We start from the raw sequence: 288,358 nt of genomic DNA, 5'->3' as shown, positions 1-288,358 counted from the left end.
GTAATGGTTCTCTATATTTTTCTTGGCTCTGGGGGTCATATAATTTCAACCAAACCAATTTTAGTTTTTTCATTTATAGATAAAATTCAAAATAATCTATTTTTCCAAATTCAAACATTTACAAACTAAATTCTCTCCAAGTTCCGTGTTTTTTGTTTTGTTTCCTAATGATATTGGACATTTGTGAAATTTCTTCTACCAATAGTCCACATTCATTACATATCCCCATACATGTCCAGCACATTGAAAGTCTTTCCATCAACCAGAGAAAAATCAAACAAACTGGAATTGACTTTTAGAAGTACAATTAATTTATTTGTCAGAAATTATTGAAAGCATTCATAGTCATGGTTTGTTTTTTTGTTTTCGAAAGAATAATTCCCATTGGTTTTTGTCAATAATTTGCTTACAAAAGTTCTAATCGCACAAGATTTGCTGTAACATTCGCCATTCATTTTGGTTCGAGACAAGCAATCAGCTTGAAATCTACGTCTCCTAATTTCTATTGATGATGAATTTTTGGGTAATGAATAGGAAATGGAAAACCATGAGCAGAGAATGTTAGAGAAGTAAATTGCATGCATTAGAGTAATTGGAAAGAAAGAAATCATGATGTTCTTATGTACTTGGTATGTGGGTGAATGTAGCACTTCCTGGCAGTCTCTTTGATTTTTTTTTTTTGTAAATAAATGTCTAAGTATACACCATTTCCAATGGAAAGTTGAAAGTTTGTCTGAGTAGAGTACAATGAAAAGAGAGGATTGACCATATTTATAATGCGTTCAAATGTTAAAATATCATTGAACACAGAAAAAATTGTGAAAATTGAAAATTTAACTAAATTTTATTTCACATTTTGAGATTTCCACAAAACGTTGTTCAAACCAGGAAAATTTAATGCCCTTTTTAACTACAACTAACGAAATTACAATAAAAGAAAACAAATATATACGGCCGTAAGTTCGGCCAGGCCGAATCTTATATACCCTCCACCATGGATTGCATACAAACTTGTACTAGAGACTATCATCAAATATCAAATTACTCGGGTTGCGGTAACACTTGCCGATGGCAAGGTAAAACTTCTTCACACGGTCTTCTCAATAGTAAGTAAGTCCATACGGGGTATATATTAAACAAAAAAAGCCGATTAAATGCGTAAATAATTCAGTTCGACAAAACTTTCTATAACAATAAAATCTTGACAAAATTTTGTATAGTAATAAAATTTTGACAAAGTTTTCTATAGAAATAAAATTTTGACAAAATTTTCTATAGAAAAAAATTTTGACAAAATTTTCTATAGAAAACAAGTAAGGAAAGTCTAAAGTCGGGCGGGGCCGACTATATTATACCCTGCACCACTTTGTAGATCTAAATTGTCGATACCATATCACATCCGTCAAATGTGTTGAGGGCTATATATAAAGGTTTGTCCCAAATACATACATTCAAATATCACTCGATCTGGATTGATAGACTTCTACAAAATCTATAGACTTAAAATTTAAGTCGGCTAATGCACTAGGGTGGAACACAATGTTAGTAAAAAAATGTGGGAAACATTTAAATCTGAAGCAATTTTAAGGAAACTTCGCAAAAGTTTATTTATGATTTATCGCTCAAGATATATGTATTAGAAGTTTAGGAAAATTAGAGTCATTTTTACAACTTTTCGACTAAGCAGTGGCGATTTTACAAAAAAAAAATGTTGGTATTTTGACCATTTTTTGTGGAAATCGAAACAACATATATATGGGAGCTATATCTAAATCTGAACCGACTTCACCCAAATTTGGCACGCATAGCTACAATGCTAATTCGACTCCCTGTGCAAAATTTCAATTAAATCGGAGTAAAAGATTGACCACTCTGCTCATATGAGTGTAAATCGGGCGAACGATATATATGGGAGCTATATCTAAATCTGAATCGATTTCAATAAAATTTGGCACACTTGACATAGTACTAATTGTTCTTCTTGCGCAAAATTTTAAGCAAATTAGGGTAAAACTCTGGCTTCTGGGGCCATATAAGTCCATATCGGGCGAAATATATATATGGGAGCTATATCTAAATCTGAACCGATTTCTTCAAAAATCAATAGGGATCTATTCTGAGGCAAAACACATACTTGTGCCAAATTTGAAGTCGATTGGACGAAAACTGCGACCTAAACTTTGATTACAAAAATGTGTTCACGGAGAGACGGACAGACACCATGTGTCTATCTCGTCTCCTTCTGGGTGTTGAAAACATATGCACTAACTTATAATACCCTGTTCCACAGTGTGGCGCAGGGTATAAAAATTTCTACAAAATTTTCAATAGAAATAAAATTTTGACAAAATTTTCATAGAAATAAAATTTTGACAAAATTTTCTATAGAAATAAAATTTTGACAAAATTTTCTATAGAAATAAAATTTTTACAAAAAAATTTTCTATAGAAATAAGGTTTTGACAAAATTTTCTATAGAAATAAAATTTTGACAAAATTTTCTACACTGAACAGTGAACCCACCAGGAAGAAATCTTTTGATCAATTTTAGAAAATTTTGAATAGTTTTAGAAATTTTTAACTAAAAGCGCTGGCATCACGCCGATATCACAAAAATAAGTAAATATTTTTCGACAAATTCAAGAAAATTTATTAGACATAAATATTTTTTTTATACCCTCCATCATAGGATGGGGGTATATTAACTTTGTCATTCCGTTTGTAACACATCGAAATATTACTGTAAGACCCCATAAAGTATATATATTCTGGATAGTGGTGAAATTCTGAGTCGATCTAAGCATGTCCGTCCGTCCGTCTGTTGAAATCACGCTAACTTCAGAACGAAACAAGCTATCGACTTGAAACTTGGCACAAGTAGTTGTTATCGATGTAGGTCGGATGGTATTGGAAATGGGCCATATCGGTCCACTTTTACGTATAGCCCCCATATAAAGGGACCTTGTGGAGCCTCTAAGAGAAGCATATTTCATCCGATCTGCCTGAAATTTGGTACGTGGTGTTGGTATATGGTCATTAACAACCATGCGAAAATTGATCCACATCGGACCATAATTATATATAGCCCCCATATAAACCGATCCCCAGATTTGGCTTGCGGAGCCTAAAAGAGAAGCAAATTTGATCCGATCCGGCTGAAATTTGGTATATGGTGTTGGTATATGGTCTCCAACAACCGTGCAAAAATTGGTTCACATCGGTCAATAATTATATATAGCCCCCATATAAACCGACCCCCAGATTTGGCTTGCGGAGCCTCAAAGAAAAGCAAATTTCATCCGATCCGCCTAAAATTTGGTACATGATATTGGTATATGGTCTCTAACAACCATGCAAAAATTGGTCCACATCGGTTCATAATTATATATAGCCCCCATATAAACCGATCCCCAGATTTGGCTTGCGAAGTCTCCAAGAGAAGCAAATTTCATCCAATCCGGTTGTAATTTGGAACATGGTGTTAGTATATGATCTTTAACAACCGTGCCAGAATTTGTCCATATTGGTCCATAATTATATATAGCCCCCATATAAAACGTTCTCCAGATTTGACCTACGGAGCCTCTTGGAGGAGCAAAATTCATCCGATCCGGTTCAAATTAGGAACGTGGTGTTAGTATATGGTCGCTAACAACCATACCAAAATTGGTCCAATCACACAAAAATTGGTCCATATCGGTTCATAATCATGGTTGCCACTAGAGTCAAAAATAATCTACCAAAATTTTATTTCTATAGGAAATTTTGTCAAAGTTTTATTTCTATAGAAAATTTTGTTAAATTTTTTTTCGGTTCATAATCATGGTTGCCACTCGAGCCAAAAATAATCTACCAAGATTTTATTTCTATAGAAAATTTTGTCAAAAGTTTATTTCTATAGAAAGTTTTGTTAAAATTTTATTTCTGTAGAAATTTTTGTCAAAATTTTATTTCTATGAAAATTTTGTCAAAATTTTATTTCTATTGAAAATTTTGTAGAAATTTTTATACCCTGCGCCACACTGTGGAACAGGGTATTATAAGTTAGTGCATATGTTTTTAACACCCAGAAGGAGACGAGATAGACACATGGTGTCTGTCCGTCTCTCCGTGAACACATTTTTGTAATCAAAGTTTAGGTCGCAGTTTTCGTCCAATCGACTTCAAATTTGGCACATTATTAATAAAGGGTGATTCTTTTGAGGTTAGGATTTTCATGCATTAGTATTTGACAGATCACGTGGGATTTCAGACATGGTGTCAAAGAGAAAGATGCTCAGTATGCTTTGACATTTCATCATGAATAGACTTACGATCTGCCACAACGTCGAATTTTCAGTGAATGGGCCCTAGAAAAGTTGGCAGAAAATCCGCTTTTTTATCGACAAATTTTGTTCAGCGATGAGGCTCATTTCTGGTTGAATGGCTACGTAAATAAGCAAAATTGCCGCATTTGGAGTGAAGAGCAACCAGAAGCCGTTCAAGAACTGCCCATGCATCCCGAAAAATGCACTGTTTGGTGTGGTTTGTACGCTGGTGGAATCATTGGACCGTATTTTTTCAAAGATGCTGTTGGACACAACGTTACGGTGAATGGCGATCGCTATCGTTCGATGCTAACAAACTTTTTGTTGCCAAAAATGGAAGAACTGAACTTGGTTGACATGTGGTTTCAACAAGATGGCGCTACATGCCACCCAGCTCGCGATTCTATGGCCATTTTGAGGGAAAACTTCGGAGAACAATTCATCTCAAGAAATGGACCGGTAAGTTGGCCACCAAGATCATGCGATTTGACGCCTTTAGACTATTTTTTGTGGGGCTACGTCAAGTCTAAAGTCTACAGAAATAAGCCAGCAACTATTCCAGCTTTGACAACAACATTTCCGAAGAAATTCGGGCTATTCCGGCCGAAATGCTCGAAAAAGTTGCCCAAAATTGGACTTTCCGAATGGACCACCTAAGACGCAGCCGCGGTCAACATTTAAATGAAATTATCTTCAAAAAGTAAATGTCATGGACCAATCTAACGTTTCAAATAAAGAACCGATGAGATTTTGCAAATTTTATGCGTTTTTTTTTTTTTTAAAGTTATCAAGCTCTTAACAAATCACCCTTTACTTTAATTTGGCACATCATTAATACTTTAAAAATAAAATGTTGTCAATTCCAGCAATATGATCAAGATTTGAAACCACAACACCAAAATGCTGGAGATATGAAAATGGGAATTCGTTCACCTTGTATTTATGAACGAAAATTAACTTCTAAATATTCATGTAGTAAAATTGGGTGGTATCACTTAGCCAAAATTGGTAGAATTCTACCAGAAATGGTAGATTTTTTATAGTTTGGTATTTTGGTAGATTTTGCAAAGAGGTACTTCATAAATTTTCTAGAGAAATAAACTTCTGACAAAATTTTCTATATAGAAATAAAATTTTGAGAAATTTTCTACATAGAATTAAAGTTTTGAGAAAATTTTCTACATAGAAGTAAAATTTTGACAAAATTTTCTACATAGAAATAAAGTTTTGACCAAATTTTCCATATAAATAAAATTTTGACAAAAATTTTTTTTGGATATAAAATTTTGAGAAAATTTTCTATAGCAATAAAATTTTGAGAAAATGTTCAATAGAAATAAAATTTTGACAAAATTTTCTAGATAGGAATAAAATTTTGACAAAATTTTCTATAGAAATAAAATTTTGAGAAAATTTTCTATAGAAATAAAAGATTAAATCGATTTCTCTAAAAATCCCCATAAAAATCCCCAAATTTATGGAAATTCCCCAACAAATCCCCAAGTCCCCAACTCAGAAATTTCGTCCCCATTCACGAAAAATATCCCCAATTTGGGGGAAAATCCCCAATACTGGCTCCGGAGGTCAAATCTGGGGATCGGTTTATATGGGGGCTATATATAATTATGGACCGATGTGAACCAATTTGTGCATGGTTGTTAGAGACCATATACTTACACTATGTACCAAATTTCAGCCGGATCGGATGAAATTTGCTTCTCTTAGAGGCTCCGCAAGCCAAATCAGGGGATCGGTTTATATGGGGGCTATATATAATTATGGAACGATGTGAACCAATTTTTGCATAGTTGTTAGAGACCATATAGTAACACCATGTACCAAATTTCAGCCGGATCGGATGAAATTTGCTTCTCTTAGAGGCTTCGCAAGCCAAATCGGGGGATCGGTTTATATGGGGGCTATATATAATTATGGAACGATGTGAACCAATTTTTTCATGGTTGTTAAGGACCATATACTAACACCATGTACCAAATTTCAGCCGGATCGAATGAAATTTGCTTCTCTTAGAGGATTCGCAAACCAAATTTGGGGGTCCGTTTATATGGGGGCTATACGTAAAAGTGGACCGATATGACCCATTTGCAATACCATCCGACCTACATCAATAACAACTACTTGTGCCAAGTTTCAAGTCGATAGCTTGTTTCGTTCGGAAGTTAGCGTGATTTCAACAGACGGACGCACGGACATGCTCAGATCGACTCAGAATTTCACCACGACCCAGAATATATATACTTTATGGGTTCTTAGGGCAATATTTAGATGTGTTACAAACGGAATGACATCCTATGGTGGAGGGTATAAAAAGTATACTATGTACACGCTCACAAAAAATCGCTTCTGTAACATATACTCCCAAACATATTTTGCTTCAAGTATATACATTTTTGGGTATTGCCCAAACATTTATATGTTTGATCTCTTCCAATATATAATATGTTTGAAAGCATATTGGTCTAAACAATATATGTTTGGGTAGTCTAAGTTCCAAACATTTTGTATTTTTGCATCCAAATTCAATAATGTTGTCTTCTAAAAAACAATATGTTATTATGTGAACATATAATATGTTTGGAAGCATTTTGCACCCAAAAATATTATATGCTTAAAAAAAATTCTCCCAAACAATATTGTGCTCAAAATTTTATTTATTTATTTATATATTTACAATCATAACGAATTATGAAAATAAACAGGTAATATAGGTGCTAACAACATAGGTTTTCGACCTGAATGCTCAAAATTTTGTTTCTGCCCAATTGTATATTCCCCCACATCTTTCTCACTTCCACGAGATTTTTTAGTTCTTAGCACCTTTTTCTGTAATACAAACATTGTAGAAGAAATTATTCAATTGTATGATTTTTTTATTTTAATTTTACCTTTTGCCGGACGGGGATTCGTACAGCGGACCACACAGTTTGTAAGGATAAAAGAAGTAGCTGATCAATTGCCCAAGGAAAAATAAAATGTTAATTTTGTAATAACAAGCAACAACCACCAACTTAATTCAATATCGCTCCCTGTTAAATAGCGCTCCAAGCTACTAAACACATATATGTTTATAGGCTATTTCTAAATTAATATATGTTTGCATCCAAGCATATTATATTTACAAACATTTTATGTCCCAAACATAATATATTCTAACATATTAACATATATGTCCCAAAAATGTTATGCTAGTTTATGAACATTATATGCTTGCACTCAAAAATATTGTGTTTAAAAATTTGTGTTCCAAACATATAATGTTTATAGCCAAACATATGAAAAATAGTCTTTTTCATCCGTGTATATGTTTTTCGTTGTGAAGTCAACATCTACGATGTAGCATAAAATTCCGCTGTTTTTAGTTTTAATTTGAAACAAATAAAAATGTCTTATTTGAAAAAAAAATAATTTGTTCAAATAGAAATGACATTTGAGAAATTCATCAAAAGTCATTCGGCTGAGACTACCATATATCAGTAAGCACTACTAAATGAGAGTTACGAAATTTATTTTCAATTACAACTGAGAATCTATTGAAATTATAGCCAAATGGTATTAAGGACAAAAAAATGCTTGTGATCCAAGTAAATAGTTTGTCAGAACTGGTATATAACTCTGAATGTAGAATTTTCGTTAGTACAACAGATTTCATACAATGGTACAAAACATTTAAATTTTGTCGAAAAAAATGCAAAATTCAATCTGAAAAAATTGTGAATTTTTGAAAATATTTGTGGTCAAACGTTTCCAACAAGCGTTAGAATCCATTAAAAATTATAAAAAATTATAAAAATTATTTATTTGACATAATATAACAGAATTTTTTAATTTACATCCAAAACACTGAATTCGGATTACATCTAAAGAAGTGATGCAAATTCAGTGCAACGGCTGTTGAAATGGAGAACTTCTGTCCTATGACAAGCCCATGTTAAATTCATCGCTTCTGCGTCAATTATGCACCACTTCAAAAAGAACATTTTCATTACTTTTTTGGCGACGCTTTTTTTGCTGGGTAGTTGTTAGAGACCATATACTAACACCATGTACCAAATTTCAGCCGGATCGGATGAAATTTTCTTCTCTTAGAGGCTTCGCAAGCCAAATCTGTGGATCGGTTTATATGGGGGCTATATATAATTATAGACCAATGTGGACCAATTTATGCATGTTTGTTAAAGACCATATACTAGCACCATGTACCAAATTTCAGCCGGATCGGATGAAATTTGCTTCTCTTAGAGGCTCCGCAAGCATAATCTGGGGATCGGTTATACGTAAAGGTGGTCCGATATGACCCATTGTCAATACCATCCAACCTACATCAATTACAACTACTTGTGCCAAGTTTCAAGTCGATAGCTTGTTTCGTTCGGAAGTTAGCGTGATTTCAACAGACGGATGCACGGACGGACATGTTCAGATCGACTCAGAATTTCACCACGACCCAGAATATATATACTTTATGGGGTCTTAGAGCAATATTTCGATGTATTTCGTAAAAAATAATAAAATTGAATTATAAACATATAATCTTTTTGCAATAAAAATTAGTTAAATTTAGTCGAAACTACGAATGACCCCACCACATTTATATGCAAGGCAAGCTGAAGATCGGGTCAAATACTAAACTAAATTTAAAATTTGCATATAAAATCGATCGGTCATATTTACCTTAGGATATTATAAGTTAGTGCATATATTTGGAACACCCATAAGGAGACGAGATAGACATATGGTGTCTTTGGCAATATTGCTCAGGGCGGGTCCCTGAGTCGATATATCCATGTCCGTTTGTCTGTCTGTGAACACATTTTTGTGATCAATGTCGCAGTTTTAGTCCAATCGTCTTCAAATTTGGCACAAGTTTCTGTTTTGGGTCAGAATAGAACCCTATTGGTTTTGGAAGAATTCGGTTCAGATTTAGATATAGCTCCCATATATATGTCTTTCCGATTTGGCAAATATTGCCAAAATACCCACATTTGCCTTGTAAAACGGCCACTGCTAAGTCGAAAACGTGTAAAAATGAAACCAATTTGTCTATACTTCGAATACATGCCTATCGACCGATAAATCATAAATACACGTTTGCGAAGTTGCTTCAAAATTGAATTTGATTGAAATGTTTCCCATAATTAATGTGTCATTCCGTTTGTAACACATCGAAATATCGATTTCCGACTATATAAAGTGTATATATTCTTGATCAGGGAGAAATTCGAAGACGATACAACCATGTCCGTTACAACAACAGCCAGACAGCCGGCTGTTTGTTGTAATCACGCTACAGTCTTCAATAATGAAGCAATCGTGCTGAAATTTTGCACAAACTCGTCTTTTGTCTGCAGGCAGGTCAAGTTCGAAGATGGGTTATATGGGTCCAGGTTTTGATATAGTCCCCATATAAACCGACCTCCCGATTTAGGGTCTGGGGCTTATAGAAATCGTAGTTTTTATCCAATTTGCTTGAAATTATAAATCTAGAGGTATTTTATAATCATAAAGAGGTGTTCCAAAAATGGTGAGTATTGGCCCATGTTTTGGTATAGCCCCCATATAGACCGATTTCCCGATTTTACTTCTTGGGCTTCTAGAATCCGAAGTTTTTATCCAATTTGCCTGAAATTTGAAATCTAGAGGTATTTTCATAAAGAGGTGTGCCGAAAACGATGAGTATCGGTCCATATTTTAGTATAGCCCCCATAAGAACGATTTCCCGATTTAACTCCTTGGGTTTCTAGAATCCGGTTTGCCTGAAATTGTAAATATTCTGGTATTTTAGGCTCACAAAAATGTGTATCGGATTAAGTTTTTATCGGTCCATTTGGTAGTGCCTCCATATAGACCGATTTCACTTCTTGTGGGTATAGAAGGCGCACCGATCATGAAAATTGCTTGAAACTCAATGTAAAAATTCCAGATTTTATTTCTCGGGTGAAAATCTACAGATTTAAGATTTCAAATCAAGATGTTATTTTATAATTTTCTTGCACACATAGAAGAGATGTAAATGATTGCTCTAAAACTCAAACAAAAATGTTCCAGAATCTGATATAGTCTTCATAGGTAAAATCTTTAATTTTATCTTCGGGAAGTGTACTGATCTGTTCTCAAACCCCCTGAAATTTCAAAGGAAACCCTAATATTTGATTCATGGTGGTGGGTATTTAAAATTCTGCCCGGGCGAACTTACTGCTGTATATACTTTTTTTTACTAACATTAAATTTATATATTTACAGGACACAACACATTGGATGTGCTATCGAGAATATAAATCTATATAATATAGTCGGGGTATATATAGTCGGCCCCGCCCGACTTTCCTTAGACTTTCCTTACTTGTTTTGATTTCAGGTTTTGCTAAATTACAATACGAATTGTAATTCACATTGAAAATGGTGTAAGCCAAAAGAAATGAAATAATTAAATTATATACTTATCTATAAGAAATGAATGAGAGACAATAATTCGACAGCTAAACTTAACAAACTGAAAACACTTGAGAAACAAGACAGACACAAGTTCTATGAGGTTTTCTAGCACACAATGTCAGACGAATAACGTTCTTGAATGTTGCCATTCAAGACTATGACAAGGATAGAGAAAAATGAAAAGGATTCTCTACCACAACAGCATGGGCAGCCTAAATCAACTTGTAAAAGCTCTAAAGGAATACGAGAATAACAAACAAAACGACCGCATATGATATCGTATGTCAATCCACCAACAGCGCCAAGGAGGAAGTGAAAATGTTCTTTTTGGATACGGAAGTGGTGCAAAATTGGCGCAGAAGTGATTAATTTAACATGGGTAACATAGAACGGATGTCGGCCATTTCAACAGCCGTTGCACTGAATTAGCATCACTTGTTAAGGTGTGATCCGAATTCAGTGTTTTGGATGTAAATTAAACGATTTTGTGGTATTTTGCCAAATAGATAATTTTTATTAATTTTTTATGATTATTAATATATTCAAGAGCTTATCTGAAACTTCAAATATTATCAAAAATTCGCCATTTTTCTAAAATAGATTTTGATTTTTTGGACAAAATTTTAATGATTTGTACCATTTTAATAATTCTTACTCTGTTCTCAACCTATTTGAAACAAAAACAAGTTAAAATTACTCATTAAAAATTTATTTAAATGATCTTCATGTGTTGTTAAAATATAGAACATCTTTGGGGGGACATTTGTGGATGTGCTTTTGAACAACTTCCAAATATTTTAATTGGAAAGTTCATCGAATATTACAAGTATTACAAGTTAAGAAGTTTTATTTCTAAATACATAAACAATATTTCATATTTAATTCTTATATATTGTAACTATACTTAAATCCTAACCGATTCGAAAATCAGTCTATGCACATAAATTCAAATATTTCATTAAAATTGGATTGCAAAGAAAACGTTAGTTAATAGTTCGAAATGTGTCAATGACACATTTCGTTAATACAATTAAGTTTTTTCTGTCATTATAATGGGACTATATAAGTTAGGGATACCTAGTGCTAAAGTAATAAGTGTGGTATATGTAAATATTTGTGAAAATATATATTGGAGCAATATCTAAATCTTCACACAGAAAAGTAATATGATCACATCAAACATGTTTCAAGAGCAAAATGTTATTTTTGGACGGGGAACATGTAACACATTTGTCGCAAAAATGTTATTTTCTTGAAAATTATATATCTAATTTCGGCCACCATGTAAATGTTTGCAGAGAAAAGAACATTTTTGCGACAAAAAAGTTCCATGTTCATTGTCGAAAAACACATTTCGCTCTTGAAACATGTTTGAGGTGATCATATTCCATCTCTGCGTGTTAAAGAGATGCTTTAATGAAATACCTTGAGTCAAATTTGAATAGAATCGTTTAGTAATTCCGAGTAAAGTTGTTATACCTTTTAATATGTGGTATTAAATTATGTGATATTAGATATCTAAATGCATTAACGTTGGGCATGAAAATAGTGAATATCTTGGGCAAACAACAAATATTTGACCATGCAAACGGGCGGCCTTCTTGGGCTAAATGGACTTAAGTAATAATGCTGAGTAGTCTTATGTACAGTGGGGAGCAAAACCGAGCGCATTTCTTCACTTTTGTCCAATATTTATTAGTTAAGTTAAGCCCGCAAAGATTGGACCATTGACTGGAAATAAGTTATATGGTCCTACGAAAGACAAATAAACCGCTTTGCATCCGATGCAAAAGAACATTACTTGTAATGACGTCAGAATACTACTGGTAATGTCCTGGTAACAAGAAAGTCTCCAAAAATACCACGTAAAGCAAATCGTTAAATATGGAGGGGAAAGCCTCAGGCTACGAAAGTTTTGTTTGTCAGAAAATAAAGCATGAATGGAGCCACCGTGGTGCAATGGTTAGCATGCCCGCCTTGCATTCACAAGGTCGTGGGTTCGATTCCTGCTACGACCGAACACCAAAAAGTTTTTCAGCGGTGGATTATCCCACCTCAGTAATGCTGGTGACATTTCTGAGGGTTTCAAAGCTTCTCTAAGTGGTTTCACTGGAATGTGGAACGCCGTTCGGACTCGGCTATAAAAAGGAGGTCCCTTGTCATTGAGCTTAACATGGAATCGGGCAGCACTCAGTGATAAGAGAGAAGTTCACCACTGTGGTATCACAATGGACTGAATAGTCTAAGTGAGCCTGATACATCGGGCTGCCACATAACCTAACCTAACCTAAGCATGAATGAATGAAATTTTGTAGCAATCGGACTCCAAGAAATTGTTTAGTAAACAAATAAAACATATTCGTAAGTGGTGTGTTACCACAGCAAAGAAAAAAAGTTTCGAAAACGTGTACCGAAAACGATTTTCTTTTGATAGAGTTTTTTAATTTCTTTGAAAATTTCAAACTTTTATCACCAAAAAAATTGTTACAAAATTTGTATTTTTGCAATACAAACAAGTAAGGAAAGTCTAAAGTCGGGGGGCCGACTATATTATACCCTGCACCACTTTGTACATCTAAATTTTCGATACCATATCACATCGGTCAAATGTGTTGGGGGGCTATATATAAAGGTTTGTCCCAAATACATACATTTAAATATCACTCGATCTGGACAGAATTTGATAGACTTCTACAAAATCTATAGACTCAAAATTTAAGTCGGCTAATGCACTAGGGTGGAACACAATGTTAGTAAAAAAATATGGGAAACATTTAAATCTGAAGCAATTTTAAGGAAACTTCGCAAAAGTTTATTTTTTGATTTATCGCTCGATATATATGTATTAGAAGTTTAGTAAAATTAGAGTAATTTTTACAACTTTTCGACTAAAGGCCGGTATGCACCTCTAGCGAAATTTTCGGTAGCAAAAATTTATTTAAGTCTACAACAAAAAAACAGGGCTGTGTACACAAAATTTAAACCAGATAATCGCTTTTAAAAATTGTTAATATATGTTCCAAATATTCCTCAAATAAATTGTTTATTATTTACAGACCTTTTAAAACTTTTACGCACACAATGATTGTAATAAATTAAATGTTTGCTGCCGAAATATGCTTTTGACCCTGTTATTTTCATTAGAGGTGCGTACCAGCTTACGAAATTGAACGCTACCGAAAATTTCGTTAGCATAAATAGCAATGCATTTCTTATGGGAATGAAATTTTTCGCTAGAGGTGCATATCGGCCTTGAGCAGTGGCGATTTAACAAGGAAAATGTTGGTATTTTGACCATTTTTGTCGAAATCAGAAAAACATATATATGGGAGCTATATCTAAATCTGAATCGATTTCAACCATATTTAGCACGCATAGCTACAATGCTAAATCTACTCCCTGTGCAAAATTTCAATTAAATTGGGCCAAAACTCTGGCTTTTAGGACCATATTAGTCCATATCGGGCGAAAGATATATATGGGAGCTATATCTAAATCTGAACCGATTTCAATCAAATTTTGCACACTTGACTATACTACTAATTGTACTCATAGTGCAAAATTTCAACCAAATTCGGCCAAAAATCTGGCTTCTGGGGTCATATAAGTCCATATCGGGCGAAAGATATATATGGGAGCTATATCTAAATCTGAACCGATTTCGATAACATTTTGCACGACTAAGTGTTATGTTTGTACAAAATTTCAAGCAAATTGGTATAAACCTCTGGCTGCTGGGTCCATATTAGTGCATATCGAGCGAAAGCTATATATGGGAGCTCTATCTAAATCGGAACCGATTTCTTCCAAAATCAATAGGGTTCTATTCTGACCCAAATTAGGAACATGTGCCAAATTTGAAGGCGATTGGACTTAAATTGCGACCTAGACTTTGATCACAAAAATGTGTTCACAATGTGTTATAAAAATAATTTTTGATCCAAATTATTTTGTGTATTGCAAAATGTAATATAGTAAAATGTAATGTCGAATATCTTTTCGGATTCTTCCGAGCATTTTTGGAATATATGTAAAAAATAAAAATCTTTGGTGTTTGGTCGAAGCAGGGATCGAACTCACAACTCTTTGTATGCGAGGTGGGAATGGTTAGGTTAGGTAGCCCGATGTATCAGAGTCACTTAGGCTATTCAGTCCATTGTGATACCACAGTGGTGAATTTCTCGACTGAATGTTTCTATCAAATAAAGTTTTTTTACTTCGGATCGTGGGCGCCGAAAGCTATGCTTTATAAATATAACTGCTTGACTTTTTGTGTTGTTTGTGCATTGATGGCTATAGCGATATCTATTGATAATAATAACAGCTATGTAGCCCAGTGGATAGTGTGTTGGCTCACAAATTGTATGGTACGGTTCGATTCGATTCTCCGTCCAGGCGAAAGGTAAAATTTTAAAAATTGTAAAATCGATTAATTTGTTCTAAAGGGTGATTCTTTTGAGGTTAGGATATTCATGCATTAGTATTTGACAGATCACGTGGGATTTCAGACATGGTGTCAAAGAGAAAGATGCTCAGTATGCTTTGACATTTCATCATGAATAGACTTACTAACGAGCCACAACGTCGAATTTTCAGTGAATGGGCCCTAGAAAAGTTGGCAGAAAATCCGCTTTTTTATCGACAAATTTTGTTCAGCGATGAGGCTCATTTCTGGTTGAATGGCTACGTAAATAAGCAAAATTGCCGCATTTGGAGTGAAGAGCAACCAGAAGCCGTTCAAGAACTGCCCATGCATCCCGAAAAATGCACTGCTTGGTGTGGTTTGTACGCTGGTGGAATCATTGGACCGTATTTTTTCAAAGATGCTGTTGGACGCAACGTTACGGTGAATGGCGATCGCTATCGTTCGATGCTAACAAACTTTTTGTTGCCAAAAATGGAAGAACTGAACTTGGTTGACATGTGGTTTCAACAAGATGGCGCTACATGCCACACAGCTCGCGATTCTATGGCCATTTTGAGGGAAAACTTCGGAGAACAATTCATCTCAAGAAATGGACCGGTAAGTTGGCCACCAAGATCATGCGATTTGACGCCTTTAGACTATTTTTTGTGGGGCTACGTCAAGTCTAAAGTCTACAGAAATAAGCCAGCAACTATTCCAGCTTTGGAAGACAACATTTCCGAAGAAATTCGGGCTATTCCGGCCGAAATGCTCGAAAAAGTTGCCCAAAATTGGACTTTCCGAATGGACCACCTAAGACGCAGCCGCGGTCAACATTTAAATGAAATTATCTTCAAAAAGTAAATGTCATGGACCAATCTAACGTTTCAAATAAAGAACCGATGAGATTTTGCAAATTTTATGTGTTTTTTTTTAAAAAAAAGTTATCAAGCTCTTAACAAATCACCCTTTACATTGTTTGTATTACAGAAAAAGGTGCTATTGACATTTTATCGAATGAATTTATTGGATAAAAGTAGGCTTGACGTTTTTTTTTTTTAACTTTTTTGTATATGGGGGTCAATATTTATCGTAAAAAGTATATACTCTTCTCCCAAATAAACTTCCTTATAACGAAAAGCAAATGGGAAACGATATTTGTTTTGTTCAAAATTTCGGAGGAAAAAATAATTTGTTTTGTGTGTATGCACTCGGTTTTGCTCTCCACTGTTTATTACTTGAAATCTATGACCAATATTTCAGATAATCATATCTGCACTCACATCATGTCTATTAGACCCTGACCATATAGTGATGTAGGGTATAATAGCGAAATCTCATCTCTTCGTTGCAAATCCAAATAAAAATCTCTATCTATCTCTCTTCTCTACTACTCAACAAGCTCTAATGACAGCATAAGACATACTCGAGTATTAATTCTGACAACAAAGTGGTGTGATTGCGATTGGGATTTTGTGTTGTGATGATGCTGTACCACCAACCACCAACACAAGCACTCAAAGAAAACTTACTATCAATAGTATAGAATGACATATGAACATTGGGTGGTAATATATGAATATTTCAATATTTATAACCCAGCAAAAAAAATGGAAGTTTTTCCACAAACATTTCTTTTAAAGCCCATCCCAGAATCCCCCATCGAGTTTTTTCAACTTCCGATGCAGTCCTTTTGGACAAGTCCACAAACATTTATTTTAAAGCGCATCGTGGAATTTTACAAAAAATAGAAAACTAATAAAAAAACTAAAAAAAATAGAAAATTAATAAAAAATTAATAAAAAATTAAAAAAAAAAATAAAAAAAAATAAATTTCATCGCCGCTGGGATTTGAACCTGTGCCGTTTGACTTTTTCGCTTCCATGGAAGTTCTTTTGAGAAGGTTTTGCAAATTACGAGAATTTTTAATTTTTTGTTGATTTTTAATGGAAAAAATATATTTATACGAAAATATATGCCGAAAATAAAAAATAAAAACGATGCATGACATAAAAAATATTTTTTTAGAAAAATATTTGATAAAAAAAATTGCCGCTGGTGAGATTTGAACCTGCTGTTCTTATTTTTTCGTTCATACTAATAAAGAACATCTCGTGAAGCAATTAGAATGTTATTCCTTGGTGCGTATTACGATCATATCACAAACATTTGAATTGCCATTTCGACGCTTTATGTTCAATGGCGTTTGTGTGCGTTCTGTTATGGTGACAGCAAACCCAGGTTCAACCCTGGTCTGAGCGAAAAAGTTTTTCAAATTATAAAAATTAGATAATAGGAAAATAATTGTGTAATAATAAAACATATGGATGAAAAAAGTGAAATTGGTTGAAAAAAAATTGTTTTTTCGCTTTTTAAATTTCATCATTCAAATTAACTTCCAGGGCACAACTTCTAAAGCAATGCAAAGGATCCAAAAAGGGAGTACTTCCGTCCTATGACAAGCCCATGTAAAAATTATTGGAGATTATCCAAATTTGCATTACTTTCGGACCACAGATTGGGGATCCAAACTACTTTTTTGGAAGCTCTTTTTTTACTGGGAATTTAATCTAAAAAAGAACAAATCTATATAATACCCTTCACCACTGTGTAAACCAAAATTTCTGGATACCATTTCAATTTCGTCAAATTTATTGCGGGCTATCTTGAGGTTCATATGGTCATACACAAGCAAAAAAAAATCTTTCCTTCAAAACGAAATTTTAGACAAACAAATATCGTTTCGCATTTGCTGTTCGCTGTAAGGAAGTTTGTGTGCAAAGAAACGTGTTTACTATTTGTGATAAAAGTTGATTGTTTTACAGGATGTAAAAACGATTTCATAAAGAGTAACTCAAAAAACAAAAATCTGGGTAATTATATCTTCCCTCACATCTTTCTCACTCTCACGAGGTTCATTTTGTTGTTAACACCCTTTACTGTAATACAAACAATCTAGAGGAAATTATTCGATTTTATAAATGTTTACCTTTTGCCTGGACGGAAAATCGAAGCACGGACCATACAATTTGTAAGCCTACAACACTATCCACTCGACTACATAGCTGTTGTTGCGATCAACAGACAATTATCGTTATGGCCATCAATGCGGAAGCAACGCACATTCAAGCAGTTATATTTATAGAGCATAATTTTGGGCGACCACGTACCGATGTAAATAAACTTTCTTTAACAGAAACATACCCTTTAGTTAGCCACATTCTTAAAACTACAACTTTCGGAAATAAAAATACTGTAATTTTACGTGTGTATATTCAAAAACTTTTTCGCAAGATTTCGAAAAGATTTTCGACATTATATACTACCCCTGCGCCACACTATGGAACAAGGTATTATAAGTTAGTGCATATGTTTGCAACACCCAGAAGGAGACGAGATAGGCATATGGTGTCTTTGACAATATTGCTCAGTGTCGGCCCCTGAGTCGATCTAGCCGTTTGTCCGTCTGTCTGTGAACCCATTTTTCTAATCAAAGTGTAGGTCGCAATTTTAGTCCAATCGACATCAAATTTGGCACAAATATGTGTTTTGGGTCAGAATAGAATCCAATCGATTTTGGAAGAAATCCGTTCAGTTTTATATATAGCTCCCATATATATCTTTTCCCCGATATCCACACTGTGAGAAAAATATGTTTTTCATATGTTCGGATATAAACAAAATGTGTTTCGGGCACAATTTTAAAACGCAATATATTTAAGTGCAAACATGTAATGTTCCTAAACTAACACTAAACGTTTGGGACATCTATGTTAATATGTTAGAATATATTATGTTTGGGGCATGAATATTTCATAAAAATCATATGTGTGAATGCAAACATATATAAATTTACAAATTTCGACTAAACATACATATGTTGTGATATTTTATTCCAAGCGACAGAGAGAGAGAGAGAGAGAGAGAGAGAGTATAGAGAAAGAAATAGAGATGGAAACCGGGAGAGTTGACGAAAGATATCAACATAACACAGCGAAAGAATCAAAAGAGAACAATTTCTGTGAAACCGCTTGTATGTTGTTTCGGAAAACTGTTTTATGATAAGGCCAAAAATTTGACATGCTTAAGTCTAAATATTATTTAATTTGAATAAAGAGAATAGACATTCGGAACCAAGAGAATAGACATTTGAAAAACAAACAGGATATGTTTTCGCATTGGGAGCAGTATTTTATGTATGTGTGGACATGTGTTTTGTTTATCATTTTGGCATTATGGGCACAATTTTTTTCTTGGTTCGTTAAAAGAAATCAGGGGTCTTCATAAAAATAACGAAATGGCACTATACTCTTTATAGAGTTGGGACAGTAAAATGAAATAAGGAGGAAATAGTGAAAAATTACACAGTAAAATGTATAAAAACAAAGTTTAGTTCCTCTTTATTAATAAGTAGTCCACGAGGAGTTACACGGACACGTTCCTCTTTTGTTAGAGTTTTTGAATTCCTTCCAAATTTTAAAGTTTTGTAGCAAAAACAGTTTTTTGTTACAAAATTGTTATTTTTGCAATAAAAAATATTATTTTATCCAAAAATCAGTCAATTTCGTTTATATCAAGCACCGTTCCTGACTATAAATCTTTAATAACCCACATTTCGAAGTTTCATTATAAAAATTTAATATAGTATAAATATAAATGTGTAAATTAAAAAAAAATGTTCGGTCAGAGCTGGGATTGAACCCACGACCCTTTGCATGCAAGGCAGACATGCTAACCACTGCTCCACGTGGCAAACAAATGTATGTTTCTGTTAAATAATGTTATGTTTGCATAAATATAAGTTATAAATGTAACTTATAACGATAATTATCTACTGGTGACTATAACAGCTACGTAGTCCAGTGGATAGTGTGTTGGCTTACAAACTGTATGGTCCTCGGTTCGATTCTCCGTGCAGGCGAAAGGTAAAATTTAAAAAAATTATAAAAGTGAATAATTTCTTCAACATTATTTGTATTACAGAAAAAGGTGCTAAGAACTAAAAAATTTCGTGGAAGTGAAAATTACGAGTATGTTAGGCAAAGAGCACAATCTTCTTTGGGGAAAATTCTTCCAAGCATATAATATTTTTGGCCTCAAAATGCTTCCAAACATATAATATGTTCACATAAAACAAACATATTAATGTTTCGGCAGTATCCAATAATATATGTGCTTCCTGCAAAATATGTTTGGAACATATGTGCACTAATATAGCCCCAGAAACCAGGATTTTGCCCTAATTTGCTTTAAATTTTGCACAGGGAGTAAAATTACTATTGTAACTATGTATGCCAGATTCAGATGCCAGGTTCAGATTCAAATATGACTCCCTTATATATCTTTCACCCGATATCTACTAATGTGGCTCTCTCTGATTTGCTTTAAATTTTGCACAGGGAGTAGAATTCATATTGTAGCTATGCATGCCAAATTTATTTGAAATCGGTTCAGATTTAGATATAGCTCCCATATATATCCCAGCAAAAAAATTTGGAAGTTCTTCCAAAGGCACAACTTTAAAAGCACTTCCAGAATATGCACTCCCAATGATGTTCTTTATTTTAACTTCCCAGGAAGTTATTTTAATTCAGTTTTTTATAACATGTTTTTTTCATACTTTTAATGGGTAATTTTAACTTTTTTTGTTTCAAATAGATTGTAAACAGAGTAAGAATTCATAATATGGTACAAATCATTTAAATTTTGTCGAAAGAAATGTAAAATCAATTCTAGAAAAAATTGTGAATTTTTGAAAATATTTGAGGTCAAACGTTTCCGACAAGCGTTAGAATCCATTAAAAATTATAGAAAATTATAAAAATTATTTATTTGACATAATATCACAGAATTTTTTAATTTACATCCAAAACATTGAATTCGGATCACACCTAAAGAAGTGATGCAAATTCAGTGCAACGGTTATTGAAATGGAGGACTTCCGTCCTATGACAAGCCCATGTTAAATTCATCACTTCTGCGTCAATTTTTTACCACTTCCGGATCCAAAAAGAACATTTTCATTACTTTTTTGGCGACGCTTTTTTGCTGGGATGTTTTTCCGATTTCGGTAAAAATGGTCAAAACACCACATTTTCATTGTAAAATCGTCATTGCTTAGTCGAAACTTTGTAAAAATCACTCCAATATCCGATACTTCTAATACATATCTATCAGCCGATAAATCATAAATACACTCTTGCGAATTGGTCAGATTTAAATGTTTCCCATATTTTTTAGTAACATTGTGTTTCACCGCAGAGCATTAGCCGACATAAATTTTAAGTCAATAGATTTTATAGAAGTCTAACAAAATTTTTTTAGATCGAGTCAGATTTCAATATATGTATATGGGAACAAAAACCTTTATATATAGCACCCAACACATTCGACGGATTTGATATGGTATCGGAAATCTGTATCTACAAAGTGGTGCTGGGTATAATATAGTCGGCCCCGCCCGAATTTAGACTTTCCTTACTTGTTTATTATGAAACTTCAGAATGTGTCTAATTGAAGACTTAAAGTCGGAATAGAACAGTGCTTGATATAAATGAAATGGACTGTGATTTTGGAACAAAAATTATTTTTTTTTATTGCAGAGATAAAAATTTTTTAACAAAAATATTTTTTTAGTGATAAAAATGTAAAATTTTGTAAGATATTCAAAAAACTAAATAACTAAAGAACAACGTTTTCGATACACGTTTTCCTAACGTCTTTTTTCAGTATTTAAATCTGAGCCGAGTTTTTAAAACCTATACCCTGAAAAAACAGGGAATCCTCCAGGTATGATAATTTTAGTTAATTTTGGAAAATTTATTTAAAACCATAATAAATTATGAAAATAAATACAAAAATAAAGGTACCAACAACTACACTGAAAGAAGAGTTTTCTTTTTCGAGGAACGAAATTTTAGACAAGAATAGTTTCTTTTGACACTAATAAAATTTCTTTAAAAACAAATTGAAACGTTTAGAGACAATTGAATCTCTTATCATAAATTCGCTGTTATTAGCTCCAAAAGAAAATACTGTATACGAAAGGAGAATTTCGTTTGACTAAAATTTTGTTCGGGAGGAAAGCATTTTTTCTTTGGGTGTAAGGTATAATTTTAGAAAATTTTGACTAAATTAATACAGAAACGCAGATGTCGCGCCGATTTCACAAAAATAAATAAATAATTTTCGATAAATTCAAGAAAATTAATTAGACAAAATTAAAATTTTTCACTTATTAAAGAAAATTTCGTCGTTTGAAGGAAAAAAATTGGTGATTTTTATTTTAGAAGTTTTAAGATAACTTATCATCGGCAACTGTTAGGTTAGGTGGCAGCCCGATGTATCAGGCTCACTTGGACTATTCAGTCCATTGTGATACCACATTGTAGAACTTCTCTCTTATCACTGAGTACTGCCCCATTCCATGTTAAGCTCAATGACAAGGAACCTCCTTTTTATAGCCACTTAGAGAAGAAGAAATGTCACCAGCATTGCTGAGATGGTATAAACCACCGCTGAAAAACTTTTTGGTGTCCGGTCGAAGCAGGAATCGAACCCACGACCTTGTGTATGCAAGGCTGGCAAGCTAACCATTACACCACGGTGGCTCTTACTGTTACTACAACCCAAGTAATCATGGATGTCCGTCTTTAGTATAATTTTCTACGGAATCCATGGTGGAGTGTACATAATATTCGGCCTGGCCGAAGAATTAAGTAAACGTAATTCTCATTCAGGCACATGGACTTGTATTCGTTTATATTATCTTGACCAATATATCGATGCGTTACTGAATAACAAAGTTAGCATACCTCCCTATCGTTTAGTGGAGTGTATAAAATCCATCGTACATTTTTCTCCATGTAGATTAGTTCCTACTCCAATATCAGCGAACGCTGCGAACAAATGAGCAACTCTACAGATTTAAATTCATAGCGAATAAGAGGATAGAACTTGTACACCAATATCACAAATGATGACATTTTTTTATACACCCATAAAAAGGAATGCAAAGAAGAAAAAAAATGTGCTGACAAGGAATCCTCTTAGGATAAACAAGTGGCTGCATCATCATCCACTGTCATTATCCATCCGATACCATCGCATCAAAACACGACTGGCAGAACAATTGCTGTAAATAGAAATATGATTTAATTTACATAATCATCTGAAAGCGTGGCAAAACTCTCCATTTCCCCACCACATTTTAGGGTGGTAAAAGTTATGATTTTATTATGCATGATTTATTTCTTGCGCAACATTTAAAACCACATGAAATACTTTGAATTTCAATTGTAATTAATTGCAAAGTGCTAAATAAGCATTATATTCATATTTTGTAAAGCGATTATACCATTTCAAGGATTTCATGCAATACAAAGCAGCTATGGTTGATATTGCGTTATGAGTTTGATGGGAAGCAAGATGGCAAGTTAATTTTCAAAATTAAATTGAATTTGATTAAGATTTCAATAGCAGTAGCACAGGAGTTGCCTTATTTACGATTAAACCAAATTTCTCTGAAGCAATATCAAATTGATTCCCCCCATTAAATATTATCCGACGAGAACCCAATTTCTATTTATGTTTCTGGGAAACGAAATTTCAGACCAAAGTAGTTTTCATTTATTGTTAAAATTATTGTTTGAAGCCAAACAAACTTCATTGAGGGTAAACAAATATGTGCGTACATGCAAATCAAGATGAACAAAAAACGAAATTTGTAGGATATCTTCATAACGAACATACAAAAGAGCTATGATATAACCTATATAGCCACACAGAAAAAAATTCTTTACAACAGACTTTTGATGCTAAAATGAACTAATATTTATTGCAAAAATTTTATTACATGAACTACAGCGTGGTTAAAATTGGAATGATCTGGCACCTACGAATTTTTGTACCCTCCGCCATAGGATGGGGGGTATATTAACTTTGTCATTCCGTTTGTAACACATTCTGGGTCGTGGTGAAATTCTGAGTCGATCTAAGCATGTCCGTCCGTCTGTTGAAATCACGCTAACTTCCGAACGAAACAAGCTATCAACTTGAAACTTGGCACAAGTAGTTGTTATTGATGTGGGTCGGATGGTATTCCAAATGGGCCATATCGGCCCACTTTAAACGGACCCCCAAATTTGACTTGCGGAGCCTCAAAGAGAAGCACAATTTATCCGATCCGGCTTAAATTTGGTACATGGTGTTTGTATATGGTCTCTAACATCCATGCAAACATTTGTCCACATCGGTCCATAATTATATATAGCCCCCATAAAAACCGATCCCCAGATGTGGGTTGCGGAGCCTCAAAGAGAAGCAAATTTCATCCGATCCGTCTGAAATTTAGTATATGGTGTTGGTATATTGTCTCTATCAACCCCGCACAAATTGGTCCACATCAGTTCATAATTATATATAGCTCCCATATAAGCCGTTCTCCAGATTTGTCCTCCGGAGCCTCTTGGAGGAGCAAATTTCATCCGATCCGGCTGAAATTTAGTACATGGTGTTGGTATATGGTCTCTAACAACCATGCAAAAATTGGTCCACATCGGTTCATAAATATATATAACTCCATATAAAACGATGCCCAAATTTGGCTTGCGGAGCCTCAAAGAGAAGCAAATTTCATCCGATCCGGCTGATCGGATGAAATTTTGGTACATGGTGTTGGTATATGGTCCCTAACAACCACGCAAAAATTGGTCCACATCAGTCTATAATTATACACAGAGAATACAGATTGGTTGTGATAACCGAATTTATTGCCAACCTCCTTTTGGCAGTTGCAGCAACCTTCTGTTAGTAGTTGTGACACCCGACAAATTCGGTCGACTCAATCGAATTATATATAGAGTTGGTTGTATTAGACGATAGAATTGGTCGTTGCTCCTTTCTTTATATGGTTATATTACCCACCTTAACCGAATTGAAAATGATTTTTTCCTTCAGAATATAGTATTTTATTTATATTTTTTTGAATGACAGAAAAGCACATAAAATTACAATACATTAACAATTAAAAAATATACACCTTTGGCAGTTGCAGCAACCTTCTGTTAGTAGTTGTGACACCCGACAAATTCGGTCGACTCAATCGAATTATATATAGAGTTGGTTGTATTAGACGATAGAATTGGTCGTTGCTCCTTTCTTTATATGGTTATATTACCCACCTTAACCGAATTGAAAATGATTTTTTCCTTCAGAATATAGTATTTTATTTATATTTTTTTGAATGACAGAAAAGTACATAAAATTACAATACATTAACAATTAAAAAATATACACCTTTGAAAATACACCCTCCAGCATTGATTGCAGAATTGACAGGCAATGGTAGTTAAATCTTTGGAACTCTTAGTATACAAGTATTTATAAGTGGCGTCCGAACTGAGCATATGATAAATGGGATGACATAGCCAGTCTAAAAACGCAACAAATTAAATCCGAAAATTAGTGTGGAGTTTTAAAAAATAAATAAGAACATACTCGCCACCATCACTTCCTTAGGTGTTCCATAGATAAAGACAGACGTGGAGATGAATTTTCCCATTAGAGCCGCTTTAAATTTGTAACATGGTTCAAACTTTTACCTTTTAACACTATAAAATTGTTCCACATCTAAAACACGATCCTAAACAATTGAAGATAGGAACTGCTTATATGATTCGTATCGAATATGGTGTACTTAGAACAGTTTCACACTGCGCGAGTTGTTCATGGAAATATTTGATAGGCAATCCACCAAAAGTTCAAATAAACTTAGAACCGTCTGAAAATACTCTGATTTCAGTTATTTTTATTGTTTTAAATGGAAAAGACACATTTTCCTTCTACATTGAATAATTTTTTTTAACAATATTAATGACATTTGAAAAATATTTCCAAAAGAATTCGGTTGTGAATATCAATTGTAAGTTCTGAATACTAAATGACAGTTATGAAGGTTTTTTTAAGGTTGGTTGCGCGTATCGAATTCAATCAAATTTTTTAAAAAGAGAGACATTTAGTTCAGACAACTATTTGACTTCTATTACAAACAAAACTCTATAATAATAATCGTCAAATGGCAGTAGGAACGAATTAAGGTTGTAAATAATGTAAATTGATTGACACAACTGTGATTTCATTGTAGATGCAGAATTTTTATTACAACAATCAATTTTCAACCAATATGTTCTCTGTGTGTATATACCACCCTATATAAACCGATCCCCGGATTTGGCTTGCGGAGCCTCATGGATGAGCAATGATGACCAAGTTCACCAATGAGCAAGTTCGCCAATGTGGTATCACAATGGACTGAATAATCTAAGTGAGTCTGATACATCGGGCTGCCACCTAACTAACCTAACCTAATCATGGATGAGCAAATTCCATCCGATCCGGCTGAAATTTGGTACACGGTATTGGTATATGGTCTCTAACAACCATGCAAAATTTTTCCACATCGGTCCATAATTATACATAGCCCCCATATAAACCGATCCCCAGATTTGGGTTGCGGAGCCTCTTGGAGGAGCAAATTTCATCCGATCCGGCTGAAATTTGGTACATGGTGTTGGTATATGGTCCCCAACAACCACGCAAAAGTTGGTCCACATCAGTCCATAATTATACATTTAGTTAGTTCAATTTTCACAGGAGATAGTTCATGTTTCCCATAATGTAGTTTACTTTTTTCTGTGCATGTATCCTTCAGAAAAGAAACGAAAGAAACAAAAATCTTTTTGAATTGCGGACAACTTGGCATTTGAAAATCCGAACCACTTTATAAATATTATAAAAACCATTCTGATGATACACAGAGTTAACCAATGTAAAGACGATTTCAATAATTTTAAAGAATTTTTCAGAATCATTAAAGCCAATTTGACCTTAAACAAACAACATTTTTATATCATGTAAAGATACCCACTTTTAAGTCGAATCACTTATCTATAAAGACAAAACGACTTCATTAATAAGTTTTTCGACATTTGGACAAGGAAAAAAATTTTATACCGGATAAGCAAAATTTTCATTCGTATTTTAAGGACCTGAACTCTTTGACCTCACAAAAGTTCTTTTTAGTGCAAAAATTCGAGAAATCTGTTAATCGACTTGTATATCCCTACCTACCATCAATTTAAAGCTTAAAGAAAACTGAACAGTGGTATACAGTCCCTTGTAATTAATTCCAATCGCAAAGTCACTTCAAACTACTACAAAGAAAACCTCAGCAAAACACCTTACTCATGCTTTCATAGCAGAGGTTTATTCGCTTAGCTTCCTTGAAAACACAAAAACCTTACATTTATCATCATTTAGAAAATTGTCAATAGCACTTCAACGCTCTCCACCATTTGCCATAATAAAGTCGTTTAGGCAAAAACAAATTAAAAGATGATGGTATGGGGAAAATGCGAAATTATAGCTCTTAAATGAAGACATTATTTGGCGTTATTGTTATTTTCAATTTGCTTAATGTATAATGGGTCCCTAATCATTCATTAGGAAAGGAGCCTCAAAAACTCAAAAACCCCTCGAATGTGATGAGATTCCACAAAAAATTAGCGTCAATCGAGAGAAGCAAAACAGAAATATTCTTTCAACCAATTTTCCAAGTTTTTTTTCTAAACCAGGAAGAAAAGAGACAATGGTGATTTTAAAGTGACTGCATACCAGCAAACCACCTGCCTGCCCGCCTCCCATCCATTCATCGTTTAAGGCAAAGTGTCCTTACAGCTGTCAAAAGTCAAGAAGAATGCCATGCTAAATAAAGGCAAATGGTGGTGATGCTATTGTCTATTACTCCCCCATGTGGAGGATGATAGCAGTGCAAAAGATGAACAGTATGAGGATATGGGCATTCGGAAGTAAATCTATGGCGGTGTCATTGACAAAATGCTAAAGATAAATCTATTCCTTTTCCAATCCATTAGAGCGTATAAAAGACAAATTTGTAGATTAAAATGGAAAGTGGTCTGATAAAAAGAAAAGCACACAAACACAAAGCTATGGCGATGCGTGAAAAACAAAAAACCGAAAATAATCGAAAAGAAATATGTGCGTTTGCCAACCAGCCAGCCAGCCATCTTCTATATCAGGCGATAAACAATCAGCACAAAAACAATGCGAATAATTGTGCCCCATTCAAAAACAATTCTTCGATAGCGAACGATGATGGGAATTCCAATAGCACCGTGGTTTACATTAATAACAAAAAATAGAATCTTCAATAGGATGGTGGGTTATGGCTATTTTCAATGTTCATTTTTTGAAACTTCCTATTATACAACACAACAAGTATATACAGCAGAAAGTTCGGCCGGGCCGAATCTTAAATACCCACCACCATGAATCAAATATAATAGTTTCCTTCGAAAATTTCAGGGGGGTTTGATGACAGATATTTTCCCAAGCAGATCAGTTATACCAGTACACCCAAAGAATTTTCTTCGTAAAAAGAACGAAAAATTTCGTTAAAAGTACGAAATTTGTCATTGTTTTACAACCAAAGAAACTTTTCATTAAAAGTAAGAAATATTTCGTACTTTTAATGAAAAACTTTTTATGAAAAACTTTCGTACTTTTTTCTGAAAAATTTTCGAACTTTTAGAAAAAAATTTATAGTCGAAAGTGCATTTGGTTGTAGTTGCAAGTGTGAAAAATGACATCACTACTTTACATCTTAAGTTTTTGAATAATTTTTAGTTTTATTTCTTCACTTTTATTCCTAGCGCGCTATCACCCAAATAAGAAGTAGCATAGACTTGCATAAAAAATAGAATAAAGGAATACACTCAAGCACATTATAAAAGACAATTTAATGCCGCGAACGGAAGTTTTACAACTTCAATGAAACTTCTTCGTTATTTCAAAGAAAATGTTTCGTACTTTTTATGAAGAAATTTTAACGCAGAATGTTTCGTAAAATATTCGTAAAAACTTCTTCACAAAATTCATGAAATATGAAGAAAGTTTCGTTAAAAGTACGAACTTTGTACGAAGAAAAGTTAATGTAGAATGTTTCGTAGAAGTTTCGTATATTCGTAAAATGTTCTTCGTAAAATTTACGAAAATGAATGAAAATTTCGTTATTTTAATGAAGAATTCAGGAAGAATAGTTAATGAAGAATTATTCGTAAAATTAACGAAGAGAATTCTTTCGGTGTACGCTTCCCACAGATAAATGTAAAGATTTTACCTATGAAGACTAGATCAGATTCTGAATTTATAAGAACCATTTTTTGTTTGAGTTTTAGAGGAATCATAAACATCTCTTGTGAGTGTGCAAGAAAATGACGAAATAACGTCTTGATTTGAAATCTACAATCTGTAGATTTTCATCCCAATTATTTAAATGATTACGAGAAGTAAAATCTGGAAATTTTGCATTCAGTTTCAAGCAATTTTCATGATCAGTGCGCCTTTTATACTCTCAATAAGTGAAATCGGTCAATATGGAGGCCTTGCCAAATGGACCGATAAAACTAAATCATATACACTTTTTTATGGGTCTAAAATGCCAGTATATTTTCAATTTGTGGTTAATCGGATACAAATTACGGATTCCAGAAGCCTACGAAGTAAAATCGGGAGTTCGGTGTAATGGGGGCTATACCAAAACATGGAAGGATACACACAGTATTCAGCCCATTTAATTGTAGTTCTAGAATCTAGATCCCAAATCGAAGGGCCGGTTTATAAGGGGGCTATATCAAAAACTGTACCGATACTCAATATATTCGGTACACCTCTTTATGGCCCTAGAATACCTCTAGATTTCCAATTTCAGGCAAATTGGATAAAAACTACGGATGCTAGAAGCCCAAGAATTAAATCTGGAGATCGGTCTATATAAGGGCTATATCGAAACAGGGTCCGATAATCACAATTTCCGGCTCATCTCTTTATTTTCCTAGAATACCTCTAGATTTCCAATTTCAGGCACATTGGGTAAAAACTACGGATTCTAGAAGCCTAAGAAGTAAAATCGGGAGATCGGTCTATATGGGGGCTATATCAAAATTTCGAACTTGACTTGCCTGCAGACAAAAGATCTGTTTGTGCAAAATTTCAGCTCGATTACTTCATTATTGAAGACTGTAGCGTGATTACAACTGACAGACAGCCAGACGGAAATAGTGAGTATCGGTCCATGTTTTGGTGTGGTCCCCGTATAAACCGACCTCCCGATTTGGGGTCTTGGGCTTATAGAAATCGTAGTTTTTTTATCCAATTTGCCTGAAATTGGAAATCTAGAGGTATTTTAGAACCACAAAGAGGTGTGCCGAAAATGGTGAGTATCGGTCCATGTTTTGGTATAGCCCCAAATATAGACCGATTTCCCGATTTTACTTCTTGGGCTTCTAGAATCCGAAGTTTTTATCCAATTTGCCTGAAATTGGAAATCTATAGGTATTTTCGGGCCATAAAGAGGTGTGCCGAAAATGGTGAGTATCGGTCCATTGTTTGGTATAGCCCCCATATAGAGCGATTTCCCGATTTTATTTCTTGGGCTTCTAGAATCCGAAGTTTTTATCTAATTTGCCTGAAATTAGAAATCTAGAGGTATTTTCGGGCCATAAAGAGGTGTGCCGAAAACGGTGAGCATCAGTCCATTTTTTGGTATGGTCTCCATATAAACCGACCTCCCGATTTGGGGTCTTGGGCTTATAGAAACCGTAGTTTTTTATCCAATTTGCCTGAAATTGCAAATCTAGAGGTATTTTAGGACCACAAAGAGGTGTGCCGAAAATGGTGAGTATCGGTCCATGTTTTGGTATAGCCCCCATATAGACCGATTTCCCGATTTTATTTCTTGGGCTTCTAGAATCCGAAGTTTTTATCCAATTTGCATGAAATTGGAAATCTAGAGGTATTTTCGGGCCATAAAGAGATGTGCCGAAAACGGTGAGTATCGGCCCCATAAGAACGATCTCCCGATTTAACTCCTTGGGTTTCTAGAAACCGTAGTTTTTATCCGATTTGCCTGAAATTGTAAATATTCTGGTATTTTAGGCTCACAAAAACGTGTATCGGATTAAATTTTTATCGGTCCATTTGGTAATGCCTCCATATAGACCGATTTCACTTCTTGAGGGTACACTGAAAAAAAAGCATGCCCAAAGTTCCAAAGATTTTGTCTTTACTTTAAAAAATTTGGTATTGATTCCGAGCCAAAGAAGCGGAGAATACAATCAAGGATACTTTTAAGACACAATTCTCTTTTAAATTTGGGTTTTGCGTACTTGCTTCTAGGAAGCAAATTTTAATTTTTCGCTTTTTCAGCATTTTTTCTTCATATGCTATCAAAGTCCTTTAAAAACGAGTTAACGACAACTTTATTTTCCAAATTAAGGCTCGACTACCAGTAGAAATTATGCTATGTTTCAAGTAAAAAACGTCTTTAAAATAAAGTGTTGAAAAACATGTCCTATTTGTGAACGATTTTTTGCTTTGTAGTCAAGATGAAAAAAGACAACAAATTTAAAGACAATTTCATTAAATTTAAAAAATTTTTCTGAATTATTAAAGTCAAGTTGACTTTAGCCCAAACATTTTTTCTTTCATGTTATGATTCCAATTTTTAAGTGAAATCACTTAATGATAAGGACAATACGACTTCATTGAAAAGTTTATCGACTTTTGGATAAGTAAAAAAACTTTATATTAGAGAAATGTGTCTTCTATGCTAAGCAAAATTTGCATTCGTATTTTAAAGACATGAAATCTTTGACCTCACGACAATATTTTTTTCAGTGTATAGAAGGCGCACTGATCATGAAAATTGCTTGAAACTCAATGTAAAATGTCCAGATTTTACTTCTCGAGTGAAAATCTACAGATTTAAGACTTCAAATCAAGACGTTATTTTATAATTTTCTTGCACACTTACTAGGGATATTAATTATTCCTCTAAAACACAAATGGTTCTTATAAATCCAGAATCTGATATAGTCTTCATAGGCAAAATCTTTAAATTTATCTCCGTGAAATGTACTGATTGAACTGCTCTGCTTGATCTGTCCTCAAACCCCCCTGAAATTTCAATGGAAACCATAATATTTGGTGGGTATTTAAGATTCGGCCCGGCCGAACCGAACTGTATATACTTGTTATGAGCTTCTATACACGCTCACAAAAAATCGCTTCTGTAACATATACTCCCAAACATATTTTGCTTCAAGCATATACATTTTTGGGTATTGCCCAAACATTTATATGTTTGATCTCTACCAATATATAATATGTTTGAAAGCATATTGGTCTAAACAATATATGTTTGGGTAGTCTAAGTTCCAAACATTTTGTATTTTTGCATCCAAATTCAATAATGTTGTCTTCCAAAAAACAATATGTTATTATGTGACCATATAATATGTTTGAAAGCATTTTGCACCCAAAAATATTATATGCTTAAAAAAATTCTCCCAAACAATATTGTGCTCAAAATTTTATTTATATATTTACAATCATAATGAATTATGAAAATAAACAGGTAATATAGGTGCTAACAACATAGGTTTTCGACCTGAATGCTCAAAATTTTGTTTCTGCCCAATTGTATATTCCCCGACATCTTTCTCACTTCCACGATATTTTTTAGTTCTTAGCACCTTTTTCTGTAATACAAACATTGTAGAAGATATTATTCTATTGTATGATTTTTTATGTTATTTTAATTTTACCTTTTGCCGGACGGGGATTCGAACAGCGGACCACACAGTTTGTAAGGATCAAAGAAGTAGCTGATCAATTGCCCAAGGAAAAATAAAATGTTAATTTTGTAATAACAAGCAACAACCACCAACTTAATTCAATATCGCTCCCTGTTAAATAGCGCTCGAAGCTACTAAACACATATATGTTTATAGGCTATTTCTAAATTAATATATGTTTGCATCCAAGCATATTATATTTACAAACATTTTATGTCCCAAACATAATATGTTCTAACATATTAACATATATGTCCCAAACATGTTATGCTAGTTTATGAACATTATATGCTTGCACTCAAAAATATTGTGTTTAAAAATTTGTGTTCCAAACATATAATGTTTATAGCCAAACATATGAAAAACAGCCTTTTTCATCCGTGTAGAAATAAAATGGTGAAATATCGATTTAAAGGGTGATTTGTTAAGAGCTTGATAACTTTTTTAAAAAAAAGACGCATAAAATTTGCAAAATCTCATCGGTTCTTTATTTGAAACGTTAGATTGGTCCATGACATTTACTTTTTGAAGATAATTTCATTTAAATGTTGACCGCGGCTGCGTCTTAGGTGGTCCATTCGGAAAGTCCAATTTTGGGCAACTTTTTCGAGCATTTCGGCCGGAATAGCCCGAATTTCTTCGGAAATGTTGTCTTCCAAAGCTGGAATAGTTGCTGGCTTATTTCTGACAAGTCGAACTTTTTCTAAGGTAACGACATCAAAAGGAGGTAATCCCTCACGAAAGAGATTCAAGGAACGCAGAAATGCTTTGTTTATCCTAAAGAAGTTAGGATCAGTCGACCCAAGCACGTTGTCGGCTAAACAAAGCGATTCCTTAAAATGGGCTCAAGGAATTCTTGAGACTGGAAAAAGGGAACGATCGCCGGATGAGCTGCCATCCTCCAAAAGGGATCAAAGATCGTTTGCCTCAGTTGCTAAAGATAGCCTTGTGATGGCTATCATTAATAAAGGAGCATTGGACGGTATGGTTCCAAAGCAAAAATGGGGGGAAATTGAGAATGCTCTATCTGTCGTCTACTCACAGGTACTGGAAAAGTTTCCCGGCCCAGATCCTCGACACCAAGAGGCTGGTTGGTATCAAGGACGATTTAAGCTAGTCGCATTTGAGGACCAGAGGTCTATAGAATGTTTTAAAGCTGCTCTGATACTAATTGGTGAAGTTTGGGAAGGAGCTGCTCTAGAGTTAGTCGAGAAGAAAGACATACCGGCTAGACCTAGAGCACATGCCTGGATACCTGCAAACCCTTCTGACCCTGAATCTATTTTAAATAGACTGAAACGATGCAATCCAGATCTTCCAACAGCTGATTGGAAGGTTGGCCGTTTGGATGAAGTGGATGGACCAAGACGGCATGCAGTGTTTATATTGAACACTCAGTCTTTGCCACATCTGGCAAAGTCCCAGGGCCGTGTATGTTATGGCTTTCATTATATCCAAATGAAGGTGTATAAAAACGATCAGCTAAAGGATTCAGAAATGGACAAGCCTCTGTCTGAATCAGAAGTAAGCGGATCCTCTTGCGAAGTCGAGGGAGATACCAAAGTTGAAGACATGGATAGATACCGTATGCGTGAGGAGGCTTCTATTGCCTCCGAACTCACCAAAGTCGAACCTATGGTTATTGCGAGAGTCACCGATATCTCTGAAGAGGACATTCTTGATGACTCGATCGAAGCGGCTGATGTGACGGTTGTTGAAAATCTCGATGGTCCTACGGATCCTCCAGATAAATCTTCATCATTGTAAGGCTGCATGTGCTGCCTTAAAAGTTCTCCTGATGAAAGGGGACATAGACATAGTTCTTATTCAAGAACCATATGTTTATAGAAACAAAATATGTGAATTAAGTACTCCAGGGTACAAACTATTGCAGTATACTGGTAATGATGTAATTCGAGCCTGTATAATTGCTAAAAACGAGCTTAACTTGTTTCTGCTTCCTTCAATGTGCAATGCAGACACTGTCGTTGCCAATTTAGAAATAGCCAAATGCAAATATTGGGTATCTTCGGTCTATATGGGACATGACAGGGAGATGCCTCCATGTGCCGTTAAGACCTTAGTTGAGGAGTCACTGAAAACAAAGACGAAACTCATTATGGGATGCGATGCGAATGCGCATCATAGTATATGGGGAAGTAGTGATACTAATGCAAGGGGAGAGTCGCTAATAGAGTTTATTTTGCGTACTAATCTGGTAGTTTGCAACAAGGGAGATGTCCCAACCTTTGTCACTAAAAACCGGCAAGAGGTTTTGGACATCACCTTGGCCTCGCAAGAACTAAATGAAATGATATCTGAGTGGCAGGTTTTAAGTGAACACAGCTTCTCAGATCATCGCTACATCAGTTTCAAATTTGATGTTCATATCACCAAGATCATATTTCCGCCAAATGTTAGGAAAGCTGACTGGAATAGGTATAGGGAATCGTTCAATATGATGATACCGGAAATAACAGAGACAAATATGAGAAATGTGCAAGATATCGAACACGCAGTGGAGCGGATTACTAAGGCCTTCAACATCTCACTGAAAGCTGCATGCCCTAGAGGAAAGCCAAGGGGGAAACATCGACCACCATGGTGGTCTACGGAATTAAGTAATATGAGGAAATCCTGCAGGAAGCTCTTTAACAAGGCAAAGTCCACCAGAGCCCCTGAGGACTGGGACGCTTACAAGAAGAATCTGAGAGGATACAAGCGAGAACTGAGAAAGGCTCAGCATAACTCTTGGAATGCTTACTGCAGCAGTATTGAGAATACGTCCGAGGCTTCCAGACTACGGAAGGTTCTAGCATCCACCAACTCCGCTCCAGGTTTCATTAAAACATCGGAGGGCAATTGGACAACGTCCAGTAAGGAGACGCTGGAGGTACTATTGGACACACATTTTCCTGGAAATCAGACGGTTGAACCATGTACTGGCGGTGCCACAGTTGCTCAGCGGTCGTTTCCTGTCGAGGAAATTGTATCGGAAACTAGAATAAGATGGGCGCTAAATAGCTTTGGACCATTCAAATCCCCTGGACCTGATGGAATTACTCCGGCGGAGTTACAAGCTGTAACTGACAAAATTATCCCCTGGTTGTCGGTGATATATAAAGGATGTATCAACTTATCATATATCCCAGGAAAGTGGAGGGAAACAAAAGTCGTTTTCATACCTAAAGCGGGAAAAGCCTCTCACTCGAGGGCGAAGGATTTCCGACCAATCAGCTTATCCTCATTCCTACTTAAGACTCTGGAGAGGATGATAGATATTTATCTTAGAACTAGCATCGATTCAAGTTTGTTCTCGAAACGACAGCATGCATACTCGAAGGGCAGGTCTACTGAGACCGCACTACATGAACTAGTCAGCTTTATTGAAAGCTCACTATCTGTCAAAGAATACACAATCGTGGCGTTTCTAGACATCGAAGGGGCGTTCAATAATGTCCATCCGAGCTCGATATTAAATGGACTGACAACTCTGAATGTTGATCCATGTATACTCAGGCTGTTAGACGAACTGCTAATGAAGAGACGTATTTCAGCCACACTAGGACAAGCAAACATACAAAGGTATGTGAACAGAGGCACTCCCCAAGGAGGAGTCCTATCACCTCTTCTTTGGAATGTTGCTATAAATAGCCTTCTGGTTACTCTAGAAAAAGAAAGGATAAAAGTGGTGGCATACGCAGATGATGTGGCTCTGGCAGTCAGGGGAAAATTCCCATCCACAATCAGAGATATTATTCAGAGGGCCCTCCGGATGACTGAGAAATGGGCGAAAGACAATGGTCTTGGGGTAAATCCTGCAAAGACAGAATTAGTCATGTACTGCAACGATCGCAAAACTCCCACGGTTAGGCCTATTTCCTTAGGGGGTATTGAAATTCCCTTTGGTGAATGTGCAAAATACCTTGGCGTTATTTTGGACAGGAAGCTGAACTTTAAGCTTAATATTGAAGAAAGGGCGAGAAAGGCAACTGTAGCTTTGTACTCGTGCAAAAAGGCAATAGGAAAAAAGTGGGGACTGAAACCAAAAATTGTGCATTGGCTATACACGGCAGTGGTTAGACCTATAATGCTATATGGTGTTGTAGTCTGGTGGCCGGCACTTCAGAAACCGACTTGTTTAGATAAAGTTCAGCGTATGGCGTGTTTGTGTATTTCAGGCGCATTCAGCAAGACAGGAACAAATTCCCTTAATGTCGTGCTGCATCTATTGCCTTTAGACATTTTGGCCAAACAGTCAGCTGCAACAACGGCTGTGCGGTTGCGCGAACTATCGCTGTGGTCGGAAAAAGGTTACGGTCACAGTTCTGTCCTCAAAACAATGCCAGATGTGCCTAACGTAGTGGATTACACTTTGGCGAGTCCACTTTTCGACAAAAAGTTTGAGACTCTAATCCCCAACAGTGAGGCGTGGTGCACACAGACCCCGGGGAATAAAGAATATATAGATTTCTACACTGATGGCTCCAAATTGGATGGACAAGTGGGGTTCGGAGTATTTTCTAATGATCTGGAACTTCGAATAGCGAAAAGATTACCTAATCACTGTAGTGTTTTTCAGGCTGAAATATTAGCAATAAGAGAGGTGGCGAATTGGCTGAGAAGTAATGTTCCAAAAAATGTGGGCATTAATATATACTCAGACAGTCAACCTGCAATAAAATCCTTGGACTCTGTGTTCCTCAACTCGAAAACGGCCATCGACTGCCGCAAATCTCTCAATGAGATGGCTGAGCAGTACAATATTCACCTAATATGGGTGCCTGGCCATAGGAACATACCGGGGAACTGCGAAGCGGATGAGTTGGCAAGGCTAGGGACTACCTTACATATTCCAGGGGAACTAGAATTTGTTGGTATGCCCCTAGCTACCTGCAAGCTCATGCTGCGTGAGAAGGCTGTTATGATGGCAAATGTTCGATGGGAGAATTGCAAGGGTTGTAACGACACCAAGCAAATATGGCCCCATTTCAACTTAAACCGCACACTAGATATGCTAATGTTCTCGAGACGTCAGATATCACTCCTGATATCTGCTATAACGGGTCGCTGCCTGATAGGCGATTTTGCAAAAACTATTGGCGCGAAGTATAATGACTATTGTATGAGCTGTCATGATGCGGAGGAAAAAGAATCAATTAAACACCTCTTGTGTGAGTGTCCTGCATTTTGTGTAAAGCGCAAGCAACTTTTAGGAGCATATAGCTTCAGATTACTGGCGGATCTGGAAAACGTTAACTTAAGCAGTCTGCTACTGTTTTTGGAACAATCTGGTTGGTTCAACAAAGAAAAATAATCAAGAAGGTTCAGCGGTTAAAACTAGAAGTGCCCATATGTAATAGGTACTTTTAGTTAATGTGGTATCACAATGGACTGAATAGTCTAAGTGAGCCTGAATCTTAATCGGGCTGCCACTTTAACCTAACCTAACCTATTTCTGTAGACTTTAGACTTGACGTAGCCCCACAAAAAATAGTCTAAAGGCGTCAAATCGCATGATCTTGGTGGCCAACTTACCGGTCCATTTCTTGAGATGAATTGTTCTCCGAAGTTTTCCCTCAAAATGGCCATAGAATCGCGAGCTGTGTGGCATGTAGCGCCATCTTGTTGAAACCACATGTCAACCAAGTTCAGTTCTTCCATTTTTGGCAACAAAAAGTTTGTTAGCATCGAACGATAGCGATCGCCATTCACCGTAACGTTGCGTCCAACAGCATCTTTGAAAAAATACGGTCCAATGATTCCACCAGCGTACAAACCACACCAAACAGTGCATTTTTCGGGATGCATGGGCAGTTCTTGAACGGCTTCTGGTTGCTCTTCACTCCAAATGCGGCAATTTTGCTTATTTACGTAGCCATTCAATCAGAAATGAGCCTCACCGCTGAACAAAATTTGTCGATAAAAAAGCGGATTTTCTGCCAACTTTTCTAGGGCCCATTCACTGAAAATTCGACGTTGTGGCTCGTTAGTAAGTCTATTCATGATGAAATGTCAAAGCATACTGAGCATCTTTCTCTTTGACACCATGTCTGAAATCCCACGTGATCTGTCAAATACTAATGCATGAAAATCCTAACCTCAAAAGAATCACCCTTTATATATATATATATATATATATGTTTTAGAAGTTTAGGAAAATTAGAGTCATTTTTACAACTTTTCGACTAAGCAGTGGCGATTTTACAAGGAAAATGTTGGTATTTTGACCATTTTTGTCGAAATCAGAAAAATATATATGGGAGCTATATCTAAATCTGAACCGATTTCAATCAAATTTGGCACACATGACTATATTACTAATTGTACTCCTAGTGCAAAATTTCAACCAAATTGGGCCAAATCTCTGGCTTCTGGGGCCATATAAGTCCAAATCGGGCGAAAGATATATATGTGAGCTATATCTAAATCTGAACCGATTTTAACAAAATTTGACACACTTAACGATACTGTTAAACGTACCCCTTGTGCAAAATTTGAAGCAAATCACTGCAAAACTCTGGCTTTTGTGGCCATATAAGTTCAAATCGGACGAAAGATATATATGGGAGCTATATCTAAATGTGAACCGATTTCAATCAAATTTACAAAGCATTAGTAGAACGTCAATTCTACCCTCTGTGCCAAATTTCGGTATAAAACTTTGGCCTCTGTGGTCATATGAGTCTAAATCGGACGAAAGATATATATGGGAGCCATGGCCAAATGGTATATCAGTTATGGACATTAGAGGCCATTAATTTAATGTAAAGAATTTCGAGTGGCTTTGATGAAGTAAACATTCTCCCAAAAGACCGGCTGGGATGGCAAGTTGGCAGAGGTTTAATTTAAAAATTGCAGCTTCTAAGCCCAGATTTTGTATATGGAGATATCTCAAGTATTTATCTCCATATACAAAATCTGGGCCGACGGGAAATTTCCGCATTTATTTATGGATCTCAAATAACTCTAAATTCAAAATTTCTGACAAATCTTAGACTGGGAAAAAGTTCTTAAAACAATTCGGAAAATGGGTTTATATGTAGGTGCTATATCACTAATTTGTCCGGTATGACCCATCTTCGATATTTTAATATGTAAAAATTGACAATACAATTGATTAATTCATCCCATATTCTAGTAAAACCTACTTTTTATATCACCGTGAAATTTCACCATATAAATACACTTTGAATGAAATCCATTATTTCGTTGTTCGTTGTTCGATTAAAAACCCTAATGGAATCTTTAATTGTCGAAATATTTCGTTAGTTACAAAGATAGGAAGTGTTTTTCAAAATTTTGTTTCACCGGAGTCGGAGTCGAGCAAAATTTCTACGACTCCGGCTCCAACTCCAGCAAAATCTTCAGACTCCGACTCCAAGACTCCGACTTCAAGACTCCGGCTCCGACTCCACAGCCCTGCCCTCTACAACGATACTATTTATTGTACTTTTTGTACAAAATATGAAACACTTCAAGGCGAAACTCTGGTCTATGGGGACAATTAAGTGCATATCGGGCGAAAGATATATATGCAAGCTATATCTAAATGCATAGCCAAAATGTTAGTTTTACTTAGAGTAAAACGTTGGCCTCTGTGGTCATATGAGTGTGGAAGTTACATATATGGGAGCTAACAGGTTGGCTGATAAGTCCCCGGTCTGACACATAAATGGCATCGCTAGTATTAAATGCATGTTATTTTTGTATAGTACCAACCTTCAAATGATTCGTGTCAAAATTTGACGTCTGTAAGTCAATTAGTTTGTGAGATAGAGCGTCTTTTGTAAAGCAACTTTTGTTATTGTGAAAAAAAATGGAAAAAAGGAATTTCGTGTTTTGATAAAATACTGTTTTCTGAAGGGAAAAAATACTGTGGAAGCAAAAACTTGGCTTGATAATGAGTTTCCGGACTCTGCCCCAGGGAAATCAATAATAATTGTTTGGTATGCAAAATTCAAGAGTGGTGAAATGAGCACGGAGGACGGTGAACGCATTGGACGCCCGAAAGAGGTGGTTACCGACGAAAACATCAAAAAAATCCACAAAATGATTTTGAATGACCGTAAAATGAAGTTGTTCCAGATAGCAGAGGCCTTAAAGATATCAAAGGATCGTGTTGATCATATCATTCATCACTATTTGGGTATGCGGAAGCTCTGTGCAAAATGGGTGCCGCGCGAACTCACATTTGACCAAAAACAACAACGTGTTGATGATTCTGAGCGGTGTTTGCAGCTGTTAACTCGTAATACCCCCGAGTTTTTCCGTCGATATGTGACAATGGATGAAACATAGTTCCATCACTACACTCCTGAGTCCAATCGACAGTCGGCTGAGTGGACAGCGGCCGGTGAACCGCCTCCGAAGCGTGGAAAGACTCAAAAGTCCGCTAGCAAAGTAATGGCCTCTGTTTTTTGGGATGCGCATGGAATAATTTTTATCGATTATCTTGAGAAGGGAAAAACCATCAACAGTGACTATTATATGGCGTTATTGGAGCGTTTGAAAGTCGAAATCGCGGCAAAACGGCCCCATATGCAGAAGAAAAAAGTGTTGTTCCACCAAGACAACGCACCGTGCCATAAGTCATTGAGAACGATGGCAAAAATTCATGAATTGGGCTTCGAAATGCTTCCCCACCCACCGTATTCTCCAGATCTGGCCCCCAGCGACTTTTTCTTGTTGTCAGACCTCAAAAAGATACTCGCAGGGAAAAATGTGGCTGCAATGAAGAGGTGATCGCCGAAACTGAGGCAAAACCGAAGGACCACTACCAAAATTGTATCAAAAAATTGGAAGGTCGTTATAATCGTTGTATCGCTTTTGAAGGGAACCATGTTGAATAATAAAAACGAATTTTGACAAAAAATGTGTTTTTCTTTGTTAGACCGGGGACTTATCAGCCAACCTGTTATATGAAGTCATTTCTGTTGTACCCTGTTATAACCTCTACCATATGATGGGGGTGTATTAATTTTGCCATTCTGTTTATAATACATCAAAATATTGGTTTCAGACCCCATAAAGTATATATGTTCTGGGTCGTTGTGAAATTCGGAGTCGATCTTGCGATGTCCGTCCGTCTGTTGAAATCACGCTTAGTTTCGATCGAAACATGCCATAGACTTGAGACTTGGTACCAGTGGCAGGCAAGCCACTTTTTGTGCCACTAAATGTGATACTTTTTACGATTTTGTGCCACTTTTTCAAAAGTTTAAATTTTGTGGATAGTTATCACCATAAAGGGATGTATTAATCAGAAAATTGAATATTGTGCACCAACGATAAACAGTTTTCATCCATTAATTCCTATTATTACTTGAACAGTTATGACTCAATTTATCTGGTAAAGCGTAATTTGAATATGCAAAATTTAAATGTTATTCAAACATCAAATCATTTCATGAATTATTAAATCTCCATATAAATATCTGATATGAAATAATAATGTCTAATGCCAAATCTCCTCAATAAAAAAAAAAATCATTTCACAGCAAAAACATTTAAACTTAATAAACTTAGGGGGGGGAAATGGTCTGCAAAAATAGAATGAATATCAAAACAAAAATAGACTAACCCGATTATTTTAACCTCTTGCAAATGTCTTTTATAGTTCTGTTGTTCCGGCTTCCAGACCAGACAACTAAATATAAAATATTTACAAATAAATACGAACCGAGAAATTGTCAAAGACTCTTAGACTCTGTCAAGGCATTGCCGATTACAAAACGAAAACCAGCAATAACACAAAAACACAAAAACATGAGCCAAAGATGTTTAAAAGGATAAAATGAAGTTATCAAATGAAAATTCAAAGGACATTTGACTGCAGGTGCAGACATAGTAAAAGGAAATTCAGACAAATGTCAAGGCAACATACTTCGCCCCAACCCCCCTACTTAAATTGGATCAACCAATGCACTGAGGATATTTCAGAAAAGAACGTCTCCCAAAGAATTGGCATTTGGGAGAAGATATTTGAAATTCTAAAACGAAACTTCAGTTCATGTTGCTTTTAGGTTTTCTTTATGCTATTTCAACAGCTTATGGATTTTCGTAGTTTTCACGGATTGCGACAACAGATTTTTGAAAGGAATATGGTAAGAAGACATTTAAAATTCGTTACTTTTTAAATATAAAAAATGCGTTAGTTTTAACTCGTTCCAGAATTAAATATATTCGAAAGGATTACAGACATGTATATTATTCCACCACAGATAAACAATTAATTTTTTTGATATTTCAGCTGAAAAGTTGTATATGTAATCAGCGTGCCCTGCAAAACATATTGCATCCTACGATGCCATAGGAAGCGGGAAAACCATCAAGACATTAGCTTAACAGGCGACGTCCTACTAAAATACACTTGGTCAAAATCGAAAGTTTATTTTCAGCATCGTTGCCATTTTTGTCTGATTTTTGGTCGATTTTGATTATTGTTTTCCAATTTATATTTTCATATTCAATAGTATTGCCAAGACATTCGCTTGAGTTATGAATCATCTAAAGGGTGATACGGTCAAAATTTGGTCAAGGGGAAACGCGTGTAAATCGGTGAAATCGTTTATTTAAAAAATCAAATTAAATTTCTTTTTATACCCTCCACCATAGGATGGGGGTATATTAACTTTGTCATTCCGTTTGTAACACATCGAAATATTGCTCTAAGACCCCATAAAGTATATATATTCTGGGTCGTGGTGAAATTCTGAGTCGATCTAAGCATGTCCGTCCGTCCGTCCGGCTGTCCGTCCGTCTGTGGAAATCACGCTAACTTCCGAACGAAACAAGCTATCGACTTGAAACTTGGCACAAGTAGTTGTTATTGATGTAGGTCGGATGGTATTGAAAATTGGCCATATCGGAACACGTTTACGTATAGCCCCCATATAAACCGATCCCCAAATTTGGCTTGGGGAGCCTCCCGGAGCAGCAAAATTCATCCGATCCGGTTGAAATTTGGTAAGTGGTCTTAGCATACGGTCTCTAACAACCATGCAAAAATTGGTCCATATCGGTCCATAATTATATATAGCCCCCATATAAACCGATCCCCAGATTTGACCTCCGGAGACTTTAGGAGGGGCAAAATTCATCCGATCCGGTTGAAATTTGGTACCTGATGTTAGTATATGGCCTCTAACAACCATGCAAAAATTGGTCCATATCGGTCCATAATTATATATAGCTCCCATATAAACCGATCCCTAGATTTGACCACCAGAGCCTCTTGGAGGAGCAAAATTCATCCGATGCGGTTGAAATTTAGTACGTGGTCTTAGTATACGGTTTTTAACAACCATGCAAAAATTGGTCCATATCGGTCCATAATTATATATAGCCCCCATAAACCGATCCCCAGATTTGACCTCCGGAGCCTCTTGGAGGGGCAAAATTCATCCGATCCGGTTGAAATTTGGTACCTGATGTTAGTTTACGGCCTCTAATAACCATGCAAAAATTGGTCCATAGCGGTCCATAATTATATATAGCCCCCATATAAACCGATCCCCAGATTTGACCTCCGGAGCCTCTTGGAAGAGCAAAATTCATCCGATCCAGTTGAAATTTGGTACATGGTGTTAGTATATGGTCTCTAACAACCATGCAAAAATTGGTCCATATCTGTCCATAATTATATATAGTTCCCATATAAACCGTCCCCAGATTTGACGGCCGGAACCTCATGGAGGAGCAAAAGTCATCCGATACGGTTGAAATTTGGTACATTTTGTCAATATATGGCCTCTAACAGCCATGTAAAAATTGGTCCATATCGGTCTTTAGTTATATATAGCCGATGACTTATTACACAAAAATTGGTCCATATCGCCAAAAATAATCTACCAAAACTTTATTTCCATAGAAAATTTTGTCAAATTTTATTACTATAGAAAGTTTTGTCAAAATTTCATTTCTATAGAAAGTTTTGTCAAAAGTTTATTTCTATACAAATGTTTGTCAAAATTTTATTTCCATAGAAAATTTTGTCAAAATTTTATTTCTATAGAAAATTTTGTAATCTACCAAAACTTTATTTCCATAGAAAATTTTGTCAAATTTTATTACTATTGAAAGTTTTGTTAAAATTTCATTTCTATAGAAAGTTTTGTGAAAAGTTTATTTCTATAGAAATGTTTGTCAAAATTTTATTTCTATAGAAAATTTTGTAAATAATTTATTTCTGTAGAAAATTTTGTCAACATTTTATTTCTATACAAAATTTTGTCAAAATTTTATTTCTATACAAAATTTTGTCAACATTTTATTTCTATAGAAATTTTTGTCAAAATTGTATTGCTATAGAAAATTTTGTCAACATTTTATTTCAATAGAAAATTTTGTCAAGTTTTTATTTCTGTAGAAAATGTTTTAAAATTTTTATTTCTATAGAAAATTTTGTCAAAATTTTATTTCTATAGAAAATTTTGTCAAGGTTTCATTTCTATAGAAAATTTTGTCAAACTAGATTATATACGTATTTAATCGGCTTTTTTTGTTTAATATATACCCCGTATGGGCTAACTTACAATTTAGAAGACAGTGTTAAAAAGTTTTACGATACCTTGCCATCGGCAAGTGTTATCGCAACCCAAGTAATTCGATTGCGGATGACAGCCTTTAGTAGAAGTTCCTACGCAATCCATGGTGGAGGGTACATAAGATTCGGCCTGGCCGAACTTACGGCCGTATATACTTGTTCAAGTTCAATTAGTATAAAATTCAGGAAAAATATGCAGTTAGGCTTTCGCTTTTCCAAATCCGAATTGCCGGGCCTCACGCTTGACACCTGCCATCAGATTTTGTACAGCCACCTTGTCCACCTTCTTCGCCGCAGAAAGCCAGTTTGCCTTGAACTGCTGCTCGTCCTTAGCAGTTTTTTTGGTCTTCTTTAAGTTCCGCTTGACAATAGCCCAGTATTTCTGAATTGGGCGGAGCTCTGGCGTGTTGGGAGGGTTCTTGTCCTTGGGAACCACCTGCACGTTGTTGGCGGCGTACCACTCCATGGCCTTTTTACCGTAATGGCAAGATGCCAAATCCGGCCAAAACAGTACGGAACAACCGTGTTTCTTCAGGAAAGGCAGCAGACGTTTATTCAAACACTCTTTCACGTAAATTTCTTGGTTGACAGTCCCGGAAGCTATGAAAATGCTGCTTTTCAAGCCACAGGTACAGATGGCTTGCCAAACCAGATATTTCTTTGCGAACTTTGGCAGTTTTATGTGCTTGAAAATATCTGCTATCTTTCCCCTTTCTTTTGCCGTATAAAACTCCTGTCCCGGAAGCTGCTTGTAGTCGGCTTTGACGTAGGTTTCGTCGTCCATTACCACGCAGTCAAACTTCGTCAGCATCGTCGTGTACAGCCTCCGGGATCGAGCTTTGGCTGTCGTATTTTGTTTATCGTCGCGATTTGGAGTCACTACCTTCTTGTAAGTCGATAGTCCGGCTCGTTTTTTGGCTCACGGTTGCACGGTTGTAGACGATACACCCAGCTAATTTGCGGCATCTCGGAGAGAGAGGTTAGGGTTTCGCTTGAAACTACCGGCAACTCTCTCTTTGTCTCAGCGGCTTCCGGTTTTCGATTTCCCCCCGATCCAGACTTCCTGGCTGTCGACAAACGTTCCCCAAACACTTTAATTACATTTGTAACGGTTGATTTGGCAACTTTTAGCGATTTTGCCAGCGAGTAGCTCGGATTTTCGCGATGTGCGAGCAAAATTTTGATACGCTGCTCTTCTTGCTTGGACGGCATTTTGACAACTGAAGAGTGAATTCCAAAATCAAAATAGGAGCAACATTCTACACACACACATCTTCAAAATGAGGGGTGTTCAGGTTTTTTAAATGCAAAATTGAAAGAAATACGTCAAGTTTATATTGACCAAATTTTGACCGTATCACCCTTTACGGCCATCAGTTCGGTCAGGCCGAATCTTACGAGGGCAGTTCGGAAACTTCTTAGCCTAGCACAAAACGCGCTATAAGTGTTTAGGAAACTTCCATCTCTGTTATGAACACATGTTAAATTTTGTTTCGATCTGGCAACTCCTTCATATAGAAACAGGTGTTCAAAAAAGACGGTGTCATTAAATATTTACATAAAAAAGGTTTATCGGGACAAGAAATTCATAATGATATGTGTTAGGTGAAAGTGCTCCTTCATATGCAACAGTAAGGGTTGCTGATTATAAACGTGGTCGTACAAGAATTGAAGATGAACCACGTAGTGGAAGTCCAAAAACAGCAACAACAACAGAAATTATAGCCAAAGTGCATGATATGGTATTAAATGATCGACGAATAAAAGTGCGTCAAATTGCTAATATCATGGGCATCTGAAATGATCGAGTCCATTTAATTTTGCATGAAGAACTACAGATGAAAAAGCTTTCTGCAAGATGGGTGCCGCATTTGCAGCGTTGCCAGAATTGTTTCACCAAAAACCGCTAGATTTGCCCAAAAAAATAGCTAAAAAAAGCTAAAAAATTCTAAAAAATAGCTAGAAAAAAAGCTAAATTTTTTTTGTATCAAAAGTCAAATTTTTGATTGAAATTTAACAAACTTAAAGGCTTTATTTCACTTAAAATGCATATTATTTTCATTTTAATTCAGTTCAATTCCACTTCTGTGAGACTGTAACAATATCTAAGGCATATTAGCTCTGTTTGCGTATTCGATACATTTTGATTACTATCACAATTTTTTTACTGGAAGTCTTTCGTTTTGTGGGAGTTACCTTCTCAACACCTCTATTTTATTTACTTGTTATTTTAAAATATTAAATAATCTAAGCAAGCTTTGGATTGGGTAAGAAAATGATTTGTCGTTTTTTTAAATAAAATTTTAGTTTGGTTTTGAAATTGTGAGAAATTCGAAATACATTACTTTTATTTAAATTGTAGAAGATACCTACAGTTTACATTTCCCAATAAAAACATTTTCCTTTTCTTCATGAGCTATCAAAGTGCTTTAAAAACGTGCTAACGCCAACTTAAATTTCCAAATTCAGACTCGACTTCAAGTAGAAATTATTTTAACATATACGTTTTTAAAATAAAGTGTTGAAAAACATCTTCTATTTTTGAATGCTATTTTGGTTTGTGGTCAAGATGCAAAAACTCCTCACATTTAAAGACTATTTCATTAATTCTTCCTTCTTTCATGAAAAGATACCCATTTTTAAGTTGAATCACTTAATTATAAGGACAAAACGACTTTATCGTCTTTTGGACAAGGAAAACAGTTTATATAAGAGAAATTCAAAAATGCTATTATAACCAAAATTCGCGTTCGTATTTTAAGGAGATGAAATCTTTGGGCTCACGACAATATTTTTTCAGTGCACAAAGCAATCCACATCTACTATTTTAATTTAGTAATATCGTAATAACTTAAGAATATTATAATAACATAAAAACGATTAACGAGTCAAATGCTAATATTCCCAATAATTTACTGACAGTTTATCTAACAAATTTGTATGGTAATAGTAGATTTAAAGTTTACGATAACTTTTATGAATATGATGAAAAAAACTTTACAACAAGGTGTATTTGCTACAAAAATGCCCGCATAATGGCTGGAATCATTATTAATGTTTCAACTGAGCTTTGAAATATGTGGATACTCTTATTCTTGCAGCAAGGCTTAGATAAAAACGCCGTTTTATCCATATTTCAATAGAAACATGTCGAAAATAAAAAAGCCAAAAATAGCTAAAAGGGTCATGAAAAAAAGCCAGAAAAAAAGCTAAAAGCTAAATGCATTTTTTTCCCGCTAAACGTCTTCAAAAAAAGCCAAATCTAGCGGGAAAAAAGCCAAATTGGCAACGCTGCGCATTTGTTAACAGTCGATCAAAACCGCATAAGAGTGAACATTTCTCAAGCTTGTTTGGATCGTTTTAAGCGCAATAAAATGGATTTTAAGCGTCGTTTCATAACTGTTGATGAGACATGGATCCACCACTATACTCCAGAGACAACAAAAAACAATCCAAACAATGGACTGAAGCTGGAGGAAGTGCCCCAAAGAAGGCAAAAACAATTCAATCGGCTATTAACACTCTAATGCCCGATTTTTTTTGCCAGCGGATTAAATATTCAATGTTAACGACACAAAAAGAAGAAAACTAAACCAGGAAAAAAGTATACATTAAAATTCAGTATATGCCCTCTTGTATAGTTTTAACTAAATTTTCTTTTTATTTTATTCATTTTTGTTGTCTTAAGGTGCGTTTTACTAAAAGCTTGCTGATTTAATGAAGCCCGCCTAAAGGCGGGATTGGGCATTAGAGGGTTAAGGTTATGACAACGGGGTTTTTGGGACTTCAAAGGTATTTTATTGATTGACTATCTGCAAAAGGGTAAAACAATAAATTCAGAGTACTATTGCAACCTTTTGGATCAATTAAATGTACAAATTCGAGAAAAACGTCCTGGCTTCCAACACAAAAAAAGTATTTTTCATCAAGACAACGCACCAGCGCATTAAAGTACGAGTTGCTTGACCACCCACCTTATTCTCCTGATTTAGCTCCCAGTGACTTTTACTTGTTCCCAAATCTAAAAAAAAATCCTTGCTGGCAAGCGTTTTACCTCAAATGAAGATGCAATTATAGTTGTAAACCACTATTCTGAAGACCTTGAGGAAAACTATTTTAATCAAGGGATAGAATTGCTAGAAAAGCGTTGGACTAAGTGTATTGAAGTTTCAGGAGATTACATTGAAAAATAAAAATATTTTTTAAAAACTAACTATTCTCTTTCATTGATAGGCTAAGAAGTTTCCGAAGCGCCCTCGTAAAGGGGCTATACGAAAACATGGACCGATACGGATCATTTTCGACACACCTCTTTATGGTCCCAAAATATTTCTAGATTTCCAATTTCAGACAAATCGGATTGTAAATACGGTTTCTAGACACCCAAGAAGTAAAATCGGGAGATCGGTCTATATGGGGCTATACCAAAACATAGACCAAACATGGACCGATAGGCACCATTTTCAGTACACTCTTTGAGGGTCCTAAAATATTTCTAGATTTTCAATTTCAGTGGAATTGGATAAAAAAAAACTTCTAGGAAGCAAATTTTAATTTTTCGCTTTCCAGCTTTTTTTCTTCGTATGCTATCAAAGTCCTTTAAAAACGAGTTAACGACAACTTTATTTTCCAAATTAAGACTGGACTTCCAGTAGAAATTATGTTATGTTTCAAGTAAAAAACGTCTTTAAAATAAATTGTTGAAAAACATGTCCTACACGGACGAAAAAGACTGTTTTTCATATGTTTGGGTGTAAAAGTTATATGTTTGGAACTCAAATTTTTTAACACAACATATTTAAGTGCAAGCATATAATGACATGTATAGTAATATGTTAGAATATATTATGTTTGGGCATAAAATGTTTGTAAATATAATATGCTTAGATGCAAACATATATTAATTTGGAACTAGCCTACATACATATATGTGTTTCGAAAGAGAGACCTAGAGAGTATGCAGCAAGTAAAATAATGGAAGTAACCAAATGGCGCCTTAAAAATATATCCACACAAAGAAAATTTCATTAAAACCTTTTACTACCAGTGTATGCCTTAAAGTGAAACATAATGTGTTTAAACAATACAAACAATATTTTGTTTGGACCAATCCTGAAAATATATATGCTTGAAGCAAAATGTGTTTGGGGTATATGTGAAATTTAAAAACAATTTCATTAAATTTAAAGAATTTTTCTGAATTATTAAAGTCAATTTGACCTTAGCCCAAACATTTTTTCTTTGATGTTATCATACCCATTTTTAAGTGAAGTCACTTAATTATAAGGACAATACGACTTCATTGAAAATTTTATCGGCTTTTGGAAAAGGAAAAAAAAAACTTTATATTAGAGAAATGCGTCTTCTATGCTAAGCAAAATTTGCATTCGTCTTTTAAAGACATGAAATCTATGACCTCACGACAATATCTTTTTTCAGTGTGAGTAAAATTTCTTCACGATCACGAAAAAATTATGATAAAATTAACTTTCAGGATAAAATTAACACGTTCGTGGCCAAAAATATTTCCTCGTGAGTTTGCGTGACTGAAATTTCTTTCACGCACATATCACTACCCAGCAAAAAAGCATCGCCAAAAAAGTAATGAAAATTTTCTTTTTAGATCCGGAAGTGGTGCAAAATAGACGCAGAAGTGATGAATTTAACATGGGCTTGTCATAGGACGGAAGTCCTCAATATCAACAGCCGTTGCACTGAATTTGCACCACTTCTTTAGGTGAGATGCGAATCCAGTGTTGTGGATGAGAATTAAAAAATTTTGTGATATTTTGTCAAATAAATAATTTTTATAATTTTTTACAATTAATGGATTCTAACGCTAGTCGGAAACGTTTGACCTCAAATATTGTAAAAAATTCACAAATTTTAAGATTGGATTTTAAATTTTTTTCGACAAAATTTAAATGATTTGTACCATTTTATGAATTCGTACACTGTTTTTAACCTACTTGAAACAAAAAAAGTTAAAATTACCCATTACCATTAAAAGTATGAAAAAACCAAGTTATAAAAAATTGAATTAAAAGAACTTTCTGGGTAGTTCAAATAAAGAACATAATTGGGAGTGCATCTTTTGGAAGTGCTTTTAAAGTTGTGCCTTTGGAAGAACTTCCAAATTTTTTTGCTGGGTAATTGACGTAAACTTGCTTTAGAATACAGATACTTACAGCAACACAATGTTTTTTAACCCTCCAATGTCCAATCCCGCCTTTAGGCGGGCTTCATTAAATAAGGAAGGTTTTCGTAAAACACAAGTTAAGGCAACAAAGATGGGTAAAATAAAAAGAAAACTTAGTTGAAACTGTTCAAGAGGCTTTGCAGCATATACTGAATTTACCGTATAAAGTTTTCTTATTTAAGGTATAATTACATACCTGCGTCCGATGATTTGAAGAGTTGAAATTTCTATTTGAAATCAAAACCTCGAATAGTCTGCCACAAACAGAAACAAATCAACCCTTCCATCAACGAACGGATTGACGCATGGTGTGTAATTCAACCTTTGGTTTTCTTGTTTTGGTGTCGTTAACATTGAATATTTAATCAGCTGGCAAAAAAATGGGGCATTAGAGGGTTAATGAAACTTTTCGAAGGAGCGCGAATAATATTTTCGGGCGTACTTGCGATAGAGATCCGTGTTCTTTAAAGACCAATATGTACTTGTTCATTATACCCTCCACCATAGGATGGGGGTTTGTTAACTTTGGCATTCCGTTTGTAACACATCGAAATATTGCTCTAAGACCCCATAAAGTATATATTCTGGGTCGTGGTGAAATTCTGAGTCGATCTGAGCATGTCCGTCCGTCTGTTGAAATCACGCTAACTTCCGAACGAAACAAGCTATCGACTTGAAACTTGTCACAAGTAGTTGTTATTGATGTAGGTCGGATGGTATTGCAAATGGGCCATATCGGTCCAATTTTACGTATAGCCCCCATATAAACGCAACCCCAAATTTGGCTTGCGGGGACTCTAAGAGAAGCAAATTTCATCCGATCCGGCTGCAATTTGGTACATGGTGTCAGCATATGATCTCAAACAACCATGCAAAAATTGGTTCACATCGGTCCATAATTATATATAGCCCCCATCACCCGATTGGGCTTGCGGAGCCTCTAAGAGAAGCAAATTTCATCCGATCCGGCTGAAATTTGGTACAAGGTGTAAGTATATGGTCTCTAATGACCATAATCTAATGAAAAATTGGTCAACATCGGTCCATAATTATATAGCCCCCATATAAACCGATCCCCAGATTTGACCTCCGGTGTCTTTTGGAGAAGTACATTTCATCCGATCTGGTTGAAATTTGGTACGTGATGTTAGTATATGGTATCCAACAACCATGCCAAAAGTGGTCCATATCAGTCCATAATCATATATAGCCCCCATATAAACCGATCCCGCGATTTGGTTTTGGAGCCTCTTGGAGGACCAAATTTCATCCGAGTCAGTTGAAATTTGGTACATTGTGCTAGTATATGGCCGCTAACAACCATGCCTAACTAGGTCCATATCGGTCTATAGTTATATATAGCCCTCAGATAAATCGATCCCCAATCACACAAAAATTGGTCCATATCAAGTTCATAATTGTATATAGCCCCCATATAATCGACCCCTATATTTCACTTCTGGCTCTCTACTACGTATGGACTAACTCACAATTTAGAAAACGATGTTAAGAAGTTTTAAGATACCACAACCCAAGTAATTCGATTGTGGATGACAGTCTTTCGTAGAAGTTTCTACGCAATCCAAGGTGGAGGGCACATAAGATTCGGCCTGGCCGAACTTACGGACGTATATAATTGTTTCCTGTCTAGTAACGTAAACAATATATGTTGTTTGGTTGCCATGTAACAGGTTGGCTGATAAGTCCCCGGTCTAACAAAGAAAAACAATTTTTTTTTTTTTGTCAAAATTCGTTTTTATTATTTAACATAGTTCCCTTCAAGAGCGATGCAACGATTACAAAGACCTTCCAATTTTTTGATACGAAGGATACGAAGGTGTACTACCTTCGGTTTTGCCTCAAAATAGTCCTAAACTTCGGCGATCACCTCTTCTTTGCAGCCCAATTTTTTCCCTGCGAGCATCCTTTTGAGGTCTGAGAACAAGAAAAAGTCGCTGGGGGCCAGATCTGGAGAATACGTGGGTGGGGAAGCAATTCGAAGACCAATTCATGAATTTTTGCCATCGTTCTCAATGACTTGTGGCACGGTGCCTTGTCTTGGTGGAACAACATTTTTTTCTTCTTCATATGGTGCCGTTTTGCCGCGATTTCGACCTTCAAACGCTCGACTAACGCCATATAATAGTCACTGTTGATGGTTTTTCCCTTCTCAAGATAATCTATAAAAATTATTCCATGCGCATTCCCAAAAAACAGAGACCATTACTTTGCCAGCGGACTTTTAAGTCTTTCCACGCTTCGGAGACGGTTCACCGGTCGCTGTCCACTCAGCCGACTGTCGATTGGACTCAGGAGTGTAGTGATGAAGCCATGTTTCATCCATTGTCACATATCGACGGAAAAACTCGGGTGTATTACGAGTTAACAGCTGCAAACACCGCTCAGAATCATCAACACGTTGTTGTTTTTGGTCAAATGTGAGCTCGCGCGGCACCCATTTTGCACAGAGCTTCTGCATATTCAAATATTGATGAATGATATGACCAACACGTTCCTTTGATATCTTTAAGGCTTCTGCTATCTCGATCAACTTCATTTTACGGTCACTCAAAATAATTTTGTGGATTTTTTTATGTTTTTTGCATACCAATCAATTATTGCTGATTTCCCTGGGGCAGAGTCCGGAAACTCATTATCAAGCCAACATTTTGCTTCCACCGTATTTTTCCCCTCCAGAAAACATTATTTTATCAAAACACGAAATTCCTTTTTTCCATTTTTTCACAATAACAAAAGTTGTTTCACAAAAGACGCTCTATCTTACAAACTAATTGACTTACAGACGTAAAATTTTGACACGAATCATTTCAAGGTTGGTACTCAAGGCCGTAATCAGGGGGGGATGAGGGGGATCAAACCCCCCCGAAATGAATGAATATTTATTTATATAAATAAATATATATTTTTAGCTGCATAGAAAAATCTTATCGAAGATGTTGAAGGAAAGCTGAAGGTTTTATTTTGAAAACGCTTACCTATAAAACTTGCACAAATCCTAGAATACTAGTTGAAAAGCCCGTCAAGCGACGGTCGAAAAAAACAAATTGTTTTTGTTCTCACACCACAAATTTCATTTTTGGAAAATGTATTTCTGCTTTTTATGTGTGTTTGTTGTTCTTTTTGTGAACATGACTCGCTTTGTTTGGCCATAGCAACAACAACGAAACAGCCAAACACACATGTGTAAATGAAATGGCGCAAAACCTGCGAAAAGAACCTGCCTAATTCAGCGATGGAAGCACTTGGAGAGTGCAATAAAGAGATATTTCCAAACGTGCATATTCTTTTAAAAATTTTGGTCACTTTGCCAGTAACTCAGGGATGGAAAATACAATTTTTAAGAAAGTACAAAAAAGGTATTTTTTGAGCGGAAAGGTACTTTTTACTAAATTTCAACAAAAATTTCACTGGAAGATTATTGTCAAGAGACTGAATTTTAAAGAAAATAAAATTTTGAAAAAATTTTCTATATAAATAAAATTTTGCAAAAATTTATAGCCGGCTATCATACAAAAACCTTTTTTTTCGGAAGGTTCAAGTGTGGTTTATTGTTGGGTTTAATGAACTGCCTGAATTTATTCTTATAATTGGTTGATAGTTTTGCTGCAAGTAGGGGATGCTGATGAGGAATGTGGTAATTCCGAAACGTGCGTCCATCCAACCATCTTGCAGTCTATAGGGCTTTGCCCAAATAAATTTGACAAACATTCTTTTCCTCTGTTGGTTAAGATACACTTGTAGTTTAGTCAATGTATGGTTTTAAGCTGCAATAAAAAAACAACAACAATGCTTAAAGAACAAAACCAACAATAACAAAACAAAACGAAGGGAAATAAAATTTTGCAAAAAAATTCTATAGAAAAAAAATTTTGCAAAATTTTTTCTATAGAAATAAAGTTTTGCAAAAATTTCCTATAGAAATAACATTTTTACAAAATTTTCAATTGAAATAAAATTTTGACAAATTAATTATAAAAATAAAATTTTGCAAAAATTCTATATAGAAATAAAATTTAGACATTTTCTACCAAAATAAAAAATTGATAATATAGAATCGGATTCTTTTTTCGACTAAAACATTCTTGAAGTTCAATAAAATCCTGTTTTTGACTATATCTTTTACAAAATCGAGATTTTCTTCCCACATGAACATGTCTGTTTTGCCATATTTGTAAAAGACTATTAGCAAATAAGGTTGATAAAGACTTTCTCAAAATATTAAAATATTTTGTCAAAGCTATTGTACCATAAATCTGATATCGACTCAAAAATGTCTACACAAAAGGTACTAAATCATTCGCGGGGGTACTACGGTACTGACCGGGGTGAAAAAGTATTGAAAAAAGTACTTTAGTACTGCGTTTTCCATCCCTGCAGTTACTACGTGCTCATCCGAACGTTCATTTTCAAAAATGAAGAGATTAAAGACGTATCTTAGAAATTCGACTGGCGAGAGTAGACTCAATGGATTGGCATTAATGTCGGTTCATCGCCGAATAAATGTGCCGACTGAAGAAGTCATTGATTTATTCGCTGCCCAAAAAGACCGTCGGCTCAATTTAATATTATAAAAATATTGTATACATACCTTTGCATAAATAAAATTTTCTACACATGAGATTATATGAATATTTTTTTAAAGTTGAACCCCCCCCCCCCCCCCCCACGAATTAAAATCCTGGCTACGGCCTTGTTGGTACTATATAAAAATAATATGCATTTAATACTAGCGACGCCATCTATGTGTCAGACCAGGGACTTATCAGCCAACCTGTTATTGAGCAATCACTTAGTGTGCTTAAATCTATAACTTCTACACTTGTTCCAATGAATAAAGTAATTGAGGGGGTGTGTATTTAATTACAAGAGACTTTGGATATTTTAGACAGTTTTCCATTCAACCAATTATTTTCGTAATTGACTTAATAAAAATCGCAATTAATTTTATTTTTTATGCAATTATGCCAATAGTTGATTTTTTTTTTATTGTTTCATTTTTTTCTGTGCACTCACACACATTCACTATATTTTCCAATCGCGAATGGTAACAAAGTAACAGAATTCCAAAATTTAAAAAAATATGGTTCAACAGCTAAATTAATTTCAGTTATTCATATAGTAAGCGTGATTTGCATACGAGTAAGAATTAAGTATTCAGAATTTGAAGACATTTTATTTACGCAACGAATTTATTTCTCACTCACGCTTACGCACGACATACCTGATTTAGTCCCATTCACGAGATTAAAATAACCTATGATTAAAATAACCTTTTAACCGTAGGTCAATTCCAATATTTAACAATAACTTTCATACACATGACCAATATTGACCACATTCATTTAATGGTACAGTAAGTCCTTTGCCAAGGATAAAGGTTTTGTAAAATGAAAAATTGTATAAACCACAAAAACATCAGACCAATGATTGCCCTGAATGAATTAACCAACAATTGGAAAATATCAAACAGCTATATCAGTTATTGATGTTTAAACAAAAGAAAAATTTAATATGCAACATCATCATTGAAGTCTTAATAATAGAATATTCAATTTTTCCCCTTTAAATTTCATTAAAAAAAAACCAAACCACCATCCACAAGTGCGTGGGATTCTGCCGACAGACAAAAACAAATTAACACGAAAAACAAAGTCATCAAGATTTAATCAAATTTCTTTCAATTGCGAGTTTTCTCTCTCCTCTCCTTCTCCATAGTTCCATGTTCTATTTAATTTTTACACAAAAGAACATGGAAATTTCTTTGTTTGTATTTCTTTGAACTTTCAATTTGATAAACTTTTGATTGTCTGCAATTTAAATGAAAATTGATATGTTACCCTTTTTCTTTGTCATATTTAGTTGTTCGATTGGCTTGGTCCTCTATCATTCATATACTGCTGATTGGTTTCATCATTTGTTCTGACATTGGGAGGACAAAAGAACAAAATGGTCATCCCATGTCAACTGGAATTGGGTGGAGTGAAATGAAGTGGAGTGGATTAAAACCATTCTAGGAATATTGGGTTTAAAAAAAAACACGACGAAGATAAGGAAACAACTAAATAAAAGTCACTCTCAACAATGTCCAAACATCTTGAATGTATCCATGCATACGTGACAAAGGATTTTATAGCACCCATTTAAGCAAAGGACTAACTATTGGGGGTGTTCAAATTGAAAGGAAGTTTCGTGAAAGACAATTCGCATACAAAAGAATGGGAGACACAGCACAAAAAAACCAAGTACAAATTTTGTAGTTTCATTTAACAATTGTTTCATATATTAAAAAGAATTTGGTGTATGGACAAAAAGTATTGTCTGAAATTGTGGATATCTGTTTTTTGTAACCAAAATGATTTGTATGCGATGTATAAATTGTTATAATTGTACTAAATTGTATATATCCTACTTCTCTAAAGTACAATTGTACTACAGTGACCTATTTGGTACAATTTGTTCGTCTTCAAAATGAGAAAATTTATAATAAATCTAAGTTTGTCCAATATACATTTTCTTATACACATCTTACAGTCCATTTAAAGTCTGGAGTTCCCAAGTCGAAGAGCACCTATTGACTGATATCCACCATCTGACTATAAAATACAACATTTTGGAGTATAAAATGAAAAATCAAAATCTCAACAAAAAAATTTCAAAGTTGTTCTAACATACATACAAACAAACAAGTAAGGAAAGTCTGAAGTCGGGCGGGGCCGACTGTATTATATCCTGCACCAATTTGTAGATCTAAATTTTCGATACCATATCTCATCCGTCAAATGTGTTGGGGCTATATATAAAGGTTTGTCCCATCTACCTACATTTAAATATCACTCGATCTGGACAGAACTTGATAGACTTCTACAAAATCTATAGACTCAAAATTTAAGTCGGCTAATGCACTAGGGTGGAACACAATGTTAGTAAAAAAATATGGGAAACATTTAAATCTGAAGCAATTTTAAGGAAACTTCACAAAAGTTTATTTATGATTTATCGCTCGATATATATGTATTAGAAGTTTAGGAAAATTAGAGTCATTTGTACAACTTTTCGACTAAGTAGTGGCGATTTTTACAAGGAAAATGTTGGTATTTTGACCATTTTTGTCGAAATCAGAAAAACATATATATGGGAGCTATATCTAAATCTGAACCACTTTCAACCAAATTTGGCACGCATAGCTACAATGCTAATTCTACTCCCTGTGCCAAATTTCACCTAAATCGGAGCAAAAAATTGGCCTCTGTGGTCATATGAGTGTAAATTGGGCGAAAGCTATATATGGGAGCTATATCTAAATCTGAACCGATTTCAACCAAATTTGGCACACATAGCTACAATGCTAATTCTACTCCCTGTGCAAAATTTCAACTAAATCGGAGCAAAAAATTGGCCTCTGTGGTCATATGAGGGTAAATCGGGCGAAAGATATATATGGGAGCTATATCTAAATCTGAACCGATTTCAATAAAATTTGGCACACTTGACTATATTACTAATTGTTCTTCTTGTACAAAATTTTAAGCAAATGAGAGTAAAACTCTGGCTTCTGGGGCCATGTAAGTCCATATCGGGCGAAATATATATATGGGACCTATATCTAAATCTGAACCGATTTCTTCCAAAATCAATAGGGCCATTTTGAGCCAAAACAGATACTTGTGCCAAATTTGAAGTCGATTGGACTAAAACTGAGACCTAGACTTTGATTACAAAAATGTGTTCACGGCCATTCCACAGTGTGGCGCAGGGTATAAAAAAACAAGTATATACAGCAGTAAGTTCGGCCGGGCCGAATCTTAAATACCCACCACCATGAACCAAATATTAGGGTTTCCTTTGAAATTGCGGGAGGGCTTGAGGACTTGAGGACACTTCCCGAAGATAAATTTAAAGAGTTCACCTATGAGAACTATATCAGATTCTGGATTTATAAGAACCATTTTTGTTTGAGTTTTAGAGGAATTATTAACATCTCTTGTAAGTGTGCAAGAAAATAATAAATAAAATAATAAAATAACGTCTTGATTTGAAATCTTAAATCTGTAGAAGTAAAATCTGGAAATTTTACATTGAGTTTCAAGCAATTTTCATGATCAGTGCGCCTTCTACACCCTCAAGAAGTGAAGTCGGTCTATATGGAGGCATTACCAAATGGACCGATAAAAACTTAATCCGATACACGTTTTTGTGAGCCTAAAATACCAGAATATTTAAAATTTCAGGCAAATCAGATAAAAACTACGGTTTATAGAAACCCAAGGAGTTAAATCGGGAGATCGGTCTTATGGGGGCTATACTAAAATATGGACCGATATTCACCATTTTCGGCACACCTCTTTATGACCCGAAAATACCTCTAGATTTCCAATTTCTGGCAAATAGGATAAAAACTTCGGATTCTAGAAGCCCAAGAAGTAAAATCGGGAGGTCGGTCTATATGGGGGCTATACCAAAACATGGACCGATACTCACCATTTTTGACACACCTCTTTATGGTCATAAAATACCTCTAGATTTCAAATTTCAGGCAAATTGGATAAAAACTACGATTTCTATAAGCCCAAGACCCCAAATCGGTAGGTCGGTTTATATGGGGACTATATCAAAACCTGGACCGATATAGCCCATCTTCGAACTTGACCTGCCTGCAGACAAAAGACGAGTTTTTGCAAAATTTCAGCACGATTGCTCTATTATTGAAGACTGTAGCGTGATTACAACAGACAGACAGACAGACGGACAGACGGACAGACGGACATCGTTATATCGTCTTAGAATTTCTCCCTGGTCAAGAATATATACACTTTATAAAGTCGGAAATCGATATTTCGATGTGTTACAAACGGAATGACAAACTTATTATACCCCCGTCACCATTCTATGGTGGTGGGTATAAAAAACATCCAAATTTTATTTATATCGAAATTTTTTTCAAAATTTTATTTTTATTGAAAATTTAGTGAAATTATTATTTCTATTGAAAATGTTGTCAAATATTTATTTCTATAGAAAATTTTTTCAAAATCTTATTTCTATAAAAAAAAAAATTGTCAAACTTTTTTTTATCCAAAAAAAAAACCGAAAAATCTACTAAACCAAATAGAAATCGATTTTTTGTGGCACACCTCTTTATGGAGGCAAATTGTATATAAACTACGGATTCTACAAACCCAAGATCTAAAATCGGGAGATCGGTCTATATGGGGGCTATACCAAAACATGGAACGATAAAGACCATTTTCAGCACACTTTTTGATTGTTCTCAAATACCTCTAGATTTCAAATATCAGGCAACTTGGATAAAAACTACGATTTCTATAAGCCCAAGACCCCAAATCGGGAGGTCGGTTTATATGGGGACTATATCAAAACCTGGACCGATATAGCCCATCATCGAACTTGACCTGACTACAGACAAAAGACGAATTTGTGCAAAATTTCAGCACGATTGCTTCATTAATGAAGACTGTAGCGTAATTACAACAGACAGACGGACATGGTTATATCGTCTTAGAATTCTTCCCTGATCAAGAATATATACTTTATATAGTCGGAAATCGATATTTCGATGTGTTACAAACGGAATGACAAACTTATTATACCCCCGTCACCATTCTATGGTGGTGGGTATAAAAACAAACATACTTTGAATTTTATATATATAGAAGATAGATTTCTATAGAAAATTTTGTCAATATTTTATTTCTATAGGAAATTTTGTCAAAATTTTATTTCTATAGAAAATGTTGTCAAAGTTTTATTTCTATGGAAAATTTTGTCAAAATTTTCTCCCTTTAGAAAATTTTGTCAAAATTTTCTTTCTATAGAAAAGGATTTTGAAAAATCTACCAAACATCAATAAAAAGTATTTTTTAGCGGAATAAGAATAATGCACGATCATTGCGTGTAAGGCTAAAATATCGGACCGCCACACGCAGAGAAGAAACATGCTTGTCACAATCATATTCGAAGAGCAAAATAATATGATAGGAGCTATTTTTACGGAGACCATGTAACATTTTAAACTGCAACCATGTTGGCTCAGTGAACATGGTTCTAAGAAAAATATAATTGTCGTCATCTAAAATGTTATTATATTGATAAAAAGAATTTTGTTTGAATGAAAATACAATGGTCACGATTTAAAATGTTATGGTATTCATTAAAAATGTTTTTCTCCTAGTTAAAAGAACATGGTCACAAACTAAAATGTTTTGATCTTTATGAAAAAACTTTTTTCATTGTCGAAAAAGGACGCCACTTGAGAAAAGAAAGCATAAAATTAACTTTATTTGTTTGTTTTTATTTATTTATAAACTAATTCATTGTTTATTTGTATTTATAATGCCGTTCAAGCAAACATCATATATTTTTACACAATCTATTTTATTTCAATTTCAACAATAAGTAATTATTTCATATTTACATCGTGTCCATCAAATGTACAAACGCAGACATCATGTAACTTCAAATAAAAATAAATGATCCATATAGCAAAGTGCAGAACAAAAAACAGGTAAATTTTTCAATTACACTTTCCTTTTTTTGTGTTCACATAAAACCACGTGCCACTTCTGAACAAATAAATCAATACAAAATACAGTAAATCCGTATTCTCCGTCCATTCCAAGAAACAATCAACACACGACTGACGCGTAAAATGAAAATCGTGTGTACCTGCTCAATGTTTTTATAAAATTCTTTTCGCTGCAAAAAAGTTAAAAAAATAAATGGTCACGAAAAAATGTAAATGTTCTTTATGGCCATGTAATGGTTCTAGACATGTCTATACTTAACCTATAAAAATACTCTTTTCCCTGTAAAAAAGTAAAAAAAATTGAATGGTCAGGTACATGATTTTCCCGACCATGTAATGGTCTCAAATTCTATCATATAAATGATAGAACATGTTTGCGGTATTTGAGAACCATTCAAATGCTTATTGCCACCATACATTTTTCTCCGCTCGAAAACTATTTTTACAAAGACAAAATACATGGCTTTCGCTGCAATTACATGCTCTTTTTTCTCTCTTTTATATGAAAAACTTCTTTTGGCCATATCTCCTTAAATATGCGTCCTAGAGCGAAAAGGACGATAATTCGTGACCACCCCCAAAAAATTGAAAAAACCACCCAAAACCTAAAAAAAAATGACATTTTTATATGAAAAACTTCTTTTGGCCAAATCTCCTTAAATATGCGTCCTAGAGCGAAATGGACGATAATTCGTGACCACCCCCAAAAAATTGAAAAATCCACCCAAAACCTAAAAAAATTTAAATTTTTATATGAAAAACTTCTTTTGGACATATCTCCTAAACTAAGCGTTCTAGAGCGAAAAGGACGATAATTCGTGACCACCTCCAAAAAATTGAAAAATCCACCCAAAACCTAAAAAAATTGAAATTTTTATAGGAAAAACTTCTTTTGGCCATATCTCCTTAAATATGCGTCCTAGAGCGAAAAGGACGATAATTCGTGACCAACCCCAAAAAATTGAAAAATCCACCCAAAACCTAAAAAAAATTGAAATTTTTATATGAAAAACTTCTTTTGGCCATATCTCCTAAACTAAGCGTCCTAGAGCGAAAAGGACGATAATTCGTGACCACCCCCAAAAAATTGAAAAATCCACCCAAACCCTAAAAAAATTGAAATTTTTATACATAAAAACTTCTTTTGGCCATATGTCTTTAAATATGCGTCCTAGAGCGAAAAGGACGATAATTCGTGACCACCCCCAAAAAATTGAAAAAACCACCCAAAACCTAAAAAAAATTACATTTTTATATGAAAAACTTCTTTTGGCCAAATCTCCTTAAATATGCGTCCTAGAGCGAAATGGACGATAATTCGTGACCACCCCCAAAAAATTGAAAAATTCACCCAAAACCTAAAAAAATTGAAATTTTTATATGAAAAACTTCTTTTGGCTATATCTCCTAAACTGAGCGTCCTAGAGCGAAAAGGACGATAATTCGTGACCACCCCCAAAAAATTGAAAAATCCACCCAAAACCTAAAAAAAATTTAAATTTTTATATGAAAAACTTCTTTGGCCATATCTCCTAAACTAAGCGTCCTAGAGCGAAAAGGACTTTAATCCGTGACCACTCTCAAAAAATTGAAAAATCCACCCAAAACCTAAAAAAAATGACATTTTTATATGAAAAACTTCTTTTGGCCATATCTCCTAAACTAAGCGTCCTAGAGCGAAAAGGGCGATAATTCGTGACCACCCTCAAAAAATTGAAAAATCCACCCAAAACCTAAAAAAATTGAAATTTTTATATATAAAAACTTCTTTTGGCCATATCTCCTAAACTAAGCGTCCTAGAGCGAAAAGGACGATAATTCGTGACCACACCCAAAAAATTGAAAAAACCACCCAAAACCTAAAAAAATTTAAATTTTTATATGAAAAACTTCTTTTGGCCATATCTCCTAAACTAAGCGTCATAGAGCGAAAAGGACGATAATCCGTAACCACCCTCAAAAAATTGAAAAATCCACCCAAAACCTAAAAAAATTGAAATTTTTATATATAAAAACTTCTTTTGGCCATATCTCCTAAACTAAGCGTCCTAGAGCGAAAAGGACGATAATTCGTGACCACACCCAAAAAATTGAAAAATCCACCCAAAACCTAAAAAAATTTAAATTTTTATATGAAAAACTTCTTTTGGCCATATCTCCTAAACTAAGCGTCATAGAGCGAAATGGACGATAATTCGTGACAACCCTCAAAAAATTGAAAAATCCTCCCAAAACCTAAAAAAATTGAAATTTTTATAAATGACATTTTTATATGAAAAACTTCTTTTGGCCAAATCTCCTTAAATATGCGTCCTAGAGCGAAATGGACGATAATTCGTGACAACCCTCAAAAAATTGAAAAATCCTCCCAAAACCTAAAAAAATTTAAATTTTTATATGAAAAACTTCTTTTGGCCATATCTCCTAAACTAAGCGTTCTAGAGCGAAAAGGACGATAATTCGTGACCACCCCCAAAAAATTGAAAAATCCATCCAAAACCTAAAAAAATTGAAATTTTTATAGGAAAAACTTCTTTTGGCCATATCTCCTAAACTAAGCGTCCTAGAGCGAAAAGGACGATAATTCGTGATCCAAAACCTAAAAAAATTGAAATTTTTATAGGAAAAACTTCTTTTGGCCATATCTCCTAAACTAAGCGTCCTAGAGCGAAAAGGACGATAATTCGTGACCACCCCCAAAAAATTGAAAAAACCACCCAAAACCTAAAAAAATTGAAATTTTTATATGAAAAACTTCTTTTGGCCATATCTCCTAAACTAAGCGTCCTAGAGCGAAAAGGACGATAATTCGTGACCACCCCCAAAAAATTGAAAAATCCACCCAAACCCTAAAAAAATTGAAATTTTTATATATAAAAACTTCTTTTGGCCATATGTCTTTAAATATGCGTCCTAGAGCGAAAAGGACGATAATTCGTGACCACCCCCAAAAAATTGAAAAAACCACCCAAAACCTAAAAAAAATTACATTTTTATATGAAAAACTTCTTTTGGCCAAATCTCCTTAAATATGCGTCCTAGAGCGAAATGGACGATAATTCGTGACCAACCCCAAAAAATTGAAAAATTCACCCAAAACCTAAAAAAATTGAAATTTTTATATGAAAAACTTCTTTTGGCTATATCTCCTAAACTAAGCGTCCTAGAGCGAAAAGGACGATAATTCGTGACCACCCCCAAAAAATTGAAAAATCCACCCAAAACCTAAAAAAATTGAAATTTTTATAGGAAAAACTTCTTTTGGCCATATCTCCTAAACTAAGCGTCCTAGAGCGAAAAGGACGATAATTCGTGACCACCCCCAAAAAATTGAAAAATCCACCCAAAACCTAAAAAAAATTTAAATTTTTATATGAAAAACTTCTTTTGGCCATATCTCCTAACCTAAGCGTCCTAGAGCGAAAAGGACGATAATTCGTGACCACCCCCAAAAAATTGAAAAATCCACCCAAAACCTAAAAAAATTGAAATTTTTATATGAAAAACTTCTTTTGGCCATATCTCCTAAACTAAGCGTCCTAGAGCGAAAAGGACGATAATTCGTGACCACCCCCAAAAAATTGAAAAATCCACCCAAAACCTAAAAAAATTTAAATTTTTATATGAAAAACTTCTTTTGGCCATATCTCCTAAACTAAGCGTCCTAGAGCGAAAAGGACTTTAATCCGTGACCACTCTCAAAAAATTGAAAAATCCACCCAAAACCTAAAAAAATGACATTTTTATATGAAAAACTTCTTTTGGCCATATCTCCTAAACTAAGCGTCCTAGAGCGAAAAGGGCGATAATTCGTGACCACCCTCAAAAAATTGAAAAATCCACCCAAAACCTAAAAAAATTGAAATTTTTATATATAAAAACTTCTTTTGGCCATATCTCCTAAACTAAGCGTCCTAGAGCGAAAAGGACGATAATTCGTGACCACACCCAAAAAATTGAAAAAACCACCCAAAACCTAAAAAAAATGGAATTTTTATATGAAAAACTTCTTTTGGCCATATCTCCTAAACTAAGCGTCATAGAGCGAAAAGGACGATAATCCGTAACCACCCTCAAAAAATTGAAAAATCCACCCAAAACCTAAAAAAAAATAAAATTTTTATATGAAAAACTTCTTTTGGCCATATCTCCTTAAATATGCGTCCTAGATCGAAAAGGACTTTAATTCGTGACCACACCCAAAAAATTGAAAAAAAAAACACCCAGAACCTAAAAAATTGAAATTTTTATAAATGACATTTTTATATGAAAAACTTCTTTTGGCCAAATCTCCTTAAATATGCGTCTTAGAGCGAAATGGACGATAATTCGTGACAACCCTCAAAAAATTGAAAAATCCTCCCAAAACCTAAAAAAATTTAAATTTTTATATGAAAAACTTCTTTTGGCCATATCTCCTAAACTAAGCGTTCTAGAGCGAAAAGGACGATAATTCGTGACCACCCCCAAAAAATTGAAAAATCCATCCAAAACCTAAAAAAATTGAAATTTTTATAGGAAAAACTTCTTTTGGCCATATCTCCTAAACTAAGCGTCCTAGAGCGAAAAGGACGATAATTCGTGATCCAAAACCTAAAAAAATTGAAATTTTTATAGGAAAAACTTCTTTTGGCCATATCTCCTAAACTAAGCGTCCTAGAGCGAAAAGGACGATAATTCGTGACCACCCCCAAAAAATTGAAAAAACCACCCAAAACCTAAAAAAATTGAAATTTTTATATGAAAAACTTCTTTTGGCCATATCTCCTAAACTAAGCGTCCTAGAGCGAAAAGGACGATAATTCGTGACCACCCCCAAAAAATTGAAAAATCCACCCAAACCCTAAAAAAATTGAAATTTTTATATATAAAAACTTCTTTTGGCCATATGTCTTTAAATATGCGTCCTAGAGCGAAAAGGACGATAATTCGTGACCACCCCCAAAAAATTGAAAAAACCACCCAAAACCTAAAAAAAATTACATTTTTATATGAAAAACTTCTTTTGGCCAAATCTCCTTAAATATGCGTCCTAGAGCGAAATGGACGATAATTCGTGACCAACCCCAAAAAATTGAAAAATTCACCCAAAACCTAAAAAAATTGAAATTTTTATATGAAAAACTTCTTTTGGCTATATCTCCTAAACTAAGCGTCCTAGAGCGAAAAGGACGATAATTCGTGACCACCCCCAAAAAATTGAAAAATCCACCCAAAACCTAAAAAAATTGAAATTTTTATAGGAAAAACTTCTTTTGGCCATATCTCCTAAACTAAGCGTCCTAGAGCGAAAAGGACGATAATTCGTGACCACCCCCAAAAAATTGAAAAATCCACCCAAAACCTAAAAAAAATTTAAATTTTTATATGAAAAACTTCTTTTGGCCATATCTCCTAACCTAAGCGTCCTAGAGCGAAAAGGACGATAATTCGTGACCACCCCCAAAAAATTGAAAAATCCACCCAAAACCTAAAAAAATTGAAATTTTTATATGAAAAACTTCTTTTGGCCATATCTCCTAAACTAAGCGTCCTAGAGCGAAAAGGACGATAATTCGTGACCACCCCCAAAAAATTGAAAAATCCACCCAAAACCTAAAAAAATTTAAATTTTTATATGAAAAACTTCTTTTGGCCATATCTCCTAAACTAAGCGTCCTAGAGCGAAAAGGACTTTAATCCGTGACCACTCTCAAAAAATTGAAAAATCCACCCAAAACCTAAAAAAATGACATTTTTATATGAAAAACTTCTTTTGGCCATATCTCCTAAACTAAGCGTCCTAGAGCGAAAAGGGCGATAATTCGTGACCACCCTCAAAAAATTGAAAAATCCACCCAAAACCTAAAAAAATTGAAATTTTTATATATAAAAACTTCTTTTGGCCATATCTCCTAAACTAAGCGTCCTAGAGCGAAAAGGACGATAATTCGTGACCACACCCAAAAAATTGAAAAAACCACCCAAAACCTAAAAAAAATGGAATTTTTATATGAAAAACTTCTTTTGGCCATATCTCCTAAACTAAGCGTCATAGAGCGAAAAGGACGATAATCCGTAACCACCCTCAAAAAATTGAAAAATCCACCCAAAACCTAAAAAAAAATAAAATTTTTATATGAAAAACTTCTTTTGGCCATATCTCCTTAAATATGCGTCCTAGATCGAAAAGGACTTTAATTCGTGACCACACCCAAAAAATTGAAAAAAAAAACACCCAGAACCTAAAAAATTGAAATTTTTATAAATGACATTTTTATATGAAAAACTTCTTTTGGCCAAATCTCCTTAAATATGCGTCCTAGAGCGAAATGGACGATAATTCGTGACAACCCTCAAAAAATTGAAAAATCCTCCCAAAACCTAAAAAAATTGAAATTTTTATAGGAAAAACTTCTTTTGGCCATATCTCCTAAACTAAGCGTCCTAGAGCGAAAAGGGCGATAATTCGTGACCACCCCCAAAAAATTGAAAAATCCACCCAAAACCTAAAAAAAAATTTTAATTTTTATATGAAAAACTTCTTTTGGCCATATCTCCTAACCTAAGCGTCCTAGAGCGAAAAGGACGATAATTCGTGACCACCCCCAAAAAATTGAAAAATCCACCCAAAACCTAAAAAAATTGAAATTTTTATATGAAAAACTTCTTTTGGCCATATCTCCTAAACTAAGCGTCCTAGAGCGAAAAGGACGATAATTCGTGACCACCCCCAAAAAATTGAAAAATCCACCCAAAACCTAAAAAAATTGAAATTTTTATATGAAAAACTTCTTTTGGCCATATCTCCTAAACTAAGCGTCCTAGAGCGAAAAGGACTTTAATCCGTGACCACTCTCAAAAAATTGAAAAATCCACCCAAAACCTAAAAAAAATGACATTTTTATATGAAAAACTTCTTTTGGCCATATCTCCTAAACTAAGCGTCCTAGAGCGAAAAGGGCGATAATTCGTGACCACCCTCAAAAAATTGAAAAATCCACCCAAAACCTAAAAAAATTGAAATTTTTATATATAAAAACTTCTTTTGGCCATATCTCCTAAACTAAGCGTCCTAGAGCGAAAAGGACGATAATTCGTGAACACACCCAAAAAATTGAAAAAACCACCCAAAACCTAAAAAAATTGAAATTTTTATATGAAAAACTTCTTTTGGCCATATCTCCTAAACTAAGCGTCATAGAGCGAAAAGGACGATAATCCGTAACCACCCTCAAAAAATTGAAAAATCCACCCAAAACCTAAAAAAAAATAAAATTTTTATATGAAAAACTTCTTTTGGCCATATCTCCTTAAATATGCGTCCTAGATCGAAAAGGACTTTAATTCGTGACCACACCCAAAAAATTGAAAAAAAAACACCCAGAACCTAAAAAATTGAAATTTTTATAAATGACATTTTTATATGAAAAACTTCTTTTGGCCAAATCTCCTTAAATATGCGTCCTAGAGCGAAATGGACGATAATTCGTGACAACCCTCAAAAAATTGAAAAATCCTCCCAAAACCTAAAAAAAATTTAAATTTTTATATGAAAAACTTCTTTTGGCCATATCTCCTAAACTAAGCGTTCTAGAGCGAAAAGGACGATAATTCGTGACCACCCCCAAAAAATTGAAAAATCCATCCAAAACCTAAAAAAATTGAAATTTTTATAGGAAAAACTTCTTTTGGCCATATCTCCTTAAATATGCGTCCTAGAGCGAAAAGGACGATAATTCGTGACCAACCCCAAAAAATTGAAAAATCCACCCAAAACCTAAAAACATTGAAATTTTTATATGAAAAACTTCTTTTGGCCATATCTCCTTAAATATGCGTCCTAGAGCGAAATGGACGATAATTCGTGACCACCCCCAAAAAAATTGAAAAATCCACCCAAAACCTAAAAAAATTTAAATTTTTATATGAAAAACTTCTTTTGGCCATATCTCCTAAACTAAGCGTCCTAGAGCGAAAAGGACGATAATTCGTGACCACCCCCAAAAAATTGAAAAATCCACCCAAAACCTAAAAAAAATGAAATTTTTATAGGAAAAACTTCTTTTGGCCATATCTCCTAAACTAAGCGTCCTAGAGCGAAAAGGACGATAATCCGTAACCACCCTCAAAAAATTGAAAAATCCACCCAAAACCTAAAAAAAAATAAAATTTTTATATGAAAAACTTCTTTTGGCCATATCTCCTTAAATATGCGTCCTAGATCGAAAAGGACTTTAATTCGTGACCACCCCCAAAACCTAAAAAAATTTAAATTTTTATATGAAAAACTTCTTTTGGCCATATCTCCTAAACTAAGCGTCCTAGAGCGAAAAGGACGATAATTCGTGACCACCCCCAAAAAATTGAAAAATCCACCCAAAACCTAAAAAAATTGAAATTTTTATAGGAAAAACTTCTTTTGGCCATATCTCCTAAACTAAGCGTCCTAGAGCGAAAAGGACGATAATCCGTAACCACCCTCAAAAAATTGAAAAATCCACCCAAAACCTATAAAAAAAAAAATTTTTTTTTTACGAAAAACTTCTTTTGGCCATATCTCCTTAAATATGCGTCCTAGATCGAAAAGGACTTTAATTCGTGACCACACCCAAAAAATTGAAAAAAAAACGCCCAGAACCTAAAAAATTGAAATTTTTATAAATGACATTTTTATATGAAAAACTTCTTTTGGCCAAATCTCCTTAAATATGCGTCCTAGAGCGAAATGGACGATAATTCGTGACCACCCCCAAAAAATTGAAAAATCCACCCAAAACCTAAAAAAAATTGAAATTTTTATGTGAAAAACTTCTTTTGGCCATATCTCCTAAACTAAGCGTCCTAGAGCGAAAAGGACGATAATAAGCATTAAATGGATGCGGCAACCATGTCCAAACATGGTTTGTTTCTGTGCGTGCACTTTTCCTAACCTAACCTAACTATCGATAGTGCAATAATGCTATAGATAGTTCTCCAACTCTTGCCCAAAGCTCACTTTATTCCGAATCCTTCAATGCCTGCAAAATATCTTTATTCCATGATAAACGATTTTTGGTCATAGCAGCAATAGAATATTGTTACAAAGAAATGTTTTGTTAAATTTATGGTATATTAAATCTGATTATCTTTGTGGTTAACTCTTGTCTATTCAGCTAAGCATTGTAATGTCCAAAAATGTCTACTAAGAAATATCTGCCATGAATAGGCTTAAAACATTCCATTCTATTGAAATATGAGGTAAAACAAAAAACAACCCCATTCAAGAAAAGACTAAAGGGAAGAAAAAAACTTGGTCATTTTATAAGCCATTAAAATCCCCCAGCTAATTTTTTCATCTTCACGGCACAAAATAGAAAAAAATACCAAAAAAAAGATGCATAGATTATATTTGAAACAAAGCGTGGAAATCGCTTTCAAATTGCTCTCATTAGAGCTAAATATACGGTGTGTTGTAGCATCAGCCGAAGGCTTAAAAAAGCTCCCCTCCCGCAAAAAAAAAAAAGATCGCAAACCAAGGAGAAATAATATTCACGGACATGGGTCAAAATTTAATTTGAGCCGTTTGTAAACATTTCCTAAGCAATATCCAAAACATGGTCGTTTTCTTTGCTCTCTTCTTTTGGATTATTAGGCTTTTATTGTTTTTGGTTTTCTGCACTGAGACTAAAACCTAGGATTTTAATATGCCTGTCAAAAAAAGCCCCAAACCTTTTTCCGCAATCCTGCTGATTTAAATGTAAATGAGAATTTCATTTTCTAGTCTACAGTCAAATAGGGTTTGGATGGTCTTTTTTCTATTCCATTCTATTCCACTTTGTTTCGTTTTGTTTTATGTTGTATGTAGTGATGTTGGCCATTTTCATATCATTTGTTTTTTTTTTTGTGCTTTTGGTCAGCATCGGTGTGGATGGACCATAATTCATACCCGGAAATGATGCTTGCGGTAGAATATGCAAATTGAGCTGGTCATAACACCTTCCAGGAAGACCCACCACATTGATATAAATCACTTTAGGAGTGTTTTTTTTATTAGGGAAATACCATTGACTTGAAAGAAAGGAAAAAAACTGATGAAAAGAATAATTTAGAAAGAAAAATTAAGGGTATAAGGAGTTTATGGTTGAAGATTACGATTGAGTAGGATATTGAAAAAAAAACTATGGATTCAATATAATGACCTAAAGGGTTTTCCAATATTGTTATTCAAACAAAAAAGTATTTTTGTTTTTGGCCAAATGATCGGATGGATTGCATGCCGTTAGAAATAAAACCTAACATCATACAGTGGTTCCAAATTGCTTCGTTTTTTTTTCAATAATTCTGCAACTTTTGAATGGAAAAAGATATCAAAACGTTTTGAGGCTTTTTCATCTAAGTTTGTGAGTTTTTGGGTCCCTAATTCGTCTACGGACTGCGCTATAGGCGTTGAAAATTGGTCATTTTGGTTGTATGAAATTTTGTTTTAGCTTCCATATCCGCAACTAAGAACAACCGTTGCCACAGTTGGTAGAATTCTTGCTGTCTTGTAAGATTTTACAAAATAGTCCTCTCCAGCTCAGATGCACTTCACAAATTTTCTATAGGAATAACATTTTGACAGAATTTTCTAAAGAAATAAAATGTTTACAAAATGTTCTATAAAAATAAAATTATAACAAAATCTTCTCTAGGAATAAAATTTTAAGAAAATCTTCTCTAGGAATAAAATGTTGAGAAAAACATTTTCTATAAAAATAATTTTTTAACAAATTTTTAACAAAATTTTCCATAGATATAATTTTTTTTAGAAATTTTCTATAAAAATTAAATTTTGACAAAATTTTCTATAGAAATAATATTAATTTTCTATAGAAATAATAACAATTTTGAAAAAAATTTTCCTTTGAATTAAAATTTTGACAAAATTTTCTATATTAATATAAGTTTTACAAAATTTTCTATAAAAATAAAATTTTTACAAAATTTTCTATACCCAGCAAAACCTGGGTAAGAACTAGTGATTCTTTCAGTTATACTGGTAATCAAAACTTACTACTTGCAGTATTACCTGGTATTTAAAACTAATAACTTACCTGTGTAGACCAAAAGTGATTCATTTTATTAATACCAGTAGATAAAATCATATGAGGTCCGGGTTCGAATCCTGCTGAGTTAAGTTTTGATTTTGTTTTTTTTTTTTATTCTTATTAAACATTTGGGAATACTTCAGGAATCATGTTTTTACATTAAATTTTTCCTAAAGATAATTTTTTTGTTTTTGAGTAGAATAACCTCTATAGCGATTTTGGACGCCGTTAATGGTACACGGTTAGAAAAATATGTTCCGATATAAACAAAATGTGTTCCGGGCACAATTTTAAAACACAATATATTTAAGTGCAAACATGTAATGTTCCTGAACTAACACTAAATGTTTGGGACATCTATGTTAATATGTTAGAATATATTATGTTTGGGGCATGAATGTTTCACAAAAATCATATGTGTGAATGGAAACATATATAAAATTTACAAATTTCGACTAAACATAAATGTGTTGTGATATTTTATTCAAAGCGACAGAGAGAGAGATAGAGAGAGAGTATAGAGAAAGAAATGGAGATGGAAACCGGGAGAGTTGACGAAAGATATCAACATAACACACCGAAAGAATCAAAAGAGAACAATTTGTGTGAAACCGCTTGTATGTTGTTTCGGAAAACTGTTTTATGATAAGGCCAAAAATTTGATATGCTTAAGTCTAAATATTATTTAATTTGAATAAAGAGAATAGACATTCGGAACCAAGAGAATAGACATTTGAAAAACAAACAGCATATGTTTTTGCCTTGAGAGCAGCATTTTAGGTATGTGTGGACATGTGTTTTGTTTATCATTTTGGCATTATGGGCACAATTTTTTTCCTGGTTCGTTAAAAGAAATCAGGGGCCTTCATAAAAATAACGAAAGGGGACTATACTCTTTTTTGAGTTGGGACAGTAAAATGAAATAAGGAGGAAATAGTGAAAAATTACACAGTAAAATGTATAAAAACAAAGTTTAGTTCCTCTTTATTAATAAGTGGTCCACGAGGAGTTGATCGACACCTTCAAATATAAAAGCGGGCATTAAGTTCGAGTTTTGCGGCTAAAACAATTTAAAAAGTTTATTTTCTTTAAAATGAATTATTAAAGAAAAATAAAAAAAATATTTTTGCAATAAAAAAAGAATATTTTATCCAAAAATCAGTCAGTTCGTTTATGTCAAGCACTGATACTGACTATAAATCTTTAATAACACACATTTCGAAGTTTCATTATAAAAATGTAATATAGTATAAATATAAATGTGTAAATCAAAAAAAAAAAGTCTTCGGTCGGAACAGGGATTGAACCCACGACCCTTTGCATGCAAGGCAGACATGCTAACCACTGCTCCACGTGGAAAACAAATGTATGTTTCTGTTAAATAATGTTATGTTTGCATGGGCTCGTGGGCGCTGCAAACTATGCTACATAAATGTAACTTATAACGATAATTATCTACTGGTGACTATAACATCTACGTAGCCCAGTGGATAGTGTGTTGACTTACAAACTGTATGGTCGTCGGTTCGATTCTCCGTCCAGGCGAAAGGTAAAATTTAAACAAATTTATAAAAGTGAATAATTTCTTCAACTTATGTATATTACACAAAAAGGTGACAAGAAATAAAATATTTCGTGGAAGTGAAAATTACGAGTATGTTAGGGAATGAGCACAATCGTCTTTGGGAAAAATTCTTCCAAGTATATAATATTTTTGGGCTCAAAATGCTTCCAAACATATAATATGTTCACATAAAACAAACATATTAATGCTTCGGCACTATCCAATAATATATGTGCTTCCTGCAAAATATGTTTGAAACATATGTTAAAGAAACGATTTTTCTTGAGAGTGTAGCAAAAAGTGATGTCAAATTGCATTTCAAAAAAATGCAACATATCAATATATAATGCAAAAAAAAAATACAAAATTACAACATTGAATAAATCCATGTCGTGTTGAATTACAAAACAACAGGTCTGAGTTCGATTCCTCCTCCTGGCGGCATAGCGATTTTCAAAGTACAAATTTGTACCATAAATATAATCAGAAGGAGAGGAAGAGGGAGAAAAACACCGAGAATACGAAACTAACTTATAAGAGAGAATAAAATCTATAAATAGATATGAGAGCAGCAACCAGCTCGCTGTTTTTGAGTATATTTATGGTAAAGTTATTATTTTGAAGAGCTGGCACTTATAAGTATGCGTGCACCGCATACATACAGTACTTTCCTCCAATGTCATGCCCGTGTAAAAGTTTTACTGCTGATATATGTACAAAGAAGTTGTTAGCCAATTTGGCGCAGACATACACCCTCAAAAAAAATCGCTTCTGTAACATATACCCCAAACACATTTTGCTTCAAGCATATATATTTTCAGGATTGATCCAAACAAAATATTGTTTGTATTGTATTTGTATTGTTCAAACAAATGATGTTTCACCTTAGGGCATGCACTGGTAGTAAAAAATTTTAATAACATTTTCTTTTTGTGGATATATTTTTAAGGCGCCAATTGGTTACTTCCATTATTTTACTTGCAGCATACTCTCTAAGTCTCTCTTTCTAAACACATATATGTTTATAGGCTATTTCCAAATTAATATATGTTTGCATCTAAGCATATAATATTTAAAAAGATTTTATGTCTAAAAACATAATATGTTCTAACATATTAACATATAAACAAACATGTTATGCTAGTTTATGAACATTATATGCTTGGACTTAAAAATATTGTCTTAAAAAATTTGAGTTCCAAACATATATTTTTTACACCCAAACATATGAAAAACAGTCTTTTTCGTCCGTGTACTCATATTACCAGCTATGAGTGGTAATATGAGTTTTTGCTGGGTAGAAATAAAATTTTGAGAAAATTTTCCATTGAAATACCATTTTGAGAAAATTTTCTATAGAATTAAAATTTCGAGAAAATTTTCTATACAAATAAAATTTTGACAAAAATTTCTATAGAAATAAAATTTTGAGAAAATTTTCTATTCAAATAAAATTTTTGACAAAAATTTCTATAGAAATAAAATTTTGAAAAATATTTAATTAAATTTGACAAAACGTTCTATACGAATAAAATGTTGAAAAAATTGTCTCTAGGATTATAATTTTGACAAAATTTCCTATAAAAATAAAATGTTGAAAAGTTTCCTCTAGAACTAAAATTTTGACAAAGTTTTTTCTACGAATAAAATTTTGATAAAATTTTCAATAGGAATAAAATTTTAACAAACGCTTTTATAGAAAAGAAGATTTTTCTATAGAAGTGAAATGTTGACAATTTTTTCTATTTAAAATAAAATTTTTACTGCTTTTTGGAAAGGATGCATTTCGTAAGTGGCACACTAAAAAAATAGTTACGTTCTATTAAAGATTACACAGCCTAAATTTTAAGATGCAAATTTTTTTTAAAATAATTAAGTTTAATTAAACTAAATTTTCCTTAAGCTAAAGAAACTCATGTTTGACTTAAATAAGTCGTCCTTAAATTAACTGAAATATTGAATCTTTAGATTTAAGATGAAAACGATTCAAATATAGGCTAAGACTAATTTTTAGGACGTAGTATCTTTGTTTTTAATTTTTTTAGAAATTAAAAAAACAAAAACAGGTATAAACGTCCGTAAGTTCGGCCACGCCGAATCTTATTTACCCTCCACCATGGATTGCATAGAAACTTGTACTAAAGACTGTCATCCACAATCGAATTACTTAGGTTGCGGTAACACTTGCCGATGGCAAGGTATCTTAAAACTTCTTAACACCGTCTTCTCAATTGTAAGTTAGTCCATACGGGGTATATATTAAACAAATAAAGGCAGATTAAATACGTAAATAATTGAGTTTGACAAAAATTTCTATAGAAATAAAATTTTGACAAAATTTTCTATAGAAATAAAATTTTGACAAAATTTTCTATAGAATAAAATTTAGACAAAATTTTCTACAGAAATAAAATCCAATGAAGGACTGAGGAATTCTTCCCACTTAAATATGAGCTAAATTATTAGTTTTTGTACCCAAACGAATAGCAACAACCGAATTCCAATTACACCCAACAATAACAGTGCAGCAATTTTAAATTAAGCCAAACGAAGTTTCAACCCACAAAACGGCGAAGAAAGCAACTACAGGGATTGATGGCAAAACAACAACAACAACAATGATGTGAAGTCTGAGTAAGATTTTCCACTTCCACAAAAGTTGAAGGTCCCACCAGTAATCATAAGTTTTGTTAGGTATAGTAATACAATTTTGACAAAATTTTCTATAGAAATAAAATTTTGGTAAATTATTTTTGGGGATCGGCTATAATATAACTATAGACCGATATGGACTAATTTCGGCATGGTTGTTAGCGGCCATATACTGGCGCAATATACCAAATTTCACCACATAACAAATTTCAACCGGGTCGGATGAATTTTGCTCCTCCAATAGCTACGGAGGTCAAATCTGGGGATAGGTTTAAATGGGGGTTATATATAAGTACGACCAGTGTGGGCCAATTTTTGCATGGTTATTAGAAACCATATACCAAAACCATGTACCAAATTTCAACCGGATCGGGTGAATTTTGCTCTTCCAGGGGGATCCGGAGGTCAAATCTGGGGTTCGGTTTATATGGGGGCTATATATAATTATGGACCGATGTGAATCAATTTTTGCATGGTTGTTAGAGACCATATACTTACACCACGTACCAAATTTCAACTGGATAGGATGAAATTTGCTTCTCTTAGAGGCTCCACAAGCCAAATATGGGGATCGGTTTATATGGGGGCTATATATAATTATGGACCGATGTGAATCAATTTTTGCATGGTTGTTAGAGCATATACTTACACCACGTACCAAATTTCAACTGGATAGGATGAAATTTGCTTCTCTTAGAGGCTCCACAATTATGGACCGATGTTAACCAATTTTCGCATGTTTGTTAAAGACATGCGAAAGCTCTATTATGTTAATCTTGTCGTAGATACTAGACCATATATACCGTTAAATATTGGAGGCACATTATACTTTGCGCTACTAGACAGTGGGGCAAACAAAAAAAAAAGAATTTTTATCAAAATTTAGAAAATCTCGCGGAAGTGTGAAAACGGCTGATGGTCACAGACAAGAAATTTACGGAATAGCAAAAGTTGATTTGTCATTTCTAAACCAAAATTATGAATTTGAATTTTTGGTTATAAAATCTATAAAGCAGGATATTATTTGTGGAATTGAGTTTTGGGAGAAATTTGACATTAAAATTTCTGTGGGAGATGAAATAAGTGAATTAGATCGAGATCCAATGAGCAAAAACGAAAATTAAATGTCATCCAAATTTTTTGGATTCTCACCGACAATAGAGTATCTACTGAAAATAAATTATTGCTCTACAACCAAACTGTAAAACCAATATGGACTTATGGCATACAGCTTTGGCATTGAAAAAAATCAAAAGACGCAGAATCAAATTCTTCGCACTATAGTTAATGCACCGTGCTATGTTAGAAATAATGATCTACACAGGGATCTTAATATAAAAACAATGATTGAAAAAATATCTCTCAACGCCCAGAAGCATGCCGCTAATCTACACACGCATGTTAACCCTGACCTGAAAGATATTTTCAACGACTATGATACGTCAAGAAGACTTTTAAGTACAGTCCCCATGGACTTAGCCAACTAATTCAGTAAAATAGTAAAGCTAGAGTGTAATTATTGAATTATTCCTCAGCTATGTGCTTGTTAATGTTAAATTTTAGTGATAAGCTTTATATAACGATATTCTAAAATTACTAGATGGGTTTTTACTCAGTTGTAATAAAATTAAATAAAAAAAAAAAACAAGTATATACAGCAGTAAGTTCGGCCGTGCCGAATCTTAAATACCCACCACCATGAACCAAATATTAGGGTTTCCTTTGAAATTTCAAGAGGGCTTGAGGACTTGAGGACACTTCCCGAAGATAAATTTAAAGATTTCACGTATGAAGACTATACCATTTTTGTTTGAGTTTTAGAGGAATCATTAACATCTCTTGTAAGAGTGCAAGAAAATTATAAAATAACGTCTTGATTTGAAATCTTAAATCTGTAGATTTTCACCCGTGAAATAAAATCTAGAAATTTTACATTGAGTTTCAAGCAATTTTCATGATCAGTGCGCCTTCTACACCCTCAAGAAGTGAAGTCGGTCTATATGGAGGCATTACCAAATGGACCGATAAAAACTTAATCCGATACACGTTTTTGTGAGCTTAAAATACCAGAATATTTAAAATTTCATGCAAATCGGATAAAAACTACGGTTTCTAGAAACCCAAGGAGTTAAATCGGGAGATCGTTCTTATGGGGGCTATACTAAACTATGGACCGACACACACCGTTTTCGGCACACCTCTCTATGGCCCGAAAATACCTCTAGATTTCCAATTTCAGGCAAATTGGATTAAAACTTCGGATTCTAGAAGCCCAAGAAGTAAAATCGGGAAATCGGTCTATATGGGGGCTATACCAAAATATGGACCGATACTCACCATTTTCGGCACACCTCTTTATGGTCCTATAATACCTCTAGATTTCCAATTTCAGGCAAATTGAATAAAAACCACGGTTTCTATAAGCCCAAGACCCCAAATCGGGAGGTCGTTTTATATGGGGACCATACCAAAACATGGACCGATACTCACAATTTTTGGCACACGTATTTGTGGTCCTACAATACCTCTAGATTTCCAATTTCAGGTAAATTGAATAAAAACTGCGGTTTCTATAAGCCCAAGAAGTAAAATCGGGAAATCGGTCTATATGGGGGCTATACCAAAACATGGACCGATACTCACCATTTTTGTCATTCCGTTTGTAACACATCGAAATATCGATTTCCGACTATATAAAGTATATATATTCTTAATCAGGGAGAAATTCTAAGACACCTCTTTATGGTCATAAAATACCTCTAGATTTCCAATTTCAGGCAAATGGAGTAAAAACTACGGATTCTAGAAGCCCAAGACCCCAAATCGGGAGGTCGGTTTATATGGGGACTATATCAAAACCTGGACCGATATAGCCCATCTTCGAACTTGACCTGCCTGCAGACAAAAGACGAGTTTGTGCAAAATTTCAGCACGATTGCTTCATTATTGAAGACTGTAGCGTGATTACAACAGACAGACAGACGGACATCGTTATATCGTCTTAGAATTTCTCCCTGATTAAGAATATATATACTTTATATAGTCGGAAATCGATATTTCGATGTGTTACAAACGGAATGACAAACTTATTATACCCCCGTCACCATTCTATGGTGGTGGGTATAAAAATGCCATCGTGGATATGTTCCCCAATTCATAGAGAAATGGATTAGGTTGCACCACCCTGATAACCCATCACATTGACACAGGCGATGCTAGGCCAATTAAACAAAAGTTTTATCCGATTTCTCCGGCAAAAGAAAAGGTACTATGGTCTGAGATAGATAGAATGTTATCGCTAGGAGTTATCGAAGAAAGTCCACAGTCCCCGTGGTCCTCACCAGGAGTTTTATTGGTGAAACCGGAGAAAGTCCGTTTCTGCTTAGACAGCAGGAAGCTAAACGCCGTTACCATCAAAGATTCATATCCGATTCCCAATATTGAGGGGATTTTATCACGACTGCCGGCCGTTCAATATATTGATGATGAGTCTTCTAAAGTAAAAACAGCATTCACTATTCCAAATAGGCCCCTCTACCAATTCACTAGAATGCCCTTTGGGCTCTGCAATGCACCCCAGACAATGTGCCGCTTAATGGATATAGTTATACCTTACTACCATAAGCGTAGTAAGGCCTCTGGGGGGAGGGCTTAGCCCCCTCCAGAAAAAAATAGCCCCCCTAGAATGTGAAAACCTATGTATGATTTTCCATTATATATTGTTACTGTAGTATAGATAGGGGGGCTATAGCCCCCTGGTTAAAAATGTCTACATACGGCAATGCTTACCACATGAATGCACGAGTTTTCGTATATTTGGACGATCTTCTGATCGTATCCGAAAACTTTGACGAGCACTTGCAGGAGGTTGCTTTACAGTTTCGAAAAGCAGGTTTAACAATAAACCAATTTTCGCATGTTTGTTAAAGACCATATACTAGCACCGTGTACCAAATTACATTGATTTAAAGATTGATTGATTTAAATACACATAAGTCTGTAAAAAATGTCTTTATTGTAAAGAAGCCATATCTTTGGCTAGGAATCAATACCAAAATCTTTTAGGAGAGGTCAAAATCTTTGCGTCCAAGTATACATGTTTTAATTTAATTTATCTCAAAATTTGGAATATAATTTAGTTCAATTTTCGCACGGGATAGTAAATTTTTCCTATAACCTAGTTTACTTGTTTTTTTTTTTTTTTTTTTGTTTGGTGTATATCTTAATCATAAATTAGCATTCCCAAATTATGCACTTTATATTGAAACCGAATTGGAAGAGGGTCATCTGTATTCTTTACAGCTGCACACGAAATATATAATCGTTGCAAAGAAAATATTTTGGATGAAGAATCTTTTAGATTTAACAAGCAAGTTCGAAGCTCAACAATTTGTAGGCAATATGACAGCTAGAGAATGGAGCCGCAATGCCCAGATACTAATTGATAAAATGACCCTTGCTAATAGGGAAAAATCAATCCAAATGGCTCTGCAGAGTAGATCCAGGTTTTATAAAAATCTAGACTTGTCACGAGGAAGACTCTATTTTCATGGTGAATACAATGCCTGGGAGAGAACATGGATTTTTAAAGCTCGTTTGGATTTAATCTTTCTTAATGCTAACAGCAGAAGTACAAACGTAGGAAACACAGAGCAATGTACGTTGTGTAACTTAGCCGAAAGAGAAACAATATACCATTTTGTGGCAGTATGCCCAGTGCTAAGAGGTTATCGACTGCAATGCTTTTGTAAACCAATTTTAACCGAGATTGAGCTAATAAGAATACTAAATTGAACAGGAGTCCATGATTGGAGAAATCTGGTTAAATATATCACACTTTCTTTACGATATCGCAAACTGATTATAAGCGAATATGCTTAATTCACGTTTAATTCAATCTGATTTATAATATTTCCCTTAACTAAAATTAATCTTAATTAGATAATATAAATACCGGCTGACGACAAAATGTCATAGCTGTAATCTTTAATTTAATGAATTTATATAAGAGCATTACCAATTAATGTAATTTTGTTTCCATAGATTAGTAACATGTATGCAAATTCATGTAATAATGAGCAAAAACAAATGAATTAAATAAAAGATACTACTACTACTACTACATTCCCAAAATTCCCACAAAATTTCTAACATTTATAACTCTTTCCTATCATAGAGGGATTGGTAAACTCCGTCCTGATACTTGAGTTAAGCAATGGAAATTAAATGCATGCAAAATCTTGAAATAATCCAAGGTATAATCAAGCCGAAAATAATAATAAATGAAACTCTGAAGTTAATGCATAGTGTGGCTCAATATAGCTAAGAAGCAAGTAGTAATCTTCCACTCCCTCCCTATTTCATTTAAAACTTAGTCCATACATCACTCTAGAGCACCATTTCAGGAAATGTAAACTCTTCAAAAACAAATAATTTTTTATGGTCAGTGAATTGAATAATTCTCGGAATCTACACACCAATGAACTGCAGCTATAATATTCCAAGTTAGCCTTCGTTAACAGGAAGCGAGCAAGTTAAAAATTCTCGAAAAGATTTTCCATTCATTACTACAACTACACCTTGACTAACAAGGATTTCTATATGCATACACACGCAACTCGTATGCTCGTAAGACCAACTGGTGTTGATGGATATTACCTAACTTGCCATTTGTATTCCATCCATTTCGTCCAACAAGCAACAACTTTAACTGTCCAACATTTAAATTTCCCTATCTATGGGTTAAGATGGAGACGGTCAGAACGAGAGGGGGACGGAGAAACTGGGACCGGAAAAGTGTTTTAGAAAAATGAAAAACTGCTTAAATGAAGAATTCTCCAAAACTCTAAATGTTGCTACGTGCTATGGCTTTCCAACTGGGGATAGATAAGAACGAGAATTGCAAAGTGAAATTTTCTTACAATGTTAAGTGCGTTTGTGCGTTATTGAAAAAGCTCCAAATTGAAGTAGAAGAAGAAATTCTAAATTATACTTTTGGTGGATTACCAACACGATTTTCACTCAGCTTTGAAAGTCATGGACGTAATGAATAGAATTTTAAAATGTTATTAACGCCAAGTTGCAACACAGTGTCTTAGAATATTTTTGCAGGTACACAGAAAATTAAATATTTTGAGATTTCTATAATGCGTTGTTAACCCTCTAATACCCAATCCCGCCTTTAGGCGGGCTTCGTTAAATGAGATAGCTTTTAGTAAAACACACCTTAAGCCAACCAAAATGGGTAAAATAAAAAGAAAACTTAATTAAAACTGTTCAGGAGGCTTGGCAGCAGATACTGATTTATATAAATATAATTGAATTATATAAATATAATTATATCAATTTTTCTTGTGTCGTTTTCTTGATCGTCTTGTATCGTTAACATTGAATATTTAATCAGCTGGAAAAAATTTAAAGACGCCCTCAAACCAACATTGGGGTCGGTGGTGAATCTGAGATTCTGACTAATATACACGAACGATAAAGACTGTTTTTCATATGTTCGGGTGTAAAAATTATATGTTTGGAACTGAAATTGATTAACACAATATTTTTAAATGCAAGCATATATTGTTCATAAACTAGCATAACATGTTTGCCACATTTATGTTAATATGTTAGAACATATTATGTTCGGAACATACAATTTATGTAAATATAACATGTTTGGACGCAAACATATACTAATTTAGACATTAGAAAAGAGAGACCTAGAGAGTATGCTGCAAGTAAAAGAATTGAAGTTACAAATTGACGCCTTTAAAACATATATACACAAAGAAAATTTAATTAAAATTTTTTTCTACCCCTGTATGCCTAAGGTGAAACATAATATGTTTGAACAATACAAACAATATTTTGATTGGACCTATCCAAAAAATATATATGCTTGAAGCAGAATGAAGTGGGGTATATGTTACAGCTTTGGGGATGTAGCCACACGGATGAAAAAGACACAATATTTTTGAGTGCAAGCATATAATGTTCATAAACTAGCATAACATGTTTGGGACATATATGTTAATATGTTAGAACATATTATGTTTGGGACATAAAATGTTTGTAAATATTTTCCAATTGATAATTGTTGATAAAAACGAGCTCGAGGTCTGTAAATATAATATGCTTGGATGCAAACATATATTAATTTAGAAATAGCCTATAAACATATATGTGTTTAGTAGCTTGGAGCGCTATTTAACAGGGAGCGATATTGAACTAAGTTGGTGGTTGTTGCTTGTTATTACAAAATTAACATTTTATTTTTCCTTGGGCAATTGATCAGCTACTTCTTTGATCCTTACAAACTGTGTGGTCCGCTGTTCGAATCCCCGTCCGGCAAAAGGTAAATTTAAAATAAAAAAATCATAAAATTGAATAATTTCTTCTACAATGTTTGTATTACAGAAAAAGGTGCTAAGAACTAAAAAATCTCGTGGAAGTGAGAAAGATGTGGGGGAATATACAATTAGGCAGAAACAAAATTTTGAGCATTCAGGTCGAAAACCTATGTTGTTAGCACCTATATTACCTGTTTATTTTCATAATTCATTATGATTGTAAATATATAAATAAATAAATACAATTTTGGGCACAATATTGTTTGGGAGAATTTTTTTAAGCATATAATATTTTTGGGTGCAAAATGCTTCCAAACATATCATATGTTCACATAATAACATATTGTTTTTTGGAAGACAACATTATTGAATTTGGATGCAAAAATACAAAATGTTTGGAACTTAGACTACCCAAACATATATTGTTTAGACCAATATGCTCTCAAACATATTATATATTGGAAGAGATCAAACATATAAATGTTTGGGCAATACCCAAAAATGTATATGCTTGAAGCTAAATATGTTTGGGAGTATATGTTACAGAAGCGATTTTTTGTGAGCGTGCATGTACGAGTATATTTCTGGCTCAAAAAATTATTAAAAATGGAAGAAGTCGGGTATTAAGAGCAATTTCTAGACACCAAAAACATAAACTCTTCGAATTCGGCTTAAGGTAATTTTCCAATTGATGACTTTCTTTGGGAACGAACGAAAACTCTCTTTTTCCTTCTTTTAATTTGATTCCCCATGGAAGACTGAGGATATTAGTCGAAATATTGGCAAAATAAATTCTACAATTAATCAAAACTCGTGAAAAGATTTTTTATAGGACCTCAAGCCGAAATATGAAATAAATAAAACAAATATGTACAGCACTAAGTTCGGCCGGGCCATGAACCAAATATTAGGGTTTCCTTTGAAATTTCAGGAGGGCTTGAGGACTTGAGGACACTTCCCGAAGATAAATTTAAAGATTTCACCTATGAGGACTATATCAGATTCTTGATTTATAAGAACCATTTTTGTTTGAGTTTTAGAGGAATCATTAACATCTCTTGTAAGTGTGCAAGAAAATTATAAAATAACGTCTTGATTTGAAATCTTAAATCTGTAGAAGTAAAATCTGGAAATTTTACATTGAGTTTCAAGCAATTTTCATGATCAGTGCGCCTTCTACACCCTCAAGAAGTGAAGTCGGTCTATATGGAGGCATTACGAAATGGACCGATAAAAACTTAATCCGAAACACGTTTTTGTGAGCCTAAAATACCAGAATATTTATGGTCATAAAATACCTCTAGATTTCAAATTTCAGGCAAATTGGATAAAAACTACGATTTCGATAAGCCCAAGACCCTAATCGGGAGGTCGGTTTATATGGGGACTATATCAAAACCTGGACCGATATAGTCCATCTTCGAACTTGACCTGCCTGCAGACAAAAGACGAGTGTGTGTAAAATTTCAGGACGATTGCTTCATTATTGAAGACTGTAGCGTGATTACAACAGACAGACGGACATCGTTATATCGTCTTAGAATTTCTGATCAAGAATATAGTCGGAAATCGATATTTCGATGTGTTAAAAACGGAATGACAAACTTATTATACCCCCGTCACCATTCTGTGGTGGTGGGTATAAAAATTGTATAGTTTTGCTCTGCTTTATCTGATTCATTTTTATACCCTCCACCATAGGATGGGGGTATATTAACTTTGTTTGTAACACATCGAAATATTACTCTAAGACCCCATAAAGTATATATATTCTGGGTCGTGGTGAAATTCTGAGTCGATCTGAGCATGTCCGTCCGTCCGTCTGTTGAAATCACGCTAACTTCCGAACGACACAAGCTATTGACTTGAAACTTGGCACAAGTAGTTGTTATTGATGTAGGTCGGATGGTATTGCAAATGGGCCATATCGGTCCACTTTTACGTATAGCCCCCATATAAACGGACCCCCAAATTTGGCTTGCGAGGCCTCTAAGAGAAGCAAATTTCATCCGACTGAAATTTGGTACATGGCGTTAGTATATGGTCTCCAACAACTATGCAAAAATTGGTTGACATCGGTCCATAATTATATATAGCCCCCATATAAACCGATCCCCCGATTTGGCTTGCAAGGCCTATAAGAGAGGCAAATTTCATCCGATCCGGCTGAAATTTGATACATGGTGTTACTATATGGTCTCTAACAACTATGCAAAAATTGGTTGACATCGGTCCATAATTATATATAGCCCCCATATAAACCGATCCCCCGATTTGGCTTGCAAGGCCTATAAGAGAAGCAAATTTCATCCGATCCGGCTGAAATTTGGTACATAGTGTTAGTATATGGTCTCTAACAACCACGCAAAAATTGGTCCACATCGGTCCATAATTATATATGGAAGAGCAAAATTCTTCCCATTCGGTTGAAATTTGGTACGTGATGTTAGTATATGGTATCCAACAACCATGCAGGAATTGACTCCTATCAGCCCATAATTATATATAGCTCCCATATAAACCGATCCCCAGATTTGACCTCCGGTGCCTTTAGGAGAAGCAAAATTCATCCGATCTGCTTGAAATTCGGTACGTGGTCATCGTATATGATATTTAACAACCGTCCGTCCGTCTGTTGAAATCACGCTAACTTCAGAACGAAACAAGCTATCGACTTGGCACAAGTAGTTGTTATTGATTTAGGTCGGATGGTATTGCAAATGGGCCATATCGGTCCACTTTTACGTATAGCCCCCATATAAAGGGACCCTCAAATTTGGCTTGTGGAGCCTCTAACAGAAGCATATTTCATCCGATCCGGCTGAAATTTGGTACATGGTGTTAGTATATGGCATCTAACAACCATGCAGAAATTGGTCCACATCGGCCCATAATTATATATAGCCCCCATATAAACCGATCCCCAGATTTGGTTTGCGAAGCCTAAAATAGAAGTACATTTCATCCGATCTTGTTGAAATTTGGTACATAGTGTTGGTATATGGTCCCTAACAACCATGCAAAAATTGGTCCACATCGGTCCATAGTTATATATTGCCCCCATATAAACCGATCCCCAGATTTGGCTTTCGGAGCCTCAAAGAGAAGCAAATTTCATCCGATCCGGCTGAAGTTTGGTACATTGCGTTGGTATATGATCTTTAATGACCATGCAAAAATTAGTTCACACCGATCCCCAGATTTGGCTTGCGGAGCCTCAAAGAGTCTATAGTTATATATAGCCGATCTCCAAGCACACAACAAGTGGTCCATATCGGTTCATAATCATGGTTGCCACTCGAGCCAAAAATAATCTACCAAAATTTTATTTCTATAGAACATTTTTTCAAAATTTAATTCCTATAGAAAATTTTGTCAAAATTTTATTTCTATATAAAATTTTGTTAAAATTTTATTCGGTTCATAATCATGGTTGCCACTCGAGCCAAAAATAATCTACCAAAAGTCTACCATTTGTATAGAAAATTTTGTCAAAATTTTATTTCCAAAAAAAAATTGTCAAAATTTTATTTATATAGACAATTTTGTTAAAATTTTATTTCTATAGAGAATTTTGTTAAAATTTTATTTCTAAAGAAAATTTTGTCAAAATTTTATTTCTATAAAATTTTTTTTGAACATTTTATCTCTACAGAAAATTTTATTAAAATTTTATTTCTATAGAAAATTTTGTCAAAATTTCATGTCTATAGAAAATTTTGTCAAACTGAATTATATACGTATTAGATCGATCTTTTTTGGTTTAATATATACAACGTATGGACTTACATACAATTTAGAAGATGGTGTTAGGAGGTATTAAGATACCTTGCCATCGGCAAGCATTATCGCAACTTAAATAATTCGATTGTGGATGGTGGATGGTACATAAGCTTCGGCCTGGCCGAACTTACGGCCGTATATACTTGTTTTTAGTTTGATTATAACATTGATTGTTTGAAATAAATTTTTAATTAAAACATAAAAAAATTTAAAATTTAAAAATGTTCAATCATTCAGTTAATTAATTTAATATTTCTATCATAAGTAAAAAGTTAGTTGTATCACTTAATTTATTAATTGAAGAAATTTCAACTTCAATCAACTTTTTACTTGCAAATATTTTGGTGATATTTTTTCCGTTCATCTTTAAGGAAAACTACTACACTGAAGAGTTTTCTTTTCAGAGGAACAAAATTTCAGACTTTAAAAACGAATAGAACAGTTTAGAAAAAATTGTGTAAGCACTTATCATAAATTCGAACATATTTTCTCTAAAAGGAAATACTTCATAAGAAAGGGGAATTTTTTCTTTGGGTCTAGATATGGTAATCCTATTGCTCATATGTCGCTTTGCCTCGGTCGCTGATTCAACTCCTAAAAATAATTTCGCCTTTTTCTTTTCTTTCTCCTTTAATTATTCCCACATTTTTCTATAAAAATTAAGTACAGTGCAAAAATATCCTCTTTACATGGAAACAAAATTTGTTGGACTAAGGGAGCCATCGTGGTGCAATGGTTAGCATGCCCGACATGCATAAACAAGGTCGTGGGTTCGATTCCTGCTTCGACCGAAAACCAGAAAGTTTTTCAGCGGTGGATTATCGCACCTCAGTAATGCTGGTGATATTTCTGAGGGTTTCAAAGCTTCTCTAAGTGGTTTCAGCGGCTATAAAAAGGAGGTCCCTTGTCATTGAGCTTAACATGGAATCGGGCAGCACTCAGTGATAAGAGAGAAGTCTACCAATGTGGTATCACAATGGACTGAATAGTCTAAGTGAGCCTGATACATCGGCCTGCCACCAAACCTAAGGTCAACTTGACTTTAATAATTCTGAAAAATTCTTTACAATTAATGAAATAGTCTTTATCTTTATTATTTGTTGATTTTTTGTAACTTTACCATAAAGGGAAAAAGCGTTCAAAAATAGAAGCTGTCGCTAACATGTTTTTAAAGATTCTAATGGCACATGAAGAAAAAAAAATCAGAAAAATCTTATAAATTCAAATTTGTCTCCTAGTAACATGTATTCCAAACTAAAATTTAAATGTGTCATAAATGTCTTCTCGCTTCAATTCTCTTCTTCTTTGACTCAGAAAAATACCAAAATATTGGTGTAAAGATAATTTTTTTTAGAACCGAACGAGTCTTTTCGTTTATAACTTTATTAATCACTGATTTCATTTGAGGGGGCTTAACTGTCGTCCCTGTGCCAAAAAACCGCCAAGTACCAAATTTCATCAAAATCGGTTAATAATTGCGAACAACAAATACATGGATAGGCGGTTTAGATCGACTCAGGAGGTGATTCTGAGTCGATCGGTATATATTTTATGGGGTCTAAATCAATATCTCTGGTACACGGACGAAAAAAACTGTTTTCCATATGCTTGGGTGTAAAAATTATATGGTTGGAACTCAAATTTTTTAACACAATATTTTTAAGTGCAAGCATATAATATTCATAAACTAGCATAGCATGTTTGGGACATATATGTTAATATGTTAGAACGTATTATGTTCGGGACATAAAATGTTTGTAAATATAATATACTTAGATGCAAACATATATTAATTTAGAAGTAGCCTATAAACATATATGTGTTTATAAAGAGAGACATAGACAGTATGCTGTAAGTAAAATACTCGTAATGGAAGTAACCAATTGACGCCTTAAAAATATATCCACACAAAGAAAATTTCATTAACTTTTTTTTACCAGTGTATGCCTTAAGGTATTATGTTTCACCTTAGGGCATACACTGTTGTTTAAACAATACAAACAATATTTTGTTTGGACCAATCCTGAAAATATATATGCTTGAAGCAAAATGTGTTTGGGGTATATCTTACAGAAGCGATTTTTTTTGAGGGTGTAGGCACATTTTTTGGCAGATCAAAGTTATTATACCCACTATTTGGTGTATATAATATCGAGTATATAATATCGAGTAAAGCCAAGGTCCGATACTGCCGTACATATCCTGTGTTATTGCCTCTAAATCCAGAAAACGCAATCCAATACTCTTACACAGTTTCAATTTATTTGAATATGTAATATAGACATTTTCAAAACATCTCTCCCACGGGCTTAATAATCATTTCGTGAATTTGCATATGAGGTGGAGTAGAAATTGTGTAAAGGACAGCAGAGGAAATATCCTCCACTCTCAGAATACATTCTCCAATCACTTCGCGGAAACTGTTTGGTATAATTTCAGTAGCCACAGCTCCAGGACTAATACTCTACAAAAAAAATGTAAAATAAAAAAAATCATTTCAATATTTTAAAACTGTTCAAAACTTACAGTCACTTTGACTTTAGTTCCGAAACCCTTAAACTCTTGACGATAAATCTCGGTTATGGCCTTTAGAGCAAATTTCGTTGGACTATAGATATTAGTCTCGGGAAGCATTGGACCCGTATTTACTATACCATGACCAGCTACACTATTCATTAGAATGACATGACCAGGAAAGTTACGATCTTTCATTGATTTAAATGCCCTTTGCGTACAATAGACAGCACCCATTACATTAGTTTGTAGAACTTGTTGCAAATCATTGACATCCATGGTGGTCAGCTGTCCCAGCTTGATGCATCCAGCATTGTTCACCAATATATCTACTCCTCCAAATTTTGCAATAATCATATCGAAAGCCTCATTTACAGATTTCAAATCGGATACATCACATTTCAAGGGGGTTAGAAATTTTTGTTTTGCCATTGGTAATTGTTGGCGTACGGCTTCCATACGATCTAGACGTCTAGCTAAACCAATTACTTGGAGACCATTATTGACGAAATCTTTAACGATAGCTTCTCCTATACCCGAGCTAGCTCCAGTCACCACCGCCACTTTATTTTGCCAACGTTCCATTTGAGAGGAGCTTAAGGTGTTTTGCAATATTTCTCTCTCCGATTGAAGTGCTTTCGCCAATAATTTATTCAAAACTGATACACTAACTGATATTCTGAATAGAAATATATTAATAACTTTTTTATGACTTTCAAACATCTCAAATTATTACAATCATGCGAGACAAGTAAATCATATATATTTGACATGATAAATACTAGTTGTGACATCGCCATCATCATCATCATCGAAAGTTAGTCATAGTTGAATGACATGTGGGTTACAATTAAATTAAGACTTTATTGCAATCTCCATGGGATTTGCTAACTTTCGTTGAGATTTTATTAACGATCTGCGTGCAGTTAATCCACTAATGAAAGCATCCGCAGGGAAATATGGAACTATTGTTTTATTCTACAACTAAACAAAAAACCATAAAATATGAACATTTTAGCTGTATCAATTATCCAATAAATAGTTGTAGATGGCAGAAACACAATAAATCAGTAAGAAAAGATAAGTGAGTAAAGTAGAAAGTCGGGCGGGCTCGAATATATCATACCCTAAATAACCCATACTGAATTAGTAACAAAATGTGTCATTAAAATTGAGCCAATGAAACAAATTCGCTAATATAAGGAAATTTTTCGTTATTGTATTTATGTTAAATTCCTTGTTATCAACGAAACGTAGAAGTTTCATTGTCTTAATAAAAAGGTTTCCTTATATCCATGAAACATTTCCGTTGGCTTAATTTTAATGAAATTATTCTCGAATACCATATTATTCTCGTCCTATCAAATATATCGTTCGTGAGTTAAATGTCTCCGTACTGAGGGTACGTGAGCGTGTGTAAAATATTACTCACGTCCACACCTCGAGTCTATATGATTATATCAAAATCTGAATAGATTTGAATGATATTTTTCAGCTTTAGTTTATATCAAAGAATATTATATTATGCCAAATTTTAGCAAGAAAAGTAAAAAAAAAACCATAAGGCTAATATGGCCAAATTTGGTAAAATAGGGCGATGCATATATAAAGCAACTATATCTAAAGTTGAACCGATTTAGATGATTTTTTCTAAGTATATTTGGTACTACAGAAGAATACGTTGTGCTAACTTTGAGTAAGACCATATTATACAGATCTATAATATCTATATATAAAATTGAAGGGATTTGAACTATATTTGGCAGTTTTAGTTTATGCTGCAGAATATTACATTGTACGAGCGATACATATAAGGATGTAATTTTGAGAACTTGAAGGGTGCTGAATAAATTACCTTGCTCCAAATGTGAAGATTGCCAGTTGGTAAACAAGCGCAATATAACCCCATTTTTCGAAATCGGACAATACATATAGAAGGACTATATCTACATTGTATCCATTTTTATACCCTCCACCATAGGATGGGGGTATATTAACTTTGTCATTCCGTATATATATATATATATATATATATATATATATATATATATATATATATATATATATATATATATATATATATATATATATATATATATATATATATATATATATATATATATATATATATATATATATATATATATATATATATATATATATATATATATATATATATATATATATATATATATATATATATATATAAATATGGGCACAAGGACGAATGCTATTGAATTTGGAAGAAATCGCATCAAATTTAGATATAGCTCCCATATATATGTATCGCCCGATTTCGACAAATGGGGTCACGTTGCGCTTTTTTTCAAACGGATCGTCACCAAATTTGGCAGAAGGTAATCTTTTCCATCGCCCTTCAAGTCTGCAAAATTTCATCCAAATCGGTTCAGATTTAGATATAGCTCTCATATATATGTATCGCCCGATTTTTCTAAATTTGGCCATAAAACCCTTATTTATCAACCGATCGTACTCAAATTTGGCTAAATGTAGTCTTCTATAGCACTAACTATATGTGCAAAAAATCATCGAAATCGGCTCAGATTTAGATATAGCTCCCATATATATGTACCACCCGATTTTTCTAAATTTGGTCATAAAACCCTTATTTATCAACCGATCTTACTCAAATTTGGCTAAATGTAGTCTTCTATAGCACTAACTATATGTGCAAAAAATCATCGAAATCGGTTCAGATTTAGATATAGCTCCCATATATATGTATAGCCCGATTTTCCCAAATTTGGCCATAGAACCCTTATTTATTAACCGATCTTACTAAAAGTTGGCTAGATCCAGTCATCTATAGTACTAGGTTAGGTTAGGTTAGGTTAGGTTAGGTTAGGTGGTAGCCCGATGTGTCAGGCTCACTTAGACTATTCAGTCCATTGTGATACCACATTGGTGAACTTCTCTCTTATCACTGAGTGCTGCCCGATTCCATGTTAAGCTCAATGACAAGGGACCTCCTTTTTATATCCGAGTCTGAACGGCGTTCCACATTGCAGTGAAACCACTTAGAGAAGCTTTGAAACCCCCAGAAATGTCAGCAGCATTACTGAGGTGGGATAATCCACCGCTGAAAAACTTTTTGGTGTTCGGTCGAAGCAGGAATCGAACCCACGACCTTGTGTATGCAAGGCGGGCATGCTAACCATTGCACCACGGTGGCTCCCATCTATAGTACTAACTATATGTGCAAAATTTCATCGTAATCGGTTCAGGTGTAGATATAGCTCCCATACATGTATCACCCGATTTTGAAAAATTCGGCCCTAATAACCTTATTTTTGACCATACAGGCCTCATTTCTTAACTGATCTTACTCAAATCTTGCACAAGGTAACCTTTTGTGGAATTAATGAAACCAGCAAAATATTATGCAAATTGTTTCAGATTTAGATATAGCTTCCATACATATGCATCGCTCGATTTTCCCAAATTTGGCCATAGTACTCTTATTTATTAACCAATGTTACTCAAATTTAAAATTTTGATGTACTAGCCGATCGTTCTTATACGTACTTGTAGCTCTTACATAAGAATATTGCTCGATTTTTACAAATTTTTATTTATTACACAAACTAATTTAACGATTTTCTCTTTTTTAAGAATGGGCTCAATATTAGTGGCATACTAACTCCGTAGGTGCAATATCAACACAGCTAGAAGTAGGGTAAATTCCATATGTAGGACTTGTAGGGACGTAGGGCCACAATGTAGGACAATTTCACTCAACACAATTTGTAATAATTTTTACATTTTGGTGGCTCTAGAGGAGGAAATTAGAAGCCGGCAAGGCTTGATCTTTAACAATGTGTGGTAAACTTTATTCCTGTAGAAAATTTTATCAACATTTTAATTCTATAGAACATTTTGTCAAAGTTGTATTTCTATAGAAATTTTTTTCAAAATATTATTTCTATAAAAAATTTTCTCAAAATTTTATTTCTGTGGAATTTTTTCTCAAAATTTTATTTCTATAGAATTTATTGTCAAAATTTTATTTCTATAGAAAAATTTCTCACAAAAATTTGTTTATAGAAACTTTTTCCAAAATTTTATTTTTATAGAGATTTAACAAAAAAAAAATACTAATTTGGGTAGAATTCTACTAACTGTGGCAACCGTGGTGGTAATACAAATTTATATTCTATGTTATATACGTTGCATATTGATGTTTTAAGATAATAAAGTACTTAGAACCATTTTTGTTTTGTAAATTTTTTTTAAATTTAACGAAAAATATAGTAGGAAAAATTGTTTGGGAATGTATGGGAAAGTAGGGAACTTTTTTTGTCCTTGTAGGGTAAACACAACATTTTCCCCGGCAACATTGTCTATGAGCTATAGTCAGATTGACAAAAAGCACCCATAGACATGTACCCCTTAATTTTCTTAAATATGCAACTGCGGTTTATCTCCCAGACCTATATGTTACCCCACAAATGCTTATGATTACTAATTCTGTAATGGTGGTTTAGGGTATGATATAGTCGGCCCCGCCCGACTTTCTACTTTACTTACTTGTTTAATAATGGACTCAATATTAGTGGCATACTAACTCTTTTGGTGCCAAATAAACTATAGCTCCTAATATTAGACATTTCTGCTCAGATTGTGACAAGACTACCGTAAATATGTACCCCCCTTTATGTTCTCCAAAACCTATACCAATGATACCCCACAAATGCTTATGTTTACTAATTCAGTAGGGGTGGTTTAGGGTATGATATATACAGTTTGTCCTTGTTCAAAAAAACTACCTTCCCCAAAATTTCATTAAAATTGGTTAGTATTTGCGACCGGCGAATAAGAAATACATGGACAGACGGACACCAAGTGCTAGAGCCGCACAAAAGGTGATTCTGAGTCAATAGCGGTGTGAAAATGGACCCAGAAAAATGGGCCTCAAAAACCCAAATGAAACAGGGCAACAGATATGGGGCAACTCTTCATAATTAAAATAAGACCCCTGAAAATCAGCCCCAACGAAATTGGACAATACATTTATAAGAGCTAGATCTAAATTTTATCCGTGTTTTTCAATGCCGTTCGTCCTTGTTCAAAAAAACTACCTTACACAAAATTTCATTAAAATTGGTTATGAAAATCAGCCCCAACAAAATGTAACAGAATCCTGAGAATCGACTCATTTTCCTTTTGATTTAAAAGTTCTTGTGAAAATAAACCCTAACTAATGGAAAAAATATGAAGTTTTAAGAGAATAATTAAATATGTGTTGGAAAATCGTGGAAATTTGTATCTTAATTTAAAAAAAAATCTTCTTTAAATTAGCTGATATATTGATAGATTTAACATAAAAACTCTCATCTATAGGTTAGGTTAAAGTGGCAGCCCGATTAAGATTCAGGCTCACTTAGACTATTCAGTCCATTGTGATAAACTATAGGCTAAGATTTATTTTGAGGATTTAACACCTTTGGGTAAATTTTTTTTGGAATTAAGAAAACGTTTTTATACCCTGCGCCACACTGTGGAAGAGGGTATTATAAGTTAGTGCATATGTTTGCAACACTCAGACGGAGACGAGATAGACGAGATGTCTTTGGCAATAATGCTCAGGGTGGGTCCCTGAGTCGATCTAGCCATGTCCGTCTGTCTGTGAACACATTTTTGTGATCAAAGTCTAGGTCGCAGTTTAAGTCCAATCGCCTTCATTTGGCGTTCTTCTAAAGGCACTTCCAAAATTGTCCTCCCGAAGATATTATTTAGTTTAACTACAGAGGAAGTTCTTTTACTTAAAATTTTTTTAACTCAACTTTTTCATATTTTTAATGGGTATTTTTAAAATTTTTGTTTCAAATAAGTTAAAAACAGACTAAGAATTAATAAAATGGTACAAATTGTTAAATTTTTTAAAAAATGCAATATCCAAGAATTTCGGATCACACCTTAAGAAGTAATGCAAATTCAGTGCAACAGCTGTTGAAATGGTGGCCATGCGTCCTATGACAAACCCAAGTTATTTCATCGCTTCTGCGCCAATTTTGCACGACTTCTGGATCTAAAAAGAAAATTTTCATTGCTTTTTTGACGACGCTTTTTTGCTGGGAAGGCATACATCGATTTTACTTTTCTCATGCATTTGAGTATTGGGCGGAACTGTGAAGTCGGATTCTGAATATTTTGTTGGAGTCGACTCCGACTACGGCAAAACTAAAATTTAAAAAACACTTTGTATTTTTGTAAATACAAAGAAAATTTCATTAAATTGAGCCAACGAAATTTTTTCATAGATATAACGAAACATTTTCATTAATGCAATGAAAATATACATTAACAGTACGAAACGTTACGTTGATTAACAGAAAGTTAGTTATAATAACGGAAAATTTCGTTGTCTTAACGAATTTGTTTCATTGGCTCACTTTTAATGACATATTTCGTTAATATAACAAAACTTTTTCTACCAGTGGAACTAAAGAAATATTTGCCCAAATAAGTGAAATCTAAAGTCATCAATCGAAGAACGAAATGAAGTCGTGGAATAAAGTATTTGGTACACCCCATATCGAAAAAAAGGTTTCAGACTAGAATAAGGGCTGAATTAATGAATTTTATTGACAAGCATTATAACTTTGACATTCCATTTGTAACCTATTGAAAGATTGTTGGTATCTACACATATTATAGTGGGGCCTCCAGTCGTATAATTTGAAATATAGTATTATTTTAGACCCCGAAAATGCCGAGAATTTTCGTTGCTCATTTTGTGTCAAATTTGAAAATTAGCGCTCCATCGTTCTATTTTGGGTCCCTCTACCGTAAAATTACCATTAGGGTGCATTCAAAATGGGATTTAGTTACATTACTCGGATTCGACTCCGGCGTCGGAGCCGATGATATATGTTGTAGTCGAGCCAATTTTGCTCGACGCCAGAGCCCTGATATTGGTATAAAAATCTACAGAATTTAGATCTCGAATCATCGGTAAAAACCTTTCTTCATTCATTACTTCGTTAACCAGTCAAAACCCTCATTTATGCCCCAGAGCTTTGTAATCTTGCAACTTCAAAGCACTGTTTACCCATGAAGTTGCAACATCATAATGTACTAATTGCTAGTTTTGAGAATGGTAAAAACTTGTTGAAAAATATTTTAAATTCCTCATATTTCACACAAGTCTATGTGTGTATGTTTAAGAAAACTTCAAAATTAAATGGCGTAAATAGCCACGATCTTAAAGTTGCTGTAAGGAGCAGTTGAAAGTGCCCAGGAGAAAAGGGATAAGGAAACACTTAAAACTTTATATCGTTACAAAATACGTACGTGCATTTGTCTGTCTATTCCTACATCTAAACGATGTAATAATCGAAATGCGTATCCAACGACATTAGAAATAAGTTATCAACAAATCTGTACGTGAATTTGAGAATGAGAGTTTTCAAGGATAATGGATATTCAACATAATGGGCTCGATGATATAACTTTAGATATTAAATTAATACACTTAAGTTATACATTTAAGCTTTGAAATTATGATTTTTTTTGCAGCAAAATAAATCTAATCAAACCTAAAAAAAAGTATGATATAGTCTGAACCATTCGCACTGAATTAGTAAACACAAGCAGGAACAACCATGCAAGAATTGGTCCATATCGGTCCATAATTATATGTAGCCCCCATATAAACCGATCCCCAGATTTGACCTCCGGAGCCTCTTGGAAGAACAAAATTCATCTGATTCAGTTGAAATTTGGTATGTGGTTTTTATATGTGGCCTCAAATACCCATGCAAAAATTGGTCGAAATCGGTCCATAATTATATATAGCCACCATATAAACCGATCCCCATATTTGACCTCCGGAGCCTCTTGGCGAAACAAAATTCATCCGATTCGGTTGAAATTTGGCACGTGATGTTAGTATATGGTCTGCAGGAATTGGTCCATATCCGTCCATAATTACATATAGCCCACATATAAACCGTTCCCCAGATTTGATCTCCGGTGCCTTTTGGAGAAGCAAAATTCATCCGATTTGATTGAAATGTAGTACGTGGTGTTAGTATATTGTATCTAACAACCATGCAGGAATTGGTCCATATCCGTCCATAATTATATATAGCCCCCATATAAACGGATTTCCAGATTTGAACTTTGGTGCCTTTTGGAGAAGCAAAATTCATCCGATCTGCTTGAAGTTTGGTACGTGGTGATAGTATATATTATTTATCGGGCCATAAACATATATAGCCCCCATATAAACCGATCCCGAGATTTGGTTTTGGAGCCTCTTGGAGGAGCAAATTTCATCCGAGTCAGTTGAAATTTGGTACATTGTGCTAGTATATGGCCGTTAACAACCATGCCTAACTAGGTCCATATCGATCTATAGTTATATATAGCCCTCAGATAAATCGATCTCCAATCACACAAAAATTGGTCCATATCAAGGTCATAGTTGTATATAGCCCCCATAGAAGCGACCCCCATATTTCAATTCTGGCTCTCTAAGTACCGTGCAAAAGTCCATATCGATTCGTAATTATTTGTAGACTTACCTATATATACCTTTTTTGTCTAATTTATACCACGTATGGACTAACTTACAATTTAGAAGACGATGTTAAGAAGTTTTAAGATACCTTACCATCGGTAAGTATTACTACAACCCAAGTAATTCGATTATGGATGACAGTCTTTCGTAGAAGTTTCTACGTAATCCATGGAGGGTGCATAAGATTCGGCCTGACCGTATAGTGGAGGACAAACATTAATCTATCAAACAAAATTATAAAATTTTTTTGTTTGGCAAAATATCACAGAATTTTTTTAATCCACATCCAAAATACTGTACTCGGATCACACCTTAATTAGTGATGCAAATTCAGGACAAAAGCTGTTGAACTGATGGACACCCATCCAATTATCATAGGATGGATATTTTCTGCGACAATTCTGTACCACTTCCAGATCTAAAAAGAACATTTTCACTACTTTTTTGGCGATGATTTTTTGCTGAGTTTTGGTGTCTACACGCAAAGAAATAAAACGTTTGGAAAACGTGTACCGAAAACGTTTTTCTTTTGTTAGAGTTTTTTGAATTGCTTCGAAAATTTTAAACTTTTATCACCAAAAAAATTCGTTTGTTACAAAATTTTTATTTTTTCAATAAAAAAATTTATTTTTGAAATAACAACACAGTCCATTTCGTTTATATCAAACACTGTTCTTTTCTGACTTTAGGTCTTTAATAAGACACATTTTAGAGTTCAAAATTTAATATAGTACAATGTAATATTGAACATTTTTTCGGAATCTTCCGAATATATCTGGAATATATGTAAAAAAAAACAAAAGCAAAAAAAAACTTTGGCTGAAGCAGGGTTCGAACCCACGACCCTTGGCATGAGATTCGGACGTAGCTACCACTGCTCCACGGTGCCAAACTAAATGTTTGTTTCTGTTAAATAAACTTTGTTTATTCGGTTCGTGGGCGCCGCAAGCTATGCTATATAAATATAACTTATATGGATATTTATCTATTGATGACCATAACAGGTACATAGCTCAGTGGTTAGTGTGTTGGCTTACAATGTGCATGGTCCGCGGTTCGATTCTCCGTCCAGGCGAAAGGTAAAAAAATTTTAAAAATTTATAAAATCGTATAATTTCTTCTACATTGTTGGTATTACAGGAAAAGGTGTTAAGAACTAAAAATCCTCGTGGATGTGAGAAAGATGTGAGGGACAATGCAATTAGCAAGAAAACATTTTTTTTTTTTGAGTTTGTCTTTATGAAAATGTTTTTACATCCTGGAAAAGAACAAACGTTTATCACAAAAAGTATATACTTTTCTTCCAAATACGCTTCCTTACAGCGAAAGGCAAATGAGAAACGAACTTTGTTTGTCTAAAATTTCGTTTGGGAGGAAAGAATTATTTTTTTGCGTGTAAATTGTAAGGGCCGATGTTGAATGTGAACCACACCTAAACGCCAAGCTTTCTTTCCGAATTTTATTTGACATTTCTCAATTTCAGACATACTCAATTTGAACCATGGACGTCGTGAATGGGCAGAATGGTTCCAAGAAATGACAACAGTGGATGATCAATTTTCGAAGAAAATCATCTTCAGTGATGAGGCACATTTTCACCTCAGTGGATTCGTCAATAAACAGAATTGCCGCATTTGGGCGAATGAAAATCCAAGAGTGATTGTCGAAAAACCAATACACCCACAAAGACTGTTTGGTGCGGTTTATGGGCTGGCGGCATCATCGGGCCGTATTTTTTCCAAAATGAGGCCGGTCAGGCAGTTACTGTGAATGGTGTTCGCTATCGTGAGATGATAACGAACTTTTTATGGCCCGAATTGGAAGATATGGATGTGGACGATATGTGGTTTCAGCAGGACGGTGCCACTTGCCACACAGCTAACGAAACAATGGCTCTTTTGCGCAACAAATTCAATGGCCGTGTTATCTCACGCAATGGCGATGTCAATTGGCCGCCAAGATCATGTGATTTGACACCGTTGGACTTTTTTCTTTAGGGTTATTTGAAAGAAAAGGTGTACGTCGATAAGCCAGCAACAATTCAAGAGCTAAAGGATGAGATAATTCGGCACATTAACGGCATAGAACCTCCATTATGCCTTAGCGTCATCGAAAATTTGGACCGTAGGATGAAGGTGTGCCACCGAGGTCGCGGCGCCCATTTGACCGATATTTTGTTCCATACATAATTGAGTAATACCAATATATCATAATAAAATATAATTACAATAATTTCCTAAATGTTTGTGTTTTATTCAAAATCAACATCGGCCCTTGAAATTTTAACCACCATTTTATTTTTATTGTGTTTTTTCTATAGAAATAAAATTTGGACAAAAATTTCTATAGAAATAAAATTTTGACAAAAATTTCTATAGAAATAAAATTTTGACGTAATTTTCTATAGAAATAAAATTTAGCAAATAATATTTTTTTGTTTGGTAAAATTTTCTCCAAATTTTGGTACATTATTTTTGGCTCGAGTATCAACCGTGCTAGAATCCCAAGAAGTTAAACCGGTCATAGATTTTCAATTTCAAGCAAATCGGATTAAAATTAAGTTAAGCAAAAAAAAAACATACTCGTAAGTGGTAAACATGCGCTCAATTTTGATCCCCACTATATATACTTATTTTGGTATTTCTACCTCATAGTGCTTACACTTCTAATATTCTTGCACATACTGCATGCACTTACCCTCGGTCAAAGAACAAAGCTCATATCTTAATAGCTCCTTGTATTTTTCTTAACGAGCCATCTTTGAAATATCATTGGGAACCCAACTGTTGGTGACATTCGCGCAAGGCCAAGAATGTTAACCATCTCAAATGAATTTTTGCTTTCATGTCGTGTTAGCGAAACAGCTGTGAAAAGGACAACTTTTCAGGAAACGAAATGGTTTATGAACGTCAAAGGATTCTTTTGGCTGACACGCACGTGCACAACACACATACACAACATAGCTCTAATCCACAACCATTCTATTTTCAAAACAAAACAAAAAAAATTAAACGCATTCATTAACTTTTAATTCCACAAACGTTTTGTAAGTTTCGCTGCAGATTTTACCATGTTGAGGAAATTAATGTTTCACCTTTTTTCTTTAGATGAGAGGGAAATGAGTTTTGTGAAATATAAAATTGTCCAATGTTTGAAATTATCTAAATGTCGAGTCCTGAATGGAATCCCATTACCTTAATGGGAGGTAGGACTGAAGGTAGTCAAAATATATATGGATGGGGTAATTGGATAACTAAGTGCTGCTAACAGCACATAATAGTTTCGAAATACAGGTTAACCACAAACTAGCGGAGCTGGTCTCATTTAATGATGTTAAATTTTGTTAACCCAAAACAAAAGTCCAGACTATCAAGTTCCACCGTTTGTACTATAGGTAACAACCGCAATTTGAAAACTTTTCATTACACTTGATGTAGTAAAGCTTTAATGATTAATATGGAAGTAGATTACACAGGACTACATTTACTAAAAGGGAGAACACTTATGGTGTTTTCTTTTCTGCAAAAAAGTGATTCGCCTTCATTTGGTCTGTACTGAATGAGAATTTTTAAAATGTTGCCAGCAACTTAAAAAAAATGCTATCATTTCAGCGGGCAGAAAAGAATTCAAAGGAGCAAACAGGGCAATCGCAGCACTCTCGTGTCGGCAGTGTTGAAAATGCCCGCAATTTGTCTCTCTGCGTAGCACTATTTTCACAACAGAATTCGAAGCTTTTTCGCAGCTCATTTTCCGTGCAAAATCCAAAAAGAAGCGCATTTTTTACAAGAAAAGAAAACACCATTAATTTCAATTGATGGGAATAACGAATATTAAAATTTTCAAAGAAATTGAATTTTGTTATATTTTCTATAGAAATTTTTGTTAAAGTTTAATCTCTGTAGAAAATTTTATTTCTATAGAAATGTTGGTCAAAATTTTATTTCTATAGAAAATTTTGCCAAAATTTTATTTTCATAGAAAATTTTGCCAAAATTTTATTTTCATAGAAAATTTTGTCAAAATTTTATTTCTATAGAAAATTTTGTTAAAATTTTATTTTTATAAAAAATTTTCTCAAATATTTATTTCTATAAAAAATTTTATCATAATTTTTTTCCTATGGAATTTTTTTCAAAACTTTATTTCTTTTCTATAGAAATAGTTGTCAAAATTTCATTCCTATATTTTTTTTCAAAATTTTATTTCTATAAAAAATTTTTGTCAAAATTTTATTTCTATAGAAAAATTTGTCAAAATTTTATTTCTTTAGCACATTTTGTCAAAGTTTTTACTCTTTAGGAAATTTTCTATAGAAATTTTTGTTAAAGTTTAATCTCTGTAAAAAATTTTATTTCTATAGACATTTTGGTCAAAATTTTATTTCTATAGAAAATGTTGTCAAAATTTTATTTCTATAGAAAATTTTGTAAAAATTTTATTTCTATAGAAAATTTTGTTAAAATTTTATTTTTATAAAAAATTTTCTCAAATATTTATTTCTATAAAAAAAATTTTACCATAATTTTTTTCCTATGGAATTTTTTTCAAAACTTTATTTCTATAGAAATAATTGTCAAAATTTTATTTCTATAATTTTTTTTCAAAAAATTTTATTTCTATAAAAAATGTTTGTCAAAATTTTATTTCTATAGAAAATTTTGTCAAAACTTTATTTCTATAAAAATTTTGTCAAAGTTTTTTCTCTATAGGAAATTTTGTAAAAAAATTTTCTCAATAGAAAATTTTGTCAAAATTTTATTTTTATAGAAAATTTTGTTAAAATTTTATTCCTATAGAAAATTTTCTCAAAATTTTATTTCGTTATTGTTGTTTTTTGATCTCAGCTTAAAGCCATGCATTGACTAAACCACAAGTGTTGCTTACCCAACAGAGGAAAATTATGCTTGTCAAATTTATTTGGGCAAAGCCCTATAGACTGCAGGATGGTTGGATGTACAGCTGTTTCGGAATTACCACATTCCTCATCAGCATCCTCTACTTGCAGCAAAACTATCAACCAATTATCAGAATAAATTCGGGTAATTCACTCAACCCAAAGTGAACTACACTTGAACCTCCCGAAAAAGGGTTTGATAGTCGGCTACTGCCTAAACAAATTTGCAAGCATATCTCTTTTCCTTTGCCAAACTCAAATCATCGATTTGAATGTATATGGCTGGGTTTGTTTTTCAGCGTGCTTCCTCTATCTTCATTCGTTTGTTTGTTATTGTTGGCTTCTCTTCAATCGTTATTGTTGTTTTTTGATCTCAGCTTAAAGCCATGCATTGACTAAACTACAAGTGTAGCTTAACCAACAGAGGAAAAGTATGATTGTCAAATTTAGTTGGCAAAGGAAAGGAGATATGCTTGCAAATTTGTTTAGGCAGTAGCCGACTATCAAACCCTTTTTCGGGAGGTTCAAGTGTAGTTCACTTTGTGTTGAGTGAATTACCCGAATTTATTCTTATAATTGGTTGATAGTTTTGCTGCAAGTAGAGGATGCTGATGAGGAATGTGGTAATTCCGAAACATCTGTACATCCAACCATCTTGCAGTCTATAGGGCTTTGCCCAAATAAATTTGACAAGCATACTTTTCCTCTGTCGGTTAAGCTACACTTGTAGTTTAGTCAATGCATGGCTTTAAGCTGAGATCAAAAAACAACAATAACGATTGAAGAGAAGCCAACAATAACAAACAAACGAAAATTTTATTTCCATAAAAAAAATTTTCAAAATTTGATTTCTATAAAAAAATTTCTCAAAATATGATTTCTATAAAATTTTGTAAAAATTTTATTTCTATAGAAATTTTTGTCAAAATTTTATTTCTATAGAAAATTTTGTCAAAATTTTATTTCTATAGAAAATTTTGTCAAAATTTTATTTCTATAGAAAATTTTGTCAAAATTTTATTTCTATAGAAAATTTTGTCAAAATTTTATATCTATAGAAAATAATGTCAAATTTAATTTTTTTAATAGATTTTTATACCCTGCGCACACTGTGGAACAGGGTATTATAAGTTAGTGCATATGTTTGCAACACCCAGAAGGAGACGAGATAGACACATGGTGTCTTTGGCAAAAATGCTCAGGGTGGGCTCCTGAGTCGATATAGCCATGTCCGTCTGTCCGTGAACACATTTTTGTAATCAAAGTCTAGGTCGCGGTTTTAGTCCAATCGACTTCAAATTTGTCACAAGTATGTGTTTTGGCTCAGAATAGAACGCTATTGATTTTGGAAGAAATCGGTTCTGATTTAGATATATTAGACTTATATGGCCCCAGAAGCCAGAGTTTTACATTAATTTGCTTAAAATTTTGCACAATACGTACAATTAGTACTATAGTCAAGTGTGCCAAATTTTATTGAAATCTGTCTTTCGCCCGATATGGACTAATACGGTCCCAGAAGCTTTCGCCCTATTTATACTCATATGACCACAGAGGCCAATTTTTTGCTCCGATTTAGTTAAATTTTGCACAGGGAGTAAATTTAGCACTCATATATTTAGCTTCCATATATGTCTTTCGCCCGATATGGACTAATACGGTCCCAGAAGCTTTCGCCCGATTTACACTCATATGACCACAGAGGCCAATTTTTAACTACGATTTAGTTGAAATTTTGCACAGGGTGTAGAATTAGCATTGTAGCTATGCGTGCCAAATTTGGTTGTAATCGGTTCAGATTTAGATATAGCTCCCATATATATGTTTTTCTGATTTTGACAAAAATGGTCAAAATACCAATATTTTCCTTGTAAAATCGCCACTGCTTAGTCCAAAAATTGTAAAAATGAATCTATTTTTCCTAAACTTCTAATACATATATATCGAGCGATAAATCATATATAAACTTTTGCGAAGTTTCCTTAAAATTGTGTCAGATTTAAATGTTTCCCATATTTTTTACTAACATTGTGTTCCACCCTAGTGCATTAGCTGACTTAAATTTTGAGTCTATAGATTTTGTAGAAGTGTATCAAAATCTGTCCAGATCGAGTGATATTTAAATGTATGTATTTGGGACAAACCTTTATATATAGCCCCAACACATCTGACGGATGTGATATGGTATCGAAAATTTAGATCTACAAAGTGGTGCAGGGTATAATATAGTCGGCCCCGCCCGACTTTAGACTTACTTGTTTAAATTATTTTAAAGAAATTTTTCTTTAATATTGTGTAAATTGCATGTCCTTAAATTTAGGTTGAATAATCTTTAATTTCACGTACATATTTTTTCAGTACATCGTAACACAATTCGAAAGGCATTTATATTGTATAATTAAATTTTATATATGTTCTTTAATTCAATTTTAAAATATATTGTGATAATATCCTTCATATGCGGGTATATTGGCATTTGTTTGTTTGCAAAATTTATTCATTGAGTTACGTGAGTTTGTGACCACAAAATAAAAGAACTTTATTACCTCAATCGTATTAACAAATTAAAACATTAAATAGGTCAACAAAGTAATTAAACTTTTAATCAAAAGTTAAATATTTATTCCATCTACGGAAGTATATTGAAAAAAACAGAAAATGGCAACATGTGTTAACAGACCAATTCAACCAATTTGATTAAACATGCTATATAACATAAGAAACATTTTAATTGTGGTCGCTTTGCGAATAAGCATTGACATTTGTTCATTATGGTTAATAAAATAAAATCAATTTAATTTTTTATTTAATTATAATTTTTTTGTTAATTATTACCAGAGATGGACCAAATGAAATTTTTTTCGGGGTTTGTCTGTCCAAAAGGTGTAAACTTCGAATACGTCTTATAATTGTATAAAACGTAGTAAATATCAGAAAACTTTACAGGATCTTTAGTTCCACCATAGGATGGGAGGTATATTTGTATTGTCATTCCGTTTGTAATTCATCGAACTATTGGTCTCAGATCCCGTAAAGTATATATTCTGGGTCGTGGTGATATTGAGTCGATCTAGCGATGTCCGTCCCATCCATCTGTGATCGGACTAAACATAATCATATTTGGCCTGTACTTAGTTTTCGATTATGAAATAAATATATAAAAAAATATGAATTGAAATCACGCTAACTTACGAACGACTAATGCACAGAAAAAGTCTGTTGTAAAACTGATGCTATAATGAACTAATATTTATTGCAAACATTTTATTTGGTTTTAGTTCATTTTTAAAATGTTGTAAGAAATTTTCCCCAGTCCAACAATTCCAAGTATGTCTCAAAAATGTTATGAACTAAATGGCTGTAAAATTTTAATCGCATACAAACTAGTTCAATTCTAACTAAAACAGAAAAAGTTTTTCGTACACTTCTCAGAATTAGTAAGAATGAACTACAGCGTGGTTAAAATGGGAATGATCTGGCGCTTAAGATTTTTTCTTTATTTCTTTTCGAGGAAGATGAACTTCGTAAATGGTAATTAAAATCCAAAAATATCGACAAATTTTCATTAGTTTAATGAATCTCAAAATTTGGAATACAATTTAGTTCAATTTTCGCACGAGATAGTTAATTTTTCCACATAATGTAGTTTACTTTTTTTTCTGTGTGCTATCGACTTAAAATTTATTATAAGTACCCAGCAAAAAAGACCTTCCAAAAAAGTAGTTTGGATCCCCAATTTGTGATCCGGAAATAGTGCATGGGCTTGTCATAGTACGGAAGTACTCCATTTTTGGATCCTTTGCATTGCCTTTGAAGTTGTGAAGTTCATTTGGATGAAGAAATTAAAAAAAAAAAACAAATTTTTTTCTAATTTCACTTTTTAAACCCTCCACCATAGGATGGGGGTATATTAACTTCGTCATTCCGTTTGTAACACATCGAAATATTGCTCTAAGACCCCATAAAGTATATATATTCTGGGTCGTGGTGAAATTCTGAGTCGATCTGAGCATGTCCGTCCGTCCGTCCGTCTGTTGAAATCACGCTAACTTCCGAACGAAACAAGCTATCGACTTGAAACTTGCAAATGGGCCATATCGGTCCACTTTTACGTATAGCCACCATATAAACGGACCCCCAAATTTGGCTTGCGAGGCCTCTAAGAGAAGCAAATTTCATCCGATCCAGCTGAAATTTGGTACATGGTGTTAGTACATGGTCTCTAATAACCATGCAAAAATTGGTCCACATCGGTCCATAATTATATATAGGCCCCATATAAACCGATCCCCCGATTTGGCTTGCGAGGCCTCTAAGAGCCGATCCGGCTGAAATTTGATACATGGTGTAAGTATATGGTCTCTAACAACCATGCAAAAATTGGTCCACATCGGTCCATAATTATATATAGCCCCCATATAAACCGATCACCAGATTTGACCTCCGGAGCCTCTTGGAAGACCAAAATTCATCTGATTCAGTTGAAATTTGGTATGTGGTGTTAATATATGGTTTCAAACTCCCATGCAAAAATTGGTCGGTATCGGCCCATAATTATATATAGGTCCCATATAAAACGATCCCCAGATTTGACCTCCAGAGCCCCTTGGAAGAGGAAAATTCTTCCCATTCTGTTGAAATTTGGTACGTGATGTTAGTATATGGTATCCAACAACCATGCAGGAATTGGTTCCTATCAGTCCATAATTATATATAGCACCCATATAAACCGATCCCCAGATTTGACCTCCGGTGCCTTTTGGAGAAGCAAAATTCATCCGATCTGCTTGAAATTTGGTACGTGGTGATAGTATATGATATTTAACAACCATGCCAAAAGTGGTCCATATCAGTCCGTAATCATATATAGCCCCATATAAACCGATCCCGAGATTTGGTTTTGGAGCCTCTTGGAGGAGCAAATTTGGTACATTGTGCTAGTATATGGCCGTTAACAACCATGCCTAATTAGGTTCATATCGGTCTATAGTTATATATAGTCCTCAGATAAATCGATCCCCAATCACACAAAAATTGGTCCATATCAAGTCATAATTCTATTGCAAATGGGCCATATCGGTCCACTTTTACGTATAGCCCCCATATAAGCGACCCCCGTATTTTAATTCTGGCTCTCTACGCACCGTGCAAAAAGTCCATATCGATTCGTAATTATTTGTAGACTTACCTATATACAACATTTTTGTCTAATATATACCACGTATGGACTAACTCACAATTTAGAAAACGATGTTAAGAAGTTTTAAGATACCACAACCCAAGTAATTCGATTGTGGATGACAGTCTTTCGTAGAAGATTCTACGCAATCCATGGTGGAGGGTACATAAGATTCGGCCTGGCCGAACTTACGGCTGTATATACTTGTTATTTTTATCAGTATTTTTTGTTACACTTTTATTTTCTTTACAATTTTACAATTATTATTCGAGCTTGACGAGATTTTATTTTCTTATTATCTAATTTCTACATATTGAAAAATTTCTTCGGTACCACCAGGGGGTTGAACCAAGGTCTGTTGGCAACACAACAGAACGCCGCAACACACTCAAACAATAAACGTCATTGAACATGATGCACACTGAAAAAAATATTGTCGTGAGGTCAAAGATTTCATGTCTTTAAAATACGAATACAAATTTAGCTTAGCATAGAAGACGCATTTCTCTAAAATAAAGTTATTTTCCTTGTCCAAAAGTCCTTATAATTAAGTGATTTGACTTAAAAATGGGTATCTTAACATGAAAGAAAAAGTTTATAGGCTAAGGTCAACTTGACTTTAATAATTCAGAAAAATTCTTTAAATTTAATGAAATTGTCTTTAAATTTGTTGTCTTTTTGAATCTTGACTACAAAGCAAAAAATCGTTCAAATATAGGACATGTTTTTCAAAACTTTATTTTAAAGAAGTTTTTTACTTCAAACATAGCATAATTTCTACTGGAAGTCGAGTCTTAATTTGGAAAATAAAGTTGCCGTTAACTCGTTTTTAAAGGTCTTTGATAGCATATGAAGAAAAAAAGCTGAGAAAGCGAAAAAAAAAATTTGCTTCCTAGAAGCAAGTACACAAAACCTAAATTTAAAAGAGAATTGTGTCTTAAAAATATCCTTACTTGTATTCTCCGCTTCTTTGGTTCGGAATCAATACCAAATTTTTTAAAGTAAAGACAAAATCTTTGGAACCGAGTATGCTTTTTTTTCAGTGCATGAAAACGTCTATTCAAATGTTTGTGATATGAGCCTAATATGACAAAAGAACTTCAATGGAAGTGAAAAAGTCAAACGGCACAGGTTCAAATCCCAACGGGGATGATTTTTTTATTATTTTATCATTTTTACTATTTTTAATGATTTTCTATTCTTTTTTTTGCGAAATTTAATTGTCCAACACTTAAATTTTCACTTAAAACGGGTTAATTCCGTACATTCTAAGACTTGTCCAAGAGGATTGAATCAGAAGTGGAAAATATCGATAGAGGATCCAGGGAAGCGCTTTAAAAGAAATGTTTGTGGAACAACTTCCAATTTTTTTTGCCGGGTAGTTATGTAGGTCGTATGGTATTGCAATTGGGCCATATCGGATAACTGATAGGTATAGCCCCCATATATACCGAGCACCCCAGATTTTTTTGTAAAATCAACTCATCGGATTCGGTTGAAATTTGGAACGTGATGTTAGTATGGAAAAATTGGTCTATATCGGTCCCTAGTTATATATAGCCCCTTATAAACCGATCCCCAGAGTTGACCTCCGGAACCTCTCGGAGGAGCCAATGTCATCCTATTATCTTCAAATTTGATACATGATGATAGTATATGCCCACGAACAACCCTACAAAAATTGGTCCACACATGCCCATAATTATTTATAGCTCCCATATAAACCGATCCCCAAAGTTGACCTATATAACCTCTTGGATCCGGTTGAAATTCAGTCTATATCGGTCCATATTTACATATGACCCCTATATAAACAGATCCCCAGATATAAACAGATCCCCAGATTTGCCGATTCGGTTGACATTTGCCCTTGAAATCATTCAAAAATTAGTTCATATAAGTCCATAATTATATATGGACCCCATATAAACCGATTTAATCTCCGGGGCCTTTTAGAGAGTAAATTTTATAAGATCCGGTTTGATTTTTTTTTTTTTTTTTGAACATTTTATAAATGAGATTTGTATCCTAATTTTAATTTTATTGATCCTACACAAAAAAAATCTGATTCAATCACGAAATTAATTGATCCAATTAAGTTTTTAATTGAAATGTCTTCCGTCGCAGAAATGATAGTATCAATTAAAAATCTTAATTGAATGTCAATTAAAAAAATAATTAAATACTATTAATTTTCGTGATTGAGTTTTGTTTCAATTAAAAAATTTGTTGAAACAATTAAAGTTTTACCTGAATACTTTTTAAAATTCAATTAAGACTTTAATTGGAAAAATGTTCGTGAACATTAGTTCTGTGTTTGAGATTTAAATCTAGATAGGTCCCTAGAAAATCCCTAGAAATTTTAATGAAGCCGCATCTTTGGCTCAGGATCAATACAAAAATCCTTAAGGGAAAGTCAATATCTTTGGATCCAAGTAAATTTTTTTGAGTGTACAATCTTTGGGAATTATAAGAAATTTTTCTTCTGCTTTAATCTTATTTGCACGGCCACTAACATGTATACCTTAACCTTAACTTTATGACATTTTTGAGACATACTTCAAATAAAGAAAATTTAATTACCTTCAAAAAATGACCTCTGTAACATATACCAAACATATTCTGCTTCAAACATATACATATATTTTCAGCATTTACTGAAACAAATAGTTGTTTGTACTGTGCAAACATTTTATTATGATTCACCCTAAGCAATTGATTTGAGCAAGATTGTTGGATGGACGGAGTTAGATAACGACTCCCACATTCCTCAACAAAACAAGCCGAAACACTTTTAAACATAAAATAAAACAAAATATGTTTTTACAATAAGCCTTTAATAACAGATTATTTTTCACACCAACTTCATCATCCATCTATGGAAATTGTAATTACCTATTTCTATTATATTTGAAAAATAATTAAATTTTTATTCATTATTTATAAATAATAGTCACTAAAATTTAATTAGTCTAATTATATACTCATATATTATTTCAGCAATATGCATTTTTCATATGCCTTATTCATATCATTATGCGATTATGCCAAATTCAAATTGGTTGCTGCATGAGTGTTCCCATATTTAGCTCAAATATTATCCTATTTCTAACTATCATAACATTTCAATATGTTATAATTATATCCATCCACTGTTCATGTGGTTATTTTTATTTCCATTTCGGTAATTATAATAGTCACTAATAATGATTTGCATTAAAATCATTTAGTTGCTAGAGTTCTAATTAATTTTAGAATTTATAATTATCGTTAATCTTTTTTTACCATAATTATAAAATAATGATAAAATTATTTCAATTTTAATATGATTACATCCGCAAACCGATTAATTAGACTACACATTTGTTTGCCTATTATGAGATTAAATAAAAACAAGTATATACGGCCGTAAGTTCGGCCAGGCCGAATCTTTTGTACCCTCCACCATGGATTGCATAGAAACTTGTACTAGAAACTGTCATTCAATATCAAATTACTCGGGTTGCGGTAACACTTGCCGATGGCAAGGTATCTTAAAACTTCTTAACACGGTCTCATCAATTGTAATTTAGTCCATACGGAGTATATATTAAACAAAAAAGGCCTATTAAATACGTAAATAATTCAGTTTGACAAAATTTTCTATAGAAAAAAATTTTGACAAAATTTTCTCTAAAAATAAAATTTTGACAAAATTTTCTATAGCAATAAAATTTTGACAAAATTTTCTATAGAAATAAAATCTTGACAAAATTTTCTATAGAAATAAAATTTTGAAAAAATTTTCTATAGAAATAAAGTTTTGACAAAATTTTCTATAGAAATAAAATTTTGACAAAATTTTCTATAGAAATAAAATTTGGACAAAATTTTCTATAGAAATAAAATTTTGGCAAAATTTTCTATAGAAAAAAATGTTGACAAAATTCTCTATAGAACAAAATTTTGACAAAATTTTCTATAAAAATAAAATTTTGACAAAATTTTCTATGGAAATAAAATCTTGACAAAATTTTGTATAGTAATAAAATTTTGACAAATTTTCTATAGAAATAAAATTTTGGCAAAATTTTCTATAGAAATACAATTTTGAATTTGCTATAGAAATAAAATTTTTGGTAGATTATTTTTGACAACATTTTTCTGTAGATATACAATTTTGACAAAATTTTTCTGTAGAAATACAATTTTGACAAAATTTTCTATAGAAATAAAATTTTTACAAAATTTTCTATAGAAATAAAATTTTGACAAAATTTTCTATAGAAATAACATTTTAACAAATTTTTCTATAGAAATAAAATTTTGGTAGATTATTTTTGGGCATCGGCTACATATAACTATAGACCGATATGGACCAATTTTGGCATGGTTGTTAGCTGCCATATACTAGCGCAATGTACCAAATTTCAACACGTACCAAATTTCAACCGGGTCGGACGAATTTTGCTCCTCCAATAGCTCCGGAGGTCAAATCTGGGGATCAGTTTAAATGGGGGTTATATATAATTAAGACCGGTATGGACCAATTTTTGCATGGTTTTAGAGACCATATACTAACACCAATAACAGCAAATTTCAACCGGATCGGTTGAAATTTGCTTCTCTTAGAGGCTCCGCAAGCCAAATCTGGCATCGGTTTATATGGGGGCTATATATAATTATGAACCGATTTGGACCAATTTTTGCATGGTTGTGAGAGATGATATACTACCACCATGTACCAAATTTCAACCGGATCGGATGAATTTTGGTCCTCCAAAAGGCTCTGCAAGCCAAATTTGGGGGTTCGTTTATATGAGGGCTATACGTAAAAGTGGACCGATATGGCCCATTTGCAATACTGTCTGACCTACATCAATAACAACTACACAGAAAAAAAATTCACGAACATTTTTCCAATTAAAATCTTAATTGAGTTTTAAAAAATATTCAATTAAAAATTTAATTGGATCAACAAATTTTTTAATTGAAATAAAAATCAATCACACAAATTAATAGTATCAATTAATTTTTTAATTGGATCAATTAATTTTTTAATTGACTGTCAATTAATTTTTTAATTGATACTATCATTTCTGTGATTGAAGACATTTCAATTAAAAAATTAATTGGATCAATTAATTTCGTGATTGAATCAGAAATTTTTTTTTGTGTGTACTTGTGCCAAGTTAAAAGTCGATAGCTTTTACCGTTCGGAAGTTAGCGTGATTTCAACAGACGGACGGACGGAAGCCTCAGATCGACTCAGAATTTCACCACGACCCAGAATATATATACTTTATGGGGTCTTAGAGCAATATTTCGATGTGTTACAAACGGTGGAGGGTATAAAAATAATAAATTAAACTTTGTTTCCTAAAATAAAGTACCGCACGGATGAAATTTCTTCCTCTATGAGGCTCGAGAACTCAAATTTCGGGTTCGCTTTATATGGGGGCTATGTATGACTATGAGTCGATATGGACCAATTTTTGCATGGCAGTTGGATGCACCTCCTGAAACTTCGGAATTCAAATCTGGGGATACGTTTATATGGGGCTATTTATAATTATGGCCGAATTTTTGCATGGTTGTTAGAGGACATATACTAACATCACGTACCAAATTTAAATTGGTTCGTATGAAATTTGCTCCTCCATGAAGCCCCGCTAGCCAAATCTGGGGGTCCGTTTATATAGGTCCGATATGGTCCATTTGCAATACCATACATCAATAGCAATTAGTTGTGCCAAGTTTCAAGTAGATAGTTTGTTTCATTCAGAAATTAATGTGATTTCAACAGCCGGACGGATGGAGTGACGCCATCATTTTTGCCTTAAGTTGAAAATCCAGTGGGGTTTTAGGTCCACAATTGTGCTGAATATAATGTGTATTGGAAGATTTTTTGGTATATCACCCATATAGATTGTTCTCTCCATGTGATTTCTTGGGCTTCCAAACAACGCAATTTTTATCCAATTTGGCTGCAATTGAAAATCTAGAGGTACCTTAGATTCAAAAATAGGTGTCCCGAATATGGTATGTATTGGTTCAGTCTTTGCTAAAGTCCCCATATAGATTGATCTTCTGATTTGATTTCTTGGGCTTCTAGACACTGCAATTTTTATTTTTATTATTAGATCAAATAAAAATAGGTTTGCTCAATATATTGTGTATTGTGGACCACGTTTTGATATGATCCCAAAATAGTTCGATCACCCGATTTTGATTCTTGGGATTCTTGGGATTCTTGACACCGCATATTTTATCTAATTTGACTGAAATTGAAAATCTTGAGTCATTTTTTGTCCAAAAACCCTGTGTCGAATTTAAGTTTTATCGGTCCCTGTTTTGGTAAAGCCATGGGGACGCATCTTCCGGTGTGACTTCTTTTGCGTCTAGACACTCAAAATTTCTCCGATTTGCCTGAAAATCGAAATCTGGAAGTATTTTAGATGCACAAAGGCATGTGTTGTTAAATTGTTTAGGGTATTGAAGACGCAATGATAGACAGTGTTTCCAGTATTGGGAATGTTTCCCTAATTAGGGGATATTTTTCCGTGGATTGGGAAGAATTTTTTGAGATAACTTCGCTGCTCTTTGTACCGCCGCTTACAACAGTGGACTAGAAACGGACACAGAGTGTTTTTCAGGTCCCTAGCGCTAATTTATAATTAGCGCTTTCATTTCTCGAGCATTTGGTAGTCGATCACCGTTCTCATGGTTTTGTGTATCGAAATCTTTATCTTATTGCATGACAATTGTTTTCCATTTTCAAATTATAACTGATTTTCACACGTTAAAGGAACTAAAACAAATATGTCATGCGAGAGAAATAAAATCGCGAATAAAATGTCAGCAAAATCACGTTCTCGAAAAAAAATTCAAGATTTAATTCTTATTCGTTTGTTAACTGAAATTTATTAAGCTGTCGCACAATATTCTATTTTTGAATTTTGTTACGCTTGCTCATTCCCGGTTGGAAAATATTGGGAGTCTCGTGAATTTGTCATGAGTCACGTGAATTATCGTGAATCGTGCACGAGCGTGAGTCTTTAGAAGTAGTTCGTGCCTGAGTACTGGTTTGCATTTCGTGAATGTGCGTGAGTGGCTATCACACGTATCGTGCGTGAGCCTGCGTGAATGAACATTTTGCTTCATGAATGCGCGTGAGTATGAGTGAAATTTCACTAACGCGCACACCTCTAATAAAAATGTGTCAAAATTTATTGAGAATTTTTATTTAAATTGGGAATTTTTTGGTTCGAAAGCCAGAAAAATACTGGCAACACTGCTGATAGAATATCGCCTCGATGACAGCGATGGTCACAAAGGCGATGTGATTCCAATTGTTTCCATATTCGGAAAATCGTTTTTTGACGCCATTCAATTTTTGATGAATTTTCACATAAAAAGTGTTACATCACATTTCCTTACCAATTCAAATTCGACTTTCATTTTCGTGCCATTAGTTCGTGCTATCAAAAGCCGACGTTTGACTCGATTAAAAAAAATTAAATTAGATTTCGAAGATTACAAAATTCAACATTGTATGGGTTTTTGACACTCTACACTCTAAAATGCATCCTAGTAAAGATCCAAAAATGTTGGCCTTCTCTTAAGGATTTTGGTAGTGAATCCTAGCCAGAGATGCGGCTTCTTTAAAATAAGGACAGGTTTTAGGGAGATATCTGTTCTTAAATATAGGCCCTATGAAATTAAAATTAGGATACATACGTGATCTATCGATTTTCGTTTTGCGTTGTATTAACAAAGTTATTCATGTAAAAGCAAATCTCTGTCTAAAAATCCAACCTAGCAAAAAAATTTGGAAGTTCTTCTAAAGGCACAACTTTAAGAGCACTTCCAAACACGTTCTCCCAAAGAAATTATTTATTTTAACTGCACAGGAAGTTTATTTGAGTCAGTTTTTTATAACTCGCTTTTTTTCATATTTTTAATGAAAAACCAGTAAGGAAAGTCTAAAGTCGGGCGGGGCCGACTATATTATACCCTGCACCACTTTATAGATCTAAATTTTCGATACTATCACATCCGTCAAATGTGTTGGAGGCTATAAATAAAGGTTTGTCCCAAATACATACATTTAAATATCACACGATCTGGACAGAATTTCATAGACTTCTACAAAATCTATAGACTCAAAATTCAAGTCGGCTAATGGACTAGGGTAGAAAACAATGTTTATATCCTGTTCCACAGTGTGGCGCAGGGTATAAATATGCGAAACATTTAAATCTGAAGCAATTTTAAGGAAACTTCGCAAAAGTTTATTTATGATTTATTTCTCGATATATATGTATTAGAAGTTTGGGAAAATTAGATTAATTTTTAGAACTTTTCGACTGAGCAGTGGCGATTTTACAAGGAAAATGATGGTATTTTGACCATTTTTGTCGAAATCAGAAAAACATATATATGGGAGCTATATTTAAATCTGAACCGATTTCAACCAAATTTGGCACGCACAGCTACAATGCCAATTCCACTCCCTGTGCAAATTTCAACTAAATCGGAGTTAAAAATTTGCATCTGTGGTCATATGAGTGAAAATCGGCCGAAAGCTATATATGGGCGATATATCTAAATCTGAACCGATTTCAACCAAATTTAGCACGCATAGCTACAATGCTAATTCTACTCTCTGTGCAAAATTTCAACTAAATCGGAGCAAAAAATTGGCCTCTGTGGTCATATGAGTGTAAATCGGGCGAAAGCTATATATGGGAGCTATGTCTAAATCTGGACCGATTTCAATCAAATTTGGCACGCATAGCTACAATGCTAATTTTACTCCCTGTGCAAAATTTCAATCAAATCGGAATAAAAGATTGGCCGCTGTGGTCATATGAGTGTAAATCGGGCGAACGATATATATGGGAGCTATATCTAAATCTGAACCGATTTCAATAAAATTTGGCACACTTGACTATAGTACTAATTTTTCGTTTTGTGCAAAATTTTAAGAAAATTAGGGTAAAAGTCTGGCTTCTGGGGCCATATAAGTCCATATCGGGCGAAATATATATAGGAGCTATATCTAAATCTGAACCGATTTCTTCCAAAATCAATAGGGTTCTATTCTGAGCCAAAACACATATTTGTGCCAAATTTGAAGTCTATTGGACTAAAACTGCGACCTAGACTTTAATTACAAAAATGTGGTCACGGACAGACGGACATGGCTATATCGACTCAGGAGCCCACCCTGAGCATTTTTGCCAAAGACACCATGTGTCTATCTCGTCTCCTTCTGGATGTTGCAAACATATGCACTAACTTATAGTACCATGTTCCACAGTGTGGCGCAGAGTATAATTTTAATTTTTTTTGTTTTTTCCAGAAAACGTGCGAGTTCTTGAAAATACTTGATGTCAAATGTTCCAGCCACACGTTAGAAAGCATTAAAAAGCATAAAAAAATTAAATTTTATTTATTTGTCAAAATATCGCAAAATTTCTTAATTCATATCCAAAACACTGAATTCGCATAACACCTTAAGAAGTGATGCAAATTCAGTGCAACGGCTGTTGAAATGGAGGACATCCGCCCTATGCCAAGCCCATGTTAAATTCATCGCTTCTGCGCCAATTTCGCAACCACTTTCTTATCCCAAAAGAACATTTTCACTGCTGTTTGGACGACGCTTTTTTTGCTGGGAAATTGTAACAGATACTTCAAAGTAAAAAATTTATTTTTAATTTCAAAAACAAAATAAAACTTGAAACCAAAACTGAAAAATTTTTAATATGTGCCTTAGCCTTTATTTGAAGCTTTTTATCTTCAATATCTCAGTTAATTTAAAGATTATGCGACTTTGCGAGAGGAACACGAATTTCAAATATTCGTGTTCTAAATTTAAAGAAAAACAAGTATATACATCAGTAAGTTCGGCCGGGCCGAATCTTAAATACCCACCACCATGAACCAAATATTAGAGTTTCCTTTGAAATTTCAGGAGGGCTTGAGGACTTGAGGACACTTCCCGAAGATAAATTTAAAAATTTCACCTATGAGGACTATATCAGATTCTGGATTCATAAGAACCATTTTTGTTTGAGTTTTAGAGGAATCATTAACACCTCTTGTAAGTGTGCAAGAAAATTATAAAATAACGTCTTGATTTGAAATCTTAAATCTATAGATTTTCACCCGAGAAGTAAAATCTGGAAATTTTACATTGAGTTTCAAGCAATTTTCATGATCAGGACACTTCTATAGCCTCAAGAAGTGAAGTCGGTCTATATGGAGGCATTACCAAAAGTACCGATAAAAATTTAATCCGATACACGTTTTTGTGAGCCTAAAATACCAAAATATTTACAATTTCAAGCAAATTGGATAAAAACTACGGTTTCTAGAAACCCAAGGAGTTAAATCGGGAGATCGTTCTTATGGGGGCTATACTAAAATATGGACCGATACTCAACGTTTTCGGCACACCTCTTTATGACCCGAAAATACCTCTAGATTTCCAATTTCAGGCAAATAGGATAAAAACTTCGGATTCAGAAGCCCAAGAAGTAAAATCGGGATATCGGTCTATATGCTATATCAAAACATGGACCGATACTCACCATTTGTGGCAAACCTCTTTATGGTCCTAAAATACCTATAAATTTCCAATTTCAGGCAATTTGTATATAAATTGCCCAAGATGTAAAATCGGGAGATCGGTCTATATGGGGGCTATACCAAAACATGGAACGATACGGACCATTTTCGGCACACCTTTTGACGGTCCTCAAGTACCTCTAGATTTTCAATTTCAGGCAAATTATATAAAAACTACGGTTTCTATAAGCCCAAGACCCCAAATCGGGAGGTCGGTTTATATGGGGACCATACCAAAACATGGACCGATGCTCACCATTTTTGGCACACCTCTTTACAGTTCTAAAGTACCTCTCGATATCCAATTTCAGGTAAGTTGGATAAAAACTGCGGTTTCTATAAGCACAAGAAGTAAAATCGGGAGATCGGTCTATATGGGGGCTATACCAAAATATGGACCGATACTCACAATTTTTGGCACACGTATTTGTGGTCCTACAATACCTCTAGATTTCCAATTTCAGGTAAATTGAGTAAAAACTGCGGTCTCTATAAGCCCAAGAAGTAAAATCGGGAGATCGGTCTATATGGGGGCTATACCAAAACATGAACCGATACTCACCATTTTTGGCACACCTCTTTATGGTCATAAAATACCTCTAGATTTCAAATTTCATGCAAATTGGATAAAAACTACGATTTCTATAAGCCCCAAGACCCCAAATCGGGAGGTCGGTTTATATGGGGACTATATCAAAACCTGGACCGATATAGCCCATCTTCGAACTTGACCTGCCTGCAGACAAAAGACGAGCTTGTGCAAAATTTCAGCACGATTGCTTCATTATTGAAGACTGTAGCGTGATTACAACAGACAGACAGACAGACAGACAGACGGACATCGTTATATTGTCTTAGAATTTCTCCCTGATCAAGAATATATATACTTTATATAGTCGGAAATCGATATTTCGATGTGTTACAAACGGAATGACAAACTTATTATACCCCCGTCACCATTCTATGGTGGTGGGTATAAAAATTAAAACGAAAATTATAAACTGAATTTCATTTATTTTTTTATTTTAAAGAACATTTCCCTTAATATTAATTGTGTAACCTAATATTTAGGTTATATAATCTATCATATTAGGTCAATATTTATTTTCAGCGTAGGTAGATGTTATCTACCTTTTTGGAGGATTTGGCATTTTTGAGAATATGTAAAGAAAATTCGTAAATTATAGTTCTGTTTTTGACTTTGTTAGTATCAGCTGTTGCCCGACAAAATTGGGTTGGCTCCATTCCAAAGACCAATACATCTCGTATGAAAATTTTCACCCACATCAAACATAATACCATGCACCTGGACTATCAAGAATTTAAGAATCGGATAAAAATGAGGGCTTATAGAGACTTAGGAAGTAAATTCGGGCATCACTTTATATGGAGACTATATCAAAACATGGGCCGATGTGGTTCATTCTTGAACTTAGACTGGTTGCAGACAATAACTAATAAATAATAGCCATCTCTAAAGAATCTATCTTAATCCCAAAAGAATCGACAATCGAAGATCTTTATTTCACAAACGGAATGACAATCTTAATACGCCACAGATCCCATCTTGTATAGTACATAAACACATCTATTGTTTGCTTATTATAGTTTTCTTTAATCGTAAGTCATGGCTAATCGTATTGTTATCGTTAATAAAATATTATTAATAAATTTTTACATGCCTTCCTTTTTAAGGCCTATGCATTAGGTAGGGTCACGGCCTAAGGCAAAAAAAAAAGTTGATGCAGTCACCCCCCAGTTTTGTAGCATATTTGAAGACAATTTCAGAACACTAAAACTTTTTTTTTTTCGTGCACCCTACGACCCCCCGAAATACAATTTACTGTGCTGTGTCGTCATTTGAAGTCCGATCGAAAAGAAACGCATATCGTTGTTCATGGTTGATCAGGGGCTATATTTCGTGCATTGGTCATTTTTGACTCCGACGTCAAATTTGATTTTTAATTTTTTTATTTCGCTTCGTATACCCCTATGATGCCCATTTCTTATAACCATTATAAAGATCTTATCAAAATATGAAACTTTTGCTTTGGAAGTATTTAATTATATTCATAAACAAAAAAGTTACAGAGATTTTAAAAAGTCAATAGGTCACCCTACACCATCAAATAGCTTTTGCTGTGTTGTCATGATATCCGATCGAAACCACATGCACATCGTTATTCACATCTACGAAATTAATTTGAAAGGTATTTAATACACACAAACTGTTTATCTGTAAATTTCTAACCGTATCATTGTATACATACTCGTTGTGTGCACTACGGCATTTTCTGCGTTATACAAAGTGCATGTGTTTTTGCTAGAACAATTTGAGAACAGTAGGCTCTCAAATTGTTCTAGCAAAAAATCTAACAAACACTTTCGCTACATGATTTCTTAAGTCTGTCCATATTTTTGTGAGAGAAGGCTGTTGATAGTATTTGAAAAAAGTGAAAGTGTATGCTCCTTTCTGGTTTCTCGTCAAGAGCCAACCTCAATGTATTTATGGAAGTCAGCATTTATTCAAATACATACTCTGGATCCGAGAGTTACCCAATAATATACAAATGATAATTCGGCCAACAATCGAGAACAATAGTTATTATTTTCATCCAGAAAATATACTATTGGCTATGGTAACAGATTTGGACAAAAGAGTACGATTTCGAGCATACGAAATAATAAGAACTGTTCGTAGTGATCCACCCGCTTCAATTCGCGAGTTTCGCGTACCCAAACATCACATTAATTTTGATTGTGACACCTATACTGAAGCAATAAATTGGGATAATGTTCAAATAACCGAACCTCCCTGTTTGCATTTTTATACAGATGAGCAGTTAGTGTTATATCAATATTCATCAGATAATATCATAAAAATACCAGGTAATATATATTTGTTATCAATTATGAGTGCGTTCTTACTATCACCTACTTTGCAGAATTCCCATGCCACTCTCAAAATACCGAACGATTTGTGCGAGTTGTTAATGAATCTACTAGTCATGTTACAGACGATAAACGATTAAAATTAAAAGTCGCCAACAACATAGTAAACTTGATTCTCGACAGGATTTGTTATAAATTAATTCTAAAAAGTTGTTAGCCGCATAATAAAATTGTACAATTAATAAACATGAAATGTACTCAAATCAAATACAAATCTAATCTAATATTTTCTTGTTTAAAGTATTTACTCATGTGACAACATTGCTCACCATTGTGAAGATGACAAGAAAACGCAAAAAAAAAATACGGCGTAGTCAGATGTTGAAAGGCAGAAATTTAACCAATGTGTAAGCAGCATAACGATCTTCGTAATTTTCCACAATTCCGTTACCACTTACTTTTATTGTTAGATTGATTGTTAGATTTTAAAACAGTAGGCTCTCAAGTTGTTCAAGGCAAAACACAAGAACTTTGCATAACGCAGAAAATGCCGTAGTGCACACAACGAGTATGTATACAATGATACGGTTAGAAATTTACAGATAAACAGTTTGTGTGTATTAAATACCTTTCAAATTAATTTCGTAGATGTGAATAACGATGTGCATGTGGTTTCGATCGGATATCATGACAACACAGCAAAAGCTATTTGATGGTGTAGGGTGACCTATTGACTTTTTAAAATCTCTGTAACTTTTTTGTTTATGAATATAATTAAATACTTCCAAAGCAAAAGTTTCATATTTTGATAAGATCTTTATAATGGTTATAAGAAATGGGCATCATAGGGGTATACGAAGCGAAATAAAAAAATTAAAAATAAAATTTGACGTTGGAGTCAAAAATGACCAATGCACGAAATATAGCCCCTGATCAACCATGAACAACGATATGCGTTTCTTTTCGATCGGACTTCAAATGACGACACGGCACAGTAAATTGCATTTCGGGGGGTCGTAGGGTGCACGGAAAAACAAAAGTTTTAGTGTTCTGAAATTGTCTTCAAATATGCTACAAAACTGGGGGGTGACTGCATGAACTTTTTTTCGCGACCCTATCTACTATGCATCTTTATTGCTGTTGACCCACTGAAATAGATTCCACATGCAATTTAACAAAAATGCTTCACAGACAAATTTGAATTGTGTTCTGAAAAAAATATACAATTGGAACGAATGTGCGAACGGAAAAAATTGGCACTTCTATCATATTGGATGACTTCTAAAAATTTATTGAGTCAGTCAGACAGACATTGTGACTATACACTGACAAAAAAAAAGACATGTCGCCTTCCAAAGATTTTGTCTATACACAAAAGCAATTGGTATTGATTCTAAGCCAAAGAAGCGGAGACACAATTATCTTTTATGTTAAATTTAAGTTTTGACTACTGTTACTATGTAGCAAATTTGAATTTATTCCATTTTTTACTTCATGTGCTAACAGAGCCCTTTGAAAACGTGTTAACGGCAACATAAATTTCCAAATTCAGGAGTAGAAAATATGCAATTGTTCATGTAAAAAACGTCTTTAAATAAAAATATTGAAAAGCATCCCCTATTTGAACGCTTTTTATACCCTAAACCACATAGTGGTCAGGGTATAATAAGTTTGATCTGCCAAAAAATGTGCCTACCAGAAATATTGATTTTAGACGCCATAAAATATATACCAATCGACTCAGAATCACCTCCTGAGTCGATCTAGCGCTTGGTGTCCGTCCGTCCGTCTGTCCATGCATTTGTTGTTCACAGGATTCCGGTCGCAATTATTGACCGATTTTGGTGAAATTTGGTACAGGGAGTTTCTTGGGCACAATAACGAACGCTATTGAATTTAGATATAGCTCCCATATATATGTATCGCCCGATTTCGACAAATGGGGTCACGTTGCACTTTTTTACCAACCGATCGTCGTCAAATTTAGCGCAAAATAATCTTCTGCATCACCCTTTAAGTCTGCAAAATTTCATCGAAATCGGTTCAGATTTAGATATAGCTCCCATATATATGTATCGCCCGATTTTGCCAAATTAGGTCATAAAACCCTTATTTATGAACCGATCTTACTCAAAGTTGGCTTAATATAATCTTCTATAGCACTAACCATATGTGCAAAAAAGCATCGAAATCGGTTCAGAGTTAGCTATAGCTCCCATATATATATATATATATATATATATATATATATATATATATATATATATATATATATATATATATATATATATATATATATATATATATATATATATATATATATATATATATATATATATATATATATATATATATATATATATATATATATATATATATATATATATATATATATATATATGGGAGCTATAGCTAACTCTGAACCGATTTCGATGCTTTTTTGCACATATGGTTAGTGCTATAGAAGATTATATTAAGCCAACTTTGAGTAAGATCGGTTCATAAATAAGGGTTTTATGACCTAATTTGGCAAAATCGGGCGATACATATATATGGGAGCTATATCTATATATCTATATGTACCGCCCGATTTTTCTAAATTTGGCCATTAAACCCTTATTTTTCAACCGATCTTACTCAAAGTTGGCTAAATGTAATCTTCTATAGCACTAACTGTATGTGCAAAATTTCATCGAAATCGGATCAGATTGAGATATAGCTCCCATATATATGTATAGCCCGATTTTCCCAAATTTGGCCATAGAACCCTTATTTATTTTCCGATCTTACTCAAAGTTGGCTAGATCCAGTCCTCTATAGTACTAACGGTATGTGCAAAATTTCATCGACATCGGTTCAGATGTAGATATAGCTCCCATATATGTATCTCCCGATTTTGAAAAATTCGCCCCTAGTAACCTTATGTTTGACCATACAGGCCTCATTTCTTAACTGATCTTACTCAAATTTTGCACAAGGTAACCTTTTGTGATATTAATCAAACCCGCAAAATATTATGCAAATTGGTTCAGATTTAGATATAGCTTCCATATATATGCATCGCTCGATTTTCCCAATTTTTGCCATAATACTCTTATTTATTAACCAATGTTACTCAAATTTCAAATTTTGATGCACTAGCCGATCGTATTTATACGTACTTGTAGCTCTTTTTACAAATTTGGATGTATTATTGAGCGATTTTCTCTTTTTTAATAATAGGCTCAAGATTAGTGGCATACTAACTCCGTAGGTGCAATATCAACTACAGCCAGTATTGCTAGAAGGAGCGGAAATTTCCTATATGTAGGGTTTTTCTAATATTTAGCATTTTGTAGGGACGTAGGGCCACAATGTAGGGACATTTTCACTCAACACAATTTGTAATAACTTCTCTAGAGGAGGAAATTAGAAGCCGGCAAGGCTTCATCTTTAACAATGTTGGTAACAACAGTTACCACTCGTGCCAAAAAAATCTAACAAAAATTTAAGAATACCACAAATTACCATAAATCTACCAAACAAATATTTCTATAGAAATTTTTGTCAAAACTTTATTCCTGTAGAAAATTTTGTCAACATTTTATTTCTATAGAAAATTTTGTCAAAATTGTATTTCTATAGAAATTTTTTTCAAAATATTATCTCTATAAAAATTTTTCTCAAAATTTTGTTTCTATGGAATTTTTTCTCAATATTTTATTTTATAGAATTTATTATCAAAATTGTATTTCTATAGAAAATTTTCTCAAAAAAATTTGTTTATAGAAACTTTTTCCAAAATTTTACTTCTATAGAGATTTAGCAAAAAAAAATACTATTTTTGGTAGAGTTCTACCAACTGTAGCAACCGTGGGAGTAATACAAATTTATTTTCTAGGTTATATAGTTACGTTGTATTTTCATGTTTTAAGATAATAAAGTACTTAGAACCATATTTGTTTTGTAAAATTTGTTTAAATTTAACGAAAAATATTGTAGAGAAAATTGTTTGGGAATGTATGGGAAAGTAGGGAACTTTTTTTGTCCTTGTAGGGTAAACCGAACATTTTCCCTGGCAACCCTGACTATGAGCTATAGTCACATTGAGACAAAGCACCCATAAACATGTACCCCTTAATTTTCTTAAATATGCAACAGCGGTTTATCTCCCAGACCTATATCAATGTTACCCCACAAATGCTTATGATTACTAATTCAGTAAGGGTGGTTTAGGGTATGATATAGTCGGCCCCGCCCTCCCGACTTTCTACTTTACTTACTTGTTTTGATTTGTTGTCAAGACACAAAAAGTCAACACACTTAAAGACGATTTCATTAATTTTGAAGGATTTGTCTGATTTATTAAAGCCAAGTTGACCTTAGTCGGTGGAATTCAGCATACCATTGATAAACACTGATCCCTGACGAAGCTTCGATAGTTTCCACGTCGAAAATGATAAAAATAATCGCACGAAAATGTTCACAATATAATTCCATTTCCAGGGCGAGATAAATCATTTAAGTTGATGTATACAACACAAATAGGGCTCGTACGTCAAAAAGTTGTAACTACTTATAACCTGAAAAACGTCAAGCTTTCCGATAGAGATGTCAGTTGTCGAATTGCAACACTTAGTTTGCCCAATGCCGAAAAATAAAAGTGAATTGGAGTTTATAAGCTAACTTCGAGCTCTCATTCATATTATCATTCTTGACAGCCTATTTATACATACACAGCAAAAAATGGAAGTTGTTCCACAAACATTTCTTTTAAAGCGCATCCCGGAATCCCCTATCAATTTTTTCCACTTGCTATACAGTCTTTTCCCTATGGGTAATTGGTGCAAATTGCCACTGACGGACCTATTTATCACAGAACTGGTACCTGTGCTCCAGTTAGTTGCAATTATTAAATAGTCGTAATTTATTTATTTTTTAAATATTAGTATTTTTTAAGTACTCGCTTTATATTAAAATCATAGATCCATTAAGATTTTAATATCAAGCATTTTCACATTTACCCCCATTTTCAGGAAGCTTCGTTATTGCTACGTTAGCTAACGAACTTTTAAACCGTATTATGGACATGTCTGTCATCTTGTCTATATATTCCATATACCAGTTAGGAACTTAACTGCTAAAAATTTTTCAGTTAAAGTTAACCGGAGAGAAGATATTTCGATTTTACTTTCTTTTAACTAGGAGTTAAAGTCTAACGGAGATACATGAAAATGGCCGTTAGTGAAATAAAATTATCGCAATAACCTATTGATCGGGTTCGATTGGGATGCCTAAATTGAAACGGATTTCTAAGAGTTTATCCGAGACTGGCTCCTGAGGACCTGTCTATGGGGTGCTCCTGCTAAATTGTCCCAGGACGTGTCCTTTGGGATGAGTCCAAGAAGCGTCCTAAAATGTAAATTGACCCCGTCAATGACAAACCCATGTTAAAGTGACCGGTCCCTTCCATACGTTTTGCCCAAAACTGGGACTGGTCCATACACACCAGGTACTAGACCTGTACCGGTTCTGTGGTTGATCCATTTCCCGTAGGGTTGGGACAATCCCACAAATTTTTCTTTTAAAGCACATCCCGGAATGTCCTATCGATTTTTTTTTTCACTTCCAATGCATTCCTCTTGGACAATTATTAGAAAGTTCGCAATTAGAATATTTTAAGTGAAGATTAAAGTTTTGGGCAATTACGTTAAAAAACAAACTAAATAGAAAATCAATAAAAAAATTTAAAAAAAATAATAAACAAGTATATACAGAAGTAAGTTCGGCCAGGCCGAATCTTATATACCCACCACCATGAATCAAATATACTAGTTCCCTTTGAAAATTTCAGGGGGTTTGATGACAGATATTTTCCCAAGCAGATCAGATCAACCAGTACACTTAGCGAAGATAAATGTAAAGATTTTACCTATGAAGACTAGATCAGATTCTGGATTTATAAGAACCATTTTTTGTTTGTGTTTCAGAGGAACATCTCTTGTAAGTGTGCAAGAAAATGATGAAATACCGCCTTGATTTGAAATCTAAAATCTGGATATTTTTACCCCAATGATTAACTATATGGAGGCTATACCACATGGGGGCTATGCCAATATTCAGTACATCTGATTGTAGTTTTAGAATCTAGACCCCAAATCGGAGATCGGTCTATATGGGGGCTATACCAAAACATGGTCCGATACTCACCATTTTCGGCACATCTCTTTACGGTCATAGAATACCTCTAGATTTCCAATTTCAAGCAAATTTAGTAAAAACTACGGATTCTAAAAGCCCAGGCAGTAAATCGCGAGATCGGTCTATATGGGAGCTATAGAAAAACATGGTCCGATACTCACCATTTTCGGCACATCTCTTTACGGTCCTAGAATACCTCTAGATTTCCAATTTCAAGCAAATTTGGTAAAAACTACGGATTCTAGAAGCCCAAAAAATAAGATCGGGAGATCGGTCTATAAGGGGCTGTATCAAAACATGATCCGATAATCACCATTCTCGGCACATCTCTTTATGGTCCTAGAATTCCTTTAGATTTCCAATCGTGGGAAACCGATCCCACATCGTGGGATTATATGATAGGAAAATAAAAGTATAACAAAAAATTCTGATAAAAAAAATGTAGAAACATTTTTTTTAATTTCTTCATCCAAATGAACTTCCAAGGCACAACTTCTAAATCAATGCAAAGGATCCAAAAATTGAGTACTTTCGTCCTAGGACAAGCCTATATAAAATTAATTGGATATGATCTTAGTTTGCACTACTTCCGGATCACAAATCCATAGTACTTTTTTGGAAGCTCTTTTTACCCAGAAAAAAGCTAATATTTATAAATGACAATTGGCCTATTAAATGAAACCAAATAATTCATATTTTGTTTTTCAATTTTATAATTTATTAATTTTTCATCAGTTTAATTTATAATTTATATCACTTTTGCTCTCTTATATCAATACAGTTTCATTATTCTCTTAAATTCAAATTTCATTTGAGAAGATTTGACCATGATAATGATAATGATGATTGGTTCTACAATGATGGTTGACATAAAAATGCGCATACACAAAAGAATATATGATTGCATGTAAGTATATAGAATGATGTTGTGTAATATATTTATTTTATTATAGGTTTTGTGACATGTAGATGTCGCCATCACTAAAACATAGTATTTACGTTTTTTTTTTAATCTTAACATAAATTAAATTTAGTACATTTAAAATTTGTGAATATATGAAGGTATGTACTATGTGTATATATGTATATATGTGGGTATGTTTGTATGTTAAATTTGTTATTATGTCATCGATTTAAGTATATTTGAATTTATGTTACGGAAATAAATATATAGGTGTATGTAAATATGTAGATAGGTATTTTTGGTAGATGGACTAAATTTCAATTTGTTTTTAAATTTAGATAATTAGGGCGATTTATGTATTTTTCTTTTTGTTAGTTTGTTTACTTTTATTGTTTCAAAGTTTATGATTTGTTATTTGTTCCTTTTGGTTTTCTTGTTGTAAAGTATGTAGATGAGAAGTGGGTCATTTGAGAGATTGCACTATAATGGTTGCTGTTGTTATTGATCGATATAAATACACAAATTATATTTAACGTTTTTTTTTTTTAATTTTTTTTTGTGATCGGTTACAATAAAAATATGAAATGTTTAGATCAGCATAGAGAAAATAGATTTTTTTTATTTATATTTGTTTTTCTATTGTTGCTTTAATAATTTTTTAAATATTTTTTAGATATTAGTTTACTATAGATAGAGTACATTTATTAAATATTTATGTATATTTTGTAACTATTTCATTTTTTTTTTGTATGTATATATATAGATTTATCATCTTTAACCTAAAGATGAAAACAGAGCATATAGAATTTTTGAAATCTATAATATTTTGTTCCTTTTTCGACGAAACAGCATTTTTTATGCATCGAATACCATTTATGTAAAGATTATGATTTTATTCATAGTTTTTGTATTTTATTCTGATATAGTTTGCAAGATTAAAATTTGTTTTTTTTTTTTTTTGAAGGAAGCAGAAAAATGTTTCAATAAGTTTAAGAACTTTTGAATAATTTAGAAATAATAAAAATTTTAATTAATTTTTTGGTACTAAATTTGAGCGTATAGTTCAATTATACTGTTAAAGAGATAATACAATGTCACAATAACCTAGTTAATTAAATTAAAATAAAAATAAAAAAAAACTAACAGCTAGTTAGTTCTTCATATCAGATTTTTATAACACACAAAGTAATACAATTATACCTCAAAAGAATTTTTTTAGTAGATACCACCGAAAATTTAAGTAAAACGGTAAAAAAAAGCCGCTGCTGAGAAAGGGAAAGTTGTCCATGTTTTTGCTTTTTTAACTCGATTTAATTCACTATGTTTTAGAAACAAAAAAAAGTTAAACTAGCAGCTAATAATGTAAAAATAATAGAAACAAGTATATACGGCCGTAAATTCGGCCAGGTCGAATCTTATGTACCCTCCACCATGGATTGCGTAAAAACTTCTGTTATCCACAATTAAATTACTTGGGTTGCGGCCGATGGCAAGGCATCTTAAAACTTCTTAACATTATCATCTAAATTGTAAGTTTGTCCATGCGGGATATATAGTAGACAAAAAAAAGGTCGATTAAATACGTATATATTCATTTTTGACCGGTATATATACACTCAAAAAAAACTGAACTCTCTATTTCACTAAAGCCAATTTAACTTTATTTTAGTTCATGGAATTATTATGTTTGGAGAAAGTCTCCTTTACTCTAATAACAATAGGTCACAAATAACAAAATTGTCTCTGTTATTTGTTTCTAGCATACTTTTTCCCATTGATTTTGACCTACTAAACACGAAAATGAGTTTTAAAAAATTTTTTGTCGATTGGTTTTCGAGATACAATTTTTTGAACTTTTTTTTTAAATTTTTGGAGGTACACTTACAATTTTGAGCATATCTTTCGTCTTCTTTGACCTATTTGATCCAGCCGCCAACATCCAAACAACTTACCCGATTTTAAAATTTTCTGAGAATGAGTTGTACACGCAAAGAAAAAACGTTTGGAAAACGTGTACCGAAAACGTTTTTCGTTTGTTAGAGTTTTTTGAATTGCTTCGAAAATTTTAAACTTTTATCACCAAAAAAATTCGTTTGTTACAAAATTTTTATTTTTTCAATAAAAAAAAGTTATTTTTGAAACAACAACACAGTCCATTTCGTTTATATCAAACACTGTTCTTTTCTGACTTTAGGGTTTTAATAAGACACATTTTACAGTTCAAAATTTAATATACTACAATGTAATGTTGAACATTTTTTCGGAATTTTCCGAACATATCTGGAATATATGTAAAAAAAAAACACACAAAAAAAACTCTGGTCGTAGCAGGGATCGACCCCACGACCCTTGGCATGCAAGTCGGACGTAGCAACCACTGCACCATGGTGCCAAACTAAATGTTTGTTTCTGTTAAATAAACTTTGTTTATTCGGTTCGTGGGCGCCGCAAGCTATGCTATATAAATATAACTTATATGGATATTTATCTATTGATGACCATAACAGGTACATAGCTCAGTGGTTAGTGTGTTGGCTTACAAAGTGCATGGTCCGCGGTTCGATTCTCCGTCCAGGCGAAAGGTAAAAACAAATTTTAAAATTTATAAAATCGTATAATTTCTTCTACATTGTTGGTATTACAGGAAAAGGTGAACTAAAAAACATCGTGGATGTGAGAAAGATGTGAGGGAAAATGCAATTTGAGGGAAATGCAATTTTTTTTTTGAGTTTGTCCTTATAAAATTGTTTTTACATCCTGGAAAAGAATAAACGTATATCACAAAAAGTATATACTTTTCTCCCAAATACACTTCCTTACAGCGAAAAGCAAATGAGAAACAAACTTTGTTTGTCTAAAATTTCGTTTGGGAGGAAAGAATTATTTTTTTGCGTGTATAGGTCAAAGAAGACGAAAGATATGCTCAAAATTGTAAGTGTACCTCCAAAAATTAAAAAAAAAAAGTTCAAAAAATTTTATCTCGAAAACCAATCGACAGAAAATTTTTTAAAACTCATTTTCGTGTTTAGTAGGTCAAAATCAATGAGAAAAATTATGCTAGAACCAATTCACAAAATGACTGTTGGCTAGTGTAATTTGTTGTGTGCGTTGGTTAAATTAATTAAAAATGGGAAGAAATTATACAAAAATTAAGCATAAAGATTTATTCAATTCGCATTTTTCACAACATGCTTCATTATTTCTTTAAATTTGTAAATTTTACTATAAATGCGTTCATCATGAACTTCGTATGTCACTAAAGACATTCTTGCAATTTTCAACTCCAATTTTCTTTAACAAGTGAAATAATTTTATTATGTTTCATAAATTTTCTTGAATTTGTTGAAAAATATTTACTTATTTTTGTGATATCGGCGTGATGTCAGTTTTCTAAAAATATTAAAAATTTTCCAAAATTAAGCGAAAGTTTTCTTCCTGGTGGGTTCTCTGTTTTTTCAGTGTAGGGTAGATTGGTAGAATTCTTGATGTTTTGAAAGATTTTGCAAAATATTCCTCTCCAACTACCCAGCAAAAAAAGAGCTTCCAAAAAAGTAGTTTGGATCCCCAATCTGTGATCCGGAAGTAGTGCAAACTTGGATCATCTCCAATGAATTTTACATGGGCTTGTCATAGGACGGAAGTACTCCCTTTTTGGATCCTTTGCATTGCTTTAGAAGTTGTGCCCTGGAAGTTAATTGGAATGAAGAAATTTAAAAAGCGAAAAAAAAATTTTTAACCAATTTCACTTTTTTTTCATCAATATGTTGTTTTATTACACAATTATTTTCCTATTATCTAATTTTTACAATTTGAAAAACTTTTTCGCTCCGACCAGGGGTAGAACCTGGGTTTGCTGGCACCATAACAGAACGCCTTAGCACACTCAGCCACAAACGCCATTGAACATAAATCGTCGAAAGGTCAATTCAAATGTTTGTGATATGATCGTAATACGACACCAAGGAATAACATTCTAATTGCTTCTCGAGATGTTCTTTATAAGTATGAACGAAAAAATAAGAAACGCAGGTTCAAATCTCACCAGCGGCAATTTTTTTATCAAATATTTTTCTAAAAAATATTTTTTTTTTATGTCATGCATCGTTTTTATTTTTTATTTTCGGCATATATTTTCGTATAAATATATTTTTCTATTAAAAATCAACAAAAAATTAAAAATTCCCGTAATTTCAAAACCTTCTCAAAAGAACTTCCATGGAAGCGAAAAAGTCAAACGGCACAGGTTCAAATCCCAGCGGGGTTGAAATTTTTTTTTTTTTTATTATTATTTTTTAACTTTTTTTATTAATTTCTATTTTTTTTTTAGTTTTTTATTAGTATTCTATTTTTTTGTAAAATTTAATTATACAAAATTTGCACTTGCACAGCCTGATTGCGTTCTTTCTAATACTTGTCCACAAGGACTGCATCGGAAGTAGAAAAAAATCATTGGGGGATCCCAAGATGCGCTTTAGAAGAAATGTTTGTGCACTTGTCGAAAAGGACTGCATCGGAAGTGGAAAAAAATTATTGGGGGATCCCACGGTGCGCTTTAGAAGAAATGTTTCTGGATTTGTCCAAAACGACTGCATCGGAAGTTGAAAAAACTCGATGGGCGATTCTGGGATGGGCTTTAAAAGAAATGTTTGTGGAACAACTTCCATTTTTTTTGCTGGGTATGAAATGCTTCATAAATTGTCTATAGAAATAACATTTTGACAAAATTTTCTACAGAAATTAAATTCTGACAAAATTTTGTATAGAAATAAATTTTTGACACAATTTTGTATAGAAATAAATTTTTGATTGAAAATTTTGTATAGAAATTATATTTTGATATAATTAACTAAAGACATAAAATGTTGACAAAATTTTCTATAGACCTAAAATTTTGACAAAATTTTCTATAGAAATATAAAATTTTGACAACATTTTCTATGGCAATAAAATTTTGGTAGATTAGTTTTGGCTCAAGTGACAATCGTGATTTTTCTGTGATTGGGGATCGGTTTATTTGGAGGCCATACGATACGGAGCAATTTTGGCATGGTTGTTATCGGCCATACACTAGCGAAATGTACCAAATTTCAACCAGGGGGGTTACTCTGTATTGCGATACGAAAGCAAATGCGATGCGATAGTTAAATGCGTTAAGAGTACAATTCGGTACTCTGTATCACTTGCGCAAACGCTTTCGCAAAGTAAACTGAAAATATGGTAACGCTTTAGCAAAATAAAGCGAAAATATGACAACGCTGGCTGCACAATGTAAACAATAACGAAAATGATAAAAAGAAATGTCAAAAAATTGTAAATAAAAACATTTTAAACAATCTTCCGTTCGGTGCGTGTTCTTTTAAAACTTGCTAATCGTTTATAACAAAAAAGTAATAATTATGGATTCGATAGCGTTATGGTTTGAAGAAAATTAACATGAACGAATTACAAGAAGAATTTTGCGAGATCGGTCAAATATACTCTCCCTAAGTGACCACGGGTAAGAAAATGGAAACTCAAATTATGTGACAAACGTTTTCGAATATTTCATTTTTATAGATTTCGTCTTAATAAAGATGCGTTTATGTATGTATTAAACGCTATTAAAGACGACCTTGTCGTTCCAAATAAATCCACAGCCATTCCAACTCCAATAAAAGTGGCCGCTGCTTTGAAATTGCTTGGACAAGGTGGTTATCTACAAATCGGCCAAGACCATCTTTTAGGACTATCAGAGCAATCTATGTCGCGCTGCTTACAAGAAGTTTGCGAGGTGATTGAACGAATACTTTGTCCCAAGCACATACAATTTGAGGTAACTGCGGAAGAGACCATAAAGTCTACCAAAGTTTGGAACTGACGTTGCTGTGTCTGTAACTTTTTTGGTTTTTCCCTAAAACAATAAACAATTTAGATACAAATATAAAAATTTAATTGTGCTTACTTACATATTTGTTACTTTGCGATTGCTATTTTGTTTGCGCACGATTTTTGCGATCAACGAACGAGTTTGACATACGCTTTCGCATTATAGAGTGCGGTGATGCCAGATTTGCGAAAACTAGATGCGCAAGGTAGATACGAATACGAATTACTGAGTACCAATTACTAGATTCGCGACAATTTTTCTTACGCATCGCAATACAGAGTAACCCCCCAGATCGGATGAATTTTGCTCCTTCAAGAGGCTCCGCAAGCCAAATCTGAGCGTCGGATTATATGGGGGCTATATATAATTATGAACCGATATGGACCAATTTTTGTATGGTTGTTAGAGACCATATACTAACACCACATACTAAGTTGCAACCGGATCGGATGAATTTTGCTCCTCCAAGAGGCTCCGGAGGTCAAATCTGGGGATCGGTTTATATAAAGGCTATATATAATTATGGACCAATATGAACCAATTCTGACATGGTTGTTAGAGACCATATACCAACATCATGTACCTGATTTCAGCCGGATCGGAAGAAATTTGCTTCTCTTTAAGGCTCCGCAAGCCAAATCTGAGGATCGGTTTATATGGGGGCTATATATTATTATGAACCGATGTGGACCAATTTTTGCGTGGTTTTTAGAGACCATATACCAACATCATGTACCAAATTTCAGCCAGATCGGATGAAATTTGCTTCTCTTTGAGGCTCCGCAAGCCAAATCTGGGAGTCCATTCATATGGGGGCTATACGTAAAAGTGAACCGATATGGCCCATTTGCAATACCATCCGACCTACATCAATAACAACTACTTGTGCCAAGTTTCAAGTACATAGCTTGTTGCGTTGGGAAGTTTGCGTGATTTCAACAGACGGACGGACAGACATGCTTAGATCGACTTAGAATTTCACCACGACCCAGAATATATATACTTTATGGGGTCTTAGAGCAATATTTCGATGTGTTACATACGGAATGACAAAGTTAAAATACTGGAGGGTATAAAAACTCTACGGGATATTGGATCAAATTTCCGCTGACGGACCTATCACTAGACTCGTACCGATGCTCCAATATTAAAAGGTTGTTTGTGGTGTGGTCAATTGAAATTCATAATGGAAAATTTTCTAATCAGAGATGCTAATTTGATATTCCAAAATAAAAAAACATTTTTTAAGAAAAATTATGGGATGCTTTTTTCATAATAAAAAGGATTTAAATTCATAAAAATAAACAGATTTTTTGAAAGACTTTTCCAAACAAAGCAAAAACATTAAACGATTGACCCAATATTTTTTTAATTCAATTGAAATTGGGAATTGTTTTATACCAGTTTGCCGCGCTCCAAAGACTTTGAATTATTGATATTGGTATAAATTCCGAATCATTGAAGCGGAGAATTGAAGTAAGGATATTTATATAGTCATATGACTTAACCATATCACTTATGAAAAATGTTTATCCACTAATGGACAAGGCAAAAAAACTTTATATCGGAGCTAAGTAAAATTCGCATTCGTACCCAGCAATAAGAGTTGGAAGTTGTTCCATAAACATTTCTTTTAAAGCGCATCCCGGAATCCCCCATCAAGTTTTTTTCCACTTCCGATGCATCCCTTTTGGAAAAGTCCACAAACATTTCTTTATAGCGCATCCCGGAATCCCCTATCGATTTTTCCACTTCCGATGCAATCCTTTTGGAAAAGTACGGAATTAGACCGCTTTAAGTGAAAATTTAAATTTGGACAATTAAATTTCGAAAAAATAGAATAGAAAATCAATAAAAAAGTAAAAAATTATAAAAATCTAAAAAACACAATAAAAAATCATCCCCGCTGGGATTTGAACCTGTGCCGTGTGACTTTTTCACTCCATGGAAGTTCTTTTGAGAAGGTTTTGCAAATTACGATAATTTTTATTTATTTTATTGATTTTTAACGGAGAAAAATATATTTATACAAAAGAAAATTTTTAATTTTTTTAGAAAAATATTTAATAAAAAATTTCTGCTGGTGAGATTTGAACGAGCGTTCTTTATTTTTCATTCATAATAATAAAGAACATATCAGGAAGTAGTTAGAAATGCAGTAGTGTCGTATTAGGTTCATATCACAAACATTTGAATAGACGTTTTGATGCATCGTGTTCAATGGCGTGTGTGGCTGAGTGTGCTAAGGCGTACTGTTATGGTGCCAACAGACTCAGGTTAACCTCCTGTGGAAGCGAACAAGTTTTTCAATTAGTAAAAATTAGATAAAAAGAAAATAAAAGTGTAACAAAAAATACTGTTAAAAATAAAAAGTGAAATTGGAAAAAACATTTTTGTTTTTTTAGTGTTTTTAAATTTCTTCATCCAAATGATCTTCCAAGGCACAACTTCTACAACAATTCAAAGGATCCAAAAATGGAGTACTGCCCATGTAAAATTCATTGGAGATGATCCAAGTTTGTGCTACTTCTGGATCACAAATTGGGGATCCAAACTACTTTTTTGGAAGCTCTTTTTTGCTGGGATATTTTATGGACCAGAAATTTTTGGCATCATTACAATATATTTTTCAGTGCATACCGCAGTCTACACTAAAAAAAGCATGCCCGTTTCCAATGTTTTTTTTTTTACACTAATAATTTTGGTATTGATTCAGAGCAAAAGAAGCGTAGAATTGAAGTAAGAACATCCCTACAACAAAATTTGGAAATTCTTCCAAAGGCACAACTTTAAAAGCAATTCCAGAAGATGTACTCCCAATGATGTTCTTTATTTTAACTACACAGGAAGTTTTTTTCATTGAATTTTTTATAACATATTTTTCATATTTCTAATGGGTAATTTTGACTTTTTTGGTTTAAATTGGTTAAAAACAGTTTAAGAATTCATAAAATGGTACAAATTATTTAAATTTTGTCGAAAAAAATTATAAATCCAATTTAAAAAATTTGCGAATTTTTGAAAATATTTGATGCCAAACGTTCCACACAAGCGTAAGAATGCATTAGAATGCTAAAAACAAACTGAAAAAATTGTGAATTTTTAAAAATATTTGAGTTCAAACGTTTCAGACAAACGTTAGAATCCATTAAAAATTATTTATTTGACAAAATATTACAGATTTTTTAATTTACATCCAAAACATTGAATTCGGATCACACCTTAAGAAGTGATGCAAATTCAGTTCAAAGGCTGTTGAAATGGTGGACATCCGTCCAATCACAAGCCCATTGCAGCAAAAAATTTGGAAGTTCTTCCAGAGGCACAACTTTAAAAGCACTTCCAGAAGATGCACTCTAAATGATTTTCTTTATTTTAACTACCCAGGAAGTTCTTTTAATTCAATTTTTTATAACTTGGTTTTTTAATACTTTTAATGGGTAATTTTAACTTTTTTCAAATAGGTTAAAAACAGAGTAAGAATTCATAAAATGGTACAAATCATTTAAATTTCGTCGAAAAAAATTATAAATCCAAAAAATTGCGAAATTTTGAAAATATTTGATGCCAAACGTTCCACACAATCGTAAGAATGCATTAGAACTCATAAAAAATTTTTAAAAATTATTTATTTGTCAAAATATCACAAAATTTCTTAAACATTGAATTCGGATCACACCTAAAGAAGTGATGCCAATTCATTGCAACGACTGTTGAAATGGAGGACTTCCGTTCTATGACAAGCCCATGTTACATTCATCGCTTCTGCGTCAATTTTGCACCACTTCCGGATTCAAAAGAACATATTCATTACTTTTTTGGCGACGCTTTTTTTTGCTGGGATGTTAAATTCATCGCTTCTACGCTAATTTTGCACCATTTCCGGATCCAAAAATAACATTCTCACCACTTTTTTGGCGAAGCTTTTTTTATACCCCCCACCATAGAATGGTGACGGGGGTATAATAAGTTTGTCATTCCGTTTGTAACACATCGAAATATCGATTTCCGACTATATAAAGTATATATATTCTTGATCAGGGAGAAAATCTAAGACGATATAACAATGTCCGTCTGTCTGTTGTAATCACGCTACAGTCTTCAATAATCATGCTGAAATTTTGCACAAACTCGTCTTTTGTTTGCAGGCAGGTCAAGTTCGGTCCAGGTTTTGATATAGTCCCCATATAAACCGACCTCCCGATTTGGGGTCTTGGGCTTATAGAAATCGTAGTTTTTATCCAATTTGCCTGAAATTTGAAATCTAGAGGTATTTTATGACCATAAAGAGGTGTGCCAAAAATGCTGAGTATCGGTCCATGTTTTGGTATAACCCCCATATAGACCCATCCACGGGAGCCACCGTGGTGCACTGGTTAGCATGCCCGCCTTGCATACACAAGGTCGTGGGTTCGATTCCTGCTTCGACCGAACACCAAAAAAGTTTTTCAGCGGTGGATTATCCCACCTCAGTAATGCTGGTGACATTTCTGAGGGTTTCAAAGCTTCTCAAAGTGGTTTCACTGCAATATAGAACGCCGTTCGGACTCGGCTACAAATAGGAGGTCCCTTGTCTAAGTGAGCCTGATACATCGGGCTGTCACCTAACCTAATCCAGACCGATCTCCCGATTTTACTTCTTGGGCTTATAGAAACCGTAGTTTTTATCCAATTTGCCTGAAATTGGAAATCCAGGGGTACTTTAGGACCATAAAGAGGTGTGCCAAAATTTTTGAGTATCGGCCCATGTTTTGGGATAGCGCCCATATAGACCGATCTCCCGATTATACTTCCTGGGCTTCTAGAATCCGAAGTTTTAATTCAATTTAGCTGAAATTGGAAATCGAGAGGTACTTTAGAACCATAAAGAGGTGTGCCAAAAATGGTGAGCATCGATCCATGTTTTGGTATGGTCCCCATATAGACCGATTTCCCGATTTTACTTCTTGGGCTTCTAGAAACCGTAGTTTTTATCCAACTTGCCTGAAATTGGAAATTTAGTGGTATTTTCGGACCATAAAGAGGTGTACCAAAAATTTTGAGTATCGGTCCATGTTTTGGTATGGTCCCCATATAGACCGATTTCCCGATTTTACTTCTTGGGCTTCTAGAATCCTAAGTTTTTATCCTATTTGCCTGAAATTTGAAATCTAGAGGTATTTTCGGGCCATAAAGAGGTGTGCCGAAAACGGTGAGTATCGGTCCATATTTTAGTATAGCTCCCATAAGAACGATCTCCCGATTTAACTCATTGGGTTTCTAGAAACCGTAGTTTTTATCCGATTTGCCTGAAATTGTAAATATTCTGGTATTTTAGGCTCACATTCATTCATTTGGTAATACCTCCATATAGACCGATTTCACTTCTTGAGGGTATAGAAGGCGCACTGATCATGAAAATTTCTTAAAACTCAATGTAAAATTTCCGGATTTTACTTCTCGGGTGAAAATCTACAGATTTAAGATTTCAAATCAAGACGTTATTTTATAATTTTCTTGCACACTTAAAATAGATGTTAATGATTCCTCTAAAACTCAAACGAAAATGGTTCTTATAAATCCAGAATCTGATATAGTCTTCATATGTAAAATCTTTAAATTTATCTTCGTGAAGTGTACTGGTTGAACTGCTCTGCTTGATCTGTCCTCAAACCCCCCCGGAAATTTCAAAGAAAACCCTAATATTTGATTCATGGTGGTGGGTATTTAAGATTCGGCCCGGCCGAACTTACTGCTGTATATACTTGTTAATTAAAAAATTAATTGAGTTTTGCAATCACAATCAATTAAATTTTTAATTGAACAAGTTAAAGAATTAATTGAAATTTTCTAATGAAATCTATACAATAAAATATTTTTTAAACAAGTATTTTTTTTTTTTTTTTTTGATTGAATACATTTCAATTAAAAAATTAATTGGCACAATTTAGTGCGTGATTAAAACAGAACATTGTATTTTTTCTGTGTGCAACAAATATGTAAAATAGTTGTAAAACAAGTAAGGAAAGTCTAAAGTCGGGCGGGGCCGACTATATTATACCCTGCACCACTTTGTAGATCTAAATTTTCGATACCATATCACATCCGTCAAATGTGCTGGGGGCTATATATAAAGGTTTGTCCCCAATACATACATTTAAATATCACTCGATTTGGACAGAATTTGATAGACTTTTACAAAATCTATAGACTCAAAATTTAAGTTGACTAACGCACTAGGGTGGAACACAATTTTAGTAAAAAAATATGGGAAACATTTAAATCTGAAGCAATTTTAACGAAACTTCGCAAAGGTTTATTTATGATTTATCGCTCGATAATATGTATTAGAAGTTTAGGAAAATTAGAGTCATTTTTACAACTTTTCGACTAAGCAGTGGCGATTTAACAAGGAAAATGTTGGTGTTTTGACCATTTTTGTCAAAATCAGAAAAACATATATATGGGAGCTATATCTAAATCTGAACTAATTTCAATCAAATTTGGCACACATGACTATACTACCAATTGTACTCCTTGTGCAAAATTTCAAGCTAATCGGGATAAAACTCTGGCTTCTGGGTCCATATAAGTGCATATCGGGCGAAAGATATATATGGGAGCTATATCTAAATCTGAATCGATTTCAACCAAATTTGGCACGCATAGCTACAATGCTAAATCTACTCCCTGTGCAAAATTTCAACCAAATTGGGCCAAAACTCTGGCTTTTAGGACCATATTAATCCATATCGGGCGAAAGATATATATGGGAGCTATATCTAAATCTGAACCGATTTCGATCAAATTTTGCACACTTGACTATACTACTAATTGTACTCCTAGTGCAAAATTTCAACCAAATTCGGCAAAAAAATCTGGCTTCTGGGGCCATATAAGACCATATCGGGCGAAAGATATATATGGGAGCTATATCTAAATCTGAACCGATTTCAATCAAATTTTGCACACTTGACTATACGACTAAGTGTTATGTTTGTACAAAATTTCAAGCAAATCGGTATAAAACTCTGGCTGCTGGGTCCTTTTTAGTCCATATCGGGCGAAATATATAAATGGGAGCTATATATAAATCTGAACCGATTTCTTTCAAAATCAATAGGGTTCTATTCTGACCCAAATTGGGAACATGTGCCAAATTTGAAGGCGATTGGACTTAAATTGCGACCTAGACTTTGATCACAAAAATGTGTTCACAGACAGACGGACATGGTTATATCGACTCAGGAACCCACCCTGAGCATTATTGCCAAAGACACCATGTGTCTATCTCCTTCTGGGTGTTACAAACATATGCACTAACTTATAATACCCTGTTCCACAGTGTGGCGCAGGGTATAAAAATTTACTCTTCAAATAGTGATGATTTCTTTAAAGCTTCCTTTGGAAACTCCTGGAAAAAAGAATTTTTAAATGCTAAAATTAATTTTTTAATGATATTTCCCGTTTACATATATTCATTCAACCACAATTTTCCATTCAAAGTAAAATGTCGGTGTGTTGATTTATCTGTCAGTAATGGCAAGTCAAAGAGAATCATGTCTGATTAATTAACATTTTAATTTTGTTGCTTTATGGGGGATTAAGTGGTGGAGATATCTGCAATACAACAGAGTAGTTGGCTACCATCAATCAATGTCGCCTTTATTCAATTGCAAAATATTTAATTTTTTTTACTTTCTGTGTATGTGTGAGGTTTTTATTTCTATTCACTCAATTGAGTAATTGCTTTGGTGATAGTTTTATATTTCTGTTTTATTGATTTTAAGCTCAATTGTGGTATTTCGTGTTTATTTAATTTTATATGGGAGCTTTCATTAACTTTAATAAAATACATTTAGTTAGTAATTAATACTGGCCAGTAGAACAATTGTAGGGATTTTTTTTTTAATAAAATGTAGAAATATGAGATTCAATTTTTACTCAAGGGAAAAACGTGATGCAATGGCAATAAAAAATCTTAGTAAAAATTAAAAACATGGTAGATTTAAATTAAATAAAAAGATTTTTGCACAAATATACTTTTGTGAATTTTAACGACCAGCATAATTTACAATTGCATATTCCTAAATGAAAAACTTGGGTATTTTATTTTTTTTTATCTTATTTTTTTATGGTATTTTATTATTTGTTGATTTTCCTTTATTTTTTTCTTAATTTAGTTGATTTAAAATGGTTTAACTAACATTTTTTGAGAACATTAAACATTTTAAGTTCTTGGCAGTTTTAATGCTTGTTTAAGGATTACATTTGGTATGTATTATTATTTTATAGCTAGCATTATTAGCATATGTTAGCAATAATGTCTTCAAATGAAATCTAAATCATGTGATATTGGTTGGTCAGATTGGTATTTTTTAATATACGAGGGCGGTTCGGAAACTTCTTAGCCTATCAATGAAAGAGAATAGTTAGTTTTTCAAACATATTTTTATTTTTCAATATAATCTCCTGAAACTTCAATACACTTAGTCCAACGCTTTTCTAGCAATTCTATCCCTTGATTAAATAAATAGTTTTCCTCAAGGTCTTCAAAATAGTGGTTTACAACTATAATTTCATCTTCATTTGAGGTAAAACTCAAGGAATTTTTTTAGATTTGGGAACAAGTAAAAGTCACTGGGAGCTAAATCAGGAGAATAAGGTGGGTGGTCAAGCAACTCGTACTTTAATTCGTTGATTTTAGCCATTGTTAAAACACTCTTGTGCGCTGTTGCGTTGTCTTGATGAAAAATTATTTTTTTGTGTTGTAAGCCAGGACGTTTTTCTCGAATTTGATCCAAAAGGTTGCAATATGGTTGTATATGGAAAAGCTTCACTCAAGGAAATTTTGTTAATACACACACAAAAAAAAAATTCACGAAAAATTTTCCAATTAAAATTTTAATTGAGTTTTATAAAATATTCAATTAAAAATGTAATTGATTCAAAAAATTTTTTAATTGAAACAAAAATCAATCACACACAAAAAAATGTTTTTCTGATTCAATCACGAAATTAATTGATCCAATTAATTTTTTAATTGAAATGTCTTCAATCACAGAAATGATAGTATCAATTAAAAAATTAATTGAAGGTCAATTAAAAAATTAATTGATCCAATTAAAAAATTTGTTGATTCAATTAAATTTTTAATTGAATATTTTTTAAAACTCAATTAAAATTTAAATTGGAAAATTTTTCATGAAATTTTTTTCTGTGCACAAAAATAATAGTATCAATTAATTATTTAATTGATACTATCATTTCTGTGATTGAAGACATTTCAATTAAAAAATTAATGGGATCAATTAATTTCGTGATTGAATCAGAAAAAAATTGTTTGTGTGCACCAAAAACAAAAAAATATATATTCCTCCGCAACGAAATCTTAGACAAACGAGATTCCTTTACGTTACAAAGTATTTTCCTTAATAAACCCATATTCACAGAAAAAAAATATGTTCATTTAAAAAGTTAATTGAAATTGAAGACGTAAATGATACAATTTTACTTTTTAGTTCACACAAAAAAAGTGAACCCACCGTGTACGAAAATGTAGGTTTATTTTAGAAAAGTTTAACTAAAATAGTTTTCTAATTGCAACATGTTATAAATAAGTTAATACTTTTTGTCAAATTGAAGAGAATTTTTTTTTTAAATAATTAATTTTTTTCTGTTGTTTAAGAAAATTTCACATTTTGAAAGAAAAATTTGGATTTAAAAATTGTTAAAATGTCTTTAGCGCTATACGAAATTCATGACAGGTACAATTTTATTAAAATTTACTCATTTGAGAGACTTATGAAATCAATTTAAGCAAACTTCTGCCATTTTAGGAAAATATGAACTATTTTATTTTTTAGTAAAATTGTGCACTATATTTGTATACAACTTTTTTTCTTATTTTTAGTACACGTCATTAAATTTAGCAAAAAATTACTCAAATAAGGAACATTTACTCATATTGTGCAAAATTTAACTAAAATCAAATAATCTTCATGAACTAAAAAAAGTTCAGTTGGCAATAGAGCGCCTTTTTTCTGGGTGTTAAATTATAAAATAAAGTCTATAAAGAAAATGATTTGTAATTTTTAATTATTATTTTTATTTAATTAATATTTTAATCTAATTAAAATATTAATTGGAAATTTCGTTAGGAAATAATGAGTTTCATACTATTCACTGGTTCTTAAAATTTTGACTTAAATCTAAAGAAAAATCTATAATTACCCAGTAAAAAAATTTGGAAGTTCTTCCAAAGGCACAATTTTAAAAGCACTTCCAGAAGATGCACACCCAATGATGTTCTTTATTTTAACTACCCAGGAAGTTCTTTTAATTCAATTTTTTATAACATGGTTTTTTCATACTTGTAATGGATAATTTTAACTTTTTTTGTTTCAAATACGTTAAAAACAGAGTAAGAATTCAAAAAATTGTACAAATCATTTAAATTTTGTCGACAAAAATGCTAAATCCAATCTTAAAAAATTGTGAATTTTTGAAAATATTTGAGGTCAAACATTTCCGACAAGCGTTAGAATCCATTAAAAATTATACAAAATTATAAAAATTATTTATTTGCCAAAATATCACAGAATTTTTTAATTTACATCCAAAACATTGAATCCGGATCACACCTAAAGAAGTGATGCACATTCAGTGTAACGGCTGTTGAAATGGAGGACTTCCGTCCTATGACAAGTCCATGTTAAATTCATCGCTTCTGCGTCAATTTTGCACCACTTCCGGATCCAAAAAGAACATTTTCATTACTTTTTTGGCGACGCTTTTTATGCTGGGTTTAGATTCAAATCATATGAAAGGCGTTCTTTTATCGGATTTTCTTGCGCGCTTAGACGAAAAGTTTAAGATTCCTATAAAACTCTAACAAAAATTGTTCTTATAAATCCCAAATCTTATGAAGTCTCCATATGTAGCAAATTTTAATTTAACTTCGGGAAGCGCGATAGTTGAACAATTTCGTGATTTAATCAGAAAACAATATTTTCCTATGTTTCTGATAATCGATGCAAAGATTGTATCCAAATCATTGTATTATTAAAATATTTTATTATTGGTTTGATTTCAACTGAAACTTATAAGTTGAGTAAACTACAAGAGTAGCTTAACCAATAGAGGAAAAATATGTTTGTCAAATTGATTCGGGCAAATCACTTTAAACTGCAAGACGGTTAGATGGAACATCGTTTTGGAATTGCCACATTTCTCATCAGCATCCTCTACACGCAAAAAAATAATTCTTTCCTCCCAAACGAAATTTTAGACAAACAAAGTTCGTTTCTCATTTGCTTTTCGCTGTAAGGAAGTGTATTTGGAAGAAAAGTATATACTTTTTGTGATAAACGTTTATTCTTTTCCAGGATGTAAAAACAATTTCATAAAGACTAGCTCAAAAAAAACATTATTTTCTTGCTAATTGCATTGTCCCTCACATCTTTCTCACATCCACGAAGATTTTTAGTTCTTAACACCTTTTCCTGTAATACCAACAATGCAGAAGGAATGATACGATTTTATAAATTTTTAATTTTTTTTTTTACCTTTCGCCTGGACGGAGAATCGAACCGCGGACCATGCACTTTGTAAGCCAACACACTAACCACTGAGCTATGTACCTGTTATGGTCATCAATAGATAATTACCCATATAAGTTATATTTATATAGCATAGCTTGCGGCGCCCACGAACCGAATAAACAAAGTTTATTTAACAGAAACAAACATTTAGTTTGGCACCGTGGAGCAGTGGTAGCTACGTCCGACTCTCATGCCAAGGGTCGTGGGTTCGATCCCTGCTTCGACCAAAGTTTTTTTTTTTTACATACATTCTACATATGTTCGGAAGATTCCGAAAAAAATGGTCAACATTACATTGTACTATATTAAATTTTGAACTGTAAAATGTGTTTTATTAAAGACCAAAAGTCAGAAAAGAAGAGTGTTTGAAATAAACGAATTGGACTCTGTTGTTGTTTCAAAAATAACTTTTTTTATTGAAAAAATAAAAACTTTGTAACAAACGAATTTTTTTGGTGATAAAAGTTTAAAATTTTCGAAGCAATTCAAAAAACTCTAACAAAAGAAAAACGTTTTCGGTACACGTTTTCCAAACGTTTTTTTTTTTCTTTGCGTGTACGTACAGCGGAAATATCAACCAATTATCAGATAAAATTCGGATATCAGATAAAGCCATTGTGAATTCTACTCGAACCTCTAAAACACAAGGTTTTCGATAGTCAACTTAGCCTTCAACAATGTATACAAATCATCGATTTCAATGCAATTGGATGGGTTCAGACATGAGCGTAAGTGTACCAGTCAATAGCATTCCCAGCAAAACCTTGGTAAGTAGTTGGGATGAAAAAGTCATCTCCAAAAGCTCTTGTTCTATTACCGTCAGCAATACCTTCCGCTTGGAAATAATGCCATACTGTCAACGAATGATGTGGTTGAAACTTAATAAAAGGTTTGAATTGTATATTTTCGATATTTCTACCACGAAGCTGTTATAAAGCAAATTTTCGCATGCTCCCGGAAAGCTGCTTTAGAGCAAAATCATTTAAAGCAATGTTCAAGTAAATCTGGGTAGAATTTTGAGCTCAGATATGCTATATGAATTTTGCTCTCAGTGAAAGTAAATTGGAGAAATATTTTGAGGGTTAAACCGATAGGGTTAAGGCCTTTGATGTGATAACGTCATTTAACCGACACCACAGCTTTTTGTTAGTAACAGGTTGGCTGATAAGTCCCCGGTCTGACACATAGATGGCGTCGCTAGTATTAAATTATAAAATACGATGGAAGCAAAATTTGGCTTGACAAAGAGTTTGCGGACTCTGTCCCAGGGAAATCCACAATAATTTATTGGTATGCAAAATTCAAGCGTGGTGAAATGACCACGGAGGACGGTGAACGCAGTGGACGCCCGAAAGAGGTGGTTACCGACGAAAACATCACAAAAATCCACAAAATGATTTTGAATGAATGTAAAATGAAGTTGATCGAGATAGCAGAGGCCTTAAAGATATCAAAGGAACGTGTTGGTCATATCATTCATCAATATTTGGATATGCGGAAGCTCTGTGCAAAATGGGTGCCGCGCGAGCTCACATTTGACCAAAAACAATAACGTGTTGATGATTCTGAGCGGTGTATGCAGCTGTTAACTCGTAATACACCCGAGTTTTTCCGTCGATATGTGACGATGGATGAAACATGGCTCCATCACTACACTTCTGAGTCCAATCGACAGTCGGCTGAGTGGACAGCGACCGGTGAACCGTCTCCGAGGCGTGGAAAGACTCAAAAGTCCGCTGGCAAAGTAATGGCCTCTGTTTTTTGGGATGCGCATGGAATAATTTTTATCGATTATCTTGAGAAGGGAAAAACCATCAACAGTGACTATTATATGGCGTTATTGGAGCGTTTGAAGGTCGAAATCGCGGCAAAACGGCCCCATATGAAGAAGAAGAAAGTGCTGTTCCTCCAAGACAATGCACCGTGCCACAAGTCATTGAGAACGATGGCAAAAATTCATGAATTGGGCTTCGAATTGCTTCCCCACCCACCGTATTCTCCAGATCTGGCCCCCAGTGACTTTTTTTTGTTCTCAGACCTCAAAAGGATGCTCGCAAGGAAAAAATTTGGCTGCAATGAAGAGGTGATCGCCGAAACTGAGGCCTATTTTGATTCAAAACCAAAGGAGTACTACCAAAATGGTATCAAAAAATTGGAAGGTCGTTATAATCGTTGTATCGCTCTTGAAGGGAACTATGTTGAATAATAAACACGAATTTTGACAAAAAAATGTGTTTTTCTTTGTTAGACCAGGGACTTATCAGCCAACCTGTTACATCGTGGGAGCCACAGTGGCGCAATAGTTAGCGTACCCGCCTTGCACACAAAAGGTCGTGGCTTCAATTTCAGTTTCGACCAAACACCAAAAAGCTTTCAGCGGTGGATTATTTCTGAGTGTTTCAAAGCTTCTCTAAATTATTTCACAGTAATGTGAAAGGCCGTTCGGACTCGTTCATAAAAAGGAGGTCCCTTGAGCTAAACATAGAATCGTGCAGCATTCATTAATTAATTCACCATTTGTGGTATTACAATGGACTGAAAAGTCTAAGGATATGGTCACACTATGCAAACATTTGACCAAAATTAATCTCAAACATTTCCAGTAGCATTTTCGAAATTCCTGAATACCTTTTTTGAAAAATACTTTTATCGTGATTTTACATATCCAATATGGGCTAAAATAAAAAAATGGGCTGCGACAATACCTAGCCTAATTTAACCTACACAGCACATTTATAAAAATTTTGCAATTTTTCCAATTTTGAAAGCCAACATTCCATTCAAAATATATATATGTAAATCAACATACAAAAATATTCTGACACTTTCTAAATAAAATTCATTTTGATGAAGACTATGGGTATAATATTAAGATTTGATGTAGAAGAATATCTCCAGAACTTCAATGGCAAAACTATTTTCAATTTGTAAATAATGTGAATCGCCACGATTCATTCAATTTAACCAAGCTAACATGATTTAGATTTGATTTTACAAAAGTTATTTCAGCAGTCTGAGACTATATATCCATAATTCAATTTCCACTCGGCAATTTAGAGTATGTTTTCATTATTATTTTTAAATGAAAGTTTAAGGTTAAAAAACTATACATATAAGCCAATATAAAGAATAAAAAAAACTAATCATTATTGGTATTGGTTATTTTTTGTTTGGAAAAATACATTTGGAATTTATTCTAAAGATAAACGAAATATAAAAAAAATAATCTTAAAGCAATACACATTTTTTTTGCATGAGATCAAAGGGTAAGGAAGGGTATTTTATGCAGTTGCATAATAAATATTCGATAATATATGTTTTGAGAAAGAAAAAGTGTAAATACATATACTACTACAATTTATTTTATATTTTTATATATATAAATATCACAAGAAAAATCTATTAGTTTTTTTTTGTATTCTAATTTTTGTAATTTTCAACCTTAAACTTAAATTTAATAATTTCTATTTTTCATTTGTTTACAATACACGGGGTTAGATTTGCATTTTTCAACATCCATTATTTTTTCATTTCAAATTGGTTTGGTGTTTCCCGGTAAGTACAATTTCCATTTTTATTTTTTTTTTGTTCTTCAATAGTTCATATTTCGTTCTTGTTACTAAACCAAAATCACAAATATATTCAATTGTTTATTTTTTTATAAAACTAAACCATAACTTTTCATTCAACAGACTGCTATTAAATTTATGTTTACTATTTCAACTTAATTATTTTTTTATATGTAATTTAATTAAATTATTTATAATGATAAGGAATTTTCAATTTTGCTTTTTAAATTTCTTAAAAATTTGTTTTAACTAATCTTTAATTTTTTTTTTTAATTTTTTATATTTAATAAATTTCTAAGTTCATTGTTAAACATATCTACGTTTTGTTGGTAGGTTGATGTTGATGCTTTTGTGTTTTTGTGTTGATTTTCAATGTAGATTTTACGGGGTCGAGTTTTTATTTTCTTTAACAAAAAAATTAAAGATATAGAATTTTGATTTTGAATTGTAAGCCTTAAAAATTAAAATTACATAGGGAATTTGGAAAAATTACAATATGGTAACTGTTTATATAAAATCGTTAGAATTAAAAATTTTAATTGAAAATTAAAATCTGTATGTTTTGATGGGTGCTCTGATAATAACATCATCAAACTATTTCCAATTAAAAACGTAATCAATTAAAACAACGAAGTAAGGAAAGTCTAAAGTCGGGCGGATCCGTCTATATTATACCCTAAACCACTCCTACTGAATTAGTAAAAATATTTGTGAGGTATCACTCACATATCACCAGAATATTCCCAATTAAAACGTTGATTAAAGTTGAAAACTTTTTCAATTAAAAAATTAATTGATACTATTTAAACAAACTAGAAACATTAACCCCCATTTTCATGAATCTCTGTTGGTGCTACGTTAGCTAACGAACTTTTAAACCGTCATCTTGCCTATATGTTCCATATGCCGGTTAGGAAAACTTAACTGCTGAAAATTGTTCAGTTAAAGTTAACCGGAGAGAAGATATTACTATTTTTCTTTCTGTTAACTGGGAGTTAAAGTCTAACGGAGCTACAAGAAAATGGCTGTAAGAAAATTTGAAATTTTTCACTTTTTCAATTAAAAAGTTAATTGATACAATTAACTCATTAATCAAACTCGGAAGAGTAAGACACACAGAAAAAATTTTCACGAAAATTTTTCCAATTCAAGTCTTAATTGAATTTTAAAAAATATTCAATTAAAAATTTAATTGATTTAACAAATTTTTTAATTGAAACAAAAATCAATCACAAAAATTTATTGTATCAATTAATTTCTTAATTGACTTTAAATTAATTTCTTACTTGATACTATCATTTCTGTGATTGAAGACATTTCTATGATTGAAGACATTTCAATTAAAAAGTCAATCAATTAATTTCGTGATTGAATCAGAAAAAAAATTTGTGTGCAGTTAAAAAATTATGGATATTTTTTTTCTTTCAAAATTAAACATTTTTTTGAAACTATAAATTTTTGAAACAAACTAAAAAGGATTAAAAATAGCTATAGAAAGTGATTGAAATATAGCATAGCAATTAAAAATAGTTTCGTTTTTAATTACAAAATTCATTAAATTTTGCAATCGACATCAATTAAAAAAATTAATTGAAATTTGTTAATGAAATCAATTAATTTTTAAATCGAAGATTTTTTTTTTTGATTCTCAATTAAAACTTTGTTTATTGATACTATCATTTTCGTGATTGAAGACATTTCAAATAAAAAATTAATTGGATCAATTAATTTTGTGATTGAATCTGAACAGAAATGCCTGATATTAGGAGCTACACTTGATTTTACACCAACATAGCTAGTATGTCACTAATATCGAGTCCATTATTAAAAAAAATGTCAATTTTTTTAAATTGCACAATATAACTGATTGTCTAATAAATAAAGGTTTTATAGAAAAATTTTGGAAAATCGGGCGATACATGTCGGTTCAGATTTATATATAGCCCCCATATCTAAATCTGTACCGATTCGCAGGTATAGTTAGTACTATAGAAGATTAGATTTTATCAACATTGAATACGATCGGTTAATCAATAAGGGTTGTAATGCAAAATGTAGGAAAATCGGGCGGTACGTATATATGGGAGCTATATCTAAATTTGAAGCGATTTCGATGATTATTTGCACAATTGAAGGATAAGAAATTTTGCACAATTGAAGGATAATAAATTAGATTACGCTTTGCCAAATTCGACGCCGATCGGTTAGCAAAGAAGCACAATCTATGTTTTTCCAAATTAAGTAGTGTTTGTCGTTGTATGAAAAAACGCCAAATTATCCAAATCGGTCAATAATTGTAACCGGAAACCTGCGAACAACAAATACAAGGACAGACAGACAGACGGATAGACAAGGGCTAGATCGGCGCAGAAGGTGATTCTGAGTCGATCGGTATTATATTTTATGGTCGATTTATTTTTGGCAAGCACATTTTTTGGCAAATCAAACTTATTATACCCTGGGAGCCACCGTGGTGCAATGGAACAAGAAAAAGTTTTTCAGCGGTGGATTATCCCACCTCAGTAATGCTGCTAACATTTCTGAGGGTTTCAAAGCTTCTCTAAGTGGTTTCACAGCAATGTGGAACGCCGTTCGAACTTGTCATTGAGCTTAACATGGAATCGGACTGCACTCAGTAATAAGAGAGAAGTTCACAAATGTGGTATCACAATGGACTGAATAGTCTAAGTGAGCCTGATACATCGGGCTGCCACCTAACCTAACCTACTCTGACCACTATGTGGTTTAGGGTACAATAAGACAGGAAATTCTAAATTCGGGCGGAGCCGGCTATAATATATCCAGCACCAGTTTATAGATCTACATTTTCGATACCATCTCAAATCCTTAAAATTTCAATGCTACACAGAACAAAAAATCAGGAAAATTTTTTCAATTAAAGTCTTAGTTGAGTTTTAAAAAATATCCAATTAAAAATTTAACTGATTCAACAAATTTTTTAATTGAAACAAAAATGAATCACAAAAATTAATAGTATCAATTGATTTTTTAATTGGATCAATTAAATTTTTGACTTTCAAATAATTTTTAATTGATACTATCATTTCTGTGATTGAAAACATTTCAATTAGAAAATTAATTGGATCAATTAATTTCGTGATTGAATCAGAAAAAAATTGACTCAAATTTAATTGATTCAACAATTTTTTTAATTGAAACAAAAATGAATCACAAAAATTAATAGTATCAATTAATTTTTTTATTGGATCAATTAATTTGTTGGCTTTCAGTTGAATTGATACTATCATTTCTGTGATTGAAGACATTTCAATTAAAAAATTAATTGGATCAATTAATTTCGTGATTGAATCAGAAAAAAATGTTGTGTGTATATATAAAGAATTATTTTCCCATATACATATATTTAAAGCATGAATGTATTTTCTATACAATCTTCATTAGGATTCAAACGAATAAACAAAATATTTAACTCACAAAAAATACCAAATACATTTTTTTTTTTATTTTTTAACAATGTATATATTGCAATCAAAATTATACTAATTACATAATTTCAATAAAAATTTTATTAAATCTAAATATATCAGTCAAATAGAGAATTTTCAATTTAATAAAGCTCACAATTCAATTACATATAATAGAGTTTAAATATTATAAAAAATAGTAATATTTTTTTTTAAAGAAAAAAAACTACTTAGATGTTTTGTTAAGTATTTATGAAAAATAGTTACAATTTCATAGGATATTTTCCATACAAAGTTATGACCTGTTTTCATAACTTCTTATGGAATACAACTCCAAATATTAGAGTTACCAATTAAGATGTTTCCAAGGAGAAAGATTTAGCTTTGTGGGTTATTAGAAAAATCGAGTATTATTTTCATCACAAGGCATTTCGAGTAGTTTAAGTTTAAATGGTAACAATTGATAGTTGTGGGGATTATAGAGAAGACGACAAAGCCTTAGAGAGAAAAGCTTAGAAGAAAAGCATATTCGTTGTTTAGCTTCAAAAATGCTCTTTAAAATCCGTTTATGCTTTCAGCTTTCTCGTTTGTTTTTTTAGGATAGCAACAAAAATGGACGTGATGGGCTTTTCTTGTGTAGTTGGTATTGTTATAGGTTTGCCATTCTTGGATATTATACGAAGGAGGTTGTTTTTCTTGATTGTAAGACCAATTCGCCTCAGCGAGGTAATCCTTAGGGAGAGTTATTTACTTTTATCAAAAAGGAAAAATTGAAATTGAAAAAAATATTTGCGTTTGCTCATAACTAGGAAGTAGGAAGTAGATCTTGTTGGCATTTTTGTATGTATGTATATATGTATGTGTGTGTAATATAGTAGGATTTTCTAGATATTTGTTTCTTACTATAGGTGGGTTGATGGTCGATGTGTTGCAGTTTTCATTTATTTGGCTATGACAGACAATTTGTAAATGAAATGTTTTTTCTTTTTTTTCTCATTTAAATTTAATCTTATATAGGATATACATTTAAAAAAATGTGTTTGTTATTATTTTGAGTTTGTTTTTAATTAATTTCAAAATTATCTAATGCATTACAATTTTAGATTTTTTTTATATATTTGCAGCATTATGTTGTTATCCGCAGATTATAAATGGTATCAAGAAAACAAACTTTTCGTGGTTGTCAACTTTTCTATATGAAAAATGTTTTTGAGACAACTTAGTTGAAATCTTGAAAGTAAAGATTTTCATAATTAAATGATTTATCAAGTTCCAGTTGGATACATCAAAAGAATCAAAGAAAACTAATAAAGTAAAAATTATCTTAATTTTAATACCTTTGCTTTTCAACGTTTTTTGATGTAATAATATGATTTACGAACGTCGACTTAGCATCGATTTAACATCTTTGAACATCTTTGCAAGTTAATTAGTCGACTTTTAACATTAATACAAGTTGGTTAACCAATTTAGGTTTTTTATTAAAAATAGATGTTAAGGATCATGGGTAGAACATAATTCAACGAAGATGTATTTTAAACACTGTAGAATTCGAAAAAAGATTTTTAAACAAATTGGCTGAAGGCCTTATTTGGACAATCACCGAAAGACGAATTTAAGATTTTAAAGACAGCGAAAAATTAAATAGTTTGAAATTGAAATTCGATATTTAGTTGTTAAATTTAAAAAAAATCGCTATTTCCACTTTTTGAGTCAATTTTCTTGATTTATTTATCGATTAATAAACATTGAATACCTTGGAAACCTATAAATGAAATTGGAATTATTCTGATTTCTTGTCACAGGTTTGTTCATGACTTTGAAACATAATTTTAGAATTTTTGGAAGGCGATTAGTCATAAAACTCTATTTTAATGCACATGGAAAGCCGTACCGTTTAGTCAAAGCCATGGTCTAGATTTTTGATCTTATCAACTTCTCCACTTTGAAAATTATGGAAATATCTATTTTGGGACATTTGCGATCACTTAAAAACTCATTTTTGACATATGTGATTATTGGTCTTTCAATTTGTTAAAAACATATTCAGGCCATTTATGAAAATCGTTTTAGGCCATTGGCAATGGAAATTGAATCCTTTTGCTGACAATCGCAAGAACCGACTAATTTTTAATGATTTTTTTAACCGATAAGTAGAAAATAGTCTTTAGCTATTAAATTTCGAAAGATTGGATTTACTAATAGGTACTAATATAGTGCAACTGAAAATCCAAAATTATATTTTGAAAAGCACAAAATGCCATTTAGTTGGTCGACTTAGATAATTTGAGTACGAAAGTTCAACTTCGATCTGTCGATTCCATGTACTAAAACCCGGTTAACCGAAGAACGCGGTTTTGGATTGTAGTATGACATAAACCAACTCTTCGACTTGGCGCACGAGTTTTATCGCACTTCCTATCTTCGATATTATAGAAAATGGAAAGGCAATTCTTAATGATTTTTTCTTAACCAAGAGGCAGCAAATGGACTTTCTCCGTTTTTTTTTAATTCGTAATATTTCATTTGAATTTCGTAACATTAAAGTTGATGGTAGACTTAGGGATGAATGTTAATCGAATGCGATTGAAAACCCCAAAATTATATGTTTAAGAGCACAAAAAGCCGTTTAGTTGGTCGATAAATAAATTCTGAAATTCATAGTAAACTAATACATTTCGTTTTCGATCTATCGATTTCATGTACTAAAAACCGGTTAACCGAAGAATTCGGGTTTGGATTTTTAGTATGGGATATACCAACTCTTCGTCTTGACGCACGAGGTTTTTCGCACTTTCGATTTTGAAGTAAAGTCATAAAACATTCAAATGCTCTTGGAAAACCGATTAACCGACTTCGATACGTTAAATCCAGGTTTAAGAATTTTTTCCACTGTAAATGGTGGAAATATATATTTTTGGACTTTTGCGATCACATAAAAATTGAACTTTGACGTGTGTGATTATAGTCCATTCAATTTATAGAAAATAAATGAATGAAAATCCATTTATCGAATATTGTTGGCAGTTCTTGTTAGTTGCTTCCCGAGATCACGGAAAGTGATAGACTTAATAATTTTTTTCTTAACAAAATAGACTTTTGATTTTTTAAAATTTTGGAATATAAGATTTTGAATATTTGTGAATACCGAAAAGTTGATTTTCGATATAGATACTACTATTAAACGAGTGCAATTAAAAAAAAACTGCCCAAAGCCAATATCAAAATTACATTGTGAAGAGCAAAAAAAGTCGATGTATTTGTCGGCTTAAGCAAATTCTGTGTGGGAAAACAGATAATAGAGTTTTCCGAGTAGGAAAGTTCGGTATATCGACTCCATATACTAAAAAGTGCTAGCCAGGGATTGACCGACTCTTAGAATGTTAGAAGTTTCGAAAACTTAACCTTCGATTTTTTAAAGTTGACTAATCGATTTAATCATTATTAAAATCCGATTGCAAAGTAAGGACCCATTTGATTTCTAAATATAAAGAAGTCATGCCATTGTTGAAAAGTCGATTTTGAAGATTACGAAAAAGTGGATGACAATCGAAAAATCAATTTTAAAAACCACGAAAAGTTTGATTCTTTTAATTCGAAGATCGACTTCTAGATTTGATTCACTTAGTCGAAAATCGACTTTAAAATCCCTCTTGTTGTTATCATATCGTTATTGTTTGAATTTTCAAATAATTGAAAATATTATAACTACTACATAATGTAATATATATGTATGTATGTATATGTATCTATATAGAGTAGAGACACACTTAAAATCAAACTGTTATAAATTAAAAAAAAAAAAAACAAAAAAATACATATATCTATATGTAATTTCTACAATACAAACAGCCAGCTCTCCGCCAAAGCATTTCTTCCATTCTTCGATATGAGACGATTCTAATCGTTTCTATTTGAATTCCATTTTTCGTTTTCTTTTTCAAATACACCATCAATACATTAGAGAAAAACTAATGCTGCTGCTTCTAAATATCATCACTGCTGCAATTTGTTGATTCGATTTGTGAGCCTATGCAGATGATTTGTGGTATATGAATGTTCCTCTTGTTGTTGCAGTTATTTTTTAAATCTTCTTAATAATTATAGTTGATTTTAATCTGCTGGCGCTTTACTAGTAGAAGTAGTAGTAGTTGTTGTTGTTTGTTGTTCATATTTTAGTTTATGTTGTTGTTGTTAATTTTCTTTTGTTTTTTTTTTTTGTTTTTAACTAAACTCCCAGGCCATTTCAATTCCCCTGCTCCTCCGCCGTTGCTTACCATTCGTTTCCTCTTCGTTTGCTATTCGAACTAGTGCCACAATGCCACCATTTATCACGTCTCATTAGCCATATTTGCATCTTTTCTCTGCCTTCAACCGTTTTTTTTCTTAATTGTATACAGCTTTCCACTTCGATAGCTCTCTCAATGACGACGATGAAAGTAGTCTACTGCATAGCGTTTTGTTCAATCCCAACCATTTTCTTTAATCATATGGGCCAATTCAATTATATATTTGCCTTCTTTATATTTCTGGCTTGATTCATAGGCATGCTCGTATTTCCAACCCAATGGAGTTTTACAACATTCACAGAATATATCGGCTACGGCATGTAGGCCGGTTAATAGTACACGTTCCTCTGTTTGGCCACAACCGACATTGACCACAGAATTGAAGAGGTATGCTGGTCCTTGACTACCCTGAAATGATTTTGAGATAAGCTCATCGTGTGAGGCTAGATGAGCTCGGCAATGAACACATGAATAGGTCCGATTTGTGGACGGTAAATAGGCTTGAAATGTTTTCACCATGTTGACTTATGGTTATTATTGTTGTTGATTTGTTTCCTAGAAGCGTTTAATAAAAAAAAGCTATAAGTGAAGAGAAAGAAAATGAATATATTAGTTTGAGTTATTTAAAGAATTGACGCTATGGAGATATTGATGATGTTTAGCTGCTATACCTAATGGGTGGGATAACATTTTTTTTAACCCAATTTCATGAAGATCGGGAATATATAATAGAATCTAGGATGGAATTTTTCGGTAGGCACATTTTTATGCATATTAAAATTATTATAATAAGACTACATGCTGGTTTAGAGTATAACGAAACAATTTATACGTCCTTAAGATAGCTCGGGCCGAACCTTAAATACCCGCCACTAAGAATCAAACATAATAGTTTCCTTTCAAAACTCTTCGTCCCGCTACGGGTTACTTGAAAATATCTCCCCCAAGCAGACCGTTTCAAATGGCATGCTCCCTGAAGTTTAATTTAAAGTTTCTACAAAGGGAGACTGCATCAGATTCTGGATTTTGAATTGATTTTGAAGAATTTAATCTTAATCTGAGTTGTAAATACCATGAACGAATACCCTTCATATAATTTGAAATTCAAAATATATAGATTTTTACCCGCTTTACTCGAATGAGCACAACAACTCGAGAAAAATTGCGACGTCTAGAAACTCAAGAATTCAAATCGGCAGATCGGTTCATACCGAAATATGGACAGACACATAACATATTCGGCACACTTATTTATAGACCTAAAGTACCTCTAGATTTCCAATAGCAGGTACAAAAAAAATAAAACTTACAGTGTATAGAAGCCCAAAAAGTCAAATTAGGAGATCGTTCGATATGGAGGCTACACAAATCTATTTGTGGACCAATTTCAGGCATATCGGATAAAAATTGCCATATCTAGAAGCCCAAGATGTCACATAGAGAGTATTGGAGCTGACATACATGAAAATTTTGAATTTAATGCAAATCGGAAAAATTGTGGTGTTTAGTATAAGAAGTCAAATCGGCAGATCGATTTATATGGAGGCTTTATCAAAATATGGACCGATACACACCATATTCGGTAAACCTATTTATGGTCATAAAACACTTCTACACTGAAAAAAAGCATACTCGGTTCCAAAGATTTTGTCTTTACTTTAAAAAATTTGGTATTGATTCCGAGCCAAAGAAGCGGAGAATACAAGTAAGGATACTTTTAAGACACAATTCTCTTTTAAATTTAGGTTTTGAGTACTTGCTTCTAGGAAGCAAATTTTAATTTTTCGCTTTCTCAGCTTTTTTTCTTCATATGCTATCAAAGTCCTTTAAAAACGAGTTAACGGCAACTTTATTTTCCAAATTAGGACTCAACTATGTTTGAAGTAAAAAACTTCTTTGAAATAAAGTTTTGAAAAACATGTCCCATATTTGAATGATTTTTTGCTTTATAGTCAAGATGCAAAAAGACAACAAATTTAAAGACAATTTCATTAAATTTAAAGAATTTTTCTGAATTATTAAAGTCAAGTTGACCTTAGCCTATAATTTTTTTCTTTCATGTTAAGATACCCAGTTTTAAGTCAAATCACTTAATTATAAGGACAATACGACTTTATTGAAAAGTTTATCGACTTTTGGACAAGGAAAATAACTTTATTTTTGGAGAAATGCATCTTCTATGCTAAGCAAAATTTGTATTCGTATTTTAAAGACATGAAATCTTTGACCTCTCGACAATATTTTTTTCAGTGTAGAGTTAGAATTTCAGGCGAATCCGTGTCTAGAAGCCCATGAAGTGAAATCGGGAGATCTATCGATAGGAGGCCATATCGAAATATGGGCCTATACGCCCCATATTCAGGACAAGAATTTTTGGACCTAAAATACCCCCAGATTTCTAATTTCAGGTAAATCGGATAAAACTTGTAGTGTTTAGAAGACTGCGCAGTCAAATCGGGAGACCTGTCATAACGAAAATAGGGAACTACAACAGCTGTCTCAAGTGTTGAGCGCATCCATTGGTGATCAGGAAAAGTATTACCTTATAGTTTGTGGTTACCTAGTTAGTTAGCTCTTATTCACTTTATCACCTTATGAAGTGCAGTGGCCAGCAATGAACTTATTTTCGTTTAGTTGGGATAAATAATAACGCTCACTTATTTCTTTGTGCATTCGTAACTTACATTTTATTGAGGTATTCTTAGAGTAAGAGTTGCTGAGGGCTGGATGGATGGTTCGATGGAAAAAGAGACAAGTCGAGCGAGTAGCATGAAATGACTTCAAGTTGTCATCTATCTTGCAACTATCAAGTAAATGCATACAGTATAAAAATGTGAATGCATACAGTATTGATGTGAAATCGGTAGATCGCTCCATGTGGGGGCTAGAACAATATATGGACCGATATACACCATATTCGGCAACTCTATTTGTGGGCCTAAAATACTTCGAGAGTTTGAATTTTGGCTTGAAAATCAGATATCAATAGTGGTGTCTACAGCTCAAACCCCCAATTCGGGGAGGGTTTCGTATAGCACCCATATAAACTATATGGATGCTATATGAAAACCTGGACCGAAACAAACAAAAAATGATGTAGTTCCACATTTTAGGACGATTGAGAATGTATTATTAAAGGTTGTCTGTCTGGGGCATGGTTAGGATAGGTTAGGTACAGTGGCAGCCCGTTATTTCAGGCTCACTTAGACTATTTATTCACAAGCTTTTAAAAACTGAAATGTCACCAGCATTACAGAAAGGGGATAATCTACCGCTGAAAACATTTTTTTCGTCGAAACTGGGGTTGAAGTGGTTGCTACAGTTGGTAGAATTCTAACAAAAGTGGTAAGTTAAAGTGGCAGCACGATTAAGTTTCAGTCTAACTCAGACTATTCAGTCCATTGCGATAGGTTAGGTTACGTTAAAGTAGCAGTCCGAAAAATGGTAAAATGTTTGTAAATTTCTTTAGATTGTTGGTGGATTGGTAGAATTTTTGGTGTTTTGGTAGATTTTGCAAAACATTCCTGTCCAACTAAGAAGTACTTCAATTTTTGTATATAAATGAAATATTGAGAAAAATTTCTATAGACAAAAAATTGAGAAACCTTTCTATAGAAAAAAATTTAGAAAATTTTCTATAAAATTTTTTGAGAATATTTTCTATAAAAATAAAATTTTGACAAAATTTTCTATAAAATAAAAAAAAATAAGTTCTCGCTTTTTTAGAAGTACTTCATTTTTTTTTATATAAATAAAATATTAAATAAAAATTCTCTATAGAAAAAAAAATTGAGAAAATTTTCTATAATTTTTTTTTTGAGAATATTTTCTATAAAAATAAGTTTGACAAAATTTTCTATAAAATAAAAAAATAAGTTCTCCCTTTTTTAGAAGTAGTAACTGTCCCTTCTTGTGCAAGCTAAAATCGTTAAAACATTTAAAATTCGACACATTTACAATTCAAGGGATATTTTAAAAATTTCGTTTCATTCATTCGAAGAAAACATTTTTTCATACAAATTTTGATCAAAACCGTCAAAATAAGATTTTCTAAATTATTTTTTTTTTGGGTTTTGTTAAATTTTTTCTTCAAATTTCGAAAAAAAATCGATCTAAACTGTATTTGGGATCCAAACTACTTTTTTGGAATCTCTTTTTTGCTGGGAAGCAGGAGGATCGATTATGCCGTCGAACATAACTTATCGTGTGGCCAATATCCGGTATAATTTCGACATGAGCACTGTCGTCCGGATAAACTTATAGTCTGGACGGCGCATTACAAACGGAATGGCAAACTCCCATCACCATTCTATGCTAATGGGTATAATACTAGTCTAACAATACTCAAAACTTTAGAAAATAAAACCTGAGAAGTTTCGCCAAAAGCGGAGTCATGTTAAACACATTATTGAATCCACTATATCGAGACCTTAGGTTAGGTATAGTGGTAGCTCGATATTTGGGAATATTCAGTCCATGGTGATACCACATTGGTGAACTTCTCTCTTATTACTGAAAGCTGCCCAATTCTGTGTTTAGCTCAATGTCGAGGGACCTCCTTTTATAGCCGAGTCAGAACGGCGCTCCACATTGCGGTGAAACCACTTAGAAAAGCTTCGTAATTAAGGTGGTTACTATGTTCGGTGTCCTGAAATCTGGAGGAACAAGAAACTGCGCATCAATTGAGTTAATTTATATGCTTTATATTTAACTGCTTTACATTGAAAATAGTAACCGCGAAAAGCGAACGTAGTACTGACCTTTACTCAGAAATATCACTAGTATTACTGAGAGGAGAAATTTTATGGTATTTGGTCGACCCTTTGTAACGCATGCTAACCAACCACGTGTAAGACTTCAAAATTCTATTTATAGCTACAATTCTCAACATTTGGAATATTATCTAATTTCAAATAAATACCCAAATTATGGAATTACACATCAAGAGATTGTGTTGGTGAGTTATTTTGTCTTCTCTTCGGCCTTAGTTCTTTGCCAAGCTATTTGGCGTGACCGAACTATAGGCACGACGACTCAAGTTCTGTTTATTATGTTGTTCTTTAAAAAATTAAACTTTTTTTCACCGAACGGTGTTAAGATTCAAATCTTTCAGAGCTCCTGCTTGACCCAACTCAGTGCTATACTATAATTATAATCATCTACAAAATTGCTAGATACTTTTCCAAATTGTCTAAAAATTCTTGGCCGATACACATACACTCCTTTTAGAATTCAAGATCAATAATGCAAGATTTCGAAAGTGAAGAGATAAGGTAAAGAATTTAATTTTTTTTTGTTTCATGAAATGTAAACAATTCCTCTGCATTATAAGTCATTCAACCATAAAATGAATATTTCTTATCAATGCACTAAGTTAATATCGTATCAAACAACAATGTTTTATCTAATGGAAGGTTCCTATTGTGTGTGTGCGTTCTAATGGAACATTTGTGTAAGTATCACCTTCTCTTTAATGGCAGTTTTAATAATGAATACTTCTATAGGTCATGTTCAATGGAAATGATTCATATTTTAATTATACACTGTATGGAAAGAGAGTAGATTGAAGTATGCGCATGGAAGGTGTTGTTGTTTAATTTCGAAATAATAAAAATAATATGGTCACGAGAGTTATATATTTGTCTATACTATATATTAGTTATATATTGTTCATGAACTAATTCTATTAGTATATTAATATAAATCATTTTATGGCTGAAAGGTCAATATCCCTGTCACCAAAGTATATTACGCTTTTTTACCCTACCATACCGTTGAATCAGATACTGAAAACGAATTTTGAAATAACGTGAAAATTAATGATTTGTATTAATAGACATTTGACCTTTAAAATTTTTCAATCACTCAAAAATAGGCTCGTGTCGATTGGTTGAAATCTCCAAATGATGAATCGGGGATTTACGCGAATAAGCCGGAATCTAGAAAGCAGTCGATTGTATGGCAGGCATGATAAATAGCATTCTTGAAATTGTACTGAATCAGCTTCAAAAAGTAGTTTTTTAAACCAAGAGGTACTTATTTCATTTTGGTAAGGACCATTTTAATTTTGCTTATGAAAGAGATCAACTAGGATAAAATGATTAGCATGTCCGCTTGGCATATAAATTGTCATGACCTAAAAGAGCTAAATTTGGAACGAATTATTTTTTGATTTGTTCTGAAATTGCAATTTCATTAAGGTTGGTACCAAAGTCTTTTCGATAGCTTGAAAACGACAATTAAATGGAACTATGGTCATTCAATATATGGTCGACTGTTTTGGTGATGATCTGGTTTAGCAATGTGTGACTTAGGATCTGTCTTATTCGTATTCAGGCCTATTTACCATTGTTATATTGTATATTTTCTCTATAGACAATCACCCACCTCAGGCTTTAGGTATTCAAAAATAAAATTTTCTATTTGATTTGAGAAAAATGTTCCAATTGTTTATAAGGATAAACGAATTTAGACAAGAGTTCACATTTTAATTAAAAAAAAAAGATTTGATTAAGTACCAAATGTGTCGCGGGAGTTCTACGGAACTTTTTATACTCAAACAGTGTCAAATAAAGTACAAAAGTGACAACTTTATCAACCTTGTTGTATGGGTGTTTCAAGATGAGCCAAATCCAAGAAAAGTTGATCGCGCACAGTAAAAAATATCACCAAAATATTTCCAATAAAAAGTGGATTGAAGTTGAAAATGTTTTCAATCAATAAATTAATTGTTACAATTTTTTTTTACACAAACTAAATAAATTATTTTATTACAAATACTTTGTTATTAACATCTAGAAGTTGCAATTTTGTGTTCTATTTTCCAGTAGTTCGGAACATGGTGTTCTTTTAATCCAGAAAAAATATATTCATAGAATATCGATATTGATTGTTCCTATCAGTCCAGTTTAAGTCCATCATTGGTATATACTGTGGTTCTAGAATTTCTATATAGACACATTGCCAATCTGAGTTGATCTTTTCTATCTGTACGTCTGGTTGTCTATTAATTGTTGGTAAGACAGAGATTGCAATATTTAGTAGAATTTGGATAACATTACAGATTGCAAAGCTTCCCAGAAAAAAATTGGAAGTTGTTCCACAAACATTTCTTTTAAAGCGCAGCCCGAAACCCCCCATCAAGTTTTGTCAATCTCAAACAATAAAATCATTTCTTGCACACCTATTTATAATCATAGACAACCTCCAGATTTCAATTCCAGGCAATTTGGACAACAACTACGGTTTTTACAAGTAAAATCGGGAGATCGGTCTATATGGGGTCTATACTAAAACATTGACCGAGACTCACCATTTTCGGCGCAACTCTTTATGTTCCTACAACACCTCTAGATTTCCAATTTCAGGCAAATTGGATAAAAACTACGGATTCTAGAAGACAAAGAAGTAAAATCGGCAGATCGGTCTATATGGGGGCTATACCAAAACATGGGCCGATACTCACCATTTTCGGCACTCCTCCTTATGGTCCTAAAATACCTATAAATTTCTAATTTCAGGCAAATTGTATATAAACTACGGATTCTATATACCCAAGATGTAAAATCGGGAGATCGGTCTATATGGGGGCTATACCAAAACATGGAACGATACGGACCATTTTCGGCACACCTTTTGATGGTCCTCAAGTACTTCTAGATTTTCAATTTCAGGCAAATGGGGCTATACCAAAATATGGACCGATACTCACAATTTTTGGCACACCTCTTTACGGTTCTAAAGTACCTCTCGATTTCCAATTTCAGGTAAATTGAATAAAAACTGCGGTTTCTATAAATTGGATAAAAACTACGATTCCTATAAGCCCAAGACCCCAAATCGGGAGGTCGGTTTATATGGGGACTATATTAAAACCTGGACCGATATAGCACATCTTCGAACTTGACCTGCCTGCAGACACACATATTGAATTTTTACACAAAAAAAAAATACTGATAAAAATAAAAAGTTAAATGAAAAAAAAAAATGTTTTTTATTTTTTTTTTTTAATTTCTTCATCGAAATGAGCTTCTAAGACACAACTTCTAAAGAAATGCAAAGGATCCAAAAATGGAGTACTTCCATCCTATGATAAGTCCATGCAAAATTCATTGGAGATGGTCCAAGTTTGCGGATCACAAATTGGGGACCCAAACTACTTTTTTGAAAGCTCTTTTTTTGCTGCAGTCACATTTATCGGTTATATCAAATGACTTTGTCAATAATCGCTTATTAGGACACATTCGTTTGAAATTCTGAGTTGATCTAAGCATGTCCGTCCGTCCGTCTGTTGAAATCACGCTAACTTCCGAACGAAACAAGCTATCGACTTAAAACTTGGCGAAAGTAGTTGTTAGTGATGTGGGTCGGATGGTATTGAAAATGGCCATATCGGACCACTTTTATGTATAGACCCTATATAAACCGACGCTCAGATTTGGCATGCGGAGTCTCTTGGAGAGGCAAATTCATCCGATCCGGTTGAAATTTGGTACATGGTGTTTTTATATGGTCTCCATGCAAAAATTGGTCCAAATCGGCCCATAATTATATATAGCCCCCATATAAACCGAGAGAAGCAAATTTTATCCGATCCGGCTGAAATTTGGTACGTGGTGCTAGTATATGGTTTTTATCAAACATGCAAAAATTGGTACACATCGGTCCATAATTATATATAGCTCCCATATGAACCTATCCCCAGATTTGGCTTGCGGAGCCTATAAGAGAAGCAAATTGGGAGCCACCGTGGTCCAATGGTTAGCATGCCCGCCTTGCATACACAAGGTCGTGGGTTCGATTCCTGCTACGACCGAACACCAAGAAATTTTTCAGCGGTGGATTATCCCACCTCAGTAATGCTGGTGACATTTCTGAGGGTTTCAAAGCTTCTCTAAGTGGTTTCACTGGAATGTGGAACGCCGTTCGGACTCGGCTATAAAAAGGAGGTCCCTTGTCATTGAGCTTAACATGGAATCGGGCAGCACTCAGTGATAAGAGAGAAGTTCACCACTGTGGTATCACAATGGACTGAATAGTCGGGCTGCCACATAACCTAACCTAAGAGAAGCAAATTTCATCCGATCCGGCTGAAATTTGGTACATGACATTAGTATATGTTATGGTCTCTAACAACTATGCAAAAATTGGTTCACATCGGTCCATAATTATAAATAGCCCCCATATAAACCGATCCCCAGATTTGACCTCCGGAGCCCCTTTGAAGAGCAAAATTCACCCGATCCGGTTGAAATTTGGTGCGTGGTTTTAGTATATGGTCTTTAACAACCATGCAAAAATTGGTCCACACCGGTCTTAATTATATATAACCCCCATTTAAACCGATCCCCAGATTTGACCTCCGGAGCTATTGGAGGAGCAAAATTCATCCGACCCGGTTGAAATTTGGCATATAGCCGCTAACAACCATGCGAATATTCGCCCATATCGGTATATAGCTATATATAGCCGAATCCCAAAAATAATCTACCAAAATTTAGTCAAAATTTTATTGCTATAGAAATTTTTTGTCAAAATTTTATTTCTATAGAAAATTTTGTCAAACTCAATTATTTACGTATTTAATCGGCTTTTTTTTTTTGGTTTAATATATACCCCTTATGGACTAACTTACAATTGAGAAGACGGTGTTAAGAAGTTTTAAGATACCTTGCCATCGCTCAGTGGTCGATCCCTTTGGCCAAAAATAAAAAATCAAAGTTAGAAATTTTTCAAAAAGTGTGCCATCACTGTTTCTTATGCAAACAAGGTTTTACAATATGTATTTGTTTTTGTTGAACTAAATGGTATTAACTATATTTTAAAATAAAAAAATGTATAAAAATTGTTTTAAATTTGTTATAAAATCAATTTTTGTCAGTCCCATTGTTTCGTGTTCGTTCGTTCTTATATGTAAAGTTTATGTAGAGTTTTAGTTGTGTTCCCCCTGAAGTCTCCAATGGGATTTTTTGTGGTTTATTAGTTAATATTTCAAGATGCCAAACTGATAAAAATCAGCTGCTTTCTTTTGCCCCCCTTTGTTTTATCTCCCTAATACCGAAGTGGTCTTGTTTCTTTATATCCAAATATGAATCTGTGTGTAGTATTTGTTAACACTAGTTTACACTGAAAATGTACATTTGATGGCTTTTCTTGTGTATTTTGATCTGCTGAATTTGAAAATGAAGGTTATAAAATTTTTTATGAAACCGTTTTTGAGATATCCCGTTATTTTTAGTTTTTCTGACTTTTTCGCTAAACAACTCATACCTCGAGCTAGAAATGTCCGATTATATCGTTGTTTGTACTTGAATGCAAGGTATTGATATATCAAACAAACGTGTATAATATGATCTATCATAAGTTAAGTGGTTCAAAATATATCGATGAAAATAGGTTGAATTTTCAAAACTATCTTGTTTTACAACTTCATGAAAATCGGATTAAAACTACTGCCCTTGGAGTAAAATCGTCAGATTGGTCTATACGTGGGCTATACCAACACATGGGCTGATTAACCTCATTTCCGTTACATCTATTTGTGATCTTAAAATAATTCTAGATTTTAAATTTAGGCAAATCGGATAGAAAGTACGTTTTCTAGAAGCCCAAAAATAAAATCGGAAGATCGGTATATATAGGGGCTATACCAACACATGAATCTATAACCATCATTTTCTTCACACCTATTTGTGGTCCTAAAATATCTCTAGATTTCCAATTTCCAATAGAAGCTCAAGAAGTAAAATTAAGAGATCGGTCTATATGGGGGCTATACCAAAACATGGACCGATAAACACCATTTTTAGCCCACCTACTTTTGGTCCTAATATACCTTTAGATTTCAATTTTCAGCCAAATCGGATAGAAAATACAGTTTCTAGAAGCCCAAGAAGTAAAATCGGGAGATCGGTCTATATGGGGGGCTATACCAAAACGTCATCAATCAATCCCATTTTATCATTAAATAGTCCTGACATACTTATAAAGCCGTGACCGAAGTTTCACGATGATACCTATACTGGAAGTATTTTTGGCCGCTAACTCCATATAGCACCGACCACTGTGCATCGGCAAGTTTTACCGCAACCCAAGTAATTCGATTGTGGATGACAGTCTTTAGTACAAGTTTCTATGCAATCAATGGTGGAGGGTACATAAGATTCGGCCTGGCCGAACTTACGGCCGTATATACTTGTTGACATTTAAAAAAATTTTTTTACCGTTAAAAGAAATTTTCGTTACAGAGAAAAGAAAACTTTTATTTCTGTGTAGTCGGCTCCGCTCCGCTCTTATTTGTTTTTTTTTTCTTTTTTGTGTATTTAATTTGGGCAATTTATATGATGCATCACACATATAATCCATAGCGTCTTGTTACTCATTAGCAGCACTTAACTTACTCTTTGTTTGATTTTGGGACAAAATGCTTCCTCCTCTTTTGTTGGTGGCGATTGTTTGCTTTTTTGCTTGATGGTTGGATAGGATTGAATTCGATTGAATGGTTGGTTGTTTTCGTTTTGTTTACACGACACGACCGTTTAAAATGTGCAATCTAAAAATAAACCGAAAAAAACAGAATTATTTAAATGTTTGTTTTATTTAAATTTAAATAGAAATTTGAAATCGGTATTATAAGGTAAACACTTCTTAGAAATGAATGGAAAATAAGAAAAAAGGAAAAACCTAGGCCAGATCTAGTTTAATCAACACTTACTTTCAAGTTTAATTGTCTTTCTATTTCACTTTAGTTTCAAATTTAATTAATCAAAAGCACTACAAAGCGATAATTATATATTAGAATGGTATATATGGTAGCTCAAAGTACTACGATTTTTTTCTATTTTTTGTTGTTATTGTTGGCTTTGAAGGTTCTTTGATTTGTGTTTTTTGTTTTTGTGGATCTTTGGCGCAGTAAACTTTTTCGTTTCGTTTTTTTGTTTTTTATTTCGCGTAAAACAAGTCTTCCGCGCAAAAATAATTGGAGCAAACACCAATCAGTCACTCAGTCTGTTTGTAACATAGGCTGGCTGGTTGGCAGGCAAATGGTTAGCAGTTAGACAGGCTTTTTCGTTGTTAAAGTTCTCTTCTACTACCACTGGAGTAACCGCACAACAACTAAACGTTCCAAAGAGCCACACGGGAATGAAGTGTTGTTGCAGCAAACACTGAGCAAACTGCCTGCACCACACAAAGAAAAAGATATCCACCATGCAATGCATGCATTCAGCCGACCAAACAACGGCGGCGACGACGACGACAACGGCGACGACTTCTACAACAAACAACTACGTCGCCAATAGCAGGCGGCATCATCAACCAGCCCCATGGTGTTTCCAAAAGGCTGGCGAAAATCGAATTTTCGTACACAAACGCGCATTCACTTTTGCAGAAAAAAAACTGCGAACCTCATATATGGAAGAAATCTAATATAGAAGAAAAACGCATGCATTGAGTATGACAAGTAGAGATGTCTTACATGAAATTGTGAAACTACCCAGCAATCGCGGGGTAAGTACACCCAGAGAAGGAATATGATCAAACCAAATATGTTTCAAGATAAAAATGATATTTTTGCACGATGAACATGGAGAAAATACCATGGTTTCGAGAAAATACCATGATTGCGGCAACCATGGTATTTTCTCGAAAATTATGCATGTTATTCAGGCAACCATGAATATTATTGCCGGGAAAACAACATTATTGCGACAAAAGTGAACATGGAACGTTCACCGTTCAAAAATAACGTTTTGCTATTGAAACATGTTTGGGGTGATCATATTCCTCATAGGACATGCCATTGCGAAGTAAATAAGATAATGCTCTTGGTAAGCAGTTTTTGTTGGGTATTTGCTATATAATGTCGAGATTGCACATCGGTTTGTGGAAAAGTCTGTTTTTTAAGAAATCGACTTCTTCAAATTACACAATAAAAGTCGATTTATGACTAATTATTTTTCGTATTTTGAAATTTGGAATAATCAATTTTTTAATTTTTGGAAATTCGATTTTTCACAATCTATAACATACAACGTCAAAAATTGTTTTTACCGCGTGAAGCCGAATTTTTGCGTGGATTGTAGAAACATTTAGGAGCTATAACTATTGGTGAATCGATTCTTTAATAGGGTGGTAAACCACTCAGGGAAATTAAATAGTGTACGATGACTTTTCCTTCGATGAAGACTGTAAAAAAATTGGTTTACCGAGTTTCAACATGAATCCGAATCTCAGCAAAAACTCTTGGAGGTAACTTACCAAAAAATCTTCGAGCTAACCTAATTCAAAAATTTGTTTTTATTTTATTCTTTAAAAGCAAAAAATGTCAAAAATAACATCATAGTTTAGATTTGTACGGATGGCACGAATTATGGTCTTCTAGGCGCGACACGCTGCACGATAGCGGTTTTGAGGTATTTTTCCCTATTCCCGGCGAAACGCCGCCATGAGATGATCGACACTTTGTTTTTTTTTTTTTGTCCCAACCTTGCTCTCCGAAATGTTCCAATTGATGGTCATTGTATGGTTGAAATGACGCAAGGAACCTCCTTTTAAATTCATTCTTGTTCGACGCGAGCTGAGAGCAATGGTGCTGAGTCCTATTGGGATGTGTATGGCCTGCGGCCGAAATGTTTGTCTACCAAGGCCTTTAATACTGTATTTTTAACATTTTTTCAATAAAATTCGACGTTTAATTTGACTCCACGTTCGATGAACCATCGGCAGCGCTTGAGTCCTTTGACTGACACAAAGGTGTACATTTTCAGCTGAACTTTTTTGGTAAGTAAACCTGATCATTTTGTTTCTTCACAAACTGCTCAATTTCGAATGGCTTTCCATCAGAGAAAATCAAATTCGGTAACTGGCCACTTTCGTGCAACGAAGCAACTGATTGGCTCTTTCCAATCTAACTTTTCATGGGTGGGATATCCACAACCATTCAAAATTGGCATCCCTATAGATAGAATGGCTTGTACTTCGTATTTGCTACTACAGCTGGTTGGCTATTTGAGTTGTAGTGGGTTTAGCAGCGTGAGTTTGTCGTCGTATATATTGCCACACCAGTCAGTGTTGGCGTTTTGTTTTCTTTGAGATTACTTTTTGTTTTTTTTTTCTGAAATAGACGACGACGACAACGACGATGGTGAGTGAGTGAATGCAATTGTGAAGAGATCATGACAACAACAACGACAACTAACAAACAGCTGTTGTACTGTGATGAAGTGGAGTGTCAATGGGGGTAGGAGAAAACTGGTAGTAGGCTAAGGGGGCAAAAGCTAAACCAACCAACGTTTGCCAGTGAGTGAGCTTAAAAGAATTGCATAGAAATAATTATGTGAAAAACGAAAGAGTGGTGATTGATGGTGAGTGAGATGTGAGAGGAAATACTAAGCTGTTGTTTTTGTAATGGGGGTGGCTGCTGTTCTATGGGATGTTCTCCAGTCATATCATACAATCGTTAGAATGTACTCAAAACTCAGTCGTCTTCCTCGTCAACAGCTGTTTTCTCATTAGCACGTTTTATTAGCCCCTACCAGGCAATTGATGAGCGTTTGCGTTTCAGCGCTTTGTTTGTCTCTACAGGAGGTTTTTGTAGGTTTCGAAAAGTTAATTACGAATTTATTGGATATGTTATTACAGAAAATTCAATTCTCCACTAAAAATTGCCTTGGCCTTAAATTACAGGGTGGATGATATATACTGCAACTTACTTCAGGTTGATATTATCACAGCTCGTTTGACAGATTTATTCCAGTAACATTTCATATTATTGGAATTCAGGCGTGATAATGTGATTGCTTTATATTTGCAAAATGGCTATTGTTAGAGCCTTCCTGCATATAAATGTGAATAAAACTTTTGTTATCCGTACCATAGCTCATTACAGTGATACTGGCAATGTGGCATCGCGTCCCAAAATGGTCAGTTACCGAATTAGAATTTCTCCGATAAGAAGCCATGACCAAACAAACTAATTGGGTTTACTTGCAAAAGAGGTCAGCTGAAAATTTACATTGGCACCCAGAACTCAAGCGTTGCACCTGGGGCATTTTAGAGAGTAAGGTTGACAAAGTGTCGATGATCTCAAGATGGGAATGGACTAAAATACCACAGAGCCACATTCGTGCAGCGTGTGATGGCTTTGTTGGCCGTTTGAAGGCTATAATTCGTGCCAAACAGTGTTACCATTGTGCCAATTTAGTGCCAAATTTGTCACTTCAAGCGGTGATACTTTTGTGTGACTAAATGTAATAGATTTTACTTTTGTGCGCCACTTCTTTGTCGTACTGTGCCACTTTTTAACAACATTAATTTATACCCTAATATCTTCTTCACATTTCGATCACAAATATCCTTAGGATTACAAATATATTTGGGTTCTTAAAAAATTAGCAAGTTCACGAACCGAATATTATATTTGTGAACAATTTTTCTTTTTGCACCATAATATTATCAGTACTTGTACCGCCTAAAAGTATGCATGGAAAATTTTCTACAGTAGATAAACCAGGTTAATCTTCATAATATTAACTTTCAAAGAATGATTTTCAACAATGTGAATGTTAGAATAGTTAAAATCTATATTGAAAAAAGTTATTTAACTAGGCTTTACACTGTTATAAATGCGTTTAATTGTTGTTTTTTTCTTTATGAAAAAGTGTGTCACTTTTTGTGCCCGTTAATTTAGGCTCACATAGACTGTGCCCTGAATGACCTCTTTTTTATAGCCGAGTCCGAAAGGCGTTTCACATTGCGGTGAAACTATGTAGAAAAGCTTTGAAGCACTATTGCACCACGGAGGCCCCAAATAACAGGTTGGCTGATAAGTCCCCGGTCTGCACATAGATGGCGTCGCTAGTATTAAATGCATATTATTTTTATATAGTACCAACCTTCAAATGATTCGTATCAAAAGTTGACGTCTGTAAGTCAATTAGATTGTGAGATAGGGCGTCTTTTGTGAAACAACTTTTGTTATTGTGAAAAAAATGGAAAAAAGGAATTTCGTGTTTTGATAAATACTGTTTTCTGAAGGGAAAAAATACGGTGGAAGCAAAAACTTGGCTTGATAATGAGTTTCCGGACTCTGCCCCAGGGAAATCAACAATAATTGATTGGTATGCAAAATTCAAGCGTGGTGAAATTAGGACGGTGAACGCAGCGGACACCCGAAAGAGGTGGTTACCGACGAAAACATCAAAAAAATCCACAAAATGATTTTGAATGACCGTAAAATGAAGTTGATCGAGATAGCAGAGGCCTTAAAGATATCAAAGGAACGTATTGGTCATATCATTCATCAATATTTGGATATGCGGAAGCTCTGTGCAAAATGGGTGCCGCGGAGCTCACATTTGACCAAAAACAACTACGTGTTGATGATTCTGAGCGATGTTTGCAGCTGTTAACTCGTAATACACCCGAGTTTTTCCGTCGATATGTGACAATGGATGAAACATGGCTCCATCACTACACTCCTGAGTCCAATCGACAGTCGGCTGAGTGGACAGCGACCGGTGAACCGTCTCCGAAGCGTGGAAAGACTCAAAAGTCCGCTGGCAAAGTAATGGCCTCTGTTTTTTGGGATGCGCATGGAATAATTTTTATCGATTATCTTGAGAAGGGAAAAACCATCAACAGTGACTATTATATGGCGTTATTGGAGCGTTTGAAGGTCGAAATCGCGGCAAAACGGCCCCATATGAAGAAGAAAAAAGTGTTGTTCCACCAAGACAACGCACCTTGCCACATGTCATTGAGAACGATGGCAAAAATTCATGAATTGGGCTTCCCCACCAATCGCATTTTCCAGATCTGGCCTCCAGCGACTTTTTCTTGTTCTCAGACCTCAAAAGGATGCTCGCAGGGAAAAAATTTGGCTGCAATGAAGAGTTGATCGCCGAAACTGAGGCTTAATTTGAGGCAAAACCTAAGGAGTACTACCAAAATGGTATCAAAAAATTGGAAGGTCGTTATAATCTTTGTATCGCTCTTGAAGGGAACTATGTTGAATAATAAAAACGAATTTTGCCAAAAAATATGTTTTTCTTTGATAGACCGGGGACTTATCAGCCAATCTGTTATGATATCTTCTCAGAAATTATGTATCTGATTTTGGCAAGTACGTTCTGTTTGATGAGAAAATAATATTTATGCGAGAAAAATGTTTCCGGTGAAAATGTGATTTCCCTTATACCAAAAAACAACAGAAAGGTGTTTCGCTAAATTTTCTTATACTCGTAAGAGTATTTTTACTTACAAAAAATGTACTTATATTGGTTGCTTACTGTATTTTGCTCAACTCATACGATTTATATGCAATTTTATGTTGAGAAATCAGTAATATTAAGTGTCATTTGTTTCATGAAGATCATTGAAAAATATTTCGTAAAAACATATTTTTCTTTGGTACATGTTAGGGTGTCTACATAGTTCGTTAGGTCTAATTTTAATATCACTTTTATTCGTCTCTCGTGTTCTTGATTTGTTTTTAATCATATTTTATTACGTTTAAAGTGTTGTTGATTTTCTGCTTTTATTTTTCTAGCCTCTCACCACCCTTACACTTGAACCGATAATGGTGTGGTGGTGAGCGAGGTAGTAAAGTAGAAGTGTGCTTTGTTTTCATTGCATGTTGTTCACAATTGTTTTTGTTGTTCTATTTATTCTCTATCAGTGAGCGGAGGTCTGTGTTGTTGCCAATTTATCAGTGGCATCTATAGAGCTATGTATTGCGATTTTATTCTTGTTTGTTATTTTCGCTGCTTGGCAAATACAATCAAAGACCAATAAAGTGTTTTGTTAATTATTTGACCACAACATTCGCAGCCACGACTAACTGTCCTTTTGTCCACACCCTAGATATGGACAAGAGACAATTACTTTGAAAACCGGCTGCACCCACACGTAAGAATGTAAATGGCTCTAGGCAATAGCCCTCTTTGATGACGAGCGCAAATACCGCGACCTCTACACTTCTCTTTAGATTGATGCACTCACTCACTACTTTGACTAAGAGTAGACAGACACTACCCAGCCATTTAGCCAGACAGACCGCCGCTTGTTTTTTTTTTTATTTAGCTGTGGCGTTTTGCTGCCACTCTTTTTGACAAAAGGCAAAACAATAACCTCCCTCAATGTGGAAATGTTTGAGGCGCGACACGCATACACTCTTTTGGTTGAAATGGCCATCGGTGAGTAATTTGCAGATTGCTAAGGGGGGCGATGGATAGATTCAATCAATTAAAGTGCTATTAGAGATGAAAATCTAAAACATGATGACTACTACAAAGATATGAACTATGGGAACTGTATACCGACAGTTCGTGTTGTTTACAAAGGGCTTAATGAGAATTTGAACAAGTCAAAACAAAAGCGTTGAGATGAAACCGTATGTACCCTACACCATGACTTTGAATTGTCTGCTATAGAAATTCACTTACACCCAGAGAAGAAATATGATTACATGAATTACATGAATCTGATTTCGCCAAATATCAAGAAAACAATAGAGGTATTTTTTACGACAAAAATTGTCCAAGTTATGAGGAACAAAAAACATAAGAATCATAATCCTTCTCTACGTGTGCACGAACGTGGCCCATTCCCGGCGATTATCGACACATTGGTTTTTATTAGTGCCAAACTTAAGTTAGATTAGATATAGTGGCTGCCCGATATTTTAGGTTGAATCCATTTTGTTCCAATTGTTAAGGATAAAGAAATTTGGACTAGCATTCACATTTTAATTTATGAATTTCGAAAATGTTGGAAAAAGGTAGCAAACATGGAGCGGGGGTTCTTCGTTGTTTTCTATACTCAAACTGTATAAAAAAAGTACAAAAGTGTCAACTTTTTCATCCCTGATTGGAAGGCACTATTGAATTATATATTCGTGAGATACCGACCATTTGAGGCGGTCAACATTTGCATGAAATAATCTAAAAATATTAATTTAAAGAGACCAATAGGAATCGATTCAAATAACGACTTCATGCATTTTTCTGAATGTTATGTTTTTTCTTAAAAAAACTACAAACTAAAAGAGCTAACAATAATTTCTGTTTTCAGAACTAAATAAAATTCATTTAAAATCATTAACCATTTTTTAGCTATCGATCAATATGTTAGAACATCGTCTTATTGGATTCGGAAAGTCGCTAATAAAGTTTTAATTTTAATATACTCACCTTTTCCTTTATGAATACAGCGATGATGATGCGAACAGACTTCTTTCTCTAATACTTGAGTGTTAGATACTGAATGTTTTCAATGTTATATTGCATAAAACTCAGAAAGAGATACTATGCAGAATAAAGCACTCTTCTTTCTCTGGATTTAAGAGGCCACAGATTGAATGATTCGTGGTCGAAGACTTCTTACGGTAACCACAAAACTTAAGGAATTTCGAAAAGTTATTGTCTCAGAGTGTATGCAAGTACTGCAAATATGAAATAAACAAACCATTCAAAAAACTGAATTTACCAAAGCAAGCAATAAACCAGAAAAACGTATTTGGTGTAATATGTCTTTGTTTTCAATACAAACCCAAATGTTTTCTTTTTGGTTTGATTTGGCAATTTCAATTCGCCCCACTTCCGTCTATTGATAATTCCTTCTTAGGTGATGACGATGGTGTAAACGATGAATGTAACGTTGGCGGCGACAGAGTGTTTGTTTTCGACTTCGTAGTTTTTTGTCTTCGATTTTCTTGACGAAATGCTGTTTCTGATGTGCAATCTATTTTCCTTGCTCTACTCTCTTGTTCCTTTTTTACAAGCAAACGCATAAAGTCGCACGCTCACACACACATACTCATTCTTATTCCCTCATACATATACTGCGCTTCGGCTATTCGCCTATATCTCGCACTGAGTTGGGGTGTTTGAAAAAAATATACAGATATTGAATTTCCTGAAACGTAGCAAAACAGAAAGACAACAAAGAGATTACACTTGTGAACATTATAGAATGGGAAAAAAATTAAAACGTTTTTTTTTATAATTACACTGATTAACAAAAGAAAGAGTTTAAAAGAGGTCAGTTTAAAAACATACGAGTTTTAAACTCTACAACGTACGACACACAATTTTCGCTAAAGTGAAAAAGTAAACTATGTTATGGGAAAAATGAACTATGAACTAAATTGTAATCAAAATTTTGAGAATAATTAAATTAAGGAAAATTGCCTGACTTTTTGGGATTTTAAGGTACCATTTACGAAATGCATCCTACTCGAAAAGCAAAAATGAACTAAAAATTAAATATAAATATAAATATAAACATAAACATAAATATAAATATAAATACAAATATAAATATAAATATAAATATAAATATTAATATAAATATAAATATAAATATAAATATAAATATAAATATAAATATAAATGTAAATATAAATATAAATATAAATATAAATGTAAATGTAAATATAAATATAAATATAAATATAAATATAAATATAAATATAAATATAAATATAAATATAAATATAAATATAAATATAAATATAAATATAAATATAAATATAAATATAAATATAAATATAAATATAAATATAAATATAAATATAAATATAAATATAAATATAAATATAAATATAAATATAAATATAAATATAAATATAAATATAAATATAAATATAAATATAAATATAAATATAAATATAAATATAAATATAAATATAAATATAAATATAAATATAAATATAAATATAAATATAAATATAAATATAAATATAAATATAAATATAAATATAAATATAAATATAAATATAAATATAAATATAAATATAAATATAAATATAAATATAAATATAAATATAAATATAAATATAAATATAAATATAAATATAAATATAAATATAAATATAAATATAAATATAAATATAAATATAAATATAAATATAAATATAAATATAAATATAAATATAAATATAAATATAAATATAAATATAAATATAAATATAAATATAAATATAAATATAAATATAAATATAAATATAAATATAAATATAAATATAAATATAAATATAAATATAAATATAAATATAAATATAAATATAAATATAAATGTATATATAAATTAAAATATAAAATATAATTAAGAACTTTGTAGTTCATTCTTACTTTTTTGTGAATTGTATAACAACTTCTTCTGTTTGTTAGCATTGAACTCGTTTGTATTTTATTGAAATTTTATTGAGCATACTGAGAATAAAGAAAAAATGGTAGAGAAAATTTCTTATAAAATTTTAAAAATAAGCTAAATAATAAATAATAAACTAAAAATTTTATTTCTATAGAAAATTTTGTCAAAATGTTATTCCTATAGTAAATGGTATCAACATTTTACTTCTATAGAAAATTTTGTCAAAATTTTATTTCTATAGAAAATTTTGTCAAAATTTTATTTCTATAGAAAATTTTGTCAAAATTTTATTTCTATAGAAAATTTTGTCAAAAATTTATTTCTATAGAAAATGTTGCTTAAACTTTATTTCTATAGAAAATGTTGATTAAACTTTATTTCTAAAACATTTTTATGCTATAGAAAAGTTTGTCAAAATTTTATTTCTATAGAATTTGTTTTAATTTTATTTCTAAAACATTTGGTGTTCGGCCGAAACTTGGATTGTAACCATGACCCCTTTGTATGCGGGCTAATAATTACACCACGATGAATCCCGCACAATGGTCATAAAAATCTCCGGATCTTTATCCGTATGACTCCGTTGGCACTAAAGTACTAATGTTGGTACTCTCAAGATTGCGTTTCGTGGGGAATGAACAAAATACTGAAACCGATTTCCGAAAGATGTAATTTGCCCTTGTGTAGTTATGTTAAAAATTATTCCCCAGCTTCATATTTCCTGTAGAATAGTGTTTTCTTTTTTAAATTATAATTATCATGTATGGTGAAAAAAAAATTGACCGAAAAGACAACAAAGACCAGGCCATGGGAGATTGTGTTCGGCTTTCAAACTGCAACTAGCAGATGGGATTTCTATATGTTGGTGTAGTATTGAACTCCCCCTATACATCGTCCATGCATGTGTAAGTAATTACACACACACATACACATGCAAAAAATAATGTTTATAATTGGATTTGCAATTTTTTGTGCTTTCATTTTATTTGAAGTATGGTCGTGGTGGTAGGTAGCTTACACGGTTTCACATTATCATCAATTGATTGCAGTGATTAAAAAGACGAAGCTGTACGAAAAAGAGCAGCAGCAGCAGATGCAACAGATTTTAAATACTTCATTATAATTGGAGGCAGCAGCAGCGTCCTACTTTAGGAGATTCATATAGAAAAAATTGCCAGCCAACGAAACAAAACAAAGACGACAACGCTTAACTGCCATACAAAACCGTAACAAAGGATTGTAAATAATAGCCTCCTCCATGAAATGCCATACAAGGATCTACAACAGCTGAAGCAAAAAAAAAATGAGTTTACAATTTCAGTAGATTTTTCATCATCACCTTTTTAATTGGAAAACAGGAAGAAGGAAGAATATATGCGACATAATAATAAAATCCACTTTACTATGGCGTCGTTTGTGGCAAGGTTAATCGATTAAAATGGATTTGTTTATTTCATAAAACGAAGAGGTATCATACGAGAATTACGACCGCAACTGTGATGCCATTCAAAATAGAAAATAACCTGTTGAACTATTAATCACACTGACAAAAGCATGTAGTGTTCCAAAGATTTGGTTTTTACACGAATGATATTGGTATTGATTCCCAGCCAAAGGAGTGGACAACAAATTTTAATTTATATTTTTTCAGTTTTTTTTTCTTCATGTGCAGTCAAAGGCCTTTAAAAATGTGTTAATGAAAACATAAATTGCCACATTCAGACTCGACTTCAAGTAGAAATAATCCTATGTTTTAAGTAACAATCGTTCTGGAGTAACGTATTGAAAAACATCTTCTATTTTTGACCGCTTATTTGCTTTGTAGTCAAGATGCAAAAAGACAACAAATGTCAAGCCAATTTTATTAATTTTGATGATTTTTTCAGAATTATTAAAGCCATGTAAAGATACTCATGTTTAACTCAAATCATTTATTTATTTATTTATTTACACGGCTAATAGGAGCCGGGACATTACAAAATATAACTTTTCAATTCAATTAAATATAATTCAATATTCCAAGAGGGCCGGAAGGGACCCTATAGGTCAGTAAAGACCACAGCGAGTCAGAAAGGACTCCCAAGCTAGTTATTCGATATGGGTTAGAAGGGACCTCGGTGAGTCAGTAAGGGCTCCGCGGTACTCAATAAGGTTCAACATATATAAGCAGATGGGTCAGAAGGGACCCCATTGAATCAGACAAAGTTTAAAAAGTGCCACCATGGACGGTAAGGGCGCGGAAAACAGGATTATAGAAACAGCAATTGGATGAACAGGATCAAAAATTTTGTATATTACAGCTGGAAATTTAGAAGGCAACACCCCTTGGATCAGAAAATATGTTGTTAAAATTAAGAATAATTTCCTTGATGGCAGGAATCGGATCGGTTAAAGAAATCAATGAATATCAATGAATGTCTGCAAAATTCAGTCTTTAAGAATACAAAGTTCGTAGTTATACGATTTGGAACATTGTAGCAAATTCTCAATGTCAAGTAGTGTGAATCAGTATCTCCATTAATAAGTTTAGTGAGAAACACAATACCGTACATAAACCGTCTACGTTCAAGAGATTGAAGATCAATTAACATAAGACGACTAGAATATGGAGACAAATCGTATAAATTATTCCAGCCAAGCCCACTCAAAACAAAAATAAGAAACTACTTCTGTACAGATTCAATACGATGAATAGAACAACGATAACTCGATGACCAGATAACACACGCATACTCTAATATCGGTCTAACCAGAGTCGTAAAGATACTCTTCGTAAGATAAGGATCAACAAATTCCTTAGACCATCTCTTAATGAAACCCAAAACACCAGTTGCCTTATTGACACATCCCTCAATATGATGACCAAAGTCAAGCCTGGAATCTAACAATAAACCTAAGTCATTCAATCTAAGCACATTCTCAAGCCTGTAATTCCCAACATAGTACTCAGTCTGTTCACAAACACTACGAGAAAAAGTCATCTTCTTACACTTCACAAGATTGTGTAACATACAATTAGAAGCACACCAATCTGCTAACTTGTCAATGTCCTCCTGAAGTAGTAAATAATCACTAGCATTATCAAATGAAAGAAACAGTTTAACATCATCTGCGTACATCAATATCCTCGATGATACAATAACAGACGGTAGATCGTTCAAACATAGGTTAAACAGAACCGGTCCTAGGTGGCTACCTTGGGAAACTCCAGATGTCACACGTATAAACATAGATAAACTATCTTTAAATGCAACTCTCTCGAGTTCTACCATGCAACTAGGAATCGATCCAGCGGAGAAGAATAGGTGGAAATCCCAAAACATCTAATTTGTACAATAGCAGCCTATGATTCACCATGTCGAACGCCTTGCTGAAATCCGTATAGATTACATCCAGTTGTCGTCTTTGAGAGAATGATTCTAACACATGACCAACAAATTCAAGTAAATTCGTCACAGTAGACTTACCTCTCATAAAACCATGCTGGCATCCTGATATAATATTAGAAAGGGAGCACGAAATTCTTCTAGTTACCAAAATCTCAAACAGTTTAGGTATAACACTTAACTTAGCAATACATCTGTAATTCCCAATGTCAGGCCTACTACCTTTCTTGAACAAGGGAATGACATAACTAATCTTCCATATGTCTGGGAAGCTACCATCCCTCAAAGATAAGTTAAACGGACGCGACAGAGGAATATATAAGAGATCCGCACATACCGACAAAACGACTTGACATTGAAAAGTATACCTTTTTTATGGCCAAGAAAACAACTTTATATCAGAGAAATGCGACTTCTATGCAACAAAAAAATGCACATTCGTATTTTAAGGACATGAAAGGCCATTTAAATTCATTGCTTGTGCCCCAATTTTGCACAACTTCCGGATCGAAAAAGAACATTTTCACTACTGTTTTGGACACGCATCTTTTGCTGGTAACTATATCGTACAGAAAGATTTTTCACTCAAAAAATAGAAGCTCCGTTCACGTACCCAATAATTTTTGATAATTATCACAAATTTGTACTAGTAATTCGTTGGTTTCCACCAAAAAGCCAGTGCCGGAAGGAGACTCCTTTTGTCAGTCAGATGAAAAAATTTCCGACCCTTCTTTTCATGTACATGTTCCGAAATTACAATTGGAATAAAAAAAACTGGATGCATTTATTGTTTTTAATGTTTTAGAAGATGAAATTCTGAACATGCAATACGAATGGCGTTCACATACTTTTCAGCAATTTTAAGCAGAGTAAACTACACTCTCACTATCTTGCTACATATTACTGGATACTTTTTATTAGAAAAGTTCGTGAACAGACCTATTTTATGGTTTTCGGCATGTTTTTTTAATTGAAATTCATAGTTGTAATTTTCTGTTTTTTATATGAAAAATATGTTTTATTTTAACATTATTGTAATTGTCGATTTAAAGAGCAAGTGCCGATTATGGCGATTATTTAAAAATAAAAATAGACAATTTTCTTGAAATATTTTTAGCAGTCCTACTGCTTTACTCTCCAAAATGTTCCAGGCGCAAAAGTCCAACAGATTGGGATCGAGAGATTTTGGTGGCCATTCTATCGCGTTCCAGCAAAAATAAAGACACTACACTATCACGCTTACACTGTAAAAAAAGCATGCCCGGTTCCAAAGATTTTGTCTTTACTTTAAAAAATTTGGTATTGATTCCGAGCCAAAGAAGCGGAGAATACAAGTAAGGATACTTTTAAGACACAAGTCTCTTTTAAATTTGGGGTTTGTGTACTTGCTTTTAGGAAGCAAATTTTAATTTATCGCTTCGTAAAAACGTCTTTAAAATAAGGTGTTGAAAAACATGTCCTATATTTGAACGATTTTTTACTTTGTAGTAAAGATGCAAAAAGATACCCATTTTTAAGCGAAATCACATAATTATAAGGACAATATGACTTCATTGAACAGTTTATCGACTTTTGGACAAGGAAAAAACTTAATATTAGAGAAATGCGTCTTCTATGCTAAGCAAAATTTGCATTGGTATTTTAAATACATGAAATCTTTGACCTCACGACAATATTTTTTTCAGTGTATATTCCATCTCAAATAACATTATTTCTGAATGCAATAGATCGAAATGATTTTGTATGTTTGTAAACAATAAAATGAACTGTCCCTGGAATAAATCTTTCTGCTGTCAGACGAATGGTTTGGAAATGAAAGCAACTTTTTCCGTCCGTGTATACATCATCTATAGATGACAAAGAAAGGTCTAGTAAATCTAAAAGATTTTAACAAAATGTCAAAATTGAAGACAATTTATATGACCTAAACGTTCAACAAATCCGGAATATTCAACATTTTTAGCTATCTCTGATCTAATTTCTTGCTTCATTATTTTCTCATGCCTATCATCAATGATGACAACACTTAAGGCCAAACAATTATTCCAAATAACCATAATAATGCACATATCAATGTTTTCCATAAATCCATTTAGCCATAACATGCTCTCTAAAAAAGCTCAAAAGTCATTAAATATTCATTGATGGCAATCACATAGATGGATGGATAATCGGACAATTGGATGGATGTATGAAACTCCGGGGTCGTTAGAATGGTCTGAGAGGGGGCCATCTCATTCTTATTTGAAATTCATACAATGTTTGAGTTAGACTTTTGATGATAATTGAAATTTTCAAACCCAACCCCAACCGATCCCAGGTTACAGAACAATGTTCGACGAAACATTAGTTCTCGACTCTGAATAGAGAACACAAAAAATGATGTTTGCTGCATTGCTAAACAGTTCAAAGTACAGAAATGGAGAACCCGATACTCACATTATGGCCAATTCACATGGGAGACGATAAAGGCAGGCTGTCTCAAAGCGTGAATACGCAGCAATTCATCGAATGCACTTCAAATTGTAATTTATGACATCGATAAAAGAATAAATGGGCAGACAGGAGATAGATAGGCAATGCCAAACGTCAATATTTGATCAATATATTGAGAGAACTATAAAAGCAATGAAGGTTAATTTGAATTTTAAAAAGAATGATAGAAAAAACTCAGCAATGTAGAACAAAGCAATTTGAATTGACCATGAGGGATCCCAGGTATGGTATGCAATATAGGATTTCGATGAAATTTTCTATAGAAAATTTCAATAAAATTTTGAGAAAATTTTCTGTAGAAATAAAATTTCGAGGAAATTTTCAAATGAAATAAAATTTTCAGGTAATTTTGTATAGAAATAAAATCCCAGCAAAAAAAAATGGATATTCTTCTAAACGCACAACTTTAAAAGTACTTTCAAAATTGTCCTACCGAAGAAGTTCTTTATTTCAACTACACGGACGAAAAAGATTGTTTTCCATATGTTTGGGTATAAAAATTATATGTTTGGGACTCAAATTTTTTAACACAATATTTTTCTAAATATTTCAAATAGGTTAAAAACAGAGAAAGAATTAATGAAGTGGTACAAATTATTAAAATTTTGTCGAAAAAAGTGCTAAATCCTTTCCAGAAAATTGCGAATTTTTGAAAAGTTTTGAGGTCGAACGTTTCAGACAAACGATAGAATGCATTAAAACTCATAAAAAAAAATTATAAAAATTATTTATTTTGCAAAATACCACTAAAATTTTTTAATACACATCCGAAACACTGAATTCGGATCACACCTTAAGTAGTGATGCAAATTCAACGGCTGTTAAAATGGTGGACATCCGTCCTATGACAAGCCCATGTTAAATTCATCGCTTCTGCGCCAATTTTACACAACTTCCGCATCCAAAAAGAACATTTGCAGTACTTTTTTGGCGACGCTTTTTTTGCTGGGCTGTTAAGGAAATTTCTTTAGAAACAAAATTTTGAGAAAATTTTCTATGGAAATAAAATTTCGTGGAAATTTTCCATAGAAATAAAATTTCGAGGAAATTTTCTATAGAAATAAAATATTGAGGAAATTTTCTATAGAAATTTGGACGAAATTTTCTATAGAAATAAAATGTACAGATAGAAATACAACTTCCGGGAAATTTTCTATAGGAATACAATTTTCGGGAAATTTTTTATACACATACAATTTTCTGGAAATGTTCTATATAAATAAAATTTCCAAGAAATTTTCTGTAGAAATAAAATTTCGAGAAAGGTTTCTACAGGAATAAAATTTCGACGAAATTTTCTATAGAAATAAAATGTATAGATACAAATACAACTTCCGGCAAATTTTCTGGAAATGTTCTATAGAAATAAAATTTCAAAGAAATTTTTTGTAGCAATAAAATTTCGAGGAAGATTTCTATAGGAATTTTGTAGAAATAAAATTTCGAGTAAATTTTCTATAGAAATAAAATTTCGAGGACATTTTATATAGAACTAAAATTTCCAGGAAATTCTCTATACGACTAAAATTTCCAAAACTTTCTCTATAGAACTAAAATTTCCAGGAAAGTTTCTACAGAATTAAATTTTGTAAGAAATTTTCTATGGAAATAAAATTTCAAGGGAATTTTCTAATGCAATAAAATGTTGAGGAAATTTCCTATACAAATAAAATTTTCTATAAAAATAAAATTTCTAGATAATTTTCTATAGAACTACAATTTTCAGAATTTCCTATTGAAATAAAATTTTCAGGAAATTTTCTATAAAAAATAAAATTTCCTGGAAATTTTCTATGGAAATACACTTTCAAAAATTTTCTATAGAAATAAAATTTCCAGAAAATTTTCTATAGAAATAAAATTTCTAAGAAAATTTCTTTAGAAATAAGATATAGAGATAGAAACTTCCGGAACTTCCGGAAAATTTTCTGTAGAAATAAATAAATAAATGCAATTCGAAATGCAATTTTGGGGTAATTTTCTATATAAAAATACAATTTTCAAGAAATTTTCTATAGAAATAACATTTCCAGGAAATTTTCTATAGAAATACAATTGCCAGAAAATTTTCTATAGAAATAAAATTTCCAGAAAATTTTCTATAGAACTAAAATGTTGAGGAAATTTTCAATAGAAATAATATTTCGAAGAAATTTTCTATAGAAATAAAATTTTCAGGAAATTTTCTATAGAAATACAATTTCCAGGAAATTTTCTTTAGAAATAAAACTTCCAGGGAATTTTCTATAGACATAAAATATCCAAAAAAATTTCTATAGAAATAAAATTTCCAAGAAATGTTCTATAGAAATAAAATTTCCAGGACATTTTCTATAAAAATAAAATTTCAAGGGAATTTTCTAAAGTAATAAAATTTTGATGAAATTTTCTGTAGAAATAAAATTTTGAGGAAATTTTCAATAGAAATAAAATTTCGAAGAATTTTTCTATAGAAATAAAATTTCCAGGAAATTTTCTATAGAAATAAAATTTCCAAGAATTTTTCTATAGAAATAAAATTTCCAGGAAATTTTCTATGGAAATAAACTTTCTAAGAAATTTTCTATAAAAATAAAATTTCAAGGGAATTTTCTAAAGTAATAAAATTTCGACGAAATTTTCTATCGAAATGCAATTTTGGGGTAATTTTCTATATAAAATACAATTTTCAAGAAATTTTCTATAGAAATAACATTTCCAGGAAATTTTCTATAGAAATAAAATTTCCAGAAAATTTTCTATAGAAATAAAATTTTTAGGAAATTTTCAATAGAAATAATATTTCAAAGAAATTTTCTATAGAAATAAAATTTTCAGGAAATTTTCTATAGAAATACAATTTCCAGGAAATTTTCTTTAGAAATAAAACTTCCAGGAAATTTTCTATAGAAATAAAATTTCCAGGAAATTTTCTATGGAAATAAACTTTCTAAGAAATTTTCTATAAAAATAAAATTTCAAGGGAATTTTCTAAAGAAATAAAATTTCGAAGAATTTTTCTATAGAAATAAAATTCCGAGGAAATTTTCTATACAAATAACATTTCGAAGAATTTTTCTACAGTAATAAAATTTCCAGGAAAATAAAATGAAAATAAAATAAAAATAAAATTTCGAAGAATTTTTCTATAGGAATAAAAATTCCAGGAAATTTTCTTTAGAAACAAAATTTGCAGGAAATGTTCTCTGGAATAAAAGATTCAAATCATTTTGCAATAGACGGGGTGTAACATTGCGAATTCTTCTCCATTTCTATGCATAAAATAACAATGTTAATATTCTTCAATTATCTGACAGACTATTATTATCTTGAACCTAAGAAAACTTTGCATGTTGTTCTTTATAACCAATAATATTTGCCAATGAAGTCCGATATGGAAGAGAAAACAAAATAAATACGCTATCATCTTCAGACAAATATGAAAATAAACCATCCAGTTGTGTAGCAGAACCTATCAATTGCAGAGCCCCCCACATAGGCTCATGAATAAGCAAACAAACATTGGAGTACCCCTTGTCTTCATCAAAACTGATGAAGTGCAATGGCTAGCCTATAAACGGTTGCATTATGGAGGGGACGACTAGCCCCCATGTATTATGGATATTGGTTTTGTAATTTCATGCCCTTGACGAAGCAATTGCCTCTGGTAAATATTTAAACCGCAAGAATAAAAGAAAAGTCAATTTATGATGATAAAAGCTACGACAGACGGACGATAAGCCATAAAAGAAGAAAACGCAAATAGCTCCAATCACAAAGAAAGAAAACCGCAGAGCGTTTCTCCACGGACTCCGTTTTTGAGGGCAATGCATAAATTGCTGTTTTCACAAATGTCAGATTGTAATGATGTTTCGCCAGCGGTCTAACTAACATACGGAGCAGCTATTATTTTTTTGTTTTTGTTTAACAAACAAAGATTATATGGGAATTAATGAAGCATAAGTGATATTTTCCCAATTTTCTGGAATATGTTTCAAATATCTTAGGAAACATAATTTCCATAACTTTAATAGACGGAACAAGATGAAAAATTTTATTGGGTGCAGTCTTTCTCCCCTATCCTCCGTTCGTAGGAAATTGAATTACAGTTTGCCCGCACTGAAAAAAATATTGTCGTGAGATCAAAGATTTCATGTCTTTAAAATACGAATGCAAATTTTGCTGAGCATAGAAGACGCATTTCTCTAATATAAAGTTTTTTACCTTGTCCAAAAGTCAATAAACTTTTCGATGAAGTCGTATTGACCTTATAATTAAGTGATTTCACTTAAAAATGGGTATCATAACTTGAAAGAAAAAATGTTTGAGCTAAGGTCAACTTGACTTTAATAATTCAGAAAAATTATTTAAATTTAATGAAATTGTCTTTAAATTTGTTGTCTTTTTGCATCTTGATTACAACGCCAAAAATCCTTCAAATATAGGACATGTTTTTCAACACTTTATTTTAAAGACGTTTTTTACTTGAAACATAGCATATAATTTCTACTGGAAGTCGGGTCTTAATTTAGAAAATAAAGTTGTCGTTAACTCGGTTTTAAAGGACTTTCATAGCATATGAAGAAACAAAGCTGAAAAAGCGAAAAATTAAAATTTGCTTCCTAGAAGCAAGTACACAAAACCCAAATTTAAAAGAGAATTGTGTCCTAAAAGTATCCCTACTTGTATTCTCCGCTTCTTTGGCTCGGAATCAATACCAAAATGTTTAAAGTAAAGACAAAATCTTTGGAACCGTGCATGCTTTTTTTTCAGTGTAAGTTAAATAAAAGTATCCTTCAAAACAATAATTATAAAATGTTTATAAAAACGATTTGTCCTTAATGTTATACCTTCAGTCGGCTCGTTTGATTTCAAGAGCAATTCAAGTTTATTAAATCTCCTGGCAAACTGTATACACATACATATTTTAAACTTTTTGCCAAAAGTCTATTTGAAATTTGCCATGATGCCAAAAGGTAGTATTGCACACTTGGTGGCGTCAATAAAATTTACAAAATCAGATTGAGACCAGACACAATGGCGAAAACAAAGAATACCACATATGTAGTACTTGAGAATATGAGGTGGATTTTTCGCTTTTGAAATAAAAATAATCATTGTGACGAATAGTGAAATTTCAACATAGTTCAATGAAATTTATTTCGACAACAAAGAGCATCGAATAAGTAGAATTTAAGCCATCTGGCTTGTCTATATAGATTGAAAGAATTTGCAATTACAAATCGAATTTAGTAATGCAAATGGTAGAAAAATTTTTCCATATCATTTTCTATAATATTTCGTTTTAGGGATGCAATGTTATTTATTTTTTTTTTTAACTAAATTATATATATTCAAAAAATTTTAATTTTGATGAAAAAAAATTTAAAAGCTAATATTTTTCCTAAAATTAAAGTTACATGGGGAATACTTTTTCAATCATGTTGTAATGACCAGCAAACAAATTTCAGTCGTTCCACAAACATTGTTTTTAAGCACATCCAGGGATTGTCTAACCAATTTATTCCCACTTTCGATAAAGTTCTACTAAACAAGTTTTTGAAAATGCGTTATTTGTCCGTTTTAGGTGAAACCCTAAATTTTATCGATTTCCTATAAGAAAGCAAACAAATCGAATAAAATTAAAAAAAATGTACTCCCAGTCGGGATTTAACCCTGTGCCTTCAGGTTTTTTTCGCTTCCACGCACTGAACCAAATATTAACCTTAAATGAAAGATTGTAGAACCTAAATTTTAGGGCACGATATTAAAGGGCAAATTATTTAAACTAAAGAAATTCAATAAAAACAAAGTTCTTTAACAGGTTGGCTGATAAGTCCCCGGTCTAACAAAGAAAAAAATATTATTCAACATAGTTCCCTTCAAGAGCGATACAACGATTATAACGACCTTCCAATTGTTTGATACCATTTTGGTAGTACTCCTTCGGTTTTGCCTCAAAATAGGCCTCAGTTTCGGCGATCACCTCTTCATTGCAGCCACATTTTTTCCCTGCGAGCATCCTTTTGAGGTCTGAGAACAAGAAAAAGTCGCCGGGGACCAGATCTGGAGAATACGGTGAGTGGGGAAGCAATTCGAAGCCCAATTCATGAATTTTTGCCATCGATCTCAATGACTTGTGGCACGGTGCGTTGTCTTGGTGGAACAACACTTTTTTCTTCTTCATATGGGGCCGTTTTGCCGCGATTTCGACCTTCAAACGCTCCAATAACGCCATATAATAGTCACTGTTGATGGTTTTTCCCATCTCAAGATAATCGATAAAAATTATTCCATGCGCATCCCAAACAACAGAGGACATTACCTTGCCAGCGGACTTTTGAGTCTTTCCACGCTTCGGAGACGGTTCACCGGTCGCTGTCCACTCAGCCGACTGTCGATTGGACTCAGGAGTGTAGTGATGGAGCCATGTTTCATCCATTGTCACATATCGACGGAAAAACTCGGGTGTATTACGAGTTAACAGCTGCAAACACCGCTCAGAATCATCAACACGTTGTCTTTGGTCAAATGTGAGCTCGCGCGGCACCCATTTTGCACAGAGCTTCCGCATATCCAAATATTGATGAATGATATGACCAACACGTTCCTTTGATATCTTTAAGGTCTCTGCTATCTCGATCAACTTCATTGTACGGTCATTCAAAATCATTTTGTGGATTTTTTTGATGTTTTCGTCGGTAACCACCTCTTTCGGGCGTCCACTGCGTACACCGTCCTCCGTGCTCATTTCAGCACGCTTGAATTTTGCATACCAATCAATTATTGTTGATTTGCCTGGGGCAGAGTCCGGAAACTCATTATCAAGCCAAGTTTTGGCTTCCACCGTATTTTTTCCCTTCAGAAAACAGTATTTTATCAAAACACGAAATTCCTTTTTTTCCATTTTTTCACAATAACAAAAGATGATTCACAAAAGACGCTCTATCTCACAAACTAATTGACTTACAGACGTCAAATTTTGACACGAATCACTTGAAGGTTGGTACTATATAAAAATAATATGCATTTAATACTAGCGACGCCATCAGACCGGGGACTTATCAGCCAACCTGTTACTTTAGAAAATTTTTTTTTTATTAAAAAATGTTTTAAATTAGAATGTCTTTCTTTGAAGGCAAATTTTCCTTAATGTTAAGGAAACAGTTTTGAAATAAATAAGTAATATTTAATGCTTCAAAAAAAATGCTTCAAATATAGGCTACGACTTATTTTGAGGATTTGGCATCCTTGGATTAATTTTTATTCCCTTCACCACTATTAAGTTACACGGTATAATAGTTTGAGCATATGTGTGTTACGAAGGACCAATCTGAGATCCATCGTTTAGTAAAACGACCGTCTTACACGCAGAGAAGGAATATGACCACCAAAATATATTTCAAGAGCAATATGTTATTTTTGGTTGGTGACCAAACATAAACATTCTTGCCGAAATCGGATTCATGATTTCCGAGAAAATAACATGGTTGCGGCAAACATGGTACATGGTCACGAACCAAAAATATCATTATTCTCGTAAAACATGTTTGAGGTGATTATATTCCTTCTCTGGGCGAAGAACTACATTCAGAGTCGAGATATCCGTCTGCCTCTCCATCTGTTCATTTCAATTGGTGTGCAAAGAACAGCTCGCAGTTTAAATCCGATCGTCGACATATTTGGCATAGGGTCTTACATCGTCTCAAAGACAATCTCAACTGATTTTGAAAAAAAAAATCTATTAAGCTTTAGATATAGCTGCCATATATATTTATCGCCGATCTCATAATATATATATACATATATATCAACCTATCTTCTTCAAATTTCGTATATCCCAATATTTTGTGAGTCCCGTAAAACCTGAAAAATATCAACGAAATCGGTTACGACTTCGATATAGCTCCCATATATATTTTTCACCCGATATGGACTTCTATGGCCTCAGGCGCCAGAGTTTCATATTTATTTGCTTCAAAGTTCGCACAAGGATTACTTTTGATAGTAGCCAATTTTGTTGTACGTTTTAGATATAGCTCCCACATATATCTTTCGCCTGATTTACACTCAGAGGCCAAAATTCTTTTTTATTACTATGCATGCTAAATTTGGTTAAAATCAAATCAGATGTAGAGATGATAAGAGAGAAGTTCAACACTGTGGTACCACAATGGGCTGAATAGTCTAATTAAGTCTGAAATATCAGGCTGCCACTGTACCTAGCCTAACCTAGACAAGTCGATTCCTTGTGTAAATATCTTCCGATTTGCCCAAAGAAGGAATAAGAATATGAACCAGACAAAATGTTATTTTAGGATGGGGAAGATGGAATTATCTTATCTTATGACAACACCCCATGTAAAAAAAACATTGCAGTTGCTCTAAATTTCATCTATTTCCTGATCACTAATTTTTTGGAAGCTTTTTTATACTGGTCTGAGAATCCATATTCGTTTTTTTTTTTCAAGCGGGAAAAGACGATCAAAAGGTACCAAAATTAGTATAATGAGAACGTCATCACAACCACAGGTTTGAAAAAATGGGACATCGCTAATTCGTATTGTGTCAAGAGGATATTATCCTTGATGGAGAATTTTCAACAGTTTGATTATGTATCTTGTTGATTCCCTAGCCATCAAATTCGAATTTGCTATTTTGTCCTTACACTTTATTACCAATTTTTTTATATTTCAATTCCAACATTCATGTTTACATCCACTCCAACATTTGTATATATTAGGTATACAGGAATTGGTTTCGTTAAAGCAATGTTGAATGCCCATTAATGTGTGTCCATCCTCATATGATATGAAGACGTATAAACAACCCCCCGCCGCTAGTGGTCAAATGAAATTTTCCGTATAATTTGTTTATTATGTGTATAAATTTCGCATGAATTGAATAAAAAAAAAATCCCACAATGACGTTGATGTTGAGGGCAGAAGAAAAAAAAGAAGCTGACGACAATAGAAAATACCAATGAATTTCCCCAATGAAAAACATGACAAAAGCAACGTGTGAAATTTATTTTCAAATGGTAAAAGTACATAAAAAAAATTCCCATGATGAAGGTGATGATTAAAATAGTTTAGTTGGTAAAATGTGTTAACTCACATATATATTTTTATAAAATAAAAATGTTAACAAAGGAAAATAAATCGAAAATTGGTGGCTTCCACCAAAAACAGATCGAAGTAGCTTTACTAAGGACAGAGAATGTCATAGATAAGGCCCGATTTGTTTCAGGCTCACTTAGACTATTTTCAGTCCATTGTGAGAGGATGTTATGGAAAACGATTTTTCAGTGTATGTCAATCGAAAATAAACACAGTTTATTTCATAATGGGCGAATTTGTGATAACATTTAGAAATCGTAAGAAATTCTGAATCATTTTGTGGAAAATACAAATTTAGTAAATATTTATACTTCATTTATGTATAATTTTCTATGTCTATAATTTTCTATGTCAAGGAAATTTTCTCATATTGAACAAGTTTTAACTAAAACATAATAATTGTTATGAAGTAAAATAGAGTTAAATTGGCTGAAGTGCCCTGGAGGGCTTACTTTTTTTTGAGTGTGTTTATAACACAACAATGCATAAACTGAAATGATTTAGTACTCTTTAAGATTACCGCAACAATTAGTGCTTGCTACATATCTAAGAAGACGTATTTATGTGTATATATTGAAAGAATACACAATTGTTTGTTTTTGAGATAGTTACCGCTGCTGCTGTCGTTTGTTTTGATTTTCAATGTGTTTTTATTTTGCTTGTTATTATTGTTGTTTTTTGTTTTACTTTTTATTTATCTCCACAAACAGCTGTTTTTGGGGGAGCTGTTGCGCTCTTTATTGCTATTTGTCGTGTTTGTTATGGTTTTGAAAATGGGTTGTTTGGTAGGTTGTTTGCCTATTACGGCAACAACAAACGGTTTAATGAACTCGTTGTTGAGAAAATCTCTTTCTTCTCTCTCTCTCACTTATGTATACACACTCTGAGAATAAGTAGAATCTGTATACATATATTTATACAAGGAGGAGGTTGGGGATTAGAGGTGTGCACGTGAGTAATAGTTTACTCACGCTCACGCACACTCACGACTGAAAAATCATACTCACGCACACTCACGCACGATATTTTTTTGTAGGACTCACGCTCACGCACACTCACGAAAAGAAAATTTGTACTCACGCACACTCACGCACGAAAACGTCGTGACTCATGAAAAATACCGTGACTCACGAAAAATATCGTGACTCACGAATAATTTTATGATTAATTTACCTTACCGAAGTGTCTGAAAACATGAGCATTATTAAAATCGAGATTGCTATTAAACTCTTAACATCCCAGGTGTCACTAAAATTTTAATTGAATTTAACTCTTAAGCGTTTTATGTTGGAGAGCAGGAATATTTTCGTGAGTGTAATTCTTTACTCACGCACACTCACGAAGATATTATTTTCGTGACTCACGCTCACGCACGACATTTTGGTTTGTTAATCACGCTCACGCACACTCACGCTGTTGTCATGAGCGTGACTCACGACTCACGCACGAATCACGAAAATGTTCGTGAGTCACGACAATTTCGTGTCACGTGCACACCTCTATTGGGGATACAGGTTTGTGTATTGGTGTGTGTGTGTGTATGGCCGGTATATTGTGTGTAGATATTACAGCAGACTAAACAAAAATGACATACTTAGCATGGTTTGGGGCCACCAAGAAATTTAAGAGGAAGAAGCAGCACCAGCAGTACCAACAATTTTTTCTTTGTTGTTTACGGAAAAGGAATTTCAAACAGCGAGCGAACAAAGAACTTTCATAGCATGAGAAAAGAAACAAAAAAAAAGAAGAAAATTATTATGGCTTGAAGAAATCAACTCCCTCAAAATGGCAACATTATCAATGTTTCTTGGTTGCATGCGGAAAGCGTATCCATTATGATGGAAAGAACAAAGAACCTTAGCACATTGAGTTTGCTAAAGGTAAGAAATTATAACAACTTAGAAGATATGTACATACCTAGTTGCATGTTGTATGTATATAATGTCAAACCTTTGTTATTTTTTCATACTTCACTTTTTGACGTTTCACAGCATTTCTATTTACACACAGGTTATGAATTCCTTAAAAATGTAAAGTAATGAATAATTAATTATTTGCAACAAGTCCTCATATTTAATGTATTGATGAACTTGGCAAATTGTGGCGTTGAAGCTTCGTCAATGACCAGTTTTTATGGACGGTACGGTGAAATCAATCGAAGTCGTAGTTCACTCCAAAACGAATTTCGTCAAAGTCGTCCAAAATTAGTTGCTGTTCCGGGAACCATTGATACTGTCAACTGTTATTGCAAGACATTCAATATGCATGGGAGCCACCGTGGTGCAATGGTTAGCATGCCCACCTTGCATACACAAGGTCGTGAGTTCGATTCCTGCTTCGACCGAACACCAAAAAGTTTTTCAGCGGTTGATTATCCCACCTCAGTAATGCTGGTGACATTTCTGAGAGTTTCAAAGCTTCTGTAAGTGGTTTCACTGCAATGTGGAACGCTGTTCGGACTCGGCTATAAAAAGGTGGTCCCTTGTCATAGAGCTTAACATGGAATCGGACAGCACTCAGTGATAAGAGAGAAATTCACCAATGTGTTATCACAATGGACTGAATAGTCTAAGTGAGCCTGATACATCGGGCTGCCACCTAACCTAACCTAACCTTTAATATGCATGAACTTTGGCGGTCAAAAATATTTGTTCGCGTTGGTTCCCACACAATTTGTCAATCGCTCAAAAAAGCTCGAGTCGATCGGTCAAAAGAAATTATCCAAAAATACAATCGCGATTCTTCAAAACACGTCTATGACATCGTGACAAGTGATGAATCGTGGATTTACGCTTAACATCAGTCGACTGTATGAGTGTTTCAATATAAGCTAAATCCAACAAATGTTGCTAGCACATGAAGCACTTCCAAGCAAATGATCGCCTGTTTTCTCGGAAAAACTGGACATGTCGCAATCGTACCACTAGAATAACACTAAATAGTCAATTCTGAGGGGTACACAACCATCAATCCGCCAAAAAAAAAGTAGTGAGAATGTTTTTTTGGGTACGGAATTGGTGCAAAATTGAAAAACGATGAATTGAACATGGGCTTGTCATAGGACGGATGGTCATCATTTCAACCGCCGTTGCACTGAATTAACATAACATCTTAAGATGTGAACCGAATTCAGAGTTTTGGATGTGAATTAAAAAATTTGTGATATTTTTCTAAATAAATAAATTTTATAATATTTTATTATTTATAATGCATGCTAAGCATTGTCTGTAATGTTTGACATCAATTATTTTTAAAAATTCGCAATTTTTCTAGAAGGATTTAGCATATTTTTTTTTTCGACAAAATTTAAATAATTTTTACCATTTTATTAATTCTTACTCTCTTTTTAACCAATTTGTCTGTAATGTTTGACATCAATTATTTTTAAAATTAGCATATTAGCATATTTTTTTTCGACAAAATTTGAATAATTTTTACCATTTTATTAATTCTTACTCTGTTTTTAACCTATTTGAAACAAAAAAGTTAAAATAACCATTAAAAATATACAAAAGCGAGTTATAAAAATTGAATTAAAAGAACTTCCTGTGTAGTCAAAATAAAGAACATCATTGGGGGGACATTGTTGGAAGTGATTTTAAAGTTGTGCCTTTAGAATAACATCCAAATTTTTTTGCTGGGCATTTGTTTGCCAGTTGTCTTAGGGAGCCACCGTGGTGCAATGGTTAGCATGCCCGTCTTCCACACAAAGGGTCGTGGGTTCGATCGACCAACCAAAAAAAATTTTCAGCGGTGGCTTATACTCTCTCTGTAATGATGGTGACATTTCTAAGTGTTTCAAAGCTTCTCTAAGTATTTTCAATGCAATGTTAAACGCCGTTTGGACTCAGCTCTTGTGATTGAGCTAAACAAGGAATCGGACAGTACTCAGTGATAAGAGAAAAGTTCGCCACTATGATATCACAATGGGCTGAATAGTGTAAGTTAGCCTGAAATATCGGGCTGCCACTATACATAACCTAACCTTGCCAGTTGTCTTCCAAGAAATCAGGAAAGCCAACTACCGACGACGTATCACTCTTCACCACGACAATTCGAACTCTCACACATCGGATCAAAACATCGTTTAAATGGGTCATCCGCCTTATAGTCCAGACTTAGCACCGAATGGCTTGTTTTTATTTCCGTAGAAAAGAAATCAACGTTATTCAACACCTGAAGAAGCGGTTGATGTTCTCAGAATGCAAGTTTTGGAGATACATCAATCAGAGTGCCAAAGTGCTTCGACAATTGGTTTAAAGTTTAAACCAGGGCTGTGGAGTCGGAGTCGGAGTCTTGGAGTCGGAGTCTGAAGATTTGGCTGGAGTCGGAGTCGTAAAAATTTTGCTCGACTCCGACTCCGGCTAAACCAAATTTTTTAAAACACTTCACATTTTTGTAACTAAAAAAGTTTTTACGCAAATTAGTTTCCAATGCGTTATGCATTCGATCAATGTACACCACGATTGGAAATAAAAATCAACTTCCAATTACGGCTATCATTTTATGTTTCCTAGAATGTTAGACTAGCAAATGGGCTGGATCGATCCATTTTAATCCCCATATCAATTTATTTGAAATAATTCGAACAATAATTCGAATTTATTGTTTTTAATTTTATTTTAAGGCTATATACCTACACACATATGACAGAAAAAATTGTCAAAGCTGTTTTTTATAGAAAAATTTGTCACTATTGTATTTATATGGAATGTTTTGTCAAAATTTAATTTCTATAAAAAAATTATTCGAAATATTATTACTATAGAAAATTTTTTTCCTATAGAAAATTAAGTCAACATTTATTTCTATAGAAAATAAAAAATAAAACAAGTATATACAGCAGTATGTTCGTCCGGGCCAAATCATAAATACCCACCACCATGAATCAAATATACTAATTTCCTTAGAAAATTTCATGGGGGTTTGATGACAGATCAGTTTAACCAGTTCGCATCCCGAAAATAAATGCAAAGATTTTACCTATCAGATTCCGGATTTATAAGAACTATTTTTGTTTGAGTTTTAAAGGAATCATAAACATATCCTGTAAATGTGCAAGAAAATTAAGAAAAAATACCTTGATTTGAAATCTAAAATCTATAGTACAGCAACTGTTTTATGATTACGAGAAGTAATATCTGGCAAATTTACATTTATGGTAAATGCACCTTCTGTACCCTCAATATCTGAAATCGGTCTATATGGAGGCCTTACCAGCGTTGCAACAACGAATTTTTATTTTGGACCAAATTTTTCCAAAATTCGTACCAGGGGACCAGTTTTCTAATTTAAATTAAAATAATTTAAAAGTTACAATTTTTCTAAAATTTATCTTCGAAAGAAAATTTTTTCAAAATTTTATTTCTATATAAAATGTTGACCTCATTCTATTTCTATCGAAAATTTTGTCCATGTTTTATTTCTATAGAAAATTTGGTCCAAATTTTATTTCAATAGATTTCATTTTAGCCAAAATTTCAATTTAGCCAAAATTTAATTTCTATAGAAAATGTAGCCAAAGTTTAATTCTATTGAAAATTTAGCCAAAATTTAATTTCTGTAAAAAATTTAGCCAAAATTTTATTTCTATTACATATTTAGCAGAAATTTGTACAAAATTTTTGCATAATATTGTATCCCAAAATTTTTTAAGAAGCTTATTTCTATACAAAATTTTGTTAAAATATTATTTCTATGAAAAATTTGTTAAAATTTTATTTCTATGAAAATTTTGTTAAAATTTTATTTCTATAGAAATTTTTGTCCAAATGTTATTTCTGCAGAAAAATTCCATTTGGTCTGACCATCGGACCAACTTCAATAATTTTTTGGGTCTATTTTGGTCAATCGGACTAATGGGGCTACGCCAAAAACATGGAAGGATACGTACAGTATTCAGCACATCTATTGTAGTTCTAGAATATAGACCCCAAAACGGAGGGCCGGTTTATAAGGGGACTATATCAAAAACTGGACCGATACACAATATATTCGGCACACCTTTTAATGGTCCTAGAATACCTCCAGATTTCAAATTTCAGGCAAATTGGATAAAAACTACGGATTGTAGAAGTCCAAGAAGTAAACTCGTAACATCGGTCTAAAAGGGGGCTATATCAAAACTTCGTCCGATAGTGACCATCTTCGGCACGCCTTGTAATGGTCCTATATTACCTCTAGATTTCCAACTTCAGACAAATTGGATAAAAACTACGGATTCTAGAAGCTCAAGAAATAAAATCGGGAGTTCTGTCTATATGGGAGCTATATTAAAACATGGTCCGATAATCACCATTTTCAGCACTCCTCCTTATAGCCCCAGAAACCTAGAGGTTCCAAATTCTGGCAAATTGGATAAAAACTACGGGTTTTATAAGCCCAAGATCCCAAATCGGGCGATCGGTTGATATGGGAGCTATATCAAAACCTGGACCGATCTAGCTCATCTTCGACATGACAAACTTATTATACCCCTGTCACCATTCTATGGTGGTGGGTATAAAAATATTTTTATGTAGAAAATTTTGTCAAAAATTTATTTCTATAGAAAATTTAGCCAAAATTTTGCTTCTATAGAAAATTGTGCAAAATTTTATTTACACAAAAAATTTTCCAAAATTTCTATTAATAATTTTTTCAAATTTTTTTCCATAGAAAATTGTGCCAAAATTTTGTTACTATAGATTTTTTTATACAACATTTTATGTCGATAGAAAATTTAGTCAACATTTTATTTTTATAGAAAATGTAGTCTAAATTTTCTTTCTATAGAAAATTTTGCAGCATTTTATTTCTTTAGAAAATTTTGCAAAATTTTATTTACTACACAAAAAATTTTCCAAAAATTTCTATTGATATTTTTTTCAAAATTTTATTTCTATAGAAAATTTTGTCAAAATTTGTTTACTATAGTCTTTTTATAGAAAATTTGGTAAAAATTTATTTATATAGAAAATTTTCTCAAACATTTATTTATATAGAGAATTTAGTTCAAATTTTGTTTCTATAGAACATTTTGCAAACTTTTATTTACTACACAAAAATTTTTCCAAAATTTCTATTTATATTTTTTTTCAAAATTTTATTTCTATAAAACAATTTGTCAAAATTTTATTTATGTAGCAAATTTTCTCAATTTTTTTTCTTACTGATACTCACTGCTAAGTCGAAAACTGGTAAAAGTGACTCAAATTTTGCTATATAAAAAATTATGAATGTTTCCCAAATATTGCACGAGATTTTGTAGAAGTCTGATTTCAGATTTTATCAAAATGTTGATCTAAATACAAAGTTGTGCAGATTATGTTACAATCGGCCCGCCCGACTTTAGACTTTCTTTTCATTTTTATTTTTTGCTATAATTGTGTTACGTCCCATAACGTTAGATTTAAATTTTAGGTACAGAGATTTTCTAGACAATTTTGTCTAAATCGATTCAGATTCAAATTCATGCATATGGGAATATAACCCTTTATAATAATTTTCGTCCACAAATACATATACTGTCGGTATCTTCTCATATTATGATGGGTATTTATATCATTATTTTATTTATTAAACATTGTCCTAAATTTGAAATAAAGAGTTTAATTGATATAAATGCGAAATTAAGACCTTTCTTGCACACATATCGATATAAAGTATCGTATTTATTATACGATACTTTATATCGATCCATATATATACCCCATATATATCCCCTCAATAGAAAATTAGTGGTACTAAAATGAGATTTAGTTATATTACCCGGAGTCGACTCCGGAGTCGGAGTCGGAGTCGAGCTGATGAAAAATGCTGGAGTCGGAGTCGGAGTCGAGCAAAATTGGCTCGACTCCACAGCCCTGGTTTAAACACAAGCAAAAGTGTATAGATCTTAATGGGGAATATTTTGAAATGAAATAGAGATTTCCCATGACTAATATTAATTTTCGTTCTCTAATCCCGAAATATAAAAGGCAACCCTCGCAGCTTATTATTCCATCTCAAAAAAAATTTGAAAATTAAAACTGATTTACTTTATTCCCTTCCAGGAAGCATTCAAAACGTTGACCTAAAATTGTCTTTCAAGCAATTCTTCAGGTGAATCGCAGAACCGCATTGGCTTAAAACCGCAAAAAAAAACTAACCGACAATTTTCTTTAAATAAAAGATTCTTCAACAAAAAGACGAGAGGTGCAGCTAAAGCATCAAACACAATACAAGTTTGTCCAATGTATCAAACAAGTTGCTGAACTGCGAATTAAAATATTTGTTATGGCAGCGAAAATAACACTATATTGTGGTCGTTATCGTCTCATTTACATTCATAAGTAATTATGGTTATATAGGAAAACCTAGACGACTTACAGTAGTTTATTAATTTATTTAATAACTCCACCATCAATGTTTAACTGTCTTGCGGCACAATGGTAATATTTTGTTTTTTCATTTGTGACGATATGCTTCTGCTCTTTTGCACTTGCCCGTTAAGATAATGATGGTAATAATGCCTTCTGGGGCTGAGACTGAGCAGAAACTATAAAGCCATAAATTGAGATAACGTTCGACTCATTTATGGAATATGTCTAGTTGAAGTAACGACATAATAAAAGAAATTGAGGAAAAAAAGAAACCCATTAAAGCAGTTAGCACTACAAGATCACTAGCAGATCATTGACACTTTTTCCGCAAAAAAAAAATAGAAAATAAAAGCAAATTAAAATACTGCACAGTGATTTGATGACTTGAAATTGGCATACAAGAAATATATGCTTGTGGTAGGTTAGGTATAGTGGCAGCCCGATATTTAAGGTCACTTAGACTATTCAGTTCATTGTTATACCACAGTGGTGAACTTCTCTCTTATTACTGAGTGCTGCCTGATTATATCCCTATATCCCCGGTGATCCAGTTTGCCGCAGTTTTTAAATAGTGATAATTTAATGATTTCCATACTCGCTTGATATAAAAATCTTAATGGATCTACACATTTAGTGAAGAACAATTACCTATTGTTCAACATTTTTCAAAAGTTTTTAATTTCTGGTGCGATTCGGATAACCAAACTGACCCCCATTATCATGAAGCTCCGTTAGTGCTACGTTAGCTACCGAACTTTTAACCGTGATATCTACATATCTGTCATTTTGCGTATATATTCCAAATACCAGTTAGAAACTTAACTGCTGAAAAATTTTCAGTTAAAGTTAACCGGAGAAAATATATTTCCATTTTTTTTTTCTTTTAATTGGCAGTTAAAGCCTAACGGAGCTACATGAAAATGGCCGTGAAATAGATTTCTAAGAGTTTGTCCGAGACTGTTTCATGAGGACCTGTCTATGGAGTGCTACTACTAAAATGCACCAGGACGTGTCCTTAGGAACGAGTCCAAGGCGTGTCCTAAAGTGGAAATTTACCCCGTCAATGACAAACCCATGTTAAAGTGACTGGTCCCGGTCCCTTCCATACATCTTGACCAGAACTAGGACTGGTCCATGCACACCAGGGACTAGTCCTGTACCGGTCCTGTGGTTGATCCATTTCCCGTGGGGATGTTAAGCTCAGTGACAAGGGACCTCCTTTTTATTGGCGAGTCCGAACGGCGTCCCACATTGCAGTGAAACCACTTAGAGAAGCTTTGAAACACTCAGAAATGTCACCAGCATTACTGAGGTGGGATAATCCACCGCTGAAAAACTTTTTGGTGTTTGGTGGAGAAAGGGTTTGCAGCCACGACCATTGCACCACGGTGGCTCCCATGTTTGTGGTATGAAAAGCAAATTTAAAGAGGTTTCAAGTGATTTCAATGTACTCAGAAATCTATTAGGACGATTAATTCGGTAATTTTTAGTTTTAGTGGTAATTTTTAGTTTTAGTGGATTAACTTATTAAAATTTCCCTCATGAAAATACAAAGCTCTTCCTCTAAAAACGCGAAATTCTAATTCGACTTAAGTATTGCAGATGATCCAAATTTGCAGTACTTCCGAATCACAAATTGGGGATTCAAAATACTGTACGCTCTTTATACCCTGCGGAACCGGGTATTATAAGTTAATACATACACTGGAACTAAATTTTAGGACTACCAAAATTTTCTTTAAAATAATGAGATTTTAATTAAAATAACGGATTTTGCTTAATTTTTTTTTACTAAATTTAGGACACAAATTTTGGTATTTTTCGTACCTTCGTTAAAGACGTGTGTCTTTGAGGTAAGGCAAAGTTTCTTTAAATCTTTAAATTTTCTGTTTGATTTAAATTATCTGAAATATTGAATCCTTAGATTTAAGATAAAAACGCTTCAAATGCAGGCAAAGACTTATTTTGAGAATTTATCATCCTTGGTTTAAAGTTTTTTTTTTTGGAATAAGACAAAATTTTTACTTTGAAGTATCCGTTAACAGGTTGGCTGATAAGTCCCCGGTCTGACACATAGATGGCGTCGCTAGTATTAAATGCATATTATTTTTATATAGTACCAACCTTCAAATGATTCGTGTCAAAATTTGACGTCTGTAAGTCAATTATTTTGTGAAATAGAACGTCTTTTGTGAATCAACTTTTGTTATTGTGAAAAAATGGAAAAAAAAAGAATTTCGTGTTTTGATAAAATACTGTTTTCTGAAGGGAAAAAATACGGTGGAAGCAAAAACTTGGCTTGATAATGAGTTTCCGGACTCTGCCCCAGGGAAATCAACAATAATTGATTGGTATGCCAAATTCAAGCGTGGTGAAATGAGCACGGAGGACGGTGAACGCAATGGTTACCGACGAAAACATCAAAAAAATCCACAAAATGATTTTGAATGACCGTAAAATGAAGTTGGTCGAGATAGCAGAGGCCTTAAAGATATCAAAGGAACGTGTTGGTCATATCATTCATCAATATTTGGATATGTGGAAGCTCTGTGCAAAATGGGTGCCGCGCGAGCTCACATTTAACCAAAAACAACAACGTGTTGATGATGTGACGGTGTTTGCAGCTGTTAACTCGTAATACACCCGAGTTTTTCCGTCGATATGTGACAATGGATGAAACATGGCTCCATCACTACACTCCTGAGTCCAATCCACATTCGGCTGAGTGGACAGCGACCGGTGAACCGTCTCCGAAGCGTGGAAAGACTCAAAAGTCCGCTGGCAAAGTAATGGCCTCTGTTTTTTGGGATGTGCATGGAATAATTTTTATCGATTATCTTGAGAAGGGAAAACCATCAACAGTGACTATTATATGGCGTTATTGGAACGTTTGAAGGTCGAAATCGCGGCAAAACGGCCCCATATGAAGAAGAAAAAAGTGTTGTTCCACCAAAAGTGTCGTGCCACAAGTCATTGAGAACGATGGCAAAAATTCATGAATTGGGCTTCGAATTGCTTCCCCACCCACCGTATTCTCCAGATCTGGTCCCAACGACTTTTTCTTGTTCTCAGACCTCAAAAGGATGCTCGCAGGGAAAAAATTTGGCTGCAAATTTAGATCAGAATATATCCTCTTGACTTTGGAAGAAATCGGTAAAGATTTAGATATAGCTCCAATATGTATCATTTGCACGATATGCACTTTTATGGCCCCAGAAGGTAGAGTTGTACCCCGAGAAGGGGTGCAATTGATAGCGTCGAAAAGTGTTGAAATAGACTCAGATTTAAATATAGCTTCCATATATATCATTCGCACAATTTACATTCATATGACCATAAAATTTTTCACAGAGAATACAATTAACATAGCACCGGAGGAGAGAGACCTCCCACGGCAGACCAGTAGTTTTAGTCCAACTAAGATCAGGCAAGTGCAGCCGCCTCATGTGATTGATAGCAGCGTAGCTGACGTTTGTCCCATCTGTAATCAAGGGCCGCATGGCACTCGTCACCTTTTCGCTTGCCCAGCTAAACCTACTCGTCTCACCACCAGATCTCTCTGGACTCATTCCATCCTTGCCGCCGAGTCTGATCTGGATACTAACTGAACTACCAAAGCATAGAACAAAATGGATGAAACTACATTAAAAACTGTTACAACAACAATACCATTTTAGCAATGTTAGTCAAAATCGCCTCAGTAGTGAAAATGTTCTTTTTGGAACCGGAAGAAATGAACAAATTGTCGCAGAATCGATGAATTAAACATGGGCTTGTCATAGGACGAATGCCCACCTTTCAACAGCCGTTGCTCTGAATTTGCGTCACTTCTTAAGGTGTAATCCGAATCCAGTGTTTTGGATGTGAATTGAACAATTTTGTGATATTTTGCCAAATAAATAATTTTCGACTAAGTTTAAATAATTTGTATTTTTTTTTAATTCTTTTTCTGTTTTTAACCTATTTAAAACAAAAAAAAAGTTTAAATTACCCATTAAAAATATGAAAAAAGCGAATTATAAAAAATTGAATTAAAAGAAATTTATGTGTAGTTAAAATAAATAATATCTTTGGGAGCACATTTTTGGAAGTGCTTTTAAAGTTGTGCCTTAAGAACAACTTCCAATTTTTTTCTGGGTATTCAAACTTTTCTTCGAAATCATTTTATTTCAAAAAATTTTTAATAAATAATTTTATTTCGAATCCAAGTCGTATTTTTGTGAGTGTAGTATTCTCATGTTAGCGGTATTGTGTCAGAGCTACAAGAACTTAGAGAATTTTGGGCTATAACACTTTTTTGCTTTACAACAATCGCTTTCAATAGCAAAGTACCAAAGTTCCAAAAATTCCAATAATCTATTATTAATAAATAATAAACTTAAATATGGAAAAGAACAAAATTCAAGCTTACGCACACAAAAAATGATATTTAATTTTTCTTAGATTGTTTTTTTAATTGAGTTTGTAGTATCATTAAATTTAATTTTAATTATTTAATACAAAAAAAATTTTTATAAACACACCTCTGGTAAATGAATTCGTCACACTCGCGAGATTTAAAGGTGATAAAACAGAAGTCTTTTTTTCTTTAAATGTCCATTTTCTATGGTACGTGATATTGAATAAATTTATAATGTTTTTGTTTATTGTCTTCTTTTCTTAACTTATTATTTTATTTAAAGATATTTTTACAGGAAACTTTATTATGATGGAGGACGACTACACACCAGAACGTCTCGAAGTAAACTGTTTTACTTTATGCTGTTGTGGTGCTTAAAGGCATCTATGATAATGTTGCCTTCATTTTTGTTTCTCTTACTTGTGATGTTGGGGACTTTGGTTGGCTGTTTGGTTTATTTTGTGTGGAGTAAAACCTAAAGAGGAATTTTGTTTGCTTTCCTACCGAAGCCGAATCTAAACGGAAGTTTATTTACAAGAAGCAGCTGATTTAAAATAAATATATTTTCTATGAAGGTATCTAGCAATATAGAGCACTCTAGATAACAAGTCGGATGGGACCGACTATAATGTACTCTGCACCCTTTTGTAGGTCTACACTCAAAAAAAAGTGAACCCCATATTGCACTAAAACCAACTTAATTCTATTTTAGTTTATGGAATTAATATGTCTTCACACAAAAAAATATTTATATTGTGTTCAATCACGAAATTAATTGATCAGATTAATTTTTAGTTGAAATGTCTTCAATCACGGAAATGATAGTATCAATTAAAACAAAAATTAATTGAAAGTCAATTAAAAAATTTATTGATACTATTAATTTTTGTGATTGATTTTTGTTTCAATAAAAAAAAATTTAAAGCTCAATTAAGTCTTTAGTTGGAAAAATGTTTTTGTGTTGAGAAAGTTTCACTGACTTAATCATATTTTTCGCATGCGTTAGTTAAATAAACTAAAAAAGGGGGAATAATTATACACAAATGAAGCATAAAGATTTACTAAATTCGTTCAAATAGTTCAGATATATATTTTTCGCATACGTTAGTTAAATGAACTAAAAAAGTGGGAAAAAATATACAGAATTTCTAAATACTTTTAAATTTTACCAATAATTTTTTGAATTTTGAACACGAATTTTTTCCTTCAAACTAGGGAATTTTCTTTAACAAGTGAAAAAATGTTTTACACTGAAAAAAATATTGTCGTGAGGCCAAAGATTTCATGTCCTTAAAATACGAATGCCTTTTACTTAGAATAGAAGACGCATTTCTCTGATATAGTTTTTTTTCCTTGTCCAAAAGACGATAAACTATTCTATAAAGTCGTTTTTTTTCCTTACACTCAAAAAAAGTTTACTTGGATCCAAAGATTTTGACCTTCCTTTAAGGATTTTGGTATTGATTCCGAGCCAAAGATGAGGGTTCTTTAAAATAACGAAATTTTTGGTGACTTAAATCTAGGATCTATAAAATTAAAATTAGGTTACAGATCTCATTTATAGAATTTTTAATCTATTTTTCCGGTATATTAATTAAGCTATTCACGTACAAACAAATGCCAGTTTAAAACTCCACATTATGACGGATACTTCAAAGTAAAAAAAAATATTTTCTTAATTCCAAAAAAACTTTAAACCAAAGATGCTAAATCCTCAAAATAAGTTTTAGCCTATATTTGAAGCGTTTTTATTTTAAATCTAAAGATTCAATATTTCAGTTAATTTAAGGACGATTTCTTTAAATCAAAAGTGTGTTTCTTTACTTTAAGGAAAGTTTACCTTAGTTTAAAGACATGCAGCTTTAACGAAGGGACGCAAATTTTCAAAATGTGTGTCCTAAATTAAATGAAAAAAATTTTTGAAGCAAAGATTATAAACTTTCTTTTAATTAAAATTTCATTATTTTAAAGAAATTGGTCCTTAATAGTATGTAAATTATGCGTCCTAAAATTCAGGTTGCGTAATCTTTATTATCACGTAAATATTTTTTTTCAGTGTATAATTATGTGTTTGGAATTAAAAATGTGTATCTTAACATGAAAGAAAATTTTGTTTGTCTTAGGTCAACTTGTCTTTAATTAGTGTGGAAAATCATTTAAAATTAATGAAATTGTCTTTACATTTGTTGCCTCTTTGTATCTTGACAACAAAGCAAAAAATATTAAATGTTTTTCAACACTTTATTTTAAAGACGATTTTTACTTGAAACTTTCCATAATTTGTACCTGAAGTCGAGTCTGAATTTAAAAATTAAAGTTGTCGTTAACACGTTTTTAAAGGACTTTAGAAGGACATGAAGAAAAAGACAGAAAAACGAATAAATTAAAAATTTGCTATCTGGAATCTTCACTGAGTTTTTAAATTGAACTTTTATAACATTTATTTTTACCTTTAAATTGTAGTTTTTATTATTATTATTTTTTCATATTTTTATACCCTCTACCATAGGATGGGGGTATTTTAACATTGTCATTCCGTTTGTAACACATTGAAATATTGCTCTAAGAACCCATAGAGTATATATTCTGGGTCGTGGTGAAATTCTGAGTCGATCTGAGCATGTCCGTCCGTCCGTCTGTTGAAATCACGCTAACTTCCGAACGAAACAAGCTATCGACTTGAAACTTGGCACAAGTAGTTGTTATTGATGTCGGTCGGATGGTATTGCAAATGGGCCATATCGGCTTGCGATTGCTCTAAGAGAAGCAAATTTCATCCGATCCGGCTGAAATTTGGTACATGGTGTTAGTATATGGTCTCTAACAACCATGCAAAAATTGGTCCATATTGGTCCACTTTTACGTATAGCCCCCATATAAACGGACCCCCAAATTTGGCTTGCGATTGCTCTAAGAGAAGCACATTTCATCCGATCCGGCTGAAATTTCGTACATGGTGTTAATAAAGGGTGATTTGTTAAGAGCTTGATAACTTTTTTAAAAAAAAAAACGCATAAAATTTGCAAAATCTCATCGGTTCTTTATTTGAAACGTTAGATTGGTCCATGACATTTACTTTTTGAAGATAATTTCATTTAAATGTTGACCGCGGCTGCGTCTTAGGTGGTCCATTCGGAAAGTCCAATTTTGGGCAACTTTTTCGAGCATTTCGGCCGGAATAGCCCGAATTTCTTCGGAAATGTTGTCTTCCAAAGCTGGAATAGTTGCTGGCTTATTTCTGTAGACTTTAGACTTGACGTAGCCCCACAAAAAATAGTCTAAAGGCGTCAAATCGCATGATCTTGGTGGCCAACTTACCGGTCCATTTCTTGAGATGAATTGTTCTCCGAAGTTTTCCCTCAAAATGACCATAGAATCGCGAGCTGTGTGGCATGTAGCGCCATCTTGTTGAAACCACATGTCAACCAAGTTCAGTTCTTCCATTTTTGGCAACAAAAAGTTTGTTAGCATCGAACCATTCACCGTAACGTTGCGTCCAACAGCATCTTTGAAAAAATACGGTCCAATGATTCCACCAGCGTACAAACCACACCAAACAGTGCATTTTTCGGGATGCATGGGCAGTTCTTGAACGGCTTCTGGTTGCTCTTCACTCCAAATGCGGCAATTTTGCTTATTTACGTAGCCATTCAACCAGAAATGAGCCTCATCGCTGAACAAAATTTGTCGATAAAAAAGCGGATTTTCTGCCAACTTTTCTAGGGCCCATTCACTGAAAATTCGACGTTGTGGCTCGTTAGTAAGTCTATTCATGATGAAATGTCAAAGCATACTGAGCATCTTTCTCTTTGACACCATGTCTGAAATCCCACGTGATCTGTCAAATACTAATGCATGAAAATCCTAACCTCAAAAGAATCACCCTTTATATGGTATCTAATAACCATGCAAAAATTGGTCCATATCGGTCCATAATTACATATAGCCCCCATATAAACCGATCCCCCGATTTGGCTTGCGAAGCCTCTAAGAGAACCAAATTTCATCCGATCCGGCTGAAATTTGGTACATGGTGTTAGTATATGGTCTCTAACAACTACGCAAAAATTGGTCCATTTCGGTCCATAACTAAATATAGCCCCCATGGTTACCACTGGAGCCAAAAAAACATTGTCAAAATGTTATTTCTATAGAAAAATTTGTCAAAATTTTATTTCTATAGAAAATTTTGCCAAAATTTTACTTCTATAGAAAATTTTGTCAAAATATTATTTCTATAGAAAATTTTTTTCCAAATTTTATTTCTATAGAAAATTTTTTTCCAAATTTTACTTCTATAGAAACTTTAAACTTAATTATGTACGTATTTAATAGGCCTTTTTTAGTTTAATATACAACGTATGGACTATGTGGTATATATTACGGTGTTAGAAAGTTTTAAGATACCTTACCATCGGCAAGTGTTACCGCAACCCAAGTAATTCGATTGTGGATGACAGTCTTCAGTAGAAGTTTCTACGCAATCCATGGTGGAGGGTACATAAGCATAAGCTAATTAATTAATTATTATTTAATGAATACTTATTTATTTTTTCTATTATTATTATTTTTTAAATTCCTTGTTTACTATCATATTGTTAACTAGCAATCAACTCGACTCACATACACACAAAAAAATATTTTTCTGATTCAATCACGAAATTAATTGATCCAATTAATTTTTTAATTGAAATGTCTTCAATCACAGAAATGATAGTATCAATTAAAAAATTAATTGACAGTCAATTAAAAAATTAATTGATCCAATTAAAAAATTAATTGATAATATTAATTTGTGTGATTGATTTTTATTTCAATTAAAAAATTTGTTGATTCAATTAAATTTTTAATTGAATATTTCTTAAAACTCAATTAAGATTTTAATTGGAAAAATTTTCGTGAAATTTTTTTCTGTGTACTGTAATTATAAGATTATTAATATCTTGTATGTGAAACTCGAAAATTAAAAAAATTAAAATATTCCCAATAAAATTAAATCAAGTGCGCAAACCTTAAATTTATAAAGACAATTCTGTCTTAAAAGTATCCTTACTTCTCAATTCTCCGCTTCTTTGGCTCGGAATAAATACCAAAATCATTAGTGTAAAGACAAAATCTTTGGAACTGAGCATGCGTTTGTTTCAGTGTACGTCTAATAAATTTTCTTGAATTTGTCGAAAAATATTTACTTTTTTTGTGAAATCAGCGTGACATCTGGTTTCACTGTTTTGTGAGTGTAAATTTTCGATACCATCTTAAATATTTCGAATTTGTTGCCCTTCCATGTGTGCTGTCTACGTCCCGAAAAAAATTTTTTTTGTTGTCATTATAACATTTTCAACGAGGAACATAACATTTTCAGTAATTCCATCATTGGCTCATTTAAGTACATTTCTCGAAAACTTGTAGTAATTCTAAGCGACAATTATACACCAGCTCTGTCCACCGAATCTGTAGAAACAGCCGAATATTAAAAATCAAACGGTGGATCGCCGTATATCTGATACCAATATCTGCTTCGAAATGTTGTTGTTAGTTTGTATTTTTTCTTGTTGTTCTCATTTTTGCAATGATGTTGTTGTTAACTTGCGTCTGTTCCTTTTCGTAATACTGATGCCACGGCTGTTTTGTCGTGTTGCATGCTAAAGACTCAACTCTTCCAACGAATGGCTCACTATGTTTGTCTGGCTAGAGATGGCTGACTAACTTGAGCAACTGGTACAAAGAAAAAAAAATAGAACGAATGAAGTACAACAACCAAATTGACAACAGCTGAAAATCTACATAAAGTGCAAATAAACTACAAGAACAACAACTTAGCCTCCTCTTGGTTGCTACAAACAACAAGATATCGTCAACATTGCCACCAACATGAAAAACAAAGGAGTTGTATTTTTTTAGTTGGCTAATATTGAACTACAGTAGGCACTGAGAACACTGGGATGAGAATTTGGAAAATAAATGATTGGTGATTGTAAAGAAGTCTAATTTTTTTTAATTGCTTGAAAATCTATCAGGGTGAAAATCTAAGACGGTCTAACGATGTCCGTCTATCTGCCCATTGCAATAACGCTGCAGTCTTCTACACCCTCAAAAGAAATCGCTTCTGTAACATATACCCCAAACACATTTTGCTTCAAGCATATATATTTTCAGGATTGGTCTAAACAAACTATTGTTTTTATTGTTCAAACATATTATGTTTCACCTTAGGGCATACACTGGTAGTAAACAATTTTAATGAAATTTTCTTTGTGTGGATATATTTTTAAGGCGCCAATTGGTTACTTGGTATCTAAGGGCGTTTTCGTTTCGCAAAAAATATGTTGCCCTGGTGTTACACTACTTTTTCCCTCATTGTATTTTCGCTCAAATAATAGTGTCATTGCAAAGTTATTGTTAATTCATAATATTGTGAGGGATACAGGATCCAAAATCTATGACAATGTCCTTTATATTTGGCAATCAATTTCGAGAATGTTGCACCTTTTTTCCCAATCGAAATCGCCATAAGACGGTCTAACGATGTCCGTCTATCTGCCCATTGCAATAACGCTGCAGTCTTCTAAACCCTCAAAAGAAATCGCTTCTGTAACATATACCCCAAAAACATTTTGCTTCAAGCATATATATTTTCAGAATTTGTCCAAACAAACTATTGTTTGTATTGTTCAAACATATTATGTTTCACCTTAGGGCATACACTGGTAGTAAAAAATTTTAATGAAATTTTCTTTGTGTGGATATAAGGCGCCAATTGGTTACTTCCATTATTTTACTTCCAACATACTCTCTAGGTCTCTTTTTCTAAATACATATATGTTTATAGACTATTTCCAAATTAATATATGTTTGCATTTAAGCATATTATATTTACAAACATGTTATGTCCCAAACATAATATGTTCCAAAATATTAACATACACTCAGAGAAGAGTGTACCCATTAGCGAGTTATTTTTAACTAACCAGTGTTAATATTGAACTTCGTATGTCGCTAAAGAAGCATGTACCCGTAGTAAGTTCAACATTTCCTATAGGTTAGTAATTTGTTTTAACTTTTGTCAAGTTCAAATTTAACTGTTCAGAAGTAAAAAATTAACTAAATAATAAATTTTTTGAAAACGAAAAAAATAATGTTCCGGATTTCCTAGGCCACCTGGTGACTTGGAGCAAGGAGACCTCAAGGGGGAGGATGCCAATTTCTACATGTCATATTATATTTAGTACAAATCACTTACTCTTCTGTAGTACAAATCCTTTACAATCATTTATTAGATTTTATTTTTATCATTTTATAAAATTTTACCATCAGTTTTCTAACTAAACACACTATCCACTGGGCCACTTAGCTCTTACACTCATCAACAACCAAATGTGACTTTGTTTATTCTTTTCTTGCTTCGCTGCATGTATTCATTAACACATACAGTCAAGGGTGTCTATTTTTAGAAACACCACACGATCACATGTTTCGGAGACGAACTATTGTCTAGAAGTAGATTCACTCAACGGTAGTTAGAATTGACATTCATCGTTAGTTTATTTATACTAAAAATGGAAATTTCGTGTCCAACTAGACTTCGTAGTATTGCACAGTAAAAGTTCAGTAACGCTGAGAATCTTCTTCGTACGTTCGAGACAATACGTATTCCCTATTATTATATTTGCTTCAGTCCATTTACGAACTCATTGGGAGTTCTTAACCATTTTGCTGGTAATGGCCGTAAGTTCAATTTACTTCCACTGAGTTAATTTTGTTCATCAATAGTTAAATTTAACTAACTGTGAGTAAAATTTTGAACTACTCAATATTATGGAATTTACTTGTAGTTACGACATTAAATTTTCTGAATGTATATGTCCCAAACATGTTATGCTAGTTTAAGCACATTATTGCTTGCACTTAAAAATATTGTGTTAAAAAAATTGAGTTCCAAACATATAAATTTTTTACACCCAAACATATGAAAACCAGTCTTTTTGGTCCGTGAATATAGAAGCTATCGTCACTTTTTTGTTTTTGTCCATGCAGGACTAGTTCGAAGATGGACTATAACGGCTCAGGTTTTGATATACACTAATGAACCCATTAGCGAGTTAGTTTTAACTAACCGGTGTTAATATTGAACTTCGTACGTCGCTAAAGAAGCATGTACCCATAGTAAGTTCCACATTTTCCTATGGGTTAGTAATTTGTTTTAACTTTTGTCAAGTTCAAATTTAACTGTTCAGAAGTAAACTACGAAATAACACATTAATGTTCTGGATTTCCTAGACCACCTGGTGACTTGGAGCAAGGAGACGTCCAGGAGGAGGATTTGAGTTATTACCATCCCCCTTTCTACATGTCATATTGCAAACCACTTAGGTTAGGTTAGGTATAGTGGCAACCCAGATATTTCAGGCTCACTTGGACTATTCAGTCCATTGTGATACCAAAGTGGTAAACTTCTCTCTTATCACTGAGTGCTGCCCGATTATATGTTAAGCTCAATGCTCCTTTTTATAGCAAAGTCCTAATGGCATTTCATATTGCATTGAAATACTTATAGAAGTTAGAGGTGTGAATCACGTTAGTCGTGAACAAAATCTGAAGCAACACTCGTGAATGTGCGTGAATGGGACTGAAACAAATATGTCGTGTGTGAGAAAGCAAATCGGTTCGTGAATGTACGTGAATAAAATTTCTGCAAAATCACGCTCACGAAAAAATCAAAGTTTAATTCTGTAGCTGTCGAACTAAATGCTCTTCATTAATTTTTTTACCATTTCTCATTCTCGGTTGGAAAATGTCGCGAGTCTCGTGAATTTGTCGTGAGTTTCGTGAATTGTCGTGAATCGTGCGTGAGCGTGAGTCTTTAAAAATGGTTCGTGCGTGAGTACTGGTTTTCATTTCGAGAATGTGCGTGAGTGTGAGGACTACCACACGTATCGTGCGTGAGCGCGTGTGAATTTTCTGAGTGTACACAGAAGAAAAAGACTGTTTTTCATATGTTTGGGTGTAAAAATTATATGTTTGGAACTCAAATTTTTTAACACAATATTTTTAAGTGCAAGCATATAATGTTCAAAAACTAGCATAACATGTTTGGGACATATATGTTAATATGTTAGAACATATTATGAGAGCTAGAGAGTATGCTGCAAGTAAAATAATGGAAGTAACCAATTGGCGCCTTAAAAATATATACACACAAAGAAAATTTCATTAAAAATTTTTACTACCTCTGCCCTAAGGTGAAACATAATATGTTTGAAGAATACAAACAATATTTTGTTTGGACCAATCCTGAAAATATATATGCTTCAAGCTAAATGTGTTTGGGTTATATGTTACAGAAGCGATCCCCAATTTGACTTTGAGATATAGACACCGCAATTAATAATTGTCAATTTTTCTGAAATTAGAAATTCGCAGGTATTTTAGGTCCCTACGGAGATTTATTAAATTTGGTTGATATCGGTTGTATGTTTGTGTGCAAGGTCCAGCTCACAGGTGTAGTCCAATCGTCCTCAAATTTCGCGTAGGGTCTTTTTTCGGCTCAAAGACGATCCCTATTGATTTTGGAAAAAAAAATATTGGTTCAGATTTAGATATGGCTGCCATATATATTTATAACCGATCTGATCATAAATGACGTATTTAACAGGTTGGCTGATAAGTCCCGGTCTGACACTGACATATAGATGGCGTCGCTAGTATTAAATGCATAATATTTTTATATAGTACCAACCTTCAAATGATTCGTGTCAAAATTTGACGTCTGTAAGTCAATTAGTTTGTGAGATAGAGCGTCTTTTGTGAAGCAACTTTTGATATTGGGAAAAAATGGAAAAAAAAGAATTTCGTGTTTTGATAAAATACTGTTTTCTGAAGGGAAAAAATACGGTGGAAGCAAAAACTTGGCTTGATAATGAGTTTCCGGACTCTGCCCCAGGAAAATCAACAATAATTGATTGGTGTGCAAAATTCAAGCGTGGTGAAATGAGCACGGAGGACGGTGAACGCAGTGGACGCCCGAAAGAGGTGGTTACCGACGAAAACATCAAATCCACAGAATGGTTTTGAATTACCGTAAGATGAATTTGATCGAGACAGCAGAGGCCTTAAAGATATCAAAGGAACGTGTTGATCATATCATTCATCAATATTTGGATATGCGGAAGCTCTATGCAAAATGGGTGCCGCGCGAGCGCGCATTTGACCAAAAACAACAACGTGTTGATGATTCTGAGCGGTGTTTGCAGCTGTTAACTCGTAATACACCCGAGTTTTTCCGTCGATATGTGACAATGGATGAAACATGGCTCCATCACTACACTCCTGAGTCCAATCGACAGTCGGCTGAGTGGACAGCGACCGGTGAACCGTCTCCGAAGCGTGGAAAGACTCAAAAGTCCGTTGGCAAAGTAATGGCCTCTGTTTTTTGGGATGCGCATGGAATAATTTTTATCGATTATCTTGAGAAGGGAAAAACCATCAACAGTGACTATTATATGGCGCGTTTGAAGGTCGAAATCGCGGCAAAACGGCCCCATATGAAGAAGAAAGAAGTGTTGTTCCACCAAGACAACGCACCGTGCCACAAGTCATTGAGAACGATGGCAAAAATTCATGAATTGGGCTTCGAATTGCTTCACCACCCACCGTATTTTCCAGATCTGCCCCCAGCGACTTTTTCTTGTTCCCAGACCTCAAAAGGATCCTCGCAGGAAAAAAATTTGGCTGCAATGAAGAGGTGATCGGTATCAAAAAATTGGAAGGTAGTTTTAATCGTTGTATCGCACTTGAAGGGAACTATGTTGAATAATAAAAACGAATTTTGACAAAAAAAATGTGTTTTTCGTTGTTAAACCGGGGACTTATCAGCCAACCTGTTATCAACCGATCTTCTTCCAATTTCGTATATTCGAATGTTTTGTGAGTCGCAGAATATCAAATCGGTTCAGATTCAGATATAGCCCATATATATCTTTCGCCAGATATGTACTTATATGACCACAGCGGCCAAAGTTTTACGCCGAGTTACGTGAAATTTTGCACAGTAGAATTAACATTATAAATATGCACACCGAATTTGGTTAAAATCGGTTCAGATTTAGGTACAACTCCCATATATATGTTCTTCCGATTTGAGCAAATATGGCCAGAATACCCACAGTTCCTTGTAAAATCTAAGTCGAAAACTTGCAATATTGATTCAAATTTACCAATACTCAAATTCGTACGATGGTATCAAAAATTGTGGTATACATAGTGATCAAGGATATAATATAGTCGGCCCCGCCCGACTTTAGACTATTAAATAGAATTGTAAAATAGCTTGTTTCAATTAAGAAATCTTTGGATCCAAGTAAACGTTTTTGGAGAGATTTGTTTTTAACATGATTTTTAGAATATGTTTTCCTTTAATTTGTACCCAAACTAAATTAGTAAAGCCTAATGTCATCATAGATGTATTCAGTAGCAAACATTATTAACGTTATGGTTAATATTTGTATATGCTATACATATTTACCTTACATCCACTTTATCTCATTCACATTCGTTCGTTTTCCGTTGTAAAAAGTCTACACGTTCGGTTTATTTTTATTGTGCAATACTGAAATAAATCTCAATAACAGACATAAACAAGAAGTCTTTGTCAAGCCAAGCCAACGGTAGCAACAACAACAATTCACACTGTATGATTGTCTCTTACATTGCCAGTCATGAATGTGACATAAAAAAGGACATGCATACGAGTACACAAATATCACAAAGATAAAACTAGAGGTACACATGTTTGTTGCTCTAGTCAGAACAATGTCGTTGCACAAGTACCACAGACCCAACTACCACCACCTACACACATACATAACATATAATTGCTGTAAGCTAAGTATGGCAGAGTATGTTGAACTTGAACCTGATACAAGAGAGTGAGATAGTGGGAGGTAGATATAAAAATCTCTCTCTTCGTTGGTGATTGGGGGTGGGATGTTTAAAACGGAGTAAAAAGCGAGTATGCCACAAATAAGTTTTGTTGCATAGATCCAAAGAAAGTGAATGCATTCAAGTGCAAGAAACAAACTAATAATGATGGAAAGTTGAGATTACAAGTCTTTGTTTATTTACTGTTCGGGTCTTATCAAATGGCACTGTAAGGAACAATGACGAACATTACTTTGAAACAGGATAAGAAACATTTTTGAGGATGACAGTTTCAATGAATATTTATGAGGTCACAGAAGGCGACCAAAAGTTTTTTAAGGCACTTTTGTTAATTATTACGATTTTGTCTCATAAAAAAGCAGCTTGGATATGTCGCATGCTTGTGATAATTAAAGAAGGCCAGTGATATTGAGTGGTTCTTGGAGCAGTCATAGAAATAATTTCATTTTCTTGGTAGTTCATTTCATATCGATTTATTTAAAAATACTGTATGAAGAAATTTGATTAGACACAGAACATGGATATAGAAGATTTTCCAAAAGGGAAATGAGCAAATGGGGAAACACGTCAGAGGAATTTGTCCAAATGTGTAAAACAAAGGCTACCATTTCATGCCCATTTAGTTCGAAACATTAGGGAGGGGCAACCAATGAAATTGAAATTTGTTATGGAACTAAAACTCAGAACCCCCAACCATTTGCAGGGTGGCTGATATTTATTGCGACCAACTTGAGGTTGCCATCATTTTATACACACAAAAAAAATGTTTCTGATTCAATCACGAAATTAATTGATTCAATTAATTTTTAATTGAAATGTCTTCAATCAAATGATAGTAGTATTCAAAATGATAGTATTAATTAAAACAATAATTGAAAGTCAATTAAAAAATTAATTGATCCAATTAAAAAATTAATTGATACTATTAATTTTGTGATTGATTTTTGTTTCAATTAAAAACATTTGTTGAACCTATTAAATTTTTAATTGAATATTTTTTAAAACTCAATTAAAATTTTAATTGGAAAATTTTTCGTAAATTTTTTTTCTGTGTACGCGCTCCTCCGCCAGATTTATTCCAGTGAAAGGTAATTTTCTTGTTTACAAGCTTTCAAAACCATTTTGATATATTGCATTAAGAAATGAAGTATCTCGTGATAAAATTTAAGCGTGATACACTCCAAAAAAAATGTTAACTTTATATGGCACTAAAGCCATGCCGCAGTGTTTTTGCTACTGAGGACTAAAGCTTTTGAAGTTCCAAAACGTTCAGAAGCTCGCCGATTTACAAAAAAAAATGATAGACTCCAAAGGACGTGCTTCGTTTGCACGAAAGAAGCCAGTTACAGAATTTGACCATTCCAGTCCTAATTGAGTGAACAAACAAACTTGCAAAATAGGTCAGCTTAAAATTTACACCTAGTGTGTTTCATTGACTGTGGGCTGAAAATAAATGCCGAGTATTATCGGGAAAGACAATATTGAAGCCCTGGGCAGAAAAACATGTCGCCCGCACACCATGGACAGTCCGTCAGAACGTTAGTACCTCACAATGAGCACCAAATTCTCCGGATCTCAATCCGTTGGACTTTTGCTCTTGGGACATTTTCGAGAGTAAGGTTGGCATTACAAAATGTCGATCATCTCAAGACGACGCTTGGCCGAGAATTGGCCCAAAAATGCCGCAGAACCAATTTCGAGTAGCCTGTGATGACTTCATTGGCCATTTGAAGGTCATAGTTCGTGCAAAAGGTAGCCAATTCGACCAAATCTAAACTGATACATAAACTTTATTAAATATATATACTTTGTTACATCATATGTCAGCCATACTGTAGAGATTGTAATCAGAAACAAAAAGTCAAAAGGTCGACTTTTTCAAAATTTTGAAAAGCTACACCCCAAAACAAATGAACCCACCATGAAAAAATTTTAGTTCATTTTAGAAAATTTTAAGTAAAATAGTTTTCTAATTGCAACAATTGTTACATATAAGTTTATACTTTTTCTCGAATTAAAGAAAATTTATTACAAAAATGTCTCTAGGTACAATTTTAGTCAAATTTACTCATTTGAGAGATTTATGAACTCAATTTAAGCAAACACTCCTCCCATTTTAGTAAGATATGAACTATTTTATTTTTTGTAAAATTTTGTACTCTATTTGTATAAATGTTTTCTTGTTTTTAGTTCACGTCATTGAAGTAAGCAAAAAATTATTCAATTATGGAACATTTACTCACATTGGGCAAAATTTAACTAAAATGAAAAAATTTTCATGAACTAAAATAAAGTTTTTGACTGTAGTTTTTGAAACTTTTGAAAGGTAGATTTTTCAAATGAAAAATTTAACTTTATCACCTTTTAATATTTTTATACCCTCCATCATAGGAATGGGTGTATATTAACTTTGTCATTCCGTTTGTAACACATCGAAATATTGCTCTAAGACCCCATAGAGTATATATTCTGGGTCGTGGTGAACTTCTGAATCGATCTAAGAATGTCCGTCCGTCAGTCTGTTGGCTTGCGGAGCCTCTAAGAGAAGCAAATTTCATCCGATCCGGATGAAATGTGATACATGGTGTTAGTATACGGTCTCTAACAACCATGCAAAAATTGGTCCACATCGGTCCATAATTATATATAGCCCCCATATAAACCGATCCCCAGATTTGGCTTGCGGAGCCTCAAAGAGAAGCAAATTTCAGCCGATCTGGCTGAAATTTGGTACATATAGTCTCTAACAACCATGCAAAAATTGATCTACATCGGTCCATAATTATATATAGCCCCCACATAAACCGATCCCCAGATTTGACCTCCGGAGCCTCATGGATGAGCAAAATTCATCCGATTCGGTTGAAATTTGGTACGTGGTGTTAGTATATGGTCTCTAACAACCATGCAGGAATTGGTCCAAATCGGTCCATAATTATATCTAGCCCCCAGATTTGACCTCCGGAGCCCCTTATAAGAGCAAATTTCACCCGACCCGGTTGAAATTTGGTACGTGATTAGTATATGGTCTCTAACAACCATGCAAAAATTTTTCCATATCGGTCTTAATTATATATAACCCCCATTTAAACCGATCCCCAAATTTGACCTCCGGAGCTCTTGGAGGAGCAAAATTCATCCAATCCGGTTGAAATTTGGTACATTGCGCTAGTATATGGCCGCTAACAACCATGTCAAAATTGGTCCATATATATATATAGGTATATATAGCCGATCCCCAAAAATAATCTAACAAAATTTTATTACTATAGAAAATTTTATTCCTATAGAAAATTTTGTTAAAATTTTATTACTATACAAAATTTTCTCAAGATTTAATTTCTATAGAAAATTTTGTCAAAATTTTATTTCTACAGAATTTTTTTCAAAATTTTATTACTATACAAAATTTTGTCAAGATTTTATTTCTATAGAAAATTTTGTCATGATTTTATTTCTATAGAAAATTTTGTCAAAATTTTATTTCTATAGAACATTTTGTCAAACCGAATTATATACGTATTTAATTGGCATTTTTTTTGTTTAATATATAACCCGTATGGACTATCTTACAATTGAAAAGACGGTGTTAAGAAGTTTTAAGACACCTTGCCATCGGCAAGTGTTACCGCAATCCAAGTAATTCGATTGTCGACGACAGTCTTTAGTACATGTTTCTATGCAATCCATGGTGGAGGGTACATAAAATTCGGCCTGGCCGAACTTATGGCCGTATATACTTGTCAAAATTTGAAAACGGCGAATTTTCGAAATTTTAAACATTTTGAGCAGCGGTTGAACCGAATTTACACACTCATGTATGTAATGATATCGTTTGAGTAACTCTCAGAGTTGCCATAGAAATATTTACATCCATATTCTCCTTTTAATCCCAGCAAAAAAATTTGGAAGTTCTTCCAAAGGCACAACGTTAAAAGCACTTCCAGTGATGTTCCTTATTTTCACTACCCAGAAAGTGCTTTTAATTCAATTTTTTATAACTTGGGGTTTTCATACTTTTACCCCCATTTTCATGAAGCTCCGTTAGTGCTACATTAGCTAACGAACTTTCAAAGCGTGATATCTACATATCTGTCATCTTGCGTATATATTCCATATGCCAGTTAGAAACTTAACTGCTGAAAATTTTTCAGTTAAAGTTAACCGGAGAAAAAGATATTTCCATTTTTCTTTCTGTTAACTGACAGTTAAAGCCTAACGGAGCTACATGAAAATGGCCGTTAATGGGTAATTTTAACTTTTTGATTTCAAATAGGTTAAAAACAGAGTAAGAATTCATAAAATGGTGCAAATCATTTAAATTTTGTCGAAAAAAAAATCTAAATCCAATCTGAAAAAATTGTGCATTTTTGAAAATATTTGAGGTCAAACGTTACCGACAAGCGTTAGAAACCATTAAAAATTATAAAAAATTATAATTATTATCTAACTGATATGAGCTTTGCAAGGAGAAAGCCTATTACTTTGTAAAATATAATATCTCGCTGAAGATGATCACCGAAGGTGTATCGAAATAGCCGAAATAGCAATATTTCAATAATAAAACAATGAAAAACAATTACAACAACATTTCTCATTTATCATGACCTCAAGCCAAACGAAAAATCCCAATAATTATAAAATTCCAAAGGTCAACTAAGAAAACTAAACATTATAAAAAATTATAAAAATTATTATTATTACATATACAATTATATAAATAACGCCATTTTTGGGCAAAACAGAGAATTTGTTTTTACTGCTTCTAATGTATAATCATACTTACGTTTTCAATTTAGAAAAAATAAGATGACAAACATACCTGGAATAAGAGAAAAAAATTTGTTAATATGTATGCCATTAAGCAATTGAAAAAATTGTCAATTATTTTTTCTTTAAATTTGTCGATTTCGGCTCAAATTTAATATTAAAATACATATTGAGTAATATTCTTTTGTATGACATTTCATAACATTGCAAAAATTAATAAAATTTTAAATACTATTTTGCAGTTTAGTGTATAGGAGATCCATTTTTCATACTACACGCAGAGAAGGAATATGAACCCATCAAACATTTGTCAAGAGCAAAATGTTATTTTTAAACGGGATGCATAGAATTAATCGAAATTTTCCACATCTCAATGTGGAATTTTAGCTCTCCCAAGTATATCTCAAAAAGTTTATGAACTAATCGTGGGTATAAAATTCAATGACCGTACAAATAAGTTCAATACCAACTAAAACAAACGAAAATGTTCGTACGATTTCCAAAAATACTTCGAATGATCTACTGCACCGTTAATATGTTAATGATTTGGCGTCAATAACTTTTCTTTATTTTTAACAACGCATTGAGGAAAGTAGAGCATAATTTAGTTCAATTTTCACAAGAGGTATTTGATTTTTCATTTTATTTCATTAATTAATTTTTCGCATAATTTATAAGCCTGTTGTGAATTTTCGCATGCTTAATCTCTGTGTATAGAATTATTAACGAAAATATTTTGTTGATGTAACCCACCTTAATATATATTAGTATAAGACGACTTGTTTCTGATTTACATACAAGTAATGTACGAACGATGTTCTGAACGAAAACTCATACACACAATATAAAATTACAGTATACTGTAATTAGAAAAAAACAAAAACGCAGAGCACATGCAAACTTTTCGAAATGAAAGAAAGAATAAATAATTTTCATATTGTATTCCATCAAATGAGTTCATAAATTTCCTTGATGAAAGAAATAGATATGAAAAAAATTTTATCAGCTTTAACACTTTGCACATATGAACCCACAATCACAAAACTTTCATGATTTATGATTTGATGGTGACAGACAAATATTTCATCCGTTAAAGAGGATATGTAACTGATAGATGGTTTCATTAAAATTCAAAATGTGATCACACCACACCGGATGTTCACTGAGAGTTAAGAAAAAACAAACACACAGAATATACATAACTACATTTATATGTTCTGGGTAGAAAAAAAAAAAACTTTTACAAATTGTATGAAACCAACCAAAACCTACATCAAGTGGGCCGGGCATTAGCCTCGTAACAATTTTTCCGTTTCATTAGCCCATTAATATATATTGATTAATCGCGTGTTTCATAATACTACCAACAACAACACAAAATAAATTGCGTATGATTATTTGTTGTAAATGGCACACCACCAATAAGATGTTAAAACGATTTTTCGATATTGGACGAAAATATTGTAAATATTTATACTATGTGCTGCTTAACTTTAGCTTCCAAGTACTAACAGGTTGGCTGATAACTCCCTGGTCTAACAAAGAAAGACACATTTTTTGTCAAAATTCGTTTTTATTATTCAACATAGTTTCCTTCAAGAGCGATACAACGATTATAACGACCTTCCAATTTTTTGATACCATTTTTGTAGTACTCCTTCGGTTTTGCCTCAAAATATGCCTCAGTTTCGGCGATCTCCTCTTCATTGCAGCCAAATTTTTTCCCTGCGAGCATCCTTTTGAGGTCTGAGAACAAGAAAAAGTCGCTGGCGTCCAGATCTGGAGAATACAGTGGGTGGGGAAGCAATTCGTAGCCCAATTCATGAATTTTTGCCATCGTTCTCAATGGCTTGTGGCACGGTGCGTTGTCTTGGTAGAACAACACTTTTTTCTTCTACATATGGGGCCGTTTTGCCGCGATTTCGACCTTCAAACGCTCCAATAACGCCATATAATAGTCACTGTTGATGGTTTTTCCCTTCTCAAGATAATCGATAAAAATTATTCCATGCGCATGCCAAAAAACAGAGGCCATTACTTTGCCAGCGGACTTTTGAGTCTTTCCACGCTTCGGAGACGGTTCACCGGTCGCTGTCCACTCAGTCGACTGTCGATTGGACTCAGGAGTGTAGTGATGGAGCCATGTTTCATCCATTGTCACATATCGACGGAAAAACTCGGGTGCATTACGAGTTAACAGCTGCAAACACCGCTCAGAATCATCAACACGTTGTTGTTTTTGGTCAAATGTAAGCTCGCGCGGCACCCATTTTTCATAGAGCTTCCGCATATCAAAATATTAATGAATGATACGACAACACGTTCCTTTGATATCTTTAAGGCCTCTGCTATCTCGACCTCTCTTTCGGGCGTCCACTGCGTTCACCGTCCTCCGTGCTCATTTCACCACGCTTGAATTTTGCATACCAATCAATTATTGTTGATTTTCCTGGGGCAGAGTCCGGAAACTCATTATCAAGCCAAGTTTTTGCTTCCACCGTATTTTTCCCCTTCAGAAAAGAGTATTTTATCAAAACACGAAATTCATTTTTTTTTTCACAATAACAATAAGTTGCTTCACAAAAGACGCTCTATCTCACAAACTAATTGACTTGCAGACGTCTAATTTTGACACGAATCATTTGAAGGTTGGTACTATATAAAAATAATATGCATTTAATACTAGCGACGCCATCAGACCGGGGACTTATCAGCCATGTTTATATATAGCCCCCATATAAACCGATCACCCGATTTGGCTTGCGGAGCCTCTAATAGAAGTAAATTTCATCCGATCCGGCTGAAATTTGGTACATGGTGTTAGTATATGGTCTCTAATGACCATGCAAAAATTGGTCCAAATCGGTCCATAATTATATATAGCTCCCATATAAACCGATCACCAGATTTGACCTCCGGCGCCTTTTGGAGAAGCAAAATTCATCCGATCTGGTTGAAATTTGGTACGTGGTGGTAGTATATGATATTTAACAACCATGCCAAAAGTGGTCCTTATCAGTCCATAATCATATATAGCTCCCATATAAACCGATCCCGAGATTTGGTTTTGGAGCCTCTTGGAGGAGCAAATTTCATCCGAGTCAGTTGAAATTTGGTACTTCGTGCTAGTATATGGCCGTTAACAACCATGCCTAACTAGGTTCATATCGGTCTATAGTTATATATAGCCCAATCACACAAAAATTGGTCCATATCAAGTTCATAATTGTATATAGCTCCCATATAAGCGGCCGCCATATTTCAATTCTGGCTCTCTACGTATCGTGAATCTGGCTCTCTACGTATCAAAAAGTCCATATCGATTCGTAATTATTTGTATACTTACCTATACATAAGTTTTTTGTCTAATATATACCACGTATGGACTAACTCACAATTTAGAAAACGATGTTAAGAAGTTTTAATATAATACAACCCAAGTAATTCGATTGTGGATGACAGTCTTTCGTAGAAGTTTCTACGCAATCCATGGTGGAGGGTATATAAGATTCGGCCTGGCCGAACTTACGGCCGCATATACTTGTTTTAATTTTCATATAATTTATTGTTTTCTATACTCTCTTGTTATTAAAATCTAATTGGATCTACACTACTACTAAAATACAACAATTAGAATTATCTATTGTTGAACATATTCGAAAAACTTGTCCTTTCTGGTGCGATTCGGATGCTTAAAATGAAACAGGTCCCTAGGAGTTTGTCCCTTACTGGATCATGAGGGCCTATGGAGTAGTCCTACTAAGTTGTTCCAGGACGTGTCCTTTGGAATGAGTTCAAGTCCTGTCCTAAAGTGTAAATTTACCCCGCCAATGACAAATCCATGTTAAAGTGACCGGTCCCTTCCATACGTTTGGACCAGAACTGGGACTGGTCCACACACACACACACACCAGGGACTAGTCCTGTACCGATCCTGGGGTTGATCCATTTCCCGTAGGGAAAATAGTCTCAAAATTTCGTATTATTCTTAATTGTTAAAGAAGTTTATAAAAATGTATTTTAGTACTCACCAATATTAGAAGTATTTATTTAGATTAAAAGCTCTACTTTGAAGTAACATCGAGAAATAAATCAAAACTAAGTAGGGAAATAAAGTCGATTGTCATTTTCGAATGTCCTCCTATGTGGACATCGGTAGTCAAAGGGTTAATCACACTCACTATTTTAAACATGCTCACGAGGTAAGTCACGCTCACGATTTTAATTGATATCAATCTCATGCAACTCATGACTTCAATCACGGGCATGATGCATACTGAACTTAACACACCGGTATATGAAATTCTATAAGAAACTCGAAATAAACAAGGAAATAATGCGTCATTAGCGGGCGAAGTTTTATGTCTTCTTGGGGGTAGCGTAAGTTTCGCTTGAGTCGCACACAGGGCTATAGAATAGGGATACTGCACATCTAATTTGATAATTAAACATTTTTTTAATAAACTGGATTGAATAAACTGGAGGTACTCCGATATAGAAATAAAAGTGTGACAAAAAAATAAAAGTGTGACAAAATTTTCTATAGAAGTCAAAAATTGACAAAATTTTCTATAGAAATAAAATTTTGACAAAATTTTCTATAGAAATAAAATTTTGACAAAATTTTCTATAGAAATAAAATTTTTACAAAATTTTCTATAGAAATAAAATTTTGACATTTTTTCTATAGAAATAAAATTTTAGCAAAATTTTCTATAGAAATAAAATTTTAGCATTTCTATAGAAATAAAATTTCGACAAAATTTTCTATAGAAATAAAATTTTGACAAAATTTTCTATAGAAATAAAATTTTGACAAAATTTTTCTATAGAACTTAAATTTTGACAAAATTTTCTATAGAAATATTTTTTTTTTTAATTTTCTAAAGAAATATAATTTTGACAACATTTTCTTTAAATGCAATATTGACAAAATTTTCTATAGAAATAAAATTTTGACAAATTTTTCTATAGAAATAAAATTTTTCTATAGAAATTAAATTTTGACAAAATTTTCTATAGAAATAATTTTTTTTTTAAATTTTCTAAAGAAATATAATTTTGACAACATTTCCTTTAAATGCAATATATTTAAACATTTTCGTATTAATGTTATGAATACAACTAAAATCCGTTGTGAGTACTTACTCACCCTTTTTGTAGAAGTAGTAACTTTCCCTTGTTGGTGGAAGATAAAATCGTTAAAACATTTAAAGTTCGACAAATTTACAATTAAAGGGTTATTTAGACTCCTAATAAATTGTCGATAATAGGAGAGATCATAACGTATAATATTGCAAATACTGAAATAAACTTCTAAAATTAAATAATAAAATATTTCCTTCGAAGAAAATGCAACATTTTTATACTAAATACAACATTTTAATCAAACACTTCAAAGTAAGATTTTTTTAAATTTGGTAGATTTTTTTTGCTAAAATTTTCTAAAAATTTTGGTAGATTTTTGGCACGAGTGGCAACCGTGATTACATTAAAAAATCGTACCGAAAATCGAATAAATTAAAATTGTTGTCTTTGTAAGTTAACTGGGTCGGTCTTAAATATATCCTTGCAATTTTGTACTTCTTTGGCTCGCAATCAATATCAAAATAATTTTATTAAAGACAAAATCCTTGCAATTTTGTACTTCTTTGGCTCGCAATCAATATCAAAATAATTTTATTAAAGACAAAATCTTTGGCATTGCTTAAACTTGATTTTTAAAGTATTACGGATAGATACAAAATATTATCCAAAAATATATTCTTTCCGAATAGAAATATGTTAAACAGTAAGTGCGACACCTATATAAAAATCCCAAAGTACCACTATTCTCAAAAAAACAAATGTTTACTTAAACCAAAAATTTTGAGTTTCAAAGACATATGACTTTAATGGTAGGACGCAAATTTCAAAGTTGAGTATTACAAACATATTTTACCTAAACGAAGTAGTTAAAACATTTAACACTTCTATTATAGAAAATTTTCTTAAATTGTGTAAATTTTGTATCCCAATATTTTGGTTTATAATCTGTCATATAATGTCAATATTTTAATCAGTGTTTTCATTAAAAAACTAAATTATAGTTGAAGTATCCCTAATACGACTAAGGCAAATTTTAAATTGACATTTGTTTTTACGTGAATTGCTTTATTAATATTTATATCGCAAAAAGTGAACGAAAATTCGATAAATGACGTATGTATCCTACCTTTAAATTTTCTGATCCTCCATGTCCTAAAATCTATTTTTGTGGTTAAGTCAATATTACTTTCGTTGTACAAATATTAGAATTTGGTCCATTTTTATATTACCGTATGTTTCAAATGTATTCGCATTTTGCACTCGTCACTCCTTGAATGACTTCGATGAATTGAAGCTCAACAAAACATTTGGAATATTCCCATTTTGTGTTATTTGCCACTTGTGGTGTTTGAACTTTGACGTATTTAAAAAAAATTCAATTTGGATTGCACAATGGCCAAGTCATCAAAGCAAAACTGAGTGATACAATACCCTCATGGTATTATAGCTGTATAGAAATTTGCAGTGTGTTCCCTCCTATTGCAGCGTATAAAACAACTGCCCAATTACGATGTCAATAAACTTTAACGTGAATGAGGCGCACATTCAAGACTTAAGCACATCAACGTCATTGCGTTTTCCCGGTATTTTGTTTTGTGGGATATGAATATTTGGTCGCTGAACTCGATATTTTGTAAAACGCCATAAACCTTTCCCACTTCTATGTCATTGTTGAGTACATAGGACAGATATGAATGTGGTCTATATCAGAGATGGGGAAGCTTTTATTTGTGATATATTATAGTCATATTCAGCATTGGACACTGGAGATATGAGCGTGAGTGAAAATTCACTAATCGTTATCGCTATTTCAACAGAGGGTTGGCTTTGTAACATACAATGAAAAAGAGTCCCGATCTTTCAGTTTGTTAGTAAGACAGAGATTGAAGTTTCGGAGTCCCGCCGTCGATTATTTTTGGCCAGTGGACGCCGCCGCTGATAATGTCGGTTCATCTCGACTATACGAGGGTTGTCTTTTATATTTCGGCATAGGGAACCCTAGTATTGCAATCTGCCAATTGACAACCACATCGTAAAGCTTGATATTTTTGAAGCTATACGTACGTACCCATAACGTTTTGACTTAAAAAATTCATCTCGTCCAAACAATCGGATTAAATCGTGAACATTTTCGTGACATTATTTTTTACAATATTTCTAGAAAATATTGTCGAAATTTTCTTTCTATACAAAATTTTCTCAAAATTTTACTTCTATAGATAATTTTGGCAAAATTTTATTCCTATAGAAAATGTTGTCATAAAGTTCATATCTATAGAAAATTTGGTCAAATTTTGTATTCTACAGAAAATTTTGTCAAAATATTATTTCTATAAAAATTGTGTCAAAAATTTATTTTTATAAAAAATGTTGTCCAAAATTTTATTTCTATAGAAAATTTTGTCCAAAATTTTATTTCTATAGAAAATTTTGCCAAAATTTTGTTTCCAAAATTTTCTCAAAATTTTATTTCTATAGAGAATGTTTTCAATATTTTAATTCTATAGAAAATGTTGTCAATATTTTAATTCTATAGAAAATGTTGTCAAAATTTTATTTCTATAGAAAATTTTGTCAAAATTTTTATTTTTATTTCTATTTGAAATTTTTGTAAAAATTTGATTTCTATAGTAATTTTATTTATAAAGAAAATTTTGTCAAAATTTGTTTTCTGTAGAAAATTTTGTCAAAATTTTATTTCTACACTAAAAAAGCAGTGAACCCACCCGGAAAGAAAATTTTAGCTAATTTTTGAAAAAATAAATTAATTTTACAAGCAGAGAAGAAATATGATCACCTCAACCATGTTTCAAGAGGAAAATTTTATTTTTGGATGGAGACCATGTAACATGTTTATGGCAAAAATGTTCTTTTCTCGCCAAAAATAATATGCTTGCCGAAATCAGAGAAAATAACATGGTTGCGACAAACATGGTACACGGTCACCATTCAAAAATAACATTTTGCTCTTGAACCATGGTTGAGGTGATCATATTCCTTCTCTGGGTGTAACTAAACTGTATTAGAAACGCAGATGTCACGCCGATTTCACAAAAATAAGTAAATAATTTTTGACAAATTCAAGAAAATTTATTCGACATAATTATTTTTTTTCACTGGCTAAAGAAAATTTCCAAATTTTGAAGAAAAAATTGGAGTTCAAAATTGCAAAAATGTCTTTAGTACCATACGAAGTTCATGATGGGCTCATTATTGGTAAAATTTACAATTTTTAAGAAATTCTGAACTATTTTGGGGGAGACACGAATTTAGTCAATCTTTATGCTTCGTTTGTGTATATAGAACATTTTATTTCTATAGAAAATTTGTGAAGTACTTCTTAGTTGGAAATAATATTTTGCAAAATCTACCAAAACCTAAACAATTCTACCAATTTACCAAACAATCTATTAGTTTTGATAGAATCCTACCTACTGCAGAACCTACCATGATTGGAACCCATATCTGAACCCTTATATATACACTAAAAAAAAGTTAACTACGTTATGGGGAAAAATGAACTACCTCATGCGTAAATTGAACTAAATTGTATTCCAAATTTTGAGATTCATTAAATTAACGAAAATTTTCCGACATTTTTGTATTTTTAACTACAGTTTACGAAATTCATCCTTATCGAAAAGCAAAAGTGAATTAAAAACAAGTATATACGGCCGTAAGTTCGGCCAGGCCGAATCTTATGTACCCTCCACCATGGATTGCGTAGAAACTTCTGCGAAAGAAGTTTTCTAAATTGTGAGTTAGTGCATACAAGCATATTTGAATTTTCAAATTTCAAAATGTTCTGCAACATGAATAGAACTTTCAAAACATAGCTATAAGCAAAACATTCAAACATCAAATAAAACAAATATCAGAACCAAAGACAATAAACTTGAGGAAGATAGGAAATTGGCTTGCGTCATACCAAATGTTGCATTTACCATGTTAGTTCCATACATGTTTGTAATTTTTTATTTGTTTTTCCGTTTTTATTTTTTAAATGAAAAACTTAATTTTCTTAATGAAACACTGTTAAATTTGAGGCAACAACAAAAAAATTACATTTTCCCCTTTATGGAAATTTATTTCGTGTACTTAATTTCCTTTTATTTGCATTTTAATGCTATGTCAATACTTGTCGTATACGCGTTTGGTTCGAGTATGAAACTAACACGGTAAATGGTTTGATCTCCTCAGTAGCCAATTTCCTATCTTCCTAGAGTTTATTGTCTTTGATCAGAACATAACCTACCCATATTTGGTTGCAAACGAACGATGTTTTGAAGCAAAGACAATAAACTCTAGGAAGATAGGAAATTGGCTACTGAGGAGATCAAACCATTTACCGTGTTAGTTTCATACTCGAACCAAACGCGTATACGACAAGTATTGACATAGCATTAAAATGCAAATAAAAGGAAATTAAGTACACGAAATAAATTTCCATAAAGGGGAAAATGTAATTTTTTTGTTGTTGCCTCAAATTTAACAGTGTTTCATTAAGAAAATTAAGTTTTTCATTTAAAAAATAAAAACGGAAAAACAAATAAAAAATTACAAACATGTATGGAACTAACATGGTAAATGCAACATTTGGTATGACGCAAGCCAATTTCCTATCTTCCTCAAGTTTATTGTCTTTGTTTTGAAGGTTCTATTCGAAACCAAGCATCAAAGTTGCAAGCATTATAGAACCTGTATGCATGTTCTGAAGTGTTTGCAACATTTTGTTATGCTTGAAACATCTTCTAAAAGAGCTGAAAGCAAAAAATTAAATGCTGGGATAGTTGGTGCGTAGTCATTGAACTGTGCGGGTGTGTGTGTGTGTGCAAGGAAAATTTTGCAAGCCATGGATTCCCCGAACGTAATTTTTTTTTTTCATTAAAGGCCGTACTAAGTTTACCATTTATTTTGTGATGCCATTTTCTTTCAAGCTATATTAGATTTTCCAAATAAGTTCGTAAGTTTATATTATTTTTGCAGTTTTATTTGTGGTTTTGTGAAACAGAAGCATAGTACCGCCTGTTTATATATAAAATAAATTAAAATTGAAAGTCAATGTAATTTATTTTCATTTTTAATCCTAAAAGTTCGACTCTAGAAATAAACAAAATTAAATCACACCAATGTGCTGTGCTGCTTGAGGTTCTGTAGAACATGCATAACCCACGCAAAACATTTATAACCCAAGTAGCAACATGTTCTATGCAACATGTATTTGATATTTGTTATGCTTGCTTTGGTTTCGATCAAAGACAATAAACTCTAGGAAGATAGGAAATTGGCTACTGAGGAGATCAAACCATTTACCGTGTTAGTTTCATACTCGAACCAAACGCGTATACGACAAGTATTGACATAGCATTAAAATGCAAATAAAAGGAAATTAAGTACACGAAATAAATTTCCATAAAGGGGAAAATGTAATTTTTTTGTTGTTGCCTCAAATTTAACAGTGTTTCATTAAGAAAATTAAGTTTTTCATTTAAAAAATAAAAACGGAAAAACAAATAAAAAATTACAAACATGTATGGAACTAACATGGTAAATGCAACATTTGGTATGACGCAAGCCAATTTCCTATCTTCCTCAAGTTTATTGTCTTTGGTTTCGATTGCCTTTTGTTGTGCTTGTGTTTTCAAGCCATGCTGCCGTCGAACGATGTATTTGTTCGGTTTGTTTTGCGAAGCGCTGATGTTTTGAATGTTCTATAAAAATTCAAGCCATTTGAAATCGCTTTCAAGCATACTTGTGCAGACCTTTAGTGCATACGTGGTATATATTAGACAATACGTAGAGACCCAGAATTGATATATGGGGGTCGCTTATATGGGGGCTATATACAATTATGAACTTGATATGGACCAATTTTTGTGTGGTTGGGGATCGATGGCTATATATAACTATAGACCGATATGGACCTAGTTAGGCATGGTTGTTAACGGCCATATACTAGCACAATGTACCAAATTTCAACTGACTCGTATGAAATTTGCTCCTCCAAGAGGTTCCAAAACCAAATCTCGGGATCGGTTTATATGGGCGCTATATATGATTATGGACTGATATGGACCACTTTTGACATGGTTGTTAAATATCATATACTACCACCACGTACCAAATTTCAACCAGATCGGATGAATTTTGCTTCTCCAAAAGGCACCGGAGGTCAAATCTGGATATCGGTTTATATGGGGGCTATATATAATTATGGACTGATATGAACCAATTCCTGCATTGTTGTTGGATACCATATACTAACTTCAGGTACTAAATTTCAACCGAATCGGATGAATTTTGCTCTTCCAAGAGGCTCCGGAGGTCAAATCTGGGGGATCGGTTTATATAGGGCCTATATATAATTATGGACCGATTTCGACAAATTTTTGCATGGGTGTTTGAGGCCAAATATTAACACCACGTACCAAATTTCAAATGAATCAGATGAATTTTGGTCTTCGAAGAGGCTCCAGAGGTCAAATCTGGTAGATCGGTTTATATGGGTGCTATATATAATTAGGGACCGATGTGGACCAATTTTTGCATGGTCATTAGAGACCATATATTAACACCATGTACCAAATTTCAGCCGGATCGGATGAAATTTGTTTCTCTTAGAGGCTCCGCAAGCCAAATCGGGGGATCGGTTTATATGGGAGCTATATATAATTATGGACCGATGTGGACCAATTTTTGCATGGTTGTTAGTGACCATATACTAACACCATGTACCAAATTTCAGCCGGATCGGATGAAATTTGCTTCTCTTAGATGATTCGCAAGTCAAATTTGGGGGTCCGTTTATATGGGGACTATACGTAAAAGTGGACCGATATGGCCCATTTGCAATACCACCCGACCTACATCAATAGCAACTACTTGTGCAAAGTTTCAAGGCGATAGCTTGTTTCGTTCGGAAGTTAGCGTGATTTCAACAGACTGACGAACGGACGGACGGACATGCTCAGATCGACTCAGAAATTCACCACGACCCAGAATATATATACTTTATGGGGTCTTAGAGCTATATTGCGATGTGTTACAAACGGAATGACAAAGTTAATATACCCCCATCCTATGGTGGAGGGTATAATAAAGAAAAAATCTTAGGCGTCAGTTCATTCCCCTTTCAACCACGCTGTAGTTCATTCTTTCTATTCTTTTCTATTTTTGAGAAGTGTACGAAAAACTTATTCTGTTTTAGTTAGTATTGAACCAATTTGTATGTCATTGAAATTTTACTGCCATTTAGTTCATAAAATTTTTGAGACATACAATAAAGAAAAAATCGTTGCGCTGGGGAAAATTTCTTATAAAATTTTAAAAATAAACTAAAACAAACTACAATTTTTTGCAATAAATATTAGTTCTCTTTAGCATCAGTTTTACAACAGACTTCTGTGTATGTACGCCAAAAACGGAAATTTACAAATCGTCACCCAAATCTATGGAGAGGATTGCATGATATCCATATAAGACCAAATACACGTGCATTCTACTGGTCATTCAACTTGGATATTTTACTTACCCAGACAGATGAATACTCAATTCCAAGTCTTGACCATTATTATCATTATCATATGGATGCATGGATATTCATTCCCCCATATATGACATGTGCCAATAATCATCATATCCCGCAATATGGCACACACGCGAGAAAAACAAGGGGAAAGACCTTTGTCCAGTTGCGTCGTTAATTTTATGTTCTGCTCTTTTTTTGAATAAATTTATCTTTGTTTTTATTTTTTTATTGCTATCACTTCTGACCAGCACAATAATTTCTTTTAAATGCAATATGTACATATAGTTAGTTGTACATTTGTTTAGAATGTAATCGAATATCTGAATGGCTATTCGTTTAAAGGTGTGTGTGTGTGTGAGGGGGAGGGGGGGTGTACATTGGAGTTGCGTTTTTATATATAACCCTCTTTGATTTACCCTTTTGCGTAGGTTCATTTTCTTGATATTAACAAAAAGTAACACCGACAAGGATCATCCCCCAAAGTAATGTCCTCATGGAACATGCCCTTGTGAAAGTATATGTAATAGTAAGTGCTTACCAGTGCTTTAACCATATTATCGTACATGTTATTTGGTAATGAGAGTTTTTGCTGGATAATGTCTGAAATATATGTATTTTGGCGCTTGACACGGAATTGTAGTCACTCACGAGTAATTTAAATAATTTTAAATGAAAGAAATATTTTCTTGGTGTATTAAAATTGTTTATATTCTCAAATTTAATTTGCATAATATTTATAATTAGCTCAATATACATATATATATTTGTTTGCATCAATTCAAGTCATTTTCACTTCTATCCTTGCAGAAAACGCAATAAATTATTGAAATTATCATATCAATCACAAAGCCACACAGTTACGGATAAGCTGTTATTGCGTAGTTAAATTTGTTCCTTTTTTTCATTCAAAATAAATATGATTTTTTTTTGTTTATTTTAAGCCCATAAAAATTTTTATGCAGAAAATAAAAAGCCTATATACCCTACAAACGCATATGTATAGAGGAGAGTTTCTCATTAGAGGTGTGCGCGTGACACGAAATTCTCGTGACACGTGTGATTCACACGTGAAATAAAATCGGTTCGTGAGTGTGCGTGAATAAAATTTCTTCAAAATTACGCTGACGAAAAAAATCAAGATTTAATTCATACTCGTATTTTATAAGTTCTAAATTAAAAACCTGATCCGATATAGCCCATTTTCGAACTTTGCAAAGAAATCAGTATCATATTTAAGGATGATGGAGTAATTCATTCAATATGTATATACTTTATATGGTCGGAAATCGATGTGTTACAAACGGAATGGCAAATTTACTATATATCCCCATCCTATGGTGGTGGTTATAAAAAATGCCACACATTCCAATTTTTATCATATCATGCATATAAAAATTATAAATAAAAAGAAAAGTAAAATAATAATTATTTACACTTCATAATGGCGGGATATTGCAATGTTGTGGTTTTTTCTTATCTTAAGCTTTTGGGCAATGTTGTCGTAGTCACCTATCATGCCCATACATCTGCATCTAATCATTTAAGGCGAGGGGTTAGAAACGGACTATTGGTCGCAACAAATTGTGTGAGATTTCTTATCATTTGTTTATGTTTTTAAATGGTTTTTGTTTATTTTTTGAATTGTTCCTTTCTACTGTGTGTTTGTTGTTTGGTCACAACGCCAGACAACCTCACTTTTTCAAGTGTTAATTGATATTTATAAATGCGCAAAAAGAATTAAATAAAACAGCTCCGCAGTCACTAGTGGCAGGGGAACACCCCATCACAACGGGTATCACACTTCACTTAATTTTTACAATTCACCCAGTTTTACTGGAGGAAGTGCAAAATTAAGCAGTGTGATAATATGACCCATTTTTGTATAATGTAAAATGACGATTAAAATCATGGGCTTGGAAATTGGAAAAATTTGAGAGATTTGAGGAAAAAGGAGAGATTTATTACTTAGTCGGTAACGTAAAGATGAAGTTAAATACAACCATTTAGACATTGATTGGCATAGCTCCTAATTTATATATAAATAATGTAGATACGGCAGCAAATTTATTCAAACCAAGCAAATGTAGACACTACAATGTCTACATTTAAAACTTATTCTATGATCCATAGCATAGCTTAGTTCAGCACGTATTCTTGAGCTAATTTAGACTATTCACTATGGTGCCATAGGTGGTGAACTTCTCACTTAGTGTTGTGCCATTATACAATCGAAAAAATTCTACTAGGATCCAAAGACCTACTGACCTTCATTTAAGAATTTTGGTATTGATTCCGAGCCAAAGATGCCAGTTCTTTAAAATAAGGACATTTTTAGGTTGCTATCTAGCTTTAAATCTAACAGGTTGGCTGATAAGTCACCGGTCTGACACATAGATGGCGTCGCTGGTATTATATGCAAATGATTCGTGTCAAAATTTGACGTCTGTAAGTCAATTAGTTTGTGAGATGGAGCGTCTTTTGTGAAGCAACTTTTGTTACTGTGAAAAAAAAATGGAAAAAAGGATTTTCGTGTTTTGATAAAATACTGTTTTGTGAAGGGAAAAAATACGGTGGAAGCAAAAACTTGGCTTGATAATGAGTTTCCGGACTCGGTCCCAGGGAAATCAACAATAATTGATTGGTATGCAAAATGCAAGCGTGGAAAGACTCAAAAGTCCGCTGGCAAATTAATAGCCTCTGTTTTTTGGGATGCGCATGGAATAATTTTTATCGATTATCTTGGCGTTATTGGAGCGTTTGAAGGTCGAAATCGCGGCAAAGCGGCCCCATATGAAGAAGAAAAAAGTGTTGTTCCACCAAGACAACGCACCGTGCCAAAAGTCATTGAGAACGATGGCAAAAATTCATGAATTGGGCTTCGAATTGCTTCCCCACCCACCGTATTCTCCAGATCTGGCCTCCAGCGACTTTTTCTTGTTCTCAGACCTCAAAAAGATGCTCGCAGGGAAAAAATTTGGCTGCAATGAAGAGGTGATCGCCGAAACTGAGGCCTATTTTGAAGCAAACTCGAAGGAGTACTACCAAAATGGTATCAAAAAATTGGAAGGTCGTTATAATCGTTGTATCGCTCTTGAAGGGAACTAGGTTAGGTTAGGTGGCAGCCCGATGTATCAGGCTCACTTAGACTATTCAGTCCATTGTGATACCACATTGGTGAACTTCTCTCTTATCACTGAGTGCTGCCCGATTCCATGTTAAGCTCAATGACAAGGGACCTCCTTTTTATAGCCGAGTCCGAACGGCGTTCCACATTGCAGTGAAACCACTTAGAGAAGCTTTGAAACCCTCAGAAATGTCACCAGCATTACTGAGGTGGGATAATCCACCGCTGAAAAAAAGTTTTGGTGTTCGGTCGAAGCAGGAATCGAACCCACGACCTTGTGTATGCAAGGCGGGCATGCTAACCATTGCACTTGAAGGGAACTATGTTGAATAATAAAAACGAATTTTGACAAAATAATGCCTTTTTCTTTGTTAGACCGGGGACTTATCAGCCAACCTGTTAAGCTATATTAAATTAAAATTTGAATACAGATCTCATGTATCGAATTTGTATTCTCTTTTTGGGATAAATACACGCAGGTATTCATGTATACACAAAAAAAAAATTCTGATTCAATCATGAAATTAATTGATCCAATTAATATTTTAATTGAAATGTCTTCAATCACAGAATTGAAATTAATTGACAGTCAATTAAAAAATTGATTGATCCAATTAAAAAATTAATTGATACTATTAATTTGTGTGATTGATTTTTGTTTCAATTAAAAAATTTTTTGAATCAATTATATTTTTAATTGAACATTTTTTGACAACTCAATTAATATTTTAACTGGAAACATTTTCGTGAAATTTTTTTTGTGTAAATAATAGCCACTTAAAAATCCGCAGATACTACAAAGTAATAAACATTTTCTTAATATCAAAAAAAAAAATAAACCAAAGATCCAAAATCCTCAAAATAAGTGTTAGCCTATATTTGAAGTTTTTCATCTTTAATCCAAAGTTTCAATATCTCAGGAAATTTAAAGACTAGTTCTTTGAGTCAAAACTGTTTCTCTTTACTTTAAGCAAAAAATTGCCTTACTTCACAAACACATGACTTTAACAGAGGAACGCAAAGTTCAAAGATGCGTGTCCTAAAGCAAGATTTGTGCACTTTCTTTAGGTTATTTTTTTTTTATTTTAAAGAAATTTTATTGCGTAATTGCGTGTCCTAAATTTTAAATTGAATAATCCTTCATATTAGGTTAATAATTTTTTCAGTGTGTGTCTAGCAAGGGAGAGTGACGCGTAGTGCATAGCCTATCCTGTTTCCTAGCAAACGAAGCTTTGTCGACCGGCCGTAGGCGGTATAACCTTCTCAGGTGCATGGTATTTATACTATGCTACCAAAGCACGTCTGGGTACTTAAAGGGTGATACGGTCAAAATTTGGTCAATATAAACTTGACGTATTTCTTTCAATGTTGCAGTTAAAAAACCTGAACACCCCTCATTTTGAAGGTGTGTGTGTGTAGAATGTTGCTCCTATTTTGATTTTGGAATTCACTCTTCAGTTGTCAAAATGCCGTCCAAGCAAAAAGAGCAGCGTATCAAAATTTTGCTCGCGCATAGCGAAAATCCGAGCTACTCGCACGCAAAGCAGGCAAAATCGCTAGAAGTTGCCAAATCAACCGTTACAAATGTAATTAAAGTGTTTGGGGAACGTTTGTCGAAGTCTGGAACGGGGGGAAATCGAAAACCGGAAGCCGCTGAGACGACAAAGAGAGTTGCCGGTAGTTTCAAGCGAAACCCTAACCTCTCTCTCTCCGAGATGCCACAAATAAGCTGGGTGTATCGTCTACAACCGTGCATCGAGCCAAAAAACGAGACGGACTATCGACTTACAAGAAGGTAGTGACTCCAAATCGTGATGATAAACAAAATACGACGACCAAAGCGCGATCCCGGAGGTTGTACACGATGATGCTGACGAAGTCTGACTGCGTGGTAATGGACGACGAAACCTACGTCAAAGCCGACTACAAGCAGGTTCCGGGACAGGAGTTTTATACGGCAAAAGGAAGGGGAAAGGTAGCAGATATTTTCAAGCACATAAAACTGTCAAAGTTCGCAAAGAAATATCTGGTTTGGCAAGCCATCTGTACCTGTGGCTTAAAAAGCAGCATTTTCATAGCTTCCGGGACTGTCAACCAAGAAATTTACGTAAAAGAGTGTTTGAATAAACGTCTACTGCCTTTCCTGAAGAAACACGGTTGTTCCGAACTGTTTTGGCCGGATTTGGCATCTTGCCATTACGGTAAAAAGGCCATGGAGTGGTACGCCGCCAACAACGTGCAGGTGGTTCCCAAGGACAAGAACCCTCCCAACACGCCAGAGCTCCGCCCAATTGAGAAATACTGGGCTATTGTCAAGCGGAACCTAAAGAAGACCAAAAAAAACTGCTAAGGACGAGCAGCAGTTCAAGACAAACTGGCTTTCTGCGGCGAAGAAGGTGGACAAGGTGGCTGCCTAACTGAATATTTTTCCTGAATTGTATACTAATTGAACTTGAAAAAGAAATTTAATTTGATTTTTTAAATAAACGATTTCACCGATTTACACGCGTTTTACCTTGACCAAATTTTGACCGTATCACCCTTTATATCTGAACCGATTTCTGTCAAATTCAGTAAGGTTCTATTCAGACCCAAAATACATACATGTGTCAAACTGCGACCTATACTTTGAATACAAAAATAATAAGTTTGTGCATTTGTATGTAACGCTAAGAAGGAAAAGTCAGAGACCCATCGTTTAGTACATCGATCTCTTAGAATTGAATTCTGAGTCGATTTAGCTATGTCCGTCCGTCTTTCTGCTCATGTATTTTTGTGTGCAAAATACCAATGCTTGCTAAATTAATTGAAATCGGTTCAGATTTAGATATAACTCCCATGTATATCTTTCGCCCGATTTAGACTCAAAATGGCAAAAATGGTCAAAATACCAACATTTTCCTAGTAAAATCGCCACTGCTAAGTCGAAAAATTTTAAGAATTACATAAATGTTCCTATACTTCTAATACAGAGCTATCGACCGATAAATCATAAATACACTTTTGCAAAGTTGCCTAAAAATTGTTTCAGATTTAAATGTTTCCCATAGTTTTCAATAGCATTGTGTTCCACCCCAGCGGATTAGCCGACTGAAAATTTAAGTCTACAGTTTTTTAGAAGTCTAGCAAATTTTGTTCCCCTATACAATTTTGTATGTACGGGGGAACAAAAATCTTTATGTATAGCACCCTACACATTTGACGGATTTGATATGGTATCGAAAATATAGATCTACAAAGTGGTGAAGGGTATAATATAGTCGGCCCCGCCCTACTTTAGACTTTCTGTACTTGTTTTTATTTAGCCTTTATGATGCAATTTGCAGATTTTACTTCTTGATCTTCTGTAATGTCCCCTTATTGTAGTATATTGGTCCATAACCTTAGAATTTTACATCCATAGTAAAGAAATGTCCCAAATGGGACATTCGAGTTAATATTAAGAAATTTCCAATCTAGATAACAATTTTGAGCAGTTTTTTTTTTTTCATTGTAAACATGATGATTGTATACATGATGAAGCCCAGCAAAACTTTAAGCAGTATTTATTTTTTTTTTTATTTGAAATCTGAGTTTGTCCAATATTCGAGGTGATCTATTACTGCGTTGAAACTATCGGTCATAATCAAAGAGTTATGTATATAAATATTATAACTTTGAAGAATATAAAAACATCTGGATTTAATATTGTATTAAATACCTCCGATAGATGATTGCATTGAATACAAAATACTTCGACGAGTAAATAACATTCTAATATATTCGATTTATATTTAGTATTTTGTTATATAGAATAATAAAAATGCTGTAAAAATAGAAACTAATATGTAAAACAAAGGTAAAATTGAAAAAAAAAAAAACAAAGAGAGAAATGAATGCAAATTGAATACTAATTGCAAATAAGCTGATAACGACTTTTTTATGGCTAAAAATAAAAGCACCAACCACTTTTTTAGACAAACTCGTAAAAAAAACTGAAATGACACTAAGACCAAATACTGATGGCAAGAATGGTCAAAGGCTTGAAAAGACAATAAAAATAAATGTGCGAAACATACATAAGAACCGGACTTGAGCGTTGATTGTGCTATAGTGGTGGCGGTTGTTCCACTAGAACTTGCATTAAAATCAGGTTTCTGAACAGACTCTGCAGAAAAGGTAAATCAGGAATGATTTATTCTCCAGCCAATATTCATAAATATTACTTAGGCATCCTATGTTAAAGTTGTTTTCTCCATACATATATTTCATTTACAGTTATTTTACTGCCAAATATATAACCAGGGGACAGATAAGGCCGGTAAGCTAAACCGGTATTTGAAGTTCATATAAAATCATGAATAATCGAAATACGTAAATTAAATAAAAAATTACGCATTTTGCTTCTACACATGAGAAATGATGTTCTTTTGTAATTTGAACAATTTAAATAGAAAACAATAATGTTATAATTGGGTCCAATAAGAATTTAATTCAAATGACCCTGTCAGCTGTAACACTTAAGTCAATCAGAACAAAGCGTTTATGTATTCTTTCAAGATTAATAACTTAAAATCCAAGTAAAAACACTTTTCAGTGCGGCTGAATAAATTTAGATTATTTAGTAAGAGTTTATATAGATATGAGCAGTTCATAGGTGATTCCAATCGACTACAATTTCTAGTTCTCATATAGTCAAATGGTGAAAGGAAAAACATTTCCAAAGATGTAAGGTATCACAAAAAAATTCACGAACATTTTTCCAATTAAAGTCTTAATTGAGTTTTACAAAATATTCGATTAAAAATTTAATTGATTCAACAATATTTTTAATTGAAACAAAAATTAATAATATCAATTAATTTTTTAATTGACTTTCAATTATTTTTTAAATTGAATTTCTGTGATTGAAGACATTTCAATTAAAAAACAAGTATATACAGTAAGTTCGGCCGGGCCGAATCTTAAATACCCTCCACCATGAACCAAATATTAGGGTTTCCTTTGAAATTTCAGAAGGGCTTGAGGACTTGAGGACACTTCCCGAAGATAAATTTAAAGATTTCACCTATTAGGACTATATCAGATTCTGGATTTATAAGAACCATTTTTGTTTGAGTTTTAGAGGAATCATTAACATCTCTTGTAAGTGTGCAAGAAAATTATAAAATAACGTCTTGATTTGAAATCTTAAATCTGTAGAAGTAAAATCTGGAAATTTTACATTGAGTTTCAAGCAATTTTCATGATCAGTGCGCCTTCTACACCCTCAAGAAGTGAAGTCGGTCTACATGGAGGCATTACCAAATGGACCGCTAAAAACTTACTCCGATACACGTTTTTGTGAGGGGCTATACCAAAACATGGAACGATACGGACCATTCGGCACACCTTTTGATGGTCCTCAAGTAACTCTAGATTTTCAATTTCAGGCAAATTGGATAAAAACTACGGTTTCTATAAGCCCAAGACCCCACATCGGGAGGTCGGTTTATATGGGGACCATACCAAAACATGGACCGATGCTCACCATTTCTGGCACACCTTTTTACGGTTCTAAAGTACCTCTCGATTTCCAATTTCAGGTAAATTGGATAAAAACTGCGGTTTCTATAAGCCCAAGAAGTAAAATCGGGAGATCGGTCTATATTGGGGGCTATACCAAAATATGGACCAATACTCACAATTTTTGGCACACTTATTTGTGGTCCTACGATACCTCTATATCTCCAATTTCTGGTAAATTGAATAAAACCTGCGGTTTCTATAAGCCCAAGAAGTAAAATCGGGAGATCGGTCTATATGGGCGCTATACCAAAACAGGGACCGATACTCACCATTTTTGGCACACCTCTTTATGGTCATAAAATACCCCTAGATTTCAAATTTCAGGCAAATTGGATAAAAACTACGATTTCTATAAGCCCAAGACCCCAAATCGGGAGGTCGGTTTATATGGGGACTATATCAAAACCTGGACCGATATAGCCCATCTTCGAAAAGACGAGTTTGTGCAAATTTTCAGCCCGATTGCTTCATTATTGAAGACTGTAGCGTGATTACAACAGACAGACAGCCAGACAGAAAGACAAACAGACAGACGGACATCGTTATATCGTCTTAGAATTTCTCCCTGATCAAGAATATATATACTTTATATAGTCGAAATTCTATATTTCGATGTGTTACAAACGGAATGACAAACTTATTATACCCCCGTCACCATTCTATGGTGGTGGGTATAATAATTGGATCAATTAATTTTGTGATTGAAGACAAAAAATATTTTTTGTGTGATAATAAATCTATATATGAATATTCGATTCAGCGTCACCTCATGTAGCACACCTCTGCTATAAAAAGAAACCTCCTTTTTAATGCCGAGTCCGAACGGCGTTCCACATTGTAGTGAAACCGCTGAGTGAAGCTTTGAAACACTCCGAAATGTCATCAGCATTACATTTCTTTCTATAATAAATTTGTCAACATTGTATTTCTATAGAAAATTCTGTCCAAATTTTATTTCTGTAGAAAATTTGTTCAAAATTTCATTTCTATAGGAAACTTTGTCAAAAATTTTATTTCTATAGGAAGTTTTATCAAAATTTTATTTTTATAAAAAATTTTCTCAAATTTTATGTCTATAGAAAATTTTGTCAAAATTTTATTTCTATAGAAGATTTTGTCAACTTTGTATTTCTATAGAAATTTTTTTTTCTATAGAAAATTTTGTCAAAGTTTTATTTCCATAGAAAATGTTGTCGAAATTTTATTTCTATAGAAAATTCTGTCAACATTTTATTTCTATAGAAAATTTTGTCAAAATTTTATTTCCATAGAAAATTTTGTCAAAATTTTATTTCTATAGAAAATTTTGTCAAAATTTAAATTATATAGAAAATTTTGTAAAAATTTTATTTCTATAGAAAATTTTGTCAACATTTTATTTCTATAGAAAATTTTGTCAAAATTTTATTTCCATAGAAAATTTTGTCAAAATTTTATTTCTTTAGAAAATTTTGTCAAAATTTGAATTATATAGAAAATTTTGTAAAAATTTTATTTCTATAGAAAATTTTGTCAAAATTTTATTTTTATAGAAAATTTTGTCAACATTTTATTTCTATAGAAAATTTAGTCAAAATTTTTTTCTAAAATTTTATTAATTTTTTTTTCTATAGAAAATTTGGTCAAAATTCTATTTTTATAGAACATTTTGTTAAAATTTTATTTCTATAGAACATTTTGTCAACATTTTATTTCTATAGAAAATTTTATTTCTAAAGAAAATTTTGTCACAATTTGATTTATATCGAAAATTTTGCCAAAATTTTATTTCTATAGGAAATTTTGTCAAATTTGTATTTCTATAGAAAATTTTGTCAAAATTTTATTTCTATAGAAAATTTTGTCAAAATTTTATTTCTATAGGAAATTTTGTCAAAATTTTATTTCTATAGGAAATTTTGTCAAATTTTATTTCTATAGAAAATTTTGTCAAAATTTGATTTATATAGAAAATTTTGTAAAAATTTTATTTCTATAGAAAATTTTGTCAACGTTGTATTTCTATAGAAAATTTTGTCAACGTTGTATTTCTATAAAAATTTATTTCTATATTATTTCTATAGAAAATTTTGTCACAATTTTATTTATATAGAAAATTTTGTCAAATTTTTATTTCTATAGAAAATTGTGTTAAAATTTCATTTCTATAGAAAATCTTTTCAAAATTTTATTTGTATAGAAAATTTGTTCAAAATTTTATTTCTATAGGAAAATTTGTCAAAATTTTATTTGTATAGAAAAGTTTTTCAAAATTTTATCAAAATTTTATTTCTATAGAAAATTTTGTCAAAATTTTATTTCTATAGAAAATTTTGTCAAAATTTTATTTCTATAGAAAATTTTGTCAAAATTTTATTTCTATAGAAAATTTGTTAAATTTGTTAAAATTTCATTTATATAGAAAATCTTGTCAAAATTTTATTTGTATAGAAAATTTGTTCAAAATTTTATTTCTATAGGAAATTTTGTCAAAATTGTATCTCTATAGGAAAATTTGTCCAATTTTATTTCTATAGAAAATTTTGTCAAGATTTTATTTGTATAGAAAATTTTTTCAAAATTTTATTCCTATAGGAAATTTTGTTAAAATTTTATTTCTATAGGAAATTTTGTCCAATTTTATTTCTATAGAAAATTTAGTCAAAATTTTATTTCTATAGAAAATTTTGTCAAGATTGTATTTCTGTAGAAAAAATTTTCAAAATTTTATTTCTATAGAAAATTTTGTCAACATTTCATTTCTATAGAAAATTTTGTCAACATTTTATTTCTATAGAAAATTTTGTCAAAATTTTATTTGCTGCAAGTAGAGGATGCTGATGAGGAATGTGTTAATTCCGAAACGTGCGTCCATCCAACCAACCATCTTGCAGTCTATAGGTCTTTGCCCAAATAAATTTGACAAACCTTCGTTTCCTCTGTTGGTTAAGCTACACTTGTAGTTTAGTCAATGCATGGTTTAAAGCTGAAATCAAAAAAACAACAACAAAATTTTATTTCTATAGAAAATTTGTTCAAAATATTTCTATAGGAAATTTTGTCAAAATTTTATTTCTATAGGAAAATTTGTCAAATTTTATTTCTATAGAAAATTTTGTCAAAATTGTATTTCTTTAGAAAATTTTGTCAACATTGTATTTCTGTAGAAAACAATTCAAAATTTTATTTCTATAGAAAATTTTGTCAAAATTTTATTTCTATAGAAAATTTTGTCAACATTGTATTTCTATAGAAATTGTTTTCAAAATTTTATTTCTATAGAAAATTTTCTCAAATTTTATATCTATAGAAAATTTTCTCAATTTTTATTTCTATAGAAAATTTTGTCAAAATTTTTTTTCTATAGAAAATTTTGCCAACTTTGTATTTCTATAGAACATTTTTTCAAAATTTTATTTCCATTGAAAATTTTGTCAAAATTTTATTTGTATAGAAAATTTTGTCAAAATTTTTTTTCAATTGAAAATTTTGTCAACATTTTATTTCATTATATTTGTTTATTTCGGCTTGAAGTCATCTGAATAAAAACAGATGTTGTTTTCCTTTTTTGTTTTTGTTTTGAGTTGTATTTTTATTTAAAATTATCCATATTTCGATACATCTCCGATGTTCGTCTTCAGGGAATTTTTTTAGAAGTAAAGAACATTGAACTTATTCGCAAACTAGTAGATTTACAAAATAGAAAATTTTTTCAAAATTTTATTTCTATAGAAGATTTTGTCCAAATTTTATTTCTATAGAAAATTTTGTCAAAATTTTATTTCAATAACAAATTGTGTACAAATTATTTCTATAAAGAATTGTGAAGTACCTCTTAGTTAGGGAGGAATATTTTGCAAAATCTATCAAAACAGCAAGATTTCCATCAATCTACCAAACAGTATATAGTCGACCATTTTTGATAGAATTCTACCAACTGCGGCAACCGTGCTCGGGACCCGTAGGAAACAGATGGATTAGCCACTTTAATAGAGCCAATACAAAATGTGGCTGATAAATTAGGGATGGTGTTTATTCTTGCAGTGGGATTTTAATGACATTAGGACTGAACGGCTATCTGTTATTATTAAACATCTTTCCTTATTGGAACCATCTATGAATTTAAGTACCTCAAGGATGGCAAATGCCTTCGCAATATAAATGGAGATGGAGATTAAAATACACACAAGGGCCTTCTATTTCTATATTCGAATACCAGCGAGCAGCTGAGAAACAATCAGTGTACATTTTTTCGATAACTCATCATTAAGTTTGCAGGCTTTTGCTGTGTACGGCACAGCTTACTTAAAAAAAAAACACATAAACAATCAATGAGACGGACACGCCGTGATAAATAAAGGACCAATATGGTAATACTTGTGACTTTGCAAACAGGATGGTTATAAAAATTTTTAGAATTTCAGCGGTCCGATATCTCCTGGATTGATGAATATAAGATTTATGATACAAACATATAAGCTATGTATACCGGTATACGTATCTAACTTACCTAAAGAGACCTTGAACTAATTTTGCACTGTAATATTTGGTACTGTTTTTGCTTTGGTATGACCTTTTAAGAATTTATCTGGCTTAGTAGAATTTTTCTTGTTATACTAATAAAAAATAGACGTTTGAAAATTGTTCAAAATCAATGAAAAAATGTAAACCGTTCATACATCAAAAACACTTTTCAATATCGTAAACATACAAATGGGTCACTGGAAAAGGAAATCGAAATTGAGCTTGGCATTAGAAAACAAGAATCGATTAAAAAATTGGCAAAAACAAAAGGAAAACACAAACGCCTAATCTATTTATGTTATAGATTTAAAACGGTATGAGGTATAGGTAGCTTTGGACTTTATTGTTATAAATTAAATCTCACACAGAGTGGGTCACTATGGGCTTGTATTTCGTTCAGAAGTTTTTTTTAATGGGTGTTCAAGTCAGCTGTTTATGTTGAGACACTCATACACACACATTGATAAATCTCATATTGCCCAAGAAGCTTAAATAAAAACTAATAATTCATTCTCGTTGCCATTTACCCCTGCCAAACCACCAAACGCCCCTGGGATCCATAAAACCTTTGGATACAAACAATGAGTGAAAACAAACACATATGAATCCAGTGTTGCCATGGGACCTGTTTCTATTGCGCTGTACTCGTAGTAAAAATAATAAATGAGTGATGTGAAAAATCTCCTGAGACTACAAAATTTGGTTAAAAGTATGGTTTCCTTGTCGAACCTAATATAAATAAGAGGGATCGGAACAAATCTACTTTACCACAAGTTGTTGAAAAAAGTTTGTTGGGGTTAGTAGAGAAAATTTTATAGAGAAAGTGTGTGATATTTAACCAAATAGAATATAAGGACAGCAAAATAATAGCGAATAAATTCAACGAATATTTTGTAAATAGTATTAGAACGATAAGAGATGAAATAGATGATGTGCAATACCAAAACAGAATACATATGACTAGTACGAAATTCCAATTCAGAACCATAAATATAAACGAACTTTTGGCAATATGCAAACAGCTAAAAAATAAACCAGACTTTAACCATGTATCGACAACAATAATATTGGATAACTGGGATAAAATTGGAAATATGATATTAAAGACGATAAATGATTCACTTGAAAGGGGAATTTTTCCGGAAAATTGGAAAGAGACTATGGTAATACCAATCGAAAAAGTTCAGAGAACAAAGAAATGTGAAGAATTTCGACCAATAAATACATTATTGACATGCGAAAAAATCCTAGAAAAAGTGGTTAAAGAGCAACTGGTGAAATATATTGAAATGAACGGATTATTATCAAAATACCAGTCTGGTTTCAGAAAAAATTATTCTTGTGAGACGTCAGTAAATTATGTGATAAATAGATGGAAAAACAAAAACAAAGATGACAAAACATTAGCTATGTTCATAGATTTCAAGAGAGCATTTGAAACGATTGACAGAGATATCCTAATACAAAAATTATATATGTATGGAATACAAGACAAGGAATTAAAATGGTTCAAATCATACTTAAGCAATAGAACACAAAGAACTAGAGTAAATGACGTGATCTCGGAAGATATTAGAAATGAATACGGAGTTCCACAAGGGTCGATACTAGGTGCAGTACTTTTCATCATCTACATAAATGATATGGCAAATGTATTAGAAGAAAGTGAGGTAATACTATATGCAGATGACACATTGATTTTTACGGAAGCTGATACGCCAAATGAATGCTATATAAAAATGGAAAAAGACTTAAGTGCGCTTAATACATGGTTGAATATGAATAGACTAAAACTTAATGAAAGTAAGACTAAAATTATGGAAATAAACATGAACACTAATAGGAGTATTATAATAAAAGACAAAGAAATAGAAAAAGTAACAAACATAAAGTACCTTGGAATAATCATTGACAAAGATTTAAAATTTAAAGAACGCCTGGAATATATATGCAAAAAGATAGGAAAAAAACTTGGATTTTTCAAAAGAATAAGAAATCAAATGTCAACGACAACAGCGATAAATATATATAATACGATGATAAAACCACATTTTGAATATGCTTCAACAGTGTTATATACATGCTGTACGCAGAACCAAATAGGCTGCAGAAACTTCAAAATAAAGGTATGAGATGTATACTAAGGATGAATAGATATGCAAATATAAAATGGATGCTGGATACATTAAAATGGCTTAATATAAGACAACGTTTAGAAATGAATACTATGGTATTTATACAAAAAATGAAAATGGGAATTGCGCCGGAGTACTTAAGCGAGCAACTACAAATGGTAGGAGACACTCAACCATATGGGCTAAGAAATGCAGAAAACTTCAGGATCAAACGATCAACAACGAGTGCTGGACAAATGAGTCTTTTCTACAAAGGGTTACAAACATACAACAGATTACCAAACTATATAAAATGTCAAGAAAATAATATTGTATTTAAAAAACTTATTGTTGATTTTATTAAAAATAGAGAATTATATTAAGATATAAGAATATTAAGAATATAACTGTTTGTATAACATAGTATAATAATACTTTAAATAAATGTCAAAAAAAAAAAAAAAAAAGTAAAAAATTTAGCTGATGGCCTCAGTTGTCAATGCTTTTTATATCTTTATACTAATATTATATTTACTATAAATTTAGTATCAACTATAAATAAATAAATAAAAAAATTTCATTTTTGACAATATGGTACTCACATTAAAGCTAATTTCAAATTTTACATTGCTATTGCGATAAAGAATTTTGTACAAAGAGTCTTTAAATAGAAAACACAGAAAATGAAAATTGAAATGTAATTTTTTCGTAAGTTATTCTTAAGGATATTTTTGAAGTTAATCGAGCAAAAAGTTTTTATTTGCATTAAAAATATTCGCTTTATTATGTGTTATTTATATTGAGGATACCAAATCCAATATTAATTTGGATAACAAATCCGCCTTTATCAATTACAGTGATTTCAAAAAATCTTATATTTGGCAACACTGACTATTTATTAGCATAAAAGCAACACAACACTGAAGAAAAAAAAAACAGAAACAATCCGAAAACCAGAACTCGTCAGACGACACACACACATATTCACGTATATTGCCTATAATACAACGAATTGCAGTGAAGGGCAAAATAATGCAATTTTTCAAATGGAAACCTTATGTATTTGTTGTTTTTGTGCAGAAACATAAACACTTCGATTTTTCACGAAACCAATAAGAAAAGTGGAGCGAATCATAAACCCTATATTTATATTAAGATATATCAAATTAGGATTTTGTAACGTTTCTCCCATTACTTTTTCGATTACCTTAGAAGAAATTGTTTTCACCTTTTTACACAAACAATAATTACGCAGTTAGTTTGTTTTTAAAAATTGTAACATCTGACATTTGTTTTTCCAATTATGTATCATGAAATTTCTATACATCATATTCGTTTTCAACAATTGGGAACTTATGAGAACCCATTTCTTTAAAACTTCTTGCGTATTTTAATGTTTTTCTTTACAAAGTTATGCCGACCGATTGTTTAAAACCATAAACAAAACTACTCGACGATTAAACTTTCACGACATCATTTCGAGAATTTTTATTTAAATTCGTCGTTGTGTATGCATGTGTATGTATAGGTTTTGTTTTGTAGGTAAACAATAAATGTCAAATTTAATTTTTCATTACAACGTTGCCAGCTTGTGTATATTTGAGTTGTCATTTTTTCATGAATATTAAAACAGGGTACACTTACTTTAAGGTAGCAACAAAGAGATAGCTGATTAATTTTCTGTGTTGTGGTGGGTACAATGTTCCATCAAAATTTCACAGTTACTTTTTTTAATCAATTAATTGAGAAATATTAAATGTTTCTCAATCATTATACTAGATATTTTCAATCCATAATTTGACAAGACTTGATAAAAATGTAATCGTCTTCATACATATTTTTCACTTTTAATTTAGTGTTTTGGTGAAAAAATCGAACGTTGAAATTGTCATGGTTACTTTCTTAAAGTAGTTTAATTTAAAGCATATAATTTACTCAATTAATGTGCACTTTCGTTTTCCATTTAGATTTCATCAAGATTTAACAGGAATATGTTAGTCTTCATGTATAAATTTTGATTCCCTGCCACCATTTCAAATTTCCATTTCATCCTCATCGCTACAAAGACCATTTCATTCTCATCGTTACACAGACTCGTATGTTACACTTTAACAATCGCCAACTGTGATGGGGGAGCGTATGAAAAAGTATGAAATGTACATGAAAATATTTTGCCAGCACTATTGTTACAAGAGCCATTTTATATTTTATGAAAGACCAAGCGCAACTAGATTATTATAATTTATTTAAATAAAAACGATAATGAAGTGCTGAAAACATAGTTATTTCTCTTAAAATTGTGAAATGTATATTGGTGAACAGTTTGTGACTTTCCAAATGGAATAAAGTTATACTTTTTCAGATATTTTTCCAGACACCATCCATCGAGAATAAAAACACTGGCTGATAGACCCTGCAACATGTAACTTGCTACTTGTAACTCAACATCATTCCTTTATTAATGCAAAAAAATTATGTTAAATGTGATGTAATAGTCGTGTAAATGTTATATATATATAAGAATTTATAAATGCTTAATCATATTAATAAACATCTAAAGCTGAGTACTATGTTCAGTTTTCAAGCTGAAAACCAGCTTATTTTCACGGTTACTTTTTTTAATCAATTAAGGTGAGTACTATGTTCGGGTTTTTCACCAAAACACTAAACTAAAAGTACAAAAATATGTATGAAGACGATTATATTTTGATCAAGTCTTACCAATTAATGAAAGGAAAAGTTCCAAGGAATTGATTGCAAATAATTTTATATTTCTTTATTAATTAATTAAAAAAAGTAACCGTGAAAACAAGCTGGTTTTCAGCTTGAAAACTGAACATAGTACTCAGCTTTAATTTTGAAATATTAAATTGTTCGCAATCAATACATTGGACCTTTTCCATCCATAATTTGAAGAGACTTTATAAAAATGTTATCGTCTTCATATATATTTTTGCACTTTTAATTTAGTGTTTTGGTGAAAAACTCGAACATAGTACTCACCTTAAACAATCGTGTTTACTTGACAACAATAGGGCTGTTTTCTTTTTGCACTGGATACAACATTTGTATGGGCTATCCAGAACATCGTTGCACTGGTGTTCTATACAGGCATCTCATCAGTGCAAGTCGTGCCGATCTTGCCAGATTGTGTTTTGATAAAGTGACGCTTCATCGATTCACAATAGCACTTTATTGTGACTAATTTATCGAAAAAAAAATGAAATTCAAAGTGGTATAGTGTCATAAATAATCGCAGCAGTAAATATTTATTACTAATTGGAGCATTTCATACATTAAAAATGCAAGATTTCACTTCTTTTCTGTGCCCTGCCAGCATTTCAAAGTTCCATTTCAACCTCATCGTTACCACAGACTCGTAAATGTCACTTCAACCATCATGAAAAGGTACATCAAAAAGTACATGCAAGTAATTTGCCATCCCTACTGTTAAAAAAGCCATTTTTTTGTGAAACGCCCAGCGCAACCAGCTTGTTATATTTTAATTAAATAAAAACGAAAATAAAGTTCTGAAAACATAGATTATACGCTTAAAATTGTGAAAGGTATATTGGTGAACAATTTGGTGATTTTCCAAATGGAATAAAGTGATTGTTTTTCAGATATTTTACAGACACGCTGCCTCCATGGAATAAAAACACTGGTTGATAGACGCAGCAACATGTAACTCGCTACTTGTAACTCAACATCATCATTAATGCCAAAAATTATGTTAAATGTAATGTGATAGTGGTATAAATGTTATATTTTTAAGAATTTGTAAATGTTTAATCAAATTAATAAATATCTAAACAAACGTGTTTTACTCGACCACAAAGATTCTTTTACAACTATCTTAAAATGCACTTTTTCTGATTGTTTGGGGGGTCCCTTATTGGCGTCGTTCTAAATTGATCTATAAAGGCACCTAATAATTGCACTCATGCGAAACATTTTTGTAGTAACTTGGCGTGGTACAACTTCTCAATAGTGACGGCGCTTTTCCGACGAGTTTTTGATGTCGTATATGATTGTTTTCGACGGTGTGGGGATTCTCAAAAGAGTCCCCAAATTCAAAAAATGTTGGCAGGGTGATTGCTTTTGAACAGCTGATGACAGTGTTGCATATTTTTGGAGATGTCCTGGATAAACGAGTACTCTGTTTTCTTTTAGTCCTTCACGGCTTAGGGTATACAGTGCTAAAAGAAAACAGCCCTAATGATTCTTTTACAACTACCTCAAAATTCACTTTTTCTGATTGTTGGAAGGGGCTCTTATTGGCGTCGTTCTAAATGTATTAAAAATGGCACCTAATAATTGCACTCATGCGATACTTTTTTGTAGTAACGTGGCGTGGTACAACTTCTCAATAACAGGTTGGCTGATAAGTCCCCGTTCTGACACATAGATGGCGTCGCTAGTATTAAATGCATATTATTTTTATATAGTACCAACCTTCAAATGATTCGTGTCAACATTTGACGTCTGTAAGTCTATTAGTTTGTGAGATAGGGCGTCTTTTGTGAAGCAACTTTTGTTATAGTGAAAAATGGAACAAAAGGAATTTCGTCTTTTGATAAAATACTGTTTTCTGAAGGGAAAAAATACGGTGGAAGCAAAAACTTGGCTTGATAATGAGTTTCCGGACTCTGCCCCAGGGAAATCAACAATAATTGATTGGTATGCAAAATTCAAGCGTGGTGAAATGAGCACGGAAGACGGTGAACGCAGTGGAAGCCCGAAAGAGGTGGTTACCGACGAAAACATAAAAAAAATCTACAAAATGATTTTGAATGACCGTAAAATGAAGTTGATCGAGCCCTGCCAGCATTTCAATGTTCCATTTCATCCTCATCGCTACCACAGACTCGTAAGTGACACTGCAACAATCGCCAACTCTGATAGTATTTTGCCGTCACTATTCTCATGAAAGTATTTTGCCATCACTATTGTTACAAGAGCCATTTTATATTTTGTGAAACACCAAGCGCAACTGGCTTATTATAATTTATTTCAATGAAAACGAAAATAAAGTGCTGAAAACATAGTTATTACGCTTAAAATTGTGAAAAGTAAATTGATGAACAATTTTTGACTTTCCAAATGGAATAAAGTGATAGTTTTTCAAATATTTTTCCAGACACGCTGCCTCCATTGGGAATAAAAGTACTGGCTGATAGACGCTACAACATTTAACTTACAACTTGTAACTCAACATCAATCTCTTATTAATGCATAAAAATGTGTTAAATGTGATGTGATAGTCGTATAAATGTTATATTTATGAGAATTTATAAATGTTTCATAAAATTGATAAACATCTAAACAATCGTGTTTTACTTGACCACAATGATTCTTTTACAACTATCTTAAAATGCACTTTGTCTGATTTTTTGAAGGGGCTCTTATTGGCGTCCTTCTAAATGTATCCAGAAGGGCTCCTAATATTTGCACTCATGCGATACTTTTTTGTAGTAACTTGGCGTGGTACAACTTCTCAATAGTGACGGCGCTTTTCCGAGGAGTTTTGGATATCGTATACGACTATTTTCGACGTAGTGGGGATTCTCAGAAGCGCCCCCAAATTCAAAAAATGTTGGCAGGGTTATAATTTATATTTTTCGAAGTAATGAATTTTTACAAAATCCATATACTTTTTGTTTTGACTTTCATTTAGAAGTGATGTTAGCATTTTTACAAATTTCGGTTGAAAAATATTCACAACCCTGTTAATTTTTAATCGAAAAAGTGTTTGATTAATTATTGAGTAGTCCATATACTGTAACGAATACTCGAAAATGAATCATGAACGAGTACATGTAATCATATACTCGTTACTTTCCCAACACTAACTCTCATCTTCAGATAAAAATTGCGTTCTGCCGGGAATTCATTGCAAAATAATAGTACTGGTTAATAAAATATAAATAAAGCAAGGACAAAATAAACAAAAAACTTTTAACAGATAGCAAAGTGGAAATCGCGCAGAAATAATCGAAGACAGAATAGAAAAGAACACCAAAGCGTGGCATGCAAAGTGATTAACATCAAACAAATTGGAGCAAACAACCAACCGACATATATAGGTGCAAAAATTGTATATTGCAAAGAAAGCGAAAAGCAAACATAGGTGTTTATGTAAAATTGTCAAATTTTTATTTATAAACAAAAGGCCATGAGTAGCCATCGCAAAATGACGGGCGTACGTGTGCCCAACAAACCAAGAGCTGATGAAATAGAATTGACAGGTAAGTGAATGAATGTTCGATGAGGGGATTTCCTTTTGTTTTTGGGAGGGTGAGGAATTGCTAAATTTGTTTAAATGGCTTATTTGTTATTCAATTTCCAGAACTTTTCTCAACACAAATGGCACAACTTTGCATGAATGATGACTACTCTGATGTCTGCTTTATAGTGGAAAATCAAAGACTACCAGCGCATAGGGTAATGCTAGCCGCCCGTAGTGAATATTTCCGAGCCTTACTTTATGGTGGCCTTTCGGAATCTACCCAATCGGAGATACATTTGAAAGTACCGGTTGAAGCGTTCAAGTCATTGCTACGCTATATATACTCTGGACATTTGTCTCTCGCCCAAATGGATGAAGAAAATATTTTGGATACATTGGGTTTGGCCAATCAATATGGACTTTCCGAATTGGAGCTCTCCATCTCGGATTATTTGCGACAGTACTTGGCCTTGTGCAATGTATGCGCAATTTTGGATGCTGCACGCTTGTATAACTTGGAAAAACTTACAAAAGTTTGTCTAACATTTATGGATCGTAATGCCGTTGATATTTTACAACATGAATCATTTAAGAATCTATCAAAGGTTGAATTTTAATAACCTCTAACTCTATATGATATTGGATGGAGTACAAACATTTTTTATTTCTTTTTTGGCTTTAGGAATCTTTGGAAGAGGTATTGCAGCGAGACTCATTCTTTGCACCAGAAGTGCAGATTTTTATAGCCGTCCGAGATTGGTGTAAGAATAATCCAAAAGTTGATATTAAGGTAAATAAAACGAAATTGGTCCACATTGGATTTCCTTTATGTATGAATATATTTAGTTAGTCTTTAAATTTCAAATGTTTTTTTTCTGAGATGAGATGAGAAAACTACTTTTTACGGCACATGGCATTAACATAATAACAAAACATTCTTCAAATATGGTCAATTCTCAAGAGTGGTAAACCTCTGCCGTTATCATTTTGAATTGATGTTTTTGATACCTAATACCATGCACCTCAAAGATTTTGGAAAAAATAATTGAAGTGGAGCCAATAATGGGAAGACTGACGTCCTCATGACTACAATAACGTAAACATTGGGGTTTCCCTTTCAAATTTAGATTTATTTGTGTCCAAATTCATTACACTGGATATGTTGTCAGTAAGAGAAATGTTTAACTTGTGGCGGCGGGATCATATTTGGTTACGTCCAAAATTTAGTCTACTGTTGGTTGTAATTGAGTGTAATCTTAAACTTCCTGTTCCAAGCGGACAAGCCATGTCTTTCATATGATTTGAATACAAAATTGTAGTTTTTTACATTCATTATCAGAATGAGCATTAAGAGAAAATGGGGACATTTACATCTAGTTTTTGGCAATTTGGATGACAAGTGCATCTTTGTTTAAATATTTTATTAAGGAGACCGGAGTATATGGGACTATTATCAAACACAGATATAAACTTTACATTTGTGGGGAAATATACTACCTCTAGATATACTATTTCTTGGAAATTTTCAGTGCATAGAAGTGCCCAAGAAGTCAAATCGGGAGATCGATCCATATGGGGGCTAAACCAAAACCTGAACCGATACAGCCCATTTTAGATTTCGAAAGTTTGTTTTATTTGTAATAGCCGTTTCGAAACATTTGCAAAACCCTTAGCTAACTGGCGAAATCTGTCGGGATTGGAAATATAATTAGTATTTTCTTCTAGGTGTAGGACAGATGGGAAAAACATTACCCCTCAATAGATACGGAAATATTTTCGTTAGATTCACTACAATATCATTTCCCAGCAAAAAAGCGTCGCCAAAAAAGTAGTGAAAATGTTCTTTTTGGATCCGGAAGTAGTGCAAAATTGGCGAAGAAGCGATGAATTGAACATAGGCTTCTCATAGGACGGATGTCTACTACCATCAGTGCAACGGACGTTGCACTGAATTTGCATCACTTCTTAAGGTGTGATCCGAATCCATTGTTTTGGATGTGAATTAAAAACTTTTGCGATATTTTGCTAAATAAATAATTTTTATAAGTTTTTATGAAAGATTTGAATTAAAATATTTTGAAAAATTCGCAATATTTCTTGAATGGATTTAGATTTTTTTTCGAAAATTTAAATAATTGGTACAATTTTATTAACGCTTACTCTGTTTTTAAACTTTTTTTAATAAAAAAAATTAAATTTACGCATTAAAAATAAGAAAAAAGCGAGTTATAAATAATTGAATTAAATGAACTTCCTGTGTAGTTAAAATAAAGAACTTCTTTGGGAGTACATCATTTAGAAGTTGTGTATTTGGAAGAACGTCCAAATTTTTTTGCTGGGTTGTAAAATGATCGGACTATCTAACAGAATAAGAATAAAGTAGTTATTCAATTTGTGGTCATATAATCGATGGAGACTTCTGTAGATCCTATCCCCAGGAGATTCTGCATAGGATCTACAACATATTATTGATGGCAGTTATTTTTAATAATTTATTTATACATCGGGAGGACATCATTCTTATAGTCGAGTCCCAACTCAAATTCGATTAATCGAATGTCTAAAAATTTTACACATTTGTATACCCTTTCTGAGGTGCATTTCATATATACATTTATCACCGATCTGGTCATAATTGGCGTGTTTTCAACCGATTTTCTTCCACTGAATCTTTTGTGAGTCTCGAAAAACTTGCAAAATTTCAGTCAAATCGCTTCATATTTAGATATAGCTCTAATATATTTTGCCCGATAGGCACTTATATCGTTTATAGAGTTTCCTATATATTTGCAAAATGAGTATAATTGATAGTGCCGTCAAGGATGTCAAATATGGTTGAAATCGGTTCATATTTAGATATAGCTCCTATATAGTTCTTTTAGTCGATTTACGGATGCCAAATTTTGTTTTACGTTATTTATTGAAAATGATTTATGTGAAATTTTGCACAGCATACCTAATTTGGTAGAAATCCTTCGCCCGACATGGATTTAGTTGGTGCCAGAGGCAAGAGTTTGCTTCAATTTTTGCACAAAGAGGCTAATTGATGGTATCTTTGCACATAGAGCAAATCGGTCGAGATTTAAATATAGCTCTCATATATAACAGGTTGGCTTATAAGTCTCCGGTCTAACAAAGAAAAACACATTTTTTTGTCAAAAATTCGTTTTTATTATTCAACATAGTTCCCTTCAAGAGCGATACAACGATTATAACGACCTTCCAATTTTTTGATACCATTTTGGTAGTACTCTTTCGGTTTTGCCTCAAAATAGGCCTCAGTTTCGGCGATCGCCTCTTCATTGCAGCCAAATTTTTTCCCTGCGAGCATCCTTTTGAGGTCTAAGAACAAGAAAAAGTCGCTGGGGCCAGATCTGGAGAATACGGTGGGTGGGGAAGCAATTCGAAGCCCAATTCATGAATTTTTGCCATCGTTCTCAATGACTTGTGGCACGGTGCGTTGCCTTGGTGGAACAACACTTTTTTCTTCTTCATATGGGGCCGTTTTGCCGCGATTTCGACCTTCAAACGTTCCAATAACGCCATATAATAGTCACTGCGGATGGTTTTTCCCTTCTCACGATAATCGATAAAAGTTATTGCATGCGCATCCCAAAAACAGAGGCCATTACTTTGCCAGCAGACTTTTGAGTCTTTCCACGCTTCGAAGACGGTTCACCGGTTGCTGTCCACTCAGCTGACTGTCGATTGGACTCAGGAGTGTAGTGATGGAGCCATGTTTCATCCATTGTCACATACAGACGTCAAATTTTGACACTAATCATTTGAAGGTTGGTACTATATAAAAATAATATGCATTTAATACTAGCGACGCCATCTATGTGTCAGACCGGGGACTTATCAGCCAACCTGCTATGTGCTCCTGTTTTGGGGGAATATGGTAGAAAATTCCATCCCCCATGTTCCGATATTCGGAATCGCAAATCGCAAGAATTTTTATGTACATTGGGACATAAGTCCAGAATCCATTTGAACTTCTTATGATAGAGTCTTATAATGCCAAATTTTAGATTGGTTTGTATTATGATTATGAAAATATCGTCAAATGAAAATTTTGTAATTCGGAATATCGGAATGTTTACATCGCCACTGCTAACTAGCAAAAACTGGAAAATGCCACAAATTTACCTATACCTTTTATTTAGGTATATGTTTCTCCAAATGAATACAATTTTGCGAAATTGCATGAAATTGCCTTTAGATCTAAAAATTTCCCATATTTTGTTACTACAATTTCTTCATTCCAGGGCATTAGCTGATTCAAATTTTAAATCTATAAATTTTGTAGAAGTGCAAAAAATGTTGTCCGCAACAGTTCAGATTTAAACGTATGTACATGAGAATATAAATAACAAATTTGGAGGTTTTGAGGTGGTATTAAAAATGTCCTTCGAAGAGGTGAAGGATATAATATAGTCGGTCCCGCCCGACTTTAGACTTTTCTTACTTATTTTAAATATTAAAAAAAAATATTAAAAAAATACAATTTTGCGAAATTGTATGAAAATGGCTTTAGATTTAAATATTTCCCATATTTTGTTACTACCATTTCTTCGTTCCAGGGCATTAGCTAATTCAAATTTTAAGTCAATATATTTTGTAGAAGTGTAAAAAATTTTGTCCGCATCAGTTCAGATTTAAACATATGTATATGAGAATATAAACAAAAAATTTAGATGATTTGAGGTGGTATTAAAAATGTCTTTCGAAGAGGTGAAGGGTATAAAATAGTCGGTACCGCCCGACATTAGACTATTGCTTATTTATATTATTTAAAAAAAAAATACTATAAATTTTACAAGACGAACTGAAGAATAACTGTCTATTATTTGTTTTTATTCACTTGCAGTCTGTAGTTTCCTATGTTCGATTACCGCTTATGAATTTGGAAGACCTATTACATGTTGTACGTCCATCTGGTATATTAAATCCCGATAAACTTCTTGATGCTATCGAAGAACAAAGTACATCGAAATATTTACCTTATCGCGCAGCATTATGGCCAGAAGAAAATGTGGCAACAGCAAAATTTGTATCACGCACCATAATGGGAGAATGTCGTGCAGAATTGTTGAATGGCGATGTTATTTCATATGACATGGAAAAAGGTTATACACGTCATTGTATTTCCGATACAAATGAAAATGCCATAGTTGTCGAACTTGGTACTCTATGCATTATAAATCACATTAAAATACTACTGTGGGATCGTGATAATCGGGCCTATTCATATTTCATTGAAGTTTCAGCAAATCAAACACAATGGGATCGTGTCATTGACTATTCCCAATATCACTGCAGATCGTGGCAATTCTTGTATTTTCAAGCTAGACCCGTTCGTTATATCAAATTAGTTGGTACCCATAATACAGTGAATAAAGTCTTCCATGTTGTTGCATTGGAGGCTATGCATACAAAAAATACACCCAAAGTTATTAATGGCATTGTAGCGCCCACAGCAAATGTTGCTACGATAGATATGAGTGCTGTGGTCGTAGATGGAGTAAGTCGTACACGTAATGCTTTATTGAATGGCAACTACGTTGATTATGATTGGGATTCAGGATATACTTGCCATCAATTGGATAGTGGTGAAATTTTGGTTCGTCTGGGTGAGTATAAAAAAGTTTGGTTTAAATTTCTGTTGCTAATAAAAATTTCCAAAATCTTGTTCCAATTAAAAATGTTATGTAATTTTTTCAAGATTTTATTACTATAGAAAAAATGTTCAAAATTTTTATTTGTATAGAAAATATAATCAATATTTTTTTTTGAATGTAATTTTTTTTTTCAAAATTATATTTCTACAAAAATGTGAAAAAAAATCTTATATTCTATAAAAATATTTTCTTAAAATTATGTTTGTATAAAAAATGTTTGTTAGTATTTTATTTTATTTTGTTTTATTTTATCTCTAAAGAAATTGGGTCAACACTTTTTTTATCGATATTTTTACATTTGCTTTTAGGACAACCCTACATTGTCGGTTCCATGCGCCTGCTACTATGGGATTGTGATGATCGTAACTACAGTTTTTATGTTGAAACATCTGTCAATCAAAAAGATTGGGTCATGGTTGTCGACAAGCGCAACGAGCAAGCGCGTTCTTGGCAAAATTTCTCCTTCACACCCATACCTGTTGTATTTATCCGCATTGTTGGTACACGCAATACAGCTAATGAGATATTCCATTGCGTCCATTTGGAGTGTCCTTCACAAGATCCAACTTTTTTATTATTGGAAAAAGAAAAACACAACATGATAGAGGAAGGAGCAACAGCAGGAAGAGGACAAAGTCAACAGCTACAGAATGATCTACCTAGTACTAGTAGTAGAATTTCAACACCGCGTCGAAGTAGCAATTTAAGAACTATGCCCTTACCATTGCCCATAGATATGGATGATGTTCTAGTGCGAATTGACAATGGGCCACCTGAGGGAAATCATTAAGTATTAAACACAATTATTATAGGATGTGAAAAGCGTAAAAAATAAGACAAAATAGACAACAAAAGACACAAAGGCATAAGAAGACAAAATAGCCAATAAAATCATTTTTTATACAATACACAAATAAAATACCATAGAGCAAATTTGTTTTCACCAACAACATTACAGAGAGCAAAACCTAGTAGTCTTATCAACGCTTATTGTAGACACGTTTGTCATATTCCCATAACGAGGTAAATTTATATTACATTAGGATACACACTATACAATTCGAGAAGAGGATCGATCTAAATTGTTTAATATTGCCAAATACGCGATTTAAAAGCAAAAATTTTGAAGCATTGCGGGATTTTCTAATTTAATTTTAATATATTTTTAAATTTGCTTTTAACAGCATAAATACTCATTTTCCAGTGATTAGTCCAGGCTCTTGCGCAAAACTATTTTTAGATAGTAATAACATTCGTTGGGGGCTTTTTTCGCCCTGCTTAGTGTGTTCCCATGATAATTATAACTCGAATAGTCGAATTGGGTAGCACTTTTACTGTTGTTTTGTATGTTTATAAAAATTTTGTCGTTGTGTAAAAGTACAAATTTTAACTTATCTTTGTTGTATGTTTGTAAATCGGTATTTTAATCATTTATTCTAAATTGAAATACGAATTTCCTTAAAATTAATATTAAAAAAATTATGCACGCATGTACATTATAATCTTTGAATTTTTTCCTTTACAAAGAATTATATTTTGAAATTTAAGTATATTTATAAATAATTTATATATATTTTTTTCACATGATTTTATTTAGTCTTAAATTGATATAGTTTACTTCTGAAATAAATAATAAAATAATTAGAAGATTTTGAAAAAAAAACAAACATATATTTATAATATTACTTTTATGGGATCATAGTATTTATTATATAGTACAAAAAATCTCTACATACATATATAATCCAACATTTTTGAGATCAATATTAGTTTTGTAAAAAATAATTCGACTCTATGATACTATTTAATGTAGTGGTAATAGCATTCATATTCAGTATGTGTCATTTGCCCGGAGTGTAAACAACATATATTTTTTCTCAATATGTCATATTTTGTACCCACAAACCATCATAGCGGGAAAATTTTATTTCTATGGAAAATTTTGTCAAAATTTTATTTCTAAAGAAAATTTTGTCAAAATTTTATTTCTATAGAAAATTTTGTCAAAATTTTATTTCTATAGAAAAATTTGTCAAAATTTTCTTTCTACAGAAAATTTTGTCAAAATTTTATTTCTATAGAAAATTTTGTCAAAATTTTCTTTCTATTTTTGTTTTGTTATTGTTGGTTTTGTTCTTTAACATTGTTGTTGTTTTTTGATTTCAGCTTAAAACCATGCATTGACTAAACTACAAGTGTAGCTTTATTTCTATAGAAAAATTTGTCAAAATTGTATTTCTATGGAAATTTTTGTCAAAATTTTATTCCTATAAAAATTTTTTCAAGATTTTATTTCTATAGAAAATTTTGTCAAAATTTAATTCTATAGATAAATTTGTCAAAATTTTATTTCTATAGAAAACTTTGTCAAAATTTTATTTCTATAGAAAATTGTGTTAAATTTATTTCTATAGAAATTTTTGTCAAATTTTATTTCTATAGAAAATTTTGTCAAAATTTTATTTCTATAGAAAATTTTGTCAAAATTTTATTTCTATAGAAAATTTTGTCAAAATTTTATTTCTATAGAAAAATTTGTCAAAATTTTATTTCTATAGAAAACTTTGTCAAAATTTTATTTCTATAGAAGTTTTTGTCAAAATTTTATTTCTACAGAAAATTTTGTCAAAATTTTATTTCTATAGAAAATTTTGTCAAAATGTTATTTCTATAGAACATTTTGTCAAAATTTGTTTTGTTTTTTGATTTCAGCTTGTTGTTGTTTTTTGATTTCAGCTTAAAACACTGCATTGACTAACTACAAGTGTAGCTTTATTTCTATAGAAAATTTTGTCAAAATTTTATTTCTATAGAAAATTTTGTCAAAATTTTATTTCTGTAGAAAATTTTGTCAAAATTTTATTTCTATAGAAAATTTTGTCAAAATTTTATTTCTATAGAAAATTTTGTCAAAATTTTATTTCTATAGAAAATTTTGTCAAAATTTTATTTCTATAGAAAATTTTGTCAACATTTTATTTCTATAGAAAATTTTGTCAACATTTTATTTCTATTCTAACAATCTACTATTTTTGCGGGAATCCTACCAAATGTGGGTCAGGGAAGATGATAAGATATCCCTGAAGTACATAATTCATATCAGTAGAGCATCATCATTTCAGCTATTACCGTTAATTGATTACAGATTTATATGTTGAGTTATGCTATTTTCTACTAGATGGCGCTGATTCCACATTTACCTTTTTGAATCAACAAATTCAGAAATAAGAATTTCGCTATCAATGCCAGAGTCTATTCCAGTCATAATTTAAAAAGATTTGATAAAAATATAATCATACTTACATTTGACCAATTGGTTCCTAGTTTAATTAGGATAAAGAGAATCATAGACTAGGGAATACAACACACATAAAAGATGAGTATGCATATGATAATTTACAAATTTATACTTTTCGCCTGTATTTACATATTTTCCAGTTCTACCCTTTACGGTTCCTTTGAATTATATATGGGAAAATATGGGTGTTATATTTTTGCTCAAAAGAGAATAGAAAATGATTTTGGTTAATCTAGATAATTTAGTATATTAGACAACTAGTCATCTCCCTATTGTTCCTGTGAAAGTTTTTGTGCATAACTTTATAACACTTTGGCTTTTTTGGTACTTAATAAATGATAAAAATATATTCGAGAAATTTGCATTATTTATTTGTGTTTTATCCGTCACAAGTCTGGAAATGAGGGTGAAAGAATGAACATAAACGAGGGATGGTTAAAATGTTATAAAATAGTAATAGAAAAATTTTACATATGAAATAAGGAAGATTGAGCAGTGTTGCAAGAACTGACGGCTCAGAGTTATATTGACAATTGTTGGTGCCAAAATCTAAAAAAATACAATTTATGTTAAATTTTGTTTCCAAAATGACAACTACTAAGATAAGAGATCTTGCAATCAAGTTCCTAACATTTTTGCCTATTTGTGAGAGGGAAGGATGTAAGTTGCTTTATTATAAATAAATTGAGTTTAAATTCCCCTTGGATCAAAAAGTTCATCATATCATAGTGCATTGTTGACAGAATGGGCACACAAGCCGCTGAACTCCAAGAACCTTGTTATATATGCAAAGTATATGACTTCTCCGCTTGATGATAGCTGAGAAAACTTCTGGCGAACAAATGAATTTGTTCACTCTTAATACAGGAAAAAAGACAACAAACGAGAGCAATATCTCCGTTTATGATTTGTAGTCTCCACTGTAGACGAAAAAAAATTAAAACTAATTTTTTCCGATATATTCTACAGATATAAAATTTGGACGAAATTTTCTGTACGATTAATATTTGGATTCAATTTTCTGTACACATAAAATTTCGACGAAATTTTTTATGGAAATAAGATCATCTCTAGAAATACAATTTTGAGGAAATTTTCTATAGAAAAAAATTTTTCGAAGAAATTTTCTAGAGAAATAATATTTCGAAGAAATTTTATTTATAAATTGAATTTTGATGGAAGTTTTCTTTAGAAATAGATTTTTTTCTTTAGAAATAAAATTTTGAGGAAATTTTTTATAGAAATAAAATTTCGAAGAAATTTTCTAGAGAAATAAAATTTCGAGGAAATTACGAAGAAATTTTCTAGAGAAATAAAATTTCGAGGAAATTTTATTTATAAAATGAATTTTGGGGAAATTTTCTTTAGAAATAAGATTTTCTCTAGAAATAAAATTTTGAGGAAATTTTCTATAGAAAAAAATTTTTCGAAGAAATTTTCTAGAGAAATAAAATTTCGAGGAAATTTTATTTATAAATTGAATTTTGACGGAAGTTTTCTTAGAAATAGATTTTTTTCTTTAGAAATAAAATTTTGAGGAAATTTTTTATAGAAATAAAATTTCGAAGAAATTTTCTAGAGAAATAAAATTTCGAGGAAATTTTATTTATAAAATGAATTTTGGGGAAATTTTCTTTAGAAATAGTTTTAGAAATAAAATTTCGAAGAAATTTTCTAGAGAAATAAAATTTCGAGGAAATTTTCTATAGAAATAAAATTTCGAGGAAATTTTCTATAGAAATAAATTTCGATGAAATTTCTATAAAAATTAAATTTCGACTAAATTTCCTATAGAAATACATTTTGGACTAAATTTTCCATAAAAATAAAATTTTGACTAAATTTCCCATAAAAATAAAATTTTGACTATATTTTCTATAGAAATGAAATTTTGAGGAAATTTTCTATAAAAATAAAATCTCGAAAAAAAATTATTATAAAAATAAAATTTCGAAGAAATTTTCTATAAAAATAAATTTTCTATAAACATATAATTTTGAAGAAATTTTCTATAAAAAAAATTTCAAAGAAATTTTCTGTAAAAAAAATTCGAATTTTGACAAAATTTTCTATAAAAATAACATTTCGACGAAATTTTCTTTAGAAATGAAATTTCGACGAAGTTTTCTATAGAAATAAAATTTCGATGAAGTTTTATATAGTAATGAAATTTCGACGAAATTTTCTTTAGAAATGAAATTTCGACGAAGTTTTCTATAGTAATGAAATTTTGACGAAGTTTTCTATAAAAATAAAATTTCCAAGAAATTTTCTATATAAATAAAATTTCCAAGAAGTTTTCTATAAAAATAAAATTTCGAAGAAATTTTCTAGAAAAATAAAATTTCTAAGAAATTTTCTATATAAATAAAATTTCGACAACATTTTCTACAGAAATAAAAGTTGTACGAAATTTTCTGTACACATGAAATGTCGACTAAATTTTCTATAGAAATAAAATTTGGTATGAAAATAAAATTTTGACAAAATCTTCTATAAAAATAATATTTCGACTAAATTTTCTATAGAAATTAAATTACGATGAAATTTGCTATAAAAATAAAATTTCGACTAAATTTTGTATAGAAATAAAAATTTGACTAAATATTCTACAAAAATAAAATTTCGACGAAATTTTCTATAAAAATAAAATTTTGACTAAATTTTCTATAGAAATGAAGTTTTGACTAAATTTTCTATAGAAATGAAATTTCGACGAAATTTTCTATAGAAATAAAATTTCGAAGACATGTTTTTTTAGGAAAATAAAACTTCGAAGAAATGTTCTATAAAAATTCGAAGAAATTTTCTATATAAATAATATGTCGATGAATTTTCTCTAAAAAAAAAAATAATTTTGGACTCAATTTTCTATAGAAATAAAATTTCGACGAAATTTCGTATGGAAATAATATTTCGAAGGAATTTTCCATTTGAGATTTTTTTTTGTCTATGTAAGAACATTTTCATAACTCATAGTTCAACGAATAATTGAGCTTAAAGCAGTTTTATTTCGCTTAGGAAATTAGAATAAAAGAGGGAAGGACGAGAAAAAATATACAATACGGAAACCGACACCCTAACATCACCGTGAATTAAATGAAAATGTTTAAAGATACCATCCACCCAAATGTTGCTTTTATCCTTGTTGTTGAACTGGGTTGGTATTCAAGAATTGACTGTGGTAGGTAGCACTGTGGTTGTAAGGTGATGCATTTTCTCTGTAATCTCATCCTAAATGAAAGTCTATTACGCCTCCAAGGAATGATTTATTATCTTGAGTATGTTTTAATGTGGATTCTTGCTAAATCCACATTAAAAAAAAATCCACTTGAAAATGTTTGACAGTGAAACATAATATGGAACGGGCGTCAGCTTTTTAAACCAGTGTTGCACAAATGAAGCATAACGATTTAGTAAATTTGTACTTCTCACAAAATAGTTCATTATTTCTTTAAATTTGTAAATTTTGCTATAAATGCACACATCTTGAACTTCGTATGACACTAAAGACATTCTTGCAATTTTTAACTCCAATTTTTTTCCTTCAAACTACAAAATTTTCTTTAACAAGTGAAAAAAAATAATTATTTCAAATAAATTTTCTTGTATTTGTCAGCGTGATGTCAAAGTTTGTAATACTATTTAGTTAATAATTTCTAAAAATAATCTACATTTTCTCAAATAACCAAAATTACTTCTTGAGGGCTTGGAAGCCGCAATTTTTATGCTAACTACAGTCGACTCCGCTTTACTGAAACGTTAAAAATGCAGCCATTTAATTTCAGTTATCCGAAGTTTTTGCTAAAGCGGACTACGGATAACTGAAAAAAACTTCCAGTAATGCGAACTTCGGATAACTGAAAAAGTTTCAGTAAAGCGGACTCCGTATAACTGGAAAAAAATCCACTCAATTTCAGTTAACCGAACTTATGACCAATGCTATGTACATAAAATAATAAAAACAAGGTGTTTGATTCCGTGTGTGTGCCATCTACAATTTTACCTTTCAGTTGATTTTATTTACAGAGTGATTTAAACTGTTTTGAAAGTGCCATCTTCACTTGAAATAAAGCGTTCTCAATACGGAGAAGAAAATGTACTCTCTCTCAATAGCGAGAATGTGGCATTTTCAGTAAAGCGAAGTCATACTAATGTGACGAAACTCATTTGAACACAAAAAACTTTTCAGTAATCCGATTTTTTCAGTTAAGCGGAGTTTCACTAAAGCGGAGTAATTTAAATGAAATGGACAGAAAAAACAACTGGGGAATGCGATCGATTTCAGTTATCCGAGGTTTTTCAGTAAAGCGCATTGCGCTAAAGCGGAGTCGACTGTACTTGAAATTAGAAATCTTGCGGTGTTTATACCCATAAAGAGATATGCCAAATTTGGTATACTGCGGTCCATGCTTCGATATAGCCCCCATATAGATATGTTGCCTTGGTGTTACACTACTTTTTCCCTCATTGTATTTTCGCCCATATAATAGTGTCATTCCAAAGTTATTTTAAATTCATAATAGTGTGAGGGACACAGGACCCAAAATCTATGACAGTATCCTTCATATTTTGCAATAATTTTGAAGAATTTTGCACCTTTCTCCCAATTGACCGGCCAAAGCCTATAAGTCGAAAATTCTCTTTTCCACTTTCCGTACATAAGCTCAATCTCGTTTACTGTAACTGTGAAACACTGTACAAAATCTCGTATTCGTATTTCTTCATAAATATTTTGGTTATGTTTTTCTTCTAAGCACTAGTCACGTTCTCATTTTGACACCAAGTGCCCTGTGTAAAATGGCAAAAGTGCGCCATAAACAATTTCCCATGCGAATGTTACATGAACACTCTTAACTTTTTTGCACTTGTAACGAATACTTTACGTATTCATACGAATAAGATGAAGTGCAACCCAGGAAACTAACATCCGACATGTGTAGATTTTTATCCTGTAAACTATTAAGGAGAAGTGTTTGAAGTAAATTACTTTTTTTTGTGATTTCCATGAAACTAAACATTTCCGACATATTTTTTTTATAAATTTTGTTTTGTAGAACATATGAAAGGCGTGTGAGAGGTAGAGAAAATTTAACACTTCAAGCGAAATAAAATAATGAGTGGAATTACCATATAATGGATTTTGTTACATAATTATCAAGGATATGTAGTACATTTCAAATGACAAAAATAAGGAATGCCCGTGCGTCATGCAATGTGCGCATAGCGAAGGAACTTATAGCGATTTCGATTGGGAAAAAGAGGCAACATCCTCGAAATTGATGGCAAATATGAAGGCAACTATCAAAGATTTTGGACCCTGTATCCTCACAATATTATGAACTAACAATAACTTTGGAATGACACTGTCATTTGGGCGAAAATACAATGAGGAAAAAAATAGTGTAACACCAAGGCAACATATTTTTTGTGAATCGAAAACGCCATTAGTTTATGGTGAATATACACTAAAAACAACAAGAATGTCCCGTTCCAAACATTTTGTCTTTCCACAAATAATTTTGGTATTGATTCCAAGCCGAAGAAATTGAGAAATGAAGTAAAAATAAATTTAAGACACACACCCTCAAAAAAAAATCGCTTCTGTAACATATACCCCAAACACATTTTGCTTCAAGCATATATATTTTCAGGGTTTGTCCAAATAAAATATTGTTTGTATAGTTTAAACATATTATGTTTCACCTTAGGCGTACATAGATATGCGTAGATGTCAATATACCTCCCATATATACCTTTCGTCCCATTTATGTTAGTTACAAATCACCACCGGAGGTAACAGTTTCATTCCGAGAGTTTGTAACGAAACTGCTTCACCACATCTATTTCTCAAGGGAGTGCTACCTTCAGTCAGTCGGCCGGCCGTGCTCAGTCATGGATCATCTTCTATGAATTGTACATGAGGTTGTTATAGGACGGAAGTACTCCGTTGTTGGATCCTTTACATTACTTTAGAGTAAGTAGGAGTTCATTTGAATGAAACTTATAAAATAAAAACAAGTATATACGGCCGTAAGTTCGGCCAGGCCGAATCTTATGTACCCTCCACCATGGATTGCGTAGAAACTTCTACGAAAGACTGTCATCCACAATCGAATTACTTGGGTTGTGGTATCTTAAAACTTCTTAACATCGTTTTCTAAATTGTCAGTTAGTCCATACGTGGTATATATTAGACAAAAAAGTTATGTATAGTTAAGTCTACAAATAATTACGAATCGATATGGACTTTTTGCACGGTACGTAGAGAGCCAGAATTGAAATATGGGGGTCGCTTATATGGGGCCTATATACAATTATGAACTTGATATGGACCAATTTTTGTGTGATTGGAAATCGATTTATCTGAGGTATATATATAACTATAGACCGATATGGACCTAGTTAGGCATGGTTGTTAACGTCCATATACTAGCACAATGTACCAAATTTAAACTCACTCGGCTTCAACTCACAAGAGGCTCCAAAACCAAATCTCGGGATCGGTTTATATGGGGCTATATATGATTATGGACTGATATGGACCACTTTTGGCATGGTTGTTAAATATTATATACTATCCCCACGTACCAAATTTCAAGCAGATCGGATGAATTTTGCTTCTCCAAAAGGCACCGGAGGTGAAATCTGGGGATCGGTTTATATGGGAACTATATATATAATTATGGACTGATAGGAACCTATTCTTTCATGGTTGTTGGATACCATATACTAATATCAAGTACCAAATTTCAACCGAATGGGAAGAATTTTGCTCTTCCAACAGGCTCTGGAGGTCAAATCTGGGGATCGGTTTTTATGGGGCCTATATATAATTATGGGCCGATACCGACCAATTTTTGCATGGGAGTTTGAAACCATATATTAACACCACGTACCAAATTTCAACTGAATCAGACGAATTTTGGTCTTCCAAGAGGCTCCGGAGGTCAAATCTGGTGATCGGTTTACATGGGGGCTATATATAATTATGGACCGATGTGTACCAATTTTTGCATGATTATTAGAGACCATATACTAACACCATGTACCAAATTTCAGCCGGATCGGATGAAATTTGCTTCTCTTAGAGGGCTCACAAGCCAAATCGGGGGATCTGTTTATATGGGGGCTATATATAATTATGGACCGATCTGAACCAATTTTGCATGGATGTTAGAGACCATATACTAACACCATGTACCAAATTTCAGCCGGATCGGATGAAATTTGCTTCTCTTAGAGGCCTCGCAAGCCAAATCGGGGGATCGGTTTATATGGAGGCTATATATAATTATGGACCGATACCGACCAATTTTTGCATGGTTGTTAGAGACCATATAATAACACCATGTACCAAATTTCAGCCGGATCGGATGAAATTTGCTTCTCTTAGAGGCCTCGCAAGCCAAATCGGGGGATCGGTTTATATGGGGGCTATATATAATTATGGACCGATACCGACCAATTTTTGCATGGTTGTTAGAGACCATATACTAACACCATGTACCAAATTTCAGCCGAATCGGATGAAATTTGCTTCTCTTAGAGGCCTCGCAATCCAAATCGGGGGATCGGTTTATATGGGCGCTATATATAATTATGGACCGATGTGGACCAATTTTTGCATGATTATTAGAGACCATATACTAACACCATGTACCAAATTTCAGCCGGATCGGATGAAATTTGCTTCTCTTAGAGGGCTCACAAGCCAAATCGGGGGATCTGTTTATATGGGGGCTATATATAATTATGGACCGATTTGAACCAATTTTGCATGGATGTTAGAGACCATATACTAACACCATGTACCAAATTTCAGCCGGATCGGATGAAATTTGCTTCTCTTAGAGGCCTTACAAGCCAAATTTGGGGGTCCGTTTATATGGGGGCTATACGTAAAAGTGGACCGATATGGCCCATTTGCAATACCATCCGACCTACATCAATAACAACTACTTGTGCCAAGTTTCAAGTCGATAGCTTGTTTCGTTCGGAAGTTAGCGTGATTTCAACAGACGGACGGACGGACATGCTCAGATCGACTCAGAATTTCACCACGATCCAGAATATATATATATATATACTCTATGGGGTCTTAGAGCAATATTTCGATGTGTTACAAGCGGAATGACAAAGTTAATACACCCCCATCCTATGGTGGAGGGTATAAAGAAATACTAATTCAATTTTTAGTTTTATCAATATTTTTATTGCACTCTTATTTTATTATTATTTAATTTGTACTATTTGAAAAACTTTCGCTCCCCCCGAACCTGGGTCTGTTGGCACCTTAGCATACCCAGCCACAAGCGCCATTGCATCAAAGCGTCCATTAAAATTTTTATGATATGATCGTATTATGACGACGGTTGCCACGGTAGAATTCTACCTCAAATTGTAGATTTTTTAATGTTTGGTAGAATTCTTGATGTTTAGGCAGATTTTTCAAATTATTCCTCTCACAAATTTTCTATAGAAATAAAATTTTGACAAAAAATTTGGTCTACAAATTATCAAAAATTTTGGTCTACAAAGTATTGTCCGCCTGACTTTAGACTTTCCTTTCTTGATTTTAAGATAAAGCTTTTTAGCTTGTTTTGATACAAAACAGGGAACCAAAAAAACATTAAAATAGTAATAAAAAAAAAATGAAAAAATAGCGTCAAATGAAAACTTTGTTTGTCTGAAATCCCATTCCTCCGAAAAGAGATCCCTTCATTCAGTGTAGGACAATCTTTGTTGTTGTAGTCATTAGAAATATTTTTCGACTTATCCATGTCGATGATACAAATCTGCGGTACTTCTAGATCCAAAGCTGGTGATCAAAACCACCTTTTTTTAGTTATTTTCACATTAAATAAAATAAAGCTCTCTTAATGATCAAAATGATAATGTGCACATTATAACATATATCTCTCATTGCATATTTAAAATTCTATAAAATTCACATACACGCCGAACGATTTCTCATGAAATTTGTAAGAAAATCCCAAACACTTAATTGCGATTACTCACTTAAGGACTTTTCGTTAAACTTTCGAAATTTCACTGGCACTCTAAAGGCAATGATGGTAGGGAAATGGCACAGCAGTGTGTGAATGTGTACATAACACTTGCAAATCCTTTTCCAAATCTATGGTAAAGGTCTTATCTGCTCTAGCAACATTGACGATGTGTAATCGGAAGTAAGAAAGCCAGTTTGCCATTCGGACAGACTGCAAGTAAATTTACCCCACCAAAAAATAGAAACGGAAGCAAAAAATGCAGAGTATCTAAGGCTTACAGTATAAGCCTTACACTTTGGAACATATTACAAGTGGAGGTTAAATAAAACGAATGACCTTATAGTATCTCATATATTACTTGCGTTTTTTATTTGCTTTATTTTCACTTCTAACAGATGTGTGGCTGTGAATAGTTTAAAGTTTAAATTTTCTTTAAGCATTTCATTTGTATGCGCAGAAAAAAGAGCCTCAAAATAAGTGGTTCGGATCGTGATCAGGGAGTGTTGCTATCTTGGATATGAACAGGTTTTTTTAACAAATTTAAATTTTCATAAACTTTCTTTTAAAAGAATTTAATGTTTTTTGTGTAATTTTGAAAAATTTAATTATTTTCTTTAAATATTTAGACGAATATGAATTTTGACAAAATTTTCTATAGAAATACAATTTTGACACAATTTTCTATAGAAATAAAATTTTGACACAATTTTCTATAGAACTAAAATTTTGACAAAATTTTCTATAGAAATAAAATTTTGCAAAAATTTTCTATAGAAATAAAATTTAGCAAAAATTTTCTTTAGAAATAAAATTTTGCAAAATTTTTCTATAGAAATAAAATTTTGACAAAATTTTCTGCAGAAATAAAATTTTGGTTGGTTAAGCTACTGTAGTTTAGTCAATGCATGGCTTTAAGCTGAGATCAAAAACAACAATAACGATTGAAGAGAAGCCAACAATAACAAACAAAACGAATGAAGATAGAGGAAGCACGCTCAAAAACAAACCCAGCCAAATACATTCAAATCGATGATTTGAGTTTGGCAAAGGAAAAGAGATATGCTGGCAAATTTGTTTAGGCAGTAGCCGACTATCAAATCCTTTTTCGGGAGGTTCAAGTGTAGTTCACTTTGGGTTGAGTGAATTACCCGAATTTATTCTGATAATTGGTTGATAGTTTTGCTGCAAGTAGAGGATGCTGATGAGGAATGTGGTAATTCCGAAACAGCTGTACATCCAACCATCTTGCAGTCTACAGGGCTTTGCCCAAATAAATTTGACAAGCATACTTTTCCTTTGTTGGTTAAGCTACACTTGTAGTTTTGTCAATGCATGGCTTTAAGCTGAGATCAAAAACAACAATAACGAAATAAAATTTTGACAAAATTTTCTATAGAAATAAATTTTTGACAAAATTTTCTATAGAAATAAATTTTTGACAAAATTTTCTATAGAAATAAAATGTTGCAAAAAAAGATTTTTTTTGTTAGTTTTTTGGTAAAATTTTCTGCAAATTTTGGTAGATTATTTTGGGCTAACAAACTATTTTATTCGTAAAATTTTCTGCAAATTTTGGTAGATTATTTTGGGCTCGAGTACCGTGATTATGACACCAAGGCAAACATTATATCCACTTCTCGAGATTTTCCTTATTAGTATGGGTGCAAATTTTTTATCACAATTTTTCACATATATTGCACATAGTTTTTATTTTGTTATTTTCGGGGTATAGTTTTGCAGAAATAAATTTTTTAATTTTTCTTGAAGTAAAAAAAAAGAAATAAAAAAGAGTCTCCAAATAAGTGGTTCGGATCGTGATCAGGGAGTAATGCAAACTTGGATATGAACAGTTTTTTTTACAAATTTAAGGTTTCATAAACTTTCTTTTAAAAAAAAAATAATATTTTTTGACTCATTTTGAAAAATTCAATTATTTTCTTTAAATATTTAGACGAATGCGAATCTATATACTTGATTCAGGCCGATTGCAAGATATCAAAAGACATGGATCATTAAAATTTTGATTCTTTGAAGTAACACAATGTTTCCTTAATCTGAAGAAAAAGACTGACGAAAGAAACTGTCAACTTGGCACAAGTAGTTGTTATTGATGTAAGTCGGATGGTATTGCAAACGGGCCATATCGGATCACTTTTACGTATAGCCCCCATATAAACGGACCCCCAGATTTGGCTTGCGGAGCCTCTAAGAGAAGCATATTTCATCCGATCTGGCTGAAATTTGGAACATTGTGTTAATATATAGTTTCTAATAACAATGCAAAAATTGGTCCACATCGGTTCATAATTATATATAGCCCCCATAAAAACCGATCACCAGATTTGGCGTGCGGAGCCTCTAAGAGCCAAAAATAATCTACCAACATTTTATTGCCATAGAAAATTTTGTCAAAATTTTATATTTCCATAGAAAATGTTGTCAAAATCTTATTTCTGTAGAAACTTTTGTCAACATTTTATGTCTTTAGGAAATTTTGTCAAAATTTTATTCCTATAGAAAATTTTGTCAGAATTTTATTTCTGTAGAAACTTTTGTCAAAATGTTGTTTCTCTAAAAAATTTGAAAGCATTTCATAGTTGGAAAGGAATATTTTGAAAAATCTTCCAAAACATCAAGAATTCTGCCAATCTACCAAACAGCAAAACAATCTGCCACTTTTGGTAGGCTCGTGCCGTATATACTTGTTTTAATTTAGGACACACATTTTGGACAATTTGCGTCCCTTCGTTAAAGCCGTATGTCTTTGAATTAAGGCAAATTTTTCTTACAGCAAAGAAACACATTTATCATTTAAAAAAACAACGTTCTTAAATTAACTGATTTAAGATGAAAACGCTTGAAATATATACTAAGACTTTTTGTTTTGAGGATTTAGCATTTTTAGTTTAAAGTTTTTTTTTTTTTGAATTAAGAAAACATTTCTTACTTTAAGGTATCTATTATAATTTGAAATTTTAAAGTGACAGTTGTTTGTTTATTAATATAACGCGAAAAGAGAATGAATAATTGTATTGATCCTAGCCAGATAGGACACTAAAAAATTCCTTTATTTTAAAGAAGCCGCATCTTTGGCTCGGAATCAATACCAAAATTCTTAAGGGTAGGTCAAAATCTTTGAATCCAAGTGAAAGTTTTTTGTGTACTATTAAGGGAAATTAGCTTTAATCTTAAAACATAAGACTTTAACAGAGGAATGCAAAATTTTGGAAGGATTATAGACTTTTTTTTATAAAATTGTCATTATATTAATGAAATCTGTCCTTAATATTATGTGAATTGTTTCTTCTAAAAATTAGATTGCACAATCTTTTATATTAGGTCGAAATGTTATACTAGCCTTAGAATGGTGGAATTGTCGAAATATTATTCTGTGATTCTTATCAAAATATTTGTTCCTTATCGTCCTGACCTATAGGTCAATCTACCCATGTCTGTCTGTTGGAATGACTTTTGGAGAAATAAGACCTCTCAAAAATGGATTTCCTCAAACGAGCGGACAATTTTAGTAACAGGTTGGCTACATTATCACATTAAAATTAATCTCTCATAAGTGGATACCTGTAAAGTATGGTAGGCGACCGTGAATACACTTTAGGTCCAATCCCTAATTTCGGCCGGGCTGAATCTTAAATACCCAATAAATTGAATCACATATAATAGTTTATTCTGAAAACCCCTCGCCGTAGCGGGTTACTTGAAAATATATAGCGTTACAGGTGGATTTTAAGAAGCATACTACCTCAAGAAGATCGGTTCAAATGATATGTTTCAGGAAGTTAAATTTAAATTTTCACCTATCTTGTAACATATACCCCAAACACATTTTTCTTCAAGCATATATATTTTCAGGATTGGTGCAAACAAAATATTGTTTGCATTGTTCAAACATATTATGTTTCACCTTTCTTTGTGTGGATATATTTTTAAGGCGCCAATTGGTTACTTCCATTATTTAACTTGGAAGTAAGAGAGACTCTCTAGGTCTCTCTTTCTAAACACATATATGTTTTTAGGCTATTTCCAAATTAATATATGTTTGCATCTAAGCATATTATATTTACAAACATTTTATGTCCCAAACATAATATGTTCTAACATAAAGGGTGATACGGTCAAAATTTGGCCAAGGGAAAACGCGTGTAAATCGGTGAAATCGTTTATTTAAAAAATCAAATTAAATTCCTTTTCCAAGTTCAATTAGTATAAAATTCAGGAAAAATATTCAGTTAGGCTTTCGCTTTTCCAAATCCGAATTGCCGGGCCTCACGCTTGACTCCTGCCATCAGATTTTGTTCGCCGCAGAAAGCCAGTTTGCCTTGAACTGCTGCTCGTCCTTAGCAGTTTTTTTGGTCTTCTTTAGGTTCCGCTTGACAATAGCCCAGTATTTCTCAATTGAGCGGAGCTCTGGCGTGTTGGGAGGGTTCTTGTCTTTGGGAACCACCTGCACGTTGTTGGCGGCGTACCACTCCATGGCCTTTTTACCGTAATGGCAAGATGCCAAATCCGGCAAAAACAGTACGGAACAACCGTATTTCTTCAGGAAAGGCAGCAGACGTTTATCCAAACACTCTTTCACGTAAATTTCTTGGTTGACAGTCCCGGAAGCTATGAAAATGCTGCTTTTCAAGCCACAGGTACAGATGGCTTGCCAAACCAGATATTTCTTTGCGAACTTTGACAGTTTTATGTGCTTGAAAATATCTGCTACCTTTCCCCTTCCTTTTGCCGTATAAAACTCCTGTCCCGGAAGCTGCTTGTAGTCGGCTTTGACGTAGGTTTCGTCGTCCATTACCACGCAGTCAAACTTCGTCAGTATCGTCGTGTACAGCCTCCGGGATCGCGCTTTGGCCGTGGTATTTTGTTTATCATCGCGATTTGGAGTCACTACCTTCTTGTAAGTCGATAGTCCGGCTCGTTTTTTGGCTCGATGCACGGTTGTAGACGATACACCCAGCTTATTTGCGGCATCTCGGAGAGAGAGGTTAGGGTTTCGCTTGAAACTACCGGCAACTCTCTTTGTCGTCTCAGCGGCTTCCGGTTTTCGATTTCCCCCCGATCCAGACTTCCTGGCTGTCGACAAACGTTCCCTAAACACTTCAATTACATTTGTAACGGGTGAATTGGAAACTTTTAGCGATTTTGCCAGCTTTGCGTGCGAGTAGCTTGGATTTTCGCGATGCGCGAGCAAAATTTTGATACGCTGCTTTTCTTGCTTGGACGGCATTTTGACAACTGAAGAGTGAATTCCAAAATCAAAATAGGAGCTACATTTTACACACACACACCTTCAAAATGAGGGGTGTTCAGGTTTTTTAAATGCAAAACTGAAACAAATACGTCAAGTTTATATTGACCATATTTTGACCGTATCACCCTTTATTAACATTTATGTCCCAAACATGTTATGCTATTTTATGAACCTTATATGCTTGCACTTAAAAATATTGTGTTAAAAAATTTGAGTTCCAAACATATAATTTTTACACCCAAACATGAAAAACAGTCTTTTTCGTCCGTGCAGTTATTTGTTTTGTTGATGAAGATATACGTAAAAGCTCACACAATACTCGTAGAACCGGAAACTCAATTTGTGTTCTTATATTCGTTCTTCCTCCCCCACTGTTTCTCTATCGCCTGAAATGGAACAACTGTCGCATTGGGATATGTACTTGGTAAAAAAACGGTAAACGGATATGTAAACGTGCATTTCCACCAAAGGATTGACTCCAATAGTTGAGACTGGTGTTGTTGGTGGTGGTGTTCACCTGCCAACACTTAAGTCACACAAAACGGAAATAATTGTTAAGTTAAACATTCCCATCCAAACAAGCATGACAAAGCCAACGAACGAAAAAGACGAACTCTGATAGAGGAGACACACTTTTGTAGGGGGTCACATTGTTGTTATAATCACTAAGTCCTTCCTTCCGTCGTTATTTTTTTTAGTCCTATGTAAATGTACACAATTTTTCTCTTTATTCATCCTTTCAATTTTCTACTGTCGCAAGTATAGTTCGATGGTGTTCATCAATCCGATGACAGAGGGAAGTAGTAGTAGCAACTAAAGGCTACAAATTAAAGGATAAAAGACCAGACCACAATACAGTTTTGTGTGAAAACTTAAAATTAGAAAAGGATTTTTTCTTCCAATTCTTTCTAGTAGACAGTTTTGCAAATGTTTGCCATGAAAGCAGTCAGAGGTAAAAAATGAGAGTTTAGTAAAGTTTGATATATTAAGAATTGGACAAGTATATGTATGGCCGAAAGTTCGGACAGGCTGAATCTTATGTACAATTAAAACTTTGATTGAAGCTAAAAACTTTTTCAATGAAAAAATTAATTGATACAATAAACTTTTTAATAATATTCGGAAGCCTAAGTCAGTTAAAAAAGATCTGTTCTGCTTGATCTTTTTTAACTGACTTAGGCTTCAACCAGTATACTTCCCGAAGATAAATTTAAAGATTTTACCTATGAAGACTATATCAGATTCTGGATTTATAAGAACCATGTTTGTTTGAGTTTTAGAAGAATCATTAACATCTCTCGTAAGTGTGCAAGAAAATTATAAAATAACGTCTTCATTTGAAATCTTAAATCTGTAGATTTTCACCAGATCAGTTCGCCTTCTATACCCCCAAGAAGTGAAATCGGTCTATATGGAGACCTTACCAAATGGACCGATAAAAACTTAATACGATACACGTTTTTGTGAGCCTAAAATACTAGAATATTTACAATTTCAGGCTAATCGGATAAAAACTACGGTTTCTAGAAACCGAAGGAGTTAAATCGGCAGATCGTTCTTATGGGGGAAATACTAAAATATGGACCGATACTCACCGTTTTCAGCACACCTCTTTATGGCCCGAAAATACCTCTAGATTTCCAAATTTAGGCAAATTGGATAAAAACTTCGGATTCTATAAGCCCAAGAAGTAAAATCGGGAAATCGGTCTATATGGGCACCAAACCAAAACATGGTCCGATGCTCACCATTTTTGGCACACCTCTTTCTAAAATCCCTTTAGATTTTCATTTTAAGGTAAATTGAATAAAAACTGCGGATTCTAGAAGCCAAAGAATTAAAATCGAGAAATCGGTCTATATGGGCACCATACCAAAACATGGACCGATGATCACCATTTTTGGTACACCTCTTTATGCTTCTAAAATACCTCTAGATTTTCAATTTCAGGTAAATTGAATAAAAACTGCGGATTCTATAAGCCCAAGACCCAAAATCGGGAGGTCGGTTTATATGGAGACTATATCAAAACCTGGACCGATATAGCCCATCTTCGAACTTGACCTGTCTGCAGACAAAAGAGGAGTTTGTGCTAGAGGTGTGCACGTGACACGAAATTGTCGTAACTCACGAAAATTTTCGTGACTCACGCGTGAGTCACGCTCATGGCAACGGCGTGAGTGTGCGTGAGCGTGATTAACATACCAAAATGTCGTGCGTGAGCGTGAGTCACGAAAATATTATCTTCGTGAGTGTGCGTGAGTAAAGATTTACGCTCACGAAAATAATCCCGCTCACCGACATAAAACGCTTAAGACTTATATTCATTTACAATTTTAGTGACACCTGGGATGTTAAGAGTGTAATAACGCTCTCGATTTTAATAATGCTCATGTTTTCAGACACGTCGCTAAGGTAAATTACTCAAAAAATTGTTCGTGAGTCACGACATTTTTCGTGAGTCACGATATTTTTCGTGAGTCACGGTATTTTCATGAGTCACGACATTTTCGTGCGTGAGTACACATTTTCTTTTCGTGAGTGTGCGTGAACGTGAGTCCTACCAAACAATATCGTGAGTGAGTGTGCGTGAGTAAGATTTTTCCATCGTGAGTGTGCGTGAGCGTGAGTAAAATACTACTCACGTGCACACCTCTAGTTTGTGCAAAATTTCAGCACGATTGCTTCATTATTGAAGACTGAAGCTTGTAATCATGCAGACAGGCAGAGAGACAGACGGAGAGGTTAATCGTTTTAGAATTTCTCCCTGATCAAGAATATATATACTTTATATAGTCGGAAATCGATATTTCGATGTGTTACAAACGGAATGACAAACTTATTATACCCCCGTCACTATTCTATGATGGTTGGTATAAAAATATGGGAAACATTTAAATCTGAAGCAATTTTTAGGCAACGTTGCAAAAGTGTATTAATGATTTATCGGTCGATACACGCACAGAAAAAACATGTTTGGACATGGTTGCCGATTGTTTAAATGATAGAATTTGAGACCATTACATGGTTGGGAAAATCATGTACATGAGCATTCAATTTTTTGACTTTTTTGCAGGGGAAAAAGTATATTTATAGGTTACGTATAGACATGTCTAGAACCATTACATGGCCATAAAGACCATGTGCATTTTTCGTGAATTTTATAAAAACATTGAGCAGGTACACACGATTTTCATTTTGCGCGTCGGTCGTGTGTTGATTGTTGCTTGGAATGAACGGAGAATACGGAATTACAGTTTTTTGTGTTAATTTATTTATTCAGAAGTGGCACGTGGTTTTATGTGAGCATAAAAGAAGGGAAGTGTAATGAAAAAATGTACCTGTTTTATGTTCTGCATTTTGCTGTATGGTATCATTTATTATTATTTGCAGTTACATGATGTCAGCGTTTGTACAGTTTGATGGGCACGACGTAAAAATTGAATGATTACTTATTGTTGAAATTGATCCCAATATGTGATGTGTAAAAATATGTGATGTTCAAAGACTATTAATAAAGAAGACATGAGATCAGCTTGCTCTTCCTCTTTTTCTTGAAAAAACAGAGATTAATATCATACATGTTCCATGAGACGTTGCAACTTTTTTTCGGTTTCTCTTTTCATTTTGCATTCGTAACAAAACTTAATTCGCTTATTTTAGCAATTTTTTTAACTCTTAAACGAACACAAACACTTTGTGAAACATTTTATTAATAATTTAGTGCAATCGACACAGAAATTTGCGTGAAATGTTGGAGAAAATAGCTAAATAAAAATTGTCTGCATCAAACCAGTAAGTTCGGAGTGCTTTTCCAACAAGTATGATATTAATCTCTGTTTTCTCGTACTAACACTATCAAAGCCCATTTCATGTCTTCTTTATTAATAGTCTTTGGTGATGTTTGCTTGCACGACATTATAAATACAAATAAATAATGAATTAGTTTATTAATAAATAAAGATAATTTTGTGTTTTTTTTTCTCAAGAGGCGCCCTTTTTTCGACGACGAAAAAGTTTTTCATAAAGATCAAAACATTTTAGATTGTGACCATGTTCTTTTAACTGGGATAAAAACATTTTTGATGAATACCATAACATTTAAGATCCATAACATTTAAAAAGCTCCTATCATATTATTTTGCTCTTCGAATATGATCGTGACAATCATGTTTCCTCTCTCCGTGTAGATATTTATTAGAAACATAGGAAAATTGGTGTCATTTTTACAAGTTTTCGTCATAGCAGTGGCGAGCCACCGTGGTGCAATGGTTATCATGCCCGCCTTGCATACACAAGGTCGTGGGTTCGATTCCTGCTTCGACCGAACACCAAAAAGTTTTTCAGCGGTGGATTATACCACCTCAGTAATGCTGGTGACATTTCTAAGTGTTTCAAAGCTTCTCTAAGTGGTTTCACTGCAATGTGGAACGCCGTTCGAACTCGGCTATAAAAAGGAGGTCCCACGTCATTGAGCTTAACGTGGAATCGGGCAGCACTCAGTGATAAAGGAGAAGTTCACTACTGTGGTGTGTATACATCTAAATCTGAACCGATTTCAACTTAAATTGACATGTATATCGAGAACATTTATTCTACACGCTTTTTACGACACTATTAATTGCACTCCTTGTGCAAATTTTAAAGCAAATCAGTTTTAAATTCTTGCTTCTGATGCCGGCTCTGAGCAATATTTAGTTCTGCAATCAATATCAATTAAATTTTTAATTGAATCGATTAACAAATTAATTGAAATTTGCTAATGAAATCAATCAAAACAATAAAAAATTTTCTGTGTACCCTCCACCAAAGATATACACTGGAAAACATACCGAATTCTACCATTTTTTTCTAGTCATGAAAGCAAACATGAGCTAAAATTAAAGAAAAAATCATTTGCACCCTATAAATACGGCATAGTTGATTTATTTGATGGTGGGTGTGCTTATTTTGTGTGTAATTATAAAATTTTTTTGGTTTACCCAAAAACCGAATTTCTAAAAATATTCGGTTATTTTAAATGATTTAATAAACGCTATTATAAACTTGTGAGATAACGTCTAATCAGTTTTTTTTTTCATTCACTAAATTCATTTCGTTTAACAAAATCGTTTCTAGAACTAGTTTAGCTATGGCCACGCGACCCAAACAAAAATATCATTTAATTTGTTTAACAGAATCACATCTACAACTTGTTTAGCTATGGCCACGTGACCGAAAGAAATCAATAATTTTGAATTAATAATTAGAAAATAAACTATAGAAAAAACTAGTGTTTGGTGTTGACAAAATTTGTGTTTGTTTTCACAAATTTTGTCTATGAAAAAAAAAAATGTAATGAAAGACTAAAGTCTGGGCTGGGTTGACTATATTATACCCTGTACCACTTTATAGATCAAATTTGGCATACATAACATGAATAATAATGCACAAGTTCACCTAGATCGGAGTAAAACTTTGGCCGCTGTAGTCATATTGGACAAATTGGAAGTCAAGAGGTGTTGGTGTGAATTACGCTCACAAAAATAATCCCGCACTCTTAGAAAAATATGTTTTTCATATGTTCCGATATAAACAAAATGTGTTTCGGGCACAATTTTAAAACACAATATATTTAAGTGCAAACAAGGTGTGTTCCTAAACTAACACTAAATGTTTGGGACATCTATGTTAATATGTTAGAATATATTATGTTTGGGGCATGAATGTTTCATAAAAATCATATGTGTGAATGCAAACATATATAAATTTACAAATTTCGACTAAACATACATATGTTGTGATATTTTATTCAAAGCGACAGAGAGAGTATAGAGAAAGAAATAGAGATGGAAACCGGGAGAGTTGACTGGAGAGTCCACGTGGCAAACAAATGTATGTTTCTGTTAAATAATGTTATGTTTGCATGGGCTCGTGGGCGCTGCAAACTATGCTATATAAGTGTAACTTATAACGATAATTATCTACTGGTGACTATAACAGCTACGTAGTCCAGTGGGTAGTTTGTTGGCTTACAAACTGTATAGTCCTCGGTTCGATTCTCCGTGCAGGCGAAAGGTAAAATTTAAAAAATGTATAAAAGTGAATAATTTCTTCAACATTATTTGTATTACAGAAAAAGGTGCCAAGAACTAAAATATTTCGAGGAAGTGAAAATTACGAGTATGTTAGGCAATGAGCACAATCGTCTTTGGGAAAAATTCTTCCAAGCATATAATATTTTTGGGCTCAAAATGCTTCCAAACATATGATATGTTCACATAAAACAAACATATTAATGTTTCGGCAGTATCCAATAATATATGTGCTTCCTGCAAAATATGTTTGGA

At 33.0% G+C, this 288,358-nt stretch overlaps 3 protein-coding genes and 4 long non-coding RNA genes across 7 annotated transcripts; 3 read left to right on the top strand and 4 right to left on the bottom strand.

The window, feature by feature from the left end:
- Nucleotides 1-25,366: 25,366 nt before the first annotated feature.
- LOC142232126 (uncharacterized) lies at nt 25,367-26,016 on the bottom strand. The gene is made up of 2 exons (XR_012721038.1): nt 25,663-26,016; nt 25,367-25,597 (listed from the first exon to the last, which is right to left on the bottom strand). It is a non-coding gene; the product is annotated as an uncharacterized LOC142232126 (long non-coding RNA).
- A 64,803-nt stretch (nt 26,017-90,819) lies between these two features.
- On the bottom strand, nt 90,820-91,770 carry LOC142230074 (farnesol dehydrogenase-like). The gene is made up of 2 exons (XM_075300701.1): nt 91,106-91,770; nt 90,820-91,043 (listed from the first exon to the last, which is right to left on the bottom strand). The coding sequence occupies exons 1-2, from the start codon at nt 91,676-91,678 to the stop codon at nt 90,867-90,869; spliced, it is 750 nt and encodes a 249-aa protein (XP_075156816.1). The 5' UTR covers nt 91,679-91,770; the 3' UTR covers nt 90,820-90,866.
- Nucleotides 91,771-135,401: 43,631 nt separating this feature from the next.
- Nucleotides 135,402-136,230, top strand: LOC142229826 (uncharacterized). Its single transcript, XR_012720505.1, has 2 exons — nt 135,402-135,801; nt 135,861-136,230. It is a non-coding gene; the product is annotated as an uncharacterized LOC142229826 (long non-coding RNA).
- On the bottom strand, nt 135,823-138,196 carry LOC142229825 (uncharacterized). Its single transcript, XR_012720504.1, has 2 exons — nt 136,250-138,196; nt 135,823-136,194 (listed from the first exon to the last, which is right to left on the bottom strand). It is a non-coding gene; the product is annotated as an uncharacterized LOC142229825 (long non-coding RNA).
- A 16,886-nt stretch (nt 138,197-155,082) lies between these two features.
- Ypel (Yippee-like) lies at nt 155,083-254,061 on the bottom strand. The gene is made up of 5 exons (XM_075302242.1): nt 253,749-254,061; nt 178,605-178,970; nt 178,247-178,497; nt 170,456-170,607; nt 155,083-159,635 (listed from the first exon to the last, which is right to left on the bottom strand). The coding sequence occupies exon 5, from the start codon at nt 159,573-159,575 to the stop codon at nt 159,231-159,233; it is 345 nt and encodes a 114-aa protein (XP_075158357.1). The 5' UTR covers nt 159,576-159,635; nt 170,456-170,607; nt 178,247-178,497; nt 178,605-178,970; nt 253,749-254,061; the 3' UTR covers nt 155,083-159,230.
- A 1,924-nt stretch (nt 254,062-255,985) lies between these two features.
- LOC142231685 (uncharacterized) lies at nt 255,986-256,379 on the top strand. The gene is made up of 2 exons (XR_012720864.1): nt 255,986-256,107; nt 256,165-256,379. It is a non-coding gene; the product is annotated as an uncharacterized LOC142231685 (long non-coding RNA).
- Nucleotides 256,380-258,395: 2,016 nt separating this feature from the next.
- BTBD9 (BTB (POZ) domain containing 9) lies at nt 258,396-265,370 on the top strand. The gene is made up of 5 exons (XM_075299426.1): nt 258,396-258,789; nt 258,891-259,375; nt 259,453-259,560; nt 263,641-264,403; nt 264,760-265,370. Exons 1-5 carry the CDS (start codon nt 258,717-258,719, stop codon nt 265,239-265,241), a joined length of 1,911 nt encoding a protein of 636 aa, XP_075155541.1. The 5' UTR covers nt 258,396-258,716; the 3' UTR covers nt 265,242-265,370.
- Nucleotides 265,371-288,358: the final 22,988 nt, after the last annotated feature.

This window comes from Haematobia irritans, chromosome 3 (genome assembly GCF_050003625.1).
Source record: "Haematobia irritans isolate KBUSLIRL chromosome 3, ASM5000362v1, whole genome shotgun sequence".
NCBI classification, from domain to species: domain Eukaryota; kingdom Metazoa; phylum Arthropoda; class Insecta; order Diptera; family Muscidae; genus Haematobia; species Haematobia irritans.
The sequence above is the reverse complement of the archived record's forward strand: the minus strand, read 5'-3'. Positions and strand labels throughout refer to the sequence as shown.

What these genes read in the sequence shown, in the direction of transcription:
- LOC142230074 (XM_075300701.1), bottom strand. Translation starts at nt 91,678, where the DNA reads ATGGAACGTTGGCAAAATAAAGTGGCGGTGGTGACTGGAGCTAGCTCG. An exon ending in GAACTAAAGTCAAAGTGACT is followed by an intron (nt 91,044 to 91,105) that starts GTAAGTTTTGAA and finishes TTTTTTTTGTAG; the next exon opens with AGTATTAGTCCTGGAGCTGT.
- Ypel (XM_075302242.1), bottom strand. Translation starts at nt 159,575, where the DNA reads ATGGTGAAAACATTTCAAGCCTATTTACCGTCCACAAATCGGACCTAT.
- BTBD9 (XM_075299426.1), top strand. Translation starts at nt 258,717, where the DNA reads ATGAGTAGCCATCGCAAAATGACGGGCGTACGTGTGCCCAACAAACCA. An exon ending in CATTTAAGAATCTATCAAAG is followed by an intron (nt 259,376 to 259,452) that starts GTTGAATTTTAA and finishes TTTTGGCTTTAG; the next exon opens with GAATCTTTGGAAGAGGTATT. An exon ending in TGAAATTTTGGTTCGTCTGG is followed by an intron (nt 264,404 to 264,759) that starts GTGAGTATAAAA and finishes ATTTGCTTTTAG; the next exon opens with GACAACCCTACATTGTCGGT.